At 41.6% G+C, this 273,303-nt stretch overlaps 3 protein-coding genes, 4 long non-coding RNA genes and 1 pseudogene across 12 annotated transcripts; 2 read left to right on the top strand and 6 right to left on the bottom strand.

The window, feature by feature from the left end:
* Nucleotides 1-15,651: 15,651 nt before the first annotated feature.
* LOC146276191 (uncharacterized) lies at nucleotides 15,652-17,651 on the bottom strand. Of its 2 annotated transcripts, XM_084703882.1 has the most exons (9): nucleotides 17,251-17,651; nucleotides 16,901-16,971; nucleotides 16,637-16,813; nucleotides 16,485-16,546; nucleotides 16,316-16,402; nucleotides 16,187-16,228; nucleotides 15,945-16,118; nucleotides 15,832-15,867; nucleotides 15,652-15,732 (listed from the first exon to the last, which is right to left on the bottom strand). In XM_084703882.1, exons 1-8 carry the CDS (start codon nucleotides 17,406-17,408, stop codon nucleotides 15,832-15,834), a joined length of 807 nt encoding a protein of 268 aa, XP_084560008.1. In that variant the 5' UTR covers nucleotides 17,409-17,651; the 3' UTR covers nucleotides 15,652-15,732. The 2 variants fall into 2 exon arrangements, with proteins under 2 accessions (XP_084560008.1, XP_084560007.1); XM_084703881.1 differs by lacking the exons at nucleotides 15,652-15,732; nucleotides 15,832-15,867 and having other exon boundaries at nucleotides 15,891-16,118.
* Nucleotides 17,652-29,814: 12,163 nt separating this feature from the next.
* On the bottom strand, nucleotides 29,815-233,208 carry mmp16a (matrix metallopeptidase 16a (membrane-inserted)). Of its 3 annotated transcripts, XM_084702673.1 has the most exons (11): nucleotides 232,063-233,208; nucleotides 211,342-211,467; nucleotides 193,502-193,650; nucleotides 187,918-188,040; nucleotides 160,296-160,600; nucleotides 119,484-119,645; nucleotides 97,533-97,750; nucleotides 84,797-84,935; nucleotides 56,508-56,658; nucleotides 56,288-56,403; nucleotides 29,815-30,970 (listed from the first exon to the last, which is right to left on the bottom strand). In XM_084702673.1, the coding sequence occupies exons 1-11, from the start codon at nucleotides 232,183-232,185 to the stop codon at nucleotides 30,642-30,644; spliced, it is 1,941 nt and encodes a 646-aa protein (XP_084558799.1). In that variant the 5' UTR covers nucleotides 232,186-233,208; the 3' UTR covers nucleotides 29,815-30,641. The 3 variants fall into 3 exon arrangements, with proteins under 3 accessions (XP_084558799.1, XP_084558800.1, XP_084558801.1); XM_084702674.1 differs by lacking the exon at nucleotides 211,342-211,467 and having other exon boundaries at nucleotides 232,063-233,206; XM_084702675.1 differs by lacking the exons at nucleotides 211,342-211,467; nucleotides 232,063-233,208 and adding an exon at nucleotides 198,218-199,274.
* On the bottom strand, nucleotides 98,243-101,479 carry LOC146276190 (uncharacterized; annotated as a pseudogene). Its single transcript, XR_014766365.1, has 5 exons — nucleotides 100,091-101,479; nucleotides 99,773-99,846; nucleotides 99,507-99,650; nucleotides 99,135-99,390; nucleotides 98,243-99,008 (listed from the first exon to the last, which is right to left on the bottom strand). The product of XR_014766365.1 is annotated as an uncharacterized LOC146276190 (transcript).
* LOC146276189 (uncharacterized) lies at nucleotides 131,664-133,480 on the bottom strand. 2 transcript variants are annotated; one of them, XR_014766271.1, is made up of 3 exons: nucleotides 133,158-133,449; nucleotides 132,980-133,022; nucleotides 131,664-131,928 (listed from the first exon to the last, which is right to left on the bottom strand). XR_014766271.1 is itself a non-coding variant. In XM_084702676.1 (3 exons), exons 2-3 carry the CDS (start codon nucleotides 133,018-133,020, stop codon nucleotides 132,076-132,078), a joined length of 762 nt encoding a protein of 253 aa, XP_084558802.1. In that variant the 5' UTR covers nucleotides 133,021-133,022; nucleotides 133,158-133,480; the 3' UTR covers nucleotides 131,937-132,075. The 2 variants fall into 2 exon arrangements, 1 of the variants encoding a protein (XP_084558802.1); XM_084702676.1 differs by lacking the exon at nucleotides 131,664-131,928 and adding an exon at nucleotides 131,937-132,796 and having other exon boundaries at nucleotides 133,158-133,480.
* On the bottom strand, nucleotides 168,271-169,136 carry LOC146276188 (uncharacterized). The gene is made up of 3 exons (XR_014766272.1): nucleotides 168,710-169,136; nucleotides 168,526-168,616; nucleotides 168,271-168,358 (listed from the first exon to the last, which is right to left on the bottom strand). It is a non-coding gene; the product is annotated as an uncharacterized LOC146276188 (long non-coding RNA).
* On the top strand, nucleotides 225,019-225,814 carry LOC146276187 (uncharacterized). Its single transcript, XR_014766376.1, has 3 exons — nucleotides 225,019-225,327; nucleotides 225,443-225,546; nucleotides 225,727-225,814. It is a non-coding gene; the product is annotated as an uncharacterized LOC146276187 (long non-coding RNA).
* Nucleotides 231,783-233,471, top strand: LOC146276185 (uncharacterized). The gene is made up of 3 exons (XR_014766273.1): nucleotides 231,783-232,140; nucleotides 232,226-232,367; nucleotides 233,253-233,471. It is a non-coding gene; the product is annotated as an uncharacterized LOC146276185 (long non-coding RNA).
* Nucleotides 233,472-249,757: 16,286 nt separating this feature from the next.
* Nucleotides 249,758-251,308, bottom strand: LOC146276184 (uncharacterized). Its single transcript, XR_014766398.1, has 4 exons — nucleotides 251,147-251,308; nucleotides 250,820-250,970; nucleotides 250,006-250,076; nucleotides 249,758-249,889 (listed from the first exon to the last, which is right to left on the bottom strand). It is a non-coding gene; the product is annotated as an uncharacterized LOC146276184 (long non-coding RNA).
* Nucleotides 251,309-273,303: the final 21,995 nt, after the last annotated feature.

Here is a 273,303-nt window from a genome sequence, read left to right as displayed (position 1 = left end):
AAGCCTAAAAGCCCTGTGAACTGCACGAAGATGTACGTTCTATTAAATTAAGTAATTTGAACGTATCCATACTATGTTGACTTAAATGTATATTTATTAGTGGTGGGCATAGATTTGTATTTATTTATCTAGATTAATCTCACTGTAATATTGGGATTAATCTAAATTAACAATGGCTCATTTGAATTCCGCCAAAGCATTCAGAATATGTGTGCTACCCAAATAAAGACTAAAAGTAAGTATTTGGTGCCACCTTAAGTGTTTCTACGTATTTTTATACGGAGGAACCCTAATAATAAAAACCTATTGTTAATAATAAAAACCTATTGTTTTTGTTAGTATTCTTACGGTGGCGCAATAAAACACGCCCAAAGTCTACGTGATTTCCCCAGCGCCCCATTACTCCAAAATGCCTGAAAATTGGTATACTTGCCTTATTTCTCATGGGGAACAAAAAAGCCTCAAGGACCCATATTGTCAGACTTATGAATTTTCTTGTACTGTCCAAATTTGGTACAACCTTCAAAACCCTTCTCCTCATGAACCATAGATCCAATCGATTTGAAATTTGTTCCAGATGTGAAAAATCCATGTTTTTATAAATGGTCAAATTGAATAAGAAATGCAATACAAAATGGCTGAAAGGGGTGTATTTATGTAAATGTCCACATTGCTTCAATATCTTTGTGTCAATAAATCTAATATATTTTTGACTCATGGTTTTTCAAACCTAATAGGGTTCAAGATGACATCACTCTGAAGTACCACGAACAATTTCACCTCGGTATGTCTATTTATAATTGAATTAATTTGAATGGCTCCACAGCGCACACTCCAAATTGTCACAGGCTCATCCAGCTCCTTGACACTAGGGTGACCACCTGTCTCGCTTTGCGTTGTGTTGCACAGCATTTTCACCCCTTGTTCCGCACGTTTCATATTGAATATGCTGTGCGATACAGCGCAAATAGGGACAGGTGGTCACACTACTTGACACACGCGCGAGCTTGGCGAGACGCACACACATTCTTTCTGGAAATGGTGTGCTGACCAAGCCCCCACCCTAGCTCCTGTTTCATTTCGCTTCCAATTGCAGCTCGCCGTTACGAATATAAATTATTTTTCGGCGGCCATTGTTGTTTTCAACTGGAATCGCCTGATAGCCGGTTTGGAGAGAGCCACGTTCGGTAAGTCCTATTTTTACACATTTTAACCTAGAATCAAGTACACTACTTTTGAATTATGGTGCAGGTTTGAGCACTTTGAGACCTTTAGATCATGAGTTTGAAGTGACGGAAAACCGAACTCGAAAAGTAGCTAGCTTTTTCCCTCTGTGTAATTACTGAATCATGTAGCATCTCGGCAAATTAATCAAAAAGCTAGAGGAGGGCAGCTTTTAGGAGAACAAGCAATTCCCCACAGACCTGTTGGCTCAGAATTTTGATTTGGGTCGAGAAAGTCTTTGTAATAAGCCTATGCGCCAGGGAGACCGCATAGGCTTAGGCGGCAGCCATGTTTTGGTTGCGTCATGTTCATAAGTTCACCATTTCACAGTTTGGTCGACACCAAAAATGTCGAGGAGGGCAGCCTTTAGGAGATGTGGGAATTGTGCTTTTAGCCAGATGCTCCGATTACTTTTGTGATTTGTGGAAAACTTGCAAGTGGAGTGAGACTGCGTCCCCGGGTGTACATTGTTTTGACTTAGCCTCAGTGACAGACTCGGTTCGCTCACTCACTGGCAGTGTGTAAACAATATTGTAGTTCACTCAATTCTACTCCTAAAATGTCAGGGAGGGCTGCTTTTTGTAGACAAGAGTCTGCTGAAGATAGCCAGTATATAGGATCTTTCAAAACAAGCCTATTTCATTTGTCATTTTCCTGAAAAAGGGACCTACGTTAGCCAGGCTAGTTTCACTCGGTCAGCCTATTTAAAGGTCTCTGACAGTCAGAATCACTGTTTACAGGCAAAGGGCGAGTTGGTCTTTGGTCAGATGTGTATATTGACCAGTTTAGAGCTAAATACTCTTGCCATAGCCTGGAATCAAGCCAAATGTTTGGAGTGACTTTGCATGGCCGGGTCTCCATCAGTTCAACACATTTGGATTTAAGTTCAAGTAAAGCCATTGCATTTCACAGTCAAAACTGCAGTTTATGTCAAGTGTAGATGTAAAAAGCTTCATTTTTCACAACTGACATGGATCCTTTCTTCACTTTTACAGGTCTGGAGGGTCATGCAGAGGCCTGCTCAACAGAGTTCAACAGAGGATGCTGAGAGAAAAACTATTCCCTTGCTGGACTACCCTCCTCTAGCTGGACAGAATCAGAATCAGGACAGCTTCATCCAGCTGGCCTGCCCTGACTGCCTGCAGGCCCTGCTTGCCCCTGCCTGCAGGCCCTGTTGGTCACCCTGAGAGTGCATGTTGTGTGGTTTAATGCGAAGTGAGTCGGCCATTGTACTTTGACACTTGATTATGAAGTTGATTATGGATTGTGCCACAGAATCATTGCCAATGAGGTCATTCTTGATTGTAAATTGGCTGTGGTTCCGGAAAGCGGTGTTCAAGCCATTTTTGAGAAATTCTGGAAACTGTGTTGCGACCAATGTGTTTTGATTGTGGGAGAAAATGTTTGGTCGACATCTAAACCTCATGCGTCCGCCACAGTATTTCTGCTTTGGCGTGACTTGCGTTGGGAGGGAGGTAAACAGCATGGATTGGGATAGTGTGCGGGCAGATGTGTTTTTATATAGGATGAAATGGAATAAGAAAAGGAATACAAAATGCCTGAAAGGGGTGTATTTATGTAAATGTACACATTGAAAGGGGTGTATTTATGTAAATGTACACATTTCCTCAATATCTTTGTGTCAACAAATCAAATATCATTTTGACTGATGGTTTTCAAACCTTATTGGGTTCAATATGACATCACTATGAAGTACCATCAACAATTTCACCTTGGTATGTCAAAATATGATTGAATTTTAGTAGTTTAAACTCTGGCTGAATCTAACAACTCTTGCCACAGAAGAAACAGCTTACTGTTTTATACAGTAACTCAAAATGACATTATTCAACACTGAGAATAGCTCAATGGACAGGGACAGTGACATGCAAAGTATAAGGTTGTAGGTTTGAATCCAGCTGCAGTCTTTTAGCCTGTCTTAAATTTGAATATCTGTTCAGTTAAACAGGATGACATCATTATGAAATACCATGCACAATTTCATGCAATTCCACTTTGAAATGTGAACCGTGTCTTAACCTTTGTCCCAAAGCTGACCAAAGCAAATAGTCTGCCCTTTCTACTCATCCATTCTCAACAGTTGGTGTGTAGCAGAGAGGATAGAGAGGCTGCCTTGAAACCTTATGCTCATGTGTTCAAATCCCCATTCAGCCTATTGTAGTTGGCCCAACAAGAAGTAGTTTTGATCTCTTGTTGTCCAACTCTTGAACTTCTACAATGTACATTTTTATTATATATTGCGGAGGAACCCGCATCGCTGCTTGCAGCTATATTTAGGGGCCAAACAGCGAAGCTGCCTATTGTTATTATTAGTACTATTATTATTAGGGGCCAAGAAGCAAAGCTGCGAGGCACCTATTGTAATTAGGGACCAAGCAGAGAAGCTGCGAGGCACCTATTGTAATGAATTGATAGTATTATTGGGATGTGCTTGCCTTCGGCGAGCTCAAACCATTGTTATCTCACATATATATTATTATTATTCTTTTTGTCCCCCTAAAACTTTGTCAATATTTGGACTACATAGACAACCTAGGTGTCAAACGTTTCGAGCGATTGAGTTGCTTGTATTTGGATTTACGTTCCGTTGCACAGTTTAGGAGGTTACAAAGTTTTTGTGGCAACAAAGTGCCTTTTGTCGACGAAGGGTAATCTGTGCAAGCTACGTCACCACGTCAACACACGTTAGCAACGACGCATGGATACAACGTGATAGAGACTTTCTAGCTCGCAAATTGGAGCTTGGATTACGAGTGAAAAATACCACCCCAAAAAAATCACAACCATTTGGTTTTGTAGAGAATGCGATTTCGAGTGGAACTGTTATCTCGCATTTTTGATTTAGGTCATGACAGTCTTTGAAATTTGAGTGAGTGCAGGTCGCCCGTGAGACCGCCTCGTCTTTTAGGCGGCAGCCATGCTAGAAAGCGTCATAGTAGTATTTTTTGTAGCTGATTTTATAGTTCAATTTTACACAAAAAACAGAAAGAGGGAAATGTTATGACGATATGACTATTGTGAAAACAGCCAGGTGGTGAGATTTTAATATAGGTTGCTGTTAAAATGTTGATTTGTTTGCTATGTGAGAGCCTGTCAGCCTCCATCGACGATTGCGGAAGCAACAAGTCAACAGTGTTGACACTCAGTCAACTGTCGATCTGCGTCTGGTGAGTATTTTCTTAATTTAGTACCAGGGTCAATTCTACATCTAAATGGAGAGCAGTGTTTTAAAGATATGGCGATTGCGAAGACAGCCAGCGGGTCAGCATAGTTTATTATTTGTGTAAAACTTGGAATTTGAGTGAGACTGCGTCTTGTTTGGACGTTAGCCACAGAGTCACAGACTTGGCTCTACACTGGCAGTGTATTAGGCTACAGTACTGTCTTCAATGCCACAGCTATAAGTAAACTTTATTATGTCTCATTACACGGCTGTTCTTAATGCTGTAGAATTCTCCATTCACTTGAATGGGGCTTCCCGACGTTCTGCGGTGAACAATTTTCTCATATTTGACCGTTGCTTTGCACATTTGACCGCTGTCAAGGGAAGTGGCTTTTTTGCCTTGGATTCACGTCTTTCATAGCACTCCGCAAGTAGTCGGTAACTTTTCAACCCCAGCGTACTCTGTTGCTTAGCGACGTCAGCTGATTTGAATCCTAAATAATGCACAAAGTCTATGAAGTTCAACGTCTTTGGCGAACTATTTCTCTGCTGATCAACAATACGAATGGTAACAAATACATTGTAAAAAGACACACTGTGTTCAGTTATTTTTGTTGGCAAGTAGCCGTGGACAGCGGCGTAACAATGACTTGGCGGCCCGAGTGCAGATCTCACCAACGTGCCCCTTAACCGACCTATCGTCAGGCGAAATTATTGAGTGTGGATCTTGGAGAGGCGCATGGAAATGTATTTTCTATTAGTGTTGCGTTTGAACACGTTCATGAACTCGCTCATAATTTCGGTGAACGTGAACTGAACGTAGCCTACTGTATTAGGCTACTGCCTGATGAACGATACTGTGCAGTGGACGCACTCATTCTGGTGTCTGTGAATGGCACGTTCACTCTTTTTAATTTCGTTTAATAAAGTGCCATATTTCTAGAGACTTCCAGGCTAAAAACACACCGTTAACAGTCTTGTGTCCAGGGTTACCTAACATGTCAATTGCTGCGTGTGCTTTCTTGTACTGAACTCACCTAGTTCATTATTTGGAGCTTTGAACTTAGTTCAACATTTTGAATTATGAACTATGAACTGAACTAGTTCATGTAGAAAGTGAACTTTCCCAACACTGCTTTTACAATACACATTGTGAATTGATTGGTGAATGTTTGGTTTTATTTTTGTATATGCTAGCTTAACGTTTAGCCTATCTAGCTTTAGCTATTTTCCAACAACATCCTGCACATTGTTTTCAATATCTAACCTGGCTGCTGCCTTATGCCTATACGTGCATTTAATGATGTTTAATAGCCATGTCTAAATGCTTTCCATAGGCTGTACCAGACAGTAAACGTTAGACTACCCTGGTGGCTGAGTTTCACTCATTGCTGTTGGGCTGGGGGTCAGAGGTAGCGTCCTCTTGAACACCTCGCCACAAATCCAAATGAAGATAATTTTGCCAGCTTTGCCACCCTTTAATACTGCTCTTTGTGTTTGTGCCGCTTCCTGCAGCCACTTTTGTGTTTTTGAAAGAAGGGCATGATGGGGTAGCCTACTTACCGCGATTACTCAACACGCAATGCAACACAACAGGATGGCAAACGATCACAACGTGTGGGTGGGCTATAGAATTGTTGAGAACATGTTACCCAGACAATATTACTTAATAAAAACGAGATTTGTTTCATTCAGCAAATGAGGTCAAATGAATTATTTGCTGTTGTTAAGACTGACTATTGTTAAAATGTTTATTGGGCAGATTAGAATAACCATAATTGAGAAATGTTTGCGAATTGATCAGACTGGATCATATGTTAACCTTTCTGTGATTTACGCGGAGCAAGGGGCCCGATCAGTTCTTCAGGTAGAGTTCGCTCTTGAGATCGAGGACGGACCCCCTTTTGCCACGGGCCCTAGTGCAGCTGCACTCCCTGCACTCCCTATGGTTGCGCCACTGGCCGTGTAATAAGCGGGATAATGTATAGAACGCCGGTCATTATTGGGGAAATAAGCCCCTTCATGGCAAAATTAAACTGGAGAAATCTCTGCTTCGCGTCGTGCCTAACAACTCCCCTTACCTGTTCTAAAATCAGCGCAAACCATGGCCTCTTGGGGCTTATTGCTTAATTATCCCCTACAAAATAAAAGAAACGTTCTAATTTCCTGCGCTTTCAAACAATCAGTGGAGAGTGGATAGCAACGGCAGCTAGCTTGCCTCTAGCAAACTGCTTTTGAATTAGCCATGTCCCCCTAAATTAATATCGAACTTATTTACGTTTTGGGAGGCTTATTTTCAGTTAGCAGACGGTACAATTTGAATCGCAATTCCATCTGAAATAGTGCCAGTGACAACGTTGTTACAGTAGCTTGTTTCAAAGGGTGTTCTTAATGAATTATGCAATGTGAGTTGGATAAATGCTTGAAAATATCACTAGAAGGGAAAACGGACCCACCTGCATCTGAAGGAAGCAAGCACACCCTACAATTTCCCCAGAAATTGTACCCTCTCTAGTTATTATTCTAGTACCATGGAAGTCAATGGCAGCCCCTAGACCCCTTCGATAACTTTTTGTAAAATTTGGCACACTCATTAAGGACAGTTCCTTCTATACCTACACCAAGTTTCATGTCTCCCATTAGACCACTCTAGCGCCACCAATGGGTCAAAGTTGGACTTGTGTTTACACACACAACTTTTGAACCGTATGACTCATTTTCAAAAATGGTTCTATTGGATTCCCTGGATCAAGACGAGTTCAACGCACACCATGGCGTCAATTTCCGGTTATATAGATTTTCCGCTATTTCCGGTTTTATCGAAAACATTTGAAAGCCTACTCCTCCTACAATTTTTGTCAAATCTTTTTCAAAATGACCAGAGATGACCTTCAGGGCATCAAAAGTTATCGAAAATAATTTTGATCCTCACAACCGTTTGTCCGGTACAGCCAATCAAATTCGGCAACAAAGCAACCAAACAGGAAATTGGATCAAATCTCAGCAAATATTTGAGATATCAAAACCAAAGTTGGCACATCGGTGGAAGACACTACACCATGTTACCATGTGAAAAATGTACTTAATATCTTAAAAAATGACTGATATAAAGCAAATCGAATTTATCGCTAACGTTAAAATAATACTTTAAACATCCACCGGTCTTAAACGGATACTCTGATACTATCACTGGTTCATATGAAGACTCTTGAGAATGTTTAGTATTCAAATCTGAAAAAAAGTTGAATGCAAGATGAAAAGTAGATTTTTAGTGAATATTTTAAATATACATGCTTGGCTAATTTCAGAGCTTTTTTGCAAAATCCTCTCTTCCCTCCTCCTGCCCGCGCGTGCTCCAAATCCTCACACACAGTCAGCCTTCCCTTGACACACGCGCGGTCAGGGTTAAGACAAGACGCACACGCAACATTTCAAGTGAGTGTGGGCTGACCAAGCCCCCACTCATTCCTTAGTCTCTAGCAAAGGTCTTGTGGATCTTGATGGTATAGCATTTCTGATTTTGTATGCCGTGGTAAAAAGGTCTCCAAATCCTTAAACATTGATACTGAAGGCAAAGAAACACTTTAACAAAAGCTGATTTGTAGGTATTGCATTTCCCATTTTGTATGCAATGGTAAAAAGTTATACAAATCCTGAAACATTGATATATATATGTATATATATATGTATATATATATATATATATCTTTATTTGACGCCAAGTTCCATATAAAATAACAGACATATAGCTATAAAAAAGGGAGAAAAACAAAAAGATAAAACATAGATAATACAGTGCATTAAAAAGTATGAAGACTTTTGTGCCAATGTCGTCGTAAGTTCCAAGTAAATCGATAGCAGCTCTTTAGAGGGTTGACCAGAGCCTCTACTATTCACTTCTCAGACTTTTCCAGTCGACACATGAAACCATACATCAGTTGTCTCAAGAGTGCCTTACAGGTTGGTACGTGCTTAGACACAAACAACTGACTAGCACTATGCCACCTAGGCACATTAAATAGCAATCTAAAAGCATCATTGTAAGCTACGTTCAGTATCTGTATACTCCTTTTCCTGTACATAAACCACAAATGAGCAGTGTACAATGGTTTTATGTAGGTTCTAAACAGGGAACATTTAACTAATTCTGAGCACATAGAAAACTTCCTTAATAACATATTGGCCTGAGAATATATTTTACAGCGCTGTCGATATATATCGTTGTCATCTGTCCAATCATCAGAAATGACATCGTCGTCGTCATCTGCCGCTTGTCCGGGGATCGGGTCGCGGGGGGCAACGACCTAAGCAGGGAGGCCCAGGCTTCCCTCTCCCCGGCCACTTCCACCACCTCTTCCTGGGGGACCCCGAGGCGTTCCCAGGCCAGCCGAGTGACATAGTCCCTCCAGCGTGTCCTGGGTCTTCCCCGGGGCCTCTTCCCAGTGGGACGTGCCCAGAACACCTCACCAGGGAGGCGTCCAGGAGGCATCCTAATCAGATGCCCGAGCCACCTCAGCTGGCTCCTCTCGACGCGGAGGAGCAGCGGTTCTACTCTGAGCCTCTCCCGGATAACCGAGCTTCTCACCCTATCTCTAAGGGAGAGCCCGGACACCCTGCGGAGAAAGCTAATTTCGGCCGCTTGTATTCGCGATCTCGTTCTTTCGGTCACTACCCATAGTTCGTGACCATAGGTGAGGGTAGGAACGTAGATCGACTGGTAAATAGAGAGCTTCGCCTTTCGACTCAGCTCCTTCTTCACCATGACGGACCGATGCAGAGCCCGCATCACTGCGGACGCCGCACCGATCCGCCTGTCGACCTGGCGCTCCATTTTTCCCTCACTCGTGAACAAGACCCCGAGATACTTGAACTCTTCCACTTGGTTCAGGATCTCCTCCCCGACCCGGAGATGGCACTCCACCCTTTTCCGGTCGATAACCATGGCCTCAGATTTGGAGGTGCTGATTCGCATCCCAGCTGCTTCACATTCGGTTGCGAACCGCTCCAGTGAGAGCTGAAGGTCACGGCCAGATGAAGCCAACAGGACCACATCATCTGCAAAAAGCAGCGACTCGATCCTAAAGTCATCAAACCGGACCCCCTCAACACCCTGGCTGCGCCTAGAAATCCTGTCCATATAGGTAATGAACAGAATCGGTGACATAGGGCAGCCCTGGCGGAGTCCAACCCTCACCGGAAACAAGTTCGACTTACTACCGGCAATGCGGACCAAACTCTGGCACCGGTCGTACAGGGACCGGACAGCCCCGATCAGGGAATCCGGTACCCCGTACTCTCGGAGCACCCCCCACATGAGCCCCCGAGGGACACGGTCGATAGCCTTTTCCAAATCCACAAAACATGTGTAGACTGGTTGGGCGAACTCCCATGTACCCTCCAGGACCCCGCGGAGGGTATAGAGCTGGTCCACTGTTCCACGGCCAGGACGAAAACCACATTGCTCCTCCTGAATCCGAGGTTCGACAATCCGGCGGACCCTCCTCTCCAGGACCCCTGAATAGACTTTCCCAGGGAGGCTGAGGAGTGTGATCCCCGTAAAGTTGGAGCACACCCTCCGGCCCCCCTTTTTAAAGAGGGGAACCACCACCGTTCTTTTCGAACTCCTCCCATGCCCGGGTTTTTGCCTCCGCGACCGCCAAAGCCGCGTTCCGCTTGGCCTGCCGGTACACATCAGCTGCCTCAGGAGTCCTACCAGCCAATAAAGCCTGATAGGCCTCCTTCTTCAGCTTGACGGCATCCCTCACCTCCGGAGTCCACCACCGGGTCCGAGGGTTACAGCCGCGACATGCACCGACCGCCTTGCGGCCGCAGCTCCGGTCAGCCGCTTCAACAATGGAGGCCCGGAACATGGCCCATTCGGACTCAATGTCCCTGGCCCCCCCCGAGACATGATTGAAGCTCTCCCGGAGGTGGGAGTTGAAGCTCCTTCTGACAGAGGGTTCCGCCAGCCGTTCCCAGCAGACCCTCACATTACGTTTGGGCCTGCCAGGCCTGACCAGCGTCCTCCCCCACCATCGGAGCCAACTCACCACCAGGTGGTGATCAGTTGACAGCTCCGCCTCCCTCCTCACCCGAGTGTCCAAGACATGCGGCCTCAAGTCCGACGACACGACTACGAAGTCGATCATCGAACTGAGACCTCGGGTGTCCTGGTGCCAGGTGCACATATGGACACCCTTATGCTTGAACATGGTGTTCGTTATGGACAAGCCGTGTTTAGCACAGAAGTCCAACAACAGAACACCACTCGGGTTCAGATCGGGGGGGCCGTTCCTCCCAATCACGCCCCTCCAGGTCTCACTGTCATTGCCCACATGAGCATTGAAGTCCCCCAGGAGGACGAGGGAATCCCCGGGAGGAGCGCTTTCCAGCACCCCCTCCAGAGACTCCAAAAAGGGTTGGTACTCTGAGCTGCCGTTTGGTGCATAAGCACAAACGACAGTGAGGACCCGTGCCCCCACCCGAAGGCGGAGGGAGGCTACCCTCTCATCCACCGGGGTGAACCCCAATGTACAGGCACCGAACCGAGGGGAAACAAGTATTCCCACCCCAGCTCGACGCCTCTCACCAAGGGCAACTCCAGAGTGGAAGAGAGTCCAGCCCCTCTCAAGGAGACTGGTTCCGGAGCCCGTGCTGTGCGTCGAGGCGAGGCCGACTATATCTAGCCGGAAACTCTCTACCTCGCGCACCAGCTCAGGCTCCTTTCCCGCCAGCGAGGTGACGTTCCACGTCCCTAAAGCTAGCTTCTGCAGCCGAGGATCGGACCGCCAAGGCCCCCGCCTTCGGCCGCCGCCCGTCTCACACTGCACCCGACCCCCATGACCCCTCCTGCGGATGGTGAGCCCACTGGAAGAGGGTCCCACGTTGTCTCTTTGGGCTGTGCCTGACCGGGCCCCATGGGAAAAGGCCCGGCCACCAGGCGCTCGCCATCGAGCCCCACCCCCGGGCCTGGCTCCAGGGGGGGGCCCCGGTGACCCGCTTCCGGGCAGGGGCAACTGAGAACCATTGTTGTATTTCTTCATGGTTGGTTTTTTGAGCCACGCTTCGTCTGGTCTTTCACCTGGAACCTGTTTGCCTTGGGAGACCCTACCAGGGGCATAAAGCCCCTGACAACATAGCTTCCAGGATCACTAGGACACGCAAACCCCTCCACCGCGGTAAGGTGGTGACTCAAGGAGGGGTCAGAAATGACATGGCCCAGATATTTTATTTCCTCACAAACACCAAGGGGACTGCCAGATAAATAAAAGGTAGGCAAGGTTAATTTCCTGTCCTGATTACTTCTGACTATCATTATGTGGCTTTTCTTTGCATTATATTTTATATCATGATCTATGCCATGAGAGCACACCCTCAGCGTCTGTTGCAACAGGCTGAGAAGGACCAGATCATCTGCGTACATCAGATGATTGACAACAGATTCACCAACAAGACAGCCTGTATTTGTCTTATTCAGCTGGCTTGATAAGTTTTCCATATACACATTAAACAAAAAGGGAGATAAAATTCCTCCTTGTCGAACTCCGTTACCAACATGGAAAGGAGCTGATACAACATTGTCACATTTAACATGAAAAGTTTGATTGGCATACCACAACACCAAAATCCTCACAAGAGGTTTAGGGACACCTCTCGCTAGCAGCTTCATAAACAGTTTTTCATGACAAATTCGATCGAAAGCTTTGGAAGCATCAATAGAGCATAAAAATACAGATGAATTAAGACTTGTGTATTTAGAGACAATCTCCTTCAGAGCATAGATACAGAGATCAGTACCATGTTTTCTTTTAAAACCAAACTGATTGTCTCCAGTCAGAATATACATTTCCAATTTCAATAAAATAATGTTCTCAAACACTTTAGACAAGATACTGGCCAATGCAATGGGTCGAGGATGCTGTTCAGTTTACCAGCCTTACCTTTAACAACAGACACTAACAGTACTGACATAAGAGTTCGGTAGAACACCATGAACCATAATTCCAGTGAGACACATGGCTAGTAATGGACTGAGTCTATAACTGGCATTTTTTAGATGCTCTGCAGAAATGCAATCCATACCACAAGCTTTGTTGTTGTCTAGCATGTGGATGGCATCATAAATATCTACTGATCTGAACTATCAAGTCTGCAGAGATACCTTTACAGTCAGTAAGATTGTTATTCTGCATCTTTCTGGCCAGCGAGTCTGCTCTCATTGTGTTTTCATTTCTCTTAATAAAACAAGTGCATAATTAAATCTAGCATTTGTGAGTTTTTTGTTATCAAGCAGCACTCCCTGTCTGGGTCTGCCTGCCTCTGACCAGACTCTGAAGGCTTCTCTAGCAGCAGCATGTTGCTCAGACACAAACTCATTCCAGCCAGGCCTTGTGTTAGGGACCTTACTCTTATGACTAATAAAAGGTTCACTGGAAGCATAAAGACATTTGATAATATCATCATACATGGCACTGAGCTCTTCAGCAAGATATTTATCCTTGCAGTTCATATCCGTGCACATTAAGGCATCCCTAGGCAATTCAACATCACTAAGTAAGCTGTCAGTTAATAGAAAATATCTGTGCATAACATCTTTGGTCAATTTTGACCAGTCCAGTTTTCTTGAGGGAGCAGCATTACCCTTGTTGGCCAACAAGAGTACAATCTCAACATTTAGCAGCACAGCAACTGGAATCTGATCAGTGGTGGCCAGCCCATAACACATCTCTATATTTTCCAGTGAGTCATGAGCATCGGCTGTGGTCACAACATGGTCTAGCCAGGGGCCTGTTGCACAAAACTAGGATAAGGGATTAAGCCAGGATATCTTGGTGATCCTGGCTCAATTGATCCGTAATCCGGTTGCACTAAAGATGGATAGGGGGCAGGAGGATATGTTATGGTATAAATTTCCATGGAGATTTATTCTGTGGAGCTAGCCTGCTCCAGACCAGGCTAAATTCCAGGATCTATTTAATCTCATCCCTAATGTCAGTCAGCAGTCACCACAAATGGAAACCAATAGTTATTTCACTGCTCACTATACATTGTTATCACATATAACTAGACCCACTGTCATTATTTAAACGTTTGTGATCATTAATTTCAATGATTTTGGATAAAAAATGATTTTTAGATGATGTTGCTATCATTAGATAATTTACAGTTTCCCATAGACTATAAGGCTATATATAAAATGATAGAATATTAGGGCCACAGAGGGGAAAAAAACACAAGTCATAATATTGTAACCAGTTGTTTTAAAGGAGGACAGTTGTTAAAATGACAGATGTGGGGCATTTCGTGAAATTGTACTTCAGTATGGTTTCATAAACAAAGACATGCTGATGTGCCAGAATATTAAGTATCACATTGTCATAAGTATCAAAACTGTAAAAACAATATGTAGCTTTTCTGCAGAAAGAACCAGCCTCATAAATTTATGACTTTATCCTTTTTCTTCAGTGTGGCCCTAGTACTCTGTCATATAAACAAATACACATTCCATATGAATATAAAAACACAATGTGTAACATTATGTTCCTTTATTGAATAAGGACAAAACAAAGCAGGTAAACCATCAGCTCCTTTCGAAACTGAAGTCACAGTGACTCTACAAGATGGAAAGCACAGAATCCAAGCATATTATACAAAATGATACATACACATTCAAAGGTCTGTATATAACACACCCTGCATGTCTGCACACTAAAATAAATGCAGGACAAATCCATACACATCAACTGAACAGACAAATGAATGGATGCAGTAGCCTCCCTGCAGCCTTGTATTACACACAGTATACCGCACAAACATCATAAGAGGCCAAATTCGTAAAAAAACGAACCCCAAAAAACCCAAATTCCTCTGCCACCGCAGGACATATTTAACCAAAATTGAAAGCACACATACTAACTAAAATAATTCAACACATATTGGTCCCTCAGCAGCCGACCACTGTCGTCATCAGGGAAGATTGCCGGATTGTCCCAGTCCATGGCTGGTGGCACTCTGGGGGCCCTCTCCTTCCTCAGGCAGGCCACATTGTGGAGGACAGCACAAGCCACAGTAATATCACATGCCCTAACAGGGCTGACCCTTAATTTGTGAAGGCAGTGAAAGCGTGCCTTCAGGAGGCCAAAGGTCATTTCAACTCTGGCCCTGGTCCTGGCATGGGCATGGTTGTAGGCCTGCTGTGCTTCCTGGGGGTCTGTGAAAGGTGTCAGGAGAAAAGGCTGGCAGCCATACCCCCTGTCTCCCAGCAACACACCAGAGAATTCACCTGTCAACACAAAATCTCATCATTACTACCTCATAAACACAGTGATATTCTTGACACAGCCATGATGGTTATAAATAGGGGTTGTGTGGCTTACCTTGTGATAGGCACTGATAGATTTCAGAGGCCCGAAAGATTCTGGAGTCATGGACTGAGCCAGGCCATTTTGCCACAACATTGCTGATCACACAGTCAGCATTGCAGACCATCTGAAATCATAAGATGAGGAATATTACACCAATCAATGCACATCACTGGCAATGCAGCGTGTTCGTCAATGGACAATATCAAAAAGTTATGTTCACCTGAACATTAATGCTGTGAAAGGATTTCCTATTCACAAAATCGGCCTCATGGGCACCTGAGGGGGCTTTTATCCTTATGTGTGTGCAGTCCACTGCACCAATGACATTGGGGAAACCTGTCACACAAAGTAATGAGTATCCTACTATGTGTTAACAGTTGTCCTGTAATTTGTAGATCCTCTTACCTGCAATCCTATAGAACTCCTCTTTGATGTCACAGAGTCTTCTGTGGCCAGGGAAGGAGATGAAGACATCTGCTAATGCTTTGATAGCCAGACACACACTCCTTATTGTGCGGCAAATTGTGGCCTTGTTCAGCTGTTCTGCATCCCCCACTGAGTACAGGAAGGCTCCACTAGCAAAAAAGCGCAAGGCCACACAAACCATTTGCTCCACACTCAGTGCATGGCTCCGTGCAGTGCGGTGCTTAATCCTGGGACCCAGTAGTCTGCATAGATACCTGATGCCATCTGCAGAAAACCTGTATCTTTCATATAGATGGTCATCAGGGAAGGCCAGTGGGTCCAACCGGTCCCTGAAGACCCTTTCTCGCCTGAAGGCTCTCCTCAGCACAAGTGCTTCTTCATCCACCACATCTCGCACGAATGGGCATGCCATTGTCAGAGCAGAAAGGAACACACAATTTTGGGCCTTCATATAGGCTAGTGGCCACACCTGGTGCTGGGGTGGTGGGCAAAAGAGGGCGATGCCTTATAACGATGACTTGGTTGTACTGATTGCTGGGAAAATAAAAAAAAAACTTAGAAAGATGCCACCGTCCTGTGTGCTCACAATAAGAGCTCATATGTCATGGCTCACTTGACTTTACGAGAATATACCTAATTTTTATTTTCAGCTGTGTCATCTTCTTGGAGCTGGGGGAGGAAAGAAATAATGATTAATACATTTGTGTTACAGTTAGCATACAGTGTACATTGAAGGCATATCTCACCTCCCTCTCAAGTTTTTTTATTTCAAGGTCCAGTTTCCTAATTGTCCTCTTTTTTATTTCGGACTCCAGTGCAAGATTTTCAATATTTTTCTTCTTGTACTGAATGTCTATGTCTGCCAGTTCTATTTGGCGCCGGAGGTGGTTGCCATACAACTTTCTGATAGCTTGTGAGCTCTGTGAACACAATACAATTAGCGCAGCTGGAATTTGGCAGGATGTGGTGTCCTTTTATTAATACGCACTATGTTGCCAGGCTGGTTTTCCCACTGTATAGCATCTGGGTCCTGTAAAAGAAATTAGATTTTTTGATTTTGATGAGGACTCCTCACCATTGTAGAGTAAATAGTACTTTCACAGTCTTAACATGATACCTCATGCCTTCTGGAATCCAGAGAGATGGTCTCCTCCTCATCATCGTCTCCATCATGTGCTGTTGCTGCTGCACTGGGGCCTTCACCCTATCACATTTAATCGGATTCATATTGAAGCTAGTAGACAAGACATGCCAGGCCTACAGTATGTCTTTGATGGAGTACTCACTGGATCAGCATCGTCTGGTGCTTGTGCTGGTGGCTCTAACAGGAACACAGTGCTGCCAGACACTGCAAGGCAATAGGTAAACCAAAGTCAGACAGTCCAAATTGATTCAATATGAATGTGGTTGTATCCCATGTAGAGATGGAAGGACATACCTTGAATGAAGCTGGTGGCATCTTGGGAGGAACCTATGCTTGTCTCTTTCCCCCCAGGGATCCCCTCTAAGACGGGCCTGCCTTTATTTAGCTCCAAGGCCATGTCCTCTGCTGGGGTAAGGTCAGCCTTTGGTGACCCACCACCCGTGCCTTGTCTGTGGGTATTCTTTTTCACTGCTAAAACAGTACAGACAATGTGTGAGCAGGCACCTTCTGGGTACAATATATGCTTGTGCTTTGTTAAATATTAGTCAGGGACCATACCATTCTGCAGAATGTTCTTGTATTTGATTTTGACCTGCTGCCATGTCCGTTTTGGCCCGTTCATGTTTAATCTACACACACACACATATTTAATGGAGTCACACTGCAAAAAATTACTTGGTATTTTTGTCTTGTTTTCAGTAAAAATACCAAAAAATTTATCATAGCTTTATACAGTGTGATGGAGTTACTTTACACAATTTCACTCATATCTGCAGTGCATTTCAATTAAAAATTTAACCGTTTCATAATTACAGTACAACTGCATTTTTGGAGATGTGAATTAAATATTTGAATTGTAATTGTGATGTTTCAGCGGAGCGGTGAGTGTGTAATTGTGCACTACTTACGCATTCAGGCGGTCTGCAATACTTTGCCACGCTTTTTCTCTTTGCTTTATCACTGTGGCGGTGTTGCCTTTCTTCTTAATTATATCTTTTACCTCCTCGTATGCCTCCATGAGGATTTGTGCTTCCGACGGGGAAAAGTACGCGGCTCTAGTTGCCATGGTAAATCAGTTAATCTGTGATCTGTGGCGGGGTCTATTTGAGTGAGCCGTGAGCGCGCACCTATCCAGGATTGGTTTCACCTGGCTTAATGAATCCGTGTCTGCTCATCCTGGCTTGGTCTTTGTGCAACCAATTAAGCCTGGACGCACATGTTTTGGCTTCATTGAGCTCAGCTGAGTCATTTATCCCGGATGTCTTAATTCTACTTTTGTGCAACAGGCCCCAGGAAGTTGTGTGCTACGCTTCACTTACACAGGTAAAACTTGTATCAGGCAATAACGCTTGATATAATTAATTTAGTTTCATGACAGAACTGCTGCAGATGTTGTGCGAATAAACACTTATCTGACATTTCAGCATTAAAATCACCCATGACATAGACACAACATGAACTATTGTCCTCTATCAAGGACTGAATAAAAACTAACCTGTTCTGAAGTTCATCCTCATGGTCATAGGATTCATATGGTGTGTACACATTTAAAATAGTAAATTTATTTTCATTATGATTAAACTCCAACCCAATAGCCCAGTCAATGTTAAGCCGCACCACCTTTATCGTTGGGTCATATTTTATGTTCCACAGTATAGCTACACCACCAGCTATCCTCCCACGAACCATTCTCATGCTGAGATCGGTAGTGGACTCTCCAGCACCATGAAAGTTCTTGTGTAGGGAGTTCAATTTGTCCAGATCTTGCTTGGCCATCCAGGTTTCTTGAAGGCAGACAATGTCACTCTCGTCCAGCAATGTGTCCACCACCAAACGTCTTGATCTATCAGCAGTATGTCCTACTCAGAGGCCACGACCGTTGTAGGATACAACCCGCATTAATGATCTACCACGGACCCATCAGGGCAGCTGGCCGGTGTGTCTGTCTCCCTGGTCTCTACAAATAGGCCTACATTCACCCCAGCATCATGACTGAGCTGGAGCTCAGTACCCTGAGAGCGGGGGGTTTGCTCTGGTCTAGCTTTTTTGATAGTATAGACCAAGAGTAACTACCATACCACAAATGGCCCACCATTACCCATAGGTGGTGCTACAGGCCACGCCCTAAAGCACAAAGATACAAGGCTTTCTGGAATGGATAGGCTCACCAAGCCCCCACCCTTCACTTCTTGGCTTGAAATAAAGGCCCTTGTGGATCTTGATGGTATTGCATTTCAGATTTAGTATCCCATTGGTAATTCTGCAGAATTGATTTTTTGATACAGTTACAATTTGTCAAGAATAAACGTTTTCAATGGTTCGCAATGTTTGGAGGAATCCACCATTACTGCTTGCAGTTATATTTGGTGGCCAAGCCGCGAAGCGGCGAAGCCACTTAAGTGATTCTACCTTTTCTTATTATTATTGGTGGCCAAGCGGCGAAGCCACATAAGTGATTCTACCTTTTCTTATTATTATTGGTGGCCAAGCCGCAAAGCGGCGAAGCCAAATTAGTGATTCTACCTTTTCTTATTAGGGGCCAAGCAGCGAAGCTGTTTTTCTATTATTGGGTGTGCTTTGCCTTCGGCAAGGGCACAACCATTGTTATCTCACATATATATTATTATTATTTATTTTCCCACCCCTAAAACTTTGTCAATATTTGGACTACATAGGCAACCTAGGTGTCAAAAGTTTCGTCTTGGTAGCGATTGAGTTGCTTGTATCGGGATTTACGTTCCGTTGCACGGCTTAGTAGAAATTACGCTTTTGTGACGAAAAGTGAAGCTAACGGTGGCTAACTTGCTAGCCACAGTCACTGACGCCACCAACGTCACTAACGTCCCAGTCACTGACGCCACTAACGTCACTAACGTCACGAAAACTCGCGTGACTATCTCTAGCAGAACATTAGTTTAGCAGCTGTTAACTTCTGGGAGATGGCTAGGCTTAGGCTAACTTCTTTACAGCAAGGCAGCTGCAGAAACGCCACAAACAAAGAGGCCTGGGTGATAACTATTTGCTCATTTTACTTTGTGATATGACACACAATTGTGATGTGTAATGTACAATATAAGGTAATATTATTAAGGAAGTACATCTACTTTCGGAAACGGTAGTCTACAATTTCACTGAAGCATTCGCATCATGACGGGCAACACATACTGCGGTCTATGATGCATCTGTTTTCAATCATTAAAATAAACATTCCTCACAAATACATTTTCGTTGTAGGATTTATTAAGACATTAGATTACAACTAAACGATTTGTTGGTGAAATTATCATTACCTGTGGTTTTAAACCAGTGTAGCTCACTGCAACGCTGTTGCAATGTACTGTAGCATAGTCTCTAGAAGAACGCTAGTACTGTAGCGTTAGCTAAAAAAAACATCTCCACAGCTGTTAACAGCTCGTAGGATGTCAAACGGCGGCTCATGTTCGGCACTACCCCTTACTTCAAAAGTATTTCAATAGGTGAACCTATCTGACTAGTGACTACTAACCTGAACTCCATTGCCACAGCCTAAACTTTGTCAATCTGTTCATGAAAATAATTCATTTCAGCCTAGACCGTACAACGGAATTAACTTTAAATCGAATTAAACCAACGCAATCGCTACCAAGACAGTTGTACAGTAGTAGTAGCCTACAATTTACCAAGGCAGCTTCTCCACACAGCAGGTCCATATTGCATTTTGCTTTGTTACTGACAATGATCGCTACCACTGACATTTTTATGAATGAGTGATTTCCCCCTAACTAAATGTCAAGTTTATTCACGTTTTTGGGGGCATATTTTCATGGTACTATTTTAATCGCGATTCCATCTGAGATAGCTACTGCTGGTAACGTCGTTGTTAAAATAAGCTTCAAAGGGGGTTCTTTATTAATGAATGAATGCAATATGAGTAGGCTAAATGCCATAAAATATCACGAGAAGGGAAAAACTTGCTATGACATTTAAGTCATAGAGATTAGGTCAATTTTTACACCGGTCTGCCAAATGTTTTCGTTTTACATTGTGATATGAAACACGTTTGTGAAATGTAACTAACTAGCTAAATATGATAGCTCTATAGCTACTACGCTGATATTATTAGAGCTAAGCTAGTAGATCTACTTTCGGAAACAGTGGTCTGCTATTTCACAGAGGAGTTAGCTCTAGCTGTTACCCCAGCACATCTGCTAATATCTGCAGTGTTACCAAGTGTTAGACCTAGCTACAGCTAACTTGCTACCTTGTAATGTTAGTCTTCCGTTCCAGACCTCTTCTGGGAGGTACTGTACAAATCGTCCAGCCACCAGCTAGTTTCGTAGTGGTAGCCAGTTCGCTAAAAAAAATCTAGCTAGTCTAGTCAACTTTGTTGTCTTTGGTAGAATACAAAGTGATTATTTAAAGTCAAGTAGCTAAGCGAAATGTTCGGTTTACACATAACAACAGACCAGGATGGTTTACAAAGATGCCTTTTCCATTCATACGTCTGAGCTTGCTTTTAAATAACAGAAAACACTAATATATGGAGTTTAGATGGTTTTATGAATCAATAAGTCCTACACCAGATTGCGATCTACTTGGGTCGGAGTTGGGACCCACCACTTGAGAAACACGGTCCTACACATAATTAGACTAACTGTAATATTGACGTCCCATAGCCTACAATTGACCTTTTAAATATAGCAAAGATGGGTGTTGATTTTTTAATCCTTAATGTATTGTGTAAAATTAGCTACATTATGCTGATGTCTTTCTAACCCGGTGCAACAGGTGCCCTGAGAGGATTAAGGAGTTGAAGAAGCAGATGCTGTGTCTTCCTCTTGTTGGGCAACCAACAAGTTGTTTATCTGATTACAATTTAATAAGTTACCTAGCGCTGCATCTTCATGAGCTACATTTGGCCTCCTTCTCTTCCAACCAACCAGTATCACCTCTCCTCCATCTGAGTGATGCATGTAATTTTTACAAACTTATTATCAAGGGAACACAATGGTCAGAACTGCAGTCATACACTTAAACGCTTTTTAAAATATGTAAACACCAGAAGACTAGGGGCAGCTGGGGCAGCCGCAAGCACACCCTCACAATTTCCCCAGAAATTGTATGCTCTCTAGTTATTGTTAGTATTATTATTAGGATTCCTCCGTAAGGAGGAAACCTATTGTTATTGGTGGTTTTATTATTTGTAATTCTTGTACCATGGGAGTCAATGGCAGCCCCTAGACCCCATCGACAACTTTTTGTGAAATTTGGCACACTCATTAAGGACAGTTTCTTCTATACCTACACCAAGTTTCATGTCTCCCATTAGACCACTCTAGCACCACCAATGGGTCAAAGTTGGACTTGTGTTTACACACGCAACTTTTGAACCGTATGACTCATTTTCAAAAATGAGGTACCATTGGATTCCCTGGATCAAGCCGAGTTCAACGCACACCATGGCCTTAATTTCCGGTTATATAGATTTCCCGCCATTTCCAGTTTTATCAAAAACCTTTGAAAGCCTACTCCTCCTACAATTTTTGTCATATCTTCTTCAAAATCACCAGAGATGATCTTCAGACCAAGCCTCACAAAATGTATCGAAGGATATTTGATTTAGCAAACCGTTTGTCCAGTACAGCCAATCAAATTCTGCAGAAAAGCCGCCAAACAGGAAGTGAAGCCATATCTCAGCAGTTCTTTGAAGCAGTGACACCAAAGTTGGTACGCCTACTCGGAACTTTATTCTAAGGATGTTCTCCAAAAATGGTGTCATGTGACTAAAAGGGGGCGTGGCCGGAAGCATAAACGTGTTTTGGCTAATAACTGTTGAAGTATTTACCTTAATAAAGTAATTTCTTTGTCTCTTGATGTCTTGTGAGATATCAAGCTTGACCATCGATAATATTTCATAACAACCGAATTGACGCGGCCGCCATTTTGGATTTAATGGAAAAGTGTAAAAACCTTTTACACGCCCCAAATTTTGTCCAATGTTTACAAAATTTGGCACAGATGATCTTCAGACCAAGCTTCACAAAGGTGTCTGATGGATTTTCAAATTTTCGAAACCGTTTGTTCGGTAGAGCCGATCAAAGGCGGCGGCGAAGCCACAAAAGACACGTTAGAGCGTAACTCAGCAACCATTTTAGCGATTGTCACCGAACTTGGGTTCCATCGTTCCCAAGAGGAGCAGAGGAGGCCTGTGGTGTTACACCGGAAAAAAAACACTTTAAACACTCAGTACTTTGGAACGCAAACAGATATTTCAACCAAACTTGGTGTGTTGCATGAGTGCAACAGGTTATTGTGACTTAATTGTTGCGCAAGTGCTATGGAGGCCATGTCCTGCTCTGGACTGCTTGGCCCCTCCATTGCTGCTTGCAGCTATATTTATTATTATTACACTTCTTCTGTCATTGGAGTCTATGGCAGCCCCTAGAACCGTATGGTAAAAAGTTGTGAAATTTGGCACACTTATTAAGCACAGTCCCCTCTTTATATTCACCAAGTTTCATGTCTCTCATTGGAGCACTATAGCGCCACCAACTGGTCAAAGTTGGACTTGTGTTTACACACGTAACTTTTGAACCGTATGACCGATTTTCAAAAATGAGGTACCATTGGATTCCCTGGATCAAGACGAGTTCAACACACCCTATGACGCCAATTTCCAGTTATATAGATTTTCCACCATTTTGAATTTTAAGGAAACACGTTTTTTCGCTTCAACTACTTTTATTTTTTTCAAATCTTCCCCAGAATTGGCACACATTATCATCAGACCAACCCTCACAGAAGTTATCAAAGGATATTCGATTTTCAAAACCGTTTGTCCGGTACAGCCAATCAAAATCGGCAACAAAGCAACCAAACAGGAAGTTGGGTCATATCTCAGCTAATCTTTGAGAAATCAACACCAAACTTAATATGATGACTCGGAACCCTCTTCTGAGGCTGTCCAATTAATTTGGTGTCATGTGATCACTGGGCGTGGCCGCAGGAAGCAAAAATGTGTTTTGGCCAATAACTGTTGATTTGTTTGCTTTTATTAAGTGATTCCTTTGTCTCATGATATGTTGGGACATCCCCTATGTGATACATGATAACTTTTGATAATAGCCGAATTGATCCGGCCGCCATTTTGAATTAATTGAAAAACGTTTTTTCTTTACTCCTCCTACACATGTTGTCCAATCTTCACCAAATTTGGCAGAGAGTATCTTCAGACCAAGCGTCACAAAGGGTTTCACATGATTTTTTGATTTTCAGAACCGTTTGCCCGGTACAGGGAGTCAAAATGTGCAATTAAGCCAGCAAACAGGAAGTTGGGTCGTATCTCGGCAAATCTTTGATGGATTCACACCAAACTTGCTGCATGCACTCGGAACCCTGTTCCGAGGATTCTAAAGTGTTTTATGGGTCATTTGACAGCTTGGCCACCACATTGCTGCTTGCAGCTATATTTATTATTATTACACTTCTTCTCCCATTGGAGTCTATGGAAGCCCCTAGAACCATCTGGTAAAAAGTTGTGAAATTTGGCACACTCATTAAGCACAGTCCCCTCTTTATATTCACCAAGTTTCATGTCACCCATTGGAGCACTCTAGCGCCACCAACTGGTCAAAGTTGGACTTGTGTTTACACATGTAACTTTTGAACCGTATGACCGATATTAAAAAATCTGGTACCGTTGGATTCCCTGGATCAAGACGAGCTGAACTATGACGTCAATTTCCGGTTATATCGATTTTCGGCCATTTTTTTATTTTTTTTAATTTTTTTTGCTTCTCCTCCAATTTTTTTCCAATCTTCCCCAGAATTGGTACACATCATCATCAAACCAACCCTCACAGAACTGATCAAAGGATATTTGATATTCAAAACCGTTTGTCCGGTACAGCCAATCGGCAACAAAGCAACCAAACAGGCCGTTAAGTTAAGTAGCTAGCTAGAGATCTGTTCAGGGTACTTGCCGCCGCGTGAGACCCAGACCTTTGTTTACATAATTAGGGTCTTTGTAGAAAGCAGCTAAATAGCCCTGACTCTGTAACCAGATTCAGAGCGAACAGTGTTTTTACTGAATGTACGTCGTGACTGCCTCCTGACCAAGTAAGTGACTTTAACTTGTAGTTTTGTGTTGTGTTGTTGCTAATTCTTGTGTCTGGGCAGGGCTGTTAGACAGCAGCTATCCAGGCCGTTAAGTTAAGTAGCTAGCTAGAGATCTGTTCAGGGTACTTGCCACCGACTGAGACCCTGACCTTTGTTTACCTAATTAGGGTCATTGTCAGCTGCGCCTTGCATATTTAAGGCGGTTAGCACTACAGAGGCAGCCTCGTCTGGCAGCCTCGTCGCACAAAGACTCAGTCGCACAAAGACAAACGAGTCTACCTGCGGAGTCCGACGAGGAGGATCACCTCTTCTGATAAGTATCAACCTATTTATATTCATAATTAGATCATATTCTACCTAGAACTTATTCTTAGCTAGCATGTGTTTCTTTAGCATTCCTGTTCATTACACTACCCGTAGACGTAGATATGTCACAAAGTATATACGGTCAACTTATAACCTTCACTACCTATCCAGATCTTCTCCACCTGCCCTCTCTCTTTCTTTAGGGCTCTGGAACTGCCAGTCTGCTGTGAACAAGGCAGACTTCATCCCGGCGTTTGCATCCCATGCTTCTCTTTATGCCCTTGCGCTGACAGAGACGTGGATCCGCCCAGAGAACACTGCAACTCCAGCTGCTCTGTCCGTCAACCACTACTTCACTCACTCACCCCGCTCAACCGGACGGGGTGGTGGGACAGGTTTGCTTCTTTCCCCTCATATTAAATACACATCCACACCACTCTCCTTTACTGCCAAATCATTTGAACACCATTATGTGAAGATAACTTATCCTATCAAAGCATGCTTAATTGTTCTTTATCGCCCGCCAGGACCGCTTGCTGACTTTGTGGAGGAGCTGGACATGCTCCTCGGCGTCCTCCCGGATGATGGAACCCCCCTGATAGTCCTTGGGGACTTCAACATCCACCTCCAGGGAACGCAGGCTGTCGACTTCTTGTCCCTCCTGACCTCCTTTGACTTGACGCTGCTGAGCACACCGGCGACCCACAAGGCAGGCAAACAGCTAGACCTCATCCTGACACGTAACTGTATCACTGACTTATCCTCTGTAACCCCACTGCACATTTCTGATCACTTCTTTATCAAATTCTCTGTCTCTCTCCCTCCAACCTCCCCTCCCCTCGTAACTTTCCGGCGCAACCTCCGCTCCCTATCCCCCTCCCATTTCTCCTCGGTTGTAACATCCTCCCTCCCTCCCATTGACGAGTTCTCGTCCCACCCCACTAACACTGCCACTGACACCCTGTTAACCACTTTAACTGCATCACTTGACTCTCTCTGTCCCCTGTCAACCAGGCCTGCGCGATCTTCTCCCTCCTGCCCGTGGCTTACGGATGTTATTTGTGAAGAGCGGTCCACCCTTCGAGCAGCTGAGAGGAGATGGCGCAAGTCCAAAGACGGTCTGGACCTTGATAAGTATCACTCTCTCCTTAAATCCTTCTCTTCTCACATAACTGGTGCTAAATCCCTCTACTTTCTTAACAAAATTAACTCTGCTTCAAACCCCCACAAACTTTTCTCTACCTTCTCCACCCTTCTTAACCCACCTCCCCCCCCCCTCCACCCTGACAGCAGACGACTTCTCCTCCTTCTTTGAGGAAAAAGTCTCCGACATTAGCAGTCGGTTGCCTAAACCCACCTTTCTTACCCCCTCACCACTCATGACTGACCCAACTAAATGTCTAAACTCTTTCTCTCCCCTGTCCAAGTCAGAGCTCTCTGACCTCATTCTCTCTCATCGCCCCACCTCCTGCCCCCTTGATCCTGTCCCCTCCCCTCTCTTTCAAACCATCTCCCCCTCTATCATAACTTTTCTGCTCCATGTCTTAAACTCCTCTCTTACCTCTGGCACCTTCCCCTCTGCCTTCAAACAGGCCAGAGTTACCCCTCTACTCAAAAAACCCTGCCTTAACCCTGCTGTCCTCCAGAACTACAGACCGGTATCACTGCTACCCTTCTTTTCTAAAACAATTGAACGTGCTGTATCTAACCAACTGTCTAACTTTCTCTCTCAGAACAACCTGCTTGACCCCAACCAATTGGGCTTCAAGACCGGCCACTCCACAGAGACTTCCCTCCTTTCAGTCACCACTGCCTTCCAGTCTGCCAGAGCGGCTTCGAGGTCATCCGTCATCATTCTGCTGGACCTTTCTACAGCGTTTGACACGGTTAACCACCAGATCCTGCTCTCCAGACTTTCTGAGATGGGCATCACTGGCACTGCACTCCAGTGGATCTCATCCTACCTCTCGGGAGGATGTCTCCTCGGGTCTCCTGGGGAGGCAAACTGTCTGACCCTCACCAGCTCTCCACCGGTGTCCCACAGGGCTCCGTCCTTGGACCCCTCCTCTTCTTTCTGTACACCACCTCACTTGGACCAATCATCACCTCCCATGGCTTCTCCTATTACTGCTACGCTGACGACACCCAGCTGTACCTGTCGTTCCCCCCGACCGATCCGGGGATCTCAGCTAGGATTGAAGCCTGCCTCGCAAACATCTCCGCCTGGATGACCGAGCACCACCTCCAACTGAACCTCACCAAAACGGAACTTCTCATCATCCCGGCTAAACCCTCCATCTCCCACGATCTGTCAATCACCCTGGGATCTGCGACGGTGACCCCCTCATCCTCTGCCAGGAACCTTGGGGTTACCATGGATGACAAGCTCTCCCTCACGGCCCACATCGCCGCAGTCTCCCGATCTTGTAGATTTACCCTCTACAACATCCGGAAGATCAGGAGATACCTGTCTGAGCACTCCACCCAGCTGCTAGTCGAAGCACTGGTCCTCTCCAAGTTGGACTACTGCAACTCGCTGCTTGCTGGTCTCCCAGCATGTGCAACCCGCCCTCTTCAGAGGATTCAGAACGCAGCGGCCCGCCTGGTCTACAATCTACCCAGACGCTCCCATGTTACCCCGCTCCTCATCTCTCTCCACTGGCTACCCATCAACGCCCGTATCAGATTCAAGACCCTGGTACTGACCTTCCGAGCAGTGAACGGGACTGCACCCGTCTACATCAAGTCTCTCCTGCAACCACCCCCACCCGTCACCTACGGTCTTCTTCAGACAACCGCCTGGTGGTCCCACCGCTCAAGACTGCCCGGTCCCAACACAAGCTCTTCTCCTGCCTGGCCCCCCAATGGTGGAACCAGCTCCCCACCTCCATCAGGGACACTGACTGTCTCCCCACTTTCAAGAAAAGGCTCAAGACGCACTTGTTCCGGTAGTACAACGGCACTTAAGAATGCTTGGCTGGACTTGTTAGTTAGTTTCCTCCAGGATCACAATGACTCTTATTAAGTGACTCGTTGCTCTTTTAGGTTAGATATAACGAAGGTAAGTCTTGTACTCGCTGTGAAATATTTTACTGTTGATTATTCTTCTACAGGTACAGTCCTGCACTTTTGTGGTTCATGTTGTTTTAATTTGTAACTTGTATAACTGCATACTCTTATGGGTCTTCCCTTTTGGCACTTGTTTAGCTTTTTCACAATGTATGCTTCATGTTTTGGCTACTTGCAATGTTTGGGACAATCTCGTTGTTATGATCAGTGACCTATGCTCTTTTGTAAAGCTCTCTCTTGGAAGTCGCTTTGGATAAAAGCGTCTGCTAAATGAATAAATTAATAAATGAAATGAATGAATTATTTTTTTGTAATCAATTTTGTTTATTATTGGAAAAAATTTACTATGAAAAGTCATACTTGCAGAGGGAATTCCGAATATTTAATTTAAAGTTTAAATTTCCTTTCACATTTCATGGTATGTAGGCTATACTTATTTTTATTTATGTAAATCTGTTCAAGTGTTTATACTTCCGTGTTCATACACATCATTATATTTGTAATCATTTACATCCTGTTTTGGTGCGTGATTGACATTCTAATGTTTATTGCAGCTTTATATACAAAATAACTAATTGAGTTGGAACCATTTGCTGACAGCTTGGTCCCCCCCAGTTCAAAAATTCCATCTGCACCCCTGGGAATACCTATGTGGTGTCACAAACAGAATGAACACCATCCAGTTAATGTTGTGACCATCCACCCAATATATTAAACTGGTTGAACTTTTGGTCTTGATATTTCCAAGAAAAAAATAACATTTGTTTCCTCTGAAAAGTTTTTATATTAGGTGATTTAGAATGTGTAGGAAAATAAATCAAGTACAGGGCTAAGATCTCTGAAGATCTCAAAGAAACAGTAAACTTCAGAAAATATATTAGCAAATAGTTTCTGTAATCATATTCTGATCAATTTATTAATGATGTCAGGACATATGTCGGATGTCCCAAACGGAAATCAGAAAAGGCTGCTTATGGTTGCTTTTTTTTTTTTACAGTAGGTGATCAGGAAACAAAGACATTCAAACACTGCTCGCCATTAATTACACTACTTATTTGTTAATCAATCATTATTGTGACCGAATGGTGACAGAAATGGCCCCAAAAAATCGTAGTTGTAATTCATTGTATCAGAAAGGGGTAATCTATGAAACATATAAAAATAACTGCAAACAAAGTATATTCGAGAGTGTCTTCAGGCAGCTGTGAAAAAGCCACAGTTGAAGCTGCAGGTCCACTAGCATGAAAGAGCCCTTTGTACACACAGATAAGTTGTATGTTCAGCCTGATTTCAGGCTTCAAGAGGAATCAATGGCTCTGTCTGTTTCTGGTTTGTTGTCTTTGTCCTATTTCATTCTGCTTTTTGTGGAGCATTGGTGAGAAGATGCTTGCATGCACTCCATACAGGCACTGTCTGACTGTCTTGTCACTCTTCTTGTTAAAGAGACAAAAGCATTCTGGGTAAATTGGCATATATGACTGTGAATTATTGTTGCAAGGCAGTCAAGGAGATATCAAATAGTTTATCTACCATGTAAATCTAAACTCAGGCTCAGTTTTCCAGATATCGATTAAGCCTTGTCCTAGACTTTTTCTTTCTTCATTTTTCTCTCACTTTAGGACTAAAGGCTTAATCCATGTCTGGGAAACTGGGCCATAATGTTTGAAGGGTTAAGGGGCAGTTAATGCAACAGAATTTCACGCTAATCATTTCACCATGTTTTTTTCCTATCACACTAATAAAACAAGTGCAACGTTATTTCACAACTCAAGATAGTGGCTTTTCTCTATAATTGGACTCCCAGTTTTTATCATTCCCTCCCAGTGAACTGTGCATTTCAATACAGGCAGACTCTTTGCACTTAGCAAACCAGTGCTGGGGCTTCTAGGAAATGCCATTCAATACCACCCAGATTTGGGAACCGTGGGAAATACAAACACCTGTTCAGTCAACAAATAACAAAGCAGTATACAAAAATAACAAGAGCAGAACAAAAACACTCCAGAATTATTTGATCTGTAATTTAAGGCGATTACAAATATTGCAGAACATTTTGGCCCCTGTTTTTCAAACAGACTGCCACAACAGTCAACTTTCCCGATTACTTGTCACAGCAAAAGGATAAAAAGCAAGAAGAGAAATTGAAAAATACAATAGTGATGGCAAATAAGGGCTTATTTTTGGAGAGAAAGTATTCATTTGGTTTTAACTGTTTCATCAACACGTATGGGATGTCAAAAGGAACTATAGAAACATTCTTCTTACAATAAATGAATTATAATTCAAAAAAATATTAGAGATTATTTGTGTAGGTTGATAATTGATGTAAGGGAGGCTTTAAGCTTGATGTATAGTTGTTGACATCTGATATTTAAAAGCATCACTATCTTTGTTCCTCACAAACTGTGCAACAGCCTAACTTGATGGAGTGCATGATGCACAATGGGAAGAGTGTGTCACTCTGAAAGTCTTCCCCTGTTTAAGAGCCGTTGCACCAGGCTGCAAAAAGGTTGGGAGGACAGATGGGTAAATTAACTTCCTGGGATTCAATTAAACAAGACCCTGCTTGGTTGTTAGGGCAGAGGAGGGTTGTTTCACTTCCTTCCTACTTCATCAAAAGCTGGAAGTTTGTTCAGTCAAGTTGGACCTAACGATTACTTAATTACTTAATAACCAATGCAATCCAAGACACTTCACACCTGGATGTAGCTATGTCTGTGTGTCTGAGCGTGTGTGTGTGTGGGGGGTCTTATATATATGTTTTCACAGGGAGGGGGGTGTATTTGGTTCCTTTAGTGTCTCAACATCCAATTCTCCCTGCTCTCTGTCACACCCACTCCTGCATGGAGCGTTTACAGTACAGAATGTTGTGGGGTGTACCCTTTCTCTTGAATTGGAAGATGGTGTAGACCAGCACTAGCAGACAAAGCACCAGCACACAAGGGATGACAATAGCCATGGCTTTCATTGTGTTGGCCTCGTTGTCCAGCTCAATAACCACATCCACATCTTGTGTAGGTGGATGCCCGGGGTCGATTGGTGTCAGTTCACAGCCCATGAAGTCCTTGAGGATTGACCGTGGGTAACCTGGCTCCACACGCAGACGCTGGTTATTGAACTTCCAGTACTCCTTCCCCTTGTAGAAGTATGTGAAGCCTGTAGGGAGACACAAAGAGATCATGTTCATATTTTCTACCTAAAATATCAGATCTTTCTTGATTTTGCAGACCTTAATCTCTGGTACAGGGGCGGCGCTAGATAATTTTTAATGCAGGTGCTGAGGGGGTGCTAGATCATTGACAGGGGGAGATGTGCAATTATATATATATTAATTATATATAAATACATATTATTAAATGAGCAAAACTTGGCCACTTGTGATGCTAATTTAAATTGAACTGCAAGTGTGCTAGCTGCCGTCTCTGCATCCGCGGCAAACGCATCAGCGGACTGCTCTGTGTCAGACTCCGTACAATTAAAATATGATTCTCCGATTCGGATTTTCCAGAAATTATTTTTGGGGGTGCTATCGGGTGCTTTGGTCTTTCTTGGGGTACTGAAGCACCTGCTAGCCCCTCCCTAGCGCCGCCCATGCTCTGGTAAGATACAAAGATAGAAAGTGACATTCTCAGCATGGCAATCTGTCTGAATTCCGAGAGGGGGGATATGGTGTTGTTTACAGTCTGCTTAAGGTGAGAAATAAAGGAAAAGGACAGAGTGAGAAAGAGGAAGAAAGAATGATAGAAAAACATTTAAAATAAATAAAGTTCTAAAGGAATGAGGGTATTGAAAGACTTGTATTGGAAAATAGTTTATAGCAACATTGTTATACAGTCTGAAAAGAATATTGCTGTGTATGATATTTTTGTGCTTAGGGAGAGAAGCACTGCACCCCAATAAGGTTAAGCGGAAGAGAGACACCCAAGGAACGTTCCTGTTTGTTTTAAAATTCATGCTTTGCTAAAAAGTTGAGCCTTTGATGTCTTGCAAATGCATGTATGAAGAGCTGGTGTAGCAGAGTGTCATCCAAGGGTCACAGACTCTCACCTCCACATGTGGGAGGTGCAAAGTCTTGTCTCCATCCTGTAACATGTTTTGAAGCATGTATATAAGAACTCCCTATTACTGTAAAGCTTTAAGCAACTCTGTATCGACGCAGACTTGCTTCCTAGCAAGAAATAAACCTTTGAACCTTCTTTGAACCCGACGACTCTGTGAGCTTGGTCCTTCGTGAGTCGGATTTCAACAGCACGGATTTCCGTCATCTAGACCTGGGATTGAAACCGTGCACGGGGAGTCTGGGACTCTTACTAAAGACCTCCAGTTGAATTGCTGTCACCTAGAGGCCTTTCCCCCTGGAGACGGAAGGGTGACGAAATCCTAGAGTAACCAGTCCCACAGTATTGTCGGATTCGGGGTAAGAATAACATTTTCCTATCCGCTCTCCTCTACAACAAGTCAGCAAAAAGTGTATCTACTGAGACCTGTCATGTATCACTGAAGTAAATTGATATTTACCATAGTCTGTTATGTTCCACATACATTGACGTTAATAGGATATTTACTACCGACCAGTGAAGTTTCAGTGACATAGATATTGATACTATGGCCAAAGTCTGTGCGTAAAGACTATAGGAATAAATAAACTCTGTGAGCACGTTAAAGATAAAATAGTTTGGAGAACTATCAAATACTTGTTGTGAAGGGAGGGGGGAGATTTGGAAAACACGTTAAAAGATAAAATAGTACTAATATAGTCAACAGAGATCAATCTAGTCAATAAGGCCTAATTGTATAGTAATAAATATCGCGATTCTTTTGTAAATATGGGTAATCGTTTTACATGTTGTAAAAATGAAAATGTTGAACTCACTGGAAATACCAAATATATCCAAACTCGGGGACAAGAATATGTCAAATATTTGAAAGTATGGAAAACAAAATGTGGCTTTAATGGTAAAATAAATGTGGAGAGTTGTTCCAAATTGGTACGAGATATTTGAGAAAAAGGGGAAGGAAATCAAAAAAACAACAAAAAACATAGCTTACATCAAACAACGAGATGGCTGGAGGAAGCCCATAAAAGAAAGCCAAAGAGAGGAATAAAAACATTGACTTTAGAGGATTCTGAAGACATAAACGCAGTAACAACCAAACGTGACCCAGATAGAGATCTAGTTCAAGTCTTTTATTTGTGAGGTACACAGAACACAAGGTCAGACTGGGCACTGAAATTCTTAAGACAAGACAACGCAAGCACCTGGCATAAATAGCAATAAATAATCGACTATACTAAACCTAATACTAAAACGTCCTAAATTACAGATAACAATAAATAATACACTATACTAACCCTAAATGCACATAAAACCTATTTCAACCCTATAACCTATTCTAACCTAAGTGTAGTACAGTACAATAGTGCACAATTGCAGATCAGTGACTATGTCAATGACCATACAGGAGCCAGATCTTGGTCCTAGACCCGATGTGCAACCTCCCGCTTATGATAATGTCCCTAGCGCTCCACCTCAACCGCGTGAAAACGACTCGCACTAGCCAAACTTATCAAGCTCTAATCCTTTTGGTCCTATGCTCCTATGAGTATCGCCTCTACGCTTAATAAAGGCAGGAAATAATGGTACTCGAAGCGTCCCTAAAGATAGATATAAAGTGGCTCCAAAACCACTGCAAAATGAGAGTGATGATGAATTTCAGGATGCTTTTCCTATGATACAAGTACCAAATACAAATGCCGGGGAAAATGACAATCAGACTATGTATGTGTTCAGACCATGGACAGCAGAAGATGTAAGACACGCTACAAAAGGTATTCCCCATCCAAAATTCAAAGCAGCAGAATTTTTTTGCTGGAATAAACGGACTGATTGAAAGTTACCAGTTGAATGGGTTTGAAATAGAGAGAGCAGTCAGACAGATACTGGGACCAGATTGGTGTATGATATGAGGAGACTTTAGGGGGGTTGGTAATGATGGGCGAGCCCCAGCAAACTGAAGTGACAAAGTGTAGTCAGACAAATGAGGACGTAGATCAATATTATCACAGATTAAAAGAGGTCTTTGATCATTGTAACACCCCGTCCAGACATGCAAAATGACTCGCCTTACGAACAACAGTTAAAAAATTTGTTTTTAAAAGGATGCCTTCCACAGATTACAGGGTTTGTGACAAAACATATGGTCGACCACCCTCTTTCCAGTTTAAATGCTACTCAAGAATATGCCCGCCACGCCGAGAAACACTTCAAATAGAGTAAAACAAATAAGAAGGCAGCGCTTGTTCTGAATAATGAAGGAACCACAGTATATGTGTTATAAGGCAGGACAAGGAGAGATCGAGGAAAAGGGCAGGAGACAAGGCAGGAGACAAGGCAGAGACACAGGGAGAGGCACAGGCAGAGACAGAGGAGGATACACAGAGGGTAGAACAGAGGCATGTTATACGTATGGTAAATGGGACATTGGGTCAGAGATTGTAATCAAAGAAAACATAACTTCTCACCAGGAGATGAACAAGCATAACTAGAGAAAGAGAGAGAGCAAGAGCAGATAACGGAGAGATTGGCAAAGCTAAATAGAGGGGAATGCAAACAAACAGTTGATTTGGGAAGGAAGTGTTGAGGAAGAGGTGGTTTTAAATATTGAACATGTAAATAGGATGTAACAAAAGGAAGAGAGACCAAAAATGTTGTTGATTGTGAAAGGGATCGTGTTAGAAATATTAATCTATCAAGCATTGCACAGTCAGTCGGTGAACAATTTCAAGAAAGCTTTATTGTTTGCGGCCGGCCCACAAGGAGACAAAACATCACACGCCATTGTGCTACAAGTTGGTCTGCTAGCATGTTGTGCTAGCTAGCTATTTAAGCAGCCCCACTCTTTGCAGTCATTGGTCAAGACAAAGGCATGCAAAGGTTCCATGGTTATTCTTCATTGGCTCCTTACGTAGACCTGGTGCGCGTGTGTGCGTGCGTGTTGGAGTGTGTGTGCCTTTTGACCCCTGGAAGCTTGACCACATAATTCACCCAACCCAGATAAGGCCAGACATATTTTATGGCCTCTCCCTACACATGAGGAATGCTGAACACAGAATCATTCTTATACAGGATAAATGTGTTACATCTTCAATTTTTCCAACAGATAGAGGTAATGTTTTTGTGTGATTCTGGAGTGGCTAGAAGTCTAGTACATCCGAACGATGTCCCTGTTGTTTCAAAGACTAATTCACATGTTTTTGTGTGGTCAGCTAGTGGGCTGATACACAAAGAGGATTTATCTGCATTAACATGTTAGGAGGATCCAGAAAAGGGAAAAAGTGTGCAGCGTCAATCTACTGCCTGCTCATGTAATCTGCTAAGGAGAGATATGATGGAAGCATTAAACATTGCAGTGGTACCAACCAAAAAAGGTGTTAAAGCATTAAGAATACATGACAGTAATGTGGTTGAGGGGGAGGATGTTCAGCATTTCTGGTACAGCCTAGATCTAGTGAACACGGGCCCAGGAAGTGTGACGTCAGCGCTGCTCAAAACAGTCAGAGAGAGTGCCTCGTGGAACTAAAATAATGAACTCAGATTAGTTACATTGTACTTTGTATTACAAAATGTCAAAAGGACCTGAACCACATTCTGAGGCACAGCTATCCAAATTATCACAGTCTCAGGTACACATTAAAACGCTTTATTGGGACGATAAGGGTAATGCGGCAGCTCACTGTGTGATGACTCCTGAAGCACGGAAATTGTTTCGCAAATGGTGGACACCGCATGTTTCGGTTTCGAAAAACAAACAAACGAAATGGCAGGACTTGGGCAAGTTAGTTGTAAGAGGGATTGAAGCAGCTGACTGGCAGCCGCAAGGGAACGGGGACAGTTATAGCCCAAATCAAGATATTTTCCGAAAAACTGGACAACCCATGCAAAAGTGGCAACACATTTAGATGGGAAAAACAAACCTAGACATGACTGACATATTTGCTTTAACAGAAGAACAAGAGATATTAAAAAAGATTCCAGAATGCTTCTGGTCAAAAGCTGATGTAGGCCTTAAAAAGGGCATCCAACCAGTTGACATAACAGCTCAATCAACCTTCAGACCACACCAGAGACAATATCCACTGAAACCAGAAACAGAAAAGGGCAAAGAGCCAATAATTCAAGATCTTTTAAAAGCAGGTGTTTTAATTCTTTGTCCTGATTCACCATGTAATACCCCGCTCTTGCCTGTTAAAAAGTCACCTCCTTCTTCCGGCTGGAGGATGGTCCATGATCTACAATCAGTGAACAAAGCTGTAATACCCAGGGCCTCAACAGTGCCAGATCCACACACTCTGTTGAATGATTTAAGATCAACTAGTAAAATATTCTCTGTAATTGTTATCTCACATATATATTTTTATTATTTATTGTTTCTTTTCGCCCCCCTAAGGCTCAGTCAATATTTGGACTACACTGACAACGGCTGTGTCAAAATGTTTGTCTTGTTCTCGATTGCGTTGGTTGTATTCGGATTTACGTTCCGTTGCATAGTTTAGGAGGTTACAACGTTTTTGTGGGGACAAAGTGCCTTTTGTCGACGAAGGGTAACCTGTGCTAGCTACGTCACCACGTCAACACACGTTAGCAACAACGCATGGATACAACGTGATGGAGACTTTCTAGGTCGCAAATTGGAGCTTGGATTACGAGTGAAAAATACCACCAAAAATACCCCCAAAAAATCACAACCATTTGGCTTTGTAGAGAAAGCGATTTCGAGTGGAACTGCTATCTTGCATTTTTGATTTAGGTCGTGACAGTCTTTGAAATTTGAGCGAGTGCAGGTCGCCCTTGAGACCACCTCGTCTTTTAGGCGGCAGCCATGCTAGAAAGCGTCATAGTACGGTGGCCGACATGTGCAAACGCGCTGCAAATTAAGAAAACATGCAAATAGACAAAACACAAGCAAATTAAGAAAACATCTTCATGAATTTGACAACACATACGCAGCATTCAGCAAAAGTGCTGCAAATACACACAACACAACCAAATACAGAAATGCCAAGGCCGAAAATCAAGCTGTAAACCAAACCAAAAGATATCCAATTGTTACATTACGTGGATGACATTTTGGTCGCGGCGGAATCAGAGGAGAACTGTAAAACTGACACACTCGCTTTGTTGAAATTCTTAGCAGAACAAGGACACCGTGTGTAAGTGCTGTTTAGATATGTGCTGTGTTATGATGTATAATTAAAGCGAAATGTATTTTCAAATCTCATACAGTAAATACATAGGAAACGTATTGGTTAAAATGAATGTGATGTAACAGAACAACTAAAGTTCTATGTTGTGGTTTCCACTGCTGAGTAATATGTTAATGGACCAGAGAAATCTAGCACGTTTCAGCGCTCTGCCAATTAAGCTTACAGAGTTACACTTTTGTTAAGGCCAAGAAGAACAATAAGTTAAAAAGAGGTTCTTAAATCTGTTTAAGACAAGCAGCCACTGAGGTATATTATCATGCATTTGAAGCTTTGTTTATATTTGGTGCTAAGCGCAATTTGTATTTTTGTTTCTTCAGTAATGTATAATGTATTTGACGTGCTTACTATGTTCGTTCACATAGTTCTCACGACGTGACGTGGATGCCTTAAGAGCAGAAGAGCAAAACAATAAACGCCCGTTCAAAAGAACCGACCTGTGTACGTGTTGTCGCGAAGGGAGCTACACCGTGTAAGTAAAGACAAATTACATTTATGGCAGAAAACCGTTACATACCTAGGTTATAATCTCTGACAAGAAGGAAAACACTTGGATGAAAACAGAAAGAGAACTTTATTACAAGCACCAAAACCACGAACAAAAAAACTAATCATGTTGTTTTTAGGTATGACTAATTTCTGTAGGAGCTGGATCTCAAATTATGCAGCTATCACAGCTCCCCTGACTGCGCTTATCTATGACTCACCAATGGCAGCTTCCGATCCTCTAACTTGGACACCGACAGCAGACAATGCTTTTGTAGAAATCAAACGTGTTTTAGTAGGGTCAGCTTTGTTGGGATTACCTGATTATGACAAAGCTCCCAAAAAAAACCTCAAACTGTTGATTGTAAGGATGGACATGACATCAGTATTGACTCAAACGCATGCCACCAAAGAAAGACTGTTGGCTTATTATTAGGGCTGTCATGCGATTAAAATATTTAATTGCGATTAATCACAATTTCATGATTTTTCGCATTGAATTGCAAAATTATTAAATCTATTTAATCTGTTAAAATGTTACCCCAATAAAATATTTTTTTGTGGAAATAACATTAAAAGGGTGTACTTAACTTCAGATAGGCCTAACTGGATGATAATGTCCATGTAACAAGTTCAGATGGAACACAACTTAAGTTGTAAGGGAGTTTTATTCACTCACAAACTATACTGCTGTATAATAAACATCCACAAAATTACTTATTCTGGAATATAAAATACATTTAAGACTTGTTGTCTCATAGCCTATTACAATATCCTGCTCCATAATATTCAAATCTCACTCAAACATACTTCATATACTTAAGCAACCCCAGATTGACCTTAATATTGAACAATACAGTTTCTATCTTGTTGAACCCAGTCAGCTGCTCGCTTCTTTTTCAAGTGTTGTCTGCCATATTACCGGAGCAAACGCTGCTGCTGCTACCGCTAACGCTGCTGCTAGCTGTGTGCTTTGCTTGCATGTGATAGTTTAGGCTGGAAGTACTCCGGTAATAACTAAACTCAGCCTGACAATCAGTACACAGACTTAGTTTTGTTAACCGAACCGTCTCAGAACTTTTTGAAGAGGAACTTCCTATCTAAAATCCTTCTCTCCATCATTCAGCTACCTTTGGCAGTCAAAATCATGTGACGACAGGTGATTCCCAGGGTCAAAAAGAAACCTGCATTAACGGCTCTAATTTGTTTGTATTTTTTTGTATTTTTTTAACCCCCTACTGCATGCCTTATGAAATAATGGATAAAAAAAATATTTGGTCAGACTTTTGTACTTATTATGGTGCCCAATAAGCCTTTGAACACTAAATTGAATTTATTTTGTGGGGCTGAGGTACATTTGAGTATGTTACTTTGAGGCAACAACATGCAGTAACAGTAGTAAATTGGAAAAATACATTTATTGAAGATTCAAATTTATGTCAATGTTTTTATCACATTTAATGAAAGTACTTATTAAAAAACACAATAAATGGAAACATCTGTACTGAAAAAATTATCTTTTTAGAGGACGTTTGTTACCTACAAGCAACAACGCGCAACAAAGGAAAAAAACTTTTAAAAATTAATTTTCATTAACATTTTTTTTTTTTTTTTATACTTTATTTATAGATTTTTTTGAAAATATGCATACAAATATCAGAAACATACCCCCCCACATCTTCCTCCCCTGGACCCCTAACAAAAAAAAAAAAACAAAAAAAAAAACAACAGCATCCAGACACCATTATGACAGCATGTGAAAATGAATAAAACTATTTTAGAGGCTTAGTCAAAATTGTAACCACTCAACAATCAGGCATTCATCCAATGCCATGTACATTACATTTTTGCACAACATATACACTTATTATTATTTATTTTTTACTTAGTTAGTTAGTTTAACATAGTTCAAAGGACACGTACATTCAATTAAAGCTTGCCAAAAGAGGCTCATCAGTATCAGCAACAGCACATAACAACAAAGCAGTCATGGGTCATATTGACAACACCGTTTTCTGTCTAATGAAAAGTCACAAAGATAATACCATTTACTGATTTATGATGAAACAAAAAAACAAAACAAATAATCTGCAGAGGTATGAGCCGAGAGATATTATGGTATTTCTAAGAAAGACAGAGCAATAGTAAAATCTATAAAGGGAGACCAGACTGCCAAAAATTTCTGACGAGATTTAGACCTATTATACCTGAGCTTTTCTAGTGGAATTGAGGATAACACTTCTTTGATCCAACTCGTGAATGACGGGGGCTTATCTGACTTCCAACCACGGAGAATAAGTTTGCGGGCTAGAAGTGAGGTAAATGCTATGCAGTTGGATTGGGCCGAAGTAATGATTAAACCCTCATTGGGAACTCCAAAAATAGCCGTAATTGGATTGGGTTCAATAGATTTGCCGCAAATATATGAGAAGGCTTCGAAGATGCGACCCCAAAATGTAGTCAAGGATGGACAACCCCAAAACATATGCCCAGCTGTAGCTGAGTTCAGATGGCACCTGATGCAAGTAGAGTCAACATTGGGAAAGAATTTAGACAGTCTCTCTCTTGTGTAATGTAAACGATGCAAAACTTTAAACTGGATGAGGCAATGCCTAAGACAAAGAGAGGTGGTGTGGATACGGTGTAAAGAATGCTCCCAAACTTCTCCAGTGAGCTCCACACTCAGATCTTGTTCCCAAGCCAGTTTGGTCTTCTCTAGGGAAGGTAAACTATTTGTTTGGATAGACTTATATATTCTAGAAACATTTCCTTTGGTAACTGGGTCCCAGTTTAATATGATGTCTAAAATATTTTTTTCCGGCAGGGCAGGAAACAAGTAATGTTTTTTGGCAAAGCTGCGTGTCTGGAGATATCTAAAGAAGTGTGTTTTTGGCAAATTATGGTCCCTTTGAAGAATTTCAAATGAAACAAAAATGCCATCTTTGAAAAGGTCACCAAAAAAGATCAAACCATTACTGTGCCAAACGTGAAATGCTGCATCATTCTGGGAGGGAGGAAATAGATGGTTGTGAGTCAAGGGCATAAGGCCACATGCACCAATTAAATTAAAATGTTTTCTGAATTGAAGCAAGATCCTGATTGAGTTTTTTATCACAGGATTATTGAAACGTTTAATAGTTCCCACGGGTAGAGGAGAGCTCAGCATAGATAATGGGGAGACCTCGGCATTAGGGCGGATCTCCATAAGGGCCCAGGTGGGGCCTCTCTTATATTCAAATGCTGATACCCAGTGATTTAATTTAGCTATATTGGCCGACCAGTAATAAAACATAAAATTAGGCAGACCCAGTCCCCCCATTGACTTAGGCATTTCCAGAAGGGCTTTTTTTGATCGTGGTCTGGAATTATTCCACACAAATGCAGATACAAGACTGTCAAGTTCTCGAAACATAGATTTAGGTAAAAAGAAAGGAATCATTTGAAAAAGATATAGGAATCGAGGCAGCACAGACATCTTAACGGCATTAACCCTACCTGCCAAGGAAACTGGCAGAGACCCCCATTTCACTAGATCCAGTTTTGTACGTTCCAATAAACGTTTAAAGTTATGACCATATAAATCCTTGTAGGAGCGTGTGACATTTATTCCAAGATATGTAAATGATTGGCGTTCCAGTTTAAATGGAAAGTCGCTGTAGTCAATATCTAACGCAATTTGGTTAATAGGAAAAAGCAGACTTTTGGAAAAATTCAATTTATAGCCTGAGAGTCTTCCGAACTGATGAAACAAATCTATAAGCCGAGAAAGTGATTCAACCGGGTCAGTTATATAGAGAAGTAGGTCGTCGGCATAAAGAGAAACCTTGTGAGAAGAACCCCCTCTCTCAATGCCAGCGATATTCTCATCTGCTCTAAGGGCTATAGCCAAAGGCTCAATAGCAATATCAAATAGATAGGGAGATAGGCAACAGCCTTGTCTAACGCCACGATGGAGAAGGAAGTAGTCAGAATTTATGGAGTTGGTTCGAACCGAAGCTTTTGGGGTTGCATAAAGTAGTCTGATCCATTTAATAAATGCTGGGCCAAACCCAAATCTATCTAGAACAGTGAAGAGGTACTCCCATTCAATCCGATCGAAAGCCTTCTCGGCATCTAGGGAAAGCACGACTTCCGCTCGCTGTACAGAGTGGGAAGAGTAAAGCACATTAAACAGTCTACGCATGTTGTAAAAAGATTGCCTGCCAGGTATGAAGCCCGTCTGGTCAGGTGCGATTATGTTAGCAATCACTGTTTCAATGCGTTGGGCGAGAATCTTAGTGAGAATTTTGTAGTCTGAACCAAGAATGCTAATAGGCCGATAAGCACCACAGTCTAAAGAATCTCTGTCTTTCTTCAACAAAACCGATATGACTGCGTGTGTCATCGTTTCAGGAAGTTTTTGTTCTGTTAATGTCTCATCATATACAGAGCACAGGATGGGAGATAGTTTTGAAGAAAAAGATTTATAAAATTCTTGGGGGAACCCGTCTGGTCCCGCTGCCCTGCCGCTACGCATCGAATTAATGGCTTGGGAGACCTCTTCACATGTTATAGTAGCTTCCAGTCCCTCCTGGGCCTCTGGGTCAATTTTGGGAATGTTTAGTCTGTCAAGGAAAGCCCTAACCTCCGAAATATCAACATCAGCCTCCGCCGCATACAGATTATTATAAAATTCTTTGAAACTATCATTGATGGTTTTGGGATGTGTAGAAGTCGTGTCAGGTGCCACACGGATCTCAGGGATAGCTCTGTTAGCAGCTGTTTGTTTAAGTTGGTGGGATAGGAGTTTACCTGATTTGTCACCATGTTCGTAAAATATTTGCCGTGACTTAAATAGGAGCTGTTCGGTATGCCTGATCGATAAGTTATCAAACTCAGTCTGTAGTAGCAGCCGCTCCTTATATAGTTCAGGTGTAGGGTCAGATGAAAATTTCTGGTCTGTTTCTGCTATTTGAGTAGACAGTTCTGAGAGACGCTTTGAGTGATTACGCTTCTCGAAAGCTGAGTAAGAAATGATTTGGCCTCTAAGATAGGCTTTGAGGGATTCCCAAATTATAGTGGCTGACATACCTGGAGTCGAGTTAATTTCTAGAAAATCATCAATTTGGGCATTTATGAACTTGGTAAATTTATGACTTGACAGCAACAAAGGATCTAATCGCCAAGTGCGTTGAGGCGTTACACTATTTGGGAACTGCATATCCAGTTGGACTGGGCAATGGTCAGAGATAACAATACTGTGGTATTTGCAGTTTGAGACTAATGGAAGGGAGCCGTTATCAACCAAGAAAAAATCTATTCTTGAGTATGAACGGTGGACTGGTGAAAAAAAAGAATATTGTTCAGTTGTAGGATTGACATGCCTCCATGGATCTGTAAGTCTATATGAATCAATAAATGACAAAAGAACCTTACCGGATTTAGATGTTGCACTATTAGGTCTGGGCCTGGACTTGTCTAGGCCTGGGTGAAGCACGCAATTGAAGTCACCGCCCAAAACCAGATAGTGTGTATGGAGATCCGGAAGCTTGGCTATAAAACGGGTAAAAAACTGTGGGTTGTCCCAATTTGGACCATACACATTAGCTAAAACAATTTGGGACCCAAAAAGTTTGCCAGCAACAATAACATATCTTCCATTGTCATCAGCAATTACAGAAGTCGGTACAAAAGGAATTCCCTTTCTAATTAGTATTGCAGCACCTCTGGATCTATCACCATATTTGGAACAAAATATCTGTCCAACCCATCCTCTCTCAAGTTTAGTGTGCTCATTAGTACGGAGGTGGGTCTCTTGCAAAAAAAATATTTCTGAACCTAGTGATTTAAGATGACTAAACACACGGCTGCGCTTAATTGGATGATGGATCCCTTTAATATTCCAGCTGATGAGCCTAATAGAGCCTGGAGTGTTGGAACTAGGTGTTGTCATGTTTATCAAAAATGTGTGGAATTAGGTGGCTTGACTGTAGATGATTTAAAGGCCCCGTTGTCAATCTTATCCATGTGGAAACACATGCATAAAAAATATTAATAGAAAAACAAAACAAAAAAGGGAGTCCAAAATCCCTATGCAGATCCCCCCCCAAACGGAAGATCGCACTAATCTCAACCAAGTAAAGGAAGAGAAAGCACATTTAAGGTGCTTGATTTACAGGAAAACGCTAACTAACCAATACCTGCAGAACATATCTTGTAAAATTGTTAAGGCAAAAGAGGTAACAGTCAAAATATGATAAGCCTTATTGCAGTGTAAACAAGAACAAACAAGGAAAGAAAAAAAACAAAAAAAGTACGCTTAAAATAATACACAATATCGGTAATAATAGTAGCATCCGGCTAAAATCGCCAAATCTGAGGTAGAACCTAGGTGTCAAAATATAGCCCACAAAAATAGTCTGTGAAATGAAATGAAAGTAACATGCATCACAACAAATACAATAAGATAAAAATTCAACAGATCGAGTGGGTAGGCTACTCACACTGTCTTCCACCATTGGCATCAGGGAGCTGTTGTATATTCGAATATCACACGGTGGAAAATAACTGCTTAAGTGTCATTGCAATGTCTGAGTAAAGTTCCGTGTAGATTCGGCCTCTCCAGGAAAGTAGGTCGGATGAAGACTATTTATCCACTCGAGTGGCATGAGGAATGATGTTCTGTGCGACATAGGACTGAGCATCTTCTGGAGTCAGGAAGCTCTTCTCAGTGTCGCCGTAGGTGATGCGAAGACGGGCGGGGTGGGCGATGCCAAAACGGACTCCCTGTAGGCCTCTGAGCTGTTGCCGGACGTCATTGAAGGCTGCGCGGGCTTTGGCTACATGAGCGGTGTAGTCAGGATAGACGGAGATAGTAATGTCCTTCACCTTGATCCTCTGCTTCTCCCTGGCCTGACGCAATACAGAGGCGCAGTCACTGTAGTAATGAAGGCGGGCTATAATGGTCCTCGGACGCTGACCAGGCTTGGGCACCGGCTGTAGCGATCTGTGGGATCTGTCTATCACTGGGGCATCGGTTAGGTTGAATGCTTTCTGCAGCAATTCAGCAACTGAAGTTGAAGAGCAGCTGTTTGGGCCCTCGGGCACCCCCACAATCCTGATGTTATTCCTTCTGGATCTAGATTCCAGATCTTCACATTTGTTTTGCAATGAATCAGTCAGGGTCCCAAGCCGCTTCACCTCACGTTTCAAGACGTCAACGTCAACAGAGCATACAGTCAGGCTACGTTCCGTGTCGCACATGCTACTGTTCAGTGTTGCTAGTTCAGCAGTGATAGCCGTCTTAAAGTCATCAAAGCCCGTCTTAATAGCACGGAAATCCGTCCTTATAGCCGCCATTTCAATCTTCAACACTTCCCTCACCTCCGTTTTCATCATGTCAACAAAGTCCGCACGCAAGGAGGAAAGCAACTCACGCTTGAAGTCTTCTGCGTTAGCCGCGCTAGCCCCCGCTGGGCTATCAGCAGCACTGTCTCCTTTATCACTCGAGGCCACGGATGAGGCGGGGGAGCTAGGCCTCAGCGAAGACAAGCTAGGTCCCAGCTCCGATGCACCCGCTGCACGTCTCCTAGATTTCCCCATGACTCAAAATCACGATGGATATTGATCCGGAATCTTGTATTGCTGTGTTTAAACGAGTAACTGCAAATAAATTGCCTTTTTAAATTCGTTATTTGTAAATTGAGCTAGACAATGCACGTCTCACTCCATAGCTGCTCAACAGCGCCCCCCTTTCATTTACATTTTTACATTAGGAATTCACACAGTGGCCCTAAAAGAGATTGGCATTTCATTTCAATTTCATTGTATTTAAAACAGATGAACAGTAATGATTTTTGTATCATTAGGTCAACAGCTTCACTGTGTGTGGAAGTCAAAAAAGCAGTTTTTCTCAGGAGTGAAACAGAGGAAAACGTCACACTTCATGCACTTGACCTTGATTATGCCCTTGCATCCAGGGAATTTGCACCTTCCTCTGCTGTCATTGTAGACAGGCCAGTGGTCAGTGTTGTCCAGCCGGACAGGCGCTGGTGGTACTGGTGCCATACGGCCTCTTTTTCGCTTTACATCTAGACTTGCCTCAACACTCAGAGATGGCCTTCCCCTCTTACTGCATACCTTCTCTTGATTGCAGAGGCAGTTTGCCACATCCATTGTGAAGGCCAGTAAGCTGAGTTCAGAGCCTCCAAACCAGTCCTGCAGAGCTTCTACACATGCACCATTGAGAGCATGCTGACTGGGAACATCACCGCTTGGTATGGGAACACCACCATTCAGGACCGTAAGGCTCCAAAAGGTGACAAATAAAATCTGAATCTGAGTTGTTCCTTCTTTGGGACACCGCACCCAGTACAATCCCTTCTGTAGAGCAGCCAAGATTCCACCATTGTGACATCCATCATATGAAAGAACAGTCGGTGGTACCACTTCTTTGATCGTACTTTTGTGCGATACAGTGCTATTAGGGAGTCGAGGAGGTCTACTCCACCCATGTTTTTGTTGTAAATGGATACAACATTGGGACGCACAACTTCCACCATTTCTTTGGCCTTCTTGTCCCACCTTTGGACCATGTTGGTTGGGTTGGCAGCTGCATATGTGCTTAACAAGGTCACTTAACGATTGTCATGCCATTTCACTGCTCTCAGATACACACCATCATGTTTAGTATCTCTCTCTTCAAAGGTTCCCCTTCCTTTTTTCTTCATCATTTTGTCCTCTGTAAAGGTACAACCTGGCAACCGATTCGATCTTACTGTTCCAACGCTATGAATTTTCATTTTCTCAAGTTGGACTTGCAGGTCGATGCTACAGAACCAGTTATCAAAGAACATTTTGAAGGACTGGTTACAGGGAATGATGGAAGACAGTTGCAGTACTATATTGCCACTGGCACCGATGTCTGGCTTCCCTTCAACTGGAGAGATGGTGCCTGTGTACACATCAAAGTTGTATATGATCCCTTTACAGTCAGCGAGTACAAATACCTTATATCCCCAGCGTTTTGGTTTTTGCGGGTTGTACTGTTTCAGCTTGCTTTTGCCTTTGAAAGGGACCATTTGCTCATCAATGCATAGCATCTCATCCATTGGGACAGCATTGAAGCTTTCCTGAAGAGATGTCAGAAGAGGCCGGATTTTGAACAGCCTATCATTCCCAGGTTGACCTACTGGAATCTGGTCATCGTTGTTGTTCAGATGCAGGTATCGCTTGATGGTCTCCCAGCGATTCACTCCCATTGTATTTGCAATGCAATCCACTCTTGCAGCAGTGCTCCAGTACATACAGGTCTTTGGTAGGCCAAAAACCGACATGTATTGTGAGATGCCTATGAATTGCTCAATCTCCCTGTAAGTAACATTTAGTGGCTTATTTATGTCACACTGACTTCCATACAAGTTGCTCTGTGTAACTATGTTTTCAACAGCAACTGGTTTCAAGAGGTTTCTGAAGTACTCAACAGGCTGTTATACCTCTCTAGCTTCAGGGAGACTCATTTTCCATTGGGGTACAGGGGGAATGCTTTTTCTACCAAATGCCATGTCAGGTTTTTCGCTTTTGCAAATGCAGGTTGGATAATGACAGGTGGATCATCTTCATTTTCATCTTCAGTTGCAACTTGATCTGGATATATAAATATATTAATTATAATAGTTATTCAAATGCATATGAAAATCAGATTTGATTTATAATGTAAAAATATGAATAACAAAAAACAAATCATAGAACGTTCTACACTGCATACATTCTCAAGCAGCTTATACCAAACGCTGGATCATCTGACTCAGTATCACTGTGTCCCTCAATGACCGCTCTCTCCACCTCATTCTCCTCATCGCTAGTGTCTATCTCATCCTCACTGATGTCAGGTGGTAAAGCCACCACAGTCTCCACTGTCTGACTTCTCACTCTCCCTTTACCATAGAACATTGATCATTGAAGAGTGTTCATTCTCTAAACACAGAAAAAGGAACATTTTATTAAATTGGGTATATGGAAATGAACATAGATACACCTGTGTACATGAATGTGTGGGTTTCATGCACGCAAGCACATCCATTGAAAGCTAAAAAAGTTACAGCCCTAAACAGCTAACATGGATGTGTTTCTTACATTATCGGGACACTACCAATAGCTAAATCAATAAACAAAGTATAAAATATTGTTATTTATCATGTTAATCTCCAAAACAAGTTATGTAGTGGTAGTGGTAGTAAAATAATTATTGTTTTACTGACATCTGTGTCATTTTATAAATATGCATGGCTACATGGAATCCTCAGTCCACTGTTGCATGTTGTTGCTTTGAGGCAACATAACTATTTTGTCAATTTACTCAATAAATATTTGATGGAAATATAAAAATATTATACAAATCAAATCAGAACTTACTCAAGATTGTGAAAATATTTTTTAGTTGATGAAAATCTTCAGGAGCCTGCCCCTTTTTGACAGTTTTGGGGACACCAAAAACAAGGCTGCCGTGAATGCTGTATGTTAAGGAAAAGGGTTTTGAAAAAAGGAGGGAAAGGTCATGTAATCAAATGTAAGCACACTATTGGTTTCCTTTACTTTCTTGCTTTTACATAGAGCATTTTTAATTGGTCACTGTCTTTTGTAAGTTTGTCATACTGGGGGAAAAAGAGTATGTTACCCTAAAGCAACACTATGCAAGACAGGGTTAAATGAGATTGCGTTAAAGGGGCAATTGACTGCAAAACCGATTTTACCTTGTCATAGTTGAATAACGACAGTTCGGTGGGTAAAATGAACATACCGTGAATATCAAAGTCCATTGACACCTCTTTCCTATTCAAATCTCAAAAAGAAAAAATTGGCTGTAAAACGCCAGCTTTTCAACAAAGCTACCGGTCCTACGTAGGACCGGTGATCGCCCTCTTATTGGCTCTGGTCTGTATCTTTGTCACGCCCCCGAATTTACATCCAGACCAGCCCGAGGTAGCGTCTATCTCCGATACTGGTTTAGCTGCGCACTGCTCTGTGTAAGCTACTTATAAGGAATTACAAAGAAGAACGTTTGAATTATAACAAGGATATTGAAAATGGACCACGGTTGTAAATGCTGTGTTCCAGGCTGTACAGGGAAGGCTAACACTCACAGTCTTCCCAAGGAGCCAAACATTCAACAGGCATGGCTGCTGTTGTCTATGAGAAGATCCCGGCGAAGTTCGACACTCAATCATTCATTTTCTCTGAACATTTCACCCAAGACAGTTTTGACAACCTTGGACAATTGCAAGCAGGATTTGCTAGGAAGCTGAACCTGGAAAGAGGTGCTGTTCCGACCGTATGCTCATTGCAACCGCCTTTAAGGACAGTATGATGTTGTGCTAACAGTTATTAGCAATGCTAACGTTTCCTGTATAATATAGCATACCAGGTAGAATGCTAAATAAGTTTCTACACACATCAAATGACTCTAGCTAGACAAGCTGTAGTCGGCATTAGAAGGGAAGCTTCCGAAAAATAGCCAGAAAACGAAAAGCAGTCTGGCTTATTGCTAACGACTGTCTAGATAATCTATTTGAAAGAACTGGAGAAAGGCAGGTGCTTGATACAGGATACGGTAGCACTGCTAGTAACTGTTACTAGTAAATCCTAGACTGTAGGCATGTAAACAAGTTTAGCTTGCTAACGCAAGAGCATAGGTAGAATGTGTGATAATTTAGCCTAGTTTATTGGCAATGGGGCTAACGTTGATTCATGTTCCTGACTGTGTTTCATTCAAATAAATAACCTGTGTAATGTAAATCTACAATTCAAGATGCATGTTTGTCCAGATCTTGGTCATGTTATTTTTCAGCAAGTTATTTAGAGCTAGCTAGCTAACTGAAGCCGAGTAGAATCAGGATATGGTTTGGTTGCTAAGCTGTAGCCTAATGTTCTACCCACCCAAGTCAATCCAGTTTGCTTCAACAACAGAAGTGGAAACAAGTAGTGTTATCATTTCAAATGATATATAGTCAATCTGTTGAAAACAGTTGTGTCGACACAATAGATTTATTTGCGCGTTTTTATTTCAAGTCTCCAACTTCGGTGTTTCAGCGAGTGCTGCTGTTGGCCGTGTTGCGTTTTTGCTCCCCAGCTTCACTCGTTGAAAACCAACCAATCAGCGCGCAGCTCATCTAAATATTAATGAGCATACCATAAAAGGAGAAAAGCTAGTGTTTTTTCCCGGGAACATTTCAGAGGATCTGTCAGTGGGCATAGAACAGTACCCGGGCCATTTTCAACCTAACCAATGTTACATACCCTATTTGGAGACCTTAAGGAACAGTGTGAAATACCCCAAAAACCCAGTCAATTGCCCCTTTAACTTTGACAGCCCTACTTATTATTCATCAAAGTTAGACTAAGTTGCGAGAGCATTACCACCATGTGTGCAAGCAGTAGTAGCAGCTTCTATGGCGGTTCAAAGTAGTGCAGCCATAGTCCTGTTTCACCCACTCACCCTAAGAGTTCCCCATGCTCTGTCAGTGATCCTATTACAGAACAACATTTCTTATCTATCGCCATCTCGACATTTATCCTGCATGACTGTATTATTATCTCAACCACATTTGACTATTGAGAGATGCAACACACTTAATCCGTCCACTCTGGTACCCGTAGCCACTGATGGAGACTCACATGACTGCCTTGCCGATATTTCTGAGAAAGGGTTACCGCGAACTGACTTGAAAGACACACCCTATAATGATAATGACATCACAATGTATGTTGATGGGTCAAGTAGGAAAAATCCTGATGGAACAAATGCTACTGGGTACGCTGTAGTTACTCAAACCCTGCAAGTCTTACAAGTCAAACCACTTCCTAAAAACTATTCAGCACAGGCTGCTGAATTAATCGCCCTCACAGAGGCATGTAAACTTGCGAAAGGAAACCTTCGGAGCGCTCTTAAGAGCGCTGTGAAAGAAGGACGTGTTTCCCAGAGTCGTTCTTTGCTTAGGAAGATCTTTCACTAAGAAGGAAATGTAAGATCAGCCTGACCCACTCTTAACAGCCTTCTTAGCGACCAAACGCTCACTGCAGCCGCGTCAGGAAAGTTATATCTGACACTCAAAGGAATACTAAAACCATGCGTGATGATAAATGTGCGCCCACAGCTGCAGAACACTGACGCAAGAAAAATAATAGCACAATAAGAAAAATAACGATATAAAAATAAATAATTGCTCATGTGGTCCTGTAGCTACATAAATAAATGAATCATCATTACTATCACTCATTACGTTTTCGCAAACATTCGGCATCTGCATGAGTTGACATTAGATATAAAAACATCAACAACCCTGTGGTATTTCACAGAAATCAGGGAAACTGACAGGTGTAATTGAACTCGGCTGGAACCTCATCAAGAGATCGAGGCTCCACCTCAGTCTATATATAAAGGCGTTGCTGAAGTCCACGCGAGTGAGACACCATTGCTGCAATACAGCATATTCTCGCTGCTCATCAACAGCGTCGCCGTGCGCGAAGCCAGATAGTTTATATAAATGCCTATGTGCGTCAGCACTTCTCCCCACTGAATGTGCTGTTGGACCGGGCTGTCCAGTCCAAGTACCGGCTTCCCCGTATGGAGATCCAACGCCTCGTCACGTTAGTGTCACCACACATCCGGAGGGCAACCCACTGCAATGTTGCCCTCAACCCGGAGGTGCAGCTCCTGGCCTTGTTGCGTTTTTACGCAGTGGGGAGCTTCCTGGATGTGGTGGGGGACGGCATCATCCTCAGCAAGGCATCGGTTTCATGGGGTGTGGCAGCAGTGACATCCTGCGCCATGCCCGGACACATCCAAATGCCCACCACACGGGACGAGGTCCGTCAGGTCCACAGTGGATTTCATGCCATGGCTGGGATCCCCTGGGTAATCGGTGTCGTGGATGGCACACTGATCCCAATCCACTACTCCCAACAATAAACCCACTACCACTACCATCACACATCAACTATCATGTATAGGGCTCAAGGCCGTAGCCATGGAGTCAACATTGGGGGGTACGAATTACATTTTTAATGATAATTTCGGACAGCGTGTGTGGTTGCCTGTCGTTTCGTTATGCGGAAATATTGAGCCATGGGATAAATCATGTCTCAAGAGGAGGAATGGTAGCAACGATAACGAAAGTGTTCACAGCCTATGGTTTTATAAACTACTATAAAAAAAATGTTTAGCCTGCCTGTGCAAGACACAACACTCAAGGGAATGAGAGACCAAAGCGAGAACAATTTCCAAAACCAGAATATCCATTTCAATACATATGCATGGACTTTGTTGAACTAAATAAGTGTGAAGGAAGGAAATGTTGTTTAGTCATTTTAAATGTTTACCAAATGGATAGAAGTATTCCCAAGCTCAACACCTGACACTGTAACAGTGGCTAAAGCATTAGTAAAATAAATTATTCCAAGGTTTGGTATACCAGAAAGAATATATAGTGACAACAGGAGGATTTTCATCACCATGATAGCACAACACTTAAGCATAAACCTAAAAAGGCCGGTCTTGTAGAAATACAATGGTATTTTAAAGAGTAAATTATGACAAACTATGGAAGAGACAGGATATCTGGGTTTCCCAGATTGATTAAGAAGCTCTTAACGCTCAGAGCGTCTTAGGAGCGTTCTAAGAACGCTCTAGAACGCCCTTAAGAAGCTCTTAGCGTTAAGAGCTTCTTAACGAATCTGGGAAACCCGGCCAATATCAATTGGTTAATGGTGTGTTGTATTATGTAGGCCTATATTACTATACTGTCTGATACTTTAACATTTATGTATTACATTATAAAACTTATAACACTACGCAGTAATATTGTCAAGCAGAGCTAGAAATGGCTATGCTAGCTACCATACTGTAGCTCACACCAGCTCAATTTAAGACAAGAAAGGAGTTTGGTAAATAGAACAGAATATACAAGGCAACCAATTGTATTCAGTAAAACATTTTATTATGCAATATGTCCAGTGAGAGGGTCGTTTGTTTTTAGTGAGTGGACCTGAAATTCCTGCTGAGCGTCGACAGCTAGCTGGACGATAGGGGACCCGTTAATCAGCAATTCATTGTTGCTAGCTCTAATCAGATGCGCATTTAGAATCTAACAAGCTATATCTTAGGATATAGCTGGCAAAGATTCCAAAACTGTCCTGGATTTGTTTCTCTGAGTCTTTCACAAACTATTACACCAGTCATGTTCAATGTTACGAAGCAAAGTTAGCTGGTAAATTGATCAAATTACTGCATAATTTTAAAACTATTTTCTAAATCAGCTAACTTGATTCGTAACACTGAACATGAATGGGGTTGAATGTTTGGGACTATAGGTCGCAAATGACACGCTTTACTTCTGCCTTCTTCGATTAGACCACAATGGAAGTCTATGGAAGTGTCCCAACTCTCTTTTTATATGGCTCTGGGTCTACCTAGCTTTGACTACCAAGCCTTTTAATCCGTGGCGTGCTTACATAGTCTATAATGTCCCAGTATTAAAATATTAACTATACCTATATACATGTTTCTTAAACTATTTGTTATAGTTCTATCAGAGTGAAAGTTGCTAGTTGTCTAGCATTAACTGTTAAGTCAGTGGCGTTGTTAGACATAAAACTGTACTGGGGCACAGGCCCGTATTCATATCTCTTCTTCCAAGCTTGTTGCCCACAATGCACTATTAGGTTATAGAAACATCCCTCGCTTAACCCACAATATAACCGTTCAGGGACGCAAGTTTGATATCAGCTTATAGTGAATGCAAGCTTTGTGTTTTCGGTTAAAGCTCAAACTTCAGATTTTACTGGGGCACAGCAGATTTATACTGGGCACATGCCCCTGTAAAAAGGGTCTAACGACGCCCCTGTGTCAAGTTATGTTTAATAAACAAATACAATTTAAAAAAAAACACTGTGCTCCTAAAATGTTTTGTGTGCTCCTACATTTTTTCCATTTAGGAGCACATGTATTCCTTGCTGAAAACATTAGCGTAGAGCCCTGATTCTGGGTACCCTTTGGTTTCAAGTAAACTCCTAAAAATACTTGGTTTTAAGGGGCATCTACCCATTCCCCTTAGCCCTACCCCTCGATCAAAACGAGAATTGGGATTGCCCTTACTCTCACGTGAACGCGCAAAACTAAGGGGAAGGTAAAGAATATATTGTGCTTATCAAAGTTATGCATTGTGCTTATTAAAGTTATGTCTTATGAACTTAGAAGTGTGCTCAGGCTTAAACATTGTGTCTCACACAGGGTGTGGAAAACAGACTGTATTTTGCGTCGTTATCTCTCCATTTAAGAAGCAACCTTGAAACTGGGCTGAGACAGCACCCGAGCAGGTGTGCCCTACGCCCCCCCCTCCCCCCACCCCACAAAAAAACAAATACACACTCAACTTTCCAAGCTCGCCGTGGGTGCCCTTTCCTACCTCAGTGGCCTGACGAATTTTGACAGTAGGCTAGGTAAACTTTTCAAAAATTGCCTTAAAAAGACAACAGGAGTCAGGTGCAGAAAAATAAATAAACTGCGAGATGATGCCCGTGCATCACTTTCAGGTTAGTCCATGTTTAATTATTGTTAAATACGGGAAATGTGCTGCTTATAGTTAGCCTATGCATACACCTCGAACTAGCTGACGTTATTGCTAATTTTAGCACACTCAAATATGTTATCTATGCATTTGAAATAACTGACGCCAGCTAGATGTTACTTTACTCAGTAAAGTAGAAGTTTACTACAGTAAAGTTTACTGTACATTCTATGATGCTTTTATATTCGATTGATCAAATCGTTTTTAAATGAGTAATAAAAGTGGAGAGCTCATTGGCTGCATGCTTTCAGTTTTAAATGTTTATAATTAATTTGGAAAACCATGCTAAGAAACGTAAGGGTGGGGCTGAAAAATTAAGAGACAAAAATACATCACCTTCACTAGACAAGGTTTTACCAATTGAAAAACGGCTGTTTATTTTACATATTTTGTTTATGCTCCAAAAACTATTATGCACTCAAATAAAGGCCCCAAAATTTCGCTCGCGCGCAATGCGCTCATTTCGGCCGCTTGTATTCGCGCTCGCATTAACTCCGTAAGTAGCATCATATCAAACACAGAATGTAGATGCATTGACAGGGCAGCTGTGGTGGTGGTGGTGTGGGGGGCATCATAAAATAATTATGCGTAGGGCACCAAAATGGCTAGCGGCGGCACTGACCATGACCAACAACGGTCCGGACCAAGAGAACCGAACTACAAGTGTGAACATGACAGTCATTAGCTCCACCAGCGATGAACAGTAGCCTAATTAGAAAATAGCATAGATTCTTTGCGTGTTGATGTAAACACACAAGCCACAGTCCAATTTATTGTTCAGGTATCAACAATTTGAGAGCAGGATAAATGGGAGAGCAAGATCGTTGCTTCTACCTTAGAAGTATGGAAGCCCATAGAGGACTAAATTCAAATGATAATGCAATTTCATAAATGCATGATCATTTTCAATATATATAACCCTTGTGCTGCCTTCGGGTCACATGACCAAAAGGTTCATAACGAACCAACGTTGTGTTTACCCTATTTTACCCAATACAAAAGCGTCGTCGTCGTCATCTGCCGCTTGTCCGGGGATCGGGTCGCGGGGGCAACGACCTAAGCAGGGAGGCCCAGGCTTCCCTCTCCCCGGCCACTTCCACCACCTCTTCCTGGGGGACCCCGAGGCGTTCCCAGGCCAGCCGAGTGACATAGTCCCTCCAGCGTGTCCTGGGTCTTCCCCGGGGCCTCTTCCCAGTGGGACGTGCCCGGAACACCTCACCAGGGAGGCGTCCAGGAGGCATCCTAATCAGATGCCCGAGCCACCTCAGCTGGCTCCTCTCGATGCGGAGGAGCAGCGGTTCTACTCTGAGCCTCTCCCGGATGACCGAGCTTTTCACCCTATCTCTAAGGGAGAGCCCGGACACCCTGCGGAGAAAGCTCATTTTGGCCGCTTGTATTCGCGATCTCGTTCTTTCGGTCACTACCCATAGTTCGTGACCATAGGTGAGGGTAGGAACGTAGATCGACTGGTAAATAGAGAGCTTCGCCTTTTGACTCAGCTCCTTCTTCACCACGACGGACCGATGCAGAGCCCGCATCACTGCGGACGCCGCACCGATCCGCCTGTCGACCTCGCGCTCCATTCTTCCCCCACTCGTGAACAAGACCACGAGATACTTGAACTCCTCCACTTGGTTCAGGATCTCCTCCCCGACCCGAAGATGGCACTCCACCCTTTACACCCCAATACAAAAGCAAATAAAATAATTTTATTTTAACCTTCTCAATGTGGGGGGTCTGAGACAGCCCAACGGTTAAAAGAAAATGCTTCATTTTGTTTTTGTATGCGGTAAAGTTGTTGCAAACGACGGTGGGTCACAATGACTGATGGGTCAGAATGACCCGAAGAGAACACAAGTGTTATTTGAGACAACATTCGAATGAAAATACAATAATAATAATTGCATTTTAACATGTCATATGGGCGTTCTATGACAACATTAAAATGTAAATGTATAACGGTTTGGAATTTATGAAACCCGTGCGAACTGAGGGCACAAGGCCATCTTTTCTTTTCACTGTCTCCTCACATAGAGACAGAGTTATAGTGTTTGTAGTGAATTATATTATGCATGTGTGTATACATATGTGCTAAGTAAGACAAATGAGGATGTGAGGTCCTACCATTGGCTTTATCCACAAAGGCACCTTGTGGGGAGTCTGGAACACCCTTCCACACGGTGATCGGTTTTGGGTAACCAGGGTCCATTGTCCTCATATCCTCACTGTATCTCCAGTACCTGGATGTTGATACCACAGCTACATAATTGATTCAAGGATACACACATACACAAACACGCAGGAAAGGAAGAAAGATACATAGAGATACACGGCATACAGTCACCTGTCCCCTTTAAAAAAGTAGGTTTTGGCCACGTCCTCCCACCAGACAGCCGTCTCAATGCTAAGGCTGGGCATACCATGGCCGAACATAGAGATGTCTTGAGGATAGCCAGACTGCAGCATTGTGTCCTTGAACACCCAGAACTGCTTCCCTTCACACACACAAAGACACAAAAGTGCTTAGACATAGATGTAGTGTAGAACACGCACATGCATCTAACTCTGGACAGCATTTAGTTGATGCTAATCATAGAGACTAACATGAACGTGATGATTAACGTTAGTGTGATATTATAAGTACTCAATTGAAACAGAATTCAATCATAAATAACACAACTTTTAAGTTAACAAACTTAGGGTGACCAGATTTGAGTTTGTGAAAAAGAGGACACTTTGTTGCGTCTCCGGGGGGGAACGGTATGGAACGGTGGAACGTAAGGGAGATACCCTTTCCTAAACTTGTAAGGGTGTAATAGTTGGTGAAAGACCCAGAGAAACACGAATATCCAACGAGGCAAAATCCCAGAATATTTTGGAATCCCTACCAGACACATTTTTTAGGTCTCGAAAAGAGGACATGTTCGGGTAAAAGAGGATGTCTGGTCACCCAAACTAACCACCAACTCAAACAAGCAGAACTCCTATGAATCATGGCTCTGCCATGAATCCCATGTCTACATTATTTATAGTTTAAGTCAAACAGTACATTTCACTAGCTTCCTATTTGCTTGCAAAAGTGTTGCTTCTCTCTCTCTGATTGGCTAGGTCAGCTCGTGGGTACATATGATCTCCATACATGTCAATATCACAATTTACAGTATCACTGAGCTGCTATCTTGTATGAAATAAAGGAAAAATGTTGGTAAAGTGAAAAGCAAATACAGAGGTCCGATATTGAATATATAACAAATAATCTGATTATTAATTTGGTTAAACATTACATTTTTAACCTAATGACTCCAGGAAATGGTTTCCTATCACTGAGTGGTCTTTGGAGGACAAAGAGGAATTAGAAAACTGATGTTTACAGTAAAATAAAAAGGGGAGGAAGGAAGGAGGAATACTGGAGTTTGTAAAGAGGAATGGTAAGGAAGGCAAATGCTATCTCTTCTCCAAAGAGGAAACTCTTGTCATTTCCCTTCTCTCATTCTCATAATCCTACGCAACACAAATTTAAAGGGGCGATTGATTGGAAAACCGATTTTACCTTGTCATAGTTGAAAAATGACAGTTTTGTGTGTAAATACATAGTGACATACAGTGAACCTCAAAGTCCATTGAAACCTCTTTCCCAGCTAGAAATTGTACGTTCCAAAAATGTTCCCAGAACATTCCCGTTTGTGTAAAGGACGTCACCTTATAACGTTCCCAGAACGTCCTGTATTGGTCTCAATGTGGAGTTCTTTAAAGGGTAGAGGGACGTTATTTCGGGGCCCTTCAGGACGTTCTAGGAACCATTATAGGACCTTTCCTCTGTATCAATGCTCACCTTTGCAGAACCTTTTAGTGACATATCAAACCTTCAGGGGACCAACCTATAATGTGTTTTCGGTCCTTATCCCGTTACCTGAACCACTATTCGAACAATATTGTTTAATCTTTATAGAAAATGAACACGTATAAGCTACATCAACTTTGATAGAAATATAAGGAGACCACCATGGGCTATTAGCAGTAGGCTACTGTAGCTACTTGATTCAACCTGGATTTTCGTGTGTGGGAATTAAAATGAGACACAATTCAAGTTAATGATCTTTTATTATCAGACTGGATGTTGATGCCATCAAGCTCTTAAAAGAACTCCAACACAGAAAAGAGAGAACAACGGAACATACGTTTTGCCGACAGTTCTGCGTCTTACATTGGTCTCTGACGCCCTCCAACTGCCGAAATTAGAAAAAAATTCAGACTATATCACTGTTAAACTAGAATGTGTTGTGTATGTATGCCTAGTTACTTATTACAATACAACGCTTTGACATAACATGTATATGTTTATTTTGCTCTTTTAGCTACATCCCTGTAACATTTCTGACCTGTGTGTCGAGAGCATAGAATTAATATAACTAGAGACAGCTACTTCTGTCTTCCAAGATGGTGTCCCCATTCATTTCTATGAAAAGTGCTCAGTGGTGCAGTGAGGCCATAGAGTTAATATAACTAGAGACAGCTACTTCTGGCTTCCAAGATGACGTCCCCATTCATTTCTATGAAAAGTGCTCAGTGGCGCAATGAGGCAAGCAGGAGCTTCTAATGGACCGCGCCATATTTCCAGACCGACTCGTCCGGTCTTGCGCAGAAGCTTGTTCCGAGCTCTGAAACTCGTGCATGCTTGCAACTAGCTGTATACGTCATACTTGCGACAACCAGTCGCGAGCTTGTGAGCTGGAGCTAAGGCATTGCAGAAAACTGTCAGAATGTGGTACAAGTCCGATAAAGAAGCAGATAGCCAATGAAAATCAATACTATTAGTACTGTAGTATTATACGTGCAGGGCCTATACGTTGTTCTTTTTGCTTCGTGTTTATAGTTTAACTGCTTATTGTGTCGGATAAATAAACAGTTCACTTGAATATCTGGCTCCGTCGTTGTTCTAGCTTTGCAGAGCAAGCTAAATTAAGCCTATACCTTTGTTACTATTATAATGATGATGAGTGTTGTTTACTATTAGTAGTTTATTGTTAGTGCCATCGTTGTGGTGTTAACTGACTTAGTTCTAACAATATAACGACCATAACAATATTGACGTTATCAGACATAATTTATTAATCTTTGTCTTTGCCTCAGAATAACGTCAACAATATATAATGACACCGTAACATGCCAAGGTATTATACTAATTATATTAGGCTATAATTACGTTTGTCATGCCATGAGCATAATAGCGTTCATTACAAAATGGTTAAATCTGCTTTAAAATAACTGAAATTAACTCTACAAACAACCGTCATGTATGTGCAACCATTTGTAAAACGTGCTACAATAAAGGCAGGCAGCTGTAGATTATCAAATCCTTTCTCTTTGTTCTCATTCAGCTCAGGTAAATCAGAGATTTGCTGATGCTCCCTTTTGTGCTCGTTCATTGTTAGTATCCGCGAGCACGTTCCCAGGCAACTTTTCTTGACGTAAGCAAATAAATGGGCTTCTAGTTTACCCATTTCGGATTGGTTTCAATCTTAGCAAAAATCAGGAAAAATTATTCTATGAAAAAGCTAGTAGTATGAGCCAGGTTCGAGAATTGAACAAAAATGATTGGGGAGATAGTTTTAGATATGTTGACTGGACTTAGTATAATAAAAACGACAGGACGAGTCGGGTAGAAAATCAGAAATGCAATACCACCTACATCCACCGGGGCTGTTGCCTCAAGCCGAGAGTCGAGGGGTGGGGGCTTGAGTGAGGCAAGCGAGAGCGCCAAATGGACCGCGCCATCTTTCCAGACCGACTTGTCCGGTCTTGCGCAGAAGCTCGTTCCTACCTCTGAAACTCGTGCATGCTTGCAACTAGCTGTACACGTCATACTTTGCGACAACCAGTCGCGAGCTTGTGAGCTGGAGCTAAGGCATTGCAGAAAACTGTCAGAATGTGGTCCGATCAAGAAGCAGATACACGTAAACTTTACGAAAATGAATACTATTAGTACTGTAGAATTAGCTATACGTGCACTGCCTATACGTTGTTCTATTTGCTTCGTGTTTTTTGTTTTACTGCTTAAGTATTGTGTCGGATTAAAGAAACTGTAAACTTGAATATCTGGCTCCATCGTTGTTCTAGTTCGGACGGCAAAACAAGCTAAATTAAGCCTATGTTATAATGATGATGAGTGTTGCTTACTATTAGCCTACTAGTTTATTGTTAATGCCATCGTTATGGTGTTACCTGACAGAGTTCTAACAATATAACGACCATAACAATAGTTATCAGACATGATTTATTCATCTTCGTCTTTGCTCCAGAATTATGGAGGACCAAACCTGCCATATTTACAAATGAATGAATGAATAAATAAATGTCCACATCCATGCATTTAGACAGAAATAAACGAATATATATATTAATTAATGCACAATTGTCAATCAATAGTTACATATATTTTACATTTATGTATTTATTTATTTATTTATTGATTTATTCATTCATTCATTTATATATTCATTTATATATTCATTTATTTATTCATTTATTTATTCATTCATTCATTGTTCCCAATATGATAATTAGAGGAGGCCAGTAGGCGTGGAAACTGATGTTCAGACATTGCAATCAATCCAGAGCCATAGATTCAATCTAGCTAACGCCTGGGACACACTGGCTGCGAAGCGCCCTGGAGCGCCACAATAAACTACGAATGGCGCGATGCTGTTCACATTAGACGAGCATTTCTCCACGCCGGTCACCAAGCCTTTCACCTTCTCTGAGATTTTATTTTCTACATGTAAAGCTGACATGTACATAAACATGGCATAGGCTACAGGCTATTTAGGCAACTTGTTGCTTCAACAATAACCGTCGCAACGGCATCCCATTCCCAACATAACGTGGCAACGTTTGGCTTTTGTTGCTGTAGTCTTTGTAAAATATGTGCTATGGGGCATACAACTCCATTTAGGACTAAGCTACTTTTCATCTTCGATGATTAACTTTGTGTCGTCAATCTTCACAAATTTCTCTTCTGCTTGATTGGGGGCTATATGCCAGATTGTCTATCTCGCTCTTACACACAGGACAAATATGTTGGTTTGACAATCAACAAGGATTTTTTATTTTAAAATGTTTACGTTTTTATCGGGGTAAACACATGGTTGGCCGGTCAGCGTAGTGAAGTTGGGTGTTAAGTGATAGACCACAACTAACGTAGTAAAATCTTTATAACATGTTTGTTTATCCAAATATCATATATGGTGAATTAAATCTTTGTTTTCAACAAGGTCGGCCAGCCTGTCCATGTAGGCTATGTTGTCCATGACAGCAAGGATGGATGTAAGGCTACATAATCAAATACAAAGCGTGGAAGACGATTAGCCAATGGTGTGTCAAATACCGCCTACCTATTTTGATTGACACATCTCATTAACATATTGAGAAGAAGAAATACAGGAATGAATGAATGAATAAATGAATGAATAAATGAATAAACACATGAATTAATAAATGAATGAATACATGAATGAATAATAGAATGAATAAATAAATGAATACACAAATAAATACATAAATACATGTAAATTATAAGGTAATATTGATTGACAATTGTGCATTAATTAGTACATGTATTCATTTATTTATGTCTAAATGCATGGATGTGGACATTTATTTATTCATTCATTCATTCATTTTTAAATATGGCAGGTTTGGTCCTCCATACCAGTACAGAGCAAGCCCCCACCCCTCGACTCTCGGCTTGAGGCAACAGCCCCGGTGGATGTAGTTGGTATTGCATTTCCGATTTTCTACCCGACTCGTCCGGTCGTTTTTATTCTATTAACTCCAGTCAACATATCTAAAACTATCTCCCCCAATAATTTGTGTTAGATTCTCGAACCTGGATCATACTACTAGCTTTTTCATAGAAGAATTTTTCCAATGATTTTTGCAAAGATTGAAACCGATCCGAAATGGGTAAACTAGCAGCCCATTTATTTGCTTACGTCAAGAAAAGTTGCCTTGAAACGTGCTCGCTGATACGAACAATGAACGAGCACAAAAGGGAGCATCAGCAAATCGCTGATTTACCTGAGCTGAATGAGAACAAAGAGAAAGGATTTGATAATCTACAGCTGCCTGCCTTTATTGTAGTTTTACAAATGGTTGCACATACATGACGGTTGTTTGTAGAGTTAATTTAAGTTATTTTAAAGCAGATTAAACCGTTTTCTAATGAACGCTATTATGACCATGGCATGACAAACGTAATTATAGCCTAATCTAATTAGTTATAATATCGTGGCATGTTACGGCTTCATTATATATTGTTGACGTTATTCTGAGGCAAGGACAAAGATTAATAAATCATGTCTTATAACGTCAATATTGTTATGGTCGTTATATTGTTAGAACTTTGAGTCAGTTAACACCACAACGATGGCATTAACAATAAGCTAGTAATTGTAAACAACACATCATCATTATGTAGCCCACTTATACCCTATGAATTAGAGAAGGGCCCTGAGTTCTTATTATTAACTTTACTAACGAAATATTATTTTGAATTCCTTTTGGTATATCGTGAATTTATCAACTATGAAATTAACTAGTGTACTTTATGGTCTTATAATATATAATTATCCAACTATAATCATTTACACAACTAATCTTTAAAGTCTTAGGTATTCACCTCTAAATACAATAATAAACCATAATGATTTACACTCACAACTCAGGTACATTTAAACACAAACCATATTTAGTATGATTCAACATTCAAATTACAAGTTCAATACTTTTGAATCAATGTACCGTTTAACCATAGGCTTCCAGTATAACCATTCACACACATGCCGGCCGGCCTAGTTATAGCAAACAGCAAACCCCCCCGTTGCAGGCCTGTGTCGATGCTCGGGTGCGGTGAGACCCAAACTGACTGGTCACTTCACTCTGTGAGCAAAATAAAATAAAGTACCTTAAACTGTTGGTGATCTGTGTCTGTTATGCACTGGTTTCAGCAGAAGAAAAGCAGGATAGAACAGAATGGCGTTGTCCACGTGTGTAGTCGATACCGCGTAGCTAGGCTATTCCACCCAACGGAGTTGGCACGATGTCCGGGCAGCTCCGATCGTCTGGCGTCCGCTATATTAAACACTTCAATTTGTTGCGTCCACGTAGGCAAACAACTGACTTTGTAACCCTTATGTTAGCTTTGTTAGCTAAACAGTGGCCAAAGTCCAAGTTCCCAGTGTTAGCTTTCCAGCTAAACACTAGCTAAAAGTCCATTGACTGTACTACAGTAATGAAAAGAATCACGGTTCGATCACAAACGATCATACATCCAGACGCTAAACTTCGAGTAGAAGATTTCTAGGCTGCTTGCCCATGCAACATAAATGTCTCTTCTTTGACTATCGCGTTGACAATCATGAAACTAAATGTTACCCTTCTGTACAGTATTCACGAACTTGCTCCTACCGCTTTTCAACCCTGAGCGGGGTTCAACTATCCTCTTTCTTTTTTACGTTTTTCGTCTACAATCTTCCTGTTTCTTACCTCAACCAATCAAAACAAACATTCAGATAAATCATTGTCCCTAGGTACTAACATTTAATTCTCACCATGAAATCTTTCTAAACAATTTTACCACAGCATATTTAACATTATTAATTGTAAACATTAACTATATATTTATAACCATTGAACTGTAACCCTTTTATTTAAAATAGGCCATCTTCTCAAAATGTATTTATTACAACCAAGTATTTGTATAACTATACTTTCCACTGGGTTACAATTATAATAGTAAAGGTATAGGCTTAATTTGCTTTGCAAAGCTAGAACAACGGAGCCAGATATTCAGGTTTAAAGTTTATTTATCCGACACAATACCTAAGCAGTTAAACTATAAACACAAAGCAAAAAGAACAACGTATAGGCCTGCACGTATAATACTACAGTACTAATAGTATTGATTTTCGTAAAGTTCACATGTAGGCTATCTGCTTCTTGATCGGACTTGTACCACATTCTGACAGTTTTCTGCAATGCCTTAGCTCCAGCTCACAAGTTCGCTACTGGTTGTCGCAAAGTATGACGTATACAGCTAGATGCAAGCATGCATGAGTTTCGGAGCTAGGAACAAGCTTCTGTGCAAGACCGGACGAGTCGGTCTGGAAAGATGGCGCGGTCCTTTAGGAGCTCTCGCTTGCCTCACTGCGCCACTGAGCACTTTTCATAGAAATTAATGGGGACGCCATCTTAAAAGACAGAAGTAGCTGTCTCTAGTTATATTAACTCTATGGTACAGAGCCTATGCAGGTCACATGAAAAATGATCCAAAGACTCGTAGAAAGACCGAGTCGGGAAATGAACGAATCATTTCTGTTTACTTGGACGAGCCTATGCAACAGTCCCGATGCGCGGCCATGAGAAAATGAACAAATCACTCTTTGAGAGGACTCGTTACTCCCGAGTCCTTGTAAGGATTTGTTCAAAAACGATACATCACTACCCACTTCACACACAAGTAACGACCTACGAGGCTGCCTACCAAAAAGGGAAAATGCTTGGCTGGTAACACTCAGGATTTGCAAGCTAACTAAACATATACTATATCAAAAAAAAATTATAGACTGACAATGGATTTTGCCACTAAATAAGTGACTGTTGCTTTATTTCTGAACATACAACTGAAGTGTGTTACAAATCGTATATAATCACTCATTGCTTGGTATAGTATACAATGCTCTTGGTACCGAAAATGCCCCGCGGCAAGCTGAAAAGCTACGAAGTTAAGGGCATTAGCTTAGTTTGATAAGCATTGTTCGGAGTTCTGTTGTTGTGTTCGTTCATCGGTAATACTATAGTCTGTAGTTTAGATAATTTGAGTGTTCATCATGATTGGGAATGTTGTCTAGTTAGATGGCTATCCAAGCTGTCTATTGGAAAGGTGGTACATGGATAATTTAACATTGAGCATTGTTTCCCTCAAAGCGAGTCGGCGCTATAGTATTGTTGTTCCCCTATAAAGGGCTCCTCAACAGTGAACTTCAAAGTCCATTGACATCTCATTCCTATGCAAATCTCACAATTAAAACATGTAGCTGTAAACGGTAGGTTTTGAAAAAGCCACCGGGGGCTCCACCTTTTTTGGTCTGGTCTGTATGTTGGTCACGCCCCAAAATCTGCTGCGCACTGCTTTGTGTACTTCCACAGAAATACAAAGAAGAGACGTTTTTCGGTAACCCTTCCTTTTACAGTCCCTTAAGTTACTAGGTATATACGTAGAAAATAAAGGGTATGTTTTGTGTATTATTGGGTATTACCGATTGGTAGCCTACCAAGATGGTAAATACAGTAATAGTGAAGTATTTACCAACTAAATACTAACGTGCTGGTGTTTACTGGGTAATTTTCACTGGTAATAATTAGGTGAAGACAAAAAACAAAACTTAGTATTTACTAGGGCTGCAACAACGAATCGATTAAAATCGATTATTAAAAGCGTTGGCAACGAATTTCGTTTTCGATTTGTTGTGTCGCGTGATTATTACACCACTCAATAAGTCGCGGAGATGTTTGAGTATTAACTTTTTTTTTTTGTTGAGCGCGGAGTAAAGCGGAGGTAGAAGAAAGACCATCGGAGAGACGTTGTTGAGTAACGTTGTTCTGAAACACATGGCGGAGAAATCAGTACGACCTAAGTCATCCAAGGTGTGGGAGCATTTCACACTAAATACGTCGAAAAGGTGTGTTAATTGACCAGGGTGAAGTTAGTTTCATATTCGACATTCATCTCACATTCGGAAGACATTACTTTGCAGCGTCGCGCGAGGGACCGGGTGAAAACTACCCATACCATTTTGAAAAATGTAGACTTTTATAATATTTTTATGAATATAAAACCTCAGATAGACACCAGAGTATCTTAACAATGTCTGGTATACTTCCACAGCCTTTACTTTTTCAATTAAGTTTCAAATAAAATGATAGAACATCACTGATCTTTGAAAATAACTTAATCCTCGCCAATCTTAAAGGTCACATGACATGAAAACTTCAATTTAGGAGGTTATTTAACATTAATATGAGTTCCCCTAGCCTGCCTTTGGTCCCCCAGTAGCTAGAATTTACGATTGTTGTAAACTAAGCCCAGGGTGTTCTTCTCCGCCTTGGATAAAATGAAGGCTCAAACGCTCCGTTTGAAAATCTGCTCCTTTTGACATCACAAGGACCATCTGCACATATTTTCGCTGGAAATGCGCAGACACAACCTCTCAAAGTTTTGCATGTCTGCGCCAAACATTTCAGCCACCACTGTTTCCTTAACTTGAGCCAATACAAAGTTAGCCTTGCTGACCGTCTGAAATTAAATTCTGGATCAGTAGCCCACTCCTTGGTCCAGCTTCAAACCTCGGACAAGTAAGTCAACTAACGCTATATAATTTTGTTGCTTGCGATATGGTTACCTAGCTTGCTACCCTTAGAATCTGGCTGTAACATTAGCTCTGCAGCCATCAGCTGAGGTACTGTCGCTAATGTAAAGGTAGATAGCATCAAGTATGTGTGTGAATACACATTCTGTAACGCAGTGTTGTACGCTTCGTTGTTATGTGGATAACGTTCTGCTGTTGGTGTTATGGCGCATGCGATATCCGCCATTCCCCACATTGAAATGACTGTGTGCAGCTCTGCAAACCTGGGTAATCAGATGAGAATAGGCAAATTCGAGGCATCTTACAGCAACGGGTCTACGAGCCATAGCGATACATCCACTGTAAACATTAGCGCATGGTGCCGCCTCTCCTCCTCATTTAGCATTTAAAGCTACAGACACAGAAACAGCGCGTTCTGAGTAAAGCTCATTGTGGGACTACTCGTGGTGGCTATAATTCTGCACGAAGGCTGAATTTCGGGAAAGAGACTTCAGATACAGTATTAGGGAACCACTAGTTCCTATATAAAAGCATCCAAAAACAGCATGTCATGTGACCTTTGACTTTTTTCAAAATGGTGTCAAAAAATCATACATATACACCAGATTATTTTAATAAAGTCTGGCCTACTTCCACAACCTTTCCATTTTCAAAAATGTTTTAAACAAAACTCAAATAAATTGCTCATCTCTGAAAATAGCATTAAATCCACGCTAATATTAATAACTTTTTCAAAATTGTGTGCCTGTTTGTGCACATTCTGAAGATGTTTTGCACTGTGAACTTGCACTGTCAGTTCTGTTTTTGAATAAAGGGTTGGAAATTAATGCTTTTGTTTTTTTATCCGATTCATCGATTACTAAAATAATCGTTAATAATCGAATAGTTGCAGCCATAGTATTTACCTGGAAACGTATAAATGTTATTATTTAAAGGGGCAATTGACTGCAAAACAGATTTTACCTTGTCATAGTTGAATAACGACAGTTCGGTGGGTCAACTGAACATACCGTGAATATCAAAGTCCATTGACACCTCTTTCCTATTCAAATCTCAAAGAAAAAATTTGGCTGTAAAACGCTAGCTTTTCAACAAAGCTACCGGTCCTACGTAGGACCAGTGATCGCCCTCTTATTGGCTCTGGTCTGTATCTTTGTCACGCCCCCGAATTTACATCCAGACTAGCCCGAGGTAGCGTCTATCTCCGATACTAGTTTAGCTGCGCGCTGCTCTGTGTAGGCTACTTATAAGGAATTACAAAGAAGAATGTTTTGAATTATAACAAGGATATTGAAAATGGATCACGGTCGTAAATGCTGTGTTCCAGGCTGTACAGGGAAGGCTAACACTCACAGTCTTCCCAAGGAGCCAAAAATTCAACAGGCATGGCTGTTGTTGTCTATGAGAAGATCCCGGCAAAGTTTGAAACTCAATCATTCATTTGCTCTGAACATTTCACCAAGACAGTTTTGAAAACCTTGGACAATTTCAAGCATGATTTGCTAGGAAGCTGAACCTGGAAAGAGGTGCTGTTCCGACCGTATGCTCATTGCAACCGCAAGCTATAAGGACAGTATGATGTTGTGCTAACAGTTATTAGCAATGCTAACGTTTCCTGTAAATAGCATACCAGGTAGAATACTAAATACGTTTCTACACACATCAAATTACTCTAGCTAGACTAGCTGTAGTTGGCATTAGAAGGGAAGCTTCCGAAAAAAATACCCAGAAAACGAACAGCAGTCTGGCTTATTGCTAACGCCTGTCTAGATAATCTATTTGAAAGAACTGGAGAAAGGCAGGTTCTAGATACAGGATACGTTAGCATTGCTAGTAACTGTTACTAGTAACACCTAGATTGTAGGCATGTAAACAAGTTTAGCTTGCTAGTTAACGCAAGAGCATAGGTAGAATGTGTGATAATTTAGCCTAGTTTATTGGCAATGGGGCTGTTGATTAATGTTCCTGACTGTTTCATTCAAATAAATAACCTGTGTAATGAAAATCTACAATTCACGATGCATGTTTGTCCAGATCTTTGTCATGTTATTTTACAGCAAGATGCCTAGCTAGCTAACTGAAGCCGAGTAGAATCATGATATGGTTTGGTTGCTAAGCTGTAGCCTAACGTTCTACCCACCTAAGTCAATCCAGTTTGCTTCAACAACAGAAGTGGAAACAAGTAATGTTATCATTTCAAATGATATAGTCAATCTGTTGAAAACAGTTGTGTAGACACAATAGATTTATTTGCGAGTTTTTATTTCAAGTCTCCAACTTCGGTGTTTCAGCGAGTGCTGCTGTTGGCCGTGTTGCGTTTTTGCTCCCAGCTTCACTCTGATAACCAACCAATCAGCGCGCAGCTTATTTAAATACTAATGAGCATACCATAAAAGGAGAAAAGCTAGTGTTTTTTCCCGGGAACATTTCAGAGGATCTGTCAGAGGGCATAGAACAGCACCCGGGCCATTTTCAACCCAACCAATGTAACATACCCTATTCGGAGACCTTAAGGAACAGTGTGAAATACCCCAAAAACCCAGTCAATTGCCCCTATAAGGGTAGCATATCCATCTCGATGGACTTGCAGATCCGTTGAGTAATTTTCTCTGCTCGTTGTGCATCGCAGCTCCTCCGTGCTAACACCGAGAGCAGGATGCACCGCCACTAACCAGGGTCGGATGTACATTCTTCAAGTGGTACATCATTTGAGTCATGGAGGAGTTGTATTTATACTTAGCTTTGTAGTGTTTGCAGTGAACAAAGTAATTTTTTAGGCAAAATGGTCTCACGCTACACTTCACCGTGACCTCTTCATGTTTACTTTTGAAATACATGGAAACTTGTCGGTAAATGAGTAGGCATGTGGCGTTTTTTTTCTCCAAACATTGGCTTTGTTTGGTAAAATGTTTAATTGCTGCCACATAGTGAAATCCATTGCATTCCTTCAAGACTCACACTACGCATCAGAACACACTTTAGTTTTATCGATGAACAAATAATGTCCTTGACGAAATTCTCAATGATCGATCGTCGATTAATTATGCCCATCCCTATTATCTAGTCAATCTGTTGAAAACAGTGTTGTGTAGACACAATACATTTATTTGTACGTTTTTATGTCAAGTCTCCACCTTCTTGTTTCTGTGAGTGCTGTTGACCGTGTTGCGTTTTTGCTCTGCAGCTTCATTCGTAATCCAACCAATCAGCGCGCAGCTCATCTATATATTCATGAGCATACGATAAAAGGAGAAAACCTAGGGCCTCATGTACGCACAAAAAGCTTGCGTACGCTGGTTTTCACGCACACTGTGATGTATAAATATTTACTTGACGTGAGAATGGGCGGGCCTTCACAGAAACTTTTGAGCAGACGTGAGAATGTGCGGACCGTACGCAAAGTCTTGTCTGGCTCTGGAACATGGCGAATTCTAACTGAAAAGTGCCGAGACTCACCAAACATTACAAAATAAAGTTTCCACTAGTATGTTTATGACGTTGACTATTCAAAAAACATTCAAATAAAAGTTTGATCATTAATGTGGATATTCACATCAAAATGCCAAAACCCAAAACGGGAAATGCTATATACAGGGGTGCACATAAGTGGTACGCATGCGCAACAAAAACCAGGAATGCGTAATGCCACTTGTATTACGGCGCGCTTTTGCGTACTTGACTGATATCATCTAACCTTACACATGACATGTTGGTTGTCAACTATGGTCAGAGATGTCCAAAAATCAACAGACATTCAGAAGTTTCCTTGGCGTTTCGCCATCTACAAAGAAACGCCAACTGGAGCCAGAGACGAAAAAAAAACAAGTTGTGCAGCTCCAAGATGTGCAGTGGCTTGAAGCTAACGATCATGAGCGCACTGAATTGTGGTGCAAGATTTGCGGCTCAAATCCACATCTAGCAAACAAAACAAGTCCTTTTTAACCATCCTTTATTTTACAAAAATTAAAATAGCAAGCAGCACACGAATGTGGCGCAAGCCATCGCTAATAAACAAGCTAGCCGAGAAATGTCTAGTCGCACACTTGCCAGATGGAGACTGTTTAATATTTTTCTCCTCGCCTTCCTTAAAGCTAAACACGCACGTCCCATGTCTTCCTATTCTGAATGTATTACTTTACTGAAGCAGCTAGGAGTAAATGTCGGAGGTGCATATGTATATCATCCACGTGAAGGGGGCACACGGATCAGAGCATCGCTCACACAATCAGCGGGGAGTTATGTGCCAAGTTGCAGTCTGCTGAATTTTGGGGGCTGCTTACCAGACACCATCTCCTGGTACTCACCTGCGTAACCCACTGAAAAAGTTATGTGCACCCCTGGCTATATAGCCTTCTGTTTATACCACCACCACTTAATAACTTCTGTTAAACTTGTGTTAAACTTGAGGCTGTCAAACGAACGTCAAAATCACTCAGGAAATGCGTGTCACGCTAACCCTATAGCTGCCATGCTGTTACGATGCGCCACCACTCGTTTCTTCATTTAATGTTTTACATCGGACCATTTTCTTCTTAATTTCTTCCATGGTCCGGTTCTCTGAACCCACAGCATTGACGGCCCTATAATAATAATGATAATTTTATTTGTAATGCACTTTACATTTAGCTAAATCTCAAAGTGCTGCAGGTTAAATACAACAAAGGGCGCAAATAGTGACAGTTTTCCACTCTGCCGACTTTCTTTCGTCATTAATACCTGATGACAGGCCGCCAAACACGCCTCCACCTCTGTTGTCAGAACCTCGATCTCACGGTCCCCGTATTTCTTTGAATAAACGATGCGGCGTTTAACGTTCATTTTTGGTAAGGCGTTTCTTGGAAGGCGTTTATTCAAAGAAATACAGTAATTCAGACAAAGAAATTACCTCAGGAGCGCATTTATAGTCCATCTGCATATTAATTTATGGGAGGAGGCAAGGTGGGTTCAAGGGCTCGTTCACGTGCGGTCAATCTCACGTTGATTGTGATTTATAAAGGAAAGATGCGCAGGATCTGGCGTACGACCGGTTTTATACATGTGAATATTTCTGTGTGTAGGTACTTTGAGTTTTGGCCGTACGCCATCTTCTGGTATGAAAGCTGCGCAATCCTTTATACATGAGGCCCCTGGCGTTTTTCCCTGGGACAAACTTACAGGAAGCATCAGCTGGCATAAAACATCACCCGGGCCATTTTCAGACCAATTATGTTACATACCCTATTCGGAAAACCTTAAGGAACAGTATGAAATGCCCAGTCAATCACCCCTTTAAAGTGCAGCCTATATTCCAGTGTGGCTTGTACTCCGATTTACAATATATTACTGACGCTTCCACCAGAGTGAGTTATTTTTTCAAAACGGAAGCTAGCTAGCTTTAGTTAGCTTCCGTTACCTAGCAACCTAGCATAATACTCGTAGCAATGCTACTACCTGCTAGTGTTACTTGTTAGCCTCCTAATTGTAAATTTTGAAGCCAAACCATAGCGTTTGTCATATAGATTTTGTCCATCGGAAAATAGTCGGTTGGAATGTTCAGAATCACATGTGTGACAATACTCTGTGGGGCCCGCTTTCGAACAATCACATGTGTGATGCTACTAATTAACAGGTTAAACTTCTTTGTTTTACAACATTTTTTGTTATTGAAACCCTTAATGCTTTCATGTTAGCTCCCAACTCTGTTTGGCAAGCTGCTGCTATCTCTTGACAAAGTATAACAGTGTTGTAACAGTCGTGTTTCTCATTGTCTGATCATTGTGCCTACAACATAAGAAGATTGGTGAAGCATCCTTTGTCCATTACGCCCCAAAACTATGGAACACATTACCCATAAATATTAGGGAAGCAAACCGGCTAAACATTTTCAAAATGTTGGAGCCATAACCAGTCTATTGGTATTATTTATTTACAAGATGATTTGTATTTAACTTTTTAAATTCTATTTCTTTATTGATAGTTAGATTAAATATTGGACTTTTGAAACTGGACTAACTAGAACATGGCAACCCCGGCTCCTCCTCCTAATTAGGTCACCTTCGCAGGTATAAGGAGGGGCTGGGTGAAGGTCTTTTGTTTGAGCAAGAGAGTTGGACGGAACAGTTTAGTGACCGTAGCGTTTTCATAGTGTTATCGTTTCTTAGAAGTTTACATTTCTATGAATTTGAGTCACAACCCTGCTCGAAATGGCGACTGAGGAAAATATGATCAGCGAGGCAGTTGCCACAACAGACAGCTTAAAATCTATCTTTTTACCAAAGCATTGAACTAATTTTTATCTCAGATGGGTTTTTATAACTTTTATTAGTTGTATTGTTGTTTTTATTGATAATTTGGATTCCTGCAAAGACTGCGGCTTGTGTTTGACTTGTATTATTGTTTTTACTGATTGTGTTACATTTTATTTCTATTGGGAAACCACAAAGACTGTGGCGGAGATATGAGAGAGACTGGTATCTCATAAGGGTTTCATTACTTGGATTACTTACAATATTGCACTTTGAGCTGCAATTCTTGTATGAAATGTGCTATATACATAGTCTTTTTAGTGTGATATTAGTACTCAATTGAAAAAGAATTACATCATAAATAACATAACTTTTAAGTTAACTTCATCAGCAGGAAACCTGTTGTTATTGTTCGCTTTATTGGCGGCCAAGCAGCGAAGCTACAGAGCCCCTTAAGTTTTTACCTTTTCTTATTAGGGTTCTTCCGGTAGGAGGGAACCTATAGACAAGTTTTTGATCCATTTCCGCTCTACTTCCTGAACTGCTGCCCTATATGCAATCCACTTCCGTTCTGGCGGGCTGGGTTTGTTTTGCTAGCTAGCTCCGTGCCGACAAAGCACTGATATTGCAGTGACAAAGAGGATATAACATTTACAACATGAAGAAAAGTGGTTCGGGAACGACGTGTGCGGTAGTTGGTTGCAAACACTCGAGAAAGCACCTGAAAGAGTGGTTAGAGTGCTACGACCAGTTTTAAAACCTAGAATTGCCTCTAGAATCGCCTCTAGCCAGTTACAGTCATACTACAGTAGTATGATTATTGTTTGTAGGCTATTCACATTTTGTTGGTGTTCCTTTGTCCTATTGTTGCAGTGGATTTAATAATTATACATTGATATGTGGATATAATAATTCAAACCTTTCAAAGTGCCAATACACACATCTGTATAAGCCCGGCATGAGGTGTGTAGCCAACAGCACTTGTTTAAAGCAGTCAGAACCGGGTTCATAGGAAGAATAGATAGATACGTAGGCACTTCAGGCAGTGACTTGGACCGTGTCCTGGCAATAAATAAAGAACATTATGCTACATGTTTTGCCAGGATAACTGGCAAGACCATTGAATGTTCATGAAGTTCTTGTGTGTTTATTCCTTTGACTGGGTACAACAACGCGATCAGTCAACCGACTATAAAATGTTTTTAATGTCGGGCTACGAATTTATATAACAACTTCTGATACGTGTGGCATCCTAATTAGCCTACATTTTGCTGAGAGATTGAAGAGCTACTGTAGACAACAAATGTTCTAATGAATCAATGACTAGTCATCTTCTGACATTGCCTTAGCTCCATGTTAAAAGCTCCAAAATGATGGACTGGCAAAAGCTTTATAACTATAAATCTACTCTAAAATGTACTTAAAAGTATGGCGGCGACGTTATCCACAAGTACATGCGACAACGTTGGCAACTTATCCAGTAGTAAATGTCAAACGACAAGTATGTCAAAGTAGTAGAACCGTGATCCCAAGCTAGCAAAGTCAAATCGCTGTGTTTACACCGGCAGACGCTGTGCAAACCACTTCCGGCGGAATTGCATGTGTAGAGTTATGGCGGCCCCCTGGTTTTGGCGCATAAACTTGTGTATTGTTATTGTCAGTATTATGGTTGTTCCAAAGGAGTAAATGGCAGCCCCTAGTCCAGAACTGTAAACAAATTTGCATGTTTAAACTGCAGAGCATTAGTAACTACCAATGTTCCCTCAATTTTTTCCGCACTGAGACATATAGAAATCTGTCTGAGTGCAAAACTCAATACTCTGAGCAAAGTTTGCAGAGAACCAGGAAAGCTTTGCAGAAAGCTTCACCAGCCTACCTGGACCATCGCTTGTGTCCGTTTGAACGATTCGATCAAGCCATTCGTGTTTGCATGTAAAACTGCCCCTTTTTTTGGGCGCCTGTAAAGGTAATGTTCCAAATTTTCGTTGCTAGTCAAAAGCTTGAACTGAGCACCAGGGTCGTTGTTCTGTTGAAAGCAAACAAAACCTGAAATCTACCGCACAGATACAGGGAAAATGATTGTGGAGGATGAGTTAAGTTTAAACTCTCTTTTCAAAACTGTGAAACAGGACGAGATTGTTTTGATGGCTGTGGACCATTTTGGATCAGAATGGATGGATGGACAAACTCCACCAAACTGCTTTTTGAACTGTGCCCAGGTACTACTCGCAAGATTGTGGCTCACACTGGACCGCAAAAAGACTCAAAGAATGTCATAAGCTTCTCAATGAAGCGGGTGAAACTGTTCCTTGGTTTGTTTCCCACCATCTTGATCAACTTCCACCTGTGACTTAACAGCCTTGATGTGTCTTGTTTGTTTGGTAAGATTGAACAACTAAGTGTGGATATTACCACCATGAAACAGGCTGTGTCCCTGCAGACAACACCTGTAATGATCTGCGGAATATCACTGCAGACATAAACCAACGTCTGGGTGTTATTGAGCAGCCTAGAATAAATCTGGAGAGAGGGCCTATTTTCCAAACAAACAAGCCTGGAACGTCTCAGAGAGCGGCCATTCCCCAAGCCTGTGAGAAGACCCAAGATGGCATGGAGGGCCAGACCAGCGAGGAAGACTCAAGCCAGAAGGTGGAGAGTTCTGCCTCAGGCCTGGACAGTGCTGCAAAGGGAGACCCTCATGTGAAATGGAGTGACATGGCAACTACCCCACCCTGGAACCTGGTCCAGGACAAGAGGAGCCACAACCATCGGAAACAGGTCCCCGAAAATGCTTCAGTAAAGCCTAAACTTCGCCTGAATCCTCCTAAAGGGAGGAAAACTGGCGGCATTGTTGGGACTGGTACTGGTGGAGACATCCAAGTCACAAAGTCTAAGCTGGTGAGTGTATTTGCAACAAAATTCTCACCTGATTTAGACTCTGAGACTTTGACTAGTTACATGAGAGATAAACTTGGACGGGATGTAACCTGTCAAAAGATAGAAACTGTACAAAGCCGGTTCAGTTCATTTAAAATAACTGCAGAGTGCAAAAAAGTGGATGAAATGTACAACCCAGAGCTGTGGCCTGAAGGCACTTTTGTGCGGCGATTCTATGAGGCACACAAACCCAAGTCTACAGTGGGGCCAATGTCAGTGATGAATGTGCCTGTAATGGGGGCTGGGGTACATGATACCTAGTGCTAGCCACAGTGATGGTGGTCAGAATAGTGACATACAACTCACGAGGCTTGCGCCTAGGACAGAGTGCATCGTGTTGTTGTTGACCAGCTACTGGAGACCACAGACATTCTCTGCCTGCAAGAGACATTTTTAGCCAAACAGGACCTTGATAAACTTAATTCTGTCCATAGTGATTTCCATGGAGCAGGAGAGTCCACAACTGATTTAAGCACCAGAATGGTGCAAGATAGAATACCTGGAGGTCTAGCCATTTTGTGGCGCAAGAAATATGATCCAATTATCAGTATTATTAGATTAGAGGTGGACTGGTGTATTGTACGGTGGCCCTGAAGTGCAAATCACCCCCCCTAATATGAGTACATCCCCCAAATGAAAACACTCCCCCCGAATACGAGTCAACTCCCCCCAAATCGGATGACTTGTTCACCTCCCCCCAATACAAAAACACGCTCCCCCAAATGGAAAACGACATTACATTAAATCTGAACGGAAAGGGTAGGTACTACACTTTAGCGCTGATTGGATGCAGTAGGCTAACTAACAAGAAATATGAAATTGATCGACAGAAGTAAAAAATGCAATAGCCTGACAGAGTTACGTGCACCAGAACATTTGTTAGGCTATCGAAGAATGTAGCAAATAGTAGGCTACTTAGGCAAAAGTATTTTGTGTTAAATGTAAAAATCGATAGCCAAACATTTAACTCGAAACAGAGTAACGTGGACCAGGATCAGGATATCCTGGTCCACGTTACTCTGTCATTGTGGCATTTCGTTCTTCTGTAGTGGACTAATAGTTTGTTCTTCTGAAAAGTCCTGCCTTCAACTGCGTTTTTAGCGTGCGCATAGGCTACTTATATTATGAAACGTTAACAGCATATCTGAGATTATTTCATAGGAATGACCCTGATTAAAATAAAGAGTAGTGTCATGACTCTGAATTGTAAACATTAATGTTTCCTCTTTCCTTCCAACCAAAACGATCAAGTTCATGATAATGACAGAGTTAGGTGGACTAGTCGTTTGGCTATGTTTAACACGCAATTTATGCTTTTGCATACGTAGCATATGCTACATGCTTCGATACCCAAATAAATGTCCTAGTGCACGTAACTCTGTCAGGCTATTGCATTTTTTACTTCTGTCGATCAATTTATTAGCCTACTAGCATCCAATCAGCGCTTAAGTGTAGTACCTACCCTTTCCGTTCAGAGTTAATGTAATGTTGTTTTCCATTTGGGGGAGCGTTTTTTTGTATTGGGGGAAGGTGAACAAGTCATCCGATTTGGGGGGAGTTGACTCGTATTCGGGGGGAGTGTTTTCATTTGGGGGATGTACTCATATTAGGGGGGGTGATTTGCACTTCAGGGCCACCGTAGTATTGCAATTAAAGTTGTGCATTATATGAATGTTTTCATCATTTTAAATGTGTATACCCCATATGACTTCTACAAAAACGAAGATGAATATATGAATAGATTGTCATTTCTAAACTCTTATATTAAGGAATGTACATATGCAAATATATTTGTGATGGGTGATTTGAATGCAGACATCTCTGATGATAAATCTCTCTTTGGTCAGCACTAAATGCAGTTCTGTCATGACAGTAAACTGATTCTTTCTAGATTTCTTCATGAAATTTCTGCCTGTAGATAGTTATACTTACATCAGTGAAGCATGGCACACAACATCTTGGCTGGATCATGTAATCTGTACAGCCGATGCTCATGAAAATCTGGAAGTAGTTGACATTTTGTATGGGTTGACTACCACTGATCACGTACCTGTCTCTATAATGATAAATGTTGATAAACTACCTGACTGCAGCAGTTCAATAGAAGATGGCGCCAACAGGGTCAATGTGGATTGGGCTAAACCAGTGGTTCTCAACCCTGTCCTCAGGGACCCCCTATCCTGCTTGTTTTAGATGTTTCCCTGCTCCAACACACCTGATTCAAATGCATGTTCGTTACCAGGCTTCTACAGAGCTAGATAACGACCCTTTTATTTGAATCAGGTGTGTTGGAGCAGGGAAACATCTCAAACATGCAGGACAGGGGGTCCCTGAGGACAGGGTTGAGAACCACTGGGCTAAACTATCCAAAGAGGATTTCTTGTATTATTGTGGGAGGTCAGATGTTCTCTTGAGGGAAGTACAGCTACCCATTGATGCTATTTTATGCTCAAATATTAAATGTGATGATGTCACTCACTGTAATGACCTGTGTGAAATGTATAATAGTATAGTGAGCGCCATACATGAAGCCAGTAGTAGACATCTACACTCTCACCCCAGAAAAGCTAAGAATACCAAACCTGGTTGGAACGAGTATGTAGCAGACCATCAAGGAGCCGCTAAGGCGGATCATAGGACTTGGGTTTTAGCTGGTAGACCCAGACAGGGGCCAGACTTAGAGCACAAGAAGCTTACTAATGCTAGATATAAATATGCAGTGCGCTTTGTTGGGAAGCATGAGCAAACCTTAAGAGCTCATTCTATGGCTGAAAACTTGCTTGGTAACAATGTCACTGAGTTTTGGAAAGAGGTTAAAGCCACAAATAGGGCCAAAACAGTGCTGCCATGCCACATTGAAGGTGTATCTGGTGCAGACAATATAGCAGAGCAGTGGAGACAGCACTATGCAGCTCTGTTTAATTGTATCAAAAGTGAGCCCTATTGTGTGGGCAAGTTAAATGAGGAAGTGATTCATTTGACTCCCAACAAGGTTTATCATGCTATAGAGCAACTAGCTGACAACAAAGCTAGTGGCAAGGATAACATCACTGCAGAGCATCTCAAGTTAGCCAGTCCCAGAGTAGCAGCACTGCTGTCCATCTGCCTCACAGGGCTGATGACACGTGGCATACTGCCAGACACCATGCTGACAGTCATATTAGTGCCAGTAATTAAGGACAAGGCAGGTCAAATAGGGAGTTTGGACAACTATAGACCCATCGCTTTGGCCAGCATTCTTTCAAAGGTGTTAGAAAAGATGGTACTAGATAGACTGAGTGAGTTCATTTGCACCACAGAAAATCAATTTGGTTTTAAGTCTAAGCACAGTACAGATCTATGTATGTATGCCTTGAAAGAAGCTGTTGAATCCTACAGAATGCAGGGCTCTACAATGCTTCTCGGGTTTATTGATGCTTCCAAGGCTTCCATAAGCTTTTTACTAAACTCATGCTTAGGGATGTGCCTGGATGCATCATACAAATCCTGGCTTACTGGTATACTAACCAAGGTATGCAGGTCAAATGGGGAAACAGCCTATCCTAATCCTTCAGTGTAGGCAATGGGGTACGGCAGGGGGGGCTTCTGTCTCCAGCCCTGTTCAACCTATACATGGACAACCTGTCGAAGCAGTTGGGGAAGTGTAAGACAGGTTGTCTGATAGGGAACACTGTTAAACCATCTGATGTACGCAGACGATTTTGCTAATATGTCCCCCAGCACTGTTGGTTTCCAGCAGCTGTTGGATATATGCTCCGAGTATGGGGTCGAGTTTGACGTACAGTACAATGCAAAAAAGAGTGTTGTATTGATATGTAGGACCAAGGAAGATCAGAAGCTACACTTTCCAATGTTTTACCTGTCAGGGCAATCCCTCCGTGTATCCAACTGTACGAAATATCTTGGGACATCATCACTGACAAGATGGAAGATGATGCTGACATATACAGGCAGAGACGAATGTTGTATGTCCAGGCAAACATGTTGGTCAGGAAGTTCCACTGCTGTTCTGATTATGTGAAAGTGAGCTTGTTTCGTGCTTACTGTACCCCCATGTATGCAGCCCCTTTATGGGGCAGCTACAAAAAGGAAACCCTGCGCAAACTTCAGGTAGCATATAATGACTGTCTGAGGATACTGCTGAAAAAGCCCAGGGGTAGCAGTGCTAGTAAGCTCCTTGTTGACTCAGGGCTAAGCACTTTACAGGCTCTATTGAGAAACCTGATGGTTACGTTTATGTCTCGACTTGATGAGTCACAAAACTCAATTATAATGACGATCACAAGTCCCAGGTGTAGCTCGGTCAGATATCAATCATATCTATGGAAACATTGGTATGGGTGCCTTTTAAAACTCATGAATAAGAGTATGTTTGTATGTGTTTATGTATCTGTTCTGTTTTTTTTATGGTGTATGTCTTGCTATTGGGCCTAGAGCCTGTAATAAAGAAAAAAAAAAAAATAATAATAATTTTGTGCACGGTCTGAAAAATCTAGTGCGCGGATCCTCCAACTGGTCTGCGCGGCCGCGCAGGTGCGCAGCTTAGAGAGAACATTGGTAACTACCATACCAAACAGGGGCCACGTGAGACAATAGGTGGCGCCAGAGGCCACGCCCCAATATGTCAATTTTCAAAGTGATCCCACTAGCAGTATAGGCCATGAGTAACTACCACACTACAAATGGCCCACCATTGCCCATATAAGGCGCTACAAGCCACACCCCAATGGTCCATTTTCAAGATGATGGCATTTCCACCCCATCAGTCTAAAATGTCTCAAACATGCTATACATGATGGTGAACCATAAAGTCTGTACAGTGAACATTTTGAAAAACGTACAAATATCATCTTATGAACCATGACTCCATAAAAATTCGGTATGTATGTGTAGGCCTTAATATGCAGTTATGCTAGTTTGGGACTAGCCTGGCTCTACCCTCCTACAAACTTCCGTACTTACTCAATTTTCATTTTGCTTCTGTACTGCGTCTGGGCTTGAGGTATTTTGGTCAGACAAACTTTTTACCAGTCCAATCAGCAAGGGAGTGGCTGAGAAATTATGACGTTGATGTTGTGCGCTAGTTTCAGTTGTAGTTCCGTAATGGCGGCGGGGAAAGATGCGAGCGAAGCCATTCGGTCTGTTGTGGCAACGCTGCCAAATATCCAGAAGTTAAAGCCGGAGCAAGAACAATCTTTGATACCCTCGGGGTTCGTTTGATTTTCCAGCTAGCTCCTTTAGTGGTGAAGGAGTTGGCCAAGGCGAACGCTAGCAATTGGTTATAGCAGATCCAGAGTGGCTCTGGGCAGATCCAATAGTTTTAAACTTCAACAGAGTACCCGCCTTCAAGGAAGTTAATGCTTGTCAATGGATCGAGCCCAGACTCTGTACAAATGCGATTTCAACACCAAACTTGGTATGTCACATGGAAGACACTACAACATGTTCCCATGTGCAAAGGTAACTTAATATCTTTAAAAATGATTGAAATAATGGAAATATAATTTATCGCTAACGCTAAAAAAATGCTTTACACATCCGCCGGTCCAGAAACTGATACTTTGATTCAATCACAAGTTCATATGAAGACTCTTGAGAATGTTTAGTACACAAATCTGAGAAAAAGTTGAATGTAAGATGAAAAGTAGATTTATTGTGAATATTTTAGATATGCATGCTTGGCTAATTGCTAGGGCTTTTTCGAATGAAAAGTCTCCCTTTGTTCCTCAGTGCACACTCCAAATTCTCACACACACATTCTGTTCCCTTGACACGCGTGAGCTTGGCAAGACACACACACAACATTTCAGGAAATTGTGGGCTGACCAAGCCCCCACTCACTCCTTTGTCTTTAGCATAGGCCCTTGAGGACCTTGGTGTCATTGCATTTCCGATTTTGTATGCAATGGTAAAAAGTTCTCCAAATCCTGAAACATTGATAGTATAGGCCAAAAGTAACCGCCACACCACAAATGGCCCACCATTACCCATAGGTAGCGCTACAGGCCACTCACTGACGCAATAAGATACAAGGCTTTCTGGAATGGGTGGGCTGACCAAGCCCCCACCCATCACTCCTTGGCTTGAAGCAAAGGCCCATGTGGATCTTGATGGTATTGCATTTCAGATTTGGTAGTCCATGTTTTGTCTGCTTGAAACTTTATTTCTCTGTGAAGCCAGAAAGAAGCATGCATTCAGAGATCATCATATTTGCATAAGAAAATGAGAGCCATCATACATAACTTTGACTGCACTGTAAAAATCTGAGTTTGTACACAACATATTTTATTATTAGATTAAGCATTTAGATGCTTTGAGACTGGGTTTTCTTTTTTACACACAGGTCCTCCTTTTTGAATAAAAAAGATTTAAAGCAAAGAGCATGAGATGAATATTTCATAAATGTAGAAACAAGCAGAGCTGGTTCATTCAGGATAATCTGAGGGGTGCCGCATCAGTTAGCAATATAACTGTCATTACACTCAACCCATCATCCTCACAAACATCATCAGGGTGTTTAAGACCAGGGGCCTCATGTATAAAGGATTGCGCAGCTTTCATACCAGAAGATGGCGTACGGCCAAAACTTTAAGTAGAAAACCGAAGAACCGGTATAAAACCGGTTGTACGCCAGGTCCTGCGCACCTTTTCTTTAGAAATCACAATCAACGTGAGATTGACCGCACGTGAACATGAGCCACTGACCCCGCCTTGCCCCCTCCCATAAATGAATATGCAGATGGACTATAAAGGCGCTCCTGAGGTCATTTCTGTGTCTGAATTACCGTATTTCTTCGAATAAACGCTGCCCTTGAATAAACGCTGCACCAAAAATTAACGTTATTTAATAAACGCTGCAGCGTTTATTCAAAGAAATACAGTAAAATGGCTAAACACGCAAAAAAGAAAAAAAATCACAGACTGTGAGATCGAGGTTCTAACAACAGAGGTGGAGGCGAGAAAATGTGTCCTGTTTGGCGGCCTGTCATCAGGTATTATCGACAAAAAGTCGGCGGAGTGGAAAACTGTCACTATTTGCGCCCTTTCTTGTTTTTAACCTGCACTTTGATATTTAGCTCAATTAAAAGTGCATTACAAATAAAATCGTTATTATTATTATTATAGGGACATAAATGCTGTGGGTTCCGCGAACTGGACCATGGCAGAAATTAAGAAGAAATGGTCCGATGTAAAACTTTAAATTAAGAAACGAGTGGTGGCGCATCGTAACAGCATGGCAGCTATAGGGTTAGAGTGATATGCATTTCCTGAGTGATTTTGTCATTCGTTTGACACCTTCAAGTTTAACAAAAGTTATTTAGTGGTGGCGGATTAAACAGAAGGTTATGTAGCATTTCCCGTTTTGGGATTTTTATGTGATCATCCACATTAATGATCAAACTTTTATTTTTTGTTTTTGAAAAGTCTACATCATAAACGTAGTAGTGGAAATGTTTTATTTTGTAATTTTTGGTGAGTTTTGGCACTTTTCAGTTACAAGTAGCCATGTTACAGAGCCAGACAAGACTTTGCGGATGGCCCGCACATTCTCACGTCAAGTAAATCTGTATACATCACAAAGTGTGCGTGAAAACCAGCGTACGCAAGCTTTTTGTGCGTACGCAACATATATACATAAGGCCCCAGGTGCTCACATCCTCTGACACATTGTAAGTCCCTTTCAAATTCTCATATTTTTTGTTGTTCCCTCCAACTCGTCAGTCTCCACCCTTTTGTCTATGTTAATCTATCAAGGGAATGATGGATATCTAAGCTCTCTGCCATTTATGTTGCGACTCAGTCTCAGTTGGGTTTCTCAGGCAGACCTGTCTGAAGCAGAACAATACCACCAAGATGATGGTCTGTACATTAAATTAAATCATGTTAAATACTACCCGAATTCCCTGGTTAATTGAGTGACATGTCATTTTTGCTCTTCTTTTTTTCTACCAATAATAAACACTACTTATCCCCTATAAGCTTACAGAAAATAATGTGCAAATATGACTGTTTACAAATGATCGATAGACCAATTATTTGTTTGTAAACATTCAGGATGCGCGCGCAATGTGGCTGCAGAAAACCGGGAAAGGATAGCATTTTAAATGGCAAAAGGACCACACGGATAATACAAATAGTTTGATTTAAAAAGACCAAAAAGGTCGAAGAGGACAGACTTTAAGAGAGAAAGCGATTCCCCATTGATCTGTCTCATCAGAATTTTGATTCGGGTCACGAAAGTCTTGAAATTTGAGTGAGAATGTCGCCCGGTACAGACGACATAGTCGAGCGGCAACCATGTCTTCACGTCATGTCACAAAGTTCATAATTTTACAGTTACAGTCAATTCTACATCTAAAAAGTCGAGCAGGGCAGCTTTCAAGAGATATGGGAATTCTACTTTTAGCCAGCTGGTCCGATTATTTTTCTGATTTGTTTAAACTGGCAATCTGAGTGAGACTGCATCCCCGTTACACTGTTTTGACGTTAGCCTCAGTCAGACTCGCTCACTGGCAGTGTGCACAATGTTGTATTTCACTCCATACTACACCAGAAACGTCAGGGAGGACTACCTAATGTAGATACGAGCCTGATGAAGAAAGCCAGCATTGTGGATTTATTTAACCGAGCCTGTTTCATTCGTCATTTGCCTGAGAAAGCGACCTCCGTCAGCCAGGCTAGTTTTGCCCGATCACTTGGTCAGGCTATTTAAGGGTATCGGGGTCAAGTGACTTTTGTGCATAGACAAGTGAAACGTAAATGTATTTGTCCAAAGGCCAAGAGCCTCAAAAAGTTAATATCAAGCCCTTCAATCCAGTGGCCAGAGATATATGATGACCTGATCGACACTCCAAGTGTAATAGACCGGGGAGAAGGTCGTCTTTTGCAACCGACATGCGCAGTTGTGACTGCTTGACAGTTGTGTGACGTTGGGTGATAATTGGTCTATATGCATCAGAGAGAACCAAATGAAATACAAGCACACACATTACCCAGCAAAATACAACAAACTAATGCGTACACACACCTACTATGGACATGCTTACCTTTGAAGAAGACAAATTTGCCTTTGCTGTTCTCGTAAACAGCGTCAATCTTAGCGGGCAGACCCCTCCAGAAGACACTGATGAGCATGGGATAGCCTGCCATTACTGCATTTTCACGAACCCTCCAGAACCAGTGGTCCTTAAAAAAGGCAGAGAATCAGAATAAGAGGAAAATAAGGCATTTACAACATTGTCATGCTAATCTAAATAAAACCATGTCTCTGTGTGGAATGTGTCTAAATAATATCATCGCACATGGGAAAGTGTGAACTAGTTCTAGACAGGTGAAATCACTCCAATTTAATTGGATTGTAAGAGCAGATTGATTTCTCTATAAGAGGGGGCTATTTGCATATATTGAATGTTTATGAAATGTGTATTGTTTTCCAGTATTCCATAGAAACGTGAACAAATATATATAAATAGATTGTGGGACACTGGGGCATGAATAGAGGAGCCTTGCAAGCCAAAATGCTTCCTGAATTGCAACCATATCTTAAACGACTGCTTGACTACAGGATTATCGCTAGCTTCAGTGGCTGACAGAAAGCGGAGAGAGCGCAGCTGTGATGGCCCTCCTCTTTCCTGACCTGTTCCAGGTATTTGTGTAGGAGTTCAACCTGAGCTGCCTACCATGCTTGGGAGAACCAGCACTGTGTCTATTACATGGTTGCCAATTAAACATTGCTAACCGTTTTAGTGGTGCCTACGCCTCCTTTTGTCTGTACATCTCTGAGCCAGTTGTAACAACAGCCATGACCGCAGTGAGACCTGGGATGAGGACACTTCAACATGGGCCCAGGCAGGCTGGTCGGTGGTAGGTTTGTCAGTCCAGTACAAAAGCTTGTGAATATTAGCTGCCCAGTAGTAATATATACAAAACTGGGAAGAGCAAGGCTTCCTGCGCTCTTAGGAAACTGCAATTTCCTTTTCTGCATACGCACAGGTTTACCGGCCCAGAGATATGTTCAGTTCAGCAAAACACTGAGGTAAGTACAGGAATATGCTGGAAAAGGTAAAGACATTTTGGCCGAACTGTCATTTTGATGACGTAACCCCACCGGCCAATGACAGAGGTAAAGTAGACCATCTATGAAAGTCCTTCTCAACTTTACCAAGCAAGGGGACCACATTTTTGTTGAAAGTATCTGTTACAGACCTTGTTATCAGTATACCCAAATATTTAAAACAGGTATCCACTCTCTCAAATTGAACTATGTTGTCTGGCAGGTCACCAACTACGTTATTAATCGCAAACAACTTACTCTTTCCGAAAATGTTTGTAGCCAGAGAATATCCTAATTGCTTTAGGACAGAGGTGTCAAACATACGGCCCGCGGGTCAAAACCGGCCCGCCAGATGGTTCAATCCGGCCCGCGAGGCGACGTCCAAAAAAATAAAAATAAAGGAACAGATTCCAAATTTGTTCAGCAGAGGTCGCACTGACAAAACGAGAGATCCGGAAGTAACCAGCACATGACAGCAACACTCCCAGAATGCGCTAACTGGCAATCTTGCCTTACGTTGCGTGTCCACTACAGTGGAGCGGGCGGCGCGTTGGCGTCGGCTTCCAATTCATTTTCAATGAAACCGGGAGTTGACATGCACCGTTATCGTTATTAAGCTGTTGTTATCAAAATTACCCACGGTTGCACCCTCATTACCAAAATGTCTTTGTCAAAAAAGAGAAAAGTTGACACAGAGTGCAGAGTTTTCCACGAAAAATTGACTGATTCTTATTCATTCACAGAAGTTAATGGGAAATCAGTGTGCTCAGTGTGTAATCAGCTAGTTTCAGTGCTCCAGGAATATCATATTCGGCGCCACTATGAGACTCATCATGGTGAAAAATACAACAATTTGCGAGGACAACTGAGAATAGAGAAGATAAATGAATTGTTAGCGGGTCTGAAGAAACAGCAGTCAGTTTTTACCCGTAGCCGAGAGGTCAGTGATGCAGCGGTAAAGCTAGCTACCTTATTGCTAACGAGATAGCATTAGGATCCAAGCCATTTTCTGAGTTTCTGAGTTCGTGAAAACATGCATGCTGAAGGCTGCAGAAATCGTGTGCCCTGAAAAGCGGCAGGCCTTTGCCAACATTAGCCTAACGAGGAACACTGTCGCAGATAGAATTTCAGATCTCTCGGCAGACGTGGACAGCCAAATGAATCACAAAGTCAAGTCATTTGTTGCATTTTCGGTTGCAATTGATGAGAGCACTGATATTACAGATGTTGCTCAACTGGCCATATTCATTCGTGGTGTTGATGAGACTTTGACAGTCACTGAGGAGTTCCTTGAGTTGGTACCTATGACGGATACTACAACAGCGGATGACATTATGAGCTTTCTCGTTGGAGCGCTGGACAGGGTCGGAGTGGACTGGACCCGTGCCGTCAGCCTGGCTACAGATGGTGCGCCATCAATGATCGGGAGAAAAGCAGGCGTTGTGACAAAATTCAGAGAGAAAGTACAAGCCGCAAATGGAGGACAAGATTTTTGGACATTTCATTGTATTTTGCACCAGGAAGCATTGTGTTGCAAATCATAAAAAATGCATCATGTCATGGAGGTGGTTGTCCGCACTGTTAATTTCATCCGAGCAAGAGGTCTGAATCAGCGTCAGTTTGACAGTCTTCTCAGTGACAAAGACATTACGCATGGCTTACCATACCACACCGAAGTACTGTGGTTAAGCCGAGGTGCCGTGCTGAAGCGGTTCTTTGAGCTACGAGAGGAAATTGGACAGCTCATGGAGAAAAAAAGCAGACCAGTGAGGGAACTTAAATGCCCAGAATGGGTGCAGGATCTTGCCTTCATGGTGGATATTACAGAGCACCTGAATAATCTTAATAAATTGTTGCAGGGCCGCTAAAAGGTTGTCTCTCAGTATTATGACAGCATACGCGCATTCAAGTTGAAACTGTCACTCTGGGAGACACAACTATCTAGCGGTGACACCGCTAGATGTGCGTGCAACCGGACTTAATGCTGACATGGATCAACACAAAGACAAGATTACAGGATTGCTGAGGGAGTTTGAGCGACGGTTTCAGGTCTTCGGTGAACTTGAGACAGAATTTGCAGTTTTTCGCTCGCCATTCACAGTCAAGGCTTCTGATCTGCCCGCTGACATCTAACTCGAAATAATTGACTTGCAGTGTGATTCAGATATGAAGGACAAATTTGCCTCGGTGGGCTTGGACACATTTTATCAGTATCTCTTGCCAGGGTACCCCAAATTAACAGCCCTGGCAGCAAAGGTTTTATGCATGTTTGGGACTACCTATCTTTGTGAACAGGTTTTCTCTGTAATGAACGTCAATAAAACAAAGCTGCGCTCAAGGCTAACACACAAGCACTTAAATGACATTATGAAATTGGCTGCTGCTCAAGATTTGACACCTGATATTGATGCAATTGTCAAGGCTAAAAGATGCCAAGTTTCAGAAGCACCCGGTGGCTGCAGTAGGTAGGCCGCAGTGAGAGAAAGAGAGGGGAGGGGGTTAAACAGCGAGTAAGTCTAATTCCTGTAATGCTCTTTAAGAGACGTTTTGCACTCTGAAGAATACAGTTCTGTGAAAAATAACATTAAATGTGATAATGTAATATTTAAAGACCATGAACATTGTGCAGTATGTGACAGAACGCAAGGCGTCTGCCACGTAAAGCAGTGATTTTATGGCAGTCCAGGATAAGACATAATGTATGTGTGAAATGTGTCATGTCAATATGGTGTTAAAGGGGGGAAAACCGGGTGAGCATGTTGATTGATGGTTAATTGATTGTTAATTGAATGTTAATTGAGTGTTAATTGATTGTGACGCACGTCAGATGGTATCGCCCAGGTGAATAAAGGTGTGCCGCACAGCTCAGGGGGGGGGGCGCTGGTTGGCAGGAGCATGTTTTATGAGAGGAATTGTTATGCAGAATAAAAGCCTATTTCGTTTATGGTAGTCCTGCGGTGCTTGCGTGCCTTCTTCATCTCTGACCGAAACGACCGCTCGGGCGCACTCGTTCACATTTGGTGGCAGGCCAGGCAAGACGCCGCTAGTCAAGCATCACATTGGGCTGAAGTCACCGGGTCCAATTCGGCTCCCCTGCTACCGGATCCCGGCCCAGCTGCTCCCAAAGATCAAGGAGGAGATTGAGGCCATGCGGAACATGGGCATCATTGAACCATCACACAGTGAGTGGTCAAGTCCAGTGGTGCTTGTGCCAAAGAAAGATGGGACCTTAAGGTTCTGCATGGACTTTAGAAAGGTAAACTCAATTTCGACCTTTGATCCATATCCCATGCCCAGGATAGACACTTTGATTGACCGCCTGGGCAGTGCCAGGTACCTGACAACGCTTGACCTGAGCAAAGGGTACTGGCAGGTGCCCATGGCAGAGGACTCTAAAGCGATGACAGCTTTTAGAACACCTTTTGGCTTTTACCATTTCTGTTATATGCCCTTTGGCTTGCAGGGGGCGCCAGCAACGTTTCAGCGCCTCATGGATCATGTGTTGGAAGGGGCGGAGGCCTACTCTTCGTCCAGGTGAAGCAGGTGCTGAGGCGGCTGAAGGACGCAGGGCTGACCATCAACCCTCAAAAGTGTGCGATGGCCCAGCAAGAGGTGCAGTATCTGGGCTACTGCATCGGGGGAGGGGCCATCAAGCCTCAGGTTGGGAAAGTTAGCGCCATCCTGGACACCCCGGTGCCAACCACCAAACGCCAAGTTTTGGAGTGACCAAGGCCTTTGAGGATCTACGGACTTGTTTAACCAAGGGTCCCATTCTACAGAGTCCGGACTTCTCTCAGCCCTTCCTGGTGCAGACGGATGCATCTGGAGTAGGGCTGGGGGCGGTCCTGCTGCAAGGGCCACCCCGGGAGCAAAGGCCTGTGGTGTTCCTGAGCAGGAAGTTGTTGACAAGGTACTCAACCGTGGAGAAGGAGTGCCTTGCCATAAAGTGGGCGTTAGAGTGAAGTATTACCTGGTGGAAAAAGACTTTGTTCTGGAGACAGACCATCGGGCCCTTCAGTGGCTGGACAAAATGAAGGACACTAACTCCAGAGTGACTAGATGGTATTTGTCATTACAGCCATTTAGGTTCAAGGTGAAGTATAGGGCGGGTTCAGACAACATTGTGGCAGACTACCTTTCTCGAGTGTACGAGGACGGACACTCTTGAGGGGGGAGTAATGTGACAGAACGCAAGGTGTCTGCCACGTAAAGCAGTGATTTTATGGCAGTCCAGGATAAGACATAATGTATGTGTCATGTCAATATGGTGTTAAAGGGGGGGAAACCGGGTGAGCATGTTGATTGATGGTTGATTGATTGTTAATTGAGTGTTAATTGATTGTGACGCCTATTTCGTTTATGGTAGTCCTGCGGTGCTTGCGTGCCTTCTTCATCTCTGACCGAAATGACCGCTCGGGCGCACTCTTTCACACAGTATAATATCAGACAGCAGCTTCAGCACAAAATAGTTTGGTCTGGTGTAACACTATTGCTCATGCTATCACGTTTATGGGTTTTTGAAATGTACAAATTTACAAGGCAGGGTGATAACGTTCTTCATAGCGCCCATCTTAGTTTGTGCATAGTGTGGTGAGTCAGTTCAGGTGGTCAGATGTGAAAATGTATCTACTGTACATAAAAATTAACAAATTGTTTTAATCAAAGTGAACAGCAAATGTTTCAGTTCCATAGGCCTATCTGTGAATACATGTTTTGTACCTTTGTAGATCCACTATGATCTGTGAGTTATGTAGGCTCAATGATACATTAAGGCATAATATTGGAAAAAAAGTGTACAAAGGTATTTATGGGTTATTTTGCTATTATTTTACTGGCCCGGCCTATTTGAGATTAGATGGCGCTGAATGTGGCCCCTGTACCAAAACGAGTTTGACACCCCTGCTTTAGGATGTTCAGAACTATCGGGAGAGATGTAGATGGATTCTATACATAAAGTAAATCATCTGCGTACAGTGACAGCTTGTGTACTGATGCCTGCCCTCAAATCTATCCTCAGATCTCAGCCAGATGGCCAAGGGCTCAATGGCTATGGCAAATAATAAATGGGATAGTGGACACCCTTGGCTTGTGCCACCAAATTATTCGCACAGAAGCTACTGGTGTGGAGTATAGTAATTTCACCCATTCTTATAAAATTCTGATTTGCCACTCTGTGAAGTCCTTATAGCACTGATAACCTCAGTTAAAATTAGCTGAAATCTGAGCTGATTGAAATCATCAGTTCCTCGTCCACTCTAGGAAACTCAATGGTGTTTATTGTACTGACTGTACTGGGCCCGGTTCGTCGTAAGGGTTGAAGCTAAGTTAATCAATTGTCCCTTTAGTCCATTAACATTAGCGAGCTGATTGAGAACAGCAAATATCGGTTTGTCAACAGCTGATCCGCATCCAAATCATGTGGTTAATTTCAATCAGGCTAAACTTATCTGGGAAATTGCACGTGCACGTCCTACTTCAAAAAGCAGAAAAGGTCAATCACCAAAACCGTGATTTGCTAATGGTATGACGGCAGAAAAAGACGAAAGAGAGAGAGATGATATTCTTGCCATCCGAGCAAACTATTATAATGAGTCTACGAAGACAATAAGCATATTATCATGGCTTAGTCAAACACTGCCACCGCTGCCAGAGCAAGACAAGCAGCATTGGCAAAAAAATTGCCAATGCAATTAAAAAATTAAAATAAATAATGGAAATTAATCATTGAATGAGATCTTGCTAGCGAAAATAATGATCACAACTCTTTCAGAATAATAGATAATAGATAAAAACAAGGACAAAGAGTATCTAATTGATACAAATTCATAGACACTTATGAGGATATATGTACTGAAAGCCCTTATATCATGGACTATATATGTGTATATGCATGTAGGCCTATGTGTAAATCCCTCTTTGATTTCATTGACTGGGACATGGCCAGGGAATATGATGAATTCATTCATCAGCTGGTTAAGTGCCAAGTAAGCTTTTTCTTACAGCAACGCATGCTGCGGCTTTGCCAATGTTTTCTGCATCGCCTATACTGTATAAAAAGGTACCTGACGCAAAAAACCTCAAGACTATGCAGAGAGTCTGAAGCACAGTTAAAGTTTCAAGTAGCTTTATTGTCAATTTCTTCATGTCAAGACATAAAAAGGAATCAATATGACGTTTCCCATTCTCCCACAGTGAAACATGTAAAAAGCACAGGCACAACAGATAAGACAAGATATTTCCTAAAACATAGCGTTACATATTCACATACAGCAGCATAAGCTCATAATAAAGCATAAAGCTTGCTGCGGCGTGTGATATTTGCAATGTACGGCCCGAGAAGGTCTTGCAAATAAATGAGTCCTTGTCGGCTGAATCGATGTCGCTCAAACAAGAACTCATCCGTGTGAAATAAAGAATCTTGGCGATCGTAAAGAACTCTATTGGTATGGAAAGCTAATCGAACTAGAATATATCTCCTTGGTCAACTGGGTCTCTCAAAAAGGGAACTGCCATTTTATTTTCCGGGGGTGTGGAAAGCTTATCCAGCTACACTTACGTTGATATGTTACTATGGTGATTTATTGAAAGTTGCTTCCACTAACCAAAAAGAGAGGCGTTTTTTTTTTCTTAGCCTGAAAATTAGCTTGCTAAACTGCTTAGCGAGCTACGACGAATACCCCCCTGGTCGGGGGGTGGTCAACAACATGTAAATCAAAATAACATTTGGTTTATGTTTCATTTATGGATTTAGGATATTTCTGTAAAAATGGTTCCTGGTGAAGACCTAATATGTGAATAAGCCTGGATGCAAGCTCTGGCTTGCTGAGCAAAGAGTTTTCCCCCGAATCGAAGAATCGCTGTCTAGACCTGAGCAGCTGCAATTCTGCTTCATTTGTAGTTTCAAGGTCAAACTCGGTTTGGGGTTGCAAGCGCTTTTTATAAAATGACGGGTTGGTAGAGTAGCTATCATCGATTTCCACGAGCTTCTGTGACAGTTCTACTTGTCTGGACTTAAACAGTTTTTAGAGGTGCGCTGTGTAGGAAATTCTATGGCCTCTTAGGTGTGTCTTAAAAGCTTCCCGCAAGGTTCCTCGGTGTGTCATTTTTTTTAAAAAAGAGTTGCATATTGGATCTTAAGAAGTCCACAAGGGGGGGTCACTAGATAGTAAATGTGAATTAAATTGCCATAGTTTTAAGATGCGCTGTAGTTGGGAAATTGAATGTCTAGTGATGTGGGAGCATGATCTGAGATTACAATACTGTGATACTCGCATGAGTGTATATTAGAAATGAGTCTGTTGTTGAAGATAAATAAATCGATTGCAAATAGGAATGGTGGACGGGGTTTTTCCGGGGAACTTGGACCTCCATGGGTCTGACAAGCCCAATTCCCAAAGCCCAATTGGTATGTGTCAATGTTGGGAATAAAAGTGGAAAGCTTGGATATTCATTGTTCATCATCCCAATTTGGCGCATAAACACAAGCTGAAAACCTGAAGATGACTTGAGTGTTGCACAGCCTCCCTGACACAATAACAAACCCACCAGCTGGGTCAGCCACAACGTTTTCCAATTCAAATGGGATGTTGTTTTGAATCAAAGCAGCACCCCTGGCTCTCGCATTAAACCGTGAATGATAGAAATGTCTGAACCTACCCCTTTTAATGCGCAATATCTCGTCACTGCGCAAGTGTGTCTCCTGCAACAAAACCTCTCAAATCAAAGATGAGACATGATCTTATTTATTTCGAAGGCCTGGTTTGCCCCCTTGACATTCCATGATGGAAAACGAATGTTATTCATAGTTTTTTTTTTCTTTTTCACTTTCCATGTAGGCCTAATCGATGAATGATCTTGTATAGCATAGTGGAATATCTAGTAATATCTGAGATGACAGAGAGGAGAGATGGGGAAAAGGAGAAAGAAGAAGAAAAAAAGGAGACAAGGTGCAAAATCCAACCCCCCACCCCAGCCCACACACACATTCACAGTGCCCCACCCTTCCCCACCCGACCCCTTACAACTCCACAAATACCCACAACCCCTTGCACGAAAGTGCCGCTGAGCAAAATTCTCCCAGGGTTCCTTTCCTCAAATTTCCCAACCGATCACACATAGTAGTAAATTTAAGTCAGTCTGTACAAAGGCACGGCTTAACTGTGATTTCAACCAACTGTGCCATGCACTTAGGGGCTCAACGGGTGTGATAACAACATGGGCTAAATAAGTACAATGTAACAGTCCCACCCAAAAGGGGTGAGAAATAAAACAGTGAGCCCAACTTATTCTGTATGCCACTACAAATAACCTTGGCATCTTTTAACACCAACATATGCATATCCATACCTTCTCTGTCAACAAAACACCATTGCATACCTGCTCTCGTCGATGACATGTGGTTAGGACAGGCTATTGACAACTCAAACGCCTTTAACCAGTCTTCTGATGCGTGGCCAGAAGTTGCTGTGCCTCCTTTACTGACGAAACACGCCGTATGCCACACCAGATCCTGCTATCCTGACTTTCTGAGATGGGCATCACTGGCACTGCACTCCAATGGATCTCATCCTACCTGTCGGGAAGATCCTACCAGGTCTCCTGGGGAGGCAAACTCTCAGACCCTCACCAGCTCTCCACTGGTGTCCCACAGGGCTCCGTTCTTGGACCCCTCCTTTCTCTCTGTACACCACCTCACTTGGACCAATCATCACCTCCCATGGCTTCTTCTACAACTGCTACGCTGACGACACGCAGCTGTACCTGTTGTTCCCCCCGACTGATCCGGAGATCTCAGCTAGGATTGAGGCCTGCCTCACAGACATCTCCGCCTGGATGACCGAGCACCACCTCCAGCTGAACCTCGCCAAAACAGAACTTCTCATCATCCCGGCTAAACCCTCCATCTCCCACGATCTGTCAATCACCCTGGGATCTGCGACGGTGACCTCTTCATCCTCTGCCAGGAACCTTGGGGTTACCATGGATGACAAGCTCTCCCTCACGGCCCACATTGCTGCAGTCTCCCAGTCGTGTAGATTCACCCTCTACAACATCCGGAAGATCAGGAGATACCTGTCTGAGCACTCCACCCAGCTGCTAGTCCAAGCACTGGTCCTCTCCAAGTTGGACTACTGCAACTCGCTGCTCGCTGGTCTCCCAGCATGTGCAACCCGCCCTCTTCAGAGGATTCAGAACGCAGCGGCCCGTCTGGTCTACAATCTACCCATGTCACCCCGCTCCTCATCTCTCTTCACTGGCTACCCATCAACGCCCGTATCAGATTCAAGACCCTGGTACTGACCTTCCGAGCAGTGAACGGGACTGCACCCGACTACATCAAGTCTCTCCTGCAGCCTTACACCCCCACCCGTCACCTACGGTCTTCTTCAGACAACCTGGTGGTCCCGCCGCTCAAGACTGCCCGGTCCCAACACAAGCTTTTCTCCTGCCTGGCCCCCCAATGGTGGAACCAGCTCCCCACCTCCATCAGAGTCACCGACTGTCTCCCCACCTTCAAGAAAAGGCTCAAAACGCACTTGTTCCGGGAGTACAACAGCACTTAGGAATGCTTGCTTGATTGGACCTGATGTTAGTTTCCTCCAGGATCACAATGACTCTTATTGAGAGACTTGTTGCTTTTGTATGTTAGTTATAACCAAGTTAACTCTTGAAGTCTTGTACTCACTGTGAAATATTTTACTGTTGATTGTTATTCTACAGGTACAGTCTTGCACTTTTTTTCATGTTGTTTTAATTTGTAACATGTATAACCGCATGCTCTTATGGGTCTTCCCTTTGGCGCTTGTTTAGTTTTTCACTATGTATGCTTCATGTTTTGGCTGCTTGCAGTGTTTGGGACTACCTCGTTGTTATGATCACTGACCAATGCTCTTTTGTAAAGCTCTCTCTTGGAAGTCGCTTTGGATAAAAGCGTCTGCTAAATGCATGAATGTAAATGTAATGTAAATGTATGCTCCCGTCTTCAGCCTTGATAAACAGCCGCGCAGGGTACCACAGTGACGGCTTGAGATTGAGAACGTAGAGCTGGAGCATGACCTCTTTGTACTCCGAATGCTAGTCTAGCACTTCAGGGCAGTAATCCTCATATATGTAGACTGGCTTGCCGTCATATTTAAGTTTGCCTTGCTTTTTATGAGCAGCACGAATGACCACATCCTTGGTCTGAAACTTGTGAAAACAGATGATCACGGCTCTAGGTTTTCCCCCTTCTGCTGGTTTTGGTTTAAGTGTGTGATGAGCTCTTTCGAGCTCCGGGGGTTAAGGAAGCACATCCGTCCCCAGCATATCCATTAGGAGATTGGGAGAAAAAAGACATTGACCACAAACCCTCCACTGCTTCAGGCACACCAACGAGACGCAGGTTGCACCGCCTGCTTCTCCCCTCCACGTAAGTGACCTTGGCCTTCAGCTTTGCATTAACTTCAGCGATAGTCACCTGCGCCTCCAAGAGCTGTAACTGATTCAGCCCAGACTCCAAATCAGAGATACGCTGTTTGTAGTTAGTTACCATGGATTGTATCCCATCTAGCTTTGTGTCAATGGCAGCAAGCTTGTTTTCAAATCTTCTAACAAGTGAGGCAGGTTTGGTTAGTAGGTCTGCTTTGAGCTCCGTCGGCATGTTTGCTAGCGCAGCATTGTCAATAGCAGGGTCAGCTGCGGCAGCTTGTTCTGACTTTTTCTACGCTTGTTTGGTTGAGAAAACATGTTGTTGGGTGAGAAACTTGTTTGGCGCCGTTTGTTGTTCAGTTATCAATAAGTTGAGATCATGTATAATGACTTGTAGTTAAAATGGAAACGGTGTGGCAGGAGCCTGAGGAAACATGACTTCTCCATACTGCCTGCCAACCGGAAGTCCCTCATTAGTTTTATTACTAGTAGTTTAGTATGTGTAGAATAAGGGTGATTTAGAAACCAAAACTTCAAAGTCCTATGTCATGAATATTCCCTGCAGTGTTCCATAACATGATGCTGCAATAAGCCATTTTTCTCTGTTTGGTTTTGAGATACAAACAAAACCCTTTTTTCCCCCCTTTCCTTTCACAGCCACGTTTTTATTTCAGGCAACCCTGCATTGGGTTGCAAAAGGCGAGTTCTAGACAATTGTTATGGTACACTGACATTCTCATTGCGGTTTTGGATTTAAATTACGTAGTGTAGAAAATCACTGATGAAGAGGCCATATGGGGGAGGGAGCAACACCACACTCATGTGCTGCTCCTCCTTCCTACACCATAACCTAACCTGTACCACCTACACCTAAAATTTGAAATTGCACAAAAAATATCAAATGCAGGAGTGCTGCTTTTTAGAGAGCAAATAGCATCAGCGCAAAATTTGTTAAACAATAGTGCCACAAGTACATGTATTCCCGTTAGCTTTCACAGAGCTTACACCGAAAAGTTTCTAGTCTTGATTACTATGCTTACCATAATAGAATGCCATGTATTTTTGCTTACATAGTTCAAAGACACAATAATGCGGAATCATGGAATACAACCAGTGAATTGTCTTATGCCAACCAAGTGTCCCATCTGGGGACGTGTTTAAGCAAGTCTCTCACTCTAATTTCACTCAGATTTTACCACCAATTTACCATAACTGAAACGAAATTCATAACCTGTGAAACAAACAACAGAATGGCATGTAATGCAACTGATGTATATTTAGCAGTGTAGTCAAGTACAAAATAAGTAAGTATGTGGGCTCACCTTGAAAACAAACATTTCCCTCTTGAGGATGGCTAGAGTGTTGAAGCTCCCGTCGCATATGTTAGGCTTGGCGTTGGGGTGGGAGGGCCGGTCCCCTGTGGGAATTTGGGGGGGTGTTGTCTGCCTATCAGGCTTGCGGGGGTTGGAGGGGGGGTGGGCCTGGGGTGGAGGTACTGTGGGTAGAGGCTTGGTTGGCTGGGGGATCTTGTCAGGGGGACCTGTGTGGTAACAAATTATAAATTAAAACTATTTACTGCAGCCCATGAATTACATATGTGTGAGGTGAAGTAATTTAAATATGCCCACATGGTGTAAAGATTAAGACAACCTAAAACCCAAATAATTTTCTCAGTGCCCCCAAAATGAAAAGTTCCTTCTCGATTGCTGTGGCTCATCTCTCTCTCAAAAAAAGGACATTCTCAAAGCTTTAAATACAGTTGCCAAAACAGGGTGTCTACAGGTATAAACAAGTTAAATTTAAGACTTTTTAATACCCCTTCTAAATAAAATTTAAGACCAAACTTGCGATGGAAATACAAAAAGTGGAAACATACAGTAATCTTTCCAAGTAAACACACTGATGTTGAAGTGATGTTTACCCTGCTGTTCAAAATGAACAGTATGGTAAAATGACAATAATCGGTTGAGTTTAAGAACATTGACTAAATGTGTGTAATGCGAAAGGATAACACAAAAATGTCATTGCTGTCCTAAATTATATTTATTATAACAATATTTTCTGAACATTTAGGTCCCATAAACAAATGCTTATAAAATCAAGTAAATATATTAATTAATACTGTTCCCTTTGAACAAAAAAATAAATAAAATAACAAATAAATGACAATTCCTGCTGCTTTTAAAATGCAAATACATTTACATAATAGAATGCTTATGTATGTGTGACAGAGAGAGAAACCTAGATGGATGGTTTGCAGTTTGTGGAGGACACATCATGGACATAGGGTAGACAGCAGAGTGTTTTTTCCAGCCTGTTTGCTACCTCAATCAGTATTGTCTTCTTCTTTTTGAGCTGCTCAAGGTGGTCTTCTGCAGCTTATCTCTTTTCTCTTTGTGCAGTGCTCGCATGCTTTCTCTTTTCCTGGTCCAGGTGTAGCCGATACTGAGACCTCGCTGAAGCTGCAGCTGCCATAAGCTCCTTTGTCAGAGATACTTTGAGAACCCCCCCACAGACAGAGACATAGTCACATATCATCCTCTGAGCAACCACGGTGTCTTCCTTCATGTTATCAGCCTCTATCTCCTTATTGACAGAAAAGCCCCTCTCAACCGTTGCTTGGCCATGGGAGAGTAGCAGAAGTTTCCTTGAGAAAGTCCAGAGTTCAGGGTAGGATTGATGGAGGAATCCATGCAAGAAAACATCCAGTCTTGTACGCATGGGTTGGAAAGCAGAGAATGATTCATCATTTGCCTCCAAAGACAAGAAATTTCCAAATTGCTGGACAATCACATCACCTGTCGCAAAACAGATTAACACGAAAATCATTTAAAAATCGATACATGTAAATGAAAAAGTTTAGACACAAAAATCACATTAAGTGTGACAATGTCCATTCTGCTAGACTTCAAAATCTTAAGTACCGGCAGAGACGCCTCCTGACAGCTGGTGATCATGCAGAAACCTCTGAACCACTCCTTTCATTCTTTTACAGCTCAAGTCGGGATCTGAGAACATGTTCGTTGGGTCCAAACATGCCATCTGCCTCACAATGGTGTACTTCAGTGGGCTCTTGTCTTGCATTTTCTTGACAATGTTAGTCAAACAGTCCATGCAGTCCTTTCTAAATGCCAACACACTGAGCTCGCCTACGCTACTGTTGGGGCTACTCTGGCATTCCTAACAGGAAGAGGGGACGAGGGCCTGTGAGATTTTACATAAAGTTTTATGTAAAAATAAAGTTTTGATTTCCTGTACCTTAACCATTGTTTGACATTTAACACCTTTGCCTTTACCTTTAGGACTGCTTCTGCTCATAATCCAATGTCCACATGCTTTAGGTGAACCCTTGCTTTCTTAGCAGTTGTGTCCAGTTTGACTATTTGCAGTGCTGTGATGTCATTAAGGATTTCTGCCTTGATGAACCTCTTCAGCAGGCTCTGAGAACATATACAGTTCAACATATATAAATAAAAATACAAATTTAAGTGTTGGAGAGGAGTTGTTGAATTCAAATTGAAATGCCATACACTTTATCCATCCATGGCATGTTATACATTACCTTCATGAGAACAGACAGATCTTTACTGATGAATGGCATCACAGGCTCATCTGTATGATATTTAGTCAAAAATGAATTAATGCCATTTCACAAATTAAACAACGTCAGCCATCCCTATAGCCATAGTGTATACTATTTAGACACATTGGCAGGTAAACACCAGACTCTACTACCATTCTTACCATAATTTGTCTAATTGACGTGTAGTGCCTTATCCATAGCTGTTATTCACTTGACAAATCAGTAAAGCTTAACCATATGATAGGCCCTACACTAACATATAGAAGAGGTTAGTTCATAAATATATTTATGGCACACATACTTTGAAATGCTGAAGTAGGTCCAGAGCAGTTGCATGGCCCATGAACTGTGATCCATAAAATCTTGACTGGACGTGGTCATTTAACCAATAACGCACATGCAGGTCCAGTTGTTTGGTTTTGGTTGTCTGGTTCAGCGTCTCGTCGAACATGATGACAAATGCACCGCATTTTTGGACTTCGGTGATTAGCTCTTTTTTTATGTACGGCGCCAATCCAATTTTAGCCACGTGTCTTGTCTTTTCCACAAGTAAATGACTGTACAAGCCCCAAATCTGGGAACATTGCTTTGAACACTTCTTCAATACCGTCATTAGACCTGCATGAATGGTGGCTTGTCACAGTCCTCAGCAGCCAAATTACCTCAGCTTTTAGTGTTGGCCACACATTGCTCGGAGGTCAGATGGCACGGTTGAGACGGTTGGCTCTGGATTTACTATGGTGACATCCAGAGTTGTGTTGACGTCGTTGCTAGCGGTGGAGCAGAAACTTGCGATTGCAGGCTGCTGGCGTGCCTTTGCGTAGTCTCTGTGCTTCTTGCTCTGCAGGTGAGATTCCACCACTCTGATCCCCATTGTCCCAAGTTTAAATGTTTTCCGACACATAATACAGCTTGCTTCAGAAGCATTTCCCGGCACCGACCTTAACCAGAAATACTCGTTCTTTTCAAGCCATTTAGTGTTGAACTTGCATTTCCCCATGTTTTGTAAGTTCAGTGGCTGATAGCCACCTGTATGGCCGATGCTTTACGTCATCAAAAGATGCGCAGTAGGCTACGCTCTGATGTAACCATAGACAACGCAGCGGATAGCCTACCGGAAAAAAATATTCAACCTGGCAGAACGGACGCATTTTCGCAGTGACGTGAAAAAAGACTTTTAAGACTTTTTAAGGCCTTATTTTTAGGAATAGCGATTTAAGACTTTTTAAGGACCCGCGGCCACCCTGCAAAATAACCTAGATGGTTCAGCAAAACACCATGGCACACCTGCAAATGGTCATATCTCTCCCAAAAGAGACTACTCATCAGTCAAAATGTTAAACTTTTCTCATATAAATAGTCAGTGTCCCCAAAATGAAAAGTCCCTTTGGCATTGTGTAAACACTGCAGGTCAAAATGTTTAGATGTTTTGTCAATATGGCAGTAGACCTTAGAAATATCCCTCATGTGCACTGTGCTACAGTTACTGTAGTAGATGTTTTCTTTCCAGAATACTATGCGTCTTCAATCTACCCAGACACCCCTCATCTTCCTCCACTGGCTTCTGTGAAATACATTTTGGGCCTTTGTACAATGAATGTGTTTTAGGAGAAGTTTACAGTTGGCTAAAAAGCTTGATACAATGTATGTTGATTCAACTCATTTGGTAGAGATGCCACCTGTAGTTTTATAACACCTAACTAGGAGACATGAAGTCTAAGAGACGGGAAGTCTGGGTGACCTGAAAGAGTTTTTGTCACCTGGGGGGAAGAGACAGTTGTTCCGAAGACAATGTGGATTCAACTGTATTGTTCTAAGGATTTAACCAATGACAGAAGAGATTTGGTATAGCTTCATGTTTGTAGGATGGACCAATGACTTTTGAGAACTGTCGTATCTATAAAATGGTCTGTTGAAGAATGTTCTGGGGGGTTCAGGGCCATCAGTTGAGTAGTGCTGGTGGGTTGGATTCTCCCGGATCCATTCTAGAATGCTAGATGGAGCTGTATGGAATTGTCTTTGTGTTATTGTCTTATGTTTGTGTGCGGATGATGTTATGTTGTTAACGTTATTATGTTTAAATCTACATCAAATAAACATTAACTCTATACTACACCCAACTTCAGCTTGAACGATTGATTCTCTCAAAAACTTCCAAGACACTTCCCATCACGGCCCGTATCAGATTCAAGACCCTGGTACTGACCTTCCGAGCGGTGAATGGGACTGCACCAGACTACATCAAGTCTCTCCTCCAGCCTTACACCCCCACCCGCCACCTACGGTCTTCTTCTGACAACTTTCTGATGGTCCCACCTCTCACGTGCACCCGCTCCCAACCCAAGCTCTTCTCCTTTCTGGCCCCCCAATGGTGGAATCACCTCCCCACCTCCATCAGAGACACTGACTGTCTCCCCACCTTCAAGTAAAGGCTAAAGACGACTTGTTCCGGGAGTACTCAGGAATGATTTGCTGGACCTGATGTTAGTTTCCTCCGGGGAAATAAGGACTCTTATTGAGGGACTTGGTGCTCTTGTTCGTTAGTTGTAACTGATTTACTGTAACTTGTTGTACTCGCTGTAAATTATATTACTGTTGCTTGCTTTCTTTCAGGTAAACTCTTGCACTTGTGAGGTTCATGTTGTAATACGTGCTGTCAAACGATTAAAATATTTAATCGCAATTAATCGCATTAATGTCAAAGTTAACTCGCGATTAATCACAATTAATCGCACATTTTTATCTATTCTAAATATTCCTTGATTTCTTTTTATCCCTTGATTTCTTTTTTTCTTTTTGTTCTTTTTAGAAAAGTGGTTCGGATTGCTTTGTGCAAATATTTTTTTTAATTGAAAACAACATTGCAATCGCCTGGCTTTGACGAGGGGGCGGAAAATTCGCATCAGCTGTGTGCTTGGCCATCAAGTGGTATTTCAGACTGGACGTGCTGCGATGATAGCTCAGTTTACAACGACAAAACACACAGATCACTTTGGTCTTGTCAATGGAACCATTTGGCAACTTTTTTAAAGTAAACTTTCCATTCAGAATCTTATTGGCATCCATTTCGACGTTTCGTGCTCGCCATCCACTCAAAAGGTAACGTTAGCCTACTACCAGAGAATGTCTAATATCCGTAAACGGGCTATGCTACTACTCTTTAGCCGGCTCGCAAGCCAAACAAGTTTGTGTGGCGTGCCTGTTGTTTTGTTCCCATTTGTTTCATTGATCTATGCACTTTTGTAAAGCTCTCCCTTGGAAGTCTCTTTGGATAAAAGCGTCTGCTTAATTAATACATGTTAAATGTGTATCAAACAGAAAAAAGATTACGTAATTCAAAAGTAGCCACAAGGTTTCACATTAGGGCTGGGCGATTTGGGTAAAAAATTATCGATATAGATATTTATATTTACATTCAATAACGATAATTAAGACGTTACACCACAGATCTGTAGTAGTAGCAAAACAAGTCTCTTCCTCAACTTTTTCCCTACACTCTGCTTAAAGTTTAGGCAGAGCGGTGTGAGAGAAATGTTTGCGGCCAGGGAGCACGTACCTGGGGTCAAGTAACTTAAGCTTTTTAAAACCTTGCTTTTTATCAATAGCCTACCTATCAATACCTTGGCGTAAACTCACACTTTCTGCATGTTCCAACGAGTGATTTTGCTTCAGGTGGTAAAAAAGGTTTCTTATATACTAGTATTATAATTGGACCAATACGCTGTTCTTATTGGTCGAGAGACGTTCAAAGAAATCCGCAAAACCGTTCGCGGACTTCTCCGTTTGCGGACCAACGATTTACGGACCTAGCAAGCGGTTGCCTTGGAGATGTTGACAACATGGCGTCTGCTCCAGATTCGTCGTGTTTGATTTGGAATTTTCCTGCGTGTTGTTGTATTGTATAAAAAAAACTAATATGGGCTTTTCGACAGATCTACAAACACCTTTGTAAGCAGAGATTTGTTAACGTTTGTTAACCGAGACTGTAAGTCGAGGTCAACAAGAAGTCCACATTTGCAGTTTGTCGTAGGCTATTACCAGACTTGGTAGCCACCTTTTTGTTTACACCAATTTGCATCGGACCATGCTCTGTTCTTTGTCGGATTTCAAAAAGCCAAACAACTTCCAAATAACTAAAGAAGACAAACCCTTTTTATCAATAATTTCTTCATTGGAAGTTGCTCCCTTGCCATGGCTATCGCTGCCACTGTTTTCGGCAATAAGACTAATTTTCCACGGTTAACATTAGCTACTCCACTCGAGGTGCTCAGTATATTTTAGTGAGCGTAGGCTACAATTTCTGCTGCATCACAGAAATTAAATGAACTGCTGTTCCTAATTATTCTCTATCAACATTATCAATATTATTAAAAATGAATTAATGTTACAATATCTGTATTGAGGGAAGTCATTACTTCGATAATGATTTTTATCGATTTATCGCCCAGCCCTATTTCACATCATATTGCACTCACACTGCCATGGAAATTGTTACTGTAATTGCCATACATCGTGGTTACTGTAACAGGAAATGTGTACAGCACAATATACTGTCATACAATAAGCACATCAAAACTAACATTATGAATAACCTACACTAACAACACATACGGTAAGAAAGTAAAGCAAAGCTTTTGAGTTTCACTAGTCGTCGTCCTCACTCTCCTGCTCATCCTCGCGCTGCTGTCTGTCTGGCCACAGATTTCATCAACGTCACATCTGATGTTCTCCCTCGCAATGCAACAGGGGATGAATCATTGTGCATGCCGCAACGATCCCCTACACTGATCTGCTGTGACATCATCACAAGCAGTATCCATTGCCTGGAGAAAAACCTTTTAGGCCGATGCTCATAGACCCTCCACCTCCATGCAGAAAAAAAACTCCTCGATAGGATTGAGGAATGGGCAGTAAGGTGATAAGAGTACCATCAGCATTCTTGTATCGGCAGTGAACTCTGATGAGTGGGCCACGGCGGAAGCTTACATTGTCCCACACAATGACAAATGTAAGCAAATGAGGCCCTACCAAACCCCTCTCATGTAGAGGGATAAGATCAGAGTGCCCATGGGCCTAGACTGGGAATATGGGTGACTACACCATTCTCTGAAATGGCAGCACACATGGTGACAGTATATTACAGTACATACCATAAGGTTTTTCATGGTATATACTGTATGCCTGAAATATTTTAACAGTTGAGTGAACTATTGTGCAGGTGATGATGTACACAAGGAAATTATGCCAATATGTTTTGCAGAGGATAACCACTTGACTGAGAAGCAACAGTCAGTTTAGACCAGGAAGATAATTCAATTGGTAATTGGCCTAACTGAAGGGAATTGTACTTAACCATCATTTGAAATTTGTGACAACTGTAGGCAATGGTACTTGTCATTTGCAACAATGTGCTAACACAATTGCAATTTGGTTAAAGGAAAATTCAAATGAGTTGTGAATAAGTGCCCAGCGGTTTGGAGGTTTGCACGTGATATTTTGAGAATGTCATTTCCAATTTGTGAAATGAGCCAAATTAATGGAGAACTAGAGAGGGTACCATTTCTGGGGAAATTGTAGGGTGTGCTTGCTTACGTCAGTTGCAGAGGGATCCATTTTTTAATGACATTTTTACAACTGATATTTCTGTATGTTTTATATCAAAAATGCATAGCCTACTTATTATTTACAAAGATTACACAGATTTAAAAGCATATTTTTTTCTTCTCATTTAAATCTCAAAATACTAAGAGTGAAGAGTAGGCTAGAATGGAATAGTTGTTTTCTCATTTCCCCTGCTAGGGGGAATGGTGATCAGCAGTCTCATAGTTGAATCTAAACTAATACGTTTGGCAGACCGGTTTAAAAATGTACCTAATCTCTACGACTTAAACGTCATTTTAAGTTTTTCCCTTGTCGTGATATTTTCTGGCATTTAGCCTACTCATATTGCATTCATTCATTAATACAGAACCCCCTTTGAAGCTTATTTTAACAACGACGTTATCAGCAGTAGCTATCTCAGATGTAATCGCAATTCAAATAGTACCATCTGCTAACTGAAAATATGCCCCCAAAAACGTAAATAACCTTGACATTTATTTAGTGTAAAATCCCACATTCATAAAAGTCTCAGTGGTAGCGATCATTGTCAGTAGCAAGGCAAAATACGATAAAGCCCTGTATGGAGAAGCTGCCCCGGTCAATTGTACTACTACAGTACAGTACTAGACTGTGTTCGTCTTGGTAGCAATTGCATTGGTTGAATTCCGTTGTACGGTTTAAGCTGAAATGAATTATTTTTATGAACAGATTGACAAAGTTTAGGCTGTGGCAATCAAGTTCAGGTTAGTAGTCACTAGTCAGATAGTTTCACTTATTGAAAGACTTTTGATTTAAGTAAGGGTAGTGCCGAACATATGCCGCCGTTTGACTTCCTACTGTAAACAGCTTTGCCTGTGGAGATGTTTTAATTAGCTATGTACCTAGACTAGGCTTGCAGTGAGCTACACTGGTTTGAAAACCAGGTAATGATAATTTCACCCACAAATCGTTTACTTGTAATCCAATGTTATAATAAATCCTACAACGAAAATGTATTTGTGAGGAATGTTTTTTTAACGATTGAAAACAGATGCATCATAGACCGCTGTAGTATGTGTTACCCGGACAACAGAGGCTAATGTCATGATGCCTATGGTTCAGTGAAATAGTAGACTACCGTTTCCGAAAGTAGATGTACTTTCCCTATATCATCTTATATTGTACATTACATTTCATAATTTAGTTTTTTCAATTACAATGTTAAATGAGTAAATAGTTATCACACTGGCCTCTTTGCTTGTGGCGTTTCTGCAGCTGCCTTGCAGTAAAGTTATAGTTAGCCTAGCTATCTCCCAGAAGTTAATGAGCTCCTAAACCAATGTTCTGCTAGAGGTAGTCACGTGTTTTCGTGACGTTAATGACGTATAACGTCACGTCAGAGACTGTGGCTAGCAAGTTAGCCACCGTTAGCTTCACCTTTCGCCACAAAGGTAATTTAAACTTAAACCATGCAACGGAACGTTAATAAAAAAACAAGCAACTCAATCGCTACCAAGACGAAACTTTTGACATCGATGTTGTCTATGTAGCCCAAATATTGATGAAGGCTTAGGGGTGTGAAGAGAAACAATAAAAATATGTATGTGAAAGAACAAAAGGTTGTGCCCTTGCCGAAGGCAAAGCACACCCAAAAACTGTAAGAACATCTGAGCAATGCATTTTCATGCACCATCTTCATCACAACACCTCCTCCCAACACACCCATAACCTGTGAGGCTTACTTTGAGACAGACTTTGTGGAATCTCCCTAAATATCAAATGCCCATCACAAAGGTTGCGTGAGAGAGCGGGATCACAAAGAGCGGGAGCATGGTTACACCGTTTGATGACAGAAACGAATGAATGTCCAGTCTCTTTTTTGTAACATTTTGTAACCTTTTGTCATACAGACATTAAGTACAGAGAGCCCTGGTGAAACTCGCTATTTAGCCATTGTTAATCAATCCCTCTTTTCCTCATTAAATTAGTACTCTAAGGACACATGCTTGAGTGCTTTCTGAATTTTATGTATTTTCTCTCATTTCTAGTTGTCCAAGACAGGGGTTCCCAACGACCTGGCCTCGGACCGGTGCCGGGCTGCAGATCACTGCCCATCGGGCCGTGGGTAGCTGACAATAAAACTTTTAGCTTCCAGAGTTGGCCGTCGCATGATTTCAAGGAATCTGTTGCATAGAGTTTGTTAACGAGTAATCTGTGTTCGATGCATCTATTACTCATGTCTGTACAAAAAGAGTAATGCTCTGATTAAAATTATACGTACGATGACTTAGCAATATGAGCATGATTTCGTACTGTGTGGTAGGCCTACTGTGTGGCTAAGCCAAAAAAAAAGGCACATTTGATGACCTATTTTAAGAGTCCGGTTGAAGACACAAGGCACAACCATGAGAGTGAGGAAGATACAGATGAGCCCCCAGCAGCTAAGAAAAAAATAGGTATTTGTAACAATAACTGGAAGCCTACCTGAGTGAGTTGGCTGAATGGACATGCTACCGGGTCGGTAAAATATCAAATATGCATACCGAAAAAAAAGATTGGGATCCCTGGTCTAAGACACACCTACACCTTTTACACTAATTAAATAAAATGTGAATAAGTTGACCATTAACAATAAAACTACGTGATTCAAATACAGTGCATCCGGAATGTATTCACAGAACTTCACCTTTTACACATTTTGTTGTTACAGCCTTATTCCAAAATTTATTAAATAATTTTTTTCCTCAAACTTCTACACACAATACCCCATAATGACAAGGTGAAAAAAGTTCGTTTTTCAAATTTGTATAGATAACATAACATGTATATAAGTATTCACAGTCTTTGTGCAATACTTTGTTGAAGAACCTTTGATAGCAATTACAGCCTCAAGTCTTTTTGAATATTATACTACAAGCTGGGCACACCTATTTTTGGGCAGTTTCCCCCATTCTTCTTTGCAGGTCCTTTCAAGCTACGTCAGGTTGGATGGGGAGCCTTGGTGCACAGCCACTTTCAGATCTCTCCAGAGATGTTCATTCAGGTTCAAGTCTAGGCTCTGGCTGGGCCACTTAAAGACATTCAGAGTTGTTCCAAAGCCACTCCTTTGTGATCTTGGCTGTGTGCTTAAAGTCGTTGTCCTGTTGGAAAATGAACCTCTGGAGCAGGTTTTCATCAAGGATGTCTGTGTACATTGCTGTATTAATCTTTCCCTCGATTCTGACTAGTAGATAATTTCTACATCTTTGTAATGTATCACACAATTAAACCATAGGACAGCGCTCTTACCACTAAGCCATAGTCAAACTAGTTGAAAATATGAAAAATTATAGCAGAACCTAAATAAACGTACAAGTAATGAGTAAAATAGTAAAGACTTGTTTATAATACAACAAGATGTATGATAACATATTTTTGACATGTACACATCTAAACATTTGTCACATAACCTTTATTTATCAAATTGTCAACGAAGTTGCTTTGGACAGCTTTGTTTCCCCCATCACTACCTTCAATGCTGCAGAAACGTTTCTGTACTCTTCCCCAGATCGGTGCTTCGATACAATCCTGTCTCAGAGGTCTACAGACAATTCCTTGGACTTCATGGCTTGGTTTGAGCTTTGTCATGCACTGTCAACTGTGGGACCTTATATAGACACGTGTGTGCCTTTCCAAATCATCTCCAATCAACTGAATTTACCACAGGTTATCAAGTTGTACAGTTGTACAATCTCAAGGATGATCAGTGGAAAAAGGATGCACCTGAGCTCAATTTTGAGTGCCAAGGCAAAGGCTGTGAATTCTTATGTACATGTGATTTTATTCGTTTTTTGTGGAATAATTTGAAGATGCCTATCCACGCTCGGGAACCATCAATCCTTACTGAACTGGAAACATTTTGCAAGGAAGACTAGTCTAAAATACCTGGGGCCGGTTGCACAAAACAGCTTAAGTTAAGATTTTCACTTCACCTTCACTACCCATCCAGATCTTCTCCACCTGCCCTTTCTCTTTCTTTAGGGCTCTGGAACTGCCAGTCTGCTGTGAACAAGGCAGACTTCATCCCGGCGTTTGCATCCCATGCTTCTCTTCATGCCCTTGCGCTGACAGAGACGTGGATCCGTCCAGAGAACACTGCAACTCCAGCTGCTCTCTCTGTCAACCACTCCTTCACTCACTCACCCCGCTCAACCGGGCAGGGGGACAGGTTTGCTTCTTTCCCCACATATTAAATACACATCCACAACCCTCTCTGTTACTACCAAATCATTTGAACACCATTATGTGATGCTAACTGACCCTATCAAAGCATGCTTAATTGTTCTTTATCGCCCAACAGGACCGCTAGCCGACTTTCTGGAGGAGCTGGACATGCACCTCAGCGTCCTCCCGGATGATGGAACCCCCCTGATAGTCCTTGGGGACTTCAACATCCACCTCCAAGGAACGCAGGCTGTCGACTTCTTGTCTCTCCTGACCTCCTTCGACCGGACGCTGCTGAGCACTCCGGCGACCCACAATGCAGGCAAACAGCTAGACCTCGTCCTGACACGTAACTGTATCACTGACTTAACCTCTGTAACCCCACTGCACATTTCTGACCACTACTTTATCCAATTCTGTCTCTCTCCCTCCAACCCCTCCTACCTCCCCTCCCCTCGTAACTTTCCGCCGCAACCTCCGCTCCCTATCCCCCTCCCATTGACGAGTTCTCGTCCCACCCCACTAACACTGCCACCGACACCCTGTTAACCACTTTAACTGCATCACTTGACTCTCTCTGTCCTCTGTCAACCAGGCCTGCACGATCTTTTCCCTCCTGCCCGTGGCTTACGGATGTTATTTGTGAAGAACGGTCCACCCTTCGAGCAGCTGAGAGGAAATGGCGCAAGTCCAAAGACGGTCTGGACCTTGATAAGTATCACTCCCTCCTTAAATCCTTCTCTTCTCACATAACTGGTGCTAAAACCCTCTACTTTCTTAACAAAATTAACTCTGCTTCAAACCCCCACAAACTTTTCTCCACCCTTCTTAACCCACCTCCCCCACCCCTCCCTCCACCCTTACAGCAGACGACTTCTCCTCCTTTGAGAAAAAAGTCACTGACATTAGCAGTCGGTTCCCTAAACCCACCTTTCGTAACCCCTCACCCTCCATCACTGACAGAACTAAACATCTAAACTCTTTCTCTCCCCTGTCCGAGGCAGAGCTCTCTGACCTCATTCTCTCTCATCGCCCCACCTCCTGTCCCCTTGATCCTGTCCCCTCCCCTCTCTTTCAAACCATCTCCCCCTCTATCATAACTTTTCTGCTCCATGTTCTAAACTCCTCTCTCACCTCTGGCACCTTCCCCTCTGCCTTCAAACAGGCCAGTTACCCCTCTACTCAAAAAACCCTCCCTTAACCCTGCCGTCCTCCAGAATTACAGACCGGTATCACTGTTACCCTTCTTCTCTAAAACAATGGAACGTGCTGTATCTAACCAACTGTCTAACTTTCTCTCTCAGAACAACCTGCTTGACCCCAACCAATCGGGCTTCAAGACCGTCCACTCCACAGAGACTGCCCTCCTTTCAGTCACCACTGCCCTCCAGTCTGCCAGAGCGGCTTCGAGGTCATCCGTCATCATTCTGCTGGACCTTTCTGCAGCGTTTGATATGGTTAACCACCAGATCCTGCTCTCCAGACTTTCTGAGATGGGCATCACTGGCACTCCAGTGGATCTCATCCTACCTGTCGGGAAGATCCTACCAGGTCTCCTGGGGAGGCAAACTGTCAGACCCTCGCCAGCTCTCCACGGGTGTCCCACAGGGCTCCGTCCTTGGACCCCTCCTCTTCTCTCTGTACACCACCTCACTTGGACCAATCATCACCTCCCATGGCTTGATCTACCACTGCTACACTGACGACACGCAGCTGTACCTGTCGTTCCCCCCGACTGATCCGGGGATCTCAGCTAGGATTTAGGCCTGCCTTGCAGACATCTCCGCCTGGATGAACGAGCACCACCTCCAGCTGAACCTCGCCAAAACAGAACTTCTCATCATACCGGCTAAACCCTCCATCTCCCACGACCTCTGCCAGGAACCTTGGGGTTACCATGGATGACGAGCTCTCCCTCACGGCCCACATTGCTGCGGTCTCCCGGTCATGTAGATTCACCCTCTACAACATCTGGATGATCAGGAGATACCTGTCTGAGTACTCCACTCAGCTGCTTGTCCAAGCACTTGTCCTCTCCAAGCTGGACTACTGCAACTCGCTGCTTGCCAGTCTCCCACCATGCGCAACCCGCCCTCTTCAGAGGATTCAGAACGCAGCAGCCCGCCTGGTCTTTAATATACCCAGACGCTCCCATGTTACCCCGCTCCTCATCTCCCTCCACTGGCTTCCCATCACGGCCTATATCAGATTCAAGACCCTGGTACTACCCTTCCAAGCGGTGAACGGGACTGCACCCGACTACATCAAGTCTCTCCTCCAGCCTTACACCCCCACCCGCCACCTACGGTCTTCTTCAGACAACCGCCTGGTGGTCCCACCTCTCAAGACCGCCCGGTTCCAACACAAGCTCTTCTCCTGCCTGGCCCCCCAGTGGTAGAATCAACTCCCCACCTCCATCAGAGACACAGACTGTCTCTCCACCTTCAAGAAAAGGCTCAAGACGCACTTGTTCCGGGAGTACAAAGGTACTTTGGAATGGTTTGCTAAACCCAATGCTAGTTTCCTCAAGGATCACAATGACTCTTGCTTAGAGACTTGTTGCTCTTGTTGGTTAGTGGCAACTGATTTAAACTGTTGTATTCGCTGCAAAATATTTTATTTTAGTTCCATCTTATTTTTATTTTTACTGCTGCTGCTTTTTCTACAGGTACACTTGCACTTAGAGATTCATGTTGTTTAAATTGTAACTCGCTTAACTACATGTTCTTATGGTTCTTCCCTTTGGCACTTATTTTTTGGTTGTTCACAATGTGTGCTTCTTGTTTTGGCTACCCGCAATGCTTTGGGGCTATCTTGTTGTTATTATCAGTGACCTATGCACTTTGTAAAGCTCTCTCTTGGAAGTTGCTTTGGATAAAAGCGTCTGCTAAATGAATAAATGTAAATGTCAAAAATTGTCTGGCACATTGATACTACAGACCAGTGGGTACCTCCACACCAAGAATGGACATCTGAGCAATGTCGGAGTGTGGGTAAGTACCTGGTCTTAAGTAGACCGCCCTGGCCGGGACTGCACCCGACTACATCAAGTCTCTCCTCCAGCCTTACACCCCCACCCGCCACCTACGATCTTCTTTTGACAACTGTCTGGTGGTCCCACCGCTCAAGAGCGCCCGGTCCCCACACAAGCTCTCCTGCCTGGTCCCCCAATGGTGGAATTGCCTCCCCACCTCCATCAGAGACACTGACTGTCTCCCCACTTTCAAGAAAAGGCTTACGACGCACTTGTTCCGGGAGTACAATGGTACTTGGGAATGATTTACGGGACCTGATGTTAGTTTCTTCCAGGATCACGATGACTCTTATTGAGAGACTTGTTGCTCTTCTTGGTTAGTTGTAACTGATTTAACTTCTTGGATTCCCTGTGAAATATATTATTGTTGCTTGCTTTCTACATTTACACTCTTGCACTTTTGAGGTTCATGTTGTTTAATTGTAACTTGTTTAACAACATGCTTGATATGCAGATTTTCTCTACATATGTGAGGTTGTCTCTTGCTGTGGTCAAGAGGTCACACAGGGAGCCTCTGACAATACACATAGATAGAGGACTGTGCTACTTTAACCTTTGGAAAGAGCAATATGCAGAAAATCGGGTTTCGAACTAAACCCATTTTTGAAAATATAAAGCTGGAGATGGCCGCGGCTGGCTACGACAGAAGTATAGAGCAACTAATAAATAAGATTGAAAAAAAAATATATATATATATATATATATAGGGATCAGAGGAAGGACCTTCGGCAAAGTGGCAGTGGTCGTCCTAGTAAGAAAAACCCATATTATTGTAATGACCAGCCTTGGTCTGGAAGCAACAGGCATGAAACGACGTTACAGAATAAATTTCGTTTATTCAAGGTAACAAAGGCTACTGTTTGGCCGTAGCCTACGCCAAATCAATTAACAGACTCGTATTACGACACACGGAACAAACGCGACCAGCTCTCTTGAAAACCCAGGCGTAAGAGAGAGCTAAAAAGCCCATCCCTTCAGCCCAACCCCCCTCCCCTGTCCCTCCACCAACCACCAGGATGCCCTGCAACTGAACATTCTGTGCATTCCTGTGATTGGCAGATAGCAGGTTGATCGGCATGTTAGACCCCGCGAACACTGAACAATGGCCACAAAACTCAACAGCCCAACGTGTCACACACATATATCTGTGCGGGTCGCTACATTATGACATCCTGGAGTCGGTATTAGGTGACAGACCGGCTTGTCAGGTGAGGGGGGCGCTGAATTCAGCCACAGCAATGCTGGAGGCATTGATGGATGACAGCGGACAAAGTTTCGCTGCCTCAGGTAGGTCTTCTCATTACGTCAAGTAATTTAATATATTTATTAACTGTGTCTCCTTTTAACATCACATTAAATCGCTTGGTAACGTTAAAGTTGTTGACGTTAGCAGCTAAAGCTAGTTGCTAAAACAGCTGATAGGTGTTATTTAGCTAACTTTCCGTAACTATGGCTACAAAGGTAAAAAGTAAATGTTTTCACGAGTTGACGTTTGTCACCACAAAAAGACTGAAGTTGATGTAAGTGTAGTTTGCAAGACTATGTTTAAGACACAATTCTCTTGATTTGGCTATTTATAGAGTTGTCTGTCACCGATGTGGAAGTGGAGGAGGGTGAGGAAACAACTTTGCCACTGCCACGGGACAGCAGCTCACCGGCACCATCTAGCTCTGTACAGCAAGCCAAAGGAGGTAAGTGTTGTGCATTAATGCAGACATCCCGACCTGCAGAGACTCATTTCAGGGGGGTGGCTCCCCCCCCCCTCGGGACGCAATCCGGACGCTGTACCCCCCTCTACCAGCGCTTACTCCCCCCCCCCCAACAGAAATGACCATTTGACAGTCTCTCGCTCGCTATAAATACAAAATCCCCGATTTCAGGGAGGTTGTATAGCATTTGCGGGGAGCCGCTATTGGAATGCGGGAGCTTCCGGTAGACTTGGGATGTCTGTTAATGGAATAATGTGTTTAGTTAACAAATTATAAGACGCGCATGTTTTGGTGAACCAAGTGAAGTCGTTACTGTAGACCTTCTGTCTGTCCACTGTCCTCTTTTGTTTTTCTAATCTGTTTTGTTTTGTTTTGTGAACAGGAAAAAGAAAGCGTGCAAACAAGGACTTAATTGTCTATATGGAGAAGGCAGACACAAGATTTTTAGATTTCAGCAGGGAGATGATGCAGAAAATGGAGGCAGATACGGGCGCTCTGCTGGGTCTTATGGGGCGCATGGTGATGGCGATGGAGTCCCAAGCCAATAAATGAAATAACTATTTATGAATTTAAAATATAATTATGTATCTACTTATTCTTGTTTTTATATTTAACTATTTATTAATAAAAATATAATTATTTATCCATTTATTCTTGTTTTTCAGTTTTAAATATGTGAATAACAACTCAAACTTGAATTGATGAGATCTGCAGCTTTTATCAGGTAAACAGAACAGAACACAGTTAAGGGAGGAGACTGTAGGGGACTCTTTGCAATTGAATTATCTATGCAGTACAAACATTTATTCTTCTCTTCTGTTGAAGTAGCTCATTATGGCTGCCCTAATGTCTGCCCCTTCCAGCTCACCATGCTCAGGCAATGCCTGACCTGGAGGCTGAATGTTGAACTGCCTGTTGTGCTCCTCTATGAAATTGTCACCATGCTCTTCACAAATATGATGAAGTACACAGCAGGTCAAGGTCATAGTCTTGCTCAGCTCCAGCTTGCAGTCATTTCTTTTGAGAAAACATCTCCATCGCCCCTTTAGTCTCCCAAAAGCCATCTCTACAACTGTGATGGCACTTTTTGACATAGTTACTAAGAGTGTCTTTTTTAAGAGACTGAGGTTGTGTTTAGACAGATGGTCAGCTAAGGAATTTGGGACTGATCAAATCAACAGTTTCTTGGGGCACTTAAGTTGGGGAGAGTGGTCAGCAAGTTAACCTCTGCTCTCCTAAGCCTTGGTCTCAGGAGATAAAGCTAGTGTCCCGGTTATCATCAACTTCATCAACGACATGGGACACTTGCCTGGGGGTTTCTATTGTCTAAAAGGTCACTGACCAGTGCTGACCAATCATGGTGACCGCTGTATTGATTGATCATTAACATCTGGTATCTGTTCATAAAAGGGAGACCTTTCCTCATTGTCTTTATCACTCTTACGAACGATCTGTGTGGATAGCACCTCCTTCGTTGAGACTGATCAGCAAAGCTTTGTTTAATCATATGTAATTGTATAATCTAAATAAATTGTATTAAAACTATATCCCTTGACTATTCAGATCTACACAGTGCCACTCGATTTCTTCCATAACAACAACTGAGCGCGCACTGCTCAGTCTGTAGTTGTACGTGTGTTGCTCTGCTGACAGTCTGCCAGTGTAGGAGAAGGGCTTCATAAGCCAGTTCTGCATGGGGTAAGTGTCAGAAATATTAATCTATCAAGCATTGCACAGTCAGTCGGTGAACACGTTTAAGAAAGTTTATTGCTTGCGGCCGGCCCACAAGGAGACAAAAACATCACACGCCATTGTGCTACAAGTTTGTCCCCTAGCATGTTGTGCTAGCTAGCTATTTAAGCAGAACCGCTCTTTACAGTCATTGGTTAAGACAAAGGCATGCAAATGTTCCATTGCTCTTCTTCATTGGCTCCTTGCATAGACCTGGTGCGCGTGAGTGCGTGCGTGTTTACAACATCAACCCTGATTGAAACACAACAACAACAGGATCTCCTGATGTCGTAAAAGCTCCTTCACAAAAGGTGTCAACAAATGGTCACCAGACCTAGAGTCTCCATCTATAGTCTTTGTCACACAGCATCTCATTAAAACCAACAAACCCCCAACATCTTCTAGTCTTCAGCCCCAAGATAAGGGTCTTGAATGTTTACTCACAGCTCAGATTTGGGGTTAGGCCTTTCTTTGCACCCAAGTAATACTGAACACAGAATCATTCTTATACAGGATAAATATGTTACATCTTCAATTTTCCAACAGTAAGCCGGGTCACCAATTAAATAGTGTCCAACGTTAATGCCAGAGATGGCCATTTTGTTCTTTCCCAGTAATTCCCCATCATTTAGTAGCTCCCATAGATGGGACTGCCTTAGCACTCGAGCATCATGCACACTCCCTGCATTGCCCACACACACATCCCAAAACAGGCCTTTCCCATCCACAACTCCTTGTAAGACGATCGAGTGCCACCTTTCCTGTTAAAGTATTCCCGGGGATACTCCTCAGGTGCAATTATAGGGATGTGGCTTCCGTCTATTGCGCCAACACACTGTGGTATTCTCCAGCGGTTATGGAAGAATGTGGCCATTTCAATGAGCTTTGCAGCATCTGGAGTAGCAATTTGTCGAGGAAGCAGGACATTTATGACAGCATCGCAGAAATCCTCAACACAGTTGAACACTGTGCTTATACCAACACCAAAAAGTGATGGACCTATATTCGCTGCTGGTGGCCAGCTTCCAGAGAGCAATTGCTACACATTTTCTCAGAAGAACAGCGAGACGGCAATTTGTATTCACTCTGCCCATGAGATGTCTGACCTGATCGAAAATGTATTTAAAAGAGTCCCGGGACATTCAAAAGTTTTGAACAAACTGTGCAGGGGTGAAATCCGGCACAACTGTGTCCCACCAATAGCGTGATTGGGGGTATGTCCACACAACATGTGACCTCCGCCTTGCCCTCAGCCATAATATGATCTGTAAAGGTAAAATCATGTATGTTTTGGTTTGTTTACAGGTATAGTCCGTATGAGCTGCTACGTTTAGCTATAATACTAACAGCCAAAACGTTCAAGTTAATTAGCCTACCATTCTTCTTGAACGTAACCTCTCTTCATAGCGACCACAAATAGCTGTAAATGCACGTCTATGAAGTGCAGTATACGTTTGTATAGCCAATATAAACATTACTGGTAGGTATTCCTCCATTTTTGTTACAATGACTTCAACGTTTGATTACTTGCTGTGCGTGACAATGTTGTCATGAGTTGTTACAATGATTTCATGCTGCGTTGCTAGGACAACGGAGGCGTATGACGTAGTAGCCCTACTCTGGCTCTCAGTCGGTGGAAAATTGAGCTGGTTCTTAGATTAGAACCAGCACCGAACCGCATAAGCACCAGCCCAGAACCAGCACCGGCCCAGCTTTGGTGGAAAAGGGGTATAAGTCTGTACTCCCATATATAATTTCCACAACTCCGGCAAAGAAATGGGGAGCTTAAAGAAAGAAAACGTTAATCTTAGTCTTTTATTTTATATTAACCTTAACATCCGGATGATACCCGGAGGGTGTCTAATATTAATGTCCTGGTCCTCTATCTTAAAAAAGGTAAAGGAAAAGAATGGATGAAATGAATGTTAAAGGTGACATGACATGAAAACTTCATTTTATGAGGTTATTTAACATTAATATGAGTTCCCCTAGCCTGCCTTTGGTCCCCCAGTGGCTAGAATTTTCGATAAGTGTAAACCAAGCCCTGCGTGTTCTTCTCCGCCTTTGACAAAATGAAGGCTCAATTGCGCTGTTTGAAAATCTCCCCCTAGTGACGTAGATAGGGGGAAGGTTACCTCCCCTCTCTCTGCTTTGCCCGACCAGATCATCTGGCCCGCCCATGAGAAACTGAGCTACCACCGTGCAAGGGCGAGTGCGATATCGGTTTTTCCTGGAGAGACATCATGGCGAGCAAACAAACGAAGCATAACAGTTGCTCAGTGCTTGGATATACAAATGCAAGCACACATCTTTTTTTTTTGTTCCTTCATCCGAGCCTCTGCACAACACGTATCTTAAATGTATTTTCGCTGGAAATGCGCTGACACAACTTCCCAAAGTGTTGTATGTCTGCGCCAAACATTTCCTCAACTTGAGCCAACTCAAAGCTGGCCTTGCTGAAATTAAATTCTGGATCATTACTAAACCTCCTTGGTCAAGCCACAAACCTTAGACAAGTAAGTTAACGAACGCTATATCATTTTGTTGCTTTACTGTATATGGTTACCTAGCTTGCTACCTATAGAATGTGGCTTTAACATTAGCTCTGCAGCTAACAGCTGAGTTACTGTTGCTAACGTAAAGATAAATGGCATCAAGTGTGTGTGTGAATACAAACGCTGTAACGCGAGTGTTGTACACTTCTTTGTTATTTGGATAACCATTCTGCTGTTGGTGTTATGGCTCGCGATATCCGCCTTTCTCCACATTGAAATGACTGAGTGTGCACCTCCGCAAACCAGGGTGATCAGATGAGAATGGCTAAATTCGAGGCATTTTACAGCAACGGGGGCAACGAGCCATTGCGATACATCCTGTAAACATGAGTGCATGTTGCCGCCCCTCTCCTCCTCATTAGCATTTAAAGCTACAGACACAGAAACAGCACGTTCTGAGGAAAGCTGATTGTGGGACTACTTGTAGTGGCTATAATTCTGCACCATGGCTGAATTTCGGGAAAGAGACTTCAGATACAGTATTAGGGGACAACTAAGGCCTATATAAAAGCATCCAAAAACAGCATGTCATGTCACCTTTAAAGGAAAAAATGGAAGAACAAAAGGAATTTTGATGGTGTGTCCAGACCATTCTCTCTCAGATGGAAACACACTGATGATGTAAGCAGATGGCTACTTTGGTGTGTGTGTGTGTGTGTATGTTTGTAAAGTTTAACACAGGGACACAGGGGAGACAACCAAGCCAAACATGGTAGGGTGTGGACTCGTTTATACCCAGCTGGTACCAGAACAATTATATCACCAGGCCGGAGAACACTGGTCGTATATCGCCTCTAGGAGGCCAAAAAAACAGTACCAGCATAAGTAGATCAATGCATAAAAACAAAAAAATGAAGAGTAGTGTCGAACATACGTACCATAGATCTTCTGTATACCCTGCAGATCGTCATGTGGCAGTTTGAAGTTCTCTGTATCCATGTACTGGTAGAAGGGTGCCATGATGGCCGTGGGGTCGTTGGAATGTTCCAGACCCAGTGCGTGACCTAGCTCGTGTACTGCCACCAAGAACAGGTCGTTGCCTGATGGAGAGAGAAAGGCAAAAATAGATAAAGAGAAGGACAGATCTGAATGAAAAAATCTATATGTTAAATGCAAACAAAGGCAATGTTAGGGGGTAATCTAGTCAAGGTTGTCTGATGTCAAGGCAAAACATGTATGTAAATGTATCTATTTTAGAAAGTGTGTTTGTGTGTGTCTGTGTACAGTATGTGTGTATATGTGTCTATAATCCACTCATGATCAGGCGCGGATTCATGCACAGGCTTGCCCCCTGTGTAGGGGGCCCCGGATTGGCCTCATTGTTTTTAAACATTTTAAATGTACTTCAGCAGGAACAAAATAAAGACCCTAATTGGCCCATAAGAAACTTTTTCTTTTTTAATAAGAAAGTGATTGGGTAAATGTGACTTGGGTCACATCTGTCCAATTAGCTGCTGCTGGTCAAATCATGTCAATCATATTCATTACTCACTGCTATTGCTAGATGGCATAGTGGCATAAATGACCAAAAGTATTAAAGTGGAGCACAAAAACGCAAAATACAAAGGTTAAAAGAACAACGTGACCAAGATATCCTGAAACAATTCCCAAAATTGAATGGATACTTCAAGGCTGCTGAATCTTCATCCAGTTGAAGACAAGATCCACAGCAGGAGGACTGCCAGCTAGCATCGGCCATTGGTAATATTTCAGCGAATTTGGGAGAGTTAGTGGTATTGGTACTAGTGTGTGGTATTAGTACTTTTAAGGATCTGAATACTTCTTCCACCACTGATGTTGTGATTTTGCCTCAGTAAAACATGGTGTTCTGCACTGACGCAGATGCTGTAGCCTACCTTCTGGTTAATAAAGCTAAAAGCAATGACCATCTTGCAGTTGAACTGTAAATGCAGGGTATTCTGTTGCTTTGCTGTTCATAGTTACATTCCGTTCATAGTGTGTTCTTTGCTAAAGCTAGCTAGCTTCCGTTTTGCAAAAATAACTCACCCCTGTGGAAGTGTCGGAAATATTTAGAACTCACGCCTTAGGGCTGATTCTAGCACTGTAGGAATGTAAAGAAAACACTGTAGAGTTGGCTGTCTCATGTATGTCAGTTCACCTTATTTGCATGTGGACAATTTCTAGTAAAGCACAATATTTAAGAGGGGGGGGGCTCACACAAAGAGCAGCCTAGGGGCCCTGACCACCTTAATCCGCCCCTGAATGTATGTTTTGATCTTAATTTTAGGAAATGGCAAAAACAGCTGCTGAGAGACAAAGCGCCTTCCGTAAAAGAAGAACAGATGACCAGATACTCAAAGAAAGAGAGAGATAGGAAGAAAGCTCAGAGATTGAGAAAAAAAATACTCAAACTAAGGAGGCACAGAAGGTACGGGAACAGGCAAGGGAGTGGCAGACACAGCGATGTCTCAGTCTTAAAGCCTCAAACACCATGCAGTCCATCACCCGCCTTTAAATCCAGGCAATCTTTGGGGAAAGCACTTGCACATTTGTTGAAGGGTCTTCCTACAAGTCCCAGAAAGAAAAGTGCTGTGGTCAACAGATTGGCAATTAAAATGGATTTTTATTGCTATAAAAAATCTGCACTATCAGATGAGGTAACTTCTACCATAAACCAATTCTACAGCAGAGACGACATCTCCAAACAGGCACCCGGTAAAAAGGATGCTGTCATCATTAGGAAGGGAAGGCTAAAAAGTAAAGTCCACACGCGCCACACGACCATGTCCTTAATGAAGGTCTATCAGTTATTTAAGGAAGAGTACCCTGAGGCCATAGTGTGGAAATCTAAATTTCAGAGCTGTGCCCTCCATACGTGCTCTCAAGAACAGACACTCCACAAAATGTTTGCCTCTGCAAATACCATGAGGACTCTGCAACCGACGCACGCACACCCCACAACTATATTATTATCTTTCTGGATCAGTGTCCCACATGTTCTGGTGGGGGACAAAAAAAATAACATAAGGTAAAAAAATAGCGCAGCAATACCATGAGGCCTTTCACATTTTACCATGAGGCCTTTCACATTTGTTTGAAACCTTTGCAACGGTTAAAATTCCAACATGTACTCCAATGTGGATTGTTACATTCTAATAGACATTAATTATGTTTGGTAAATACCCTGTAGGAAATGTTCTTGCTTCAAACATGGACAAAGCTTTGTGTTTTGTTAGCTGTTGCTGAATTAACATTGATTGAGATGACTGTATTGTAAAGTCATAAAAGATTATAGTGCTCAGTTGCTGTCGACATGTTTATGTAATTAAACTTGATTGATCAATAAAAAAAGAGGATGTGTATACTACCAAGAGCTTATGTCTGATACACGTGTATTAGTTTATTGAACAAAAAGTGGTGATCTTTAGAACTATGTTAGCAAAGCGAAGTTAAGATAAGAGTGCATATAACTCCCTTGAAGTTTGAGAGCTTTTTTTTTTTTTTTGTCATTTATAGAGATAAGGTGCAGGGCAACTTACTGAAAACATGCCTTGATTCGTGGACTCCCTGACAAGGTCTCTATTAAACTGGGGGGTGATGGTTGACTTTGATGGTTTGAGCATTACTTTAAGATTTCACACATTAGACACCACGATGCAGCACATTTAAAACAGAGAGAACAGCCTGCTTGGTTCAGGGCTCACAGTATGGCCCATATGGTCTAGCACTAGCATACTATCAGGGACAGGCCCCATACCCACAAGGAAGAAGGAAAGGCCCATGAAGGGGCAGATGGAGAGAGAGGGGGGAGGTTTTCAGGGTGATACTTTGTGGTTTGGTTGCCAACAGTATGGGTCTTAGTTTTGTGTCCAGCTGAGGGGCAACTAAGAACTGAAGCACCCCTTCCCCCCAGTCAAATCGAATGGGACAATCCAGTGTGGAAACAATCATTAAATTGATGGTATTTATTCGGATAATGCAAATTTTGGGGGCAACTCCTATTATCCTGATATATATGGCAGTGAATAAACCGAATCATTGGCCGAAAGCATGTCATATCCCAGTACGATACGTGGCGCTGTTTTCATTACAACTAGTTTTGATACAGCCCTTTCCGCTTGACCTCTTCACCTCTACCAACAACAACATCACCATTTCGAGAAAGACGGCGAACGGAGAGCAAGGTGAAGCTACGTCCCTCTACATTTCGTGCATGATGACAATAGGAGTACGGTGCGAATGCAAACGGCGCTATTGGCTCGCGTTGTTTGTTTCTGCCGGGCCGGCTCCCGGCAGCGTCAACTTATCGTCTTTTTCGACTTCCAGGTCACGACCTGGGAGGGAGGGGGGGCGGCGGGATCTCAAGCATGTGCAAAGACACAGATTTAAGTTCATAGTCCCATTCACCGTTTACAAGCATGCAATGTCCAAATTATCAACCGACTCGGATCGAGTTATCTCAGGGTGTCGATCGGATGGTAGTCGGACCGCAATTATTCGAACAAAGGTGTTTACAAGAAACCGATAATTCTATTTCAGTCCAAATAAGCCAGTAATTCGAATCCATGTAAATGCAGTGACTGGGATCATTATGTACTTTCTTGGAATCCACAAAATTGGTCGTTGGACTGTTGCAGATGCATGAGACAGGATTATAACAAGGATTACATACCAGATATGATGCACCTAAAGAACTTTCACTGTACCATGAACTGTGTGTGACCCTGACTCCACAGATTTTGAGAGGGGCTTTGAATGGGAGGAGTACTTTTATGGACGACACCCTGGGTCAACACTCCTTTTGAACAGAGACTTGGGGGCCCATGGTAAGACAAATGTCTGCACCATCACACCTAGCTCCCTTTAACTAACAGTGGGAACTACCACAGCTGTGGTACTTTTTGAGAGGAATGTTGAGATAACAGCAGAGAGCCATGTTGTAACCACTGAACCCAGACAGGTTGTGCTCAGAATCTGAATTCAGAATCTTAATTTGTTTTTATTGCCATATAAGTTTTCACAAACACAAAATTTACTGTGGCAGGAAGGTGCATACAATAAACATATACGGATCTTAATTTTTTTGAATTGTAAATAAAATAGTTGAATGTGTAAATAAAATACAAAAGTCTAATACTAAGGGGCTAAACTAACTAAACTAAAGAGTTCTAAACAGTACTGTTAGATATAAAATTGATATACATATAAAAAGTTACAAGATATAAAATATAGCTGCAATGAGGTGGCCAAGCAGGTCAAATGTCCAAGAACACATTTTAGACATCCTCAGAAGAGGGTTCCGAGCAGTGTTGGGTAAGTTTCTTCAAAAAAGTAATTTATGACTAATTACTTAATCAATATTGTATTTAAATTACTTTTGTAATTACTCTGTCTGAAAAGTAATTTAATGACTCAATAAGTAATGTAATGCATTACTTCTTACAATCCCTATAAACCTTGACTGGATAGACAACAGAAAGGAAAGTCTTTCAATAATTAAATACAAGGAACAGTTAAGCCTTTTACCTTTTTAAAACAAAGCCTAGTAATACTTAACATTTTAGTAACACGTGTAACATTCTTTCATCTTTAGTTACCAAACAATATGTGCATAACACAAAAGCTTAACTTTAAGTTAAACATTACATCACAGGATTCTACAGTACGCAGCATTAGCATCTCTTCCTGCAATCTAGTTTGCAATAATTTTTGTAAGCTCACCTTCAAACACTTTCTGCACTGGCGATGTAAAATTTTTGCCTGCTTAACAGGTGTTGGTGAGGTGTTATCTGTCGATGCCAAAGTATATTCCTAGTCTGTGCAAACTTTCCTGGCTTTTTAAAACCCTTTCTGATTCTAATGAACATGGATCACTCAAAACTGTTCGTCGACGCTGCCTTGTGAGGTGCTTCAGTAGGTTACTTGTGCTATAGCCGCAGCCACGTATCGTTTTATCTCCCCAGGACATAGCTTGCACTTGACATTACTGTTCTTGTTAACCTGTGACAAAAAGGTAAAGTACTTGGAATATTTCCATTTGGTAAAACAGCTAGAGCTACTTGCTTCCATCAAGTCCAAAATCTTCCACTTTAAACCGCGAGAGCCTGTGCTTAAATGCAGCAAAAACTCGCGTCTCCCGTGACACAGCACTTACAGCTAACAATTTTGAAGAAGCAGCGTTCAGTTTTACCCTAAAACAATACATTTAGATTGTATTTTTTGTACATTTAGAATTCAATATTGATTTATACAGAACTGTTTGACTAATTTATAGTAGGTATGTAATGCATACATTACAAGTAACAAGGGGTGGGCGATATGGCCGAAATCTTCTATCACGGTATGAGTAATTTTATATCACGGTTACAGTATATATCACGGTATAGTAATTGTTCTGAAGAATAATCATACCGTACTTCATCATCGCACTCGATTATTTATAACAAACAAAAAAAACTGCCTCACATGAGACAACACTTGAGTTAAAAACAAAAGACTCAGAAACAGTTACGAGTACGAGCGTTACGATTGGCTGATGCGCAGTCATGCCATCCACGTGGTGACCTACTCACAGCTCAATGCGGATCTTTAATGACCTCCGACGAAAATTTCAAAATGAGCGAAAGCGATCAGTCTGAGTTTTACTATTCATATAACTTGGGTTTCGGCGTATCACACTCGTTAAAGCTCGATCGATACGTTAAAGCCTCAGTTTGATATTTCCCGGCATGACCTCACTCTCATTTAGTAAGTAGTTAGCCTTCACTAGTCATCCTAGATCAAGAATGCTAGCAACGCCACCAGCACGAGACATAACTTGAACAAATCGAATTGGTTACCTGCAGAATGGGTCCTCAAATATATAATTAATTAGCATTGGCATGAATGTGGTCCGCTTAGACAAAATACACTCCACATCGAAAATTCCGTCAGACCAACGCAAATGTGCTTCAAGGTCAAACAAAAATAGCAAATTAAATAAAAGTTCAACTACAATTCTAAATATCGCAAGAAAGCGATTTATATGATGGCTCATATACAATACAACAACCAGACATTTAATTGACACGTGTAATGCAAAAATATAGTATAAGAGTATACCGCGGTTGAAACGGTACAGCCAAATCTGTCCCGATAGAGACATTTCTACCGTCGCACGGTATATACCGTCATACCGCCCAGCCCTACAAGTAACTGTAATTAAAATGAACAGTAATCCCTTCCTTTACTTTTTCAGCGGATAAGTAATTTAATTACAGTAACGCGTTACTTGGTAAGGCGTTACACCCAACACTGGTTCCGAGTGTATGCAGCAAGTTTGTAGCCTGGCTTCCAGCCAAACTTAACCCCGCCCACAACAACAATTTGGTCGGGAAGTTGGGTCTGGAGGGCTCATATTGGGGACAAACTATAAAAAACCAGGAGCCGGGCGGACCAATGATATTGCCAGGGCGGGCTTTATACGATAATAGACAGAGGATGAACAACAGTAACGTAATCAACAACGTCACGAAAGAGCGCTTGGGTTGAATTCGTTTTCAACAAACAACATAATACGTTGCTATGATTGGTTGTAGGTCTATCCAATTGAGCAAAGAGGCATTTGTTTTACGAGTTTGGTTGAAACATGCCCCATAGTCACAGCCTAACGGAGAGTTATCAGACTCATATTCTGACTAGAATTATGAGTATGACAACGTCAGGCTAGCAAGTTTGGTGTGAATACATCAAAGATTTGCGGAGATTTTGCGGGCAAACGGTTTAGAAAATAAAAACACCAAGTGAAAACTTTTGTGAGGCTTGGTCTGAAGATAATATCTGCCAAATATGGTGATGATTGGACAACATTTGTAGGAGGAGTAGAGAAAAAATGTTTTTCAAAGAATTCAAAATGGCGGCCGCATCAATTCGGCTACTATCACAAATTATTGAGTCACACACGGGATGTCCCAAGATTACATGACACAAAGGAATCACTCAATAAAGGAAATAAAATCAATAGTTATTGGCCAAAACACATTTTTGCTTCCTGCGGCCACACCCAGTGATCACATGACACAAATTGTGTAGATATACTCAAACGAGGGTTTCGAGTCATCGTAGCAAGTTTGGTGTTGATATCTCAATGATTTGCTGAGATATGACTTCACTTCCTGTTTGGCTGCTTTTCTGCTGAATTTGATTGGCTGTACCGGACAAACGGTTGTGAGGATCAAAATTCGAATCAATCGATCTTGTGAGGCTTGGTCTGAGGATCATCTCTGGTCATTTTGAAGAAGATTTGACAAAAATTGTAGGAGGAATAGGCTTTCAAAGGTTTTTGATAAAACCGGAAATAGCGGAAAATCTATGTAACCGGAAATTGACGCCATAGTGTGCATTGAACTCGGCTTGATCCAGGGAATCCAATGGTACCTCGTTTTTGAAAATCGATCATACGGTTCAGAGGTTGCGTGTGTAAACACAAGTCCAACTTTGACTCGTTGGTGGCGCTAGAGTGCCAAAGTATGGGACATGAAACTTTGTGAGTTGGACCAGGGGACTGTCCCTAATGAGTGTGCCAAATTTCGCAACTTTCGACCAAGCGCTTCTAGGGCCTGCCATAGACACCCAGTCTTAAGAATAATAATAATAAATATAGCTGCAAGCAGCAATGGAGGGGCCAAGCAGTCCAGAGCAGGACATGGCCTCCATAGCACTTGCGCAACAATTAAGTCACAACAACTTGTTGCACTCATGCAACACACCAAGTTTGGTTGAAATATCTGTTGGCATTCAAGAGTACTGAGTGTTCAAATGTTTTTTTTTCTGGTATAAAACCACAGGCCTCCTCTGCTCCTCGTGGGAACGAGGGAACCGAAGTTTGGTGATGATCAGACACATTTTTGCTGAGTTATGCTCTCACGTGTCTTTGGCGGCTTTGCCGCCGCCTTTGATCAGCTCTACCGAACAAACGGTTTTGAAAATGGAAAATCCATCCGACATCTTTGTGAAGCTTCGTCTGAAGATAATCTGTGCCAAATTTAGTAAACATTGGACAAAATTTGGGGCGTGCAAAAGGTTTTTACACTTTTCCATTAAATCCTAAATGGCGGCCGCGTCAATTCGGTTGTTATGAAATATTATCGATGGTCAAACTCGATATCTCACAAGACATCAACAGACAAATAAATTACTTTATTAAGGTAAACACTTCAACAGTTATTAGCCAAAACACGTTTATGCTTCCGGCCACGCCCCCTTTCAGTCACATGACACCATTTTTGGAGGACATCCTTAGAATAAAGTTCCGAGAAGGCGTACCAACTTTGGTGTCACTGCCTCAAAGAACTGCTGAGATATGACTTCATTTCCTGTTTGGTGGCTTTCCGGATGAATTTGATTGGCTCTACCATAACTTTTGTGCGGCTCAGTCTGAAGATCATCTCTGGTAATTTTTAAGAAGATTTGACAAGAACTGTAGGAGGAGTAGGCTTTCAAAGGTTTTTGATAAAACCGGAAACTCTATATAACCGGAAATTAACGCCATGGTGTCCATTGAACTTGGCTTGATCCAGGGAATCCAACGTTATCTCATTTTTGAAAATGGGTCATACGGTTCAAAAGTTGCGTGTGTAAACACAAGTCCAACTTTGACCCGTTGGTGGCGCTAGAGTGACCGAGTATGGGACATGAAACTTTGTGAATTGGACCAGGGGACTGTCCCCAATGTGTGCCAAATTTCAAAACTTTCGACCATGCGCTTATGGGGGCTGCCATAGACACCCAGTCCTAAGAATAATAATAATAATAATACTAACAATAACAATAGGTGCCTCGCAGCTTTGCTGCTTGGCCCCTAATAATAATAATAATACTAACAATAACAATAGGTGCTTCGCTGCTTGGCCCCTATAATAATACTAACAATAACAATAACAATAGGTTTCTTCCTTACGGAGGAATCCTAATAATACTAACAATAACAATGGGCGCCTCGCAGCTTCGCTGCTTGGCCCCTAATAGTAATAATAATACTAACAATAACAATAGGTGCTTCGCTGCTTGGCCCCTAATAATAATACTAACAATAACAATAGGTTTCCTCCTGACGGAGGAATCCTAATGATACTAACAATAACAATGGGCGCCTCGCAGCTTCGCTGCTTGGCCCCTAATAGTAATAATAAAACTAACAATAACGATAGGTTTCCTCCTTACGGAGGAATCCTAATAATAATACTAACAATAACAATAGGTTTCCTCCTGATGGAGGAATCCTAATAATACTAACAATAGCAATAGGGTTCCTCCTGACGGAGGAATCCTAATAATACTACCAATTACAATAGGTGCCTCGCAGCTTCGCTGCTTGGCCCCTAACAATAGGTTTCCTCCTTACGGAGGAATCCTAATCACAATAGGTTTCCTCCTTACGGAAGAATCCTAAATATAGCTGCAAGCAGCAATGTGGTGGCCAAATAGGTCAGATGACCCAGAAGAAACTTTCGACATCTAGTGACTGCGGTGTACCTGGCTTCCTTTGCAGTGGCTCACATTCTCGCTAAACAGAGAATCAGAGACATGACAAGCTTGTCAGCTTTGGCTGGATTCGAACCTCTGACGTTGACGTTTCCAGGACACCAATTTATGCTAGTGAGCTATTCTCAGTGCTGGAAATCACAGATTTCAGTTACTGGGTAAAACTATTAGCAGTTTTTCCTGTGGCAAGCGTGGTCAGATTTGGCCAAAGTTTAAACAGCTGTAATTCAATTCTATTTTGACATGTCACAGTGATTGTGGCCTGAAGACAATCTGTGCCAAATTAGGTGATTTTTTGATATTCACCAAAACGTTTTGTTCATTCATTCAGAATGGCGGCCACATCAATTCAGCTGGTATCACTATTTAACATGTGTCAGACACGGGATTTCCCCCTAGCGGTTAAATGACACAACCTTTTGTGGACCTCTTTGGAACAGGGTCCCGAACATCTGTACCAAGTTTGATGTCAATTCAGCAAATATTTCCTGAGATATGATCTCACTTCCTGTTTTGGCGGCTTCATCAGCTTTACCGGAAAACAGTTTTTGAAAATCAAAAACCATGTGAAAACGTTTGTGAGGCTTGATCTGAAGATAAATGGTGACAATGTTTTGCTGATTGCAGCGCCACCTAGACGTGAAATGGAATGACCTATTTTGGACCTCTTTAGAACAGTGTCCCTACTCCCTATGCCAAATTTGGTGTCAATGCAGTAAAGAGGTGCTGAGATATGACCTCAATTCTTTTATGGTGGTTTGGTTGACGACTTTGGGTGTGCTTGCTTGCTTCAATTGCAGGTGGTCCGTTTTCCCTTCTAGTGATATTTTTATATTTCAATCAAGCATTTAGCCTACTCATATTTAGTACTCATATTGCATAATTCATTAAGAACAGCCTTTGAAACAAGCTACTGTAAAAACGTTGTCATTCAAAAGCAGTTTGCTCGAGGCAAGCTAGCTGCCGTTGCTATCCACACCACTGATTGTTTGAATGTGCAGGAAATTACAACGTTTCTTTTGTAAGGGATATAGACCCGACAGGGCAAACAGCACGAAGCGGAGGGGTTTTGTTTTCGCCCTGAAGGGGCTTATTTCCCCGATAATGACCGGCGTCCTATAAATTATCCCGCTTATTACACGGCTACTTTCCAACAAAAATAACTTAACACAGTGTCTTTTTACAATTTATTTGTTACCATTCGTATTGTTGATCAGCAGAGAAATAGTTTGCCAAAGACGTTGAACTTCATAGACTTTGAACATTATTTAGGCTTCAAATCAGCTGACGTCGCTAAGCAACAAAGTTACCGGACTATTTGCGGAGTGCTACGAAATACGTGAATCCGGGGCAAAAAGGCCACTTCCCTTGACAGCGATCAAATATGCATAGCAACTGTCAAATATGAGAAAATTGTTCACCGCAGAACGTTGGGAAGCCCTATTCAAGTGAATGGAGCATTCTACAACATTAAGAACAGCCGTGTAATAACACATAATAGGGACTTTAAGCAGCGACGGTTGAGGGACTGCTACGGCGTCTGCGAAACATTCCAACGGGTTGCCGTAGTAGTGGTAATCGACTATCACTAAGCAACATTGTAACAGTCAACGGCTACTTCTGAAGCTAACTGAAATCATTTTTCTGTATTCGTCCACCTGAGCCGACGTTAAATAGAAGTTATTTTGAAACTAAAACTACTAAAAGTTCATTTGAAAGTGTAAACATGTCTCTTAAAATGGCCCGAGAGCACATGTTATTTGCGTTAGATGACAATTTAATAACGGATGAGGAGTTTACATTACTCTATGACGAGAACAGGTCCAGCAATTTAGATTTGCCTTACAATGAATATACACCCTTTAATCTGGTTGAAATGAAGGACGATGAATGCCTTGCGGAGTTCCGGGTGAGAAAAACGGACCAGGAATGAACCAACGGGTGCTGTACAATGGCCACAAAAGAGTACACAGCTTAAAATTCCAGGCAGTGGCCATCCCAGATGGCTTAATTGCCAATCTACATGGTCCAGTAGGTGAGTTATACATAATTAGGACTTATGTGACAACGTGTTACAGAAAAAAAAAATCACATTTAGGTCTAGGCCTACTCCTAATGCTGAGTTTGATGTAATACATGTATACCTATTTTGTATTGCAGAGGGAAGGAAACATGATTCTGGGCTTTTAGCAGACTCCGGTTTGCTACCTGTACTAGAACAGCATGCAGTGTCCCCTGCCGGCCATCCAATGTGCCTATATGGAGATCCTGCATATCCACTGCGTGTCCACCTCCAGGCCCCATTTAGAAATGTAAATCTCACTCCCCAGATGATGGCATTCAACAAATGCATGAGTGAAGTGAGAGTGTCTGTAGAGTGGATGTTTGGAGACATCGCAAATTATTTTAAGTTCATGGACTTCAAGAAAAATTAAAAAATTGGGTTGAGTAGCGTAGGTAAACTGTACATTGTATCTGCTTTGATACGAAATGCACTCACTTGCCTGTATGGTAATCAAACCTCCAAATTTGTTAAATTGGATCCTCCACACATTCAGGACTATTTTGCATGAGTTATTCACTCTCTAGCGAGTGCATAGGTTACCTTAGGATATAATGTATAATGTATATAGTATGTAATGATAAGATAGTAGTACAAAATGTTATAGTAGCAAGACAGTATAAAAAATATATGTCACCTTAATAAAAAAAATAGCAATGTCCAATCATGTGTGTATTATACTTTGTTTTATTATTAAACACCGGCCATCTCAAAATTATTTGTTTCTATTATTATTTATTTAATCTAGCAGCATTTATTTAATCTCCAGTCCAGTTTCACTGCAAGAGAAAACAAAAACAAGATTTGTAAGACACCAGCCAAAGTTTTCACAAGTAGAATTTACATAAAGTTTAATAGCATTGCTTTCATTAGAAGCACAGCTGACAGACACAACATATCTAGTGCTTTAGACATTACCTCTTCGATCATTTAGATAATTTTTCAATTACAGCAAGCAATGCTTGCCCTTGCTGCTGCTGCTGCTGCAAGAGCATGGCCTGGGTAGCCTGCATTTGGGCCTGCTGTTGCTGCATCATCTGCATCATGTCTACCATCTGCTGCTGCGACTGTTGTGCCCTCCTAGCTTGCTCCTCCATCTCTTGCTTTTTTAATTCTAGCTCTTTCTCTCTCAGCTCCCTATCAAATGCACTTCTCTCCCTCAAAAAAGCAATGGTGTCATTTCCACTTCTCCTATGCCTGCGGAACTCCTCTCCATCCTCACTCAGCCTCCTTTTAGTTTGGCCTATCCTCTCCATGGCCCTCTTCCTAGCCTCCTCTGCTTTGGCCCTGTCTGCATCTATCTTGCCTCTGTGGTCATTCAATCCTCTTGTTTCATCCGCTGCCTTCTCCTTCTCCGTTATCTCCTCAATTAATATGTCTAATTCTGTCATTACCATTGATGTTCCAGAACTCCTCTCATCTTTGCTAATCTTTCTCTTATATTTGTCCTGGCAGAGGGCAAACCTCTCCCTCACAGACCTTTGAGTAACCTTAAACATAAGGTCCAGGGAACAATTAAGATTGTCTGCTATTGTAGACCAGGCCTTGCCTTTGTCCACACTCCCCTTCTTGAAAGTGAAGGGCTCCGAAACTAGAATTTCTCTAGAGAGAATGATGTCGTGCCTCTCTGTCCACTCCATGGGGGCACTAGATACATTTGGGCAACTAGTTAGCCAAGCTTCAACATATGACCAACTACATCGTTTTGGATATAAAATAGGCTATAGTAAATATACCTGTCTTGTTAAATAATTATAATCAAAACTGTTGAGAATAGCCTATTTGTTAGCTACAATATTAGCCAGGATAACTAACGTTAACGTTACTTACTGTCTTCTAGCATCTTCTTGGGTGCTGGTAACGGATGACATGTCTATGAACAAACATGAAAATCAGTCAAATTAGCGGGTACCTTTAACAAATATACTAATAATCCATGAAGCTGCTAACGGTAGAATCAAATAAAAACGAAATGACAGTGTAAAATACGATAAAAACGTATAATTACCTGCTTGAAATCTAACGTATTACTGAGTACGTCAAATCAGTCGCTCTCCAGTAGTAGACAGTTGGGCTACAACGGCCGGAAATGTTGAGATAGAATTTCGCGTGCGCAAACTGTCACTCGAACGCCGTAGCCGTCCCTTCAGCCGTCGCTGCTTAAAGTCCCTAATTAAGTTTAGCCATAGCTGTGGCATTGAATACAGTACTGTAGCCTACTACTACACACCAGTGGGCGAGCTGAGTCTGAGCTGGGTTTCTTCGCAATCGCCATATCTTTAAAACACTGCTGTCCATTTAGACATAGAATTGACCCTGGTACGAAATTAAGAAAATACTCACCAGACGCAGATCGAGTCAATGGAGGCTGACGGTCTCTCACGTAGCAATAGGGAGGACAATAGAACGCGTCATTTTTGGCCAAAGCTAACCAACTGTCAAATACTGTGGAACGCCGGTAGAAGACGCATTGAATCGAATGCTAAGTTAGCCTGAATGTAGCTAAGAACGCCACTGAGAAATCTGGCACCGGAATTTTAAGGTCCACGTCCTTTTCTTAGCTCTATAACTAGCGACTACTAGCGAGATATTAAAAACAAACATGCCAGTTAACATGTAGACACTTACCCCTTAATGCTATCAAATGTTGGTTGCAATGCACATTGAGAAAGTATATGAAAATAATGTTTATAGTTTTTGCTGCTTTGGCTACCTTTCATAGAAGGTCGGCACCACCGGGAGACATATCTTAAATGAAAGAGTAGGTTGTTTTCTTCAAAATAAGGTATATTTAGTCAATTTTAAAACATATACATTTTGAGAAAAATCAAGTTGAAGACATGTTGATGAAAATCCCATAGGAATGCATTGAAATCTGAACGTTCTATTGAGAAAAATGTTGGTTTTTCCCTTGTAACTTTTTCCCGCATGTCGGCACCATCCTGACACTTCCTGGAAAGCAAGGTTACGTATAAAGACGTCATCAGTCAAATTTTAAAGAAAATCGAAAGACATACATTTTATGTTTTGGCTCCCTGAATGAGTCTTTCAGAAACCTGTGACGTCAGACGTTTTGAGCCTCTGTAACTCCCGCGCTTGATTCATGCTAGCCTGCTTCCAATGCTCAATCAACTGATTCACATCATACAATGTGCTACTAGCCTTATTATATATACCCGTATGTGGATGCAAGTATCGGTCATGGTTACTGGTTTAAAACATATATATTTTAGACACTTTACATGTATATTTACAGTATGCAGATCAAAAAACAAACGTTGGTAATATAAAACCCACTCTCTTGGTGACTTTTTAAATACATGTTTCTACCGAAATGATTCATGGTTGTGATATGCAAATGCTGTTGTCACGTAGCACAAATCGGAACCAATCATTACCTTTTTTTGTCTGTCAGGAAATGCAAAACTATTTTAAAAAAAGCGCGAATATTCTTTCTTTCTGGCAATCAATGGAAAATAAATTCTATGGCAGATAAAAAAAACAAGAACTACTGAAATTGCATTCATAGGTGAGGGGGAGCAACACATAGCCACTTGCAAAAGTTTAGGTATCATTTTGTGGTAAATTACCATTAGAAACCTTAACAAATGGGATCATGATCGACATTATCACGCGTAGCGTAACCTAGTATTTCAAATGCCAGTGCACCTTGTAACGTTTAATATAATTACAAATAACTTTAAACTCCACGAACATTACTTTGATGATAAAATATGGAACAGAGTACATACTGCTGTAAGTAAACTGATGAAACGATTCAATCATTTAGTCAGAGTTAGTGATAAAGAATCGTGTCTCGGTGTGGTGTTTGAGCTACTGCACATAGATCACCTTGAAGTTGGATGTAAAGGGAATTTGCAAGTGTTCGAGCAGGTAAATGCAGAGCTCAAAACAGAGAGAGAATTTAAATGACCAAACACTGTAGGCCTACTGGCAGGGCCGCCCATGGAAATGGCTGGGCCCCTGAAAAGGTTCAGTGAATGGGCCCCCCTAATAGGTCTTTAGGCTACTTATTAACGCATGTACGTGTGCTCTCTCTCTCTCTACATAAAACATATGTTAACTGAGAGAGACCTACTCAGTGATGGGAGCTACATTATAGAAAAACAAATACATCTTTATACATAAAACTTAAACATAAAGTTTAATAAATATAACTGAGAGGCCTTAACAACTTGTGTGGCGCCGGGCCAGACACACACACACATAAAAATAACAATTTGACACACCGAGATCTGCTACACTCACACCACATTTTCTAGTATAAAATGCAATTTACCTGTCTTCATCTTTGCCTATTATACAGCTATCTTCCTTGTCTTTCTGGATGCAGTCTTTTATAATGTATTTGAAGTCAACTTGTTTAGCCATTTCACACGCAATGGCAAGTATTGTGATTCAGCCTCTCCTGGCTCATTGTGGAGCACAAGTAATTTTTATGATTTTGAGTTTACTTAAGGACCTTTCTCCTCCTGCCACAGTTAAGTGGTTATGGTAAAGTGCAGAATATCCTCAGAGCAATGAGCAATGCAGAACATGCACTTTCTCAGTGTCAGCTTTGCTCTAACTAGCTTCCTCTTGGCTAGCATCGTGGCTACTGCTGCTCGTCTCTGCCATAGATATATCGATGGTCTCTGCAGCCTGGCTGGGAGCATCTTTCGAAGTTGACTGGAAAGCAAGCAACAACAACCATTGTCTAGCATTGTCACCGGCTAACTTGGTCTAGCGTTATGTTGTGTAGTCTGTCCTGTACCCTGACTCTGTTTAATAATCAACACTTGGTCAACCCTGCGTTCGCACCACTCGTTACAAAGGGTGAGGTCTTCACCAGTTAAGCCAACAATACAATGTTTATGTTTGCTTTTTTTAAGTAGGCCCTAATCGTGAGTATTTCAGTTCAAAATAAAATTGGTTATAATTTCTTAAAATATTTAGGACGAACATGATTATTGCTGGCATCGCGGCTGGGCCTCACCACGGCAGGGCCCCAGAAAGTGTTCCCATATACGGGAGGCCCTGCATACTGAACATGTATTAGCAATGAATGATAGGTATAGAACGCCTGTTATAAAGCTTAGAGAGTGGCAGGCAGACAGCAGGCAGTTTATGAAGGGTGAGGTCACTCTGTTTGAGGATGTAGACATCCACAGAGGACCCATCTTAGATAAGTTGTTGGAGTCGACGTCAGAAGAGTTTGATGCTATGACTCAACAAGTTCTAAAACTTGTATTTGCTGGTTTAGTGAAAGTTTGCTGTAGGTTGGTAGCGGACCACTTGGAACATGGACGGTATGATGATGTGTCTGAAGATCAGTATCATGTCCTCAGATCAGTGCCCAAAACAAATGTTTCATGCGAGAGGGATTTTGGGATATTTGATTATTTGATTAGATCAAAGTTCAGGGCAAGTAAAATAGCATTAGAGGGTATGGTCATGTTTAAGCAGAATAGGTCCTGGAAATGGTTGTCAGGGTTAGATCCAGATAGAAGAGCTGAAGTTCTCGCCTCAGCTCGGACATCTGTGAAAGGAACCTATTTAGGTTTGTAGTCTTGCAATGGGTATGTAATATTCAGACTGTATTGGGTTAGTAGTCATTTGTTTGGTTTTAGCATTGGGTTGTCTGATCAAGTGGGCCTGTGCGGCACTGACAGACTTAGCTTTGCAGTGTGTCATTTAGCTATCGGTATGTAATATTCAGGCTTTGTGGTAGCTTGAGGATATTCATAATGGACCATTTTGAGATATGAGACAGAAGGGGGTGACTCCCTGTTAAGCCAAATGGTCTGCCATAATATCTGATAGCTGCATTGGGTAAGTAGTACTAGTATTTGTTTGGTTTTAGCATTGGGTTGTCTGATCAAGTGGGCCTGTGCGGCAAGGACAGACTTGGCTTTGCAATATTAAAACAGACAATGTCTATAAAAGTAGATACAGGTAGGATTAGAAGAAGTACAGTTTGGTGATATGAGACAGGGGGCCCTGTAATGGGGTGACTCCCTGTTAAGACAAACTGTCATAGTTAGTATAGAAGTAATAGATAAAAGTTGCTCCCCTGAACCTTCACCATTGATGCAGAGGTGCCCAATTGTCCTCTGAGAGCTATCAACCTGTAGGTTTTTTTCACAGGCAATGACTACATTTTGGACCATAGGTTTCATATCCCTATAAATAAAGTATATTATTTATAATACGATTAGTGTATACTTTTTGTCCATCATACACAAACAGACGTGTTCAAATCAAGGTATTTGAAAATAATGGGCAATGTCACAACAAGCACACACAAACACCCTGTTCAACGTTAAATACACCCCCAAGTGGCCAAAAAATTACATTACAGCAGTAATGCTAAACGTGACAAACATTCGCATATTTGTGGTCTCGATTTAACATAATTATTTATAGCGAAGTACTGGACACCGCATTAGCTCGCAATGCAATGTACAAAGAATGTAAGTCTGGATAAGAGCAGAGAATCTAATAAGAGCATCTGCTAAATGACAAATGTAAGTCATATTTCCCGCCCTGGCTAGAAGCAGAGCTCTATGACGTAGAACAATGGCGTTCTTAAAGGGAGCTTGACAGCTTCTCGGTGCCACAAAACTCAAGGTTTAAAGCGGTGGAACGTTTCAAAAAATGACCTAAAATCACGCCTAAAAACTGGATTTGTGAGAAAACTAAAAGAGGTAACTGAAATCTGACTTCGGATTAGTTTAAGTTACGTTGGGTTACATACGGAATTGAAAGAAAAACGGAGCAAAACTGATAGGAAATTTTTGGTCTGTCCTCCCTAGTAGCAAACAAATCAACGTTTTTACAGCAACCTATATTAAAATCTCACCACCTGGCTGTTTTCACAATAGTCATATCGTCAAAACATTTTCGCTCTTTCTGTTTTTTCGTGTAAAATTGAACTATAAAATTAGCTACGAAAATACTACTATGATGCTTTCTAGCATGGCTGCCGCCTAAAAGACCAGGCGGTCTCACGGACGACCCGCACTCGCTAAAATTGTTTGGGGGCGGTATTTTTCACTGTAATCCAAGCTCCAATTTACGAACTAGAAAGTGTCCATCACGTTGTATCCATGCGTCGTTGCTAACGTGTGTTGACGTGGTGACGTAGCTAGCACAGGTTACCCTTTGTCGACAAAAGGCACTTAGTCACCACAAAAACGTTGTAACCTCCTAAACTGTGCAACGGAACGTAAATCCCAATACAAGTGTAGCGGGGTCTCGTCGTGTTAAAATAGAAATACTTAGTTCATCATAAAGTTCGGGGCACCACCCTAATATTGGTTTAGGACATTAGGGAATCCTATATTTAACATGTAATAATCAGTTTCATCTTTAGGAATGAATTCGTTCTAAGTGTAGAGCCAATCAATAACATCAGTGAACACGCACGTCAAAATATCTTTACAATGAATTTATTCAAGTAAGGTAAACTGATCTTATGAACAAGTTAGATTATGGATTTGATATGAGTTATTGGTTTCAATGAACAGAATGAAATTGACTAACTTAAAGAAATACAGAAATGGTAAGTCAAGGATTACATCCTTACAAATCATAAACAGAGCTCACGCCAATGCCATGTCTGGGAGGAAAGAGCGTTAGCCATAGTTACGTTTGATCAGGGGTTGATCAATGAGGTTGAGGGCGGTTTGCGCCAAAGGTCCATTTGAAGAATCGGAGGTGAAAGCGCGGCTGCGCTGCCGGGTCATGTGGCTGAGTCTGGGGGATCTCAGTCAAGTCGCAATGATAATTGTGTTTTTGGTTTTCTGTTGAAACGTCCAGATAGTGTCGCGATCACTATAAAGTTTAATCTCAGGAGAAGCTTGGAGACGCCCTTTGGAACGCCAATCCCAATGGTGTTCATGCCATGGTTGGTTTCGCTGGAGTCCGACATTGATGGTCATCTCAGATATTTATACAGTTCAGAGTTCGAGGGAGGACCTGTCTGGGGTCAGACGTTAATTGGGGGAAGCTGGTTTGTCAACTCCCCCCTCCTTCCTTCACACCTACCAAAGGTGTGATCTGGTCTCTGGCTGGTTCAAAAGATCATTCAAATATTGTTCTGGACATCTTGGTACAGTTACAAAATATAGTTGAATGATTGTTTTATTAAGAGAGCTTTGTGTAGATACCAAGAATGACATGGTTATCTTTCAGGAAGAAGGAGTAGTTACTAGAATCAAGATTTCAGTGAACACAACATTAAAACAAAGTAACAAACATGACACAAATATTCCTCTCATAATTCTCCACCTTGTACTCTCGTGGTAAAGGTGAAGTCTGAAGAACTTTCCTCAAAAGTTCTGATTAAGGTATGTTCTTTGTTCAAATGCCACCAAAACGGATGCAAATGGTTGCTGGAGACGTGTTGTCTCAAGCACACCCTTTGAAGCTTGCAAGCTAGCAGGAGGGCTGAGATTGGGGAGGTCCTCCCACCCAATTCTATGGTTCCTTTGCATCAGCGTTTGGTGGGTAATCAGCATACTGAGGGTGTCACAAGGGCTGATTAGGTTTGTCTGATGTGATTGAATCACTCTTCAGGTGTGGCAAGATGTTGGCTCCGTGTGGTCTTGCTGACCTCACTACACAAGCAACGCAATCGCTAGCAAGACAAAACTTTTGACACCTACGTTGTCTATGTAGTCCAAATATTGCAGGATCCTTAGGGGGGCAAACATAAATAAAAATAATAAATATATATGTGAGATAACAATGGTTTGTGCTCGCAGAAGGCAAGCACACCCCAATAAGAATAAGTAGAAACCCTTTAGGTGGCCTCGGCGCTTTGCGGCTGGGCCATCAAATATAGCTGCAAGCAGTGATGCGGGTCCCTCCGCAAAATGGCGAAATATAAAAATGTACATTGTACAAGGTCAAAATTTGGACAACAAGAGAGCAAAACAACTTCATGTTTTGCCAACAACAATACGCTGAATGGGGATTTGAACTCATGATTACAAGGTTACAAGACAGTCTCTCTATCCTCTCTGCTACACACCAACTGTTAAGATATCACGAATAGAAAGGGCCAGTGGTGGCTGGTCAATAGAGGGTGCTAGGGCGCTGCCCTCCCTGTTGAAAAGTGTTTTTACATTTTAGTTTTTCACATAATATATTTTTCTAAACAATAACTACCGTATTTCTTCAAATAAACGCTGCGGCGATGACTCAAGACACCGGACTTCAGCCGTTCTCAAATTCTGTCAGATATTTTCTCCAAAATCCTTTTGAGGGGAGAACTTCAGTGGAGAAAATAAAAATAAAAGAGCTTGGCCCAGATCAACCTGACATCAAAATTACTCAACAGGCAAGCGAAAAGGGTAAATCCTACACAAGAGGCTTCTACCGCAATTGGTACAACAGAAAGGCCTGGCTAGCTGAATGCAGTCATGTCAATGCCTTATTTTGCTTCCCGTGCTTGCTTTTTAAAACATTCGGAACAGATACAGCATGGACTGTTACAGGAGTTTAGGACATGAAACATTGGAGATGCACATGGAGAATACGATCAAGCTAGCTGTAGGAGCCATTCATTTATTTTGGCTGAATACTAAGAGCTCCAAACAATGGTATAGATTTAAGTGAGCATATAAGGAGTATATTATTAATTACGTTCTGTTTAGTGTGTTTACCACTACATGAGTGTCCTTCTGCAGGAAACGCCTCCCTTTCCAATGAGGGAACCTACTTAAGGCGGTGCAGTGACCCTTGGCCGGGGGTGTGGCAGGCGTGTGCGGGAACAGTCTGACCGTGTCATCGGGCCAACGTGCGAACAGGGCGCACAACGTCAAGACAGAGGCAGTTTTACGTTTGTTTCATTTTTGATCATTTGATAAATAAATCCACTCATCAAGAGGAAAGAATAACCAGTTTCATTGTCTTCATTATACACGCGTCAAGACCACAGCACCTGCTACTCCAAGGAAGTGAACGGAGATAGGGAAAGTTTCATGGACTTAGACAACTCAAAAACTTAACCTGTTTCTACCAAAACAATGGTCAAAGACTTCGCAATGGATAAATGGATTTAATGGATTTCCGAATTAACTCCGCTTTGCACTGGATGCGTCAAACAAAGGTGAGCGTCTCGGCGGAGCTGACACAACCTTGATGGTCTGGAAAGTTGAAGGAAAGTGGCATAGTTTATGTCTCTACTGCAGGGCTCCAGACTAACTTTTTTTACTAGGAGCACAGTAGCCCCTGACTGAAAATTTTTGGAGCGCAAGCAGAACATTTAGGGGCACACCTTATATTGACCTACAATGCATTTATTAATGTAACTAGAGAGGATACAATTTAGTGGCAATTTTAGACCCTTTTTAGGAGTGCTCAAGCACCCCTAAATTTAATCTCAGTACCCCAAAAAATAATAGATTTTTTAAATATATTGTTTATTATCATTTGATGCTGGTAGCTCATGAAGAAAGGGACATCCTTAGTTTTTTCATTCAATATTTTGCATAATAATACAGAAATGTATCAATTGTTATCCAGTGAAATTAGGGATTTATATTAGCAAGAGGTTTTACGTTTAGCACTTTTGCAAGGCACCGTATTCATGTCACATTCTCATTGGGGGCTGAGCACCCATAAAGCTCTGATCCTAGAATCGCCCTATGGACAATTTCTGGGTAAATTGTGGGGTGTACCTGCGTCGGTTGCAGATTGGTCTTTTTTTTTTACTGTCATTTTCACAACTGATATACAGCAACGCACCATATACGCTTGAGTTTAATACATTATTTAATGTGACATTACGTACTGTACATGCAAGTCTTAGCTAAATGACTTAAATGTATGATGCACTTTTCGATCAGTCCTCCGACACCACAACACGATACTTGCTGAGTATAACAGCGCAACAGCTCAAACACAGGCAGGGATACAGTAGCAACGCTAGTGCTAAATAAGTATTTAGCTGCTAGGCTTCATGACGCCGGGTAAGAAGGGCTTGTGAAACTGCTCTCCAAAAGAACGAAGGGGAACCCATTTGTCTGGCAGATTAAGACGTTCGTAGGAACCTTGCAAAAAATAGCTTAAACTTTCCAAGACTTTTAGCTAGGTTTATAGGTACCTAGTGAAAAATAGCCTCAACTTTCCTAGACTTTAGCTACGGTACTAATGCAGAAGGAACACTGATATCGCTGTCTTACTACAACGTTGTATCTATGCGTCGTTGCTAACGTGTGCTGACATTGTGCACACCCAATGAATTCAAAATGTGTACTTCGCACATGCGCCAGTGTTTGAAAAAAATGCTCACTCTGTCTCAAAAACTGGTTGCAAAATACGACCATTTGGTCGCAGTCTGGAGCCCTGCTCTACTGGGGAAATAAGGCTAACATGGAAGGGCGTAATGGACGACTCTGACAAAAATCCAGAAAAAGAGCCAAGGCAAACTGAAATGAAATACGAAAAGAACTTGGAGAAAGAGGGTGTGCGTATGCGGGCTACAAGAGCCGGTAAATTGTCGCATCTAGCGCGGCGAATGAACATTATAAGGTCCCTGACGGCCGATAACAAATGCATTGATGAAATGAAGCTAAACGCCATAAAGTTGAATGAAAAGTTTAAGGAATTCAGAATCAGAATGGGATTTATTCGCCATGAAAGTTTGCACAGACAAGGAATTTGCTTTGGCAGGAAGGTGCATACAGTAAACATATAGGAATCTTAAATTTAAATATGTGGTCTAACTATACTAAGGATACATAAACTGGCAATACTAAGTGGAATACAATTAAAATAAAATATACAATAAAGTAGAATATAAGTTGCCAATTTACAATATAAAATACAATATAAAATACAAATATTACAGGAGTTGAGTGTAGTGCAAAAAGTAAAACGTTTTTAAGGACATTCAGTCAGTGTGAGCTTTGGCCTTGTTGAGGAGGCCAACAGCGGAAGGGAAGAAACTGTTTGTATGGCGTGAGGTTTTGGTCCTGATGGACCGCAGCCTTCTGCCAGAGGGGAGGGACTGAAACAGGGAATGTCCAGGGTGGGAGGAGTCAGCCACAATCTTCTTCGCCCGTCTCACGGTCCTCGAGGTGTGCAGGTCCTCGAGGGAAGGCAGATTGCAGCCAATCACCTTCTCTGCAGTGCGGATGATACGCTGCAGCCTGCTCTTGTCCTAGGCAGTGGCAGCAGCGTACCAGGTGGTGATGGAGGAGGTGAGGATGGACTCAATGATGGCTGTGTAGAAGTGCACCATCATTGTCTTTGGCAGGTTTAATTTCTTCAGCTGCCGCAGGAAGTACATCCTCTGTTGTACTTTCTTGGTGAGGGAGCTAATGTTCAGTTCCCACTTGAGGTCCTGGGAGAAGATAGTGCCCAGGAAGCGGAAGGACTCCACAGTGTTGACTGGGGAGTCACACAGGGTGATGGGGGTGAGTGGGGCTGTGTTCTTCCTGAAGTCCACAACCATCTCCACTGTCTTGAGAGCATTGAGCTTTAGGTTGTTCTGGCTGCACCAGGTCACCAGGTTATCTGCTTCCCACCTATAATCAGACTCGTCTCCACCAGAGATGAGCCCAATGAGGGTGGTGTCATCCGCAAACTTCAGGAGTTTCACAGACGGATGACTGGAGGTGCAGCTGTTGGTGTACAGGGAGAAGAGTAGAGGAGAAAGGACGCAGCCCTGGGGAGATCCAGTGCTGATGGACCGGGAATCAGAGACTTGTGTTCCCAGCTTAACGCACTGCTTCCTGTCAGACAGGAAGTCTGTGATCCACCTGCAGGTGGATTCAGGCACGTTCAGCTGGGAGAGCTTGTCCTGAAGCAGAGCGGGGATGATGGTATTAAAGGCAGAGCTAAAGTCCACAAACAGGATCCTGGCGTAGGATGCTGGGGAGTCCAGGTGCTGTAGGGTGAAGTGGAGGGCCATATTAACTGCATCGTCCACAGACCTGTTGGCTCTGTAGGCAAACTGCAGGAGGTCCAGTAGAGGGTTTGTGATGGCTTTAAGGTGTGCCAGCACCAGGCGCTCCAAAGACTTCATTACCACAGAGGTCAGGGCGACGGGTCTGTAGTCATTATGTCCAGTTGGCCTGGGCTTTTTGGGCATAGGGATGATGGTGGAGGACTTGAGACAGGCTGGCAAATGGCATGTCTCCAGGGAGGTGTTAAAGATGTTGGTAAACACCGGAGACAGCTGGTCAGCACAGTTCTTGAGGGTGGCTGGAGAGACAGAGTCCGGCCCAGCTGCTTTGCGGGGGTTCTGTCTCTTGAACAGTTTGTTCACTTCTCTCTCCTGACTGCAGAGGGTCGTCACTGTAGAGGGGGGAGGGGGGAGGCCTCACGGGTGGAAAGGAGTTGTACAGGACTGTCCAATTGTCTTTCAAAACGACAGTAGAACTCATTCTGGTCGTTGGCCAGGCGAGAGTCGTTAGTGGAGTGGGGGGCTCTGGGCTTGAAGTTGGTGATCTGCCTGAGCCCACTCCAGACAGAAGCAGAGTCGTTAGCAGAGAACTGGCGCTTCAGCCTCTCTGAGTACAGTCGTTTAGCCTCTCTCACCGCCTTGCTAAACTTGTTCTTCGACTCCTTGAAACTGTCCCTGTCCCCTCTCCTAAACGCGGCCTCTTTGTCCAGCCTCAGCCTTCTGAGTTTAGCTGTAAACCAGGGTTTGTCGTTGTTGTAGCTCACCCTGGTGCGTGTTGGTATACAGCAGTCCTCACAGAAGCTGATGTATGATGTCACAGCCTCTGTGAGCTCATCCAGACTATTGGATGCAGTCATGAACATATCCCAGTCAGAAGAGTCCAAGCACGACCGCAATTCCTCCATAGCCTCACTGGTCCACTGAATGTCCTCACAGCAGGCTTGCAGCGCTTAAGCTTCTGCCTGTATGCAGGAATCAGGTGAACCATGGCGTGGTCTGAGTGACCCAGTGCTGCTCGGGGAACCGCATGGTATGCTTTACTGATTGTAGAGTAGCAGTGATCCAAAGTGTTCCCTTCTCTGGTAGGGCATTTGATGAGTTGTCTGTATTTGGGGAGTTCTTGAGTGAGATTGCCTTTGTTAAAGTCGCCTAGCACAATAACCAAGGAATCCGGATTTTCATGCTCCACGCACAATATCTGGTTAGCGAGCACACGTTGAGCCTCGTTGGCGCTAGCCTGAGGGGGCATGTAGACGCCGACCAGTATGAACGAAGCAAACTCACGTGGCGAGTAAAAAGGTTTACAGTTAATAAAAAATGATTCCAGATCAGGAGAGCAGTGCTGCAGAATCACTGTCACATCTTAACACCAGCCACTGTTAATGTAAAAACAAATACCACCACCTTTCGTTTTGCCAGAGAGCACAGGGTCACGATCCACTCTCAGCAGTTTGAAACCTGCTAGCTGTAGTGCAGAGTCTGGTATCAGTTCACTCAGCCATGTCTCCGTAAAGCACAAAACGGAAGATGAATGAAAGTCTCTGTTTTTCCACACCAGTAGCTGAAGTTCATCCAGTTTGTTGCTCAGTGAACGCACGTTGGAGAGAAATATCCCCGGTAGCGCTGTACGTGCCCCACGCCAACGGAGTCGCACCAGTGCACCGGCTTGTTTGCCTCTTCTACGGCGCTTCGCTGCTAGGACAAAGCCGAGGGCGGCTTTGACTATCCCTTACGGAAGGAAAATATATTGCAGTATATTGGAAAATATGATGTAATATATTAGGCAATATATGTCCATATATGGGATTTAATAATTATATTGTACGGAAATACATGGGATAATGTGTTGATGATAAATATATTACTAATATATTATAAACTATAATATATATATTCATGTAATATATTGCAATATATTGCAGAATACATATATCCCCGGTAGCGCTGTACGTGCCCCACGCCAACGGAGTCGCACCAGTGCACCGGCTTGTTTGCCTCTTCTACGGCGCTTCGCTGCTAGGACAAAGCCGAGGGCGGCTTTGACTATCCCTTACGGAAGGAAAATATATTGCAGTATATTGGAAAATATGATGTAATATATTAGGCAATATATGTCCATATATGGGATTTAATAATTATATTGTACGGAAATACATGGGATAATGTGTTGATGATAAATATATTACTAATATATTATAAACTATAATATATATATTCATGTAATATATTGCAATATATTGCAGAATACAGCAATGATTGCCGTTTTCCATATATTGCAACATATTCAACATGAATATATAATATATGTGTTTCTATATCCCCAAATATATGCAATTTTATATCTATAAATACCACCATAATGTATTCCGATTTATATGGGAAAATGTATTTGTAATATATGTAAATATATAGTGTCACATGTATGTTTAATATATGGTAGAATATATTTGAATTATATGTAAAAAATATAGCTGCAAGCAGCAATGGCGAATTCCTCCAAAATGGCAAAATACTGTAAAAATTGACATAATAGATAATTACACTGGGATTACCCAGAAAACTAGAAACTGTTGTAGCAGAGAGTCCACAGACAAAGCATGGTACCTTCCCCTAGCCCCGACGAGGAAAGGGCGTTTACCGCTTTGTCCTTATCTCCCAGAGTAGGAGCTTCAAATTCCTGACCCAGCATGGGGTCAGGAACAGAGACCACATGGTCTCTGTGTACCAGACAAAGGATTACAAGGAAGAACTTTCTGTTGTGGATTTACAAACATTCTCAAGGACTACATGGCATGGACACTAATTCAATGACAGTAGTCGATGTGTTATGATGTGTGTTTTTCTCATTTACCTAGAACGTTGTTTAATTGATGTTTGATTATAACTCCCCTTCAGATATAGTTAAATCAGTCAATCTTGGTATCAAAATAATTGTATCATACTAACAAAACCAGTTATGAATGTTGTATTGTGGTATTCTGAAGTTTAAGCATCCCATGGACTTTTGAGATAACGGAACTCAGAAAATAAAAGCCACTTCACACCTCTGGGCAGATCCCAGGATGACGCCCAGGTGGAAGTAACTGACCAATGAGAGAGGTCACCTTCACAGAAATACCCCGTTATTTGGGGTATATAACCCCCAAACATACAATCCCCCCCGCTCGTTCGTAGGATTAAACTGAGGTGAACGCGTCACTCTCTAACCTATTCCTCTTAACCTGCACATTCACTGAGCGCCCGGAACTTTGACGAGAGATTCCGTTTTCTATTCGTTGGACATAACAAACCATTGACTCCGTTCTTCAAACCGACAAAAGTAACTGCGATTTGTTATATTTCTTACTTGTGACATATTGGCACGTTGTGATTGAATTGTTGATTTTGATTGTATTTCACAAATGATTTAACTTAATCATCGTTAGGTCAGTTTCCATTGATCGTCCATTGTTACTATAGAAGCCTCTTCCTCTCTACCTCTTCCTCAACTTCTCCCCCTCCTCCTTCACACGCGCTCTACGCAACCATTGTGTTGGGCGCTCCCATTAGAATTTAGGCCTACTGTACTGCTTTAGCCCTACTAACCCATAACTTATCTGGTATGTGTTCACTATAATTACATTCTCTTAAATAAATCATTGTGTATAATACTCGCTTTTCTCTCATGTTATATGATCTGCTCTACTTTCATAGAATTCCCTACTTGAGATTAGACTGATTATTACGAGTGCTATTATTCCATATTATTAAATAAGGTTCCTCTGCTCCTTTCACAAATCAGAGGTGGTGCCCCCAAGAACTACTATATTTTAGTATAAACTAAGTATTGCTAATCTTAACCGTGCAAACCACGTTACACTGTTTTGTAAAAAAAAAAACGCCATTGTTTGGAGTTGAAACTGGAGCCCTTCGATTGCCAGCATAACCTCTCATCCAAATGAGCCATTCCAAGATCTAGATTTTGCCATGTTCAGTTACTCAATAACAAAATAAGACGTTTCTCCTATGACAATCGTAGTCACATTTGGTCCAAGCTCAAACAGCTCTAATTCAGGCATATATAAATAAATGTCAATCTTATGTTTTTGGGGGCAAATTTTCACTTAGCAGGTGGTACTGTTTGATTCAGGATTCCATTTGAAATACTGCCGTTGACAACCTTATTGGAATACCTTGTAGATGGCTGAGCGGTTAGGGAATCAGACTATTAATCAGAAGGTTGCCGGTTTGATTCCCGGAAGTGCAGAAATGAAGCTGTGTCCTTGGGCAAGGCAATTCACCCTACTTGCCTCAGGGTATGTCCCTGTACTTACTGTAACTTACTGTAAGTCACTGGATAAGATTGTCTGCGAAATGACTAAATGTAAATATCACCATATATGTCTGTACATTGTATGCGCATGTTCTCATATATGTACACATGCATTGTACAATATATATTTCCATATAATTTTACATATTTAAAATATATTCTACCATATATGAAGCATACATGTAAAACTATATCTTTACAAAAATTACCCATACATTTTCCCATATAAAGCGGCATACATTATGGTGGTTATTTATGAATACATAATTGCATATATTTTGGGATATATAACCACATATTATATATTCATGTTCCATATATTGCAATATATGGAAAACGGCAATCATTGCTGTATTCTGCAATATATTGCAATATATTACATGAATATATATTATAGTTTATAATATATTAGTAATATATTTATCATCAATATATTGTCCCATGTATTTCCATATATAATATATTGGTCAATGTAGTGGAAAATAATATATTAACAATATATTAAAATGTATTTCAAATCATATATTGGTAAATATATTTTCTTTCCGTAAGGGATAATTCCCACTAATTCTGCTGGAAATAAATCCACAGGAGTTGTAGTCCTGATGTTTAGAAGTTCTTCTCTTGTTAGAGAACCCCGGAAATCTTGGCAGAACACTGAATTATAAGACAAAACAAGACAAAACAGAGCGCACCTAGCTACCGTGGCTGCCTTCGTCGGCGCCATCTTGAAACCTTTCAAGCCTCAAACTTTCAAGCTTCGTACCTCAAAACTTTGAGTGAATGGGATTGGGAAGCGGATACAGAGAGTTGGTACGAGCCTAGAGTGACGCAAATGAGTGCCTTTCTTTCAAATGTGACAAAGTGGGTTGCTGCGGCTGAAAACCCTGACCCTGGCAGCCAGATTCCAGCTATTACAACTGACCATACTTCTTATCCTGACTTCAACACAGACTTCCCTGATGATAGTGCTTCTGTTACATCCTCCAAGAGTAGCGCTTCGGTTACCTCGTCCAAGGGCAGCCAACGATCCACGGCTTCAGTGCGTATCGTGGTGGAGGCAGAGCGTGCAGCGCTGCTGGCCAAGGCTGCTCGGTTGCAAGAAAAGCATGCTTTAGAAAAGGAGCAACTCCTTTACCTAACCTGCAGCAAGAGTCTGCAAACCTTTCCAGCATTCTTAAGAGGCAGAATGAATTGACTAAAATTCTTGTCAAACAGCAGGTTCTTTCTACTTTACCCCAAGGGAATCTTTCACCCTTTGATGGAGACATCCTCCAGTACAAGTCTTTCATTCATTCCTTTGAGCACGCAATTGAGAGAAAAACTGATGATAGTCAAGACCGTTTACAATTTCTTATTCAATACACCAAAGGACAAGCGCAGGAGCTGGTTATAAGCTGTCAGCATAAGGAACCCAAACAGGGGCTATCAAAAAGCAAAGGCATTATTAAAGGAGCACTTTGGAAACTAATACAGGTTTTCTTGTGCCTACATGGAGAAAGCTCTTTGCTGGTCATCCATGAAATCTGAAGACCCAAAAGCTTTACGCGACTTTGCGTTGTTCCTTAGAACGTGTTGCAATACCATGGAAGAACTGGAGTACCTGGAAGAATTGGATACTATCTCCAATATGAAGAACATTGTTCTAAAACTGTCTGAAAAATTATATCAAGCATTGCACAGTCAGTCGGTGAACACGTTTAAGAAAGTTTATTTCTTGCGGCCAGCCCACAAGGAGACAAAAACATCACACGCCATTGTGCTACAAAGTTTGTCTGCTAGCATGTTGTGCTAGCTAACTATTTAAGCAGCCCCGCTCTTTACATTCATTGGTTAAGACATGGCATGCAAATGTTCCATGGCTTTCCTTCACTGGCTCCGTGCATAGACCTGGCGCGCGTGTGTGCGTGCGTGTTTACGACATCAACCCTGATTGAAACACAACAGGATCTCCTGATGTCGTAAAAGCTCCTTCATAAAGGTGTCAAGCAGATGGTCTCCAGACCTTGTGTCTCCACCTTAGTCCTTGTCACACAGCATCTCATTAAAACAAACAAACCCCCAACATCTTCTAGTCTTTAACAAATGCTCACCCTTCCCAGGGTGATAAGAAAGCCCAGAGTCTAGTCTGGGGGCTCTGTTATCTGCTGACAAAGAATGCTAAACATCTGTATTATTCAGTATAAAACATCACATTCTTAATTTCTCCAACAAAAACTCCCATATAAACTTAGAGAAAAGTGGCGTAAAGTGAGAATGGTCAGTCTAGTTTCATTTATTGAGAAACAAGTCAGTATCATGTCAGACCCAATATATGGCAACATACAAGACTTGACTGATAGCCCAAGTTAACGTTGAAACCCAAGTCAAAGGGAACTTTCGCCACCAATTTGAATACGAAACCACAGCAGGAACCTAAAGACCGAGATCACAACCCGGACAGAAACCCAGCTAGCCTGTGTCTGTTCTGCAAAGAGGATCATGAACTGAAAGCTTGCCCTAAACTTGAGAAGAAGGTACACAAGGAAAAAATCCAATTTCTAAAACAGACTGGAATCTGTTTTGTTTGCTTAGTGAAGGCTGGGCATGTGAGAATAGATTGCAAAGGGCGTCTAAGTTGCTCCATATGCGAGAAAGGTCAACCAACTGTTCTGCACATCAAGTCAGAGCAGTCATCAGTGAAAGCCCCTATCAGTAGTGCGCAGATGTCGCTCAGAGGTGATGAGCATTCTGGGGCCGGTAACAAACAGAGCAGCAGTGAGCGCATGCTTTCCATAGTGCCAGTGAAAGTGAAACACTCCAAAGGAAGCAAGGTGATACACACATACGCCTTTCTGGATTCTGGGAGTTCTGCAACCTTCTGGACAAAGAACCTCATCGACAAGCTTAACATAGTAGGGAGAAAAACCAACATCTTGCTCCAAACCATGTCCCAAGAAAAGTCGGTGAGCTCAGAGTCACAGGCTTGGAGGTCTCTGCTATAGACCGAAACACCTTTATGGCGCTGCCTGAGGTTTACACCCAAAGAAGCATGCCAGTAGACACAAGTAGCATTCCCACTAGTAAAGATCTGTCTAGTTTTACTTACCTTAGAGAGGTGAGCATTCCCAGAATCAAAGCCAACGTCGAATTGTTGATTGGCAGCAATAATCCAAAGGCTCTAGAACCATGGGAAGTGGTCAACAGCAAAGGACATGGACCATACGCGGTAAAGACCGTGCTAGGATGGACTGTCAATGGCCCGCTGAACGGAAGCCACAAGACCGGGTGTACTCATGTGACTGCAAATAGAACATCCATAGGAAACTTAGAAGAGCTGTTGCTGCAGCAATGCAGTCATGACTTCAACAAAAGCAAAGACAAAGTCTCAAGAATGAAATGTCTCAGGAGGACAAAAAATTCATGACGATAGCAGAAGAATCAGTCAGTCTGCTAAACGGCCTTTACACTTTGGACTCACCTTTCAGGAGAAAAGATGTCATCATGCCAGACAACCACCAGGTGGCAGAGCAGCAATTGTCTAGTCTTAAAAAGAAATTCCAAAGGAACGAATCATTTAGAGCTGAATACGCAGAATTCCTCACAGACGTCACCAGTAAAGGACATTTAGAAGTGATACCACATGATGAGTTGAAAAGGTGTGACGGTAAAGTCTGGTACATCCCACATCACGGCGTAGACCACCCCAAGAAAGGTACCTTGAGGGTGGTCTTCAACTGTGGTGCAACATACCAAGGCACATCTTTAAATTCAGAACTCCTGCAAGGTCCAGACTTAACATGCTCTCTCTTTGGTGTTCTTACCTAATTCCGCCAGGAGCCTGTTGCGGTGATGACCGATATTCAGACAATGTTCCACCAAGTCAAAGTGTCAAAGAGCGACATTGACTTCTTGAGGTTCCTTTGGTGGCCTAACGGCGACACGGATAGGCCTCCAAGTGAGCATCGCATGTTGGTGCACCTCTTTGGAGTGGTTTCGTCCCCAAGTTGTGCAAATTTCGCACTTAGACTGCTAAGGACAACAAGAACATGTTCAGTCCTAGCATAACAAGCACGATTGAGAACAACTTCTACGTTGATGACTGTCTAAAGTCCCTCTCATCGGAACAGGAAGCTGTGCAGCTGGTCAAGGAGCTTACGTCTCTCTGCCAAAAAGGTGGATTCCGTTTAACCAAGTGGGCGAGCAACAGCTGACCTGTCCTTATGCACATCCCGAAGGAGGACAGCGCCCATGAGGTCAGGGACCTGGACCTAGACAGAGACAAATTACCATCAGAAAGAGCCCTTGGTTTGCTATGGAGTGTCGAGGATGACCTGTTCAAGTTTAACATCATTGTGAAAGAGAAGCCTCACACACGAAGAAACATGTTATCCATGGTCAACTCAATCTACGATCCCTTAGGAATCTTTTGCCCTGTCAAATTATCTGCAAAGTTGCTGCTAAGGGGGCTCTGTTGGAGCAAACATGACTGGGACAGCAGGATACCTCAAGCCACATCTGACAAGTGGAGAAGATGGACTGAGGATCTAGGTGTGCTAGAGAACCTTGAGGTGCCTCGGTGTGTGAAACCCCCTGGTTTTGGACAAGTCAAACAGGCCGAGCTGCACCACTTTTCCGATGCCAGTGACAATGGATATGGCACAGTGAGTTACCTCAGGATGACTGCAGACCATAATGTCACACACATTTCTTTCATGCTTGGTAAAGCAAGAGTGGCTCCTCTGAAACAGATGACCATTTCTTGCATGGAACTGGCAGCTGCAGTGCTGGCAGTTAAAGTGGATACGATGCTGAGAAAGGAGGTGGACTTCAAACTCAGTCAGTCAACCTTTTGGACTGATAGTCAGTCTGTTTTAAAATACATAGCAAATGAGCAGACAAGATTCCACACCTTTGTGGCCAACAGGATTTCAGTTATAAGAGACAACACAGACGTACACCAGTGGAGGTTTATAGGAACTAAACTGAACCCAGCCAATATGGCGTCGAGAGGCATGAGTGCAAACAACCTGGTGAAGTTCAAAGAATGGATCCAAGGACCAGAGTTTGTGTGGGGGACGGAAGAGGAATGGCCTCATTCCTCCAGCTCCATGGAATCCCTCTCACTCCCTCAGGATGATCCAGAGGTGAAAAGGAGCACAAACGTGTTCAGTGTTGTCACAAAAGAAAAGGATAATTCAACAAACCAGCTGCTAGAACACTTCTCTGGTTGGCAAAGGTTAAAAAGAGCAGTAGCATGGTATTTGAAGTTGAAAGACACTCTTCAATCACTTGTAAACAAAAAGACATCATCGCCAGTCTGGAAACAAGACCTCAAACAAGAATCCAGAGCAAGCTGATATATGACCAAATGCAAGCCTTTAAGAAAACACTGGGAAAATGTTCCATAAGTCTGGAGGATCTGTCAAAAGCAGAAAAGGCAATAATTGTGTTTTGCCAAAGACAGAGATATCCAGATGAGGTGGCACAGCTAAAGAAGGTAACTCCAATTGGAAAAGCTTTAAACAGGCAAAGCAACATCTACAAGCTTGATCCGGTGCTTGATGAAGAAGTCCTGCGAGTAGGGGGAAGATTGAATAAGTTAGCAATGCCTGATGAGGCCAAGCGAACAATGATTCTGCCAAAAGATCAACACATCTGCACTCTTCTGCTTCGTCACATACATGAGAACCTTGGGCATGCCGTCAGAAACCACATCCTCTCAACATTCCGACAAAAGTATTGGATTGTTAACGCCAACTCCGCGGCCCGTAAGGTCCTAACAAAATGCGTTATCTGTAATCGCACAAGGGGCAGGATGGGAAAGCAGAAGATGAAGGACCTCCACAAGGAGAGACTAAGAGCAGATCTTCCACCATTCAGTAACGTTGGGGTAGACTACTTTGGCCCTTTGAGGTAAAAAGAGGAAGAAGTCTTGTGAAACTATATGGTGTTTTATTAACGTGCATGTCAAGCAGAGCCATACACCTGGAAATGGCTCACTCCATGGACACTGACTCCTGACATCCTCCTTTTAAAAACTCATCCTGTTCTCCCACCTGGATTGTTCCAGAAGTCCGACCTGTACACTAAAAGACGTTGGAAACAAGTTCAGTACTTGGCTGACTGGTTTTGGAAAAGATAGACCTTTGAGTACTTACCGTTGTTGCAAGAGAGACAGAAATTGCTCACTGTGAAGAGAGGAGTCCAGAAAGGAGATGTCGTCAATGGTGGTCGACAGCACAGCTCCAGCACAGGATCCTGGACTCTGGGAAGAATACTTGAAGTCCATCCTGGGTCACAGGGTCTAACAAGAACTGTTGCTCTTAAGACCAGGTCTGGAGTTTTGATAAGACCAGTGTCAAAAACGTGCCTGCTCCTAGAAACTTCAGTGTTCACCGAATGAAGACCAAGGCATGGCATGGTTGGACGTAGAGACAAGTGAACTTTCTGTGTTCTCATTTTGTAACATTTGGTTATGTAACGAAATTATGTTTAAAGTACGGCTCCTTACGCAGTGTTTCTGTTAGTAATTGGTGCCTATTCACACAATTAGGGGCCGGTGTGTAGGAGCCATTCATTTTATTTTGACTAAATACTAAAAGCTCCAAACAATGGTATAGATTTAAGTGAGCATATTATTAATTACGTCCTGTTTAGTGTGTTTACCACTGCATGAGTGTCCTTCTGCAGGAAACGCCTCCATTTCCAATGAGGGAACCTACTGTTTACGTTCCTGTCGCGCCCGCGGTACAGAAATGCTGCGCCCCCCTCCCTCAGTGAGGACGCACTCAATTCTAAAAACTATAATTTTTAGACTGCTACACATATGATACATCATTGGAAAGCTACGATTCTTGTGCTTCCATTGAAATAAACAAATTCAAGTTCAACTCGCAACAGCAAGTACCGTCAACGTCTTTGTCCGGTGACCGTTCCTTCAACAATGCCAGAGAAAAAAGTTCTACTTACCTACCATTACTTCGGAATGTTCCAGGTATGCACACAACTCATCAAAACCTCATCTGCTTACATTCCCAAAGGTCCAAAGTATCTAACTATGTCGGGTAGTTGTTTTTTCAGTCTCTCACGCACTATTGCTCATAAGAGGAGATGTGGGTCGAGTACAAACGTCGGGGTAGTCTTAAAATGGCCGCTACACTCTGCCCTTTCGATTGACACCTTGACTTGAAAATAAAAGTCGATTGCGCAATATGGTTGACAGAATCAGTGTCTTTGTGTGCCAATCCTGGGAATCAGATATGCTGTTTAGGCTTTTTTAGGCACATTTAACAGGAATCGGCGGTGCAGTGACCCTTGGCCGGGGTGTGGCAGGCGTGTGCGGAAACAGTCTTTGACCGTGTCATCGGGTCAACGTGCGGACAGGGCGCACCACGCCAAGACAAAGGGGCAGTTTTACGTTTGTTAAATTTTTGATCATTTGATAAACAAATCCACTCATCAAGAGGAAAGAATAACCAGTTTCATTGTCTTCATTACACACGCATCAGACTACAGCACCTGCTACTCCAAGGAAGCGAACGGAGATGGGAAAGTTTAATGGACTTAGACAACACAAGAAACCCGAAAACTTAACCCGTTTCTACCACTACACTAGCCATGCTAGGCAGAGTCAATATCGCTAAGCACAAAGGTCACCGGTAATAGTTGTGTTGTGTTTTCTAATATTACCAGGGAGAGTGGCACAAGTGCCCAGATGTCTGTGGTTTTCAATATTTCTGAACTGAGTGTAATGATAATATTAATTACATAATTACAATTTCACAGAGCACTTGTATCCTGCTGTTTGTGTTCAATTGTATTAGGATGGTTACTGAGTTGACTGAATATTTCACAGCCCCACCTAGAATAATTTTCACCAGCCGCCACTGGAAAGGGAGTATTAGCTTTGGTCAGTTTTGGGACAAAGGTTAAGAAACGGTTGACATTTCAAGGTAAAATTGCATGAAATTGCGCATGGTACATCAGAAAGATGTCATCTTGAAGCCAGTAAGGTTTGAAAACCATCAATCAATCCATGTGATTTATTGACACAAAGATATTGAGGCAATGTGGACATTTACATAAATACACCGCTTTCAGCCATTTTGTATCGCTTTTCTTAACCCATTTCACCCTATATAAAGACATCTACCCGCACACTATCCCCATCCATGCTGTTCCCTCCATGTCTCCATGGAGGTGTTGAAGATGTTGAACACCGGAGACAGCTAATCAGCACAGTGCTTAAGGGTGGCAGGAGAGACAGCGCCTGGCCCAGCTGCTTCACTGCAAATTGTTCTGTGCTTGCCAAGATTTAAAATCTTAGTTCTGGAAATATAATATTTATTATCTTATTTCAAAGATGATTTACTTGTTTATATCTTTTAATTTATGGTATGGTATATTAAACTGACCAGGAATATGTATTTTATGACTTAATTAGTCAGGAAATCTTAAAATTGGGTAATTTACTGGTAAAACAAGCTACATTATATAAATTACCAATTGTACCCTTCTCTTTCACATAAAAAAAACTTGATACAAGATTTTGTGAAACAATCTCAAGCTCAATTGCTTTATTTAAGTAGGCTTTTTTTCAATACATTGCTCAACATGCTGAAAATTGCCTATTACAAAAGTATGCAGGTCTACAGTATGGAAAAGAGATCCTCTGACCTCAACAACAACTTATGATACATTAATATCCACAAGCCCATTTCTATGTGCAATAATATCACAAAGATTATATTTTATTGGCACAAACACACTGTCTTTGAAACTAATAGAAAAGTATGAAGTGTAATCAATAAGCACAAAATTTGCGTTGGTTCTGCCTCTTGAACAGTCTGTTACTTCAGGCCTCTGTGTGTTCCCTGGTGACCCCTGAACCTAGGACCTAGTAAGAACCACTACCCCATGTCCCCACAGGTAAAGTTGAATAGTAAGGAAACTATTGACAAGATACTGAAGGCTGGTGTCCTGGTACATACTGTGGCACATTAAACACCCTTATCCTTCCTGTGAACAATTCCATTATCGACAGACCCTTCCACCACTTTGTTAGCATCCCTGCCACCATGATATGCTTTAGTTAAAAGATAGTTATATATGCGTTATATATCACTAGCAAAAGCATCACAGTATCACCTTACATTCACCTAAGATGGAAAACAATACACACACATAGATAAACATCATTTTTTTGTGATTCACCCTCCATCTTCAACCATATTCTCCAGGATCTTACAGGGTTGGAGTTGCCTAACAACGCCATTCTCGTGAAGTACATTGATGAGCTTTAAATTTATTCTGAAAACCATGAGTCATGTCAAGCAGGCTTGTTAGCCCAATTGACAGTCCTACCTGACAAAATACATAAAGTAGCCAATACAAAGATACAGTGGTATCAGGAGGAGGTAATGTTCCTAGGTATGTTGATTAGCCATAACACTAAACGCAAGACCCTAGATAAGATATCAGAAACCCAAAACATGCCAAAACTACAGGAAAAAAATAAACCAGTTGTTTCAAGGGTGTTGCAAAATTTACAGTAGAATGTTGGTCTGTGATTGGTCTGTGACATTGCTCACACTAGATTATTTTAGGGAGACCGCCATCTCCCTCCTTCCAATATCTGGAAGTAGTAAGTACAGATTTGTCTGAATATGTTAGGGCTCTAACATTTTCTTTGAGGTCTCTGAATGCCATTGTTTACCAGACATGGGAGAAAGGCATACCTGTTGACCCAGCATCCAATTCATCCCAGGTGACCAGTACGTTAAGGTGATCCAACGAACATGGTACCAACCTTGATGGACAGTTCCTCAACGGGTGAACCTGGCCACCCCATCTGCCATCAAGATTGAAGGCCAAAGTGGGTGGACCCACTTGGCACACTTTTCATCACCCCTGATGAACGCAGAAGAAGACTCAATCCTGATCCTGCCCCTGTTCCTGAGGTCAACACCACCCTGGATCCCCGAACCACCACTAAAAAACCCTCCCCTTGTTGTAACCCCCAAACAGACTACTGTTGTATGATCCTTTCGACCAAGTACATATGTGAGGATTCTGGGAATCCTCAAGAGGGGACTCATAAAATGTATCTTACAGTGTTACACAAATAGACTCCTTGTTTGTCGAAGTCCAGAGACCGCGATTACTTTATTACTTTTATACTATTTGGAATGCTCTGAATATAATAAACATCAATTAAACAATACCCTTCTGTATTGGCTCATTAGAACATGGAACATCAGGGCCATTTGTAGGAGCCCTATCTAAAGCCTAAACAATGCTACCTAGCACCATGAATGCAGCGTCTTCTGTCTGTGCTTCCAAAGGCAATGTTGATGGCACCTCCTAACATTTCTTATGGGAGTAAAACTTGCCATACTGTGATACTATTTTAACTGCCCTTCATTACTGTATTCTTTGTGCAGTCCTCTGAGATGCTCAACTTGAGTGTATCAGACACCTGCACCTTAACATATATACATTACAAATACGTTGATTTTGTCTTGAACTTATGCTTGGCAATTCACTTTATTGACTTGGTACTTTCACAGCAATTGGGTACCATCTAATACGTCATCAAGGGCTTACTTGATGTTAGCCTGTTGATGCTTAGCCTATTTAATTTAACAACTTTCGGAATGACAAGACAGTGGATAATATGTCCAAAATATCGAACTGGTTGAGAATGTGTATTTTGGTTTTATGTAGGCTATTGTATTATTGTAACATTGGGACTTTCAAGTGTCGATTGGAAGGTTACGCAAGGGCAGTAGCGCATGTAAACCAAGAGTTGCATTTGATAAATCAATAGGCGGCCTATCTACTACAACTAGCCTGACAGATCATTTAGAATAGCCTATGTTTTTTTCCCTACTGCATTGTGCACAGGACTTCTTCGTGAATGCATCTTTCAAAGATGTAATCCCATCCCCCCTAATGATCTATAGAAATGGGTCTGGAAACATCTTTGCACAAAAGGTACAAGCACTGTTGCTTACATCTGTATGTGTCAGCTTGCAAGATTAATACAATTCAAGAAAGACAACTCTGAATTGTGAGCCTTTCCTAGAGACAAATATCCACCACAGGATAGGCAGGTATTGGAAAAAGACAAGAACATTATAAGAGTTTATTTACACTTCATGCATCAGGAGTTTCACCTTCTCCCCTCTGGTATTCATTTTAGAATTCCTATAAGCAAAATAAATCTGTTTATATACGAATTGATCTGCTCAACTATACAGCTTAAAAATTCTAGGTAATGTTAGTAGGAATAAATATAAAGGTTTTATGTATTAATGGGTCATTATCAGGCTTATGACCCATTCATTATAATCAGGTGTGTTGGAGCAGGGAAACATCTAAAACATGCAGGCCAGGGGGTCCCGAGTATCAGGTTTGGGAAACACTGAACTAGGCCAGATGAGATGCCATTAGGGTTGGGTATCGAAACCCGGTTCTACGAAACCGGTAGGAATCAGACCGGATTAAAACGCAAACTTCGGTTCCTCGTTCCGATTACACTTAATGTGCCAACTGAAATATTTCCCCTCTGTCGCTCCACATGGGAAAACAAAAACCCATGCTTGTCATCTACAAGTGTGTTCCAAATGCAACACAAGAACACACAATGAGTAACTTTACTTACACGACACTGGTCTCTGTGGGACTATTACCATCGTATGTAGCGGTTGAAAGGTTGATCAAATGGCATAGACATTACAGTGTGGTTCAGTAAGAAAGAGAGAAATGTGTGTAAACATGTTATCTGCAAAATGCACAGAGGAAAGCTGGAACAAGCCTACAGTATAGTTTAGATGAGACTAAAGAAGAGTGCCAGGCATAGCTCTAAATAAATGTGTCCTGAAGAATCTTATCCCAGGCAACTTTTAATCTGCAAATATATGTCATCTCACCGTCATGGTTAGGGTTCCCCAGCGTCCAAGGCTCATCTGAGTCAAAGTGTGTGTCGCCCCCAATCCCAGGTCCAGGGAAGTAGGCGTGGGCCAGGAAGCCGCCCTCACCATCAAAGGGTGAGCTGTCTCCATGGAAACCTGAGGCAAAGATAATAGTGATGTCCACATCCTTCTTGGTCCGTTCTAGGTCGCTGTAGGGCATGGCCTCGAAGCGCAATGGTGTCACATTCTGCCACACCTTGAATGCCCGCCGGATGGCGTTATGGGTCTCTTCTGCACCCACTTTTGGAGTCACATTCTTTATGCTGTGGAATGATCAGATCAGATAAATAAGCATAACATTAACATAAGTTCCTGTGACAGACCACATTCCACACAATACACATTTAACAAAAACACACAGCATAGCAAACATGACATATCATACTTAACAAAACTAAAGTACCATACTGTCGCAGAGAAATGTCCTTATCCATACCATTCTTCATCACCATTATGGACTATAATTACATCCTTATCAGATCCCAGTACTTGAATATCTTTCTTTTCAAGACCCATTATTTTCTTTAAGTAGAAAAAGAGGTGAATTTGTATTTGATGTGTTTGTGTATGTATAAGATACACAAAGCAAGCTGATTTCACTCCTGCTGAGAGCAGTGCTTCAGGTGTTGAGGATTGCCTTAAGATTTTTTTTGTTATCTTAATTAAGGATTATCAACAACCCACTTCTTCCCAAGAGCACCATGTCTGCCACTCTTCAAATACTTCACGCTTAAATAAGGAGGAAAAAGGCGTTTTGAAAATAATTCTTGGTTTTCTTCTACATTGTTGTCCGACAGATTTGAGCTGTTTCCCTCTTCCAAACCCACTTGGTTCAAATTAATTGGTTGTTTTTGGTTGGGGTTAAATATTGGCCAAACAACCAAATAAATTCCCCTATGGTTTAAGGAAGATGGGAAACTGAACAGTGTAATAACATGAACCAAATAAGGCCAATAGAATTGCAGTTATTTGACTCTATGGGTTAAATCAGAGCAAGAATGGTCAAAGTAAGGTTAAATGAAATACGCATTTAATAACACTGCAAATGAATAAAATCAATTACAAGGCAAACATGTTACAAAATGAAGGTAACTCTTACCTACACTACCATGAGTATTGTAATTATTGATTATTGTGGAGATAGAAAGCAAGATGTGACGAAGGAGTACAAGGACACGCCAGAGCTGAGGAAAAGGTCTCAGGAGATGAAAAATCCACAGGACAATGCATTACAATTCCTTTTATACACAAGACCAACCAATCAGACCAAATCTTTACACAATGGGGTGTGAGAGACAACAAGTCGAGAGTCTGTCCAGAAACTCCAGACTTTAGCATATGAGAGGTGGGTTGACACTAGGGCTGGGCGATAAATCGATAAAAATAATTATCGAAGTAATGACTTCCCTCAATACAGACATTGTAACATTAATTCATTTTCGATAATGTCGATAGAGAATAATTAGGAACAGCAGTCCATTTAATTTCTGTGATGCAGTAGGAATTTGCGGAGAAATGGTAGCCTACGCTGGAGTGGAGTAGCTAATGTTAACCGTGGAAAATTAGTCTTATTGACGAAAACAGTGGCAGCGATAGCAAGGCTGTAGCCATGGAGTCAACATTGGGGGGACAAATTAAATTTTTAATGATAATTTTGGACCGCGTGCGTGGTTGCCTGTCGTAGCGTAGTACATTTATATTTTTATATCAATATATTGGGGGGGACATTTTGAACAGATTTGAAAATTGGGGGGGATGTGTCCACCCCAATGTGTATTATGATTACGGCTGTGAGCGATAGCCATGGCGAGGGAGCAACTTCCAATGAAGAAATTATTGATAAACAGGGTTCGTCTTCTTCAGTTATTTGGAAGTTGTTTGGCTTTTTGAAATCCGACAAAGAGCAGAGCATGGTCCGATGCAAATTGGTGTAAACAAACAGGTTTGGTAATAGCCTACGACAAGTCCAAGTCTGGCCTGGTTACCACCAAGTCTGGTAATAGCCTACGACAAACTCGACCTACAGTCTCGGTAAACAAACGTTTTAACAAATCTCTGCTTACAAAGGTGTTTGTAGATCTGTTGAACATATTTGTTTTTTATACAATTCAACAACACGTAGGAAAATCCCAAATCAAACACGACGAATCTGGAGCAGACACCATGTTGTCAACATCTCCAAGGCAACCGTTTGCTAGGTCCGTAAATCGTTGGTCCGCAAACGGAGAGGTACGCAAACGGTTTTACGGATTTCTTAGAACGTCTCTCGACCAATAAGAACAGCGTATTGGTCCAAATTATAATACTAGTATATGAGAAACCTTTTTTACCACCTGCAAAATCACTCGTTGGAACATGCAGAAAGTGTGAGTTTGCGCCAAGGTATTGATAGGTAAGCTATTGATAAAAAGCAAGGTTTTAAAAAGCTTAAGTTACTTGACCCCAGGTACGTGCTCCCTGGCCGCAAACATTTCTCTCACACCGCTCTGCCTAAACTTTAAGCAGAGTGTAGGGAAAACGTTGAGGAAGAGACTTGTTTTGCTACTACTACAGATCTGTGGTGTATCGTCTTAATTATCGTTATCGAATGTAAATATAAATATCTATATCGATAAATTTACCCATATCGCCATCCCTTGTTGACACCCACCCTTACATTTTCAAGCTCAGCAGAAGCCAAATACCAAGCCATTCGTTTGAATCACGTGTGTTATTTAGTACTGGATTATACTAACTGTTTAATAGCCTAAATAGCAATGTGACTGCCATCTTCTCCAGTAGATCTTAAACTTGTTTTTGTGACTTGAGGTCTATTCGTAAAAGCTTTGATTTACATAATGCTACAAAACATCTCACCTGTCTCTCTATTCAGACTCTGCTGTCAGAATTTTTCTCTGCCAGACAGATTAATCTCTTGGTTAAGATGGAGTCGCATGGATGACTAAAAAAGATCTATCCAACCCTCAAGTATGTTCTTGTTAGTACGCGTTAATAACGGAGTTAACGCAAACCCAAATTAACAGCGTCAATTTTTTTTATTGCGCGATTGACGTTCTTTTTGGCCTAGCAAACTTTGTAGTTTTTTTCACATGCTGTTGCAACAACTGCTGACGTTAGAAAAACTACAACACCACACCGGATCTAGCTAGACCGGAAACAAAACAACATGCACGCCACACACACTTGTTTGGGCTTGCAAGCTGGCTAAAGAGTAGTAGGCTAACTTTACGTTTTGAGTGGATGGCGAAGGCGAGATGCCAAAATGGATGCCAATAAGATTCTGAATGGAAAGTTTACTTTTAAAAAGTTGCCAAATGGTTCCATTGACAAGACCAAAGTGGTCTGTGTGTTTTGTTGTTGTGAACTGAGCTATTATCGCAGCACGTCCACTCTGAAATACCAATTGATGGCCAAGCACACAGCTGATGCAAATTCTCCACCCCCTCGACAAAGCCAGGCGATTGCAATGTTGTTTTCAATTAAAAAAAACATTTGCACCAAGCAACCCGATCCACTTTTCCTGTGTGTGTGCGTGTGTGTATCTGTACGTGTATCTGTATGTGTGCGTATGTGTATCTGTGTGTGTGTGTGTGTGTGTGTGTGTGTACAGTACCAGTCAAAAGTTTGGACAAGGCATTAATGATTTATGACCACTATAATGTATGCTACAAGGTGTTATCCTACTGACATGGCGATGGGGACGCTATTGTTAATCAGTAACTGCCTACTGAAAGTATGTGCCTTTGCAAACACTAACACATGGTTTGGCAATGGCTTGGTAAACAATATCTTCCAAATGCAAGAATAGAATACAGACAGTCTTAAACATAAATACTCCAGAACTTCCGATGCATGCAGTAGCCAGAACACTTACTCAGGTTTGTGGTTTGGAAACGGGGTCTGCTATTCACTAAATATACTGAAAATATGTGATTTTAGTTAGATTTTTAATCAAGATCAGATAATCTTTTCGGTTGGTTCTGCAAAATCTTGAAGCACTTAAAAAGTTAGGAGCACCAGTGCTACCAGGTAAAAAAGTTTATTTCAAGCCCTGCATATTCTTTGTCACGTTTAATTCGCACTGTGACAATGTGTTCACCTTTCTAATTAATCTTCCTCGTATCTTTTTAAGTAATCCGTGATCTTGCTGTAGCGGGGTTTGCTCATTTAAGAATAAATATACTTGATCTATGATCAGATATTTAATGACAAGGGGGCACCACCCTGATAGAGTTAGGACATCAGCGAAACCTAGGTTTAATATGTCATAATCGGTCTTGTCTGAAGGAATTAATTTGTTCGACATGTATAGCGGATCAAATAACACGAGGGATCAGAATACTTGACTTAAAATTATACACAATGATTTAATGAAATAAATGAAAATATAATGAACAGTAATGGAGATATGTTGTTGGCTTCATTAAGAGTTTAGGGCCTTTGTCTAATGATGGGAATGTCTATTGGTAATCTAACGGGAGTTGGTTTGAAGAGGATGTAACTTTTGGATGATGTCCTTAAAAATGTTCATACCTTGCCTATACTTCTTAATATATCTTCACAACATTGATAAATGGTTCGTAGAGTACAATAAATTTGATAGCAAGGTTGACTGACTTATCATAACAGAAAAGGAAGTTACATTTAAACATCAAATTAAATCATCACAGCATGGGAAACGGGAAAGCATAAATTGTCACACATAAATTCCAATAATCATTCTAGTGTCCACAAACAGTGTAGTCCTTGAGAAATGTTACATCCATTAAAAAAGTTAGTTTTGATGGATTCCTTTGTTTGATCCAGTCTCTCTGGAGTAAGGAGAGGCTGAGGAAGGTGGGGCACTTGGCTGGCCCTTCTCCCTTCCAAGGGTAGAAGGAGACACACGGTGTGATGTACAAAAATTAACTTGACGTGAGAATGTGCGGGCCGTCCGCCAAGTCTTGTCTGGCTATTTAACGTGGTAAATTTTTACTGAAAAGTGCAGAAACTCACCAAACATTAAAGAAAAAACAAAAAACTACAATATTAAAACATTAGCCAAAAATCCCAAGATTCAGTCTTGAAGATAATTGACATGGAAACACTTATAAATTACAGCAATAGACAGGGCCAGGGAGTTTTCAGGCGATCTTTATGTGGATGGATCAATACTTTTTTGTTAAGTCTGTCAGCATTCAATCTGTAGTGGAACATCTTTGATCTCTCAGACATAACAACAAGCTAGTGGAATTCTGCAGATTTTCAGTCTGAATAACTGCAGACAAGTTGAAAAAAAATCGCAGATTTTGTTTGGGTTTGCTAATACCTGATGACAGGCATGCCAAACAGGACACATTTCCTCGCCTCCACCTAAATTGTTAGAACCTGGATCTCACAGCCTGTGAAATATTAACTTTTTGCATGTTTAGCCATTTTAATTCAGACAAAGAAATGACCTCAGGGGTACATTTATAGGCCATCTGCATATTCATTGGGTGAGGCGGGGTTAATGGCTCGTTTACGTGCGGTCAATCCCACGTTGATTGTTATCCCACGTATGATTTATAAAGGAAAGGTGCGCAGGACCCTGCGTACGACCGGTTTTATACATGTGGATATTTCTGTGCGTAGGTACTTTTCAAGTTTTGGCCGTAAACCATCTTCTGGTATGTAAACGGTGCAATCTTTTATACATGAGGCCCCAGGTCTGGTATCAACCCTTTGAAAGATAGCATTTTATGACGACTCATTAAATGCTACGAAGTCAGGGGTTCTTGTGCTCATGTGGTCGTCAGTACTGTGTCTTACCAGGGCCGGATTAACAATTTTCTGTGCCTTGAGCAACAAGGCTGAAGGCCCCCCCCCCTCTGTGTTTGATGTGATGCTAGTTACGGACTCCAAAAATTAATGCGAGCGATTTTTTGGGCGATTTTTTGGGCCTTTATTTGAGCGCATAATAGTTTTTTGAGCTTTATGTCAAACATTTTACAAGCCATTTTTCAATTTGTAAAATCTTGTCAGACAGTAGGTACCCACCCAGCTAACAAGGGACGTCCTGGGGACGTTCGGTGACATTCCTATTTGGTCCCCTATAGGTTATACCGTGACGTTATCCTTAGGACGTCCTTAGGATATAAAGTTCCTAAAAGGTCACAACCAGGGACATTCCAGGAACGTCCCTGGTTGGTTATGATATGACGTTATAAGTCGGCTAAATTGAGACGTCATACAGTATTGTCTTAATTTGTACAGTAGCTAACAATGTTCTCGATAGCACTAGCTAGCTCTAAATTGGATGCCTACACAGTAGTGGTGTTGTCTCTTTAAGGATACAGAAAATACAAAACAGCTGAAGCTACTTTTGGACAGGTGAAGGCTACAGCTCTAGCTAGTCAAGTAGCGTTAGCTCTACTGTAGAGTAGCACGCTACTTTTGGACAGTTGGACTAGAGCTACAATGAACCAAGACGTTTTTCAAGAAAAGTAGCTATCATAATGACAGTTGGTTGTCATTGCCATAGATCAGTGTTTCTCAAACTTTTTCAGACCAAGAACCACTTGGCCAATAAATAAAAACTTGCATACCATCTAACTAAATAGTATATCCCCGGAATAACAGGCCTCCAGACCTGGCGCCATACAATTTTTAGCCGTTAATTATAATTTCCGCTAAGAAAAAAATACACGTTGCTTAACGATCCCAGTGTTAATCAGGCACGGAGCCAGACGTTGTAAATATTTTAGCCCAAGCCTAGGACATATGGGTTTGATGTGATGCAGATAGGGATTTCCACAAAATGTTTGGGTTTTGACGTTTTTCAATTGGTAAAAACAAGTGGAGCTGGTTCATGCAGGGGGACGCGAGACATAGCGCCTCATTAGCAGCGTGTCACTGGCAGTGCGTCATCACGCAATAGGGGCACACCTTAGCTGGGCGGGTATTTAATCAGGATATCGCTGCACTCTGCTTGCTAGTGCGACACAAGGTGCTCTGTTTAATCTGCTGCCTCCGCCTCCCCGGCCTCCACCCTTGGTTCTGTGTTTCCTGCTGTAGGGGGAATGCGTCGCTGCTCTCTGCTCAGAGGTCGAGAAGGTGTCTCCGTTGGGTGCGGCAGGGAGCCGATGCAAGCAGAACCATAATGCCAAATCAAATGTTACAATGATGTATTGTACCGTGTGAATAAAGTATCAAGTAAATACATACTAAGTCCTCCTGCCTGAACCTTGTCTAGTGATGCCATCACTCGGCCCTGCTCCCGTCCTCCCTGACGCGTATCGTTACGGTTGGGCCGCCCAGCCTAGCAATCGGTAGCCTATCTGATAAAACTTTTTAGAAAAGACGGGCTATGGACCCAACCAACTCTATTTGGTAGGGGAGAACTCCCTCACATGGTACAACCAGAGAGGCTCTGGTACAACCCATGCAGAGGCTGCGATGTCAGAATGTGGAACGTGTGTAGCCCATTTTAATAGGCTACTACCCAGCTAACACAGTTACGATGCCCTTACATTGCCGCAACGTCACTCAATGACCAAACATACGTTGCCGCAACGTCGGACCGTGCATCTGTGGGACGCCAGAACGTAACCGCAACGTAATCATGTGACGTTGCCAGTCCGTAACCGCGACGTCTTGGCAACATTATTTTCCGACATTGCCAGTCTGTAACCGCGATCTCCTAGCAACGTTGTTTTGTGACGTTGCCAGTCCGTAACCGCGACCTCCTAGCAACTTAATTGCGTGACGTCGCTAGTCCGTAACTGCGACGTTATTTAAGTAACCTATATTTCTCAATTCTACTGCTTATATTAGGGCGGTTCATATGCAGACCTCATTTGTCCCAAATGCTACTTGTTCTTGTATAATAGGCTACATATAGCCAACTTTAGGAGGACTATGTGTGGTGTGTAGCCTAACTGAAGCTAATCATAAACAAGGCAGCATTTCCATGTAACATTCTGTCATTTTATTTCAAACAAAGTGCCAAACAGTGAATGAACATCTTCTGCCAGTCCCCGCTACAGGTCCTGTCTGTGGCCCTGACAATGAAGCACAAAATAAGTTAGTGTCCTATAAACATAATTGCACGTATGAAAGGGGCTATACAAGTCATAAAAAAATCACATCTAGAATACGGGATTCTAGTTTTTTGTCACATAGCCATGTGAAAGGTTGGATATGGAAGCTGCAATCATGATTCATTCACCTGGCTTGTTTTGAATGGACTTCTGGGGCGTGTTTGAGTGTCTCCGCTATGAGGAGCTCCACAGCCTTCTCTCCCAGCATCATCACAGCATCTGCAATTAGAAGTCATGTACTTATTGTTAGCACCAATTTGAATGTTGAACGCTGCGTGTAAGCCATAGTTCATGGCATCTCAAAACACCTACCACTCTCTTTCGGAACTCCAGCACCTTAAGGCGCTCCTCAAGGTCTTGGAGTTCAGCCTGTGTTTGGGCCACCTGTAGGTCCATCACTGGCACCTCTTCAGCGTGTCTGCCCTGTAGTTGCCTGAATAGGAGAGCCTCTCGCTGGTTCTCCTCCAATGTCTCCATCTTTTGGAGCATAACCTGTAATGTGTCTGTCATTAAAGACAAGTAAAACAAGTTTACAAGAGTTAGCATGATTGGCATACACTGTGGTTCTTCTAGATTAGCTGTAACATTGATGTAAATAACACATGTTACCTTGAATGGTTGTATACAAAGCATTAGTAAGACAACATTTGTTGTTTTGACAAATTTGTATCTCCTCCGCCACGATCAGAACAACTTAAGTATGCTTTACAATGAGTTGGCAATGCTATTGAGAAGCTTTGAGTGTCTTATATTTGCACTTGCCTGGCTGCCAGCTGTTTTCCTGGGCCCCCTATGGGTTCTCCTCCACCAGACCAGAGTTGACACCTAGAGGTATGGCACCTGGTGATGCAGTTTTAAGACATGCTTTTGCTTCAAAACATAGCCTTTAGGGTTGCCATGGTTCATACAATTATTGTCACTGTTATTAACGGCCATTCATTACTTTACCATCATTTCCCAGGGACACAGTGCTAGGCCGTGTGACAGTGGTAGGATAATCTGTACAGACATGAAAGTGGAATGTAGTATTCGCATTTTGATATTGATATAAAAGGAGTAGCATCGCACATGTGATCGTTTGAAAGCAGGGCCCCACAGCGTAGCGTTGCACATGTGTGATTCTGAACATTCCAACCGACTATTTTCCGACAAAAACTATGTGACAAATGCTATAGTATAGCTTCAAAATGTACAATTAGTAGGCTAACAAGTAACACTAGCAGGTAGGAGCATTGCTACGAGTATTATGCTAGGTTGCTAGGTAACGGAAGCTAATTAAAGCTACCTAACTGCCGTTTTGGAAAAATAACTCACTCTGGAGGAAGCGTCGGAAATATTTAGAAGCTTAAGGTTAAAATGAATAAACTTATCCAAAAACAGATGTCATGTACAAATTGGAAGAATTAGTGACATGATACTTTTATAGACGGCATTGCTGTGCATGCTATGACCGACTGTGATCAAAACATGATCAGGCACGCGCTAGCTCCAGAGTCTTTGAAAATCCAGGGCTAAGTAAACTATTTTCAGACAAGGTTTTTTCTAACAGTTCTGAACGTTTATTTTTACTGATTCTTTTGTGTGTAATTTGTGAGACGCTAAACTTTGATGTATGTATTTTCAGTATTTCAACATACCTTTCTGGAGGGTTACTGTACAGTATAGCGAACGTAAACAATGTGAATCTGAAACAGATAACCAGGCTAAATAAATAGCCTAAATTTCAAACCTATACGTAATAACATGCCCCATCCAATTTCAGAAAATATGTTTATATAACTATTTCTGTAAAGAAACTCACCTTTGAAGTAGCTAATTTCCAGTTGAAATCCATGCAAAATCCAAAATATTTTCTGAAACCCCAGTTTCAGAGATGCGTTCAAATGGGCATGCGCAAAGTTGTTGCTCAGGGTCAGACTGAGGGACAGGTTTTCTAAGGAAGAATTGTTATATTCTGTGATGACTTGTCTTTGGAAATGAAACGCTTACCTTTTGGTCACATTTAACAATTTTGTATTACAAAATTATTGGAGCTCAAATTTGCATTGTGTGTCATACAGCTTTGCTGTGCTGGAAAAAGAATGTTTGCTTAATCATGTTACACTTCACACATTTATTGCTTTTGTACATGTAAAGAATGAAAGAAACTTTATTCCAACTTTATTCCAACTTATATTTTAATATAGGCTTAAAGCTGAGAATATAAGAATTATATTCCAAATTCAGTCTTTTATTTATTAAAGATATGTTCCTGCATATGAGAAAATTGATGACCATGCTGGGGCTGAGATGCACATGAATTACATACATTGTCTACATTTATACGTGCTGGGTGCAACAGTTAATATTGTGTGATTGAAATTCAAGTAGACTATGGCTACATTACAAAAGTGTCAGAACTGAGAGCAGTCCAGTGTGATCTCTCCATAGATAAACCACTGCACTCGATCCGTTGTCCTGCGACCAAAGAGCGACTTTACGGCAATTTAACCAATGGTACCAAAATGAATGTATCCAGCCGACCAAGGGACAACGTCACGGCAACGTTGTCCACTGGACCAAAAATAACAGTATCCAACCGACCAAGGTACGACGTTGCGGCAACGTTGTCCATGGGACCAAAATTAACGTAACCAGCCGACCAAGGTACAACGTCGCGGCAACGTTGTCCATGGGACCAAAAAATAACGTAACCAGCCGACCAAGGTACAACGCCGCGGCAACGTTGCCCACGGCTCTAAAAATAACGTTACAAGCCAACCAAGGATTTTCAATTGGTAAAATGGATTGGTTGAATTTATACTACTCTGACGGCTCTGCGTGCTGAAAGCAATTCACCGCCAGAACAGTAGATGGCGCTGCACTGCAATGCTAGCTAGGTTATCGAAAAGTCGGAGCAAATTTACAAATGAACCGTTTCATCAATAAAATATGCACATTTTCAGCAACTAAACTGCCCATTTCTCGTTACATTTTAATTCAGATGCTGATTTACATGCACTGTTCAGCTGAAATATGAATTGTAAAAACTTACAACAATGGCAGTCAAAGGATTCTGTTCTCTTGTTGGTCACGGCAACCCCGCCCCCACCCCTGACTCAAGCGGTTCTTAATACGGACCAATCACAGCCAAGGGGTATCCGTAATATGACGGACGGGCGGACAGATAGTCAGGAAAATCAGGAGGTGCACACAGAGCTCTCCGAGGGGCTCGGAGAGGACACGGAGAGGGCGTTTCTTGACGGAGAGGGCGAGGGAGAGAAGTATAAATCGGCCTTTACTGTTGCTACGTCGGACAAGCTCTAAATCGGATGCCTACACACTACTGGTGTCATGTCTTTAAGGATACAGAAAATACAAAACAGCCGAAGCTACTTTTGGACAGGTGAAGGCTACAGCTCTAGCAAGTTAGCTCTACTGTAGAGTAGCAAGCTACTTTTGGACAGTTCTCTAGACGAGCTACAATAAACCAAGACGTTTTGCAAGAAAAGTATCATAATGATATGCTACGTTGCTACGTCGGACAAATGTTCACGATGAGTAGATGAAAGAAAGTTGATTAGTACTAGCTAGACGGTTGTAAACATCTGGATACTGAAGGTCAGGGAAGCTTTTCGTTTCACTTGTTACGGTCCTAAAAATAACTCCAAGAGCATATGGATAAAATACACTTCCACTGAATGTTCTTTGCATTTGATCTGCTGTCTAACTGTAGCTAATTAATGTTGCAGGTGTTGATTCCAGACAAACTGGTGGAGGACGAGGAGGAGGAGTAGGGAGAGGATGAGGAGGGGTTGACACAATTAAAATATAAGAAAATTTATTCAGGCTTTTAAAATGCATTTGCATAAATCATGTTTTTTCTTCTACAAGCATACACATAATAAGTCACAATACACAATACTTAGCAGCTGCCTGTTATACTTAAAGTTGATAAAAAAAAATAAAGAAGTTAAATTACATTGTTGAGTTTAAGTGAACACATTCAGTTTAGTTTTGCACTACAGGCTAATATGCATTTTATACAAAAAATATCCATTAAATGCTTATGTGACTATAAATTAAGGTTGAGAAATTGATTCTGCATTTGGTATGCGAAAGTTATCAGGACGTCGCAAGGGGACGTCGCAGACACACGTCCCCTGAACGTCCCCTAAATGTTATGAGGACTTTACATGGACGTCCCGGGGACATTTGTCTGCGACGTCCCCAGGACTTTCAGGGGACCCTACCCGTCCCTTGCGACGTCCTGATAACATTCGGGGACGTTCAGGGGACGTCCTGGGGACGTCATTTTGCTAGCTGGGTAAGAAAGTAACAGCTAGCTAACAGCTAGATAATGTTTAACAGTAAAATCTCAATTTAGCTTGCACCTAAGTTAAAACATATTTAGTGTGCTAACATAAGCAATAACGTCACCAAGTTTGAGGTGTATGCATAGGCTAACCATTAAATTAGCAGCACATTTCCCGTATTTAACAATGATTAAACATGGACTTACTTGAAAGTGATGCACGGGCACCATCTCGCAGCCTCTTTCTTTCTTTTTTTCTTCCCCTGACTTCTGTTATCGTTTTGAGCCCATTTTAGAAAAGTTCTGTCAAAGTTCGTCAGCCCACTGAGGGAAGGGCACCCACAGCGAGCCTGGGAAGTTGAGTGTGTATTTGTTTGGGGGTTTTTTGGGGGGGGAGGCACCATCGTAACTTTTTTTGAGCATTTAAATATATCTCTTGTTCTGCCTGTTTTGTAATATACGTGTCTAATATTTCTATACTAAAATAATATCGGTATTATAAGTATTATAACTATGATGATTTTTCAGTTGGCAATTTTTGGTACCCCTCAGGAGTTGGTTCTCGACGCACAGCGCATAGTGTGCGTTATGGGAGCGGTGGCACTGGCTACTAGACTACACAAACACTGTTTTTGACGTGATTTAACATAACATTTTGATCGAACAAGTTGGAATAAAGTACTCACATTAAGGAAAGTTAGGACTGCGTTCATACAGAGATATAACATTTTAGTTGACATTGTCCAGGGCCCCTTAGCTGTCATGTGCCCCTGGGTAAGTGCCCAGTTGCCCAAATGGTTAATCCGGCCTTGTGTCTTACTGAGATAATCAGATTATGACTGTGTTGAAGGTTTGACTGTGCTACATTGCCTTTTCTCTTGTCCATGATATGTCAATGGACAAGAACAATAACCCTTTCAAACAATCTTTTGGTGGCTAATTGATTTATTTGTTATTATTGCTGTTGTGGTACATGTTGGCTAGCAGCTTATGCTATCAAATAGCATTACCTTTAGCGTCTTCTTTGTCTCCCACAGTTATTGCTTATAACCAGTGTTGGGGGAAGTTAAGCAAAGTAATATATTAGTAAGTATTAAGTTACATTATTACTTTCTGTACATTACGGGGGGGGGGTTGACCCCACTAATTAAGACTTGGACCCCTCAAAAGAGGTAAACACAACCGGTCGGGTTGGGTCGATACATTTATATATTGTGCGGAGACATTTGACAACGCTGGGTACACCTAGTAGTGTGGACGGGGTCCCCTGAGCTTTTCAGATACGATGACGCTCAGTTGCCATGGCACTGGGGTAGCTTGCGCTCTTGAGGTTAAAACGTCAAGATGGAAAGTGAAAGAAATATGCTGCTCTGTCTCTATAACTTATTTATAAGTTAGTGTAACTGTTTTTTGTATGACATTTTATTTATTTTTTTTACCTCAAAACAAGTGTCAGTCTCAGCTGATTGTGTGCATGTAAACAAAGCAGCGTGGAGGGAGGGACAGAAATGGCGTAACCATGACAACAATTGTCATGTATCCGTGTTAGTGTGGACGGCAAACATTTGGAAAACGATATGAAAACGCTAGTGTGGACGGAGATCGTTTTCAATTCGAATACGCGTTTTTGTATTTACCCGGGCTAGTGTGGACGGGGCAGCCTCTTCTGGGTCCAAGCGCTCCGCTCGTCCAGATCTAATAACAATGACGGAACCTGTTAATCTATTTACGATCACGTCCTACTTTAGTGAGGCACCCTTGGCGGTCAAAAAGGGTTTAAGCTTAGTTTAGTCAATTTAGTAGTATGATCTGACACAGCCCCGGGCTAGCAACAGGACCTGCGTGTGTCGTAATTTCTTTCCGGTACGGCGTACCGGGAAGACATTTCTTACCGGTATGGCGTACCGGCCAGTACCGGCTTACTTTCACCCCTGGTGCTTACCTGTAGGGAGGACAGACCAAAAATTCCCTATCAGTTTTGCTCCGTTTTTCTTTCAATTCCGTATATAACGGAACTTAAACTAATCCGAAGTCAGATTTCAGTTACCTCTTTTGGTTTTCTCACAAATCCAGTTTTTAGGCGTGATTTTAGGTTAATTTTTTTAACGTTCCACCGCTTTAAACCTTGAGTTTTGTGGCACCGAGAAGCTGTCAAGCTCCCTTTAAGAACGCCATTGTTCTACGTCACAGAGCTCTGCTTCTAGCCAGGGCGGGAAATATGACTTAAATTCTTTGTACATTGCAAGCTAATGCGGTGTCCAGTACTTCACTATAAATAATAGTTAAATTGGGACCACAAATATGCAAATGTTTGTCACGTTAAGCGTTACTTGCAGTAATGTAAATTTTTGACCACTTGGGGGTGTATTTAACGTTGAACAGGGTGTTTGTGTGTGCTTGTTGTGACATTGCCCATTATTTTCAAATACCTCGATTTGAACACGTTTGTTTGTTTATGATGGACAAAAAGTATACACTAATTGTATTATAAATAATATACTTTATTTATAGGTATATGAAACTTATGGTCCAAAATGTTGTCATTGCCTGTGAAAAAAAAGAGAAAACGATTAGTAATGTGTTAAAGCCGAGAATGCACATGCACACAAGCCCTCTTGTTCAAGTGACGGGATGCACAAGAACGAGGAGAGCTAAGCCTATTAATTTTGACCGTCAACCAATCAACATGATAACTTAACAAACGTCGAGACTACAAACGGACTGATTTACCTACATGTAAAAATGGTACAGTATGTTGGCACAAGTTCTCATATTCTAGTGATGGAATGCACACAAACGTCAAGAGCCTTAGTGCCAATTAATCTTTGGTCAACAACAAGGAACATGATCACTGGACATCATACTAAGGCCTAAAAGAAAATGTAAGGGAAAAGAAAAAAATATATATTGAGGTCACTCTGAAATCAAAGTATAAATAAAATAATATAATAATCAAAACTGCTAAATCCTTCCCTAACTACCCTATCTAGCATAAGAAACAAAACGTTTTTTAAATAATTAAAAAGCCTACGCTTGCCCTCTTTACTCAAATGAAGCCGGTCAGGGCTGTAAAATTCCAAAACAGGACGCGAGTGCCTCAGAAATAATCTATTTGTCCTAAGATAAATGACACCCTCGTTTTCGAAGGACAGATGCTCCAGAAGAAGATTAGTTTCCCTAACTATGTGGCCGGGGGAGAATGGAGCACACGGCAAAGCTTACTTCATACCGGTACCGCTCCCTAACTTTGTCCATCAGTTCCCGCATTCCCCTGAGGATATCATAAGGAGAATCCCCCTGCGCTACGTTGTTAGTTCCAATATTTAGCAATATTTGCAGCGGGTCACTGACGGTGGTGAGGTGGTGCAGCTGTTGGTGTGCCGACCTCTGGAGTGTAGTTCCCGGGTGTACCCACGCTAACGCCTCCGGTATTGCCGCAACAGTGCGACCTTGAACAAAAGAGAATAGATTGTTTAACAGTACTATCGTTTTCAAGTTGTGCTGCTAAAACTTTTATGTGATGAATAATTAAAAACGTATTTTCAATGCATCAAATGTATTTAGGAATAGGCTACATTAAAATGAATAGTTAGTTAGCATATGTGCTGCAGACTCCAGGATTTTGTTTAAGGCAGAAAAAAAGGATAGAATATCTCTACATTGTACATGGGTATTTTGTCTTGGTAAAAAGAATAAGACAAAATACTCATTTACAATGTAGAGATAGAAGTTAAAAAAAACATACCTGCGCCAAATGAGGTGACACAATGCTGCCAGCATACCCTGAAGGGTCGAGGGACATGCGGCCTGTACATTGAAGTAGGATTTGTTGAAGTCGGATTTGTTGAAGTCATTGTAAAACAAAGTCAGAATGGTCCAGTGAACGAGGTGTGAATGGTTTTACTGTATGCAAATATTGTCGCGATTGGATCAAATTAATGATTAACATCTTGGACAACCAATTACTATAAGGGGCGTTTCATGATAATTTTATTTAGAAAAAAACAACCAATGAGAGTTTGTTTGGCAATATTTTGAATAAAAACAATGCAGAAACAAGCGGCAAATAAACAGGCAGTTGTTTCCCTTATAAAAAAGAAAAAGGAGGGAACAGATTTAATTCTAAAAGGCCAACCAATGAGAGGCCTTTATGGCAATATTTTGAATAAAAACAACACAGAAACAGGCGGCAAATAAACGGGCAGATGTTTGCCTTGCATTGTTTGAAAAAGAAGAAGCGGGAAACCCTATTATATAACAGGCAGATGTTGGATGCTAATAATAACAAACAATTACACCTTGCGACACCTACTGATAGACAAGCGAATTGCAGCCTTAATTCCAAATGAATGGAAACAGTGAAGTGATAATCTCTCGCATATATATCCCTGTTAATCAAATACAGTGTCTATAAATTATCTTCAAAGCCCTTGTAGCAACTATCTCATATTCTTTGTGAATTGAATCACAAGAAAGAAGTGAATTGTAGCACTTTACTTTACAAGGATGTGATTTTCCTGTGACATTTGGACCTGTGGAGGGAATTACATGCAACTGTTAAGGCACTTGATATATTTGATGAACTATTTAACAACACAAAACAAACAGTAAACTTTTTTTGTGGAAGGGGGGTGGGTTGGGGTGTAGGGGGGTGGGTTGGGGTGTAGGGGGTTGGGGTGTGTGTGTGTGTGTGTGTGTGTGTGTGTGTGTGTGAATGGTGACTGTTGTAATGCAGGGATGCCCAATTGGCCTCTAGAGCTACCATCTTGTAGGTATCTAGTTTGGAAACCTACAGGTTGATAGCTCTCAGAGGACAATTGGGCACCTCTGCATTCATGGTGAAGGTTCAGGGGAGCAACTTTTATCTATTACTTCTATACTAACTATAACAGTTTGGCTTAACAGGGAGTCACCCCGTTACAGGGCCCCCTGTCTCATATCACCAAACTGTACTACTTTTAATCCTACCTGTATCTATTTTTATGTAGACAGTTTGGCTTAACAGGGAGTCACCCCATTACAGGGCCCCCTGTCTCATATCACCAAACTGTACTACTTTTAATCCTACCTGTAGCTATTTTTATGTAGACAGTTTGGCTTAACAGGGAGTCACCCCATATAGACGTAGTCCGTTTTAATATTGCAAAGCTAAGTCTGTCAGTGTCGCACAGGCCCACTTGATCAGACAACCCAATGCTAAAACCAAACAAATACTACTACTACTTACCCAATGCAGCTATCAGATATTATGGCAGACCATTTGGCTTAACAGGGAGTCACCCCCTACTGGGGCCCCCTGTCTCATATCACCAAATGGTCCATCATGAATATCCTCAAGCTACCACAAAGCCTGAATATTACATACCGATAGCTAAATGACACACTACAAAGCTAAGTCTGTCAGTGTCGCACAGGCCCACTTGATCAGACAACCCAATGCTAAAACCAAACAAATGACTACTTACCCAATACAGCCTGAATATTACATACCCATCACAAGACTACAAACCTATTTATAAATCCTAACCTCATTCTCGTAATAATCTGTGAGTAGTAGGTATTCTACCACTGAGCTGGCTACTCTGTCATCTTCCTCCTCTTCATAATATATTAATAACCCATCTTTCCCATTAAAACTAACTACTCTGCCTGGCCACCAACATACACTATCGTCCTCACTGCTAATAAACATGTGCGCTATTCTTTTCCCTACAAGATCCTCTGCACTAACCGGTATTAATACTAGTTTATTTTCCTGGTATTCGGTCCATAAGGGCAACCAGTACTGTTTTCTATAGCCCTCGTATTTTATTTTTAACAAAATGTCATCTTTTGTTCTTTTACAATCTATAACTGTCCCATTAAACCACCTATCTAACCCACGCTCTACATACAAACTCTTACCAAGTAACTGCTGTGGCATTTCAATACTTGGAAGTCTGACTATGCCCTCCCCTCCTCCGCCCCAGATGTTGTGCCTTAAGGTGCTGTTCAGCAGCATCCCTCAAAAACTCTACCTTCCTATCAGCAACAAGATCAGCCGGTGCAGCTCCACACCCTTCATCTAAACTAGTGTCTACAGGCTCGATGGCATTAACAACAACACTCTTCAGATTACTGATGAGCTGATCTACAGGGAGCCTCTTGCCATATTTTGATATATTTAAAATCCCACTATCATTTTTCTGCCCCAACACAAAACAACGGAACTTTAACTGTGCAACTACTGCTAGTATTAAATCTCTCCCTAAATTACTTACCTGTTGATTAACCTCTAACTCGCTTGTCCATAGTCCACCATACTTACCAAGTTCAAGAGTGAGCTGTTGTTTCCTGCGCACTGCTTGAACCTCTCTAGCTACCTGCCTATCCTGTTGGTTTCTAAGCACATGCAATCTATCCTCTCTAATTCTATGCATTCTTTCACAGAACAGTGCCCTCTGCCCTGCTAATACATGTTCTTTCTTGGAAAGAACTCTCCAAAATGGTTCTGTAACCTGTTTGGAGATGAGCCCTAATGCCCTACAACCTGCTATAAACTGACTAATATTAAGGTCAGCATGGACAGCCTGAACTAACCTGTTCTAATTTTGAGATAACCGTGTAAATTCCAACAAGTCAGGGTAAATATAGTTAACTCCTGCAGCATTATGGAACGTTACATTAGTACGGTTACCTTTGAATGGAACCAATGGAACATGATCAGAACCGTGCTTATTAAACAAGAAGGTTCTGAACTGGACGGGTTTGCCACTCTTCTGACAGCCGCGCTCCTGCACGGTCTTACAAACAGAACGGATGAGCCTCACGGTACCGCTCTCCCCCCCTGATTTAAGGGTTGAATCTAACTTTACGCAACCTACCTTATCTCCCTTAAAAACTAGTGTCTCCCACATATCTAAAGTAACACCTGTTTGATGTGCCAGTCCATCAATGACATGCATCCCACAAAACAATTCATTGACTACAGCAAGTTTAGACTTTTCTGAGTCAGGTAACTCAGTATAACCATCGACTATTTCTGGCAATATTTGCATACGGTACTGAGAGAGTATTTCATTAAATTTCTTCTCAGTACTTGCTCTATCGCCTACCAAATTAGTAATTTTTGAAAAGATCCTGTCTGAGAGCCCACCCCTATCGTCCTCTACATGCACCGTGTTGACTACATCATGCACCATTTCAACAATTGTGTCGAAAGTGCATTGGGCAGAGCCGGATGCTTGCTCTCTAAGACCTATATGTAGCCTAGTCCCATCAGAAAAACAAACCCCAGCGGTTCCGAATTTGTGGCCCAGTTTACTTGTACCATCTGTTGTAAGGGTGAGGTTGTCTGCCTCTATCAACCTACTTTTAATCTGCTGCAAGGATACATGTCTGGCCTTTAGTGTTACATTTTTACACTTTGACACGCTAGGTAAACGCTCTGTTTCTAATCCTGACATGTTTTTTAAAAAGGAAATATTGCTTTATTCATACTTACCCCTAATACCGAAGTCAGCTCCATTACGGTCTGCCTAGTTTTATCATTATATACACGACCATCTAACGTTGAGACTAACGCGCTTCTGGTCTGATCTTCAGCTTTAACACTTCAATCCTGCCAGTACAGTATTTGGTCATTTAAATCCGTCATTTTGTCCGGTAAAGCTACATCTTTCCGCTTGAGGGTTTTGCTTTTATCTTTAACTTTAAGACCTTGCATTTGGAATTGCAAGTTGTGAATGTTCTGCTCTAGTCTCTCTCTCTCTGTTCTGAGCTCTGTATTTACCTGCTCGAACTCATGCGCTACTTGCAAATTCCCTTTACATTGAGCTTTAAGGTGATCTATTTGATCGTCTTTCCTCTTGATTTTTCTATTTATGTTACGTACGTTGACCAGACTTTGTCTTTCCGTCGATTTGATTAATTTAGCTCTAAGCGATTTTATGTCTTTCTCAGCCTGGTATATTTTAAGCCCCATATCTTTACGTTCCTTAGTTAATTTATCTATATCTGCTTCTACTTGTTGGTACTCTATTTTAGTGTTGTTAATTATGCTAACTTGTTCATGTAAACCAATCACTAAATCATTAGCTTCTCTAACATCAAGAATGTCATTTTGAGTTGTCTCACCGGCATCATGAGACGCGCAGGGAGGAAATTCTGCAACTTCACGCCCATATGGAGGCGGTAGCTCAAACACCTCACTGAGACAGGAGTCTTTATCACTAACTCTGACAAAGTTATTGAATTTTTTCATTAGTCTATTTGCAACTGTATGCACTCTTTTCCATATTACATGATCGAAGTCATATTCGTGAAGTTCAAAGTTATGTTTTACTATATTAAATGTCACAAGGAGCGCCGGCATATGAAAAGCCATTTTTTTGTACAAGTAATAATCTCCATGATGACGCTATTTGTTAATGTTTCTAATGGTAATTTACTACAAACCCGACGACAACTTAGATCTAAAATTATACCTAAACTGTTGCAAGTATTAGTGTGTTGCTCCCCCTCACCTGTGAATGTTATTTCAGCAGTTTTTGTGGTTTTCTGTGAATCTGCCATAGTGTCGTGGATACTTTATAGAAAAATAGCCAAGAAGAAGGAATTTTCGCTTTTTTTTAAATATAGTTCTCACTGAATTTCCTGACAAACAATAATAAACCAATGAATGGTTAAGATTTGTGTTACGTGACGAAACATTTGCATACCACTACCATGAATCATTTCGGTAGAAACATTTCATAAAAACAGTTACCAAGAGGAGAGGTTTTATTTTGCCAATGTTTCTTGTGCTCGATACATTGAAAAGATATATGTAAAGTGTCTTAAGATATGTTTAAAAAGCCCGTCACCATGACCGAGACCTTTGTTTACATAGTATTAAGGTCAATGTCCGCTTTAAATTGATTGATATTGCCAAATAAATGAGTCTTGCGTGTGTGACATAATATGCTAGGCTATTAGGTTGAGTCTGGAGCGCCGTGCAAAATCATTCACGCGTGACTCATCCGGCCAAGGGTCATGACGTCACAGGTAGCTAAAGGAGAATAGACTAGCAGTCATACAAGAGGCCAAAAACTAAAATGTATGTTTGATTTTTTTTTTTTTGACTGATGACGTATTTCCACCTGACCTTGCTTTTCAGGAAGTGTCAATGTTGTCTGACATGCAGAAAAAAGTTACAAGGGAAAAACCAATCTTTTTCTCAATAGAACGTTCAGATTTCAATGCATCCCTATGGGATTTTCATCAACATGACTTCAACTTGATTTTTCTCAAAATGTATGTTTTAAAATTGACTAAATATACCTTATTTTGAAGAAAACAACCTCTTTCATTTAAGATATGTCTCCCGGTTGTGCCGACCTTCTATGAAAGGTAGCCAAAGCAACAAAAACTATAAACATTATTTTCATATACTTTCTCAATGCGTATTGCAACCAACATTTGATAGCATTAAGGGGTAAGTGTCAACATGTTAACTGGCATGTTTGTTTTTAATATCTTGATAGTAGTCGCTAGTTATAGAGCTAAGAAAAGGACGTGGACCTTAAAATTCCGGTGCCAGATTTCTCAGTGGCGTTCTTAGCTACATTCAGGCTAACTTAGCATTCGATTCAATGCGTCCTCTACCGGCGTTCCACAGTATTTGACAGTTGGTTAGACTTGGCTAAAAATGACGCGTTCTATTGTCCTCCCTGCAGACTGTAATCATAAATATTACTTCATGCCCTGGAGAAGAAGTTGACCCCCCCAATTGTCATTGTATAATTCGCACTCTGCTCTACTATTACTTTTAGTAGCGAGTTATGGAAACGGGTCGCCATCTCTCTTATGGTTTAAAGCGGATTTTTTGCTAGCTTCCAGCTTTGTTTCTCAATTGACACTTTCGAGAAGTTTGAAGTGCTGTTTTTGGCAGTAGATAATATTTTGTTGGGGCACAGTTTGCATTTAACTTAAATGTTTTTTCCAATATCTTCAATGAAAGCGAAATAGTGTGAATATTTCCATGCCGAAAACATAACACATTTTGCGGCCATGATTGCTGTTGTGTTTGCCTGCAGCATGAATCAAAGCCAAACTGTCAGGCTACTGCGCCCAGGGAGTGTCGTTTAGGCAACGATCTGTATTTAGAGGCTATGTAAGTCATTTGTTGAATTAATGCAGTAACTTTGACAAGTAACTTAAATAAGTAACTGTAATAACATTACTCAATGTCAAAAAGTAACACGTTATATTACTTTGTTACTCAGTTAAGTAATAATATTATGTAATGTGTCATATCAGAATCAGAAAGGGATTTATTCGCCATGAAAGTTTGCACAGACAAGGAATTTGCTTTGGCAGGAAGGTGCATACAGTAAACATATAGGAATCTTAAATTTAAATATGTGGTCTAACTATACTAAGGATACATAAACTAGCAATACTAAGTGGAATACAATTAAAATAAAATATACAATAAAGTAAAATATAAGTTGCCAATTTACAATATAAGTAAGGGATAATGCCCGACGAGGTGTCCAATATCATCTGATAACGGACGATGCGGAGGCGTGAACCGTCCGACGCTTTCGTTTTGCAATAGAAATCTAACGTTTTTCAACGTTAGCCAACTCTGATATTTATAGTCCGCTCAGCTCATAGAACCAACAACACCGGCTTCCCTTTGGCTGAGTTTTTAGCCCAAAACCTAACATTATGCTAGCAAGATTTAAAGGCAATAACATAGTGTACGGTTGACAAACAGTAAAAATAATTTTACAGTATGTTTGACAATAAGATTTGCTAGCTAACCAGCCATGTCACTGTCCCAAAATCAATATCAAGATTTTCACGAACAATATCGGCCATATACTAGTAGGCCTACTAGGGCCGCAGCATGTGGAGCGAGTTGAATAGCAAATGGCTGTGAGATGATCGCATCAAAGTTTTTTCATTTTTTCCAAACAGTGATTATAATTTGTCAGTATGTTTAACAACAAGACTAGCCAGCTATCGAGCCATGTCATTGTCCCTTAAAATATTTTTAAGAAGAAAATAATCGGCCATGTGTAGAGTAGAGTTGCTGCTACTGTCGTGTTGGCCGCAGACCAACTGAAGTAGATTGACTAGCGAGGTGAATAGCAAATGGGATGTGAGATGAGCGGTTACGTGACACTGACACACTACATTCAGAAAAGAAACATTTTTCAAATAGGTTAAAATAAATATTGAAGTCACTCATTGTTGTAAATACAAGTTAGCTTGTTAAAGTCTTTCAAAATTGTAAATGGAGGCTTTGACTCCGTCACTGTTGTTATGGTTACTTATTTCAGATACTTTGTACAGGCTCCTGTGTAGCCAGCGGAATAATTTAGAACGGTGAAAAGACAGTTTTTCTGCAATGACGCAGTAGGTCTCCGTTATCACCCTATAATGTACACCCCTGCAGCCAATCAGAATCGAGTATTCACCCAGACCATGGTATAAAATACAAATATTACAGCAATGAATACATGGACAATAGTTGTTTTATTTGCAGGGGCGGTTCTACACGGGGGCCTACAGGGACACTGGCCCCTGTAAAAATGTCCCTGCCCAAAATGCCCCCCCCCCCCCCCAAGCTGACTGAATAATTTTTTTTACACTTTTTTCTTCTTCTACTAGTCATCGTGAAACGAGGAAGGGACATTGCAGCCTTTTTGGCCCCAGTAAATAAAAAAGTGAGCGAAACATATCAAGGTATTGAGAGAGCTGAGGAGCTGGAAGAGGGAGAGCCAGAGATGTTTGTATGATTTTAATGTAATGCAAAATTTAAGTAATTCATATAATATAAAATAATATATTTATTATATATTTAAATATAATTTGTTTCCGTTTTTTTATGTGACCCTATGATTAAACACTGCCCCCCCCTGGCCCCCCCAGTAAAATGTGTCTAGAACCGCCACTGTTTATTTGCACTATCTCTTCTAGAAGGCTTACGCCTGGGAACCGCAATCAACTCGCCATGATCAGCTCGCCCTCTGCAGCAATCGTTTTGGCAGCTGGTCAAATGTTTTCGATAGTCGCTTGCAAATCTGGCTGCAAGATGATATACCTAACTTTACTACTCTAGTAACTAACAGCCAACCATGTGTTTACTCCGATAATAACTATATCCAATCAATTCTAAACATTTACAAATAAAAAACCCTGATTGATGATTGCATTGCCTGTCCAGCCAACATAGTAGTTTTTTTCCAGTTGTTTCTAAACAGTAGACTGTGTCTATTAACAAAGAGCGAGACAGACGAGCTGGCATACACTCAAGCAGAAGAGACACCAAAACCTTACATCACAAACTAGTAGAGACGTTTTAAAAAAGATTGACAAAGCAAAGTTAATCATCAAAGTTGAGAGGTAGCCTAGGCCTGCATGTATGACCCACAGGACATATTTTTCAAAGACTATGGCAAAAAAGTTGCCTATATATAGCCTGTCATGTTTATGTCCCATCTCAGCTTTCAATGTGAAAAAGTAAAGCTCAGAGGAGGTGAAAGGCTTGGTGGCTGGCGCAGAGAAATGTGCGTATAGTGTGAACAGCCTTGCGCCATTTGTGGCACTTTGCAGCCAGTGTGTTCCAGGTGTTAGGTGGGCCACCTGAACATTTTCAAAGCAGGAAAAACCCTGGATTATCTTTCTGTATCATGTTGGTTGGTGGTGCTGTGATAACATTTTAGGACATAGTTATAATGTATGTGTTTTATAAGCGGTAATCTGTAAGCTCCTTTGTTCATTGATAAAGGATAAACAGTGAATGTATACTTTTCTCTGGAAAATGGGTGTAGAATCTTATATGACTCTCTTGTAAGGAAAGAAGTCAGATTGTCTTAAGGTATTTATGACCTGTTGTTTTATGATACCTAACTAAGGAGCCACAGGCATGGAGGTTGGGGGACTTGAGTTCTCGTGACCTGAGAGATTAGTTTTAGATAGATCAGTTGATCCAGCTGCTCTGGGGTCTCATTTATAAAACTGTGTGTAGGATTCTTACTAAAAGTGTACGTACGCCCAAAAGCCTAAAATGGCGTACGCACACAAAAATTCAGATTTATAAAACCGTGCGTACGCACACCTGTACGCAATGTTCCCTTTATAAATCACAGATTACCCACAAGTGTGCGTACGTGAATCAGCATTGTACCTCGCCCTGAACACGCCCATTTTTAACCATAAATAGTCAATGCAAAGCACCTCATGAATGCTAATCTAGTATCTCATCATGACCCTGGCATACGATTGTTCTTTACGGTTAATCATAGTGCATGAGAACTTCTCAGACACTGCTAGCCTATTGGTGGAGCCCGAAAACTCCGAAAATGTGATGGCCGGTAGATCACCAATTTAAAAAAAACTGCGAGTGGCGTCAACTGTGGCAGTGATACTGCGAGTCCAGATACAATTTGAAAACAAAAGCGTTTTGTTATGAACAGTAATCTATTAATATATCACAACCTTTGCGTGGAAAGTGGCGTACGCACATTTTCAGCCCCGTTTTGTGCGTACGCAAGCTTTATAAATGAGACCCCTGATCGTTTTGCTATGGAGATTGTGTCCTGTGTTCTGTGTTTGTACTATCTCCTCATTTAGAGAGGGAGCTGTGACATCAAAGAACTTTGGGACACTTGGCCTGGGGTTATGTTGTCTTAATTGTCACTTACTAGTGCTAACAATCACAGAGACCGCTACATTGATTGATTGACCATCTACATTTAGACATTTTATCATTTAGCAGACGCTCTTATCCAGAGCGACTTACAGTAAGTACAGGGACATTCTCCCCAAGGCAAGTAGCGTAGGGATGTCACGAGAACCGATACTTATGATACTGAAATAACAAAACACCAACGATGCCCATTTTTTTGAAGCACCGTGAGCGCCGATGCCAGATGTTAGCATCGGTGCTGCGCCTCTTCTGGAACTGATGGGGGTATTCAGGTGTTTTCCCAATCGACTTTGACATTCAGAAAACCAAGATAGCAACTGCAGTGATCGCCCCACCTCGACTTGTTGACAAGAAAGGCACAAAAAGTTGTGTTTGGAAATACTTCGCGTTTGAGGCAGATGACCGTGGCGTTATAATTAATCCGCAGAAGCCATTATGCAAAAAATGCTTCCGTGGTCTTCAAACCAAGGGAGGTAATACTTCCAATTTAGCTAAGCACCTGAAAGATCGTTATACTGATTTGTTTAAAGAATTCAAGGCAAATTCTGATTCAGTTCCAGAAGAGACGCAGCACCGATGCTAACATCTGGCATCTGGCAATGTTCGTTGTGGTCGCGGCGAAATTCTGAATACATCCAAAGAATGCACTTTTTCTGTTTTTTTAAATCTGTCATACTGAAATACGTTACATGAAGTGAGATGTTTGAGATTGTGGGCAAGTGTGTTAACATGTGTGCCCACCATCTCCATATGTACATAACATAGGCCATTGGATTATGTTATGTACATAGTTTAGGTTAGCTATGCTGTAGTTTTAACGTTAGCCTATCCTACCTTGGTTAGAAGGTAAACTCATCTGAATGACCTGTAGCTTATATATGTCCTTCGTTATGACGGGTCACAGAGTACTTATGACGGGTCACAGAGTACTCTGTTTTCTTATGTTTTGTACGAACTAAATAAGTTGTATTTGAACCGCCATCTTGTCTATTCAAATTACACAGCACCGTCAGAATTTTCCATCACAGTGCCCACAAATAAAATCTGAACATCTCTGTAGGTTGACATACACCTTGAAATAGATGAAGCAACATGATAGCAATAAACTGAGGAAGAGGTTGAAAAATGCATAAAAATCTATGGAAGAATGAGAGACACCAGGAGTTTTTCGTTTCTTGTCCGTTGAACACCAATTGAAGTAAAAATGTGTGACTAAAGGGAAGGAATGTGATTGCTATAACCTGTTTGAATATTATGTGATTTGATAATGTTGTTGCTTATCTGTGTGTGTGCATGTGTTGTTGTGCATATTTAGAGAACACACTCCATGATGGTGTGAGGCTTACTACAGACCCAATGCTTTCCTTGGTGTACAGTAGGATGAGTAATCTCTTTTAGATCTGTGTGCTAGTCTCGTTAAATTGGAGAAGTTCAATCAAACCCAATTCAAGCATCTGTAAAGTACCTGAAAATACTGTATGTACTGTATTTCTCTCTGGGTCTGACACATGCATATACACAGTCCGGCTCAACCTACCCACCTACCTGTATGTGATATGCTTGTGCTGCCACTTCTGCCCTGTGAGGGCGTACCGCCTTTTCCGGACATTGAATTTGGACACCTCCCCGAGCTGGTCTGGGACCCCACACCGGGGCTTCTTCATCCAGCTGGAAAAACAGAATGCCATTTGCTAAGATTTTGGACTGCAACAGGTGCTATGATGAGGATATCATTGTACTATTTACAGCTAATGTACCTATGAAGTTGGTACGGCTGGTATGGAAAAATACATTTATAATGTGAGTATGTGATAGACTAATGCAATATAATCACTCAATTAATGTTTTCACACAAGTATACTAATACACACACCAGGTATAATAAAAGATTTATTTACCTTATCGTGTTATCACTACATAATTACCAATAAGAAGCACAAGGAAACAGAAAAAAAGTGGTATTTTATAGACAATGGTAACAAATTCTTCCTATGAATAATTCTACAGCAAATCAGAAACCTTTCGCCACAGAAAAATAATGTTGCCCAAATTCTCTTCACAACAACCAAATTCACAAATAATTTGTCGACCAAATGATGTTTCAGTTAGGCGTAGACCACTGTTTCTCAAAATTTCAGACCAAGGACCACTTGGCCAATAAATAAAAACTTGCAGACCATTTAACTAAATAGTAGGCTATATCCCCGGAACAACAGGCCTCCAGACCTGGCGCCATACAATTGTTAGCGGCACATGATTTTCTAATGGATCATTTAGGCTCTTCTGCTAATTATAATTTGCGCTAAGAAAAAAAGTTTTGAGACTTAACAATCCGAGTGTTAATCAAGCACGGAGCCAGACGTTGTAAATATTCTAGCCCAAACCTAGGACATATGGGTTTGATATGATGCAGATAGGGATTTCCACACAAAATGTTTGGCCATTATTTGAGCGCAAAATAGCTTTTGGAGATTTATGTAAAACCTTGTCTAGTGATGCCATCACTCCGGCCCTGCTCCCATCCATCCTCCCTGACGCATATTGTTACAGTTGGGCCGCCCGGACCAGCAATCGGTACTAGCATCTCTGACTTCCCATGCGCCACCACTACCAGCTACACCAAAGAAAAGCTAGCTATTCAATGACGCAGGTGGCCTATTACATACTTGAGGAGTGAGTTTCACCGATTCACACCGGCTACATAGGCCTTTATGAATGTAATATGGCTATCCCTGCAATCTCGACCAATGTCAGCAGTCAACAAAGCATGGTTAGTGTCTGTATTAAATTGATGAATTACTGTGTAGGAAAAACAGCACCCTGAAAATACAAATGTATAGCAGGTTGGTGAGGAATCAGCATCAGGGGTTCAGGTGAGAAGTTGAATCGTCCATTTTGGTAAGGGGAAGTTTAGACAATATTACTAGTGGTGTCAAACGAGTAAAATATTTAATCGCGATTAATCGCATTAATGTCATAGTTAACTCGCGATTAATCGCAATTAATCACACATTTTTATCTATTCTAAATGTCCCTTAATTTATTTTTGTCCATAATTTTTTCTCATTTTAATGCTCTTATAAACATGGAAAAGTGGATCGGATTGCTTGGTGCCAAAAAATGTTTTAATTGAAAACAACATTGCAATCACCTGGCTTTGACGAGGGGGTGGAGAATTTGCATCAGCTGTGTGCTTGACCATCAAGTGGTATTTCAGACTGGACGTGCTGCAATGATAGCTCAGTTCACAACGACAATACCAGATCACTTTCAGACATCCCAAGTCTACCGGACGTCCGGGAGTCTCCCTCATTACAATAGCGGGAGAGGGGAGGGGGGGAGGCCATTTGGCAACTTTTTAAAAGTAAACTTTCCATTCAGAATCTTATTGGCATCCATTTTGGCATCTCGTGCTCGCCATCCACTTCCAAACGTAGCCTACTACTCTGGATAAGAGCGTCTGCTAAATGACTAAATGTACTCCTTAAGGCCAAAATATGCTTCTGCGTCTCCGTTTACGGATGGGTGGACGCACGGATACGCACGGATACGGACGGATAGACTACGTTTATGGTTCTCCGTAGGCTGTGGGTGCTGAAAACAATTCACCGCCAGAAGAGTAGGTGGCGCAACGTTTTTTTGTTTAGACGTCGTTGAGTGTTTATTTACCTATGTTACCGAGAAGTTGGAGCAAATTTACAAATTAGCCGTTTCATCAATAAAAGACGCACATTTTAATTCAGATGCTGATTTACATGTACCGTTTTACAATATGAATTGTAAAAACTTTACAAGCAATGGCGGTCAAAGGATTCTATTCGTCCTGCTATCACGGCAACCCCGCCCCTGATGCAAGCGGTACTTAATACTGACCAATCACAGCCAAGGGGTCTCCGTAGCTCTCCGTAGTTAGCCGGCTCGCAAGCTCAAACAAGTGTGTGCGGCGTGCCTGTTATTTTGTTTCCGGTCTAGCTAGATCCGGTGTGGTGTTGTAGTTTTTCTAACGTCAGTAGTTGTTGCAACAGCATGTGAAAAACTACAAAGTTTGCTAGGCCAAAAAAAACGTTAATCTCGCGATAAAGAAATTGACGCTGTTAAAATGGGTTTGCTTTAACGCCGTTATTAACACGTTTAACTGACAGCACTAAATATTACCCATGAATGTTATCTTTCACACTTACACTTTTAGGTAGTAAAAAGGTGCTATAAATTGGGATGCCCAAATATAATTCATTATTTTATTGCTCAGAAGTCCAGTACAGATGACGTTGGCCTAGTACAGCTCCATAAAACATGAACCAATAACCATATGTTTTTTTTAATTGGGGGGGGGGGGGGGGGGGTTGGGGGGGTGGCAGGGCAGTGTCCCTACCAAAGCTGGACCCAACCAACTTTATTTGGGCGGGGAGAACTCCCTCACATTGTACATCCAGAGAGGCTCTGGTACAACCCATGCAGAGGCTGCGATGTCAGAATGCGGAACGTGTGTAGTCCATTTTAATAGGCTACTACTGACTGTGTTTTCTTCTTTCTGAGTTGTATGTTAGAAATGTCGCATTCATTTATTTGTGGCTGTCGCGAACCACCAGTGGTCCGCGGACCACAATTTGAGAACGAATGGTGTAGACCATCAGATACTTTTTTACCTAGCGCAAGGCTGAGAGTTTACAATAGTGTGGCATTTACTCCCCTATGATCCAGCTGCTGAGGTCTGCCCCCTTGTAAAGACTCCTTTTATCTAGTAAAAATGCCTAACTTGAATTCTGTCAGGGAGGATCTGTCTCAAATGGGTCGATTTTTTTCTTTCTGTTGCAACAATGCCAAGCAGAAAATTGGGACTGTGTCTGGAATAGCCACTATTGTTTGGGGTTAGAAGGCTTGTGGCCATCTGTGCTGCCTAATAAAATATAAAGAAAATGGTTTTCTAATGCTCTTAAGGATTGTTTTGCTGATACAGATTCTACCAAACATGTCAAGAGTGATCCTCCATTGAATGTGATTGTTGGTCCTATAGACTATGCTTAATCTGAATCCTGGAAAACCTGGGTTACATGAAGAGTAGGGGCAGATGGTTTTAACGGTAGACAAATATACATGTATGAATTTGCCCTGTGGTACAGATATTGGCTGGGTTTCCCAGATTCGTTAAGAAGCTCTTAAAGCTAAGAGCTTCTTAAGAACGTTCTAAGAGCGAGCACTCTTAGAACGTTCTTAAGAAGCTCTTAGCTTTAAGAGGTTCTTAACGAATCTGGGAAACCCGGCCATTGACTATACCGTGCTGACCATGGTAGAGCCTTCAGGAAAGAAGATTTGCCACAGCCCCATTCTCACCAGGCACGGCATAAAAGTACCATACTTTAACTCAACTTTAACGCAAACATTGCAATAAATCTACGCAAGCAACCTTCCGCATCGTCATAAGGATTGCAAAAATGGAAGAGAGGGGTGTCTAATCACCCAGCTTTAAATTCAGACGCTTACAGAAATGTAAACGTCACAAAAAGCAGCATGAAATAGTGTCGCCATTTAAATAAAAAATACCAAAAGGGTTAGAATTGTGAAATGTTTAATGTCAGCCTACATAATCAAGTATTCAGCCATGTGATCATTTATTATACCTAGCCATCTACAAATATTGTTTTCTGTTGATCCCATAAAAGTACTGTTGAAAGCTACATATTACCTCTCATTCGGTGGTAGATCAACTTCCGTTTCTGATAGGAATTTGGATCATTTTACTGACTAGGTTCTTAGAATCTTGTTCAGTGAAATGAAAAAATATTTTTTTGCATAATTTTGACATTTTTGTATACCAAACAATTATCTTGAGAACCGCACACTCCGCAAAGTTCATATTTTGCAAAGGTCCTTTTTAAAATCCAAGAGAGTGCAGTGCCGCAATTGCCGTTGTTTGGATAAGCATTTTAACATTTCCCCAAAATAATTTGCTGACAGTTTCACGACAGATCTTTTTCAGCCATGTTCAGTTCGCACCATACGTTTCACTAGCACGTGCACTAAGAGGCTGTATAAGAAGCCGTATGATAACTTCAGTGAATTTTGTTTAGTTAATGAACTAATGCAATCAGGAAAGGCATTCACAATAAAATTCAAGTTCGTAGTAAGGAAAATATGGAAATTCAGTTACATTAGAAGCAAATTTGCTTATACAACTAATATGGCCAGATTAGTGCTGACTGCTGGCATAACATTGATTCAGCTGCTTTCATAGGGGTTTCTTTATGGATGAAATGCTGGCTAGCTAACAGAACGACTATATGAAGTGAATATACTTATATATAGTATAGATCTGTTAATTTTGTTCAATAAATTAATGTGTCCACTGATGTCAAAAATACCTGCACATTGCAAATCTGCTGCATCCCGGGAATGGGCACTATTCCTACCACTTTATCCTCCTTGGTTGTTTTCTTGAGCCATGGATATAGCAATACACAAATGGCATAAAACAGGAACAATGTTCGTATGAACACATAATGCGTGATCATTGTCAGCCGGCAATAGAATGTTGATAATGTTGGGCTACACATTTATAGACCAACTGCAGTCTAACCCTCAACGAGTGTGACATCCTTTATAATAAATACAATTTTGCTGAATTATTGAAGGGATAGACAACAATCGTTGAAATAGTAACCATTGACCCCCTATTCATGCAACAAGTAGCCTAGGGAAAACCGGCTCCACCGTGATGCAAATCAAATAACACCATGCATGACATACCCAACTGGAAGCTTAGCAAGTGGTAAACAAAACTAAATTTATGAGTATTTAGTTATTTAGTGATGCTAAACATGTGGTTTTATATATTGAGTGACTTCTTCAACACTTTAACTTTTGAAATATGCAAGAAAAGGGAAACTGTAAAAAAAAAAAAAATACCAACAATGGCCCCTTTTCATCAGATTGTGTCACGTGTCCTTGTAATACAGTTTCCATACCAGTGCTTTACCCCTTCAGATGCATTTATATAGAAATGTTGAGAAAAACAAATATAGCGGTACCGTCTGTGCTTTAAACTATACTGTGATATACATTTTAGGCCATACCGCCCAGCCCTAATGAACACATTAACTAAAGGGCATAGTGATGTGTGTGACAGACTCACTCTACAGTGTTCCTGTCCAGTGAACCTGTGACGTTGAGCCCATAAAGGCGCTGCATGGCAGCGATAGCAGACTGCATGGCCTGGGACGAGCGCAAAACCGACATTCGGGGATCTGTGGGAGGAAGGTAGCCATACCTCTGGAGCCATGTCTGCAGAGACGAGGGAGAAGAGAAAAAAAGATTAGAGGTACAAAAACTTTTACAGTGTTCAGAAAGGTTTTCTTTTTTTTTTTTCTTTATTTGGAGACACATTTGTATATGCAGTTTACAATCATCTTGATGCAAAATTAACGCTGCTCCATCCCTTCTTTTTTTTTTATACATAGAGACAATAAAAGGAACAAAAAGAACAGGGGGTGGTTTCAGTTTCAAAGATGTGGAATGAAATAAGAAGTACTGCAGGGGTTGTATTTGAAAGCTAAAAAGAAAAACATGACACATAAGAGAGAAAATAAATAAAACACAAAGACAACAGATCAGACAAAAGAAGGTCGTTTCTGTGCAATATATCTCTTCCACTTTTCCCATACTTTTTCGAATTTGCTCTGCTGGAGCTTCACGGAGGACGTTATTCTTTCCATTACAAATATGTCGTGGATAATATCATACCAATTTTCTAAAGATGGGATGTCTGGTTTTAGCCATTTACTTGTAATTGCTTTCCTGGCAGCTATACTAAGAATTCCAAAGAGGTATTTTGTTCGATAATTTGTAGAGATTGAGTGAAGTAAACCAAAAAGTAGTTAGTCCCAATTAAAATTAATTTTAGTCTCAAATACAGATTCTAGCTCTGTATGGATCTTCTGCCAGAAAGTGAAGATTTTAGGACATTCCCAAAACAAGTGGTAGTGATTGCCTTCCACAGAGCCACATTGCCTCCAGCAGCTGGAACAGCCTGAGTGATGAGATGACTGGATAGGAGTAATGAAGAATCTACTTAGGCTCTTCCAGCCAAACATTCTCCATGAGACTGAGCCTGATATTTTCCATTGAAATTCACAATATTGTAGCCAAACTTCCTCTGGGATACCTCTCTTAGTTTCCCTTTCCCATTTCTGTTTAATATAGGTGGTACTTGCCTGTTTGATATCCTGAAGGCCCTTATATAATCTTGAGATTACTTTAAACCCAGAGTCTGACCTGTACGCACTGATAAAAACTTTCATTAAAGAGTTTTCAAAGGCATTTTGACTAACTAACAGGGAGCTATTGATGTGATGACGCGCCTGTAGAAATCTAAAAAAATCACAATTGTTCAACCCATGTAGTCTTTTTAACGTTTGAAAGTCGCTCATTGTTCCCTTATTAAAGAAGGTGCAGTATGAGGAGAGACCCTGTTTAGCCCAGCCCTTATAATTTGCGTCCAATTTGCTTGGTAAAAAGTCGAGGTCATGAGCGCGCCATTTCAGGATTTTCATTTCTTCTTGCAAATCACACCTAGTGATAGTGTTTAACCATGTTTTCAATGAGAGATTGATGCACTTATTATCTGTTTCCATTAAATTTATAACTAATCTTTTATCCCCTAGCCTTGCCTGGATTGGAACCTCTCCGGATATGTTCTCTTCAATTTCTTTCCATTTTGCCCGGTAATCTGAGTTGCACCAACAATACACGCTTCTCAGCTGGGCCGATGTATAATAGTCCTTCAGGCAGGGGAGTGCAAGTCCTCCCTTATTTTTGGCTAGTTGGATAGTACGAAATTTTATTCTTGGTTTTCTCCCATGCCAAATATACCGTGAAATTAATTTATCCCATTCATTAAATTGTTTGTCTGTTATTTCAATTGGGAGAGTCTGGAATAAATACAACATCCTAGGTAATACATTCATTTTTACTGATTCAATTCGTGATTCAAAGTTCAATATAGGTAATAAATTCCATCTTTTTATATCCTCTTTTATTTTCTGATTCAAGGGGTTGAAATTTAAATTATACAATTTTGTTAGTTCTTTTGGAATGACTACTCCTAAATATTTGATGTGGTTTAAATCCCATTTGAGTTGGATATTAGAGTTTATAATTCGGCTAGGCTTGTAATTAAAACTCAGTATCTGGGTTTTGGCAATATTCAAGTTGTAACCTGACACAGAACTGAAAATATCTAGGAATGATAGGAGTTTCAAAAGTGATTTCTCTGGGTGGGACATATATATTAAAACATCATCCGCGAAAAGCGAGAGTTTATGTTCCAGTCCTAGCATATTGATGCCGGTAATATTTTCATCTTGGATGACCCCCAGACTCAAAGCTTCAATGTAAATTGCAAATAGTAATGGGCTAATCGGACAACCCTGTCTAGTTCCTCTCTTAAGGTTGAAAACATTTGATAAGGCTCCATTTATTTTAATTCTTGCTGTTGGGCTGTTATATAAGGCTTGAATAGTTCTAATAAATGTCTGATGAAAACCAAATTTCTCTAGTGTTTTATATAAAAAATTCCAATTGACTCTATCGAAAGCTTTTTCCGCATCAAGGCTCATAAGTACTGCAGGGATTTTATTTTCTGATATATAATCGACTACATGTAGCGTTCTACGTATATTATCTTGTGTCTGTCTTTGTTGAATAAAACCTGTCTGGTCTAGACTTATAATTTGGGGGAGAATTTGTTCAAGTCTTTTTGCCAAGATGTGGGTAAAAATCTTGTAATCTTGGTTAAGTACAATTATTGGCCTATAGCTTCCACAATCAAGTTTATCTTTCCCCTCCTTTGGTATCAAGGAGATCACTGCTTCACTCCATGATGGGGGGGTCGCACCTGTCTGGAGAACACAGTTAAATGTATTCTTCAGAATTGGAGTCATCAGGTCCCTCATTTCCTTATACCACTCAGAGGGGAAGCCGTCTGGGCCTGCCGCCTTATTAGGTTTTAAATGTGAAATTGCCTTTTCTATTTCCTTATCTGTGATTAAGCTTATTAATTGGTCATTTTGTTCATCTCTTACTTTAGATAGTTTTATCAAATCAAAAAAAATTCTCAATCTCTAATTCTTCTACTAAAGGCTGTGCATATAGGTTCTTATAAAAAGCTTCAAATGATTGTTGCATATCTTTTAGTTTGTGATGTATGGAGTTTGTTGTAGGGTCCCTAATTTTATGGATTGTGTTTCCTGCCTGTTGTTTTTTTTAGTTTGTAGGCCAGTAGTCTAGCAGACTTTCCTCCTGCTTCGTAGTATCTTTGTCTTAAAAAGATCAAATTTTTCTTAATGTCATTTGAGAGGATTTCATTCAATTCGTTTTTTTTCTTGTTTATTTCAATTTTTATTCTTTGATTAAGTGTTTTCTTATGTGTATCTTCTAACTTTTTAAGTTCCATTTCTAACTTCTCCAAATTTTCTTTTCTTTTCTTTTTTAGATTTGAGCTGTAGCCAATTATCTTCCCTCTGAGGACAGCCTTACAAGCATCCCAAAGGATCAAGGGAGATACTTCTCCGTTGTCATTATCATTAAGATAATCTTTTATATCTTTCCTAATTTGTGGCTTCATTTGGTTCAACACTCCTGTGTTTAGCCTCCAGATTGTGTTTTTCTTTTCAAGATCTAATATTAAGTCCATGGAGATCGGAGCGTGATCTGATAAATCCATAGTCTCGATATTACAATTTTGAACCCTACAAAAATCTCTTTGAAACATGAAAAAGTAATCTAGCCTTGAGTAAACTGAATGTGGATGTGAGAAAAAGGTGTAGTCCCTTTTAGTTGGGTTTAAGTCTCTCCATACATCTGAAAGTCCCAGCTCCCCCATCATTATTCTAATATTTTGGGGTATTTTCCCCCCACCTTGGTGAAGAGGTTTTAATGTATCCATTGTTGAGTTTAGTCTGATATTAAAATCTCCCCCACAAATTAGGGTTCCCTGAGCCTCCAAAGTGATCAATTCAAAGATTTGTTTATAAAATGTCCATTCAGATCCCGGAGGAGCATATACATTCAGAAAAGTGACCAAAACTCCCTGCAAGTTACCCCGAATAAATACAAATCTCCCTTCTCTGTCTTTTTTTTCATAAGTGCATTCGAAGTCTAAATTATTTGAGAGTAGTATTGATACTCCTCTCCTTGAGCCCTTGCTATATGAGGATGAGTGCTGATTGAACTTCCACCTCTGAAGTTTTTGGTGCTCCTGTTCTGTTAAATGGGTCTCCTGCAGGAGAGCTACTTCTACTCCCTCTCTTTTTAGTTTTGCCATGACCTTACTTCTCTTGACAGGGTTTCCCAGACCATTGACATTGTATGTAAGTACTTTAATTGACCTTGTCATTAAACGTTTTTCCAAATATTTTAGGTCCCTGCAGTTCTATCTTTAAAAGAAAACTTACACCCCTGGTGCTATACCAAACTGTAGCACGAACTATAACATTAACCAGTAACATGGTAACAGGAACAACAAAAAAAAACATCTAAGAATAACAAAGTTGACTTCCAATTTTGAGGCTACATTTTTGGCCTGTGTCTGTTGGGGTGAGAATATAGAGGGAAAATCTCTTCCTACTGACGAAAGAGGGCCCTCTTCAGCTCTAAAGCTGGTGCTTAGGTCCATGTCGAACACGAGGTAGCGCCCCGACCTCATGTATCACCCATATGCCCTATGCATTAATCACATGTTAACGTAGAAGTCACGTTAAAGAAGGAGAGGAAACATAAAGAGTATAAAAGTAGTTATCAATTCTCTCTATTTTACCGGTTAAATTACCAAGTTATTTTAGCATGGCCAAACCTTATTTAGGCTAGTACTTATCAAGTGTCCCGGTGTCGGAAAGCATGGAGCCGCTCCTTGAAGTTTGGCTTGAGACGTGAAGACTCTCTGTTGTCCTGCTTTCTGCTGGGTCTCCAAGTCAGCCGGTTGATCTGGTCCAGAAGGGAGGTTGGGTTTTTCAGAACTGTCACTGGTATCCCTCTCTCCACCATGTCCGCGGTTGCCTCCTCAGCTGAGTTGTAGATCACTGTGCCGTCTTCGAAAAATACTCTCAATCGGGCCGGGAAAGGGCTTTGAAATCGTATGTTTCTTTCCTTAAGTGCCACTTTCGTTTCCGCATATTGCCCCGTCTCCGCTGCAGCTCCGGCGCGTAGTCGTTGTCCAAGTGTATCTTCTTTTCTTTGAAATCAAAACCTCTTTTCTGCCAGGCTTTTTTGAGTACGTCTTCTTTCACTCTGTAGCTGGAGAACTTCACCATTAGCGATCTTGGCGGGGCCTCCGGTGGGGGTTTGGGACCGAGCGCCCGGTGCGCTCTTTCGATGTTTAAAGCTGTGGAGGGGTGGAGCTCCAGACCTCTCATCAGCATCTCTTCCACAAAAGCGATCACCGATGTAGTTCCGTCTTCAGCTCCCTCTTTTACTCCGTATATTCTGACATTATCCCGACGCGAACGCCCCTCCAAATCAGTCAGTTTAGCCTCCGTTTGCTCCTGTAGTTTTACCAACCCAGATACCACCTCTTCCCAAGACTGAATCCGAGACTCTGCCGCATTGATCCGCTCTTCTGCTTCTTCCATTCTTTGGTGTATTTTATTTATGTCCTCCTTTATACCGATGAGTTGTTGGTTTGAGTCTTTCCTGAAGTCTCGTAGTTCTTTCAGGATTAAGCCCAAGTTAGCGTCGCCGCTCGGTGCTAATTCTTCCCGCGTCATGTCGTCCTCCATGTTGCTGCTAGCTAGCGACAGTTGGTCGGCCTCTTCGTCGATTTTTGCACTACTTATGTGACTTTTTTTTCCTCTGGGCATTTTCTTCCGTCCGTTAATTCTTCTACAGCTTTAACGCTTTGCAAAATAAGTAAATTCGAGCCTGCTGTTCTATGCTTCCATCACGTAACACGCCAGACCGGAAGTCCCGTTCAGAGAGGTTTTCAACCACTCATGGTATATTGTACATCAACAGAGTTCTCTCTTATGGCGTGAAAACCAGTGCCAGGAGAGGAAGCTCTGTAAAAAAAAATTGTGTACTTGCAAAAAAAGATGTGTCTGTAGAAGGAGGCAGGAACACCGCTCCCAAAACCATCTAAGCCAATCAAATATAGCAATTTCTGTGTCCAGTGTCATTGGACATTTTCATCTGTCTATCACACAAAGAACACCAGAAAACTACAATGCTGATGATTTAAATCGCAAGTCATTTGGTAATTAGTTAAAATATATATGGGTATGTATCTTTAATGCAACATTTAAACATTATTCGGTTAATACACTCTTAATAGTATAAATTAATGGATAAGGATCTTAATGAGTGGAATCGTTTGTAATCGTATGTAAATATGTATATGGATATTTAATTAGACAACCAGTCATTAACACAATTGAGCACTACATGAACACCACCTTATGCCTATATCCATGAGAATCAACTAATTTACATGATTTGACAACACTCACATTGTCCACCTAATGCTAGGTTTAATGGCTGGTTGTCTAATTAAATATCCGTATACATATACGGACTAAAAACTAGAAAAAGTTTTGGAATTGTTTTGGACCAAGCGTGTCAACAGAGGACAATGGACAGCAATGGTCAGAAAAGCCGCGCAGTTGAATGGTATGTGGTTTAAGGACTCAAAATGTTACAATACTGACGGATCCCCAAACTGTTGGGTATTATTTTGTTAGTAATTGGGTTAAGCTCAATTTAGGACCACTATTGAAGTGGATTTAACAAATGAGCCGCATGAATTGTTTGAAAAGCCACTGCTTAACGCATTAATGACGAGGTATAGCTCCTTGGAGCGTATCTAAAATATATCTGTGCATTATGACTAAAGGGGCAACGGACTATGATTGGAGCCTTCCACTGGAGCCAAACGAAGAGAACACCAGGGAACACATTTTAGAAGAAAATGTTTGTAAAATGCACTTATCCAGAAAAGCTAAGCTCGGGACAGTTAACACGTAGGAAGAATGTAATTCTGGAATTGATGAGGGACAGTATGTAGACGACGAAAAGGACAACATGCACAAATATCATGCTTTGTTGGGAGAATTTATGGAAAGGCAAATTTACTATCGAACACTGTTAAATGCAGGGAATTGCAAAGAGGATAATGACACTTGGTTTAAACCTAAAATGGCCTGCATCAATGAGTTTATTGTTGTTGTATCCAAATGGCTGTCTGATTCCACAAACAGGACTGTTCTCGAAGTCGCTCCTGGAGACTGAAGTCGCTCCTGGAGAGTGTTTTCTGTCTCTGACAGGTCTAATAGGTCAACTGTTTCATCTACTGCTTCTGCCGGCATCCTTACAGAGGCAGTGAAGGATGCTCGAGTCAAGACTAATTGCACTACCGGAAAAACATGCATTGGAGGAGTAGGACGAAAGACTCAATAAGCAAAAGGAGCTGATAAGGAAACAAAAGGGAGCACTGGAACTTGAATCTGAGTTGGATGCGGCCACAGCTTAAATCACTGTGTTACACGGTATGGAAACCCAAACGAAAGCTTTGCGTGAGGATGCAATGAATGAGTACTATGAGGAAATGGTTAAGAAATATGAGACCTATGGAATGGAGACCAGAAAGAGTTTCACACAAAAGGAACAGTGCAAAGGAGCACTGCAGACATACAAACTGCGTCCAAAGGAAGGATCTTGTCTATTATCACTGCATTGCACAGCACCAGGAGAGACACAACACATGAAAAACACCATTCATACATACATTCATGAAGAAAACACCATTCATTTCTTGGCCGTATCAGAGACTGATCTGGATGATACTGTTCTTGACACAGAGATTTCCATTGATGGCTATAATATTTTTAGAAGGAACAGGAATAATCATGGGGTGGCATAGCATTATATATCAGAAATAACTTTCTGGCAACACAGTGTTCTGAGTTGATCTCAGATCATTTAGAATCTCTATGGGTTAAAGTGCATCTTCCTCACCTTAAGCCGGTGTTGGTTGGCTGCTGCTATAGACCTCCTGGGACTGATGTGCAATATCTGAATGGTTTATGTGTCTTAATTGACAGAGTTAGAGATGTGAATGGTGATCTTTTTTTACTTGGGGATATGAACATAGACTGGTTTGCGAATCAATGTCCAATGAAACAAAAGATAGTTTCATTGATTAATGCTTGTAATCTGTCTCAGATGATCTCTCAACCAACCAGAGTCTTTACTGACAGTGCTGGCCATATTTCTGCGACAAATATTCCTGAATGCTGCACTAAACCAGTTTCTTGATCTGTGGGTTTTAGTGACCATAATATGATAGCAATTACCAGGAAAACTACAATTCCTAAATGTAAGGTCAATAGGGGTTGTGCGCAACATTTTTCCGGGTTCTACAAAACAGATGTAACTACTTCCGGCTGGCCGCTATTGAGGTAAACACAGCATAGTAAAGGCCACCTTCTATAGCCGGTGTTTAAAGGAGCTACCCTTAATTACAATTTCCCATGTACACAGTATTGCCAAACGGGCGTCCAGAGCACCGAGTACCCTGTTAGACAAAGTATTTACGTTTTACGCTTCTTCATTTATTCATAATTATGGTATTATGTAGCTTTTGCTAATGGCACCGGACATAGCAATTGTGTTAGCTAACATGACAGTAGGCTAGTTTGCTTAGACTTGTATGCTATCAGTAGTTTAGCCTTTTATTTTTGCTCGCAGACGATTAAAACAGTCAAACGAAGACTGCATTTTAGCAATGGGGTTATAATACCAACAGTATAAATACTACGATGTCCTGTGTGTTTATGCTGGTCAACCGTAAGGTAATCCATCTGACTGTAGGTCTAACGTGTCGACTGTAGGTCAAGCGAATGTAGACTGCTGTTCTGACAGGTGTTTCAGATTTCTAAAACATTGTTAGAATAATAATAAAAGTACTGAATGGATGAATGTCGTATCTTCTTGTCCACCAGTTTCAAACAAAGACAGGTTGATAGGTACTGTCAGTGTCAGAGCAGCTTGTCACAGGTCCATGCAGAATAATAAAAAAAAGCTTGAGAGTAGGCTAATGTTTAGGGATGGGTTTACTAGACCAATTCTTAATTCAGGGGTATCTGAATAGTAGCAAAATTCACTTCAAAAACACATCAATATCAATATTTGTCGAATTGTTTCTTTGTGTGTTCTACACCAATAAGAGCTACGTGATTCAGAACCTGTCGTCATGAACTCCTGTCAGTGTTCGTGCAAAGCTGGCACAAATCACACTGCTGCACTGCTCATTTCAGAGCTCAATATCCAGGTTGTCCCCCTGTTCATTCCTGCACAGAAACTGAACAACAATGGCACAAGCCCAGAACTGCAGTAGGGGTTGAGGCAAATGTACTGTATATGTATGTAAGAGTTAGGCCATGTATGCAGCAATAAAAATAGTAAATTGGTATAAGAAAGCATTGTGATCTAAGGTCAGAAACATTTTGAGGTGCAGCGTAATGTGGTGACTCAGTTTATTTTCCGAGCGGTCTTCTTCTGACAACTGTCTGGTGGTCCCACCGCTCAAAAGCGCCCCGTCCCAACACAAGCTCTTCTCCTGTCTGCCCCCCCAATGGTGGAATCAATTCCCCACCCCCGTCAGAGACACTGACTGTCTCGTCAACGTTCAAGAAAAGGCTCAAGACACACTTGTTCCAGTACTTAGGAATGATTAGTTGGACCTGACATTAGTTTCCTCCAGGATCACAATGACTCTTATTGAGACTTGTTGGTTAGTTGTAACTGACTTAAAGTTATTGTACTCGCTGTGAATTATATTATTGTTGCTTGCTTTTTCTACAGGTACACTCTTGCACTTCTGAGGTTCATGTTGTTTAATTGTAACTTGTCTGACAACATGCTTTTATGGTTCTTCCCTTTGGGACTTATTTGGTTTTTCATAATGTATGCTTCATGTTTTGGCTACCCGCAATGTTTCAAGCTATCTCGTTATGATCGATGACCTATGCACTTTTATAAATCTCTCTCTTGGAAGTTGCTTTGGATAAAAGTGTCTGCTAAATGCGTAAATGTAACTATCCCTCCCACGTCGACCGCTGCAAAGTTCCATAGTCTTTGGGTCTTTTACCAAATGATGGAGTGGAAAGGGGGACGTGAAAGTATGGACCAAAAGACTGGGGGTGGCATGTTTTGGATAGGAGATTGATAATGACCATCAGGTCATTGGCAGTAGGATGATTGAATGAAGATTGGGCCGTTGTATTTGTCATATGAATGGTGTTTCTGCCTGTCTAAATTAGAACATATTCATACCCTTTTACTATGTTAAGTTTTATTGTGGTAGGAGTAAAGGAAAAAAATAGCCTATTTGGGGCATATTTGATTAGTGTATAGCTCATTTGCATATTAACATTCATTTTCAAAGAAACTTGTAATACAAAAAATGTTACTTGTCATGAGTTGTTTCAGTGTGTACAGTTTCATTTTGATAAGAGTAAAGAAAGAAAAAAATCCCCATTGGGGTGTAACGTTGCCTGGCCTTATTGGCGCAACTTACTGGCACACATCTCGGATTCAGGGGCGCAAAAAGTGGGTATGCGCTATATGCAGCGCATAGGGGCGCCAAAGCAATGGTAAAAATTAATAAATTTAAAAATATTAAATCTTTTTTGGGTATTTTCTATTTATAGCTGCTGTTGTGCGTTTCTGCATTTCCTCAATGTTATAAAACATTTTAGAACCGCTAGGTTAGGCGCCCTAACTTAATGCAATAACTCTGGTTTACATCAATCATGCACAGTGTGCAATCATGCAAAGATTTTCTACCAAACTTGGAGACTTGCAAATATTCATGTTAACAGACTGTTTTCAGACTAGCTAGTGTTTGCTAACGTGAGCTTAAGTGGGGTTGCTTACAGATGAAGTCTGATTAGTTCTAATGCCAAATCAAAATAATTTAACATGTTTTGTTATAGGCTAAGCTAATCTTGCCATTGCAAATGAAAAATGCATTTCTGTATCAAAACCCTGCATGTGGGAAATATAACAATTAGCCTATGTCTGACAGTGGGGACGTAGTAAACATATCAGAACGCAAATTTAAACATCCACAAAGCAAATGTTCGAATGCCATCAATGATGATTTATTTGTAATATATAATAAAGTACATGAAAAAAATAGGCTTCAATAATGTGGTTGCCAGGGGTGATGATTAGGTTACCACTTGTCACAATATGGTTGACACAATTTATCTAGCCCTGAATATACCTATGCTATATATACATATATAATTATTTATAATTATAGTAGGCCTACAGTAACTGATATACTTTAAAATAAACCTTTATTATTTAAAAGGGCAATTGACTGCAAAACCGATTTTACCTTGTCATAGTTGAATAACGACAGTTTGGTGGGTAAACTGAACATACCGTGAATATCAAAGTCCATTGACACCTCTTTCCTATTCAAATCTCAAAAAGAAAAAATGTGGCTGTAAAACGCTAAGTTTTCAACAAAGCTACCGGTCCTACGTAGGACCGGTGATCGCCCTTCTTATTGGCTCTGGTCTGTATCTTTGTCACGCCCCAGAATTTACATCCAGATCAGCCCGAGGTAGCATCTATCTCCGATACTAGTTGTTTAGCTGCGCGCTGCTCTGTGTAGGCTACTTATAAGGAATTACAAAGAAGAACGTTTTGAATTATATCAAGGATATTGAAAATGGACCACGGTCGTAAATGCTGTGTTCCAGGCTGTACAGGGAAGGCTAACACTCACAGTCTTCCAAAGGAGCCAAACATTCAACAGGCATGGCTGCTGTTGTCTATGAGAAGATCCCGGCGAAGTTCGACACTCAATCATTCATTTGCTCTGAACATTTCACCCAAGACAGTTTTGACAACCTTGTACAATTTCAAGCAGGATTTGCTAGGAAGCTGAACCTGGAAAGAGGTGCTGTTCTGACCATATGCCCATTGCAACCGCAAGCTATAAGGACAGTATGATGTTGTGCTAACAGTTATTAGCAATGCTAACGTTTCCTGTATATAGCATACCAGGTAGAATACTAAATACGTTTTTCTACACACATCAAATGACTCTAGCTAGAACACCTAGACTGTAGGCATGTAAACAAATTTAGCTTGCAAGAGCAAAGGTTGAATGTGTGATCATTTAGCCTAGTTTATTGGCAATGGGGCTAACGTTGATTAATGTTCCTGACTGTGTTTCATTCAAATAAATAACCTGTGTCATGTAAATCTACAATTCACGATGCATGTTTGTCCAGATCTTTGTCATGTTATTTTTCAGCAAGATATCTAGAGCTAGCTAGCTAACTGAAGCCGAGTAGAATCACGATATTGTTTGGTTGCTAAGCTGTAGCCTAACGTTCTACCCACCTAAGTCAATCCAGTTTGCTTCAACAACAGAAGTGGAAACAAGTAATGTTATCATTTCAAATGATATATAGTCAATCTGTTCAAAACAGTGTTGTGTAGACACAATAGATTTATTTGCACGTTTTTATTTCAAGTCTCCAACTTCGGTGTTTCAGCGAGTGCTGCTGTTGGCCGTGTTGCGTTTTTGCTCCCCAGCTTCACTCGTTGAAAACCAACCAATCAGCGCGCAGCTCATCTAATATTAATCATCTAAATACCATAAAAGGAGAAAAGCTAGTGTTTTTTCCCGGGAACATTTCAGAGGATCTGTCAGTGGGCATAGAACAGCACCCGGGCCATTTTCAACCCAACCAATGTTACATACCCTATTTGGAGACCTTAAGGAACAGTGTGAAATACCCCCCAAAAAACAGTCAATTGCCACTTTAAAGCCTATACATGAGGATGTCCGGCACACTTATTTATTTTTTTGGGGGGTGGGGGGGCGCCAAAATTGTTGCTGCATACCCCTCTGACACTGGGTAGTTGCACCCCTGCTCGGATTGATGAGAATTTAACACATTTACATTTAGCAGACGCTTTTATCCAAAGCGACTTCCGAGAGAGAGCTTTACAAAGTGCATAGGTCACTGATAATAACAACAAGATAGCCCCAAAACATTGCGGGTAGCCAAAACATGAAGCACACATTGTGAACAGCCAAAACAAGTGCCAAAGGGAAGAACCATAAGAGCATGTAGTTAAACAAGTTACAATTAAGCAACATGAATCGCTATAAGTGCAAGTGTACTGTGGAAAAGCAAGTAACAGTAAAATAAAATATTTCACAGCGAGTACAACAATTTAAATCAGTTACCACTAACCAACAAGAGCAACAAGGCTCTAAGCAAGAGCCATTGTGATCCTTGAGGAAACTAGCACTGGGTCCAGCAAACCATTCCTAAGTACTCCCGGAACAAGTGCGTCTTGAGCCATATTTCCTCAAGTAGGATTTCTGAGGACATTTAGTATGTTGTTCTGGACACATAGAAATGATCTAAGCTATGCAAAGGAATATTTTACAATTAGTCTGTTGTAAAACGCTACTTTGCCTGGACTAATAGTAACAAAGTTACTAGCGAGTTATAACAGTTACACAGAAAGAGACACAATATGACAACGAAGTCCAAGTGGACTCAAAGAACGCAGTGTTTGGCAATCAACTGCAACAACTACCAGTAACAGTATTTATTTACAGGTCAATTTTGTCGGTAGCGCAATCTTATACACCTGCTAACTTTAACATGTTTTTGGTCTAGTAGTAGGCTAGTAAACGTAATTCCTTCTAGGAACGGTAGGTCCTAGCCATAGAAACCAGAATAATGATATGGATATGACACTAAATTAAAATGAGCTTCTTAAAATAATTTGCTGAATTCATATATTTCATTTATAACTTAGCACTATTTGTGTAGCTATGTAGCCTACTGTAACGTTGTAATGTGTAGAGCTAGCGTTAGTGCTACCTCTTGGGAAACGGTCTAACGTTAGGCTATTATAACGTTACATGAACTCATCACTTTATTCTTCTCACACTTAGCCTAATGTAGAGAGTAATACAACTTATAAAATCCTTGAACTTCCCAGTCAATATGAGTTATTTGGATCACCTAGCGCTGCAGATGTGTACGGAAGTGAGAAGCGGAAACGATTACATCTGTTTTCCGGTTCGAACGCTGAGCGCTCCACATAACCCCTATATAGTACATAAAAGGATGTTTAAGAAATGAATTCCTGAAAGTTTTTTGCCAGATGTTGGTGATATTGACTGGACTGATGTGTATACTGCTGAGGAGCCAGAGACCTCCTTAAATATTTTTATGGAAAGCTTTATGAAGATTGTTGACAGGCATGCCCCTATGAGAAAGTGTATTGTAAAAGTGAGACCAGCTCCATGGCTGAATGAGCCTCATGAAGGAAAGAGATGAAGCCAAATCTACAGTAGTAAAGTCTGGATTAGTGGAGGACAGATTCAAGTACTGTCAACTGAGAAATCAGGCTACAAAACTGAATAGATCAATGAAAAAAGAATGACATGCAAAGAATAAATGCTGTAAAGCAAGATGGTAAAGAGCTCTGGAAAACCCTTAATAAAAATATAGCTGCAAGCAGCAATGAGGTGGCCAAGCCGGTAAAGCAGGTAAAATGAATGAAAAACATTTTTGACATCTTCAGAACAGGGTTCTGAGTAAATGCAGCTTTGAATTCATCAAAGATTTGCTGAGATACGACCCAACTTCCTGCTTTGCCGCAGATTTTGATTGGCCGTACCGATCAAACCGTTTTGAAAATCATAATTTTGATGGTTTTTGTGAGGATTAGAGATGAGATAAAATTTGAACAATTCCGATTCCTTATCAATTTCTGCTTATCAATGTGATTCCTTATCGATTCTTATTGGGCAGGGGGGGGGGGGGGAAGCACAATCGGGTTTTATTGTAGGAATGCTGCTTCTGCATTCCAAGTATTGTTCTTTGAATCTTTATTCAACTTCTTCTATTTCTTCCGTGACACCCTTCAGTGCCTGCAAATCTTCAGCTATTAAAACTATTCAAATATCAAAAAAATCTGCAGTTTCAGGCTATGACTGCTATGACTTTTCAGCTTTCTACCGCTTATGTTTGAATTAATATAAATATTCATAATATTTTTTACATGGTTTTCCTATTGAGTTTTTTTTTCAAATCCTCTCAATCCTCTTAAACTTCTTAAAATTTCAAATCCTTCTTCTTCCTCAATATTTTAGCTACAGCCACCATTTAAACTTTAAAATGTTGACATGACCCTAAATAATATATTTTTGTATTCAGCTTTTTGATATCTATTAAACATTTTTCAATATCACTGATTATGTTCCATGAATTTTTCAAATCGTTTCTGAAATTTACAGGGGTGTGTATGTGGAGAGCCTAGAGTGCTGACTGAAACGCTTAGAGCTTCGAAATCTGTTTCAAAAAGTATTTCTAGTTTGCCAGCATTGCAACAATTTTCACTCTTCATGCTTCATTTTTGGATCAATAGATAGCTAATTTTGTGTTGCGTAGACAGTTGTCTGTGGAATCCAAACGACTTACGCATTTTGTCAGAGCCCCACGAAAGCAAGACAAAGTCCAACTCTCGCCCCATAGAGACCAATGCAAATCTGGTGACAAATTTGTCAGAGAAACAGAAGGAACACATTTTTGAAACTGCCGGTAGAGTAGTATTTCTGTTTCTACAATTTCAGCTACTAAAATGAATATTCCACTTCTTCTACTACTACAGTTTAACAGTTCAGCTTTCAGCTTCTCCCGCGTTGTATTTCAGCTCTTAGCATTGTTAGATGATGCAGTTCAGCTTCCACACTGCATGTTTTGTTTGACTCACAATTTTCTCATTTCTGTATTTTCAGCAATTTTTTAAAACTAATTTTAGCTTTCAGAATTCCAACACATTTTCTACAGGAAATGCACTTTCTAGTTTACATACATTTTCTTTTATATAATTTTTTATAATGCTGCCCACCGTATACAGTATGTATACATACACATTTACAATTTTCCGTTGCTCTTCTTCTACACTTTTATTACATACGCTAGCTTAGCTATAGCATCTTCAATTTTCAGCCAAGGACAAATCATATAATATGACAGTGTCGAACATCGGCCATTCTGTTAAACAATTAAAATTAAGTTTAATAATGGAATGAAAATCCATATGCTCAGTTTAATAATGGGTTAACACGACAACGCGAACGTTTGCTGATAACACACGCCCTCCGATAATTAACGTGAAGGGATCAATAATGGGAGACGAATGCCGGAGCTAAAATGTATGCTTCAAACGACGGAACAGAAGATAACTTGATCAACTATACACAATAAAGGCAAATTGCTTTACACAGTGACAAGTGGTTGTGATCACTTTTGATCAGAAAGAGTTTAGCTCTACCTTTGATAGTTAGAGACGAAGCGCAAATGTTATGTCGTCAAATTAGGGTCAAAAATTATTTGCAGGAGCAGAAAACGATTAGTAGGAGCAGAAAACGATTAGTAGGAGCAGAAAACGATTAACAGGAGCAGAAAACAATTATCTTGCTAATCTGCTAATCTTGTTCTGCTCCTGCTAACCATTTTCTGCCCCTGCTAATCTTTTGCATTGTCAAAATCGGGTCAAAAAGGTGTCCTATCAGCACGTTGTTTGTTGAGTAGCTAATCAGAATGCTGATCACCGACCACAGCAGATATGGACACACAAAGGTTGACTAAACGCTTCGAGATCTTCCTCACACTAACAAAGTTTGTAAGATTGTCAAAAATCATTCTCAATGTTACCCACAGTCAAAGATGCAGCCTAATTTCATAATCTAAATTTGCTTTCAAGAATGTACTGAGTATAAACATTAAATTGTACACACAAACCTGTAAAACTGTGCATTTCATGTTGGAAAACTAATGTATTGATGGCTAACGCGCTAACAGGGTACCTAGAGGTCTCCCCAAAGAAGCGTAATGAAATTCATTATGTAAAAAATATCCTAGAACACCAACAGGTAAAGATTTCCATGTGATGCTGTGTTGTGAGCCTAATGTTTTGTACAATAGTATCTGAGTTGGTAGACACACTGTCACTGTCAGGGCGCAGTGTTACTTGTCCATGAAGTACACACTTTTTGCAGATTACTGTACCTGTTCAGGATGGAAAGAATTCATAACCTTCACATTGCTCTTGTGCTCAGAGTGTGTGTTTGTGTGAGTAATACGTTTCTCCTCTTACATACTGGTTATGCAGCATGGATATTGCAAACAATTTCACATAATACTAACCTTAATCTATCAAGTAAGAGTTGCCCATTAAATGTACAGCCTAGACTGCAATGTTTAAAATGAGACTAGTGATTAATATACCACCATCTTAAAAGGATTAGTATCGTGTAGTATATAGTATAGTGATTAGTACTGTTATTTCAGTGATTGACCAAATGTTTTTGTCTACTGTTGTTCAAGTCTTTTATTGTCAGATGCACAGAACAACACAGGGTCAGACTGGGCACTGAAATTCTTAGGACAAGGCAACCTTGCATAACATAACATGAGTACTCAGAATGTAGATTACACCTATGATAAGCCAAAATATAAAATAAAGCTTATATACAAAATAATATACAAAACGGTATACTAGACCTCTAATATACATACAATATAAATCTAATACACAACCTAAGCTAACCCAAGACAAGTGTTACCTACAATTAGTGCAAAATTGCTGATGCAAACAGTAGCTGACAGAGCAACAAGTGACTGAAAGTGACAGTGTGAAAAGTGACTAGTGAGAAGTACTGACAGTGTATCAATGTCCATATCACTGTTCATTCAAAAGCCAGATGGCCCTTGTTATAAGTGATCAGTGTAGGGGGTGGCACAATTCAGCAAAAAAAAAAAGACGCTAATCCTTGATTGTCTGAAAGTGGGTTAGTTTCAAGTGTATATATCTGCAATGCTATGGTATTATCAAGCCACATGGAACAAAGACCATGAAATCTACCTCAGGTGAGGTTATCAGAGTCATTTCACTTGAACAAATGAACTCCAAATAGTCCAGATCCATGGGCTGTCGTTGAGAGGCCTGCTCCAATCTCGACTGCAGTCGGTTGAGAAGATGACTTCCCACCTGACAAAGTTGTAAAGAAAATACATACCATAATTATACTATGAACAATTTCTGTATAATAGCCTAGCCTACATCCTCCGCAAATTATAAACTCTTAAAAGCTCTCTGTATGCATTGCCACCACCAGTGTTTCGCTACATTTACAGTAAAATTAAGGGGTGCAAACTCATCAGGAATAAAAAAGGAGACGGGGGTCCGGGACATGACCAAACATCTATTTAAGTTTGAAGGTTTATTTTGAATAAATAATACATTTTTAATAACTTGAGATGAAAATGAACAAAAATAAAGGCTTTGCAGCATAAATGGATACGTCTTCAACAGTTTAACATTATTTTGACGCTCCTAGTTCATGTTGTTGAGAAGCTATTGACTTTTGAAACGTGTAATTTGTTGATAGTCCCTAAACATAAGCGTTGTTTAGGCAGACGAAAGCATTGGCTAAGCGGCCGGTCGTAGCGGTACTAACACCGGTTAAAATAACACAATACTGGGCGTCCGAATATCTGTTGAATATCAAACTTCAAACCAACTTTACCGAGGTCATTCACCAGCATAAAATAAAATCATCTCTGTCCATGACTGCACCTTCAGCTTGCTCTGGGTAGCCTATATGTGCCCCACACAGGTATAGCAGAACTGCCTGCAATATAGAGGGTTTTCACGGACGTCACATTCTGGGCAGTAACCCGGATGCGCGGCCATCTTGGAGGCACTTGATGTAAACAACTCAACGGAGTACAACGAAAATAACGTAAATTCTTCACTCTTTGGTACAACTGTAGCCATGTCTAAATGACCGAAAGGGTCACCAAATCGTGTCCAAGATAATAACATGTAGGCTTATCTTATCTTATGAAACTAACTCAGATAGTGTACAGTGTACATAGCAATCTGGGGGTCTTTGAAATGAAAAGAAAAACACGATTGAGTGTCACTTGGCTACACCTTGAGTATTGCAATGATATCATACAGTTATGGTTAGGTTGATTTAAGACGCTATTGCATTACTTACTTTCGCCTTCACAACACAACGGTTGTTGAGGACTTGGTACTGCATCTCCCTCACCCATCCACACACCATCTGATTGTAGGCCTCCAAACCTTTGTAAGCTTTAAGGTCTTCCGCTGTATATGGGCTCGGCGAGAAAACCAGGTAGTTCACAATATCTGGATGTCCGACTGAAGGCAGAATCACAGGGTCGTCACAGATCCAAGAAGAGGGAGTTAACTGGTAGGAATCTGCACCGCCAATAAATCCAATTTTCTCAACATATTGACGGTTTTCTTGCGTTCCAAGGCCTTCCCTGTATGCCTTTGGATCTTGGACACGTTTTGGTGACCTTTTCGGTCGTTTAGACATGGCTACAGTTGTACCAAAGAGTGTAGAATTTACGTTATTTTCGTTGTACTCCGTTGAGTTGTTTACATCGAGTGCCTCCAAGATGGCCGCGCATCCGGGTTATTGCCCAGAATGTGACGTCCGTGAAAACCCTCTATAGTTCGCTACGTCGTTGTCCCCAAAATAGCATTTTGTGGCCACGAATTTTGGATGTCATGTCTGGGGCTCTGGGAGTTACAGACCCGATGACTCGAAATAAAAAGCGTGCGTGTCATGTTGACATTGGTTAGCCAAACAACAAGCTTGAAAAATATATTCATGACAGCTTGCGTTCGCAGATTAGGCTAAATGGAGGACGCCCCTCCCCCCAAAAAAACTGCGAATTTCGCCGTAAGGTGACGAGTCAAGTCAATTGCAACAAAAATATTTGAAAGGCCGCCATATATCAGACAAACACATAAATCCAAATCTAATCCAAGCTCAAAAAAGCTACGCTTTTGAGCCCACAAGCTCCACTAGGATAGTTTGTTTAATGATCGCATGAAGTAGCCCACGTTATTATTTTCTAACTTGTGTGTCATAGGTGTGTATAAGCTTGTGTATAAGTGACCACTTATAGCTATTCCGATTGGAAACTGAACCTAGTCAACCTTCAGCTAGCCTACCTTTTTCTTACTATATTAGTAGGATAAGTGTTGACATTAGCAGCGACCACATAATCCACATATGGAACTTAAACTCTGGAATGCATGAAAAGGTGTCTTACATGTATGTAGCTAACTATAAAACTTATTGGCATGTTCCATGATGTAATTAACCTGTAATTAACCCACCTGTGTCACTGATGCATTCGACTTAGGCTTCTCCATGTTGAATGACTCCAGAGAACTTAGCGCCCCCTTATTGGATGGTCGGTGATCAGCATTCTGATTGGCTACTCAACAAGCAATGTGCTGATAGGACACCTTTTTGACCCGATTTTGACACGGCAAAAGATTTGCAGGAGCAGAATAAGATTAGCAGGAGCAGAAAACGATTAGCAGGAGCAGAAAACGATTTGCAGGAGCAGAAAAAGATTTCCATCCGTAAAAAAAAGTGTGTGTCAAAAATAATTTGCATAATACAACACCTTTTTACGGAAATCTTTTTTCTCAATTTTACGTAGATTCTTGTGTTGTGACCCGGAAGTTGAGATGCTCCCACGAGCTTGACAGTCACAATAAAATTGCTAGCAGAGTAAAACTTTTTATAAAACGTAAAATGGCAGCCGCATCAATCAATCCAGGTTTCAGGAAATATCACAGTACTGAAACTGCTCTCACCAAAATAATTAGTTTTCAGACTAAACTCTGATGCAAATAAAGTCTCTATCCTTATCCTTTTAGATCTCAGTGCAGCATTTGATACCATTGATCACAACATCCTAATCAATAGACTGAAAAAGCTTATTGGGTTCACGGACAGTGTATTGAACTGGATGAAATCATATATCACAGGAAGGAAGTTTTATGTTAGTTTAGGAGACCATAGGTCTAAGAAACATGAGAACTGCTACGGGGTTGCTCAAGGAAGCTGCCTAAGTCCATTACTTTTCTCTCTTTATATGTTACCACTCGGTGACATAATCAGAGAACATAACATGAATTTCCATAGCTATGCGGACGACACACAACTATAAATATCCACTGAACCCAACGATGCAACGGCCATCAATTCCATTACCAGCTGCCTGTTGGCAATAAACAAATGGATGAATGATAACTTTCTAAAATTAAATGAAGACAAAACTGAAGTCCTACTATGTGGCCCCAAATCCAAAAGAGAGATGCTTACTAAGAATCTAGGAAGTTTAACATTTAAGCCACCTGGCTTAAACCAGAGGTGACAAGTCTTGGTGTAATCCTGGACTCAGATTTGAATTTCAACTCCCAGATTAATAAAGTGACCAAAACAGCTTTCTTTCGAGTTGCACTAACCTAGCTCTCGCAAGCCAGAACGATGTGGATGTAGCGAGCCAAAAACACACATTATTTTTGTCAGACCGATACAGAAAATGTAAGACAAATTTTACTGATGAAATTCCGGGTTATTAACTAAGAAGAATACCATTTTGGTGGATGGTTTATTTTAGTAGGTATAGCTGTGTAGTACAGCCAACAGACAAACCACTGTACCATTCACACCTTTCTCCTACCCCCGACAAGAGAAAGGGTTTTTGAGCCCTTCCAGGAAAAGCTTCAAAGCTTTGTGCCCAATGGGGTCAGAAGGCAGACCACGTGGCCCTACATCATTCAGTGCTCCAGTAGACAAAGGAGTCTGAGGAAAACTAGCTTTTCATGGATTTATAAACATTCCCCAAGGACTACATGACTCATGGACACTATTTCAATAACAGTAGTTGATGTGTTATAAGGTGTGCTTTTCTCATTGTTTAGAATGTTGTTTTAATTGAGGTTTGATCTTAACTTAACTTCAGGTAGGCAGGGGTGTCCAACTCCGGTCCTCGAGGGCCGCTATCCTGCATGTTTTAGATGTTTTCCTGCTCCAACACACCTGATTCAATTAAATGGGTTGTTATAACGACCATTCATTCGAATCAGGTGTGCTGGATCAGGGAAACATCTAAAACATGCAGGATAGCGGCCCTCGAGGACCGGAGTTGGACACCCCTGAGGTAGAGTTAAGTCAGTCAATCTTGATATCCAAATAATTGTATCGTACTAACAAAACCATTTGTTGTTATATTTTGAAGTATAAGCAATGCATGAACATTTTAAGCACTGAACCCAAAGTTACCGGCCATTTCACACGTATGTGAATATCAGGACAACGCCCAGCTGGAGTAACTGACCAATGAATGAATTAACCTTCACAAAGACACCCTTCTTTTCTTGTGGATTATAAAAACCCACAACGATTGTTAATGCCCTGGCATCCCAATTGAGTCAGTCTGATATCCCCTTCAAATTGAGCCCCTCAGGTTTTAAGTAGGAGTAAATGTAACCAGAAAGCTATCCCCCCCTATTGTTTTTGTTGATTTTATGTAAAGCACCTTGAGCTGCAATTCCTGTATGAAATGTGCTATATAAATAAAGTCTTACTTACTTACTTACTCCCTTTTTTCTGCCAATGTCTCCCCTTTACTGTCCTTTTTAAGTCTGACTTTCAAAGATGGAGGGGCTTACCATTGTCACTTATAGGTAGGATCAACACAGTTAAAATGAATATCCTACCCAAGTTCTTGTTTTGGTTCCTATGTCTCCCCTTATTCTTACCTAAGCACTTCTTTAAAACACTTGATCAGGGTATATCTACCTTTTTATGGTGTTGAAATACATCTAGAATAAGTAAGTAAATTATCCAGAGGTGTAAAGTTAATGCTGGACTCTCTCTCCCTAATATCCAATTATAGCCTACTACTGGGCGAGGTATGTTCAAAAACTTTCATTTTGGTCCAAACCTACATATCCCCCATGGTGCCAGTTAGGTCCGTGTACCTTGTGGCCATTGTTTTTTCTATTTTGCAACCCGTGTTGACAAACGCAAAATAGGGCCGTAATAGCGTTTTGTCATTTTAGTAACTCAAACACACATTTAAGTATTACGGCTTGTTTTGGTTGTTTCGTTTAAAAAAAAATATATATAATGAAATAACCATATAACACAAATGGTATAACGAGCCATTAATCGTTGTTTTGATTATTCCATATTCTTTATGCTAATATCTGCAAAACATGAAAAATAAGACCGTAATATCGATTTGTCCATTTCGGATGTCAGAACCAGATGATGAGGAAATGCGTGGATTCCGTTGTTTTGTTTCATTTTGGAATTACAGAATAACCATATAACCCAAACGGTATAACGAGCCATTTACTCGTTTGTTTAATTATTCCATATCCTTTATGCTGGTATCTGCAAAAAATGCAAAATAGCCTTGTAATATATAAATCATTTGAACACCATTATGTGATGATAACTAATCCTATCAAAGCATGCTTAATTGTTCTTTATCGCCCACCAGGACCGCTAGCTGACTTTGTGGACGAGCTGGACATGCTCCTCAGCGTCCTCCCGGATGATGGAACCCCCCTGATAGTCCTTGGGGACTTCAACATCCACCTCCAAGGAACGCAGGCTGTTGACTTCTTGTCCCTCCTGACTGCCTTTGATTTGACGCTGCTGAGCACACCGGCGACCCACAAGGCAGGCAAACAGCTAGACCTCATCCTGACACGTAACTGTATCACTGACTTAACCTCTGTAACCCCACTGCACATATCTGATCACTACTTTATCAAATTCTCTGTCTCTCTCCCTCCAACTCCTCCTACCTCCCCTCCCCTCGTAACTTTCCGGCGCAACCTCCGCTCCCTATCCCCCTCCCATTTCTCCTCTGTTGTAACATCCTCCATCCCTCCCATTGACGAGTTCTCGTCCCACCCCACTAACACTGCCACCGACACCCTGTTAACCACGTTAACTGCATCACTTGACTCTCTCTGTCCCCTGTCAACCAGGCCTGCACGATCTTCTCCCTCCTGCCCGTGGCTTACGGATGTTATTCGTGAAAAGCGGTCCACCCTTCGAGCAGCTGAGAGGAGATGGCGCAAGTCCAAAGACGGTCTGGACCTTGATAAGTATCACTCCCTCCTTAAATCCTTCTCTTCTCACATAACTGGTGCTAAAACCCTCTACTTTCTTAACAAAATTAACTCTGCTTCTAACCCCCACAAACTTTTCTCTACCTTCTCCTCCCTTCTTAACCCACCTCCCCACCCCCCCTCCACCCTGACAGCAGACGACTTCTCCTCCTTCTTTGAGGAAAAAGTCTCCAACATTAGCAGTCGGTTCCCTAAACCCACCTTTCCTACCCCCTCACCTTTCACGACTGACCCTACTAAATGTCTAAACTCTTTCTCTCCCTTGTCCGAGTCAGAGCTCTCTGACCTTATTTTCTCTCATCGCCCCACCTCCTGCCCCCTTGATCCTGTCCCCTCCCCTCTCATTCAAACCATCTCCCCCTCTATCATAACTTTTCTGCTCCATGTCGTAAACTCCTCTCTTACCTCTGGCACCTTCCCCTCTGCCTTCAAACAGGCCAGAGTTGTTCCTCTACTCAAAAAACCCTCCCTTAACCCTGCCGTCCTCCAGAACTACAGACCAGTATCACTGCTACCCTTCTTTTCTAAAACAATTGAACGTGCTGTATCTAACCAACTGTCTAACTTTCTCTCTCAGAACAACCTGTTTGACCCCAACCAATCGGGCTTCAAGACCGGCCACTCCACAGAGACTGCCCTCCTTTCAGTCACCACTGCCCTCCAGTCTGCCAGAGCGGCTTCGAGGTCATCCGTCATCATTCTGCTGGACCTTTCTGCAGCGTTTGACACGGTTAACCACCAGATCCTGCTCTACAGACTTGGAGAGATGGGCATCACTGGCACTGCACTCCAGTGGATCTCATCCTACCTCTCGGGAAGATCCTACCAGGTCTCCTGGGGAGGCAAACTGTCAGACCCCCGCCAGCTCTCCACCGGTGTCCCACAGGGCTCCGTCCTTGGACCCCTCCTCTTCTCTCTGTACACCACCTCACTTGGACCAATCATCACCTCCCATGGCTTCTCCTACCACTGCTACGCTGACGACACCCAGCTGTACCTGTCGTTCCCCCCGACCGATCCGGGGATCTCTGCTAGGATTGAGGCCTGCCTCGCAGACATCTCCGCCTGGATGACCGAGCACCACCTCCAGCTGAACCTCGCCAAAACAGAACTTCTCATCATCCCGGCTAAACCCTCCATCTCCCACGACCTGTCAATCACCCTGGGATCTGCGACGGTGACCCCCTCATCCTCTGCCAGGAACCTTGGGGTTACAATGGATGACGAGCTCTCCTTCACGGCCCACATCGCCGCAGTCTCCCGGTCTTGTAGATTCACCCTCTACAACATCCGAAAGATCAGGAGATACCTGTCTGAGCACTCCACACAGCTGCTAGTCCAAGCACTGGTCCTCTCCAAGTTGGACTACTGCAACTCGCTGCTCGCTGGTCTCCCAGCATGTGCAACCCGCCCTCTTCAGAGGATTCAGAATGCAGCGGCCCGCCTGGTCTACAATCTACCCAGACGCTCCCATGTTACCCCGCTCCTCATCTCCCTCCACTGGCTACCCATCAACGCCCGTATCAGATTCAAGACCCTGGTACTGACCTTCCGAGCAGTGAACGGGATTGCACCCATCTACATCAAGTCTCTCCTGCAACCTTACACCCCCACCCGTCACCTACGGTCTTCTTCAGACAACCGCCTGGTGGTCCCACCGCTCAAGACTGCCCGGTCCCAACACAAGCTCTTCTCCTGCCTGGCGCCCCAATGGTGGAACCAGCTCCCCACCTCCATCAGGGACACTGACTGTCTCCCCACCTTCAAGAAAAGGCTCAAGACGCACTTGTTCCGGGAGTACAACGGCACTTAGGAATGCTTGGCTGGACTTGTTAGTTTCCTCCAGGATCACTATGACTCTTATTGAGTGACTTGTTGCTATTGTAGGTTAGATATAACGAAGTTAAGTCTTGTACTTGCTGTGTAATATTTTACTGTTGATTGTTCTTTTACAGGTACAGTCCTGCACTTTTGTGGTTCATGTTGTTTTAATTTGTAACTTGTATAACTACATGCTCTTATGGGTCTTCCCTTATGGCACTTGTTTAGCTTTTTCACAATGTATGCTTCATGTTTTGGCTGCTTGCAATGTTTGGGACTATCTCGTTGTTATGATCAGTGACCTATGCTCTTTTGCTCTCTCTTGGAAGTCGCTTTGGATAAAAGCGTCTGCTAAATGAATAAATGTAAATGTAAATGTAATATCGTTTTGTGCATTTTGGATGTCAGAACCAGATTATGGGGAAAGTTTTGGTTTCCGTTGTTTTGTTTCATTTTGGAATTACGGAATAACCATCAAACACAAATGGTATAACGAGCCATTTACTCATTTGTTTGATCGGCCGTATTGTGCATACTGGCCCAAGTGAAAGAGAGAGAGAGGGGAAGAGATGTGTAATGATTGGGGGTGTTATTACTATCGAACACCAGAGGGCAGCAACGACTAGCTTTTTAAAACAATTTCCTGTGATCTTATAGGCCGACAATCTTGACAAATTAGCAGCAAATTCTTAGTAGAAGACACACATCAAACTGGAGGCACATGTTGACCGAGTTTGCTCGTTGCTACTTAGTTAACAAGTCTTTGATGAACCCAAGTTTCTTTTATATATATTAGAAACATTACAAGAGGGGGCTCCAGTGTGTTCAAACAAGGCCAAGAGTGTCAGATGGTATCAGTTGAAAAAGACAATCATACCTGTGCAAGAAACACTCCACGCCCCAACCCTCCCTCCTTCCCCCCACCTAAATTACTGCTTTCAGCTCTGCTATACGTTTTAATGAAGTGCATTGAGGCAATCATAGTGAGCAAGTTGAGGTCATGAGGGCTACCTTTGCATTTTACATAGACACACAACTGACAGAGGAACTGTTGTGGATACTTTTTTTTTCTTCAAAGTTCTGGTCATATTCCATGTCCAAATTCAACTTCCAAAAAAGTCCAAAAACAGCACGGAGCAGCAACGTGAGGGTTCCCAGGAAAATCAGATTTCCTTTGTCTGTGCTACACTTTTTATATCCAACCAATTACACCCCTGGACTTTTAAAACACATCTTTTGGCCTAATACAATTGTAAATATCCTATGACTTCTGCTCCAATTGGGCCTTGATGCAATGCCATTTCATATTTTCAGCTTTTTCTTTTGGGGACTAACCAGGGACCAAACCAGTTCCTCTATTCTGACCTACTACATGTGTTTTCCAACACCAGTTGCAATCAACCCTGGGTTATAGCCCTTCACCATTGTATGGTGTCATTCATTCTTGACCGGTCACAGGCATCAAGTCAAAGTGAATAGTAACTGGTCCAACTCCATATCCAAGCCCATGGTATCTGTGGAGGAATACAGTCATCACACTTGTCAAATCCTCCCCACACAAGTCCAATGACTTTAATAACTTGTGTGTAGGCCCATATTATAGCAGTTTGCAGACATATAACACAGATGAGACTGAGGAGAGTGAATTAGAGATAATGGTAATGGGAGGGTGTTGCACTTTTCTGCTTCTCTTTTTCTCCACTCACTTTACCCTCTCACACTTTCCAATTGTTTAAACCTCTATACTATATTCTCTCTGTATCCTGCATAAAAGATGTCTGTGTACTGTATATCAAAACAATCCGGCATATAAATCCATATCTCCACACTCAGATCTTATCACCCTTCCCCAGCCCACTGCTGTTTTCAACTAACTTATATACTACAAAAGCATAATACAATCCCTGAAATTCAGTTATGGGAATTGGAGTGCCACCCCAAGATTTCAGTGGCCCATTCTGGCCTCTCCTATAAAAAAATTCTGGGGGTGCCACTGCTTTTGCCTGTTAATGCTTGCACTGCAATGAAGAATATCAGCCAAATCAAATATCAGCACTCATGGAATGCCTCCTGTACAATTAAAGTAGGCCTACTTGGTTGGAACTAACTTAATATTTAAATTATGAATAAACAACAAGAAAAATTGTATGTAGACACAGCCGCCCCTCTAATTGCATTCATTCTCATTCCCGTGGCTACGGTGGTCTCAAACTAGTATACTAACTTTAAGCACAGAAGTATAGGCTAACATACGAATCGTCACAAGCAGAACAGTCATTTTAAAATGGTGTGTAACAGCGTATGAATGCACTGATGTTGGCTAAAACGTGTTGTACATTGATGGAAAATATTAAGTTTTTTTATGAATGAAAAGGGAAGATTTGCTCACTGATTGCCTCAATGCACTTCATTAAAACGTACAACAGAGCTGAAAGGTAATTTAGGTGGGGGGAGGAAGGGTTGGGGAGGGTTTCTTGCACAGGTGTGATTGTCTTTTTCAACTGATACAATCTGGCCCTTTTGGCCTTGTTTTAACACACACTGGAGCCCCGTCTTGTAATGTTTCTAATATATATTACATAAACTTGGGTTCATCAAAGATGTATTAACTAAGTAGCAACTAGCAAACTCGGTTAACGTGTGCCTCCAGTTTGGTGTGTGTGTCTTCTACTCAGGGGCGCAGATGGAATATTTGAACTGGGGGGGACCAAGCTGTCAGCAAATGATTCCAACTCCATTTGTTATTTTATTTGCAGCTTCAGTATATATAAGCCTACTGAAGTGCAATACTGAGGTAACAAAAGTGAGAACGATACTGCAATCCCCCGACCCTGTAGGGGGGTCCGGGTGCATGCTCCCCCGTAAGAACATTTCTTAAAATGTAAAGTTAAACGCATCAATCTAGTGCACTTTGAGAGCAAAATTAAGAGGCTAGATCAATGTAGAATATGTGCTCTTCTAAACAATATCATGTTATTTTAACCAGCCCCTGAAGTTTAGGCATTAGGTGAGGAGTTTGCATGCATGCAACATATTATTGATATATAGTATAGCAATAGTCCATATTTCATTTCAGTTTTGCAAAACAAAGTAGACATTCTCAATTTAAAAATGAAATATAACTAACTCATTTGAACCAGACCAGCAATATTTACCTTAATTAATTCTTCTTCACGTCCTCTGCCTCGGTAGAGCTAGTCGCCTGGCTAGAACTAGCTGTTGCTATTGCCATATTTTCTGATTTTAAATCTGCATCTACTATGTCCCGTAGTAGCCTATAATTTAATTTAACGTCTTTAATGGTAAGAGACCGCGGCGCACAGGGATAATGAGCGTTGTTAAGATCAAAATTACAATGCAACATACGGCAGACACCTTAGATATGAGAGACCCCCTCAGATTTTTGACTTTGTTACTTTCATGGGAGTCAGTTCTCACTCTATGGGAGCTCGGCATTTCTGAATGAAAAGGAGCGAGCCAAACATTACAATTTTAAGCAGCCAAAAGAACGGGCCTACTAACGTCATCTCCATGACAACCAGGAAGACGCCAACCCAGCTAACACATGACGTTGCGGCAACGTTGCCAGTAGGTGCTCAGTTGGTAACCCGCAACGTTACCTTCTGGAAACATTGTGGCAACGTCGTAGCAACGTTTTAAAGGGAATGTTGCCAGTTGGTCCCATGGACAACGTTGCCACGACGTTGTGCCTTGGTCGGCTGGTTACGTTATTTTTAGACCTGTGGGCAACGTGGCCGCGACGTTATACCTTGGTCGGCTAGTAACGTCATTTTTAGGTCCGTGGGCAACGTTGCCGCGATGTTGTACCTTGGTTGGCTGGTAACGTCATTTTTAGGTCCGTGGGCAACGTTGCCGCGATGTTGTACCTTGGTCGGCCGGTTACGTTATTTTATGGTCCCGTGGACAACGTTGCCGCGACATCGTACCTTGGTCAGTTGGATACTGTTATTTAGGTCCCATGGAAACATTGCCGTGACGTTGTCCCTTGGTCGGCTGGATACATTAATTTTGGTACCATGGGTTAAGTTGCCGTTAGCTTTAATAAATAAAAGACTGAATTTGGAATATTATTCTTATATTCTTAGTCTTAGACCTATATTAAAATATAAGTATTTCATTCTTTACATGTACAAAAGCAATCAATGTGTGATGTGTAACATGATTAAGCAAACATTCTTTGTCCAGCACACCAAAGCTGTATGACACACAATGCAAATTTGAGCTACAATAATTTTGTAATACAAAATTGTTAAATGTGACCAAAAGGTAAGCGATTCTTAAGTTTCATTTCCAAAGACAAGTCATCACAGAATATTACAATTTTTCCTAAGCAAACCTGCTCCTGAGCAACAACTTTGCGCATGCCCATTTGAATGCATCTCTGAACCTGGGATTTCAGAAAAGAGTTTGCAGGGATTCAAAATCGTCTTGAACGCATGAATTTCAACTGGAAATTAGCTACTTCAAAGGTGAATTTCTTTACAATAATAGATTTAAATATATAAACATATTTTCTGAAATTGGATGGAGCATGCTATTACGTTGAGGTTTAAAATTTAGGCTATTTAGCCTGGTTATCTGTTTCAGATTCACATTGTTTACGTTAGGATTTCGCTAGCTACTAGTAGTAGAGCTAGTATAATGTACTGTAGAGGTAAGGCCATACCCTCCAGAAAGTTATGTTTAAATACTGAAAATACATACAAAGTTAAGCGTCTCACAAATCACACACAAAAGAATCAGTGAAAATAAACGTTCAGAACTGTTCGAAAAAACCTTGTCCGAAAATTTATTTTAGTTAATTTTTTTAAATTTAGTTTATTTAGCCCTGGATTTTCAAAGACTGTGGAGCTAGCGCGTGGCTGATCACGTTTTGATCAGTCGATCATGGCATGCACAGCAATGGCGTCTATAAAAGTATCATGTCACTAATTCTTCCAATTTGTACGTGACATCTGTTTTTGGATACGTTTATTCGTTTTAACCTTAAGATGCGTAAGTTCTAAATATTTCCGACGCTTCCACAAGTGAGTTTTTCCCAAAACGGCGGCTAGGTAGCTTTAATTAACTTCCGTTACCTAGCAACCTAGCATAATACTCGTAGCAATGCTCCTACCTGCTAGTGTTACTTGTTAGCCTACTATTTGTAAATGTTGAAGCCATACTATAGCGTTTGTCACATTGTTTGTCTATTGAAAAATAGTCGGTTGTAATGTTCAGAATCACACATGTGCGGCGCTACGCTGTGGGGCCCTGCTTTCGAACGATCACACATGTGTGATGCTACTCGTTTTATATGAATATCAATATGCTAATACTATGTATTTAAACTAAATTCCACTTTCATTTTTGTACAGAGTATCCTACCACCGTCACACGGCCTAGGCTGTGTCCCTGGGAAATTATGGTAAAGTAATGAATTACCGTTTTTAACAGTGACAATAATTGTATGAACCATGGCAACCCTAAAGGCTATGTTTTGAAGCAAAAGCATGACTTAAAACTTTTGCATCACCAGACCCCTAGGTGTCAACTCTGGTCTGGTGGAGGAGAACCCACATGGGGTCCAGGAAAACAGCTGGCAGCCAGGCAAGTGCAAATATAAGACACTCAAAGCTTCTCAATAGCATTGCCAACTCATTGTAAGGCATACTTAAGTTGTTCTGATCGTGGCAGGGGGATACATATTTGTCAAAACAACAAATGTTGTCTTACTAAAGCTTTGTATACAACCATTCAAGGTAACGTGTTATTTACATCAATGTTACAGCTAATCTAGAAGAACCACAGTGTATGCCAATCATGTTATCTCTTGTAAACTTGTTTTACTTGTATTTACTGACAGACACATTACAGTTTATGTTCCAGAAGATGGAGACATTGGAGGAGAACCAGCGAGAGGCTCTCCTATTCAGGCGACGACAGGGCAGACACGCTGAAGAGGTGCCAGTGATGGACCAACAGGTGGCCCAAACACAGGCTGAACTCCAAGACCTTGAGGAGCGCCTTAAGGTGCTGGAGTTCCGAAAGAGTGGGAGGTGTTTTGAGATGCCGTGAACTATGGCTTACACGCAGTGTTCAACGTTTAAATTGGTGCTAACAATAAGTTCATGACTTCTAATTGCAGATGCTGTGATGAAGTGGAAGACGGGACTGGGAGAGAAGGCTGTGGAGCTCCTCACAGCGTAGACACTCAAACACGCCCCGGCAGCCCATTTCTAAACAAGCCAGGTGAATGAATCATGATTGCAGTTTCCCAATCCAACCTTTCACATGGCTATGTGACCAAAAACTAGAATCCCATAATATTTTTGGGATGATGTATATTATTCTCGATGGGACTTGTATAGCCCCTTTCATACGTGCAATTATGTTGATAGGACACTAACTTATTTTGTGCTTCATTGTCAGGGCCAACAGACAGGACCTGTAGCGGGGACTGGAAGAAGATGTTCATTCACTGTTTGGCACTTTGTTTGAAATAAAATGACAATGTTACATGGAAATGCTGCCTTGTTTATGATTAGCTTGAGTTAGGCTACACACCACACAAACATAGTCCTCCTGAAGTTGGCTATGTAGCCTATTATACAAGAACAAGTAGCATTTGGGGCAAATGAGGTCTGCATATGAACCGCCAAAATATAAGCAATAGAATTGAGAAATATAGGTTAGTAACTAACGTCGCAGTTACGGACTGGTAACGTGGGAAAATAACGTTGCTCGGAGGTCGCGGTTACAGACTGGCAACATCGGAAAATAACGTTGCCACGACATTGCGGTTACGGACTGGCAACGTGATTTGGTGACGTCGCCGTTACCTCCTGGCGTCTTTCACTTTCCACTATGTTTGGTCAACAAGTGATGTTGCGGCAACGTAAGGGCAACGTAACTGTGTTAGCTGGGAAGCCTAAAAGCACAAACGCCGGCTCCAAAAATACGTGAAAATAATCATAATACACTTTTTCTTTTCAAGTGTTGTAGTACTTTTGTGTGGCTAACGTTACACACGCTAACATCGCCTGATCAGCTGTGCAGTTATAACTGATGCTTGTCGCCTTACGTAGGGAGAGTGGTGGGGATGGATCGGGGTCGCTAGGAATCTGGGGGGGACATGTCCCCCCGTCCCCAGTGCCATCTGCGCGCATGCTTCTACTAAAGAACCTGCTGTGTCGTCAAGAGTGTAGGCCTACAGATCACAGGTCGTTGCTGTCCTCTGGTGTTCGGAAGTAATAACACCCCCAATCATTTAGCATCTCTCTCTTTTTGACTTGTGCCAGTATGCACAATACGGCCGATCAAACAAACAAATGGCTCGTGATACCGTTTGTGTTATATGGATATTCTGTAATTCCAAAATGAAACAAAACAACGGAAACCAAGACTTTCCCCATAATCTGGTTCTGACATCCAAAATGGACAAAACGATATTACGAGGCTATTTTTAATTTTTTGCAGATACCAGCATAAAGGATATGGAATAATCAAACAAACGATTAAATGGCTCGTTATACCATTTGTGTTATATGGTTATTCAGTTATTCCAAAATAAAACAAAACAACGGAATCCACGCATTTCCCCATCATCTGGTTCTGATATCAAAAATGGACAAACCGATATTACAATCTTATTTTTCATCTTTTGCAGATATTAGCATAATGAATATGGAATAATCAAAACAACGATTAATGGCTCGTTATACCATTTGTGTTATATGGTTATTTCATTATATTAAAAAAAACCGAAACAACCAAAAACAAGCCGTAATACTTAAATGTGTGTTTGAGTTACTAAAATGACAAAACGCTATTACGGCCCTATTTTGCATTTGTCAACACGGGTCGCAAAATAGAAAAACCAATGCCACAAGGTACACGGACCCAGTTAGAGTTACGGTCATGCAATTCATCCTCTTTGTCCGCTTTGCTTACCTCCACTATCCCGACCACCATCTCTGGTTTTGCAGATAACCCAGTGGTTAATTCCATTCTTAAAATATGGTTCCAACTTCGAAGGTTCCTTAAATGCACTTCTCCATCTACTTTAGCTCCTCTACTGAAAAACCATCTGTTTCGACCTACAGTCTGATCCCACATTTTCCACATGGTATGGCAAAGCCCTAAAGACTTTTAAAGATTTCTATAGAGATGGTACTTTCCGTAGCCTTGCAGGTTTGTCAAGCGAATTGCAACTCCCCCCATCTCACCTCTTTCGCTATTTCCAAATCAGATACTGCGCCAAATCCTTGTTCCCTACCTTTCCTTCCGCACCCCCACTCCAATTGTGGGAAGAGTTTCTCGCTCCAGACCCCCTCAGAAGTCTTCTATTTCAGTAATTTATAACCTGAAACTCCTGAATCATGACACCTCATCCACAGCTATAGTTAGGGCTACCTGGGAGGGTGAACTTGGGTTGGTATTACAGGACACTTTGTGGGACGCTGCCCTCAGCAAGATCCACTCTAGTTCAACCTGTGCCCGTTTAACTTTGATACAGTTTCAATCAGCACAATTTTGCATAGAACCCATTTCTCCAAAGCACGCCTGTTGTAGAGACTATGTTCTCTGGTCAATAATGCTTAGAAGCCACTGTGGTGCATCTGATTAAAATGCCGGAGATGATGTACAGATCCAAAGTTGTTTTTTTAATGTACAGTTGAGAGGAATGGTGTTGGTTATATTTGCCTTTGTGGGTGTGTGTGTGTTTGTGTTTGGTTCTGTGTGTGTGTGGTTCTGTAAAGAAACAGAATACAATGGATACTTAGCATAATACAATAATAGGCATCTCAAAATATAATGCTAGTGAATACCTCACATCAATAATAGCCATATTATCTCAAGCAACATTCTTGTAATAACGTTACTGCAGTGACACTACTGTCTACATTATTCCACGTAGACATTCCAGCCGCTAAAACAGCGCAAGTAAACATGTCACAAGCTGGCTAACAACGATTACGTAGCATTGCTAAAGTAACCACGACTCCGGCATCAGAAAACACATTTAACTACTGCAATACCGTGTCTAACAAACAGACTCATAATGGCATAACTAGACATAACAAGAAGCATCAGAAATACTTACATGTATATGAACGCACACAATACATCATTTTTACTCTACTCAATAAACGAATGTCCGCACCATAAACTAGGCAGTCCACTACCCCGCTATTCCCGCCACTGGGTATCGTCAGCGCGAGCATCCCCAGACTGCACTCCGATTGGCTGTACCAGTGGAGCCATAAGGGGTGCATGCACTAATGGCATGACCCAACAGCAGCGAAAGGGGCTGTTCACTTGCACAGTCTAAGGGGGCAAAACCATCAGTCCTTTGCAACAATGCCAATCACAAATCTTTCCCGCTGTCACCGACAGCTGTGACAAATACCATACCTCTCCATGTAATCTGACTCGTATGTTTTTTTCTTGCCCGTTAGTTCTCTCCTTCTGGCAGTGGTACTTTGATATTATTTCTGAAATATTTATGGTGAACGTAACTATCTCTCCCCACATTGCCATATTCAGATGCCCAGATGATTACAATAGATTTAGATCTAAACAATTAGACATCCTTGCTTTCACATCTCTGTTAGCGAGACGTCAGCTTCTTCTTCACTGGACGTCTACGAAACCCCCTTCCACAGCCCAATGGCTAAGGGATGTTATGTCTTTTCGGAAATTAGAAAACATTAAATATTCTCTGAAAGGTGTTTCCCACAAGTTTCATAGTAAATGGCAGCCCTTTCTATCATTCTTTAAGTCTCTATTTTCACTACCCCCCTGATCACAATATTACGGTTAGGGTTAGGGCTAACCCTAAGGTTAGGGCTAACCCTAACCCTAGGGCTAACCCTAACCCATAAGAAACCCCAAACGTTTTAACAAATCTCTGCTTACAAAGGCGTTTGCAGACCTGTCGAAGAGTGAACATTTGCAGTTTGTTAGATTTAAAAATCCTCACAATTGATTGACATGTGGTCTACTTATTGAAAAGTGAGTATGGATGTGGATATTTCAAGATTCTTCCAGCCAGATAAGAAAAGCCGGAAGCATATCATTTTAGGTTTCAATATGCACTTTGGATTGAACCACAAGTAGAAAGGCCCCACCATCGAGCATTTTAGCAGCCACTGCCTCTGTATTCTTTTTTGTGAGGGGTGGGAGAGCATACCAAGTTTGTAAATCATGTGGACAGAACCTACCTTTGTTAGCAGAGTTTACTTGTTAAATTGTTGGCAATGACTTGAGTGTAGCCCTGGCGCCCTGGCCCTGTGCCGCTCAATTGGTTGAGTTCAGTGCTTGCAATGTCATCATGGGTTCAATTCCTACTGGCCTGTAGTCAACTGTAACAGGTATTTATGCAACAACAGCATGTCATACATAAAGAATTAAGTTACACACTGTTCCATATGGTTGACCATTCACAAAGGTTATTAATTGTGTGTCTTCTGTATGTGTATTATGGCTGAAAGTTATGTCTGCAATTTGACAAATCTGACTAAAAGGATGCCCACCAAGGGCCCACCCACCAAAATAAATATGCCAAGACTAAGTGCATTCTGTGGTTTTCAATTTCCTTAACAGGTGTGGATGCCTGCCAAATATTAACATCCTATTCTCCATTTGTGTTTTATTCTTAATACAAAAATCCATATTTTATATAAAAAGTTGTTAAGTTGCATTGCTTAAGTTTTGGATCCCTCCATTTCCGGAAAGCCAGAATCTGAACAGAATTTTTGTCCAGAATCAAAATAACATGTCTGTGCTTTGTTGATGCTACACAAATTTCAAGCTAAGACAGATGAAAAAAAACAGCTAGATAGGTTTGTTGTGAAATTAATTTTGACCTATCAATGTATGCTTAAATTAATTTCGATTTGAGTGTGCATACTGGAGCACAAGTAGCCTGGCTGCCAGCCCAACTTATCCCCGCCCACAAAAAAATTTGGTTGGGTCTGGAGGGTCTCGTATTGGGAACAACTCAAGCCCCCACCCCTCGACTCTCAGCTTGAGGCAACAGCCCCGGTGGATGTAGTTGGTATTGCATTTCCGATTTTCTACCCGACTCGTCCGGTCGTTTTTATTCTATTAACTCCAGTCAACATATCGAAAACTATCTCCCCCAATAATTTTTGTTAGATTCTCGAACCTGGCTCATACTACTAGCTTTTTCATAGAAGAATTTTTCCAGATTTTTGCAAAGATTGAAACCAATCCGAAATGGGTAAACTAGCAGCCCATTTATTTGCTTACGTCAAGAAAAGTTGCCTGGAAACGTGCTCGCGGATACGAACAATGAACGAGCACAAAAGGGAGCATCAACAAATCGCTGATTTACCTGAGCTGAATGAGAACAAAGAGAAAGGATTTGATAATCTACAGCTGCCTGCCTTTATTGTAGTTTACCAATGGTTGCACATACATGACGGTTGTTTGTAGAGTTAATTTAAGTTATTTTAAAGCAGATTTAACCATTTTGTAATGAACGCTATTATGCACATGGCATGAAAAACGTAATTATAGCCTAATCTAATTAGTTATAATATTGTGGCATGTTACGGCTTCATTATATATTGTTGACATGTTATTCTGAGGCAAAGACAAAGATGAATAAATCATGTCTGATAACGTCAATATTGTTATGGTCGTTATATTGTTAGAACTTTAAGTCAGTTAACACCACAACAATGGCATTAACAATAAGCTATTAATTGTAAACAACACTCATCATCATTATAATAGTAAAGGTATAGGCTTAATTTGCTTTGCAAAGCTAGAACAACAACGGAGCCAGATATTCAGGTTTAAAGTTTATTTATCCGACACAATACATAAGCAGTTAAACTATAAACACAAAGCAAAAAGAACAACGTATAGGCCCTGCACGTATAATACTACAGTACTAATAGTATTGATTTTCGTAAAGTTCACATGTAGGCTATCTGCTTCTTGATCGGACTTGTACCACGTTCTGACAGTTTTCTGCAATGCCTTAGCTCCAGCTCACAAGCTCGCGACTGGTTGTCGCAAAGTATGAGTATACGGCTAGTTGCAAGCATGCATGAGTTTCGGAGCTAGGAACAAGCTTCTGCGCAAGACCGGACGAGTCGGTCTGGAAAGATGGCGCGGTCCGTTAGGAGCTCTCGCTTGCCTCACTGCGCACTTTTCATAGAAATGAATGGGGACGCCATCTTGGAAGACAGAAGTAGCTGTCTCTAGTTATATTAACTCTATGGAACAACTACATAAAACCAGGATCTGGGCGGACCAATGAAATTTCCAGGGAGGGCTTTACACAATGATGGACAGATGATCAACAGTAACGTAATCAACAACGTCACAAAACAGCCCTTGGGTTGAATTCGTTTTCAACAAACAACATATTACGTTGCTCTGATTGGTTGTAGGTCTATCCAATTGAGCGTAGAGGCATTTGTTTTAGAGTTCGGTTGAAACACGCTCCGTAGTCACAGCCCAACGGAGAGTTTTCAGACTCATATTCTGACTAGAATTATGAGTATGACAACGTTAGGCTAGAGCTCAAGTTTGCACTCAAGCCCAACACAAAATTACTAGGCTACTATTGAAGTGGAAAACCAACGATTTTACAACGTGCATCGTAGTCTATAGGCTAGTGCTAGCACTTATCGTTCATTTTGTGACAGAAAACGCAAGATTATTGGTACTTCGTTGAAACAATGAACAGTCACCACAGTATGTTATGATCAGATCCCACGTCCTTACCTCCACGCTGAACAGCTGCTCCTCTCCGTTTACGCCACATAATATCCACAGCCAGATTTGAAGGAACAATGTGCCAAGGTAAAAGCTATTCCAACATATTTTAGAATATTCTAACACAATCATAATGAACCCCCTTTTAATGTTCTGTGTGTTTTATTAATAGTCAATAACGACAAACGAAGTCTAGAAGTATAAGGACTATCCAGGCGACCCCTCAGACGTTCATACGGATCATCGGTGATGGGATCTCTCAAAAACTCGAGAGATGACCCTTTTTGCTGCGTTGAAAATATCCGGAGAATTCGGTGTGATTTCTTCGCTATCTTTTGTATTTTTGTCTATTGCTCGGGCCTCCTTGATGGCTGTAGCCTACATATATTGGTGTTTTCAGACACATTTAGCTAAATTCCTGTGCTGCGCTGCATAGCTTTTAGTTTTCAACCATACTTTCAGCAACTGCGCCTGCGCTCTCCCGAACCCAAAAACATAGCAGCATAATTATATCACTGCCTTTTTTGGACCGTGCATGGAAAAACGTCACGGAATCTTGATCATCTGCCAAACCATATCGTTGCATACCGTACCCTTTGTATTATAATCCTTAATGACAAAAAGCCTACCTTGCTGTGTGTGGTGTCGTTGCTGCCACGATCAGAATGTCAAAGCAGAATCAAAGCCTCAACATTTGCTCACATTGTTGGAAAAATCACGCACCACATTGCACACCTTTTTATTCTCAAAATACGGACATGGATTAGCTTTTAAAACTTCATAACGTTTTTGAAATGTCAGCGGCAGTACAGATTTCCACCTGGCTCGCATTAGCCATATACTTTTATCAGACCCACACATTCAAAACGCCCTCCTATTAACTGCAAATTTACTATCATATTTCGTCCATGGTGTAAATTTGACCCCAGCAATTTAAACCCCCTGAATATGAATTTTACCCAAGTTAATATGTCAGGTTCTTTATGTTTCTTTGATCAGGCTACATTAAATTAAACATAACCCCCACCTACCCCCCTTCGGCTACATCAAGACTAAAACTGACAAAGCAACCTTCAGAATGTGTTACCAGGGGCGTTTCTACACGGGGGCCTACAGGGGCCAGTGCCCCTGTAAAAATGTCCCTGGCCCCCCCTGTGGCCCCCCTGAGCTGACTGAATCTTTCTTTGTTCTTCTTCTAGTAGTCATCAAGAAACGAGGAAAGGACATTGCTGCCTTTTTTGCCCCAGTAAATACAAAAAGTGAGAGAAACATATCAAGGTATTGAGAAAGCTGAGGAGCTGGAAGTGGAAGAGCCAGAGCCGTTTGTATGATTTTAATGTAAATCAAAATCAAAGTATTTAATGTTTTAATATCATTTGTTTCAGTTTTTTAATGTGCCCCTCTGATCAAACACTGCCCTCCCCCCCCCCCAGTAAAATGTGTCTAGAACTGCCACTGTGTGTTACAGCACTAAATAACCTGTAGATTGATCTGTGACACATGAAACGGGAAAGACAACTTGTAATTAGCAAAAAAGGACCGCCTCAGTAATTTACTCAAGTCTTCCCACAGTGTTTTTAAAGGGGCAATTGACTGCAAAACCGATTTTACCTGGTCATAGTTGAATAACAACAGTTTGGTGGGTAAACTGAACATACCATGAATATCAAAGTCCATTGACACCTCTTTCCTATTCAAATCTCAAAAAGAAAAAATGTGGCTGTAAAACGCTAGCTTTTCAACAAAGCTACCGGTCCTACGTAGGACCGGTGATCGCCCTCTTATTGGCTCTGGTCTGTATCTTTGTCATGCCCCAGAATTTACATCCAGACCAGCCCGAGGTAGCGTCTGTCTCCGATACTAGTTTAGCTGCGCACTGCTCTGTGTAGGCTACTTATAAGAAATTACAAAGAAGAATGTTTTGAATTATAACAAGGATATTGAAAATGGACCACGGTCGTAAATGCTGTGTTCCAGGCTGTACAGGGAAGGCTAACACTCACAGTCTTCCCAAGGCGCCAAACATTCAACAGGCACGGCTGCTGTTGTCTATGAGAAGATCCCGGCGAAGTTCGACACTCAATCATTCATTTGCTCTGAACATTTCACCCAAGACAGTTTTGACAACCTTGGACAATTTCAAGCAGGATTTGCTAGGAAGCTGAACCTGGAAAGAGGTGCTGTTCCGACCGTATGCTCATTGCAACCGCAAGCTATAAGGACAGTATGATGTTGTGCTAACAGTTATTAGCAATGCTAACGTTTCCTGTATATAGCATACCAGGTAGAATGCTAAATACGTTTCTACACACATCAAATGACTCTAGCTAGACTAGCTGTAGTCTGCATTAGAAGGGAAGCTTCCGAAAAATACACAGAAAACGAACAGCAGTCTGGCTTATTGCTAACGCCTGTCTAGATAATCTATTTGAAAGAACTGGAGAAAGGCAGGCTCTAGATACAGGATACGTTAGCATTGCTAGTAACTGTTACTAGTAACACCTAGACTGTAGACATGTAAACAAGTTTAGCTTGCTAGTTAACGCAAGAGCATAGGTAGAATGTGTGATAATTTAGCCTAGTTTATTGGCAATGGGGCTAACGTTGATTAATGTTCCTGACTGTGTTTCATTCAAATAAATAACCTGTGAAATGAAAATCTACAATTCACGATGCATGTTTGTCCAGATCTTTGTCATGTTATTTTACAGCAAGATTTCTGGAGCTAGCCTAGCTAGCTAACTGAAGCAGAGTAGAATCACGATATGGTTTGGTTGCTAAGCTGTAGCCTAACGTTCTACCCACCTAAGTCAATCCAGTTTGCTTCAACAACAGAAGTGGAAACAAGTAATGTTATCATTTCAAATGATATATAGTCAATATGTTGAAAACAGTGATGTGTAGACACAATAGATTTATTTGCGTGTTTTTATTTCAAGTCTCCAACCAGGTTGCGTTTTTGCTCCCAGCTTCACTCGTTGATAACCAACGAATCAGCGCGCAGCTTATCTAAATATTAATGAGCATACCATAAAAAGAGAAAAGCTAAAGTAGTGTGTAAACTATGTAAGCTGGAGTTATCTTACCATTCAACAACTAGCAACTTGAGGCTACATCTCCATGTTTACCACAGCACAGCTCGCTCGGAGCGTTCAATATCGGTTCTATAGGATACTGTAAAACTTTAATGTATTTGTTTCAATCACTGAATGAAGCCTGCCATATTTTGGCATATATAGAATCGCAACCTTAAATTGCTTGCTCAGAACTCAGCATTTGTTTATTGTTGTTGTTCATTTTATACCGCTTTGCACAGAGAGCGCGACGGTGCGGGAGAAAGAGAAAAAGAAAGAGTGTGTGTGAGCGAGAGGCCAAGGTCTGCGGTCTTGGCCATTAGTTCATTTACTTATTTTTGTGTAGGTAATTTGTCAAATGTGTTTAAACTTCAATACATTAGGCCTACCTACCTACAGTATACAAGTAGTTATGTTTGTTGTATTAATTTGTCCTGTTATTGACGTACCTAATAAGCAACCAGATATTAGTATATATTCGAATTATATGTTTTTTTAAAGGGAATATTCTTTACGTAATTTTTGAGCAATTTTGACAGCCCTACTGCCCTGCCAGGTCACGGCGGAGGGGATGACCGACACTGCCCACGATGGCCAAGAGCTTTCCCCGCATCTGTATCTTCACAACAGTCACGCCTTCCTGACCAGTCTGTCTAGCCTTAGTGTATCCCAGAGCCATAGAAAAAGAGAGGTGTGACACGCTTTAACCTTGCCGACACGTGATCACGTGGTTCATGTAGCTCGCTGTAGTTCCAAAAAAGCCCACCGCTGTCAACCTGTTTGAATGGTTTTCCATGAAGGTGGCCAACGGAAGTCACTTTCTCAGGCAAATGACGAAGGAAACAGGCTCGGTTAAAGAAATCCGATATTCTGGCTATCTTCAGCTGACGCGTATCTACAAAAGGCAGTCCTTCCTCACGTTTTTGTATATAATGGAGTGAAATACAACATTGTGAACACTCACTGCCAGTGAAACACAGGAAAAAAGCTAGAGCTTTTTTGTCACATGGTTCCGGTAGCTCGCTGTAGTTAGGAAAAAACCCCCACTGCTGTCAACCTGTTTGTATAGTTTTCGGCGGGACAGACAACCGCACCATCTCGATTCACAGATATATTTGGTATATTAACACATAATGTCAATTGGTTACTGGTGTGTTGTATCATGTATGTCTGATACTTTATTAACATGTATGTATTACATTAACTTATAATACTTATGCAATATTGTGAAGCAGAGTTAGAAATGGCTATGCTAGCTACCATACTGTACCAACATGGACGGATTAAAAAACCACGGGCCCCTGGGCCTGGGCGTGTCAAGGCCCCCCCCCCCCCGCAAAGGGTTAGGTTAGGGTTTCTTTTTTTCTATAAACTGTTCAAACAAGTTTTTTTAAGCTCATGTAAGGAATCTCACTTGTCCTAGTTAAGGCCTACCAGTAAAACATATTTAAAGGAGCATACAGTGAAATGTTATGATGTGTTATGATTGAGGGGCTCTATTCAGACAGATCAGGGGTGGATAACATCATAATGGGGTCTTCATGAAGAACAACTTCACAGAAATGCCACATACACAGTGCATGTGTGTGTGTGTTGAGGGTGGGGGTGCTTAGACAGAGCTCTAATGCTATTGTATTGCACTTGCTTTTTGGATTTCTGCCTACAGAGTTGAAGGGCCCATATTGCATGGACTACTCAGCCCCTCAGTATGGAAGTTTATTAGACTCTTTATTCAAATGGAAATGCATTTGTCAAATGGCAATTCAATGCTCAAAGTGACAATGCAATCCGCAATTCAAATGGAAAGCAGTTGTGAAATGGCAATTCAATGTGCAAATGACAATGCAATCCGCAATTCAGTTTGTATTATTTTGAATACAAATTTGAATGAACGCTTATTGCATTGCATTTCAAATCAAATCAAATCACATTTATTTGTATAGCCCTTTTTCACACGCAAGCATGTCACAGAGGGCTTCACATACGCCCATAGAACTGCCCCTCAACCGACCTAAACCCTCAAGGAAGACAAGGAAAAACTCCCAGAAAAACTCTCAATGGGAGAAAAAATTGAAGAAACCTTGGGAGGAGCAATTCAGAGAAGGATCCCCTCCTCCAGAGACGGTTGGTAAGAGAGAGGAGCAGAACACAAGCTAAACATAGTCATACAATGTCAATGGGTTTTGAAACACCAAAAATCCATTGTTCGGCTTTATAGACGTTGGATGGGACCTGGAAACTCGCTGTTGGCCGTCATGGAGACTGGTTTCCGGTTGACGACCTGGTCCAGCGTTGGTAGACCGACGACCAGGCAGGTCCTGACAGCTCAGACCCCCCACACCACAAGGGATGTGTGGGGGGGACAGAGAGGAGAACAGGGATTAGAGAATGCCAGGAGCAGCTAACAGTTACAGTCGTATTAGAATGAGATCCTCACCGGTCAAGTGTGGACTAGTGCAGCAATTTAACAAAGCTAAGAGGGTATTTGACGCAGCCCCACACACCAAGACAGCGACAGCCCCCCTTGGTTGGAACATGAAATCTGTTCCGGGGGAAACAACTCTAAAATAGGTTATATTTATACGAATAAGGATGAAAACAACCAGTCCCCCGTTGTCTCCAACTAGTAAACTATAACAATAAAAATATACAGCAACGGAACTATTACAGTAACAATATACAATAACAGGTTTACTTTATTTGTAACATTTAAATGGGCAGTGTGAACATAAGCCAAAATTACAATTTAAAAGTTACATGTGATACACACATAGGCAAACGCACACCCCAGGTTTACATAGAAAGTACACACATAATTACCTTTAACAATCATAGAATTTACTAAACAAGAACTTTTTAAATCTAGTTTTAAATGTCGAAACCGTATCAGCCTCCCTAATTGAGACAGGTAATTTGTTCCAGAGAAGAGGTGCTCTGTATGAGAACGCCCTACCTCCAGCAGTTTTTTTCTTAATTTTGGGTATTACCAGATAGCCGGCATCTTGAGATCTCAGAGTCCTTGCGGGGCAATAGGGTGCAAGGAGACCGGAGAGGTACAGTGGTGCCAATCCATGTAGAGATTTGTAAGTTAGTAGTAAAACTTTAAAATCAGCTCTGGCTTGGATAGGGAGCCAGTGTAAAGAGATAAGAGTAGAGGTTATATGATCAAACTTTCTTGTTTTTGTCAATAGTCTAGCAGCAGCATTTTGTACCCGCTGTAAATTTTTCAAGTAGGTAATTGGAGGCCAGAGAACAACACATTGCAGTATTCCAATCGGGACAAAACAAAAGCATGTATTAGTTTTTCAGCATCATCCTTTGAGAGGAATTTTCGTATTTTGGCAATATTACGTAGATGGAAAAATGCAGTTCTGGTGATTTGTTTAATATGGAACAACTGCTTTGCCATTTGAATCCCGGATTGCATTGTCACTTTGCGCATTGAATTGCCATTTGACAAATTATTGCCATTTGAATAATGAGTCCAAAAAACCTTGTCAATATGAAATGCAATGCAATAAGCGTTCATTCAAATTTGTATTCAAAATAATACAAACTGAATTGCGGATTGCATTGTCATTTGCACATTGAATTGCCATTTGACAACTGCTTTTCCATTTGAATTACGGATTGCATTGTCACTTTGAGCATTGAATTGCCATTTGACAAATGCAAGCCATTTGAATAAAGAGTCTAATAAACTTCCATAGTTATCCACCCCTGATCTGTCTGACTATATAGCCCCTCAATCATAACACATCATAACATTTCACTGTATGCTCCTTTAAATATGTTTTACTGGTAGGCCTTAACTAGGACAAGTGAGATTCCTTACATGAGCTTAAAGAAACTATTTTGAACAGTTTATAGAAAAAAAAATCTTGCGTTAATTTCGCGATAAAAAAATGAACGACCTTACAATAAATAAATAATGGATTAAAAAAAAAAGCTGTTTTTTTTTGAGGGGGGAAACATCTAGTTACATCTACTTTTGGAAACAGTAGTCTACTACTTAACTGAAGCATCATGACATTAGCCTCTGTTGCTTGGGCAACATACTACAGCGGTCTGTGATGCATCTGTTTTCAATCGTTAAAATAAATATTCTTCACAAATACATTTTCGTTGTAGGATTTATTATGACATTAGATTACAAGTAAACGATTTGTTGGTGAAATTATCATTACCTGTGGTTTCAAACCAGTGTAGCTCACTGCAACGCTGTACTGTAGCATAGTCTAGTAGTTAAAAAAAATATCGCTCGGGCGACGCTCGGGCGACGCTTTTTACTCTGACATGAGAAGAGTTCAACAAAACATCCAGCAGGTGGTGGTAAACAGTCAAATTGAGATTTTATCGCATAGTTTGGAGATGTTGAAGCGTGATATCTCTATGTCCCCGTATATATTGACAGCATTATGGTCAGTTTGGTGACCCTGGATCAAGTTAATATCCCCGGAAAAACAGCAGCAGCGAGTGTTTACTACGAGTATAAGTGCGGTCGGGTTTGGACAAGGGTGGCCCACGGCTAATTTACCGGCGCTAGTAAAGGATAAGCTAACTCAATTTTTTTTAACAATTTTTAGCTCGAAAGGTAAGAAGTTAACGCTTAACATGAAATAAGTAAATCAGCTGAAAACGTGATACAATCATTTTTATAAATATTTGAAGTGGCATTTTATCAGAATGAGGCAGTACTTTATCTCCAATAAAGTAAAATGCCACTTCAAATATTGCAGCTGATTTACTGATTTCATGTTAAGCTTTAACTTCTTATGCGCAGTGGAGGGCCGGCAAACCCTGGAAGACGTACTTTATTGCCGATAAAGTACTGCCTCGAGTACCTTATTGCTTTTATAATATGGTTGCCAGCGAAAGTATAAATAGTAAATAAATAGTAAGCTGCATTTCAGCACAAAATAGTTATACACCGCGTTCCACATTATTATGCAAATTGTATTTAAGGGTCATAAACATTCATTTTTTGGTTTTTCAATTAAACTCATGGATGGTATTGTGTCTCAGGGCTATTAAGATGATTGAAATCAATCCCAGACACCGGTGATAATTAGTTTGCCAGGTGAGCCCAATCAAAGGAAAACTACTTAACCCTTGTGCTGCCTTCGGGTCACATGACCAAAAGGTTCATAACGAACCATCGTTGTGTTTACCCAATTTTACCCGATACAAAAGCAAATACAAATAATTTTCTTTTAACCTTTGCAATGTGGGGGGTCTGAGACAGCTCAATGGTTAAAAGAAAATGCTTCACTTTGTTTTTGTATGCAGAAAAGTTGTCGCAAACGACGGTGGGTCACAATGACTGATGGGTCAGGATGACCCGAGGAGAACACAAGGGTTAAGAAGGATGTTCCACATTATTAAGCAAGCTACATGTCTCAGGCAAAATGGGGAAGAAAAAGGATCTCTCTGCTGCTGAAAAGCGGCAAATAGTGCAATACCTTGGTCAAGGTATCACAACATATTTGTGATATTTCCAAAAGAATTGCGTGTGATCATCGGACGGTGAAGAAATTTGTCACCGATTTACAGCACAAGCGGGTTCGTTCAGACAAAGGCAAAATAAGGAAGATTTCAGCCAAACAAATGCATAGGGTTAAGAGAGCAGCCACTAAAATGCCATTGAATAGCAGCAAACAGGTGTTTGAAGCCGCTGGTGCCTCTGGAGTCTCGCGAACTTCAAGATGTAGGATGCTCAAGAGGTTTGCAAGTGTCCTTAAACTTGTTATTCGGCCACCCCTAAACCAAGCTCACAAGCAAAAAAGACTAACTTTGAAACTGTTTTGTTTACGGATGAGTGCCGTGCAACCCTTGATGGTCCTGATGGATGGAGTAGTGGATGGTTGGTGAATGGCCACCATGTCCCAACAAGGCTGAAACGTCAACAAAGAGGTGGCAGAGTCATGTTTTGGGCCGGAATCATGGGGAGAGAGCTGGTAGGCCCCTTCAGGGTACCTGACGGTGTGAAAAGGACCTCTGCAAAGTATGTAGAGTTTCTGACTGGCCACTTTCTTCTGTGGTACAAAAAGAAGAACCGTGCCTTCCGTAGCAAAATCATATTCATATATGACAATGAACCATGTCATGCTGCAAAGAATATCTCTGGGGCATTGGCTGCTATTGGCATAAAAGGAGAGAAACTCATGGTGTGGCCCCCATCTTCCCCTGACCTTAACCCTATTGAGAACCTTTGGAGCATCATCAAGCAAAAGATCTATGTGGGTGGAAGGCAGTTCACATCCAAGCAGGTGCTCTGGGAGGCTATTATGGCATCCTGCAAAGACACTAAAGCAGAAACTATCAAAGAACTCACAAGTTCAATGGATGCAAGAATTATGAAGTTGATATCAAAGAAGGGGTCCTATGTTAACATGTAACTTGACTTGTTAAGATGTTTTTGATTCAAACGTTTCTTGATTTCAGTAAATATGACCTCCTAATGCTGCAAATTTATCAAATGACAATTTTTTGTTCTTTACAACCTACAGAGTTTCAACAATCTTGAAACTCTGAAATTCTGCATAATAATTTGGAACACTGCATTTTGAGTTTTTTATTTTTGAAAAAAAAATACTATTATCATTAGGAGGTTTGTTCAATAGAATTTGAATTATACTCTAACAGTTGATGACTTGAAAATGATACTGACTGACTGTGCATTACTATTTAGGAAAATCTGAGCAAAGTGTAATTTGCATAATAATGTGGAACGCGGTGTAGACAACAAACATAAACAAAATGGTCCCTGTAAACATTGGCTGTTGATATGCAACGGACAAACAGCATTGTGAACTGCACGTTTGTTAGCCTAGCTAGATCTCGCACCATCTCATTCATTCAATTCTCTTTTTATAAAAGCTGCCTTTAAAATAACGACGACACTGGGACACTTTCAATAAAATAATATTCAAACACTAGGCCTAAACATTCTAAATCAATCATAAATGTTTCGTAGGCACTGGGTATATGGTAGCTAGCTAGCCTACATATGCTGTAAACAAGTTACGAGTGACTTGGGACTCGATAGACGAACATTAGGCTGTTGTTAAGGTTAGCTTATGTTGATTTGGATATCTCCATTAATTGTGCATCCGTGGAAAACGTTGTTTTAAGAAGCCAAGGCCAGGTCATGTAATTGCGTGGCTACGAAGCTCAAATTAAATAAGTGGATGTCTAGTTAGCAACTAATGGCTAGACCTGAGCTTCCGTCCAACGTTTCAGTAGGTAGACCAGCTAGTTAGCACTGATAGCACGGGACAGTGCAATTTTATTGCTAAACCAAATGTTGCTAGTTTAGCTTGCTAACTAATAAATTGCTGCACACCAGGGGCCTGTACTACGAATCAAGATCAACATGCTCTGGATTACTTTCAGTTACCCGGCTACGCGAAGCCTAACAATCGCGGTCACGATAAGCGGTACTACAACGGCAGTTATCAACTCTCTAACTCAGGGGTGTCAAACTCCGGTCCTCGAGGGCCACTGTCCTGCATGTTTTAGATGTTTCCCTTATCCAGCTCACCTGATTCTAATGAATGGTCGTTATAACAACCCATTTAATTGAATCAGGTGTGTTCGAGCAGGGAAACATCTAAAACATGCAGGACAGTGGCCCTCGAGGACCGGAGTTTGACACATGTGCTCTAACTCAACCCAGATCTTTCCAATCTAGAGACGTGCGCGTTCACATAAAGGGGCGGTGTTTGCATCGTATGTCCAATCGCAAACATGGACAAAACAACAGCCGCATATTTCACGCAGGAGGAGCAGACAATAATCTTACAAACGTTGTCTAGCTCTTGCCTGAAATATTGTAATACAAGCATATCAGGAATACAGACATATAATACAGGCAAAATTCAACAAAGTCGCTGCTGCCAAGCTGGCAGAAAATAGCATACGCTGTAAATGCAAGCTACATGACTTATTGAAGATGTGACCATAATTACACAGGTGCATTCCACAACGTTAAACTTTTGTTGCTGTATTATTTTTAGTTGCAACCCTGCAGTGGCAAACGATCGTGGGAGCAAATGCAAAATAAATATAAAACCATAATTAAAAACGGTAAGTAGCAGTAGGGCCAACAAGTACAAGGCTGAATTGCCTGAATTAGTCCCTTTTGTAGGATATTGCATAGCTACAAAAGGCCTATAGAACAATTAAGTTACCTGCAGCCAACAGGAAGACAAATTAGGCAACTGGTGGCAGCAGGTTGGAAGCCCAGGCCTATGTATGTTTCAAGTAATCTATGTGACCATGTTCATTCAACAATTATTTATGAATATTGTTGGAGTGAAATGTATCACTGTTCTCTGCAGTGACAGGAAATACAGTGGTGTTGCTGCCACCACCCACTGTCGTCCCACTGTGCCATACAGAGGTAACAGTGAAACTAATAGTCATACGCCAGTATATGTATGCCATATGTGGTTGCTGAATATTGATCAAATATACCATTTACTTTCTCAAGTGGAGGTCCTAGATGATCAGGAAACTGTGTCTGCCTGCTCATTTTGAGGGTACACTTTTGAGTTGTATTTACCACTTGCAACACAGATGGTGAGAGTGTGTGAACGTGTGGCTGTGATTGAAGTGTCTGTAATGACTTACTAATGGTGGTGGTTTCAACATAAGACACAAGTCCTTAAAGTGTTCATTTCAAATATGACTCAATTGATTAAATTTCTATGGTGTTAAACTCAGCAGGAAGAGGAACTTCTTCCTCCCCCTGAGCCTAGGGCCTCCACTTCAAGGCCAAGACAAAGACACAAGGTGTAAGCAATGAACCACAGTAGTCAATGGACACCTTCAACTTTCTCCAAGTGTGCCTTGCAATGGGACAATGTTCTTCATTTGTTCCAGGTTGGAGCAGACAATGTGAGGGCCCTGTATAACAGAACCCTGGAGCTCGATTATAAGAGGCTTTTAATTAGTAAAACAAGGCTGGAGACAGAAAACCTGGAATATGAGAAGAGATCGTACATGACTGAATGAATGACATTAAACTTAGTTACACTGACATATTTTTCCTGTTCCTAGGGGAGGGAGAACACATGAGGATGTATTTGTTAAACTTTTGTCTACGTTTTGATCTTTTTATACCTTTTTGTGGCTTTTCACCACTTCTCTCTTTCAATGTCCTATTTATTATTTTTGAAAAATGCTATAAAAGTGAATGAAACATCAAAATTCAATGAAAGTAGTGAAATTATCATTTATGTATCACTTGTGAAGAGCTTTATACAGATACCCATTGTTCTTTTTAGTTTGAAAGGTTTTGGTTGAAAGAAACACCAATATGGAAATGATTAGGAAATGGGTCAAAGCAACCCAAGGACAAAAGGGTTAAGGGGAGACACCCCAGTGAATAGGGATAACATATCAGCATGAAACCTCCCAAGTTGATAACTAATAGTAGGTCAAATAATGTTTTAATTACTAGTTTCCTGTAAATGTAGGCCTATTTTTAAATGAGAAAATGATTAAGTTGTAAAATATGATATTCTTTGCATACATTTCCAGAAAGGAAATCAGAACATTGAGTGAAAAACCTTGTTTCATTTTGTCAACATATTAGAGTCCAAAGTTTTTACAAAGGGCACTTTGGATAGCCTATCTATTTTTCATCACTCCGTATCACCCACACTATAAAACTACCCATAGCGAAATAACGAAACGCTAGTCTGTGGGACTGAGTGCACAGCTTCAATGCGTCGCATTGGCAACATACGGCTCAAGAAGCTGGCAATATACGTAATTCCCTCTGTTAAGAATCTATATATTTCAGAAAGATACTCATGAGGGAATGCAAAAGGGTTTTGTTGGTCTCTAAATGTTCTGGCTCTTCTGAGCACACCTCTCACTATCCGCGCACCAAGCTACACAGGATCTACTATGAACGGTGACGACATTATCGTCAAGAATGAGTTAATGGGCGGGGTTTTTATACCGGTTGATCTCTGATATCCAACTTATCCTGCTCCCGACCAGGTTAGCCGTTCAGCATGTGTTACCATGGCGATCTACCCCGGTAACAAGTGATCTACCGTCGTAGTACAGAAAACCCTGGGTTGAACCTGAAGTTACCTCGCTAACGCCAAATCTTGATTCGTAGTACAGGCCCCAGTACTTGTAGACAGTCTTTTTCTTCTGCAACATTTTAGTTATTTTGAGTGCGCACTAATATGGAACGCTCCCGTTTTAAGGTAAATGTAATAAGGCGTACAATACTTTATGCTCAATAAAGTACACCGCGTGACTCACTCTCAACTAATCAAAATGCTTGATTTCAACCACCCGTATTTAGCCTGACATTGTCATACTCATAATTCTAGTCAGAATATGAGTCTGAGAACTCTCCGTTGGGCTTTGACTACGGGGCGTGTTTCAAACGAGCCTGGTAAACAAATGCCTCTTTGCTCAATTGGATAGACCTACAACCAATCAGAGCAACGTAATATGTTGTTTGTTCAAAACAAATTCAATTTAAGCGCTCTTTTGTGACGTGGGTGATTACGTTAATGTTGATCATCTGTCCATCATCGTATAAAGCCCGCCCGGCAATTTCATTGGTACGCCCAGATTCTGGTTTTCCGTAGTTGTTCCCCAATACGAGACCCTCCAGACCCAACTTCCCGACCAATTTTTTTTGTGGGCGGGGAGAAGTTGGGCTGGCAGCCAGGCTAACCCGTTTTATAAAGTACAGTCAAAGCCTATTTAAGGAGAGCCTGCCCACTCCCTATTAAGCCCCATTGTACCGAATTTTGTTGCAATTCCACCAGAGTTCCACTGGGAGTGATCGCGGTCGAGTGCAAAATGAATGGGAGTCTATGGAGCTAAACGGCTAAATTTGTCTCTTTCGCCCGATTGTCGTTGAGAAATCTCAGATTTGATTGTAGTTTTTGCATGTTCAACATGGATTACGAGTCAAAAGTTGAATGAACGAGTACTTATGTCCTTTCGATTTATTACAGGGTAAGTCGTTGTTGCCCATTACACGCTGGCATTCTGCTAACGAATGTTGATTGGTTAGTGAAGGACTGACTACGACCAGAGATCCCGCTTGATGGCATCCGAAGCAGAACCAGAATGTCAGAGCATTAGCAACATTAGCAACAACATTAGCAAGCCAAAACTCTTTCTAGCATGTGTATTGACAGGGAGAGCCTAACCTGTCAGCTGTGTTGTCGATGCCTCGAGAGAAAAGTGGAAGTAACCAGAGCTTGCCGTCAAGCAGTAGCTCTGGTCGTACGATGTGTATGACGTCAATGCCATTTTCAAAGGCTTTTTATAACAGAAAGGCGACTTTAAAAAAATATAACACCCAGTGGTGCGTATTTTTTTTGCCTCCCCTTTCAATTTCAGAATTCAAATTACTAGACAAAAAATTATATCCTGAGAAAAGTGGATTTTGAGGGGTATAGCTCCATAGACCTCCATTCATTCTGCACTCGACCGTTAGCGCCCTCAGACCAGTTCAGACCGGAAGTTTCTCGAGAGTGGGAGTTCTCTCTTTATTAGTAGCCTACGTAGGAAGTCAAACGGCGGCACATGTTCGGCACTATACCCTTACTTAAATCAAAAGTCTTTCAATAGGTGAAACTATCTGACTAGTGACTAATAACCTGAACTCCATTGCCACAGCCTAAACTTCAATCGGTTCATGAAAATAATTTATTTCAGCCTAGACTGTACAACGGAAGTAACGTTAAATCGAATTCAACCAACGCAATCGCTACCAAGACAGTCTAGTAGTATTTGTAGCCTACAATTTACCGGGGCAGCTTCTCCACACAGCAGGGCTATATCACATTTTGCCTTGACAATGATCGCTACCACTGACATTTTTATAAATGAATGATTTTCCCCTAAATAAATCTTACAGTTCGCAGATGGTACTATTTGAATCGCGATTCCATCTGAGATAGCTACTGCTGATATTTATTAATGAATGAATGCAATATGAGTAGGCTAAATGCCTGAACATATCACAAGAAGGGAAAAACTTACAATGACGTTTAAGTCATAGAGATTAGGTCAATTTTTACACCGGTCTGCCAAATGTATTCGTTTTGATTCAACTATGTGAGGTTGCTGATCACCATTTCCTCTTGCAGGGGAGATGAGAAGACAACTATTTCATTCAACTCTTCACTCTTAGTATTTTGAGTTGTAAATGAGCAGAAAAAATATGCTTTTAGATCTATGTAATCTTTATAAATAATAAGTAGGCTATGCATTTTAATATAAAATATACAGAAATATCAGTTGTAAAATGTTACTTAAGTACGGACCCCTGCAACCAACAAGCAAGCACACCCTACAATTTCCCCAGAAATTGTACCTTCTCTAGTTCCTTTTTCTTTTCCAACTCTGTATTTGTATTGTACATTTGTGTAAAAGTTGTATTCGGCTTCATGTTGAATCCTTAACAATAATAGTCAGTTAAAAACATAATTAAGGAATTTGGCCACTTTATACACAAAAGCAAATGTTATGCATTTCACCTTTCCATGTCTCTTTGAAATATATGCCCAACACATGGTCTAGTCCAGCAGGGTGAAAATTTGAATTTGTCATAGGACCAAACCAAATACATAATTGGATAGGTTTTTATATGGAGAGTAACACAATGCCATTCTGAAGGCTCTACTTGGTTCTTAATGTGAAATATTGACATCTGAACTTGGGACTTTTAGCCAAAAATGTGGTATCCTAGCTGGCGCTGTTGATCCCCTGTTGGTACTAGGGTTATGATATTGAAATATTTTGTTTAACTAACCCCAATTATTCACTGTACCATAAAAGGAACTCAAAACCCTAACCCTAATTTTGGACCAAAACTGCATGTGATTACAACTGTGTTTGTATTGTACAGTGGACCTGAAAGGCAGGTTGAGAACTGTTGTACTTTCAGATTTGTGGATGATGCAGTCATGAAGAACACTGATAAACATTGGAAATGCATGTAATACAGATAGACGTTCATTCATGTAACTGAATAGAAAAAAAGTCACTAACAACGTTAGCATCAGCCCACTAGATAACAATGTAGTAGAATCAAATCAAATGCAAATGTATTTGTATAGCCCTTTTTACAAGCAATGTCACAGAGGGCTTCACATACGCCCAGATCTGCTCCAGCTCATCCGAGAACACCTGCCAGTTGAGCAGCCTGCTCACTGCTCAACGCAAACAAAACTCAAATCAACTTAAATCACATGGCAGACATGGTCCGGTAGCCAGCAAAACAGTGGGAAAACAAAGTCGGCAAAACAAAACAAAAAGATGGAACCCTGGTCCGTGGTTTGTTTACCCTCGTTTAGCGAGGGAGGGGGCCCGGCCCGCTTTTGTCAGCCGAGTCTGCGTGAAACAAAAAAGACAGCGCTGTTATTTATACGTTCACCAGTCCTTCGTTGTTGTACTGTGTTTTCATCCGACACCTTGGATTGGTCTCACTTTTCCTTTTATGGCACGGCTGACGAGGTGTAATTTGGTGCAGGTGTGTCTTCTCGTTACCTATCCCTCGCCAGCTGTGCGTAATGAGAGGTGCAAAGGGAGGAGCTGTCCAGGGTGCCGGTGGTCCTTTGTGGGCGTTGGCTGGACCCACGCTTATAACAGCCTTTACGTGGCTGCGACATCACAACACACATACAGGCTGAGAGCCTGCATACACGCACAAACACACACACATGCATGAACACACAAACACAACCTCTTACCACTAACCACTGCTAGTTAAGAAAGATCTGAATGGGCATACTGCATCAAGACACTTATCCTGTGCTTTGTACTTAAAACGTGTCTGGCACATACACTTTAGGACATCATTTATTCTGATGATAGCAGTTTGTCAACAAGTTTCAACAACTATATTTTACACACAATTAAGGACAATTTAGAAAATGACGTGTTTGAAGCACTAAATACAGATGCCAGTGGAGACATCTCAAAAGTCAAGTATGACCCAAAAAGGAATCCCTGGATTACAGAGGCAGAAATCTGTAAATATCATCTTTCTCTTTTAACCCTTGTGTTGTCTTAATCGGTACTGTTGTTGGCAGTAAATACAATGCAGTTCAATCTACATTATTGATTTTCCCCGTCTAAATAAATAGAAAAGAACACAGGGAAACACTAGGGCAGGGAAAACATGAACAAAAGCTGGGGCACGGATATGGTCATGAATCAAGCATTTCAATCAGGAGAGACCTGGGATGAGTAGAGTGATTTATTTACAGAGATGATAAATGTGCTAGAGCTTAGAACCCATGGGGAATAATTAATCAAAGGGCCACTGCCCAACATCCGAACAGGAATCCCCCACGGAGTCCAAACACTGGTGGTGGCGGGCTGGTGGCAGCTGACGACCCAGCTAGAGGAGCAGGAAACTAAAGCATCGGATGTCGACGGGGAGGTGGAGGCCGGGTCGCACACTTTGGTGGCATTAACAAACTAAACAGGGGGAGAAACGTATTTAAAGGCATGGCATCATTTTGATGAGCTGGCAGCTACGAGGTGGATTTGACACCATTAATTGATAGAATAGAGCGGCTAATTGATACTGAACCCAGATGACAGCCCGGCATAGGAAAGAGGAAAAGAGAGCGGGGGGAGTGAGTAGTGAAACATCGTGTATGCCCGAGTGCAGGGATAGGTCTTGCCTGATTGAACTTGCGCTAAGCTTCATAAATTGAATGCATGGCCTGGGCAAGAATGTCACCAGTTGTGAGTTCAGGCTGAAAGTAAAAAAGGAGATGGGATTATGAGACAATAACCTGTTCTGTAATATTACAATGAATGTAATTTGAAAAAAATGGACAAAAAACAATAGCACACCAATGTATACGGTTACCTCATGTTCACAGTCCAATGGTTCGACCAAATTGGCAGCCTCCAATGGAGTTGTTGAAGGTGGTGCCGTTTCTATTGCAAAAATACACATTTCACATTTTACATCAACAGCATTAAAAGCAATTAAATGCCAAGTTGGTTCACAGATTTCATTTAACCCACTTAAAATTAAGTTAATTTACTTATGACAAAAATTAGGTTTTTGCCAGCATTCAAAATATCCTTCAGCTGGTCGATGCCGTAAAATGCTGGTTTCCTGAAAGCCATTTCTCTAGGCATGCCCTCCACTGCCATGTTTATTCTCCCTTCCTCCAGAGCAGAGTATGGGACTCTACCACACCCATCTGCCTCTTCTAAAAGTAAAAACAAGGAATGTTATTTTTCATCCAAAGGAGCCAATTGATTTGTTTGGGCATCTAACTAGGATGCTTCCTAAGCAACTTTTAGAGGTTTTAAGGGCTCGTCAAACTGGGAGGAGACCCCTGGGTAAACCCAGAACTCGCTGGAGGGATTATAGGAGGAGCTGTGAAGTATCTCCAAGAGTGTATGGCTACAGCCTGGAGCCTCCTGTGTCATGCCCTCTGGTCTCATGCCCTCCCGTCTCCCGAGCTTCTACTAAAACTAAGTAAAAGCTTGTGTCTGGCCACTATATCTCAGAATCAATTCAGAATTGGTTTTAGTCGCCATGTACGTTTACACATACACACTGGCATTCCAGACCCTGCACGTGACAGTAGAATGACAATCAATACAGCACTTGAGGACACAAAGTGGGGAGGATGGGCAGTGAAAAATGTAACTGAACAAACACTTACCTTTATAATGTAAAGCAAATTTTGTTGCCATATCCTCCTTCTCAAGGAAGACCCTGGCCCTCCCAGTGGCAGATTGTGTGACAGACACAGGGTCATCTGGGTCGTAAGTCAATGTGGCAACCTCCTGATCTTAAATCTCCAGTTCATTAATCTAAGGAACATTGAACACAGGCAAAATTCCTTAGTTTAAAATGAGGTACACAAGTGATGTCAACTAAAATACTTTCTGCAACGTTAATCTTACTATTCTTAGTTTTTAAGGTTAGTAAAAAACAATCATAATGAAAATATGTACTTTTTTCTTTAGAAACTACATGTAGTTCCCACCGTTAACTGCAGCTGTTTCATGCAATGCTTTATTTTAAACACTTTGAAGTTCCCCTGCAACTCCTGGACTTCCCTATCCTTCTTCAGCTGTTCTGCTAGCTTTGCATATCCCTCTCTCAGCAGAAGACAGTTGTCCCCACTTCCCTGCTAAAACTGACAGACTTCCTGACAAGCAAGTAAAAAAGATAAATCAGATAAACACAATAATTGGATGCAAACAGTACAGCACATGTTTAATTATATTATTTAAAAGGACAGGGATATTAATTCTATAGTGTTCCCTTGTTGAAACATTTCAATAATAATACATCTATTAAATATAATTATTCATAACAAGGCCAAGGACTCACACTGACTTTAAATCAGAAGCTGCACAATGACACCCTGCACATTGCAATTTGCACTATTGTATTTGCACTATCTGTTTTTTGAGGTTAGATTGTAAATTATGACTATGACTACTATATTTTATATTTTATTTTATTTCCCTTAGTATTAGCTAGACCCCCCTTAGTATTAGCTAGACTTTGCTAATTTTGTATAGTTAGTCCACATATTTAAGTTTCAATATTCCTATATGTTTAATGTATGCACCTCCCTGCCAAAGTAAATTCCTTGTTTGTGCAAACATTCATGGCAAATAAAATCCATTCGGATTCTGATAAATCATTATTGTCAAATGTACAAACCTTGGTTTTTGAGGTGATGCCTTAAAAAAAGTTTGTAAGGGGACACTTTGCTCTTGTACAATTTCTTTTTGGGGCCCACTGACCCACTGCCTATTAAAGAATGTATAATACATTACAGTACAATTCTAGAACTATAATCATTAGCTGTATCACGGGCATGGCATTATCTATAATTCCAGCTATTAATATTTGTGGCAACTTAATCACCAAATGCATCATGGGCACTGTGCACTATATAGCAACAGGAACAAGACTCTTCTTTAAGGATGCATGTATTAAAGTTATGTATTGTGCGTATGTCTTATGAACTTAGAACTGTGCTCAGGCTTAAAACATTGTGTCTCACACAAGGTGTGGGAAACAGGCTGTATTTTGTGTTGTTATCTCTCCATTTCAGAAGCAACCTTGAAACCGGGCTGAGAGAGCACCCGAGCAGGTGGGATGCGTAGGGAAGAACAACTCCCTGATACACGAGAGAACAAGCTCAACCCTTTTTTGATATTTCTGTTTCAATTGCACTGTATAATATATGCTGGGGCAGGGACAGATAGCCAGTTGGACTTCGTGAACCAGCCCGAAACTCTGTTGCGGGTAGAGAAGCGTAGACAGCCCCAGAGCTCTGTACTTGTTGATTTCCAACTGCTGCATTAAAGCTGATATTATCGGACCTCTGGACTCCAGACCACTCTTTCTAGAACACAGACTTGTGTCATTGAATACCATCATTACATATTGGATTAGACACAAAGATTTTGAATCCTTCACTATGGCCCTCTTATAGTTCCCTACCCAGTTCTAAAAACAAAGGTTGCGTACAATGGTTAGGTAAATAGTAAAGTGAAAATAGCTTTTACTGTAGATGTGATTTAGAGAATTAATACACATTATTTAGTCTGCAGAGTATGCAGTAAAGTGTCTCCTCTAAACAGTGCTTAAAGTAAAAAAGCTAACTTGTATGACGGCTGTTTAGTCAAGACAATCACGTATTAGATTTGAGCATTTATTGTTACATGACATGGACATGTAAATTTACTTTGGCGGAGTGGATGATCTAAGGGAAGCACTCCCTGCCTCCTCGATGCAACACATACATACATGACATATGAGGCAGGGAGCAATAGAGATATAATCCCCCTGTTGGATAGACATACAGACAGCATGGGGGAGAAGGGGACGGTGGAGGTTGGCAGCAGCACTGATCATACAACGACCGGGGTGAGTGTGTGCATATCCGCGCGTCTTTTAAAGACGCCTTATCAAACGTGGCCCAATGGATATGCGCTGCTAACATGGGTGTGGTAGTGGGTGGAGTAAAGGAAGGTGGAGTAAGACGCCTTACGTCCCTGTTAAATGAATTACGCGCGCTGCCCGATTGCCCTGCCAGAACTAGCTGCGCTTATTAGTTAAACCTGTCTGTGAGCTTCGATTATTATAGTTGACCCTCTTCTTGTCATCCCCTGGTCAAAAAGGGACTTCAGTACCTCCTTTTGTGCCAGGAAAATGGTGGATCGTTCTAAAACAGAAGCACTCATGAAAAACAAGTCAACAAATAACATTAAATGCATTACATTTATTTATTTCAATTTATATATTATACATGGACATAATATTTAACAATCATGCTATCTTTAGGGTCAATTTGACCCCATATAATATTGCTCTGAATATATTATTATTCTTTTTAAATTACTTAATGACTATTCCTAATATAATGGGGACAACTGGGTAAACACAAAATGAAGGTGATGGTATGTTTTAAGGGTCCTCTACACATTTTGTACCATCGGTGTTCTTAGGGGTCAATTTGATCCTGGGCTGTTTTAACTGAATGAAACATAAAATAACTGTTGTGTCCTGTACCTTTAATGCAGCACAGGAAGTAATGATACAGGTTGTATAGAGATGAAGAAGTGACTTCCGGGAAAATGCCATGCTAGTTCTGCCCTGAGTAAAGTACCTGTTGATTAAGGTCTGCCTACTCCGTAATTTGTCATGTATAAGAACATAACAAAATTGCCGACAAGTTCTTTTTACTTCAAAGAAAATGACGGCTGCAAATGTGCCTTTCCCAAGTTTTTTTCTCCCGTGCCCCGGTGAGCCTGCTGTGCTGTTTAAAACTTGGATTCAAATCTTTCAGAACTATCATATCAAGTCTTTTATTTGTCAGGTACACAGAACAACACAAGGTAAGACTGGGCACTGAAATTCTTAAGACAAGACAACACAAGCACCTGGCATAACATAACATATAAGTACACGGAACACAATTTACATCAATGCTGAGCTTAAATAAGTGAAACTTCCTAAATATACAGATAGCAATAAATATCGACTATACTAACCCTAATACTAAAACGTCCTAAATTACAGATAACAATAAATAGTACACTATACTAACCCTAAATGCACAACAAAAACAGTTTCAACCCTATTACCTATTCTAACCGAAGTGGAGTACAGTCCATTAGTGCAAATTTGCAGATCAGTGACTATGTCAATGACCATACAGGAGCCTGTTGGCGAGGTACAGTGAGGTACAGTAGTGCAAAGTTACTGATAGTGCAACCAGTAGCTGAAAGTGACAGTGTATAAGTGACTAGTGTGCAGTAATCAATGTCCATATCAGTGTCCATTCAGAAGCCTGATGGCCCTTGGCTAGAAACTGTTGTCCAGTCTGGGGGTGCGCGACCGGATGCTGCGGTAATGCCTGCCAGAAGGCAACGGGGTAAAGAGACTGAAGCATGGGTGGGAACAGTCTCTTAGAATCCTGCCGGCTTTCCTAAGGCAACGTGTGTGGTAGGTGTCCTGTAGGGCTGGGAGCTTCCTGCCGATGATGAACTCAGCAGAACGGACCACACTTTGTAGGGCCTTGCGGTCCCGGTCTGTGCAGCTCCCATACCACACTGTAATACAACCAGTCAGAATGCTCTCTATAGTGCATCTGTAAAAGTTAGTGAGGATGACTGAGTCCATACCAACTTCTTCAGTCTCCTCAGGAAGAAGAGACGCTTACGGGCCGCTTTGACCACCTTGTCCGTGTGAACAGACCAGGGGTCTCATTTATAAAGCTTGCGTACGCTCAAAACGGGGCTGAAAATGTGCGTACGCCACTTTCCACGCAAAGGTTGTGATTTATAAAAACAAACTTGACGGGAGAATGTGCGGTCCTCCACGCAAACTCTGACCCTCCCGTAGGCCTACGCACATTTTGAAAACCGTTGGAATTGGCGACGCAGATGACCGTACTGTAGTCAGACTGCAGAAATTGAATGTGGGAAGAACATTACTCGTAATATTTATATATTTTTTTTTCCTCACACACGTTTTTTTCATTCAATTTCATGATTATCATGAAGATTACATCCAGCAGTGTTATTTGCGCTTGTACTGAGTGATTCTTGTTCCATAAACACCTTGTACAATCCAACCCAAATTTTAAATAAAAATTCAGCGCTTCCTCGCCATCAGATTGTCCACTACGGGAGTTCAGGAGGGGGAGATTCCCCGACTGCATGGAATACAGGATAACATCACATATCCTACCTTAAGATAACTGCAGAACACAGTGTATAACTAAATATATGTATTTAATACTTATTTATGTCGTTCCCCCCGACCGATCCGGGGATCTCAGCTAGGATTGAAGCCTGCCTCGCAGACATCTCCGTCTGGATGACCGAGCACCACCTCCAGCTGAACCTCGCCAAAACAGAACTTCTCATCATCCCAGCTAAACCCTCCATCTCCCACGATCTGTCAATCACCCTGGGATCTGCGACGGTGACCCCCTCATCCTCTGCCAGGAACCTTGGGATAACCATGGATGACGAGCTCTCCCTCACGGCCCACATCGCCGCAGTCTCCCGGTCTTGTAGATTTACCCTCTACAACATCCGGAAGATCAGGAGATACCTGTCTGAGCACTCCACCCAGCTGCTAGTCCAAGCACTGGTCCTCTCCAAGTTGGACTACTGCAACTCGCTGCTCGCTGGTCTCCCAACATGTGCAACCCGCCCTCTTCAGAGGATTCAGAACGCAGCGGCCCGCCTGGTCTACCCAGTCTACCCAGGGTTAGGGTTAGACAATCTACCCAGACGCTCCCATGTTACCCCGCTCCTCATCTCTCTCCACTGGCTACCCATCAACGCCCGTATCAGATTCAAGACCCTGGTACTGACCTTCCGAGCAGTGAACGGGACTGCACCCGTCTACATCAAGTCTCTCCTGCAACCTTACACCCCCACCCGTCACCTACGGTCTTCTTCAGACAACCACCTGGTGGTCCCACCGCTCAAGACTGCCCGGTCCCAACACAAGCTCTTCTCCTGCCTGGCCCCCCAATGGTGGAACCAGCTCCCCACCTCCATCAGGGACACTGACTGTCTCCCCACCTTCAAAAAAAGGCTCAAGACGCACTTGTTCCGGGAGTACAACGGCACTTAAGAATGCTTGGCTGGACTTGTTAGTTAGTTTCCTCCAGGATCACAATGACTCGTTGCTCTTTTAGGTTAAATATAACGAAGTTAAGTCTTGTACTGGCTGTGAAATATTTCACTGTTGATTATTCTTCTACAGGTACAGTTCTGCACTTTTGTGGTTCATGTTGTTTTAATTTGTAACTTCTATAATTGCATGCTCTTATGGGTCTTCCCTTTTGGCACTTGCAACATTTGGGACTATCTCGTTGTTATGATCAGTGACCTATGCTCTTTTGTAAAGCTCTCTCTTGGAAGTCGCTTTGGATAAAAGCGTCTGCTAAATGAATAAATGTAAATGTAATACTGTGCAAATATCCTCATATGTCAAAAACTGGAAATACAGTCATTAAGCTCCCGTGCAATCGCTACACTCTACGTCCTCGTGATCAGTCCAGACTTTAATAGATTACTGTTCATAACAAAACGCTTTTGTTTTCAAATTGTATCTCGACTCGCAGTATATCACTGGCACAGTTGACGCCACTCGCACAGTTTTTTTAAATTGGTGATCTACCTCTAGCCACCACATTTTCTGAGTTTTCGGGCTCCACCAATAGGCTAACAGTGTCTGAGAAGTTGTCATGCGCTATGATTCACCGTAAAGAACAATCGTATGCCGGGGGCATGATGAGATACTAGATTAGCATTCATTAGGTGCTTTGCATTGACTATTTATGGTTAAAAATGGGCGTGTTCAGGGCGGGGTACAATGCTGATTTACGTACGTACACTTGTGGGTAATCTGTGATTTATAAAGGGAACATTGCGTACAGATGTGGGAACGCACGGTTTTATAAATCTGAATTTTTGTGTGCGTACGCCATTTTAGGCTTTTGGGCGTGATCAGTACGGATGAGGTTCGGTCACCGATTCTCACCACCTGTGGCCTCCCCGTCAGGAAGTGGAAGATCCACTTGCAGAGGGAGGTGCCAAGTCCCAGGTCCACAAGCTTGGAGACCAGTCTGGAGGGGATGATGGTGTTGAATGCTGAGCTGTAGTAAATGAACAGCATCCTCACATATGTATTCCCCTTGTCCAGGTGGGAGAGAGTGGTGTGCATAGTCAGAGCGATGGCATCGTCTGTAGACCTGTTGGGCCGGTATTCAAACTGCATAGGGTCCAGGGTGGGAGGCAGTGAGGAACAGATGAATGATTTGACTAGCCGCTCGAAGCACTTCATGATGACAGAGGTCAGTGCTATTGGGCGATATTCGTTCAGACATGTGACCTTGGTGTTCTTGGGCACAGGGATAATGGTGGTCCTCTTGAAGCAGGTGGGGAGTACAGAAAGGTTAAGGGAGAGGTTGAAAATGTTGCTGAAGACCCTACCTGGTCGTTATCGACGCGACCGGAGATGCTTGGCCATTTGCCAGAAGAAGAGCTGTTGTCCTACACTGCCTCGGTACGGAGGGACAAAGAATCTTCTACAATCTTCCTAACACGGGTACCACTTATGATACAACCGTTAATGCATTGAAAGCATCCGAAGACTAATACAGTGGCGGAGCGTCATGCTTTTTGTAAACGTTCTCAAGCTCCCCACGAGTCAATTTTATTTATTACAGTATGTTGCTGCCCTACGTGATCTTGTGTCAACTTGTGATTTTGGTGATCGTGAAAACGAAATGATACGGGATCAATTGACAGAAAATGTGTGCAATTCAAGAATACATGAAAGACTGTTGTTAGAGCCTGAACTGTCTTTAGAAAGAGCATTAACTTTGGCTACTCAAATCGAGTCTGCTGCACATCAAGCCAAGGAAATGGCTGATACGCACGTGGCTCCAGTACAAGCGGTGCAACACACTTCAAACAGAAGGGGGAGAGGGGAAAGGACGAATTTTACTGGCGCCAATGCTCCTGTAAAAAAGTAGAAAGATAACATGCTACCGATGTGGATCAGATGCTCACTTGGCCAATGCAGCTAACTGCCCAGCTGTAGCAGCAACATGCAGGCAATGCAAAAAGACTGGACATTTCTCTAAAGTCTGTCGATCTACACAACCCCATACTGATGTGCGTGAAGTCGAACTTGCTGAAGTTTTAGCGTTATGCACGGACCATGCTGCCAGTGGTGCTGCAAAAATTACATGCACAGTGGAAAGTACTGCCCATCACTCACAACCATGTACAGTGGACTTAGTCGTCGACTAGCTTCTGTATCCATCCTGTCACAAAGCCTCTACGAGCGCCATTTCAACCACGTTCAGCTGACTCAGTCCAAGGTCAGGCTTGTGTCTTATTCTAAAACGCACATCCCTGTTCTTGGCTGTTTGTCCGCGAATGTGTCACTACATGGCCGCACAGCTCCATGCACATTCTACATTGTGAACACTGGGACTCCACTGCTGGGGAGAGACCTCATGACAGCACTACAGCTTTGCATAGCGCACAACAGGGTCCTGCCTCCTGACGCCTCTACGTCTCTTACTCCGGTACTGGAATGCGCCGCTACACCTGCACCTGCTTTAGGCTGTGCAAAGAACTTTGTTCACTTGGTGAAAATTGATGACACCGTTACACCAGTACGCCAAAAGCTACGTCGCTTGCCATTAGCTGTTCGAAGTGCCGTGACAGAGGAACTGAATCACCTGCAAGCAGTGGGTATAATTGAGCGCATTGATGCTTCAGCATGGGTGTCACCAATTGTTGTCATTCAGAAAAAAGTCAGGAAAGATTTGCATGTGTGTTGACCTGCGCGAACCAAATAAAGCAGTCATTGTGGATGCCTTCCCATTGCCCCATATGGCTGAACTGCTGTCCAACCTACAAGGTGCCACCGTCTTCTCTACAATTGACCTGACCAGTGCTTACTACCAAATGCCTTTGCATGAAGACAGCCGTGACCTCACAGCATTCATTACACATGATGGCTTGTTTCGCTTTCGTCGTGTGCCATATGGACTTGCTTCTGCGCCGTCTGCGTTCCAGAAAATTATGAGCATTGTCCTCTCTGGCCTGCCAGGGGTGGACAACTACCTGGACGACATAATTGTACATGCCCATGACATGCCTGCCCACGACAAAGCTCTGGACATCGTTCTACATCGCCTGAAGTCTGCTGGCCTACAACTCAACGATGAGAAGTGTCGTTTCCGTCAGCCCAGCTTGCCTTTCCTGGGACATGTCGTTTCAGCTGATGGACTGCAGCCTGATCCTGAACGTATACAGGCCATTGCCAATGCACCTGCACCTACTGAGGCCTCAACTCTGCGCTTCTTCCTTGGACTGCTCTCATGGTACTCCAAGTTCCTGTCCAACCACGCTACTGTGGTGGAACCAATGACAGCATGCCTGAGATCATCTTACAGTGCTTTTCAGTGGACTGATGAGGCACAGACTAGTTTTGAGAATGTTAAAAGCATGCTGCTGGATAGCCAGGCCTTGGCTTTGTTTGATCCCACATTGCGCACCATAGTGTCTACAGACGCATCGGACTACGGCCTAGGTGGAGTACTGTCACAAGTGGGCTCAGACAGCATTGAAAGGACTGTGGCGTTTGCGTCTCGAACTCTCTCTGCTGCTGAACGTAAATATGCCACAGTGGAAAAGGAAGCCTTAGCATGCGTTTGGGCTGTTGAGCGGTGGCGTACATACCTTTGGGGACGCCGCTTTACCCTACGGACAGATCACCAGGCGCTGACGACGCTGCTGACCACCAAGGGCGTCGGGCGTGCTGGTCTACGTGTGTCAAGATGGTCTGCTCGTCTCATGTCCTTCAACTACGACATAATCTACCACCCAGGCGTTGAAAATGCTCCAGCCGACTGCATGTCTAGCTTACCTTTACCTGCTGCTCCTTCACCTGATGGCTCTGTTGCTCCTGCTAACAGTGACGACTGTGATCCTGAATACGTTGCTCTCCTGACTACTGCCAGTCACACTCTGTCTGCCACTGACCTCGACTCTGCTTGTGCTACATGTCCTGAGCTTACAAAACTCTGCGCACAGAACACGCGTGGATGGCCTCCTTCACCCAAAGGCCTTGACCCTGACCTGTTGCTATATCACAAGCTGCGCTTAGAACTCTCTGTCAAAGAACCTTTCGTTTTTCGTGGCTCTCGACTGATTGTGCCCATAGCCTTGCGCCCTGACCTGATTGCCATCGCACACGAGTCTCATCAAGGGGTGGTACGGACAAAGCAACAACTATGTGAACTCTACTGGTGGCCAAAGATGGATGCTGAGGTGCTCAGTGCCATCCGCTCCTGCCAGCTGTGCCAGTTGAATGACAAAACAGCTAAGCCGCGCCCAGTTCCACTGCAACCAGTTCCTCTGCCAGAGGGTCCATGGCAGAAGGTCGCTGTGGACATAGTGGGCCCTTTCGACATTGCTCCTCCAGAATACAGGTGCGCAATTACACTGACCGACTACTATAGCAAATGGCCAGAGGTTGCCATCACTCGCACTATTACCACTGAAGCTGTGATCGCCTTCCTGTCAACTGTGTTCAGCCGCCATGGCAATCCTCTGAGCATGGTTACAGATAATGGTGTTCAGTTCACCTCTGCTGCTTTTGCTGCTTTCCTACAAGAAAGACAAATACGCCATCACCGTTCATCTCTCTACTATCCTGCTGCCAACGGCCAAATTGAGAGATTTAACAGAGTGCTCAAACAGACTGTACAGTTGGCCATTCAACAACAGCAGCTGTGGAAACCAGCTGTGACTGACTTTCTGCACGTCTACCGTGCCACACCGCACGCCACAACTGGGACTTCACCTTTCCAGCTTCTCCATGGACGGCCAATGCGTACAAAGTTGACACTACTGCCTCCTGCTTCGACACCTCCTGCTCCTTCATTGACTAACATGGACATACGTCACAGGGTCAGCCAACGTCAGCACAAAATGAAGACGTACACGGATGCCAGACGTGGCGCTCGTCCTCCTACCTTTCAAAAAGGGGACAGAGTGCGGGTAAGAAACCCACTACATGTTCCTAAAGGACACAAGAAGTTCAGTGATCCTCTGACAATAAGCAAAAAGATTGGTGAGGGTACATACAGACTGAGTAATGGAAATACCTGGAATGCCTCCCACCTTACTGGCTTTCCCATCACTACACACACACCTCTACACGAGGACACTACACCATGTGACAAATCACCTGAGCCTAGGCCCATGCGAAATACTCGTCAGCCTACCTGGCTGCAAGACTTTGTTACTTAAGACTGTAATGCTATACTGTGATTCTGGTGATGCATACAATTGTTTAACTTGCACTTTGAATCAGTGACCATGGATTGTTGAAATTACTATATGCACTATTACTGTAGTAATTGCACTGGAGTTATTTTAATTGCACAGTAATGTTAGTCAAAAGGGTAAGTTGTTCTGCATACCTGTGTTCTCTATTATACTTGTACGTATTTCAGTTGGGTAGTTACTCCTTTTCTACAAAGGGGAAAATGTTGTGTCCTGTACCTTTAATGCAGCACAGGAAGTACTGATACAGGTTGTATAGAGATGAAGAAGTGACTTCCGGGAAAATGTCATGCTAGTTCTGCCCTGAGTAAAGTACTTGTTGATTAAGCTCTGCCTAGTCCGTCATTTTTCATATATAAGAACATAACAAGAACTATGTCGATTTTACACACATTTGTTTCAGTTGTATCGAATGATATTAAAGTCACAATAGCATGCAATTTTATTATGTTCAAAAAACGTCCCTCTCAATAAATACGACTTTTACTGCAAGTAAAATAGCCTATAATGACCAGGTATTTGGCGGTATTTATATTTTTTTAACAACATCAAAAAGCATGTTTGAACTAATTCTATGGAGATGGCTCTTGTCAGGCTAATATTGATTGAAGAACAGTTTTGAAATGAAGATAGGTCTAAATGGAATAACAAGCCCCAACTGCGCAGGGTGGTTGAGCTATTGTGCAAAACTGTGTATATCGTGACAATGCGGCAGTTCAGTAAACGACCTATGAGAGGCAGCAAAGCGCTCACAGCACCTAGTCTCCCAAAAGTGTAAAGAAGAAGAAGAGAACCGCATTGGGGGGGTTGGGGCGAAATTGTACGGCGGGAAAAACGAAATCTCGCCATCATAAACTGGATTGTTTCGAAGTGATGCCAAGTAGGGTAAAGGTTATTCAGTAGGTTAGAGTTGCCTGGGAGTAATTGATATTGTATAGTTTCTTGAAGTGTTAAGAGTGTGTTAGCTTTCATAATTAGCCTACCGCAAAGTACATTATTTTCCATGGTTGTTCTCCAATGTGGGACGTAAAGTGTTGTCTTATTTACTGGAAAGATTTTTATTTTATTTTTATGGGTGTGTGGTGGATCACTATATGAAACAGGCGACTGTAATCTACAGCCCTTCTGCTTGTTTAAGGCAGACCCTCACACCTCGCCCCTCGGCTTGAGGCAATGATCCCCGGTGGATGTAGGTGGTATTGCATTTCCGAATTGCTACCCAACTCGTCCGGTCGTTTTTATGCTAATAAACTCCAGTCAACATATCTAATACTCTCTCCCCCAATTATTTTCGTTCGATTCTCAAACCTGGCTTATACTACCAGCTTTTTCATTGAATCATTTTTTTATTTTCATTGAAAGTTTGAAAACAATCCGAAATGGGTAAATTAACCTCATTTATTTACTTACGTCAAGAAAAGTTGCCTGGAAACGTGTTTGCGGATACGAACAGGGGACATGCTCAAAGGGGAACATCATCAAGTCGCTGATGACAACAAAGAGAAAGGACTTGATAATCTACAGTTGTCTGCCTTTATTGTAGCAAGTTTTACAGATGGTTGCACACATGACGGTTGTTTTAGTTTATTTCCGTTATTTCCGCCTGGTCTACAATCTACCCAGACGCTCCCATGTTACCCCGCTCCTCATCTCTCTCCACTGGCTACCCATCAACGCCCGTATCAGATTCAAGACCCCAGTACTGACCTTCCGAGCAGTGAACGGGACTGCACCGGACTACATCAAGTCTCTCCTGCAGCCTTACACCCCCACCCGTCACCTACGGTCTACTTCAGACAACCGCCTGGTGGTCCCAACCGCTCAAGACCGCCCGGTCCCAACACCGTGTTGTTTTAATTTGTAACTTGTATAACTGCATGCTCTTATGGGTCTTCCCTTTGGCACAATGTATGCTTCATATTTTGGCTGCTTGCAGTGTTTGGGACTACCTCGTTGTTATGATCAGTGACCTATGCTCTTTTGTAAAGCTCTCTCTTGGAAGTTGCTTTGGATAAAAGTGTCTGCTAAATGCATAAATGTAAATGTATTTTAAAGCATATTTAACCATTTTGTAATGAACGTTATGATGCTTATGGCATGACAAACGTAGGCTAAATAGCCTAATATAATTAGGCCTAGTTATAATATTATAACATGTTATAGTGTCCATATAGATTGTTGACATGTTTTTTTATTCTGGAGCGAAGATGAATAAATCATATCGGATAACCATAATATTGTTATGGTCGTTATATTCAGGCTTAATTTAGCTTGCTTTGCCGAGCTAGAACAACGACAGAGCCAGATAGTTTACAGTTTCATTAATCCGACACAATACAAGCAGTCATACTAAAAACACAAAGCAAAAAGAACAATGTAGCCTATATTTGGTGAGTCTGAGTCAATGTGGAACGTATGTTCTAAAATAGTCATATTTCTAATAATCAAGTGAAATGAATACTACAGTAATAGACCCTTGTTTGTGCAAACTTTCTTGGCGATTATAACCCTTCTGATTCTGAAAACAGACTGACAGAGAAATGTGTTTAAACTATTAATTATATGCTTACTACAACTAATCTCTCTCTGGTACTGCACAGTACATGCATGGCGTGCAAGATTAAAACAGAAAATGTTATAATTATAGTAAACTAGTAAGACTATTTTCTTCCCCTTCCGGTCAGGTTCACGTTCATTTTTAGCTTAAAGGGGCAATTGACTGCGAAACCGATTTTACCTTGTCATAGTTGAATAACGACAGTTCGGTGGGTAAACTGAACATACCATGAATATCAAAGTCCATTGACACCTCTTTCCTATTCAAATCTCAAAAAGAAAAAATGTGGCTGTAAAACGCTAGGTTTTCAACAAAGCTACCGGTCCTACGTAGGACCGGTGATCACCCTCTTATTGGCTCTGGTCTGTATCTTTGTCACGCCCCAGAATTTCCATCCAGACCAGCCTGAGGTAGCATCTATCTTCGATACTAGTTTAGCTGCGCGCTGCTCTGTGTAGGCTACTTATAAGGAATTACAAAGAAGAACGTTTTGAATTATAACAAGGATATTGAAAATGGACCACGGTCGTAAATGCTGTGTTCCAGGCTGTACAGGGAAGGCTAACACTCACAGTCTTCCAAAGGAGCCAAACATTCAACAGGCACGGCTGCTGTTGTCTATGAGTATGAGAAGATCCGGGCAAAGTTCGACACTCAATCATTCATTTGCTCTGAACATTTCACCCAAGACAGTTTTGACAACCTTGGACAATTTCAAGCAGGATTTGCTAGGAAGCTGAACCTGGAAAGAGGTGCTGTTCCGACCGTATGCCCATTGCAACTGCAAGCTATAAGGACAGTATGATGTTGTGCTAACAGTTATTAGCAATGCTAACGTTTCCTGTATATAGCATACCAGGTAGAATGCTAAATACGTTTCTACACACATCAAATGACTCTAGCTAGACTAGCTGTAGTCGGCATTAGAGGGGAAGCTTCCGAAAAATAGCCAGAAAACGAACAGCAGTCTGGCTTAATGCTAACGCCTGTATAGTTAATCTATTTGAAAGAACTGGAGAAAGGCTGGCGCTAGATACAGGATACGTTAGCATTGCTAGTTACTGTTACTAGTAGTAACACCTAGACCGTAGGCATGTAAACAAATTTAGCTTGCTAACGCAAGAGCATAGGTTGAATGTGTGATCATTTAGCCTAGTTTATTGGCAATGGAGCTAACGTTGATTCATGTTCCTGACTGTGTTTCATTCAAATAAATAACCTGTGTCATGTAAATCTACAATTCACGATGCATGTTTGTCCAGATCTTTGTCATGTTATTTTTCAGCAAGATATCTAGAGCTAGCTAGCTAACTGAAGCCGAGTAGAATCACGATATGGTTTGGTTGCTAAGTTGTAGCCTAACTTTCTACCCACCTAAGTCAATCCAGTTTGCTTCAACAACAGAAGTGGAAACAAGTAATGTTATCATTTCAAATGATATAGTCAATCTGTTGAAAACAGCGTTGTGTAGACACAATAGATTTATTTGCACGTTTTTATTTCAAGTCTACAACTTCGGTGTTTCAGCGAGTGCTGCTGTTGGCCGTGTTGCGTTTTTGCTCCCCAGCTTCACTCGTTGAAAACCAACCAATCAGCGCGCAGCTCATCTAATATTAATCATCTAAATACCATAAAAGGAGAAAAGCTAGTGTTTTTTCCCTGGAACATTTCAGAGGATCTGTCAGTGGGCATAGAACAGCACCTGGGCCATTTTCAACCCAACCAATGTTACATACCCTATTTGGAGACCTTAAGGAACAGTGTGAAATACCCCCAAAAAACAGTCAACTGCCCCTTTAAAATTCGTCATATCAACAGTGTACAATTATAAATACATACAAGGAAATCCTATTTAATAGCCTAAATACATGGATCATAAATCGTCTAGCAATGGTGACTAAAGATTTGACTGAACTATTTTTTTTTTTTTCAGAATCGAATTTCTAAAAACTGGATGGACATAACATTAACCCATATTATTGTGCAATTATTCAGAAGACTTTCGTGTTTTGGGGTTGAAAGATATTCGAGTATATAAGAAAAATCTTCCGTACACAACGGCATCCCACCCTGCCTTTATCCAATAGAAGGTTTTCACCGACGTCACGTTCTGGGCAGTAACCCAGATGCGCAGCCATTGTGGAGTCACTCGGTGTAAAAAACTGAACGGAGTACAATGGAATATTATGCACTTTGGATACTTTAAGTGAATGTAGCCATGTCCAAACAACCGAAAAGCTCATCAAAACGCGTCCAAGATGCAAAGGCATATAGGGAAGGACTTAGACCACAAGAAAATGCGCCATATTTCGAGAATTACGATTTATTGGCGGTGCAGATCCCTACGACTTAGCGTTAGCTCCCTCTTGGATCCGTGACGACCCGGTGATTCTTCCTTCAGTTGCATATCCCGATATAGTCAACTAACAACTTAAATCCTACAAAGGTTTGGAGGCCTATAACCAGATGGTGTGTTGATGGGTGAGGGAGACGCAGTACCAAGTTATCTACGACCGTTGTGTTGTGAAGGCCAAAGTAATGCAATAACGTCTTTAACCAACCTAACCTTAACTGTATGATATCATTGCGATACTCAAGGTGTAGCCAAGTGACTCTCAATCGTGTTTTTCCCCTGGTAAATCTTGGTTGAGCATTGCCAACCACAAGCGCCTCCTTTACTTTGATCATCTCTGACATTCCTCTCCCTGGTTTTTAATAACTTTTGGAAGTCAATAATATTGCAAATGTTTTTTCTCGATCTGTCCTATTGGTACAACTTGAAACACGGCAATAATTAACCATTTTCCTTCACAACGTTCGGTATACACTTCAATGCCTGTACTTTGTAGTGATGCGGTGTGCCTCCAATATGGTGACTTCCAGTCTGATGACGCGCCGTGAAAACCCTCTATGGGAATGGTGTTTAAAGCGTCCAATATCGCCGCAGATGGGTTTTCTCATACTGACACCAAAGTGTACCTGTGACAAAGCGTCGGTAGCCTATTTGAGGACTTGGAAATGTGAACAGGTTTTTATAAGGGTATGGGATCACTATATGAAAGGGGATATTGTAATCTACTGCCCTTCTGCTTGTTTAAGGTCCAGGGTGGCTCATTATTAACACACACGGTGTAGGAACCATTTCTGTGTTATGTTTTACATGTTACATGCTTGCATTTGTTTCTATTTTCTGAGAGTTTGTGACCCCTACAGGTCAAAAGGCCATTAAATAGGAGAGTGACCTGTTGGAGGTGCGGCTAACTGGGAGCACACAGCTTTTGACCTTGCATCCGGCTGGCTTGTTGGTCAAGGATAGGCCTCGCTGGTCTTTATGATCTAAGGCGTTATTTATTTATTTTTCAAACCACATGTTCATTTTTGACAATGATATTGAGGAAATACTGAAATATTGGGGTTTTTATTGACTTATTGGCTATGGATTAATCAATAATCAACTTTATCACCAAACCAAAGCTTGGACAACTCGGTCAGCTAGTAGTAGAAGAATGTGAAACAGGTGTGCAGGTTCTATGTTCATTTCTGACAAAGATATTGATGAAATACTGGAAAATGTGTTTTTGTTGATTTATTGGCTATGGATTAATCTATAATTAACTTTATCACCAAACCAAAGCTTGGACAACTTGGTCAGATAGTAGTAGAAGAATGTGAAAAAGGTCTGAAGGTTCTATAATCATTTCTGACAAAGATATTGATGAAATACTGGAAAAAAAAATGTTTTATTGATTCATTTGCTATGGGTTAATCAATAATCAACTTTATCACCAAAATAAAGCTTGGACAACTTGTTCAGCTAGTAGTAGAATAATGTGTAACAAGTTTGAAGATCATTTTTGACAAAGATATTGAGGAAATACTGAAATATTGGTGTTTTGTTGACTTATTGGCTATGGATTAATCAATAATCAACTTTAACACCAAACCAAAGCTTGGACAACTTGGTCAGATAGTATTAAAAGAATGTGAAACAGGTCTGAAGTTTCTGTGGTCATTTTTGACAAAGATATTGAGGAAATACTGGAACATTTGTGTTTTTATTGATTTATTGCCTATGGGTTAATCAATTATCAACTTTATCACCAAACCAAAGCTTGGACAAATTGGTCAGTCAGTAGTAGAAGAATGTGCAACAAGTTTGAAGTTTGTATGGTCGATTTTGATAAAGATATTGAAGAAATAATCGGATTGTCAACTCTTTTACCCCGGTCCCTAAATATGACGCGGAGCCTGAACGGAGGTACGAATATGTCTGTTGAATCTCGAATATGAAACTGATTTCACATCGGTGCGTGGGGTCTCCCACACTGTTTAATCCACCGGCACCTGCCGGCACCGCACCTTTCTTCTTGTGCCTTGAGCTTTGAAAATTGAAAGAAAACCAAGCCTCCCTCTAATCTGTCAGGATACCTTGTGTCAGATCTACACGTCCAGTAGGCACACGTTGCTCCAGTTGTCAAAGCTTGACGGACCTTCTTCTCTTAGTAGCGGTTGCTAAGGTACGATTGGACGAGGGCCGTTCTAGGGAGGAGTTTCGGGAACGGTGCTTGCTAATGTTTGCTCCATTGGTTTGTGGGGCAATCTTTTTAAACAAGCGCAATTGTGTCCATAATCAGCAAAGCGCTTTCATTGCGTATTATTAATGTTATTGACATTATTTAGGCCTAGTTATGTTTATAGTGATTTATTGGGGGGACAAATCATATTTTTCCCAGGATAGGGGGGGTTGTGTCCGCCCATGAAGGTCCGCCCATGAAAGTAACACCTTCTGAATAACACCAACACACTGACTATCTATATGTAATTTAATCTCATCATTGTGTTTTAATAGAAATACTGTAGGTTATGTGCCACATAACAGTGGTGAAAACAAATCGGTGATTGAGTAGGCTACTACAGGGGTACCTAAATATACGAGACATCCAGTGGCGGCTGGTGAAAATTATTCTTGGTGGGGCTGTGAAATTATCAGTCAATTCGGTAACCATCCTTATACAATTGAACACAAACTGCTACAAGTTCTCTGTGAAATAGTAATTTTGTAATTAATGCACACAGCTATAAGCAAATGTCCACATTTGTGGACTATAAATATCATTACACTCAGTTCAGAAATTTTGAAAACCAGGGACATCTGGGCACTTGAGCCACTCTCCCTGGTATTATTAGGAAACACAAAACAACTATTACTGTAAAACTAAATATAAAGGATTTATAAATGAATTTAACACAATCAATTATCTTTGATAGAACGTGCCTGTTCTTATCCACTTCTTTGTTTCTCCTCACCTCAATCCGGTGACCTTCATCCAGTTGCATAGCGATTGTCTCTGCCTAACATGGCTAGCTTGATTGTATTCTCCATGTGTGCCTTTGTGCACTTGTTTTGTTTTCTCAGATAAATGTTTAATTTCCTTAACTCCTGTAACAGTCCATGCTGGATCTGTTCCGAATGTTATAAAAAGCAAGCACGGGAAGCGAAATAAGGCATTGACATGACTGCATCCAGCTAGCCAGGCTTTTCTGTTGCAGCTTAACAATCGTGGGAGAAACCTCTATGTATGATTGACCTCTACCCTTTTCGCTCGCCTGTAATTTTGATGTCAGGTTGGGCAAACTCTTTTATTTTATTTTCTCCACTAAAGTTCTCCTCTCAAAAGGATTTTGGAGAGGATTCTGACAGAATTTGAGAAATGAGAACGTCTGAAGTCCGGTCCGGAGTCATTTATTTTCAATAACGTTATTGTAGGCCCTACAGTCGCAAAATCACTTCCATACTGTAACTCTGCTTGGGGCGCTAATTCCAGCGCCCTTTAGGCATCATTTTTGAGGACCCTGATTGGCTAAATATGTGTTTCTTGTTAGCAACGGTCAGCAATTCACCTATCGCAAGCAGGTTGGTAGGCGTTACGATGGGCGCTTTTTCTAGCGCCCCAGATGTCGAGCATGAAGTAAATTGATCCCAAAACAGAATTTTTGTATATATATACACACAACACTTTATTGTGTATTTTAACACAGTCGTGCTTAAAATGAGTAGTTATTGTTTAGAAAATATATTACATGAAAAACAAAAATCTAAAACACTTTTCACCAGGGAGGGCGGCCTCTATTGACCAGCCGCATCACTGATGTTTTTCACAGTCGTAGCCGTACCTGTCTGCGTTGCAAGTGGATGATGCTGCAAGTGGTGTGATTCACGAACGTGCTCTGCCTGCTCGAGAGGCATCCGTTGCGTCTGTGTTCTCGAGACCGCTGCTGGAGAATGGGCAAATCCACAGCGTTGAGGGAGGGGAGACCGGTGTTCAGCTGGTTTTACAGCTTCGTTCTGGACGTGTGCAGCTGTGTCCACAGCAGGTCCATGAAAGGTAAGGCTATAACCTTACGATTCTTGTCGTTACACAACAAGGCTGTTATATACAACATTTTGCCATGTTCTGTTTCATTCTGTCGTTATGTTTTCATGTTCCAAAGCCACACTAATTTGCTATCTTACTTATTTTTTTATCGCCCGATTAAAAAACATTTGTGTCAAGGTTAATAATACAAAATGATTTCGTCCAATGGTCGTGCACACCCTACAACATCGACTTACAGGTTCAATTGCAGGGTTATGCGTTTCGAGGACACCAAAGGGCTGAGACTGACATCCATGTGTCCTTCAAAACCTGGACAAGATAAAAGTAATTCTTCAAGCTGCCTTTTTGTGGTGAATATTAGCAGATCAATTGGCTATTGCAATCAAACTTCTACTGTTGTTTCCTCAATATAGATTTTTAAATATATATATATATACATTGCCGAGCTTAATGGAATACAAATGTACAATACATTTCTTCCACATTTCTCAAATCAGTTGGATTTATTTCAGAAATGTTATTTTCAAAGTGTATCCACCCCACCAAAAATCATCCTGATTGTGTCCTCAGTTGTGACACCATATATAAAATATACTATGTAGATGTCCTTGGCATTAACAATCATAACAGAGTCTCGAACGGGGGGAACCTTTAATTATTCTTACATGAAGATGAGCAGAATGTCGGCACCATGAAAATTAAATATCAACAGAAAAATTGCTGCTCAATAAACCTTTCATACAAGGACAATAGGCTGCATAAAAATGGGTGAATTTAAAAGTGCATTTATTATTTACACTTCCATACACACAAGTAAGCTAACAACTAACAACATTCTAATAAACATTTTTTAAGTGTTTATTTATAAAACAGACAGTTGTCCCTCATCCAGTAATATCCCATCCAGGTACCTCATCCAGTGGTCTCTCATTCAGCTAAATCATCCAGAGGTCTGACATCCACCTCCAAGCCACTGTATCTCCTTGTTAGTTCATGTCAAAAATCATTAGCAATGCCAGACTGCAAGGGTCAGAGACAATACATACACACATGCACACACAGTAAGCTGTTGATGATCATCACATGGACTTACGGTTATAATGGTCTCTTACTCATAGTTTGCTTTGTAAACATTCACTTTATGAATATATTAAAGGGGCGATTGACAGTTTTTTGGGGGGTATTTCACACTCAAATCAAATCAAATTTATTTGTATAGCCCTTTTTACACGCAAGCATGTCACAGAGGGCTTCACATACGCCCATAGAACTGCCCCTCAACCAACCTAAACCCTCAAGGAAGACAAGGAAAAACTCCCAGAAAAACTCCCAACGGGAGAAAAAATGGAAGAAACCTTGGGAGGAGCAATTCAGAGAGGGATCCCCTCCTCCAGAGACGGTTGGTAAGAGAGAGGAGCAGAACACAAGCTAAACATAGTCATACGATGTCAATGGGTTTTGCAACACAAAATCCATTGTTCGGCTTTATAGACGTTGGATGGGACCTGGAAACTCGCTGTTGGCCGTCATGGAGACCGGTTTCCGGTTGACGACCTGGTCCAGCGTTGGTAGACCGACGACCAGGCAGGTACTGACAGCTCAGACCCCCCACACCACAAGGGATGTGTGGGGGGGACAGAGAGGAGAACAGGTATTAGAGAATGCCAGGAGCAGCTAACAGTTACAGTCGTAATAGAATGAGATCCCCACCAGTCAAGTGTGGACTAGTGCAGCAATTTAACAAAGCTAAGAGGGTATTTGATGCAGCCCCACACACCAAGACAGCGACAGCCCCCCTTGGTTGGAACATGAAATCTGTTCTGGGGGAAACAACTCTAAAATAGGTTATATTTATACGAATAAGGATGAAAACAACCAGTCCCCCGTTGTCTCCAACTAGTAAACTATAACAATAACAATATACAGCAACGGAACTATTACAGTAACAATATACAATAACAGGTTTACTTTATTTGTAACATCTAAATGGGCAGTGTGAACATAAGCTAAAATTACAATTTAAAAGTTACATGTGATACACACATAGGCAAATGCACACCCCAGGTTTACATAGAAAGTACACACATACTTACCTTTAACAATCATAGAATTGACTAAACAAGAACGTTTTTAATTTAGTTTTAAATGTCGAAACAGTATCAGCCTCCTTAATTGAGACAGGTAATTTGTTCCAGAGAAGAGGTGCTCTATATGAGAACGCCCTACCTCCAGCAGTTTTTTTCTTAATTTTGGGTGTTACCAGATAGCCGGCATCTTGAGATCTTAGAGTCCTTGCGGGGCAATAGGGTGCAAGGAGACCGGAGAGGTACAGTGGTGCCAATCCATGTAGAGATTTGTAAGTTAGTAGTAAAACTTTAAAATCAGCTCTGGCTTGGATAGGGAGCCAGTGTAAAGAGATAAGAGTAGAGGTTATATGATCAAACTTTCTTGTTTTTGTCAATAGTCTAGCAGCAGCATTTTGTACCCGCTGTAAATTTTTCAAGTAGGTAATTGGGAGGCCAGAGAACAACACATTGCAATAGTCCAATCGGGACGTAACAAAAGCATGTATTAGTTTTTCAGCATCATCCTTTGAGAGGAATTTTCGTATTGTGGCAATATTACGAAGATGGAAAAATGCAGTTCTGGTGATTTGTTTAATATGGTACTCAAACGAAAGGTCTGGGTCCAATGTGATTCCAAAAATTTTTACCAGCTGGCTTTGAGATACTTTGACGCCATCTAAGTTTAAGGTCAGATTGGATAAATTATTTCTGTATTTTTTAGGGCCGAAAATTTGAACCTCTGTTTTATCCGAATTAAGAAGAAGGAAATTTGCTGTCATCCA

Source organism: Hypomesus nipponensis, chromosome 8 (assembly GCF_054491055.1).
Source record: "Hypomesus nipponensis isolate SF chromosome 8, ASM5449105v1, whole genome shotgun sequence".
NCBI lineage: Eukaryota > Metazoa > Chordata > Actinopteri > Osmeriformes > Osmeridae > Hypomesus > Hypomesus nipponensis.
Note: the sequence above shows the minus strand (reverse complement) of the source record. Positions and strands in the feature narration are given on the sequence as shown.

Excerpts from the sequence above, each read along its gene's own strand:
- mmp16a (XM_084702673.1), bottom strand. The coding sequence starts at position 232,185 with ATGATTGTGTTAGAATATTCTAAAATATGTTGGAATAGCTTTTACCTT. Across the intron at positions 97,751-119,483 it reads GGGTATACAGAAGATCTATG|GTCCCCCTGACAAGATCCCC; the intron begins GTACGTATGTTC and ends GTTACCACACAG. Across the intron at positions 30,971-56,287 it reads CTTTGTGGATAAAGCCAATG|GCTTCACATACTTCTACAAG; the intron begins GTAGGACCTCAC and ends GTCTCCCTACAG.
- LOC146276189 (XM_084702676.1), bottom strand. The coding sequence starts at position 133,020 with ATGTCATCCGTTACCAGCACCCAAGAAGATGCTAGAAGACA. Across the intron at positions 132,797-132,979 it reads CAAGAAGATGCTAGAAGACA|TGCCCCCATGGAGTGGACAG; the intron begins GTAAGTAACGTT and ends AAATGTATCTAG.
- LOC146276191 (XM_084703881.1), bottom strand. The coding sequence starts at position 17,408 with ATGGCAACTAGAGCCGCGTACTTTTCCCCGTCGGAAGCACAAATCCTC. Across the intron at positions 16,814-16,900 it reads CAAGAACATTCTGCAGAATG|CAGTGAAAAAGAATACCCAC; the intron begins GTATGGTCCCTG and ends GTACTGTTTTAG. Across the intron at positions 16,547-16,636 it reads TGCCACCAGCTTCATTCAAG|TGTCTGGCAGCACTGTGTTC; the intron begins GTATGTCCTTCC and ends ATTGCCTTGCAG.